Genomic DNA, 258001 nt, shown 5'->3' on the forward strand with positions numbered 1-258001 from the left:
CATTTTGTAAGAAGTTGCTATATAGCTCTATATGACATTATGGACTAAGGAGAAATGAGTAACTCCTTTGTACTAGAGTCTTGTTTTCAGTCCTTATTGTGCAAGATATAAAAGAATTGTATTGCTACAAAAACCTAAAAAGAAAGTAAGAGCCAGCATTTATTGAACCTTCTCTTTGTGCCGTGAGCTTTGCTAAATTCCTACATAAGTTATTTCACTTCGAGTTCACAGCAGCCTATACTACATAGGTAAGTATTTTACTATTTCTGTATTACAGATAAGGAAACAAAAGGCCTGGTTATAATGTGGTTTGGTTCCGCAGGTGTAATAGTTGGATTCAAGTCTCAAACACAGGGCTGTCCGATTCTTGATGTTTAGTACTCTTAATACCTGTGTTATTAAGTAATATCAGGTAATATTTAACAATAGAAAATACACCTTTAAAATTTTTTTATTGTGGCAAAATATGTATAACATAAAATTTACCATTTTAACCAGTGTGCAGTAGCATTAAGTACATTCACATTGTTCTACAACCATGACCACTATCCCATCTCTAGAACTTTCTCATCATCCCATACTGAAACTTTGTAAACGTACTTTTAAACTCCTTCAGTTTTCTTTTAGCGTATTGAGATGACCGAGTCAAAGAATCTGTGGTATAATCTGCTGGCCTCACTGTTAAGCCTCACAAGTGAGAATTCCACTTGTGCCTTTCTGTCTTTAGGGCTCTCTGACGTCTCATCCAGCTTAATCCATCAGCCTATAGGTGTTTCTAGTTTCCTGGGACATTGAGCAAGTACCTCCTGAGCAGATGCTGCTATTTCTAGAGGACACAGAGCATACACTGCCCGGTTCTACTTAGTAACGTGGTGGCAGTTCTTCACAGGAAGTTGTTTTATGACACATGGAAAGAATATGAGACAAGGGATAGGGCAGTAGTGGGAAGCCTTTTGGAGAGCTGCAAGACCACAAGAAAGGTTTGTGGAAAGCATCTTGTTCAAGTTTGCAAGAAGTCATTTGTGAAGGGTTGATCATGACTTTCTTTGATAGACTTGTTTTACATCCTGAGAACTTAATTAGCATCCATGAATATTTAAAATTACTTCTAGTGCACTTCAGGCAATGTATTTCTTTTGATACAGAGAAGAAGAAGAGATGATGCCTGAAGGACTTGTCCAGAGATTTCAGAAGCTAGTGAAGTCATCCTTCCCTTCTTTGGGTGATTTAATTTAAAGGTGGTACTATAGCTACATTATTCCCAGCTAAACTTGTATTACTCACTGTATTTGTACAACTATAAAAATCTCTTTAAATGACAACCATGTATATTTTTATGGCACATCATCATCAATTAATTCTCTGGTGTTTTCTTTCCTAGAAGCAGGAAATTGTTTTGATGTGCTGATATGATTATATATGTAGACAAGTCAGTAATATCTGGAGTTTAGCAAAGTTGCTACATTCACAGTTATGCAAAAGTCAGTTGTCTTCCTGTATGTCATCAGCTAATAAGAAATGAAAGTTTTTAGAAAGATCTCAACATAAATTTGAAAGACCTGAGAATAAATCTAATAAAATATATACAAGATCTTCATGGAGACACTTTTAGACTATATCAAGAAGCATTTAAGGAGATTTTAGAAAAAATCGAGTCCTCCATGATGTACATGGATCGGAAGCCTCAATATTGTAAAGATGTTCATTTACCTTCCATTTATTTATCAATTCAGTGTAGTCTCATCCAATATTGAACCAGTTTTCAACCATTTGAAAGTGGGTTCCATATATGATTTCCCCATTACGCCTAAATACTTTAATGATGTTTCCCTAAAACAAGGACCATTCCTACATAGCTACAGTAGGACAATCAAAATCAGGAGATTAACAATGATGTAGATCATCTAATTGCAGACAGCATTCAAATTTGCTGATTGCCCCAATACTGGTCTCTGCTCCAGCATCCCTTCCTATGCAAGATTTGATGGTGCATTTAGTTGTCCTGTCTCTTCTCTCCTTTGATCTGGAGCAGTTTTCCCAGTCTTTTCTTTCATGACCTTGATTATCTGAAGAGTATAGGCCAGGTACTTTGTAGGATGTCCCTCAGTTAGGGTTTATCTAATGATTAGAAAAAATGATTAGGGTTCCTCATGATTAGATTCAGTATATAGCTTTTTGTCAGAAATGTTGTCCTGTTCTCACTCTATCATACTTCGAGGTACACAATGTCACATTGTCCCTTTCTTGGTGATGTTAACTTTGATCACTTGGTTAGGATAGTATCTATCAGTTTTCTCTCTTTTAAAATTAGTAAAAAGAGTTTGGTGAGGACAGTCTTTGAGCCTACGTAAATGTCCTGTGTCTCATCAAATTAACACCTGTTACCTGAATCAATTATCACTATTCTGGTTGCCGAATGGTGAGTTCATCATTGCTAATGCTTTGATTGATATTCTGTGAAGAAAGACAGTCCCTTCTCCATCCACTCTCTATTCATTTGTATCAATGTGGACTCAATGGATTCTTACTTTATTCAGTAAATTCCAATATATGATTGTCATATATTTTGCTATGGAACTTTTTCCACATTCGGTCTATGGAAGTCTATCCAAGCTTGCTTCTAAGTTCTTTTGATTTTTTGAGTTCTTCCTTATTTTTTTAAGCAGATTAAGGTATCCCAAGCTTATCTTGTGCCTTTTGCAAGGAATCTTGGTTCCTTTAAATGGAAAATAGTATAGGGTACCTGGGTGACTCAGTAGGTTAAGCGTCTGCTTTCGGCTCAGGTCATGATCCTGGGGTCCTGGGATCAAGCCCAACGTAGTGTTCCTTGCTCAGGGGGGGAACCTGCTTCTCCCTTCCTACCCCCCCCCCCCGCCCCTTGCTTGTGCTTTCTCTCCCTATCTCTCTCAAATAAGTACAGTCTTTAAAATGAATCAGTGAATGAATGAATGAAAAATAGTATATGGAAACCAATACCTGAGACATGCTCAGGTATGTAATGCTACTGGAAAGTTCATTATTGACATGAACAATTCATTGAATAAAAACCATATTGGTGGACAGATCAAAAAAGTACATGCCTGGGGCACCTGGGTGACTCAGACGGTTAAGTGTCTGCCTTTGGCTCAGGTCATGATGCCACGGTCCAGGGATTGAGTTCCATGTCAGGCTCCCTCTCGATAAGGAGTTGTCTCTCCTTCTGCCCCTCCGCCTTGCTTGTTCTCTCCCCCCAACCCCAGATAAAATTTTTAGGAAAAAAAAGTGTACACACACACAGAGATGTACAGCTATATAAATTTTTTGGCAGATTTTTATTTATTTATTTGGCAGAGAGAGAGGGGGAAGCAGGCTCCTTGCTGAGCAGAGAGCCCGATGCAGGTCTCTATCCCAGGACCGTGCAATCATGACCTGAGCCGAAGGCAGAGGCTTAACCCACTGAGCCACCCAGGTGCCCCGCTATATAAATTTCTATATATACATATAAACACTGAGTTCACATTGGCATCCTCAATTCCAATTCAGTACTTCAGGATTTAATCCAGTATTTCCCTTTCCATATTTGTAACTCCTCTCTCTCTTTCTCAGAAATCTGGCTCCCATAATCCTAAATATATTATTTGCTTACTTTTTCTTTACATTCCAACCTCCTGACAATGCCAGCAGCTGCATTGGCCCACCTAGCTCCAAATATGTCAAATAAGTCAGTCACCTCTGCACTATCCTGACCACACTACTCCCTCATATGCTGACTGAAACCCTAGCTTCCAACTAAAACCAGGACCAAGCCAGCTGAAAACCTTGACCCCTGTGATGTCAATCCTGACCCCACCATTCAACCCTAGGCCCTGGTCATCAGATGAATCCCCCGCCCCAACCAGAGAGGAGGGAAGGAACAAATTCATGATCTTTTGATAATGAGCAACCATTAAATATTTGTTCATTAAATTCACTAGGAAAAGTTTGCAAATGAGTGGTTAAACATACTTATCAAAAGTGTTTAAACATAGATGGACATATTTATGAAATTATGAAATTTATAGGAAGTTTTAGATTAATACCCCTTTTTGTCTCAGCTCTAATACTTATATTTAAATATTAATACTTTGTGTAATAACTAAGCCATATTATGTTATTTTTTAATGTCTTTACAACCAGTTTAATTGCTCTATAAACATAAAATTAATATGCTTGTCAGAAGCAGAGTGAACGACACTATTTGTCCAAAGTAAAAATGTGAATAGGCCAGGGAGCTTTTTCACTGTTTCGGGAGTGCTGACTGGTAAGTGAATGTGGCTCAGGACATACAGCAAGTATGGGAAGATCTTATTTACATTCGTAGGCACAGAGCTGGGCCCATTATAGTCGCTCTCCGTTACATTATCTGTGTCTCATTTCATTTTACACCAGAAATTTCCTTTCTGAGATCTACTTCCAACGAGTTAAAAACTTTTCTGCATCCAGCTCTCTTCTTCAAAGTTGCCAATGAAATCAGTCCATACTGGGATTCAGCACAGGAGAAAGTAGGGAATCTATGAACTTTCCATCTACAAGTGCAGATACAGATCAAACTCAGATTCACTGGGAGTTTTAAATAACTTTTGTTTTAAATTGGATCATAAATGCAGAGGTGTGCCAATATATGTGTTTTGTTTAAAAAATAACTATAATGAACTCCCATTAACCCCCAGGTCCCTTCACAGAATTTAGGGAGCTACCAGAGCACGCCTCCCTAATCACACCTCTCCCCTTCAATACACACACCCACCCTGGTGTATCTGTTTTGAATTCTTTTTTTTTTCTTTTAAGGTATTTTTTAAGGATTTTATTTATTTATTAGAGAAAATGAGTGGGGGAGAGGGGTAGAGGAGGAGGGAGAAGCAGACTGCCTGCTGAGCAGGGAGCTCAAGGCAGAGCTGGATCCCAGGACCCAGAGACCATGACTTGAGCCAAAGTCAAATGTTTAACCGACAGAGCCACCAGGTGCCCCTCTGTCTTCAATTCTATGTTCATAATTTCCTGACTCTTAAAAAAATTGCTATCTATGTATTATTTAATTTTGACTGTCTCTTTAACCTTTTAAAAGTGGTATCTTTGATTCCTTCATGTCTTTCTTCTTGCATTCATCATCTTTTTAAGATTAATCCATGTAAATGTTTATAGTGGCAAACATATTTTTCCTTTTTTTCTTCTTTATAACTACTATAAAGTATTCCTGTGACAAATTTACCAAGGCAAGTATTCTTAACTGCCTTTTTGAGATGAACAGATAGACTTCAAAGAGATTAAATAATTTACCATATATTACAGAGCTAGTAAGAAAGGGTGCTAAGACTTGAACCCAGATGTTTTTATTATAAATTCTGTCATTTCTAAATTATTTTTTCCTCATACTTTAAGCCAGCGGCTATCATAAATAATTTATTTTCAGGCTACAGTTTTTCTTGCTGGTTGCTAGGATACTAAAGTTTTGAGTTGTATTCCAACTCCAAGGTCATTTTTAGTGTACGTGTGCATTAAAATTTTTTCATTTCATTAAAGCCATTGCATCTAAAATTGCTGAAGATTTTCTGGGTTGCAGTGAGTTTTGTAGTTTTAACTTAAGAAGAGAAATGATGATGAAGATGCAGATGATGAAATAAACAAATGAAGAGCAGATGATGAAATAAACAAATAACTCTACCGCTGCACGCTCAATTCCAAAAGAATCGTTTGGAAAACTGTGCTATAATGGAGAGCCATTTGAGGAATTTAAGCATATAGAGAATATGGTGTGCACCAGATCTCCCAGCATGGTAATCAGGAAAAGAGTCAGCATTCCAGGTGAGAAATAGGCCCTCAATTAAGCCATTGACCTAATTCCAATTTATTTTTAGGAACATAATTGACAGGGATTAGTGAATCGTCGTGAATGTGGAGTTGGTGAAGGTTGAGGGTGGAGTTGGCAGGGTAGAGAAGGTGGTGCTTAACCTGGAAGCTGGGCACATAATAGTTTTCTTCAGATATTATAAGTGAAAACAAAGGATTGAAGTTAAATATCTTACTTGCTCCTTCAGGCAGAATATAGTCCCATGACTGAGAGTAAAACAGAGGCAGATTTTGTTTCAGTACTCTCTAAGGAAGCCCTTTATGATTAAAATTGTTTATAAGTGGAATGCATGGTCTTGTGATTTGGTGAATTCTTCAAAACTGGGAAAGTGTTTAAGGCAAAAACTAACCTCCTACAAGGATTATTATTAGGGAGGAAGTTGGGTTAGATCTGTAAAGCCTTCAAGCTCTGACCATAATTCTGTGGCCTTGAATTTAAAGTGAAGGAGCAGTTTCTGGGTACTGCAAATCCTGGCATCATTGCAGTAAGCAATTTTAGTATTTTCATTATGCCACTGTTATCAGTGTAGGCAAGGAAGCATTTATACCTCGTCAAATGCTGGGGTGGGGGGGAGTGTCAACCCAAAGTTCTATGTAGAGTAAAAATATCCTCTATAAATACAGGTGAAATGTGCATGTTTTTACAAACAACAAAGAATTAGTTAATAGCAGGACCGCATTAATCCAAATTCTGTAGAGAGATTTTTAGGCAGAAGGAAAGAGATCCCAAATAGAAACATAGATATGTAGCAAAGAATTAAGACCTTTACAAAAAAGTAAATATAAGTGAATATTGACTGTTACAAAACAATACTAGTAATGTGAAATTTAAGATGTATGTAGAGGGTGGGACGCCTGGGTGGCTCAGTTGGTTAAGCGGCTGCCTTCGGCTCAGGTCATGATCCCAGCGTCCTGGGATCAAGTCCCACATCCGACTCCTTGCTTGGCAGGGAGCCTGCTTCTCTCTCTGTCTCTGCCTGCCACTATGTCTGCATGTGCTTGCTCTCTCTCTCTCTCTCTGACAAATAAATCAATAAAATCTTAAAAAAAAAAAAAAGATGTATTTAGAGGGGCACCTGGGTGTCTCAGTCAGTTAAGTGGCTGCCTTTGGCTCAGGTCAGGATCCAGGGGTCCCTGCTATGCTTAGCGGGGAGTCTGCTTTTCCTTTGTTATTTGCCCCCCCACCACCACTTCATGTTCTCTCTCTCTCTCTCTCTCTCTTTCAAATAAAATCTTTAAAAAAATTTTATGTAGAGTCGGAATACATGAGACCAATATTGGAAAAGGTGAAAATCTCGAAAGTACAAAGTTCTAGTACCATCAAGGAAGTGGTAAATACAATAATTTGTATTAAATTTAACCCAGATATGTGTTGTAATATCAAAAAGAGTATATGAAGGGGCACCTGGGTGGCTCAGTGGGTTAAGCCTCTGCCTTCGGCTCAGGTCATGATCTCAGGGTCATGCAGGGAGCCTGCTTCCCCATCTCTCTCTGCCTGACTCTCTGCCTACTTGTGATCTCTCTCTGTCAAATAAATAAATAAAATCTTTAAAAAAGAAAAAAAGAGTACATGAAAAGAAGAAAATAAAATATTTGAGTACTCCAAAAGAAGAGAAGACAGAAGATAAAAAGGTAAATCAAAGAGTGAATCAAACAGAAAAGTAGTAGATGTCAAATCACCCAAATCACTAATTACAGTAAATGAAAATGGATCAGATACTTCAAGTAATATGCTAATGTCAGACTAGGGAAGAAAATAAAACCCACGTATGTCCGATCTGCAAGAGGCACATCTTAAGTACAGGTGCACCGAAAGAACAAGGATGGCAAAAGCTAAAACATGCAATCCCTAGTGAAAGACTGGTCTAGCTAGACTAATGGAGGAAACAGATAGAAGTCAAGAAGCATTACTGGAGATGAGGGATATTCTGAAATAGTCAATTTACAAGGAAGATTTCACAGTCAAAACAACACTGTTTCAAATGGATAAGGCAAAAATAGACAACTGAAAAGAGAACCGGATAATCCACAATCGTAAAGGCTCTTTAATATACCTCTGAACAAACAGGCAAAAAAGTAGTAAAAATAGAGATCTGGAGAACACAGTCAACAAACCTGACCTAACTGATACATAGAGAATACTATCAACAGTGACAAAATACACATTTCGCTTAAGCCCACATTTAAGATTTACCAAAACTGACAGACCATAGAGAAAGCCCCAGAAACATTTTAGAGGATTGAAATAATTCAAAATATGCTCTGACTTCAGGGAAATTATGCTAGAAATCAGTAACAAAAGATCACTAGAAAATCCTCAAATGGCTGCAAATTAAACAGAACACACTTCTAAATAATCCATGGACTGAACAAGAAATAACAGGCATTAGAAAATATTTTAAGCTGAATGATAATGAAGATGTGTCATATCAAAAATTATTGGCTGCAGCTGCTGCTACAATGCTTGGAGAGAAATTTATAGCCTTAATTAAATTTACTATAAAAGTTGAAAAGTTAAAATCATATACACTTCATCTCTAGAAGCAAGAAGAGTAAAAGAATGAGAAAGGAGGAAACAAAGATTAGAAATCAGTGAAAGAGAAAATGAAGTTAAAGAAAAACAATAAAGCTAAAAGCTGGTTCTCTGAAAAGTTGAAGAAAACTGACATCCCCCCAGTAAGACAGCAATAAGACAGGAGAAAAAAAAAATCAGGAATGAAAAATATAGTATCATTGGAGACTCTACAGTGAAGAGATGTGATGACATAATGAACACAACATCAATTTGAAAATTTGAATAAGGACAAATTCCTCAAAAAATTAAACTGACAAATGGAAAATCTAGCGTTTCTTCTGTTGGTGGAAATTGAATCAATTGTTAAAAACCCTTACACAAAGAAAATATAGAACCTTTCCAGTGAGTTCTTTCAAATATTTAAGGAAGAAATTACTTCAATTTTTTTTTACTTCAATTTTATACAAATGCTTCCAGTAAGTAAAAAGAGGGAATACTTCCAAACTAAGTCCAACCTAACTCTGATACCAAAAACCTCACAAGGACAACACGATATATAGGAAGGTGACTTTCAATATATACAAAAGATAATATATCACTACCAAGTGAGGTTAATTCTCCATGCATGTAAGTTTGGTTTAACATTTGAGAAATCAATCAATGTAATTTGCCACATTAGTTTTTATAAAGGGATAAAAATGTAGTTATCTCAACAGATCCAAATTGGATAAAGGATTTGATGAAATTCAATAGCCACTTATGATGAAAACTCTTAGTAAACTGGACTAGAATTTCTGTAAACTGATATAGCCTACAGCAGACATATCTAATGGTAAAATGCTGAAAATTTTGCCCTTGGAACAGGATTGACACAGGGATTCCTACAATCACTACTTTTGTTGAACATTATACTAGAGATTCCTGCCATATATAATAAGGCAAGAAAAGGAAATGAAAGGCATCACAATGGAAAAGTAAGAAAGAAAATAGTCCTTTGTTTGCAGAGAATATATGTATATAGAAAATCCAAGTGAATTTACTATTAGAATTAGTAGGTAAATTTAACAAACTGCTTACAACCTCACTCGAAAGTCACTAATATTTACAAATTGAAACCAAATAGAAAAGGGAATATATGAGACAATATCTTTTAAAATAACATTCAGGGGGCACCTGGGTGGCTCAGTGGGTTAAACCTCTGCCTTTGGCTCCGGTCATGATTCAGGGTCCTGGGATGGAGCCCCGCTTTGGGCTCTCTGCTCAGCAGGGAGCCTCCTTCCCTTCCTCTCTCTGCCTGCCTCTCTGCCTACTTGTGATCTCTCTCTGTCAAATAAATAAATAAAATCTTAAAAATAACATTCAGAACATCAAAGAGCTGGGAAACCTAAGAAAAGGTGTATAGAAATGTTTATTTCTATACTGAAATACACAAAATCTTTTTATATAAATTTAAGAGCTAAACAAATAAGATATTCCATTTTTGCAGATTGGAAGATTCAAAAATATGAAAATAGTAGTTCTCTCCAAACTGATCTAGACATTCAGCCCAGTCTTACTGATTCTTGTGAATTTTTTACAAGTGTGCTTTAAGGTACACCAATATAAGTAGTTTCATGATCCTCAGCGAGGCAGAGTAGACGTTTAGAACTTCTCCAGTGGCTTCAAAGAGGATTAACGGCCCATAGGTAACAGAACTAGCAAAAGAAGAAGGTAGCTATTGAACCCATGAGATGCTTTTTTTGACATTTTCCTCTTTCCTCCACTCTTCCACCGGACTGCTCCAGGCTTGTTCTCTGAGCTACGTTCTTCCTGTAGGATCCCAGCACTGCAGAAGGTATATCCTAGAATTGAACTCACCTCAAAGTCCACAGCAGAGAAAGAAAGAGAGAGAGAGAGAGAGAGTGTGTATGTGTCTATATGTGTGCACTATGTATTACAGAAGTGTTATTCATTTAAATTAAGCCCTTGTGGCACCTGGGTGACTCAGTTGGTTGAGGGTCAGACTCTTGATTTCAGCTCAGGTCATGATCTCAGGGTTGTGAGCCCCGGACTTGGACGCTTAGGATTCTCCCTCTCCCTCTCCCTCTGCCCCTCCCCCACTCCCTTCTCTCTGTCTCTCATCAATCGATCAATCAATCCCTTGAATTTAACCTTGGAAAAACCTTAACATGTAACTCTGGGCTTACAGGCTGATAGTCAGCAACTACTTTGAGTCCTACTCTGAATATAGTGCTGTTCAATGGACCCTCTAGAAATGTAGACCTAAACATCTAATTGAATATTTATAATTAGCTTTATAAAAAACAAAGTTCTTCTAGCTATTGCCAGAAATGAGGACCCATTCTAGAGAAAGCCCTAAATTATTTAGGATCCTGTAAGGACTTCATGTGACAAGGACAAAAATCTCCTAGCATGAAGAAGTTGAGTGGGTTGTGTTCGTTGCAAATTCTTTTGGTTACCCATTGAATAAGTCTTTTCTTTCCTCACTACTTCCCTTTGTCTGAGCTAAATTTAATTTCAAAGGGAATTTTTTAAAGCCTATAATCTTATTTGGGCTTAGCTATTATCTGAAAGGGCTACTCATAAAATAATGTGCCCAGAGCTGTTCAGGGTTGCCCCAGTGTTAGCCAACTCTGCCAAAATCACATGGAAGTCATCACTGCCCAAATAATATTTGCAATATGATATGTAATAATTAAATGTATAGTTTTAAAACATTTTAGACATAATACCTGTTGGCAGTGGGGATGGAGCACTCAGGATACTCTGAAAGGGCCGGGGAGGCCTGACCTGGGAATGAGGGAAGTGGGGAACACGACAGCCGTCCTCACATCCTGGAGTGGGAAGGGATTCAAGGACAGTGCTCATCTCCTTCAGGAAAAACGGGGACCAAAGGCTGGGGTTCGTGGGGAGGCAGGCTGCTGCTCAAAAATACAAGGAGGCCATCCCACAGTTAGAATAGTTCTAAGTAGAACGTGGCACCCCATGATTTCTCAGTCACTGAGAGCACATTCAAAGCAAAACTGGGTGACCGCCAGCCTCTTAAGCATATTTTGAAGAGGAATCTTTTGGGGGGAAAGATGTTGGTTGAAATTATCTGTAAAACCTTTTTCTAACTCTCAACCCTAAGCTCATGAAGGCCTTGAGGTAAGTGAGATCTTCCACTTGGATAGCTAGAGGTCTGGCTGTATGCTCCGTGGGGAGCAGAGAAACCTCAGGCCCTAGTCGGGCGGCTCTGAGACCCACTCAGAATCCTTTGCTGACACAGCTTGTGTCCTGTGCTCTCAGCTCCCTGCCGGGGATCTTCATTCCTGCTTCCCGCTCACCCATCCCCCTCGAAACCTGAAAGTGATGTTAACCGTTGTGTTGCTGTATTTGTTATATTGCTATACTTATAGATACACAAAAATCCATTTATTTTATTTTTAGAATTTTATAATATACATCAGATATTTCTATAAAGGGATTCCATTTTTTCAAAAAGGTTGTCCCTATCCCCCTGTCTTTTCTATTTTCCTCAGGGCAAGAAGCAGGAATTACTACTCTCATGAGTAAGCTGCTCCATGTATTAGACAGTCATTATATCTTTATGTTTCAAGGCTTATCATCTCCCCCAAACCCCCTTTCCTTTCACTGCAGTCTCATGGCACTGTCCCACAGTAACAGTGTACTCTGCTCAAATTCAGATCCTGAACAGAAGCTAGAGGCCCCGGGATTTTGGGGGTACTGATCTAGTAGCAGCATCTGCTGGCACAAACCTTCTGTTTATGCCTAATGCAAGAATAGAAATGAAAGCTACTTTAATGAGGAAGGAACTCAGGAATGAGATCATTAAATATAACTAAACACATCTTAAATATAAGTGTCATGGGGCGCCTGGGTGGCTCAGTGGATTAAGCTGCTGCCTTTGGCTCAGGTCATGATCTCAGGGTCCTGGGATCGAGCCCCGCATCCGGCTCTCTGCTCCGCGGGGAGCCTGCTTCCTCCTCTCTCTCTGCCTACTTGTGATCTCTCTCTCTGTCAAATAAATAAATAAATAAATAAATAAATAAATAATATATATATACGTGTCATGTATTTCCTGAATAGAATCAGGTACATAGCCATCTATCCCAAATTCTGGTCTCCGAGAAAAAGGTCAGAGACAATTACAAGCAAGGTGCTTCATATTATCAGGTCCATTTTTTAAAGAATGAGATCCTTTGGAACAATCACTTAAGTCTTTTTTTTTTTCAAGATTTTTATTTACTTATTTGACAGAGATCACAAGTAGGCAGAGAGACAGGCAGAGAGAGAGGAGGAAGCAGACTCCCCACTGAGCAGAGCGCCCGATGCGGGGCTCGATCCCAGGACCCTGGGATCATGACCTGAGCCGAAGGCAGAGGCTTTAACCCACTGAGCCACCCAAGAGCCCCCATTTATGTCTTTTTTTTTTTTTTTTTCATTTTAAACAAGAAGTTTATTTAAACAACAAGATGCTTGACTTGAAGGGAAAACTATCTAGGATTCATTTCTTTTAGAGTAATTTATCCCTACTTAAAGACAGATTGCCCTACATGTAACACTACGTACAAAAAAGTTATAAAATTGTCCTTGGTTTTACAATGATAAATGAAAAACATTAAAATTCTCCAATTGAACAAGGTATGCAAGGATTTTTATGTTGTTCTTTTTTGTTGTTGTTAAACAGTGAGAGCAAAATCACTTACTGGAATGTAAAGATAAGAGCTGACTGAGCATGCCACTAATGGAGAGAGGGGGATTTTCCCAGAAGCAGTATTTTCCCCCATCCCATCTCCATTTGATGTCGATCAAAACATACCATTGGCCATTTAGTTAAAAAAAAATGCAATATGCTTGTGCACATACACAGTTACTTTATGTACAATAAAGGAATGGGGAAGGGGAAAATGAAAGAATAGAGAAAACTATACTGTAGTAGTCAGGATGTGGTGGAACCAAATTGCGGCTAATTGAGAATGTCTTCTTGGTCTGGAGGAAGAGTTCTGGAGTAAAGTAGCGGGTTCCCTCTTAGGAGACACCCCCTGTCTGCTGCTGGAACACAGCAATCGTATCTTCGTCCTCCATTTCCAACTGTGCAGGTGTGTCTGTTTCGTCGATTGGCTGCCCATCAAATCGGAATCTGATCTGCCTCATTGACAAACCCTGTCGTTCACAATAGGCTTTCATTAGTTTACTAAGTGGTGTATGCCTCTTAATCTTAAACTGCACCACAGAACCATCCTGCCCCGCCACCTGCAAATTAATATGATCGTTGTTCTCAGTCTTGACTCCTTCCTTGGGCTTTTCGTCAGCCATGGCGAGCGCCGGAGTCTCCTCAGCTGCCGCTTCACAAAAGAGGTACCAGGCCCGCAACGAATGAGCACACAAGCAGCACCAGGAGCAGCAGAAGCCCATTTATGTCTTTTTACCAGAGATTTCTGTAGGTCCTTTTGTTGGTAATCCACTATGTCTGTACCTGCATAATCCACTTTGCCTTTGTTTTCGTCATGGGATTCTCGAAAAGCTTTTCTAGGCCACATCCAGCTAACAAAGGGGGAAATCAGAGGGCATAAGTATTGCTCCAAGAATATTTCATAGATCCAGAGCAGAACTGGAACAACAATGCAAGAAACATACGCCATCTTCCCGGACCTGGGTTCCTGAACCACACACACACAGGCCGAAATGTCCACACTTTTGCAGGGGGCACGATTTTTGTATATTTTAGACAGCTTTGGGTTATATTGTATACATTTTTTTATAACTCAATTCAACAATTTACCTGTGCCATCCACTATACCAGATAATAAAGACAAAAGAAGTTTAAAAAATACTTCCTATCCTTGTGGAGCTTACAACCTATTATTATCAGAAGCGTAAGTCATATTTGATTAAATATCATTTTTCCCAGGAATGATAGAGGAATTTTCCTGTATACAAAGCTTGAGAATAGAAGCAAATGTTTATATTGAAACTAAAATAATGACTTATATTTTTCCAAAAAGCAGTTAATTTGAAAAATAGCCAGTTTGTTGCATATTATACGAAAGACATCATAACTACTTAACTATAGCCCAGTGGTTTGTACAAATACGGGTTGATGATGTAATGTATTAATCAAATGTTACAAATATCAGAATGGCCAGTAACACGAATTTATCTAATATGTACTGGCAGGGCACTAAAGTAATGGGCTAAAAATTCTGCCACAAATCAATACCAGCTAATGGATAGTCTGTGTAAAGTGAAAATTCTTTAGAGCTTCTGGTTTTATAATTAAGTTTATTGGTCGAACTCCTCAAAAAAGGGTCAAACTAGACTTCTGAAATTTATAGGGTTTTTTTCCCCTAAATGCTTTTGGCTGTGATCTGTCTGGTTCATTATGCACACATATATACGTAATACTTTTTATTTCTTTAAAATGTACCATTTCAAAAATAAAATAAGATAAAATATACCATTTCCTTCCCTGGAGTTCATAGATGATGGAAATATCTCCACCGTTAACTGCATTTTTATACACTAGTAGAGCTACATTCTGATATACATTTAAAGTAGAACCCTATTGATTAAGTTTGATAAGCTTACTATCTACTGATAGTATCAATAATCACAGGATCTGAAAAGGAGGACAATAATGAAAACCAGCCAATTTCTACTTGCTTTGTTTTGGGCCTTGTACTAGGTACTTAATTCAATTTTTTTAGTTCATTGAACAACTCTGTGATATGAAAAAGAGGGAACTCGCTTCATTAAACACACGGTCCAGCAAGCCAAGCTCCGTGTCACCTACACCCCATATCGTGCCCCTAGCAAATTGTTCAGTCAGGATTTGAAGCCTGTCTGCTTCCTGTATCTGTGCTTATTTCCCTACCTGGTTATTTATGACTCCCAGTTATGGATAGTAATACTTTCTTTTTTCTTAGAAAACAGACATTTATATCTCATGTTGTGACCAGGAAATCCAAGGTCAAGGTGTCTGCAGATTCCACGACCGGCAGGAACGCTCTTCCTGGTTTCTAACCGGACATTTTATTGCTGTACTTTCACGTGGTGGAAAGAGAAATGTCATTTTTTGAGAGCCTATCATATACCAGATCAATTCTGAGCACTTTTCATGAGCGCTCATCATCACGAGTGCCACACATCATCATAGATACAATCATGATCTTTTCATGCAGATACTTAGGGCCAGTGACATTGCCTTGCCCAGCGCCAAAGCCATAGAGCTGAGCTCAGCCAGGCGGTTGGGCTTGAGAGTCTGCACTCTGACCCATTATGCTCTTAAGTCTGTCCTTTGGAACTTTAAGAATTGTACTTCGACTCAGGTCATGATCCCAGACTCCTGGGTTCAAGTTCTGCATCGGTCTCCACAAGGAGTCTGCTTCTCCCTCTCCCCGCCTCTCATTTGTCCTCTCAATCTCTCTCTCTCAAATAGTAAATAAAGAAAATCTTTAAAAAATGCTTTTAAAAAAAAGTGTACTTTGGTTGGTGACTGTGGCCAAGCCACCAGCAGTCAGTTCCTTTAGAGTGGTCCATAGAAGGACCTGAGAAATTCCTGGAAGGCAAAGCAAGAGCACGGTGCCCTGGAAGCCCAGGCGAGAGAGGTCACTAGTGTCAGGTAAGGAAGGTCAGATGACATGAAGACTGACAGCTGATTCTGATGGCATCCTGTCTGCAAACCTCTTGCCCCAGAGATGAGGGAAAAGGACCTGGCCACAGGGAAAAGGGTCACATGCTGGGCTCGGGGCAGCTGAAGTTCAAAGCGAGAATGGTGCTCAGACACAGACTTGTTGGATGATTTCCAGCGGGAAAGGGCAGCATAAGCAGAGGGCTGGCATTTTCCATAACTAGGAATTTTTTTTTCCATTTTATTTATTTTTTCAGTGTAACAGTATTCATTGTTTTTGCACAACATCCAGTGCTCCATGCAAAACGTGCCCTCCCCATTACCCACCACCTGTTCCCCCAACCTCCCACCCCTGACCCTTCAAAACCCTCAGGTTGTTTTTCAGAGTCCATAGTCTCTTATGGTTCGCCTCCCCTTCCAAATTTTTTTTTTTAATAAACATATAATGTATTTTTATCCTCAGGGGTACAGGTCTGTGAATCGCCAGGTTTACACACTTCACAGCACTCACGATAGCACATACCCTCCCCAATGTCCATAAGCCCCCTCCCCTCTCCCAATCCCACCTCCCCCCAGCAACCCCCAGTTTGTTTTGTGAGATTAAGAGTCATCTATGGTTTGTCTCCCTCCCAATCCCATCTTGTTTCATTTATTCTTCTCCTATCCCCCTAACCCCCCATGTTGCTACTCCATGTCCTCATATCAGGGAGATCATATGATAGTTGTCTTTCTCCGATTGACTTATTTCACTAAGCATGATACGCTCTAGTACCATCCACGTCGTCGCAAATGGCAAGATTTCATTTCTTTTGATGGCTGCATAGTATTCCATTGTGTATATATACCACATCTTCTTTATCCATTCATCTGTTGATGGACATCTAGGTTCTTTCCATAGTTTGGCTATTGTAGACATTGCTGCTATAAACATTCGGGTACACGTGCCCCTTTGGATCACTACGTTTGTATCTTTAGGGTAAATACCCAGTAGTGCAATTGCTGGGTCATAGGGTAGTTCTATTTTCAACATTTTGAGGAACCTCCATGCTGTTTTCCAGAGTGATTGCACCAGCTTGCATTCCCACCAACAGTGGAGGAGGGTTCCCCTTTCTCCACATCCTCGCCAGCATCTGTCATTTCCTGACTTGTTAATTTTAGCCATTCTGACTGGTGTGAGGTGATATCTCATTGTGGTTTTGATTTGTATTTCCCTGATGCCGAGTGACATAGAGCACTTTTTTATGTGTCTGTTGGCCATCTGGATGTCTTCTTTGCAGAAATGTCTGTTCATGTCCTCTGCCCATTTCTTGATTGGATTGTTTGTTCTTTGGGTGTTGAGTTTGCTAAGTTCCTTATAGATTTTGGATACTAGCCCTTTATCTGATATGTCGTTTGCAAATATCTTCTCCCATTCTGTCAGTTGTCTTTTGGTTTTGTTAACTGTTTCCTTTGCTGTGCAAAAGCTTTTGATCTTGATGAAATCCCAATAGTTCATTTTTGCCCTTGCTTCCCTTGCCTTTGCCGTTGTTCCTAGGAAGATGTTGCTACGGCTGAGGTCGAAGAGGTTGCTGCCTGCATTCTCCTCAAGGATTTTGATGGATTCCTTTCTCACATTGAGGTCCTTCATCCATTTGGAGTCTATTTTCGTGTGTGGTGTAAGAAAGTGGTCCAATTTCATTTTTCTGCATGTGGCTGTCCAATTTTCCCAGCACCATTTATTGAAGAGGCTGTCTTTTTTCCATTGGACATTCTTTCCTGCTTTGTGGAAGATTAGTTGACCATAGAGTTGAGGGTCGATTTCTGGGCTCTCTATTCTGTTCCACTGATCTATGTGTCTGTTTTTGTGCCAGTACCATGCTGTCTTGATGATGACAGCTTTGTAATAGAGCTTGAAGTCCGGAATTGTGATGCCACCAACTTTGGCTTTCTTTTTCAATATTCCTTTGGCTATTCGAGGTCTTTTCTGGTTCCATATAAATTTTAGGATTATTTGTTCCATTTCTTTGAAAAAAATGGATGGTATTTTGATAGGGATTGCATTAAATGTGTAGATTGCTTTAGGTAGCGTAGACATTTTCACAATATTTATTTTTCCAATCCAGGAGCATGGAACATTTTTCCATTTCTTTGTGTCTTCCTCAATTTCTTTCATGAGTACTTTATAATTTTCTGTGTATAGATTCTTAGCCTCTTTGGTTAGGTTTATTCCTAGGTATCTTATAGTTTTGGGTACAATTGTAAATGGGATTGACTCCTTAATTTCTCTTTCTTCTGCCTTGTTGTTGGTGTACAGAAATGCAACTGATTTCTGTGCATTGATTTTATATCCTGACACTTTACTGAATTCCTGTACAAGTTCTAGCAGTTTTGGAGTGGAGTCTTTTGGGTTTTCCACATATAGTATCATATCATCTGCAAAGAGTGATAGTTTTACTTCTTCTTTACCAATTTGGATGCCTTTAATTTCTTTTTGTTGTCTGATTGCTGAGGCTAGGACTTCTAGTACTATGTTGAATAGCAGTGGTGATAATGGACATCCCTGCCGTGTTCCTGACCTTAGCGGAAAAGCTTTCAGTTTTTCTCCATTGAGAATGATATTTGCGGTGGGTTTTTCATAGATGGCTTTGATAATATTGAGGTATGTGCCCTCTATCCCTACACTTTGAAGAGTTTTGATCAGGAAGGGATGCTGTACTTTGTCAAATGCTTTTTCCGCATCTATTGAGAGTATCATATGGTTCTTGTTCTTTCTTTTATTAATGTGTTGTATCACATTGATTGATTTGCGGATGTTGAACCAACCCTGCAGCCCTGGAATAAATCCCACTTGATCGTGGTGAATAATCCTTTTAATGTACTGTTGAATCCTATTGGCTAGTATTTTGGCGAGAATTTTTGCGTCTGTGTTCATCAAGGATATTGGTCTGTAGTTCTCTTTTTTGGTGGGATCCTTGTCTGGTTTTGGGATCAAGGTGATGCTGGCCTCATAAAATGAGTTTGGAAGTTTTCCTTCCATTTCTATTTTTTGGAACAGTTTCAGGAGAATAGGAATAAGTTCTTCTTTAAATGTTTGGTAGAATTCCCCTGGGAAGCCGTCTGGCCCTGGGCTTTTGTTTGTTTGGAGATTTTTGATGACTCTTTCAATCTCCTTACTGGTTATGGGCCTGTTCAGGTTTTCTATTTCTTCCTGGTTCAGTTGTGGTAGTTTATATGTCTCTAGGAATGCATCCATTTCTTCCAGATTGTCCAATTTGTTGGCATAGAGTTGCTCATAGTATGTTCTTATAATTGTCTGTATTTCTTTGGTGTTAGTTGTGATCTCTCCTCTTTCATTCATGATTTTATTGATTTGGGTCCTTTCTCTTTTCTTTTTGATGAGTCTGGCCAGGGGTTTATCAATCTTATTGATTCTTTCAAAGAACCAGCTCCTAGTTTCATTGATTTTTTCTATTGTTTTTTTGGTTTCTATTTCATTGATTTCTGCTCTGATCTTTATGATTTCTCTTCTCCTGCTGGGTTTAGGGTTTCTTTCTTGTTCTTTCTCCAGCTCCTTTACGTGTGGGGTTAGGTTGTGTACTTGAGACCTTTCTTGTTTCTTGAGAAAGGCTTGTACCGCTATATATTTTCCTCTCAGGACTGCCTTTGCTGTGTCCCACAGATTTTGAACTGTTGTGTTTTCATTATCATTTGTTTCCATGAATTTTTTCAATTCTTCTTTAATTTCCTGGTTAACCCATTCATTCTTTAGAAGGATGCTGTTTAGTCTCCATGTATTTGGGTTCTTTCCAGCTTTCCTCTTGTGATTGAGTTCTAGCTTCAGAGCATTGTGGTCTGAAAATATGCAGGCAATGATCCTAATCTTTTGATACCGGTTGAGACCTGATTTGTGACCCAGGACGTGATCTATTCTGGAGAAGGTTCCATGTGCACTAGAGAAGAATGTGTATTCTGTTGCTTTGGGATGAAATGTTCTGAATATATCTGTGATGTCCATCTGGTCCAGTGTGTCATTTAAGGCCTTTATTTCCTTGTTGATCTTTTGCTTGGATGATCTGTCCATTTCAGTGAGGGGAGTGTTCAAGTCCCCTACTATTATTGTATTATTATTGATGTGTTTCTTTGATTTTGTTATTAATTGGTTGATATAGTTGGCTGCTCCCACGTTAGGGGCATAGATATTTAAAATTGTTAGATCTTCTTGTGGGACAGACCCTTTGAATGTGATAATAGTGTCCTTCCTCATCTCTTATTATAGTCTTTGGCTTAAAATCTAATTGATCTGATAGAAGGATTGCCACCCCAGCTTTCTTCTGATGCCCATTAGCATGGTAAATTGTTTTCCACCCCCTCACTTTAAATCTGGAGGTGTCTTCGCGTCTAAAATGAGTTTCTTGTAGGCAACATACTGATGGGTTTTGTTTTTTTATCCATTCTGATACCCTGTGTCTTTTGATTGGGGCATTTAGCCCATTAACATTCAGGGTAACTATTGAGAGATATGAATTTAGTGCCATTATTAGTCTGTAAGGTGACTGTTACTGTATATTGTCTCTGTACCTTTCTGATCTACTACTTTTAGGCTCTCTCTTTGCTTAGAGGACCCCTTTCAATATTTCCTGGAGAGCTGGTTTGGTGTTTGCAAATTCTTTCAGTTTTTGTTTGTCCTGGAAGCTTTTGATCTCTCCTTCTATTTTCAATGATAGCCTAGCTGGATAGAGTATTCTTGGCTGCATGTTTTTCTCGTTTAGTGCTCTGAATATATCATGCCAGCTCTTCCTGGCCTGCCAGGTCTCTGTGGATAAGTCTGCTGCCAATCTAATATTTTTACCATTGTATGTTATAGACTTCTTTTCTCGGGCTGCTTTCAGGATTTTCTCTTTGTCGCTAAGACTTGTAAATTTTACTATTAGGTGACGGGGTGTGGACCTATTCTTGTTGACTTTGAGGGGGGTTCTCTGCATCTCCTGGATTTTGATACTTGTTCCCTTTGCCATATTAGGGAAATTCTCTCCAATGATTCTCTCCAATAGACCTTCTGCTCCCCTCTCTGTTTCTTCTTCTTCTGGAATCCCAATTATTCTAATGTTGTTTCGTCTTATGGTGTCACTTATCTCTCGAATTCTCCCCTCATGGTCCAGTAGCTGTTTGTCCCTCTTTTGTTCGGCTTCTTTATTCTCTGTCATTTTGTCTTCTATATCACTAATTCTTTCTTCTGCCTCATTGATCCTAGCAGTGAGAGCCTCCATTTTTTATTGCACCTCATTAATAGCTTTTTTGATTTCAACTTGGTTAGATTTTAGTTCTTTAATTTCTCCAGAAGGGGCTTTAATATCTCCAGAGAGGGTTTCTCTAATATCTTCCATGCCTTTTTCGAGCCCGGCTAGAATGTTCAGAATCGTCATTCTGAACTCTCGATCTGACATATTACCAATGTCTGTGTTGATTAGGTCCCTAGCCTTCGGTACTGTCTCTTGCTCTTTTGTTTGTGGTGATTTTTCCGCCTTGTCATTTTGTCCAGATAAGAGGATATGAAGGAGCAAATAAACTACTAAAAGGGTGGCAAAGACCCCAGAAAAATACGCTGTAACCAAATCAGAAGAGACCCCTAATTGTGGGGGGAAGAAAGGGGATAAAAACAGGTTCTTTCAGAAAGTGGTTGATTTTCTGTTTCTAGAGTTGCTGTTCTTCTTCTCTTCACTCTCCCATTGGATTTGTAGGTGTTTGCAATGCTTAGATAAGCTATCGAGCTGATCTCCTGCTACCTGATGTAGTCTCAGGCTGCTACTTCTCCGCCATCTTGACTCCTCCCCCCATAACTAGGAATTTTTTAGGGGAGACTCTGCAAAAAGGGGCCAGGTTGGAAGGAGCTGAGGGTTCTAGTTTGAAAAAGCATGGCCCATGGGTCCAGACTTGAAGGAAAGAGAAGAAAGGAAGCCTGGGAGGAAACAACCAATGAGGAGAATGTGTTTTTTACTTAAAACTGAACTCTTCAACCTGAATTGGACAGGACGAATGTTAGAGCGCACTGATGAGTTGATCAGATAAGAAGGCATCCGAGACATTTAATAGGTTATATTCTCACTGTGGGTTGGATATAAGTGGAAATAGCAGATTGAGTGAGTTGGCAAAAGCCTTTGGATTCAGGGCACACCTGCATTTGGTTGGTGTGTAAATTAGTGTAGCTTTTCTGAGGTTGATTTATCAATATCTGCCTATTGAAATCATGACAACTCTTTGATCTAACAATTTCACTCCTCTGAATTTGTCTTCTGGAAATACTTGCTGATATCTTCATAAAAGTAATTTCACAGAAACAAGCTTTTTTGTTTTTTTAACTAAATGTGTTTTTACAAAGAACCAAAACAAAAACTAGTGTGTTTTGTTGTTTATTACATTAATTTAGATATTTACTCATATTATATAACTTTACCATTTCATTCAAAGTGTACCTTTAAACTTAATATAATTTTAGGGATAGGTATGTCTATTGAGTAGGTAACAGTTTTTATCTAAAGCAGAAATGCATATTCACTAATTCCTATGCATCTTTTAGACTGAGAATAACTTGTTTAAAAAAATTATGTAATTTCTCCATTGTTCTGAGAGTGAGTCCATCTGTCAACTCGGGCTTTTTTCTAAGGGGCTACCCAAGTTTGATTTTGATATTTAAAGTGACAACACTTTTCCTTTTTTTTTTTTTTTCTTTTCTTTTTTGTTTTTTCTCTTCTCTTCTTCTGTTTGCAGACCAAGGACTCAAAACATCATTCCTCCCTCAAGATAAAAAATGTCTGAAAAACCCCTGATTAACTTCTTCTAAAATCTAATTAGACCTGTAATTCTGCCCGTAGATAGACTACTTCTTGCAAGGCCTTTTATTGAGAGAAATGGCAGACCAGTTTTACAAGTATTCTTCTATAAAATTGGGAATATCACCATTTTGACCATGGTGAAATAAATCGTCCAAGAGAGGTTAAGTAATTTTGTTGTATCATGATGTAAACCCGGGCCAGTCTGACTTCTAAGACTGTGGCAGTTCTGCCATCCCATAATAGAGTGTACACTACAAGACATGTTGATCAGAACATGTAGCTAAAATAAATCAAGAATTTATTAGGTCAGGTAACTGTTCCACTTACTTTGCCTCAACCTCTCAACAAAATTTAGTGAGCTCTCTATGGATTTATGAGGTTATATGTCTCTGAACTCAGTCAAGCGTGGCTACTAATTAAATGCCCTTCAAGTTAGGTTTGTAAAAACTTAATTGACATCCATTCCTTTTTTCAGAAAACAACAGTTTTCTGGCCCTGGACCAAGATGTTCTTCGAAAAAAAAAAATCATAAATATCTAGGTCTTGCTCAACTTCAAATTCTTGAATTGCTTTCAGAACCCTGAGAACATTGCCATCAAAACATACAGTGACATTCTATCTGCTTATTGAGTGACATCATTACATTTTATGTTTTGAAACTTTTTTTTGCACTTTTTTTTTTTTAGATTTTATTTATTTATATGACAGACAGAGATCACAAGTAGGCAGAGAGAGAGGAGGAAGCAGGCTCCCCGCCGAGCGGAGAGCCTGATGCGGGGCTCGATCCCACGACCCTGGGATCATGACCCGAGCCGAAGGCAGAAGCCCCAACCCACTGAGCCACCCAGGCGCCCCTGTTTTGAAACTTTTAAATACAACTGCCAATTAAAAAATTTTTTAATTCCATGGATTATTTTCCTCCCATAAAATGTTATCTTTTAATCTATTTTCAGTAAAGTACAGCTATCTATCAAATTGATCAATACAATCAGTAAGAAACAGTTTTACCTTTTAGAGTGGAACTAAGTGTGTATTTATAAAAATAATGTTTCTGACTACAGTGGTTAAAAAAAAAATCTCCGATATAAATTATGTACTTGTAAAAAGAGAAGAAAGGATTTTTTTTAAACAGCTGTCCCCTGTTCAACATAAGCTTCTATCCTCCAAATGGCAATGGACAACTTCATTTTCAAATACTTTCTATAATAGCTAGCAAATATATTTATATATCTTTATACCAGAATTATGATATTTACCAATGCCAGTCATCTGGATTGCATAAAGATGTACTTGTTTAGGTTTAGTTAGATTTAAAGGTTTGGTTTAGTTAAAGGTTTAGTTAAATCTCTTTGGTTGGATTTTAAAATATGTTGATAGTTTGTCTTTCAGCACTTGGTCTTTGACACATGTAAATTTTAAATTTCCAATCAAATTTGGTGCTCACAACTTAAGTATTTTATATAATGGTGAAAAAGTTCAGAACTAGATTAGAGATAAAAAAATCAAACTCCATGTACAGCAAAGCAGAAATACTGGGAGAGGATGAACTCCTAGTGTCTTAAAACCATTTAACCTTATGCTAAAGAGTGTGACTTCTTTGAACCTTACAATTCAAGGAACTGATTAACTGTATTTTTTTTTTACTGGCAAGGACACAAAGCTGTCAACAACTGCAATAAGGGCACAAAAGCAAATACAATACAGTTTTAAGCTTTTTCACAATTATATAAAACATTTAGAACTCTGTTATGTATCTATATCAATTTTATAGTATATATACTATATAATACATCCCATGCATTGTTAACTAGTACAGAGATCAGATTAATTTAAGCTTGTTTCTGAGTAGTTGAGTAAGGTATTTTATTTAGAGTATGATATGCGGTTTAGAGCAGAGCGGCAAGTGTGGCCCACAGACCACATCTGGTCTGCCACCTGTTTTTGTAAATAAAATTTTATTAGAACATAGTCATGCCATTCATGTACATGGTGTCTGTGGCTGCAATGTGAGAGTTGAGTAGTTAGGACAGAGTCCCATGGCCTGCAAGACCTAAAATATTTCCTATCTGTCCCTTTACAGAAAACAGTTTGCTGACTTCTGAATATGATGAATGGGTCTGATAGTGAGTTAAATATTTCGGTTGCTATTCTAATAAATGCCGTTTTTACCTACAGGAATTCTCTCCTCCGGCTTTTGACTGATGTGTCTAAACGATGGGTAAGATAGCCTAAATGTCCACATTAGCCCATTCATAGTATATTTACTGTAGTAAATGTTTTTTATGACCTCGTTATAGCCATACCTATGTATATTATCTCTATATTGAGTGTATAGATACGCATATTGCACTTTTGCGACTTATCTCAAGGACTTGTGGCTCCTCTGAAATCATGGTCTCAGGTTTTTTTCAAGTCTGTGAACCATGTGTTGGTTTTCAACATTTCGAATCATAGTTCTTTGGCTGTGAGATGAAATACATTTCATGGGAAGTTATATTATAGTTCAAGAACTGGAGGGAAAACAATAGCCCACCCTCTTTTCTCTGCAGTTTTTAGTCCTCATGGAGTGAAATATAAGTCATATTACTTAAGGAAGACTAAATAGAAAAATCACAGTAGGGGCGCCTGGGTGGCTCAGTGGGTTAAGCCGCTACCTTTGGCTCAAGTCATGATCTCGGGGTCCTGGGATCGAGTCCCGCATCGGGTTCTCTGCCTGCTTCCCTTCCTCTCTCTCTGCCTGCCTCTCTTGTGATTTCTCTCTGTCAAATAAATAAATAAAATCTTTAAAAAAAGAAAGAAAAGAAAAATCACAGTAGCTAATATTTATTGAGCCTCCATTACATGCCAGGTGCTGGTCGATACTCTATGAACATTCTCCCATTTTATCCACATATGCATAAGAAACAGGTTGGTGCGTTATCCCCATTTTACAAAACAGGAAACCAAGGCTTAGTTAAGACACTTGCCCAAGATCACACAACCACAATCCACACAGCCAGGACTCTCACATAGACCTGTCAGATTATAAAGTCAGGGCTCTTAATCTTTCCATTAAGTAATAGGTGTGAGTATTTCTGCACTTTAATATACCTTCACATATCTTCTAACATGTCAATACAACCAAGCCAGAGAATATAATGGAATTACCCAGTAAATGGACATCTTTTTCTCCTCTCACTGGTAAATGTCAGTGGGAGAATCATTCCTTGCTCTCATTCCTTCCTTCTTGCCTTGTCTCCCTGTCCACTCCCAGCACTCTAACCTGTATAATCTGAGACAAGAGGGAAATCCTGACTTTGGGGTCCCTGGCATCTCCTCCTACTTATAATTCTCAGCCTGTCTTTATTCATCAGCTTCTGAAGGAGAAGAGATGCTGCTTTTTCTATTGTGAAAATCACTAGCTGGAAGGCAACTTATTGCAAATGGGTAGGGTGATCTGCCCGACGGAAAAGAGCAAAGGTGTGGAGCTTATAAACCCACTGACCACAGCAGCCCTTGTGGCTAGTGAACGTGAGAACAGGTATCTGCAGGGTTGGGGAATTCTAGGTGATCTGGCTTCAGGACCTGAAGACTATTACCAAGATGGGAGGGCATTTACAGATATTCCTTATGGTGCACACTTGGGTGATGCATATTTAGGGATATGGAAATGGACATAGTGTGTTTCCTGTGAAGAATTTGCAATCTAGAGACCTCAAAAGCAAACAGGATAAGACCCTTTCTTCTGTGGCTTATTTACTTGAAAATGGTACGATGTCTTCCTTAGGCCCAGCCAGTAGAATGCCTCTTACATTTGTGAACTCTGCAGTTTATTTCGGGAATACAGTGTAGATAGTCCCTCTATTCATGTAATTGTACTTGGGGATGGAATGGGTGGCAGCCTAAGTCTGCATCCTACTTAATGGATGAACAGCCCCAAAGGTGTACCAATGTAGAGAAACATAACAAGAACCTGTCACTACTTCTCTTTACCACTGAACATTGTACTAGAAATATTGGCTAACACGATTAAGCAAGAGAAAGAAAGTAGAGGTAAAAAAAAAAAAAAAAATTCAGCAAGGACAAGATAAAATGATCACTATTTGTGGAGGAAATCTGATTGTAAACCTAAAACCTCAAAGAGAATCACCGACAAAGTACAAAGAGTAAGAGAATCCGGTAAGACAATCCAGTCTAGGGAAGGGATCCGAAGTTAATGAGTAGCACCTAACAGCTATCTTGAAATGGTGTCACTGACCCACCTGTTGATAACTGTCTCGACGACTGACTGTTTTGTTTAGATTTTCTGATTCAAAAACAAAATGTTTATCTTCCCAACTCTTCAAGTCCGGGTGCTCAAATTACCCAACAGAGTCTTCCTGGACCAATACAGAGAATAAGGTAAACTAATTAAGCATTTTTCCTAAGCAGCTTATTAAAAAAACAAAAACAAAAGCAAAAACCTGACAGGAAATTTCAGCATGTTCTTCATCAGATGGCCACCGCTGTCTGTTCCTGCCCCTATCATAGCGGTGGTCCCCCCCCCACCCCGAGATTTGTCGATGTATGTGAATCGGGTCTTTTAAGCATTTTCAAAGAAAAAGTAACTTCTCAGACAGGGTGGTTGTAGCTATTTCAGTAATCATTGTGCATATGTCTCCTGTAATAATACTTAAAATCAGATGATGCTGACCCAGTTCAAGCTAAGGATTAAAGAAATCTGCTTAGAATTGAGCTGAGTCTATTGGTGCAACTGCCAAGAGAAATGCGTTCCACAGAATGCCCTTCAGAGAACCTCTCATTAGTCAGACTGCAAGGCTTCGATTTCTTCCACTTGCTACAAGACTGCCTGGATTTCATTTAAACATGGATATAATACATGCTCGTATGTGTTCACAGCGTATTTGTTTTAGTCTTTCATTTCTCCTGGACAATATGTTCAGTCTTATGCAGAATTCAGTTATTTGTAGCTTTATCCTACAATGGAAATTGAAGACCCTATAATTTTAATACAAATTGTATTTGTATTAATGCTCCGGCTACTTTTTATGATTTTTATATAACCTCCAATACATCAGAATTATGAAAAAGTTAAAGCATTGCCTTTTAAACTAGAACCGGGTTTTGACTATAAGGTTTTAATTCGAAATTCCAAAAACAAACAAACAAACAACAGCAGAACCTATTGCTCCTCCCATCAACCAAATGGGACAGAATCCACCCAGAAATCTGTGTTTTTCCTAACCGCTTCCAATTCTGCATTTATCCTTCCATCTATGCATTGCTTTCTATGTTGGATTAGATGTAATCTGTCACAATTGTGTTTTGTCTATAATGTGTTCTTAATACATGTCCCCTGCCAGATGTATGTATATCAGCATCATCCAGTGTAGATTACAATTCTCAGAAGGTAGGATTTTTAGTACCATGGTCTTGAGTCTTAGCCTTGATTTAGCACCATGGCCTTGAGCCTTGCATTAAACCCACTTGGGGCAGTTTGTGCATTGAAACATGGATGTTGCCCCCAAAGATTCTGATTCAATAGATGTGAGGTGAGCCCTTTCTGCAATATTTTGAAAAAGCTTTACCGGTAATTCTGATGCCCAGCTAAGAGTTAAGGGGCCCTCTTTTCAATATTATGTCTAATTTTATCCATAGTACCCAGCATACTGGCCTGGCACATAGGCAACCCTCAGAAACTGGGTCTGTAATTTCATGAACTGGTTTGAGATAGAGCCTCACTTGAGAGGCACTCGCAGTCCTTGCTTAAGTCCAGTGATTAGAAGGGTCTAGAATGTTGACAAAGCCACAACTGTACTTGTTTCATTTGTGTCACTTGAGCCCACCAGATTATTGATTTAACCCAGACAGGAAGAACCTCTTTTGTAATTAAAAAGTTTTTTGTGGGGTGCCTGGCTGGTTTAGTTGGTGGAGCATGCAACTCTTGATGTAAGGGTTTTGAGTTTGAGCTTTGTATTGGGTATGGAGATTACTTTAAAAAAATAAAATCTTTTTAAAAAATGTTTTTAATTAAAAGATTCTGGTTGCTAACAATCTAAGATTGCAGAAAGAACAGGCTTCTGTTGTCATAAAACATTCTTTATATTTATGGAGTTCTTTTCCTTAACTTAAAAATAGATAAATAACCATCCATTCCAATAAGAGGTTCACATATAAGATCCCAGCATTGAGTTATATGACCCAGTAAGTTAAAATTCCCAGAGGTTGGGATGCATGGGTGGTGCCATTAGTTAAGTGTCTGACTCTTGATTTTGGCTCAGATCATGATCTCAGGGTCATGAGATGGAGCTGTCCATAAGGCTGGAGCTCAGTGCGGAGTCTGCTTCAGATTTTCTCTCCCTCTGCCCCTCCCCTCCCCAAATAAATAAATAAATCTTCAAAAAAAAAATTCCCAAAGATTTACCAGTGATATAATGGAAGTCAGTGTTACATTTTCTTGGTATAAATCAGTTCCACCCTTGGTGGCTTCTACAACAACAGTTCATTTGTAGCCATCCTAAAGCCACAAGAATTTGGATTTAGATGATGGGACCTGAAGGCAGCCCTGGACCCCAGTGGAAGAAATGGCCTGTTTGCCTGATCTCTGCGGTGCTTCACAAATGCTAGGGGCATCAGACTCGCCTGGAAAGCTGGTTAAACCTGCAGATTCCAAGACCTCACCCCTAGAGATTTTCATGGAATGGCTCAGCCCCAAAGCCTGGGAATCTTCATGCTCCACAGCCACTTCACAGTGATTCTAAGGCAGGGGATGTGACACCTACAGGAAGACCATGCTGGGTTGTGCTTTGTTTCCTTTTGTTTTGTTTTTCACTTCCAGTATCTGAAGGAAACTTACGGAAGGCCTTAACAACCTAGGCTCGCGTGGGAGTGTTCCCAAGCTAGGCATGTATTCAACTGTTTTTCTAACCTGTTTTCTAACAAGTGTATTTACACAGCCAAAGAACCTCATCTACCCCTTGGAGACATTTATTTCTGGTTGAAATTCAGTCTCAGAGCCAATGTTTTCAAACCCAGTGAATTAAACTGTCTTACCAAAGCTATTGGGAATATTTTTACAAGTTCTACCCTTTAATCTGAGTGAAAATGACATATAGACTCCACTAAAACAACTTCAAATAGAGCTCATCGTCTAAGCAAGAGAGAATACTGCTAAGTTCATCTGACAACTTAAGTTTTCTGTAAGGGGCAACAAGTTGGTAAATGATGTTGCAAAAATGCTCTACTCAAAATGGTGGTTCTGGCTGTGAGGTCTCTGTGGGAGGAGAGGAGAGAAGAGAAGGGCCTTTCCATTGGCTTCTATATCACTGAGATCTTCCCTACTCTGGGCTGAGGTACTGGGACATGGACCTAAGGTAATACCCTTCCCCCACCTCCACATCTGCTCCTTTTTCCCCATTTACCTCCTCGCTCTTCTGTCTTGGTTTGCCTTACTTTTTCCTCGGAGGTGTGCTGAAGTCTGGGACCCAGAGCCCTTGACCTTTGAAAAAGATGGTGGTGATAACAATTACATGCAGGATCTCAGTCCGACTTCTCATCTTCATGATTGAAGGGCACAGCAGCTTGGAAAACCAACCCATCTTTTCCTCCTTTGGCATGCTCACAGTGGTAGTTAAAGTCTATCGTGATACTTACTGAAATTGGGAGGAAATGGGAAATTAGTATCCCAAAACTGAATTAGAACCTCAGACAAGCTGCCAATGTGCAGATGAGTCACTGAAAGGTCTGGGAGCTATTTGCCATCTATCAACGCAGAAGGAGGTTAGAATGGAAATAAGCGAAAAACAAATGACTCAGTTTTCCTTTTTAGAAAATGCTCATTTCCAGTGGCCTGAATTCCCTGTTTAAATAAAAGGGATAAAACCATGACCAGCCAATGGCAATCCAGGTTGGAGTTAAGGACAGCTTCCTAAATTGGTGTTCTTCGAAGAGGGGATGCTATCTGCACCCAAGTTCACTGGGTAACTTTTTGCAGAAGCTAATGACATTTCTGTACCAGGAAGAGGAGATGCAAGTCAAAGGAAGATTCAACCATGTATTTATTTCCTGCTTTGTCGGAGACTCATGTGGTTGGAAAGAATGAGAAGGCCGTGCGTTTCCGTCCCAACTTTTCTGTTTACACGCTATGTGACCTTGGCAGGTCACGCAACCTTTCTGAGAGCGTTTTCTCATCCGTGAAATGAGAATGGCATTGGCATCACAGGGCAGCTGGGAAGGGTATGTGAGTTAGTATACCTGAGTCAGTGCACATTTTTAAGTCCTATAAAAATGTAAAATATCTTTGCAGCCGTGAAGGTATTTGGAGGATGGCTGTGGTCACTGGGTCACAGAAATGAGGCAAGAGAGACGAGAGTGCACTTTGATGGCTTTGAGGGGAAATGGTAAACATTTGAATGGACATCCCCATTATCACAGGTACATTTTCCTATGCATGAAGATAGGCCTCCATTATAAAAGCTCAATCATGTCCATCGTTGATTTCAAATTGTTAGGTAGCCAATGCGTCAACAGCAGACCTTTCTGAGGAAAGTAATAATACTTAATACTCTCTTTAGACCCAACACAAGGAGAAGCTCATTTTTCAGATTATCTCACTTCATCACAGCCCTGTGAGGTAGGAGTTCTTAACAGCCACTCTCACTGACAGCCTTGTGCATCGAGTGTTATTATTCCCACTTTACAGATGATGAAACTCATCAAAATTAAACTTTCACATACTTTCCCAGGCTCATGCACTATTAGGCAGTGGAACCAAGTTTCAAACCTAAGTGTGTCTACTCAAGAGGTACGTATGCTTTAACCTCCAAAATCTTGAAGAGAACGGAAGCCACACTGTTTTCCACTGAATTGGAAGAGAAATCCTATCTCTGTGACAAGCTGGCCTTGACTTAAGTTCCTGTCTTTGAAATGGGTGCATGATGATGAGAGTAAAACACAGAAAATAAGATCAACATAGAGGGCAAGTGCCTTTAGGAAGAACTGATAGGACTTGCTGCATTTGGCAACAGACTTCTCTTGGAGGAGTTTGTCCAGGTTCTCTCTGCCTGGTATCTACCCATCTCTTCATATGTTCACCAGCCAACATTGTAACAGTAACGAGGCCTCTGAACATTCTTCCCAGAGCTCATCCTGTGCCCACCTTCCCCTGCTCTGGCCCAAAGCACTCCATATAGAAGGAAATTCAAGCCCAAGGGCTGCTTTATTCCTTCTCTAAGAAACTGGTTTTTTTTATTCTGCATTACTAAGGGGATCCAAACCCAGATGTACCTTCTACACAAAGCATGAGTCGAGTTTAAAATGTACTTTTGATATGCTCAAAGTCCTGATTCAACATGTTTCAGAGAGAAAGCCCAAGTGCTCTGGAAAAGGTTTATTACAGCCCTGCTGGGATTAATTCCTCAGTTTAGGCCTGAGTGTTTGCCATTCTCCAGCTGCAATTTAGCTGCTGAAGGTTGGAAGCCAGTGATAACTATTTTACTACAAGGTTGGCTTTGTCTTTGATGACAGGACTTCCACTAAAGATAGCTTCTCCAGGCCTTGTTGAGAAATCAGGATTGACCTGATATGGCCTCTTAAAAAGGCAGCACGGTTTTCTTTAGTAAGGAACTTCAGCAGACCATGTCCCACCTTTCTCCAGATATAATCTAATTATTTAAAAAGTGGCTGAGAGAAAAACAAAGAAGCATCATTTATTAAGAAAGAAATCTTCATGCATTTTCTCAAGGAGCTCCTGGTTTAATGCAGACATTTTTTCTCATCATCTTAATAGCAACATCTGGATTTTTAAGACCGAGGGAAGTCTAGGGATTGGTCAGCAGCACACAGATAAGGGGCAGCGCTGAGATCTGAGCCCAGTTCTTTTGGCTTGCAAAGACTGTGCTGTTCCACCATACCACCGTATTCAACTCCTTACTGAGTGATATCAAGGCATAGCGTTTTTAAATAATTTAATTTCAGTAAGGAGTAAAGAGAATCAGAATTTGACGAAGCTATGGTGATGGAAGCCACATGCGTGCACACCATTCACGGGGTCTCCAGGATGGTCACTAAGGGGCAGGGGTGCTGCTTGGTCCTCAGCGGCGTGACCATGGCCGTCTATGTTTACTAATACCTCAGAGCTGGTTTCCCACCAGGTCTGAGCCAGAGAGGAGGCCAGGCCAGGAACAAAGGCTGACACACCTCTTCCCCGTTTCTCCTTACCCTGCCCAAAGGTGTAAAGAGAGAAAAAAGCAGAGGGCCGGGGGTGCTGTGAGTCATTGAGGAGGGGAACGATAGGGCACTGTCTGAAGAGAGAGATTTCCTCACCCAAGAGAGGTCCCCCGCCCCCACCTCCCCCCCTCACCCCACAAATTTAGCTGAAGGAATCTGACAACAAACCACAAGATTTCTTTGTGGAGCTGAGCAGGCAAGAGCCATGTGAAGTATTTTCCCATGCTGCTCCCACCCCCTCACAGACTACTGCCTGAGTAATTTCCACTTTCCTTCCGTTCCCTCCATTCTCAAGGTCAAACAGTAACTGCAAGAGTATGTTGCCTTTGGTCATTGCTTGGTTTTGCCACTTAGCAAGTGAATGGACGGGAGTGCCTCCAGACCATTCTCCTGCTGCGGGGCTGCCCAGGAGACCGCTCCGCACCTGTCATGGAAAGTTCGGCAGACAACTGTGGCCTGGGTCTGCAGAGACTGCCATTGCCCACCTCCTGATGGCAAATTCCAGAGGGTAGGAATTGGTTCTGAATTAGTCCGGGTCCCTGTTTTCAAAAATTATTTTTGGCCCCCAAATGGCTCTTTGGCCCCCAAATGGCTCTTTTCCTCTGTTCTCTCAGTTTGTCTTTGGTTGTGCTGCTTGCCTCTAGCCAGAGCCCTTTGGAATTCCCATCCCTTGCAGCTGAGCCCACAATGTCCTGAAATTGCAGAGTGGCAGGCCTGGCCCCAGGAGAGAGTTTACTCAGGTGTTACCAGACGCCGTGCTCAGCCCATGGCTCAAAACCCTGCAAGAGCTCACGTGATAACAGCCCAGACTAATGGTCTGCTAGGAAGCACTCGCCAGCATCCCCCCAAACTGTGTTATCTGCGAAGTATTTTGCACTTAATACCCAGAAAATGTAAAATCTCTGGGCTCTGGTGGGTTTTCCGAATATCAAGTCAGCGAAACTCTAGGCAACTTTTGAAGCTGGTGTATAAAATGTGCTTGGAATTGCAATTTGCCTCGTTTTCGGTAGCGGCTTGACTGTGTTTTCTGCTAGAGCAGTGTTCTTCACACGGGTGTGTGCACAGGTTCCCCCCCCCCACACACACACACAAAGTCTGCAAGGACTTCCCAGAGGTACCAGGCAAGATAGTTTACACAGATGCATTGCTAGACCTTTATTCCATACGAATATTTCCCCATAGTCATCTGCCCTCTGAGGTAGGGGTGCCTGGGTGCCCATAGATGCTTCACGCGGTCTAAAGAATGAGAAAAAAGTGGAACTAACTCCAGAAATATGAGCTGGGCTGGTTATCCAGGAAAGAGAGAAATACAGGGAAAGCAATAGAGGGGCCTTGTGGGGTGCCGCGTAAGTGAGGTGGAAGGTGAGATCCAGAAACTACGACCTTGTCTTCCTTTGGAAACAGCAGACCTTTGAAAGGGACCAGTTCCCTTAGAGCAGAATTAACTGCGATTGGGAAAAGAATCTCCAGAAAACATTCCTGTTGGTGCTGATTATTGGTTTAAACTGTTAAGCTGAACCGAATAACAAGATTCTACCTGTGATTTGCCAACTAATTAGATAAATATAATAGAGAGTGGAGGTGGGGTAATCTATGGTGGGAGGGGCATTATCCACAACTAATTTGGCTCCCAAGATCTCAACACATTGTCTATAAGTTACCCTCCCATTATACACCCTCCCTATAAGGTGGCGTGTGTTACATTCTAATTCACAAAGTATTTTCACATTATCTCACTTCATCTCTTTATTCTTCCTCCGCCACAGTGAAGACGGGAGTTGCTAGGGTGAGTTCCCTTGTCTCCCAGCCTCACCTTTCTGAGTGAATCTGCACTTGCACCTCCGGGGCCTCTTTCCCTGTGGTGTCCTTGGAATGCAGAGTGCCCCTTCTCTTGCCCAAGGCTAATTCCAGCCCCTCTCCTTCCTGGGGACCCCATCAATCATCCCCCACTCACTTCAGCATCTTTCTTTCAACTGGCTCTTTCCCACACACTAACATGGCCAAATCTCTCCTGTCTTCAGGGAAATGAAGACCTGATGTTCCCTCTGGCTACTGTCTCCAGCATCTGCCCACACAGTCAAGCTACGTGACGGCAGCTGCCCGCTCCCGTCTTACTCTCCAGCTCCCTACTTCTGGGTTCAGCCTCCTCAAAGCCATTCTCACAGGGGCCAGTCATCAAATCCAGCGGTCTTTATGCTACCTGCTCTCCTCAAGCCATTTGCAACTGAGGAACAATTCCTCCTTTCCGTGGCTTCCAGGGCAACCCTCCTTCCAGACTTTTTCCTTTCATCTCTAGCTCATCTAGCTCAGGCTCCTTCACTGAGTTATGGTCCTTCACCTGCTCTTTAAAAAAACAATAATTATTAAAGTACGATATACATGCAGAGAAGTGTACAAATCCCAAGTTTACAGAAATACCCTTTGCGCCCACTTATAGCCCCCCACCCTCCCAAAGTGTAACCACCATCTTGATTTTGAACGTCAGAGGTGTGATTTGCCTGTGCTTGAACTTTATGTAAGTGTGGACTACAAATGTTTTGTGTCAGGCTTTTTTTTCTTTTTTCTCAGCATTGTGGGTGGGAGAATTCTCCATATTTTTGTAGGTGTAGTTTGCTCATGCTTACTGCTATAGATTATAGGAGCTTTGACGGAGAGAATACCCCATAATTCATGTATCTGTTTTACTGTGATGGGCATTAGGAGAGTTTCCACATTTTGCTATTAGCAGGTGTGCCATGATAAAACACCCAGTTGTCTGCTTCTTAAATGGTAAGCTCCCTATATTTCCATTCTAGACTGTTCTATGTGCTCCCTCAGAGTCGCTCTAGATTATTTTGGAGGCAAAGATTGCTTAGGCATGAGATCAGTATCTCTCTCCTCTCACTAAGTAAGAAAGAAAGCCAATAGAAATGTTCCAGGTAAATATGTTTTCAAATGGTACTATTTTCACATGCTAAAATTTAGTATTTGTAGACCATCCGAACAATAACAACAACCTGAAGTCCAAAATTCTTACAGGAAAGATTAAATTAGGTCCAACTATGTGCAAGATTCTCAGAAGAGAGATTGAATTAGTAAAATATAATTTATTTCTCAATCTATGGAGCCAATGATTCCATAATGCCACTGAAAAATGCACAAGTTCTATTTGTTTGGTCTTAATTTCTACTCCACAATAATTAGTGATGGAACCTGGACCTCTTCTATGACACTGTGTAAATGTTTTTACCAAGGCAAAGGAGAAGATGGGCATGTCTTTCTCACTGTCTTGAGTGGCCATGTCAAAGCGACAGGCAATAGCTCCAGGCCCCAAGACTCACCAATGACACTATGTCAAATAAGAGTCAACACTGATTAATACATGAAATCAAACTGTAGAATATTTTAGATAAAAGCAAAGTTCAGGGGTTACTCACATCAAGTCTGTAAAGAAATTTTGGCATTTTGCTATTGCTTAATAATTCAGAAACTACTTTTTTTGTATAATCATTCTTAGTAAAAATATAAATTTAAACCTAGGAATTAATGCTTCATAGTAATAGATATTAATTTTATACTATCCTGTGGAGGTAGGGAAACGTGCACTACCTCAATTCTCATGATTTCTAATTTTTTCTCCTCCAAAGATATTTTTAAATATGGGACTTTTAGAGATTATTTTTCTGGAGAAGTTCCTCTACTCAGTGCCAACTGGTTTGGAAATAGTCATCATTTCTCTCTGATGATAAACTGTGGTATTACTTCCACTTTTAAAAACAAAGGGAAAAATGTGTTTGCAGTTTCACTTTGAGGCTCTTTGGAGAGAATTCTTATAACAGGGAGTGGTAAATTTTAGACAAAAAGTGGTTCAAAACTGGGAACAAATATCAATATCTCACTTGACTCACTGGCCACCAAAGTGTTTGGAAAATCAGTCGATATAATTCTCAATGTTTGGATCAATTGGAAAGTGGTTTAGTCCCAATAATGTCTAACGAATGATGTGTTTTAAACCAGTCACACATCTTCCCACTTGTTCTGCCTTCACACGGCTTCACATGTTTTAAAACATTGCCAACCCTTTCCTAATAGACACAGGGACTGACATTATTGAATATGTTGGCGTTCTGCTTCCTTAAAAGATGCTTGTGACAGTATAGTTCTTCTCTTTTAAACTTTGCTGCAACACTTTTGAGTTTTCTACATGTGTTAATATTGCAGTCATGTCCCTACTGAGAAATTGTATTCAGACACATTCCAATAGGCTGCAAATAATATTTTGGGCCCAATGTCATTTGGTCCAGATCAGATCCTCTCCTTGATGAAGATAACTCACCACAGGCAGGAATCTTTTGGTTGCCATTGATAGGAGTTGCATGAGCTAATTTAGGCAAAGGGGGATTTTACTGGAAGGATTGGGGGTAACTTACATCTAAATTGCCTGAAAGAAGAGCAGGGGAGCAGCTGTGTCCCAAGGACAGCTGGAAATGGGACAAGGCCGCAGCTGGGACTCGGGCCCTCTGCCTCGGCCTCTCTGTGCATTCCCTTCATTCCCTTTTCCCGCAGATCGGATTTCTCCAGTGATGGGGTCCACAGCCTCAGGGCTCTGCCCACCCCCCCCCCCATGGTGCTGCTCTGGGTGGAGGCCACCTCACACTCGTATCACATCGTTTGGTGAGCAGAAGACCCCTTTGTGAAAAGAAAAAGGCCCTCCTTTTCTGGGATGCAGTCCTCTAGCAGGGCCTAAGTTTCGGTGGGCGGAAGCAAGTGAGATTTCAGCCTGATCTCTGCTCCCCGCCTGGGGGCCTTTGCCTGAGGGCCCACCGAAGCTAGGGTCCCCACACGGCTCGAATTTCTTATAGCTTCTCTCCCTTTGTAAGGGGGCTCATGCTTCCCTCCTTTCCCCATGAAGTGCCCCCACCTCCATTTGCCAAGTGCCCAGCCACTCGGGTCTTCACTTTCTCTTTCTCTTCCAAAGAAGGAGCCAACAGAGTGGCAGCCTGCTTTCCTCAACAAAGGGCTTACGTGAATTAAAAGGGATTACGCTTTGAAGGGGGAAACGAGCCTTTAATCACCCAGAGAAGGACACAGCAGCCCAAGCCAGAGGTGCCCTGAGCGCCATTTATGTGGGTCGCTGTCCCTCCACAGACGGAGGGCTCCGAGGGATCTCCTACTCGTGCGACCCCCAAGCATGGGCTTTGTGAGACAGATCCAGCTCTTGCTCTGGAAGAACTGGACCCTGAGGAAAAGGCAAAAGGTAACAAGTGCAGCCTGCGGTCTCAAAATGAGGTGTGGAGCAAATCAGCAGTGGAGGGGGTGGGCGGGGGCAGGGTGGGGGTGGGGAAGGCAAGCTCTCTCACGGGGCTCCTTGCTATTTAGCTCTAAAGCAAAGGTTAGGCGGCTGCTCCCTGAACTGCTCCGACAAGTGTCCTTCACAGGAAGACCTGTTTCTCTGTCCAGAGATGGACACTTTCCACTTGCAGCCCAGCACGGCCACAGTATATACTCTTCTTTCCCCCTTCCTGCATGTCAACCTGTTGCCTGGCCCTCCCTTCCCCCCGCCCCCTGGTTTTGAAACCTGCCAGTCCAGCCCACAAACCCTTGAGCATCCTAATGGTGCTGTGGGAAGATCCTAAGCCCCCAAGAAGGGGCTCAAAGGAAAACACAACTCTCAAAGAGCCTCCTAGACCAAGGATACTATGTTTCATTGATTCTGTGAGGTACACTGGCTTTCCACATTTTCACATTCCTGACATGGGTCTGCAGCTCCTAATCAGGTGACATTTTAACTAGACACATCTGTTTCTTTCTTAGTGTGCAAAAAAATTACAACTGATGGTGTCTTAGATTCAGTGAGTTACAATAACTTATCAACCAGCAAGACATTTAACTGAGTCCTTTCACGGAGCAGAGATAATGGCTGGGCTGGACCAGGGATGTAAAAGCAAAAGGACACAGATTTGACCCTGGACTCATTTCTAGTCTGGCTGGGGAAACCTGAAGGGTTTTGAGACCAAGAGCAATAAATGTACCACTGGCCAAGTACCCCCCGAGAAGTTCCATCCGGCAAGAGGCACAGGTGAGCAGAGGACCCCAAGAGTGTACATACAAACAGCAATGGGCTTCTAATTTTTTTCTGGAAAGGGGTGAAGAGTGAATATGTGACTATATGGAAACACACACTTTGCTGCAGCCTTGCAGTCTTGCAAACACTAAATGACGCCAAATGACTAAAGATGCCCAAAGAAGAAGGAGCGGGGGGAGAAGGAATGAGGGGTGAGTAGAGCTGAGATTAGACAGACAGGAGGCAGGCAAGGCCGGGAGATTTTTGGAAGGAGGACACAGAGGAAGATTGGCTGTGAGGACGAGGAGAATGGATTTGTTCAAAGCCTGGATTTGAGATGGGTTTATGCAGGCAAGAAAGGGTTTTCCTGGGTGCTGGAAAAAAATGTTAGGGAAGAAGGAGGCCAAGGAGTGGAGCATCCGAAGGCCTGTGATGGAATGTCTCGGTCAGGGTTCAGTCAGAGAGAATCGGGAGTATAAAAAGGTGTTAGCTAAGTACAAGGCTCGTCACGGTGAAAGAGGACAAGGATCACGGAGGCAGCCATTGTAGGATGTGGCTTCCATCCCCAGAGTTGAGGGAATCAAGAGAAGAATATGGAACTCCTAGCACTTGGAAACACAGAGGAGATGTTGGTGGAAACATAACTCAGACCTGTAGGGGAGGGGCACAGTCAGGCTGCTGTTTGGGTCTCCCACCCAGACCCATGAAGAGGGACCCTGGCTACCTTTGGAGCGAAGGGACAACAGCTTAATAATTAGCCCAGAAAAGAGCAAATAGCAAAGGACATAATCAAACCACGTGCATAGATGCTGTGTGTCACTGGGACAGGACTTAGGGAGGCTGCAGAGGGAAACCAAGTTAGGACCCCCTCAGACACGGGAAACACCGCTGTCCTCAGGCTGCTTTCCTTGTCAAAGTTACTCTGATTTTCAAATTAGTTTTGAAGTTATTTGTCTCCCTCAGGAGCCAAGTGCTAACAGTCATCAGAGGCTCCATCCCTTGCTTCCAAGAGCTTCCCTTCCTGAATGAAAATAGATAAAAGTTAAACAAGATTCACTATTAAGTTCATGTATTCATTAATGTGTCCCTTCAATCAACAAATTCTTAATAATCACTAGGCATTGTGCCAGGTCCTAGGTAGCCAAGGGCAAACAAGACAAGCTTAGTCCTTGTCCACATAGTGTTTAGAGTCTGTGAAATGCCAAGGAAAATCCAATCTGCAACTATTTCTTTCTCCCTTTCCCATAAGAAATTAAGATTCTCGCTTAGTTCTACTCTCAATGTGCTCTTTGCAGCCCTCGAACAATATCCTTGGGGACTTTACCTGATGACATGATTCCATTTCTGCAGCAAGCATGTTGCTATTACAGAGAATGACCCTATTTTCAAAGACAGTGTTTAACTCAGAGGCCCTCCCCGCCCCTGCCCCCTTTCCCTGGTGTTGGCCAGTGTCCCCTGTTCAGGGACTCCATCTTTCCAAGAGTGTGCGCCCAGGGGGAACACGTTGCCAGCCTCTCTATGGTGAGAACCGGCTGAGAACCTTGGCTGAGGGAAGCTCCCAGAACTAGACGTGGTCTGGGCTGACATGCATTTGATGCCATCCTGCTGGCTTGCAGTTTGAGATCTCTGTCTGGTGTGCCTCCAGCCAATTTGCCCACTGCCACTATATCCTGGGAATGACCAGGATGTCTGAGAAAGATGGAAGCCTCTTCCACAGCCCCCAGCAGTGTGACAGCGGTCCGTGGCTCCTTCCCTAAGCTTTTCGTTCTTCTGGAAGGTTTTGCCTCAACAAAATGGTGACTCTCAAGAAAGTACAACACACCTAACCCATAACTCAACTCTTAGGTTTTTAACTTCTCAAACTTCCATGGTTTGGGGTGTTCACTACTGTGAACAAGGGCGAAACCAATACCAAATTTCCCCATTCCTCTTCTCCCAATCCCTGAGGGCATAAGATGAAAATCTTTACATCTCTGCATTCCTCCTTCCTTTTTCTTTTCTTCCTCCATTAACACTTATTACTAAGTGTCTGGCACTGAGCCATCACCTCAGGTCCATGAGAGAGCTCCTACTAGTGTCCCCGTGTGGACTGATGTGGTCAGTGAGGCTTCAGTGGATGTTAGTGACCGATGGGGCCGGCAGACATGGCCATTATCCCACCCTGGGGTTGTGGAGACTACAAAGACGGGGTGACCGTCTAATCTATCATCCTAACCAGGGCCGTTTTGAAAGTGAAAGGGTAGGAACAATGGCACTAGGGCAAAACACAAAACCTAACACTTGACCTGGCAAACTGGTCACCCCATACAGGAGACTGCTGAGTTAGACGCAGCCCCACTCTCAGGGAACTCGGAGCCAGGTGGGAGCTTGGCAGTGGAGTAGAAGGAAGCACAGGGTGGAGGCCAAGATGAGCTCTGGGGGCTCAGAAGAGAAATGGGGTTTGGAGAGCATGAAAGACTTCCCAAGGAGTTCCGCACTTCCAGTGACAGGAGCTCTCACAACCATGTGGGACAAATACACCTTGCCTGTATTTGCTGTGGGCCGGGCCCTGTGCCAGGGAGGGTTTATAAAGCTCGTTGGGTGTGCCTCCCTTCCCTGAAAGCTCCCAGTGTCGGGGCTCCCAGGTGTCATCCTCTTGTCCCAGCTTCCATGTTAGTGCAGGATGTTGGGGAGGCCTGAGGACTCATGAGAGTAGGGGCGTATTATGTCCTGGAGAGCTGGTGCGGTTGCAGGCTCTGGGCCGGGGCCCAGCATTCAGCGAGGGTGCAGGGAGGCTGGGCAGCCTGCTGCAAGCGTGCCCAGGTCCTGGGTCTGCATTCATCCAGCCAAGAATCCTCGCTGGGTTGTGGGTGCGGAAGGGAGAATTAAACAGCTCGCTTCAAGCCTCAGTTACCCACCTTTAAATTGGAAACAGATGAGGAGGGAAGGAAATCTAGCTGGCTGAGATTTAAAACAACAAGCACAACTCTGCCCTTCCCAGCAACCCCTCCTCCCCCGTGTAGATGGAGTAGTAAAGAGGGGGAGGGGAAGCAAAAAAAAAAAAAAAGAGAGAAAGAGAGAGAACAAGGAAATACCAGTTTGGGGGGGGGGAATTTTCCATCGGCCCCCTCTGAGCCTTGGCTGGGTTTAATTAAAGTTACAGACATGTTTAAAGGGAAAGGGTGGGGGGAGTCAGAGCCACCCTGAAAACATGTTTTTAATTACGCTGTGGAATTTCTCCCTGGGGTATGCCTGCGCACAGTTGAGCATCAAGGACAAGGATGCCGCTTCGGGGTGGGGCTGCGGAGCACGACTGGGGCGGGGGCCACAGGGAGAGGTTGCTGTGAGGACCTGCCAGGCTGGAGAGGAACCGCCCTGCCCATGGTCTTTGTGCAGGAGGGAGTGTGAAATGCAGCCCCTCCAAAACAAACCCTTGCAGAGTCAGAACAATAACACTCACCTCTCAACAAACGTTTGTCCAAGATTACCTAGACGACCTACCCCAGTGGGTCTCAGTCCCAGCTGCACGTTGAAATTACCTGGAAAGTGTTAGAAACAAACAGAAAGCAACCGGTTGTCCCACGCCCAGAGAAACCCCGGGGGTAATTGATGTGGGGCATGGCCTGAGCTCCCCCCACCTGATTCCAGCCGGCAGCCGCCTGGGAGCTGCCTTCAGAGAAGGTGGTCAAGTGAGGAGCAGGCACTCGGGGCAGAAAACAGCAGCCCTAACTCAGAGATCCGGGAAAGGCAAACACCGCAAGGTCCCACTCGTCCCGGGCCCGGGAACGAGAATTCTGATCTGGTCTGCCACTGAGGGGGGCTTCCAATCACAATGCCTTGCCAACACCAGATGCTTCAAAAATACAAGAACGAACGAGTGAGTAGAGAGAGAGTGTGTGCGACGTGCGACGAACACGGTGAAGAGGGTGGGGGTGCACCAGCTTGGGTTTGGGTGTTTTATCCGTGGACTCCTCCCCCCAGTCCAAGCCTGCAAACAGGTGGAGCAGGGGACAGTGGGTGGTGAGTGTCTCCGGAAGCCTCGTGTTTCCAAACTGGCAAATGAGCAGTCTTGAATCCAGAAGGGGAGAAGGGGAGGAAAACTGAATGCAAGTTGGGGGCCGGCCTAAGATCTTGCCGGTCATTTTAATGATACCCCCTTCTTCTTCAGCCTGTACAGTGTGTCGTGACCTACAGCGTCCTCGTGGTCTTTGTGGGAAGTGTGGGTCAGGAATGAAGGGCTTGTGTTTACTGAACATTACCTTGTGCCAGATTCTGCTCTGGGAGGTGGTTCTGGTACCAGCCCCCTTTTACAGATGAGGTCCTGAGGCGTGGAGTGAACTAGACAGGGCTACCCAAGGTCACACAGTTAATAGGGAGCAGAGCTGGATAAAACCCACAGGACTGACACAGTCAACTCTTAGGGGATACTGAAGGACAAAATAGTCTCATTTCACAGATAGGAAAACTGAGCCTGGGTGATGAAACAAGCCCTAAAGTGATTCTTAACCCAGATTTTCCCATTCCCAAACGTCTGACATACCAGACTACTCCCAGACAGACATTGCTACATGGAAGGAAGCGGACTGACTTGGGAGAAAGCCAAGGTTGCACACAATTGTCTTAAGGGGAAGAATCAGATGTGTGGAATCTGGACTGGTTGCCTCACTTCCTCGGTGAAGACAGCACGAACGACTTCCGGTTTCAGCGCTTGCTCCTATCCCTTACCCTGTGATCTTGCCGGACTTGCTCCCTGATCTTACTTGTGGACAGAAGGACCTGGGATGGGAAGCATGAAGCCAGTGTACAGAACATGCCTCTGGGGGTGTGGTTTGTTAAATCAGTTGGTGACCTGAGTGTCACCTTCAGCTTTCCAAAGAGCCTCCTAGACCAGTCCTTCACAAAGGCTCACTCATTCCATATTTATGGGGTACCTGCTGTGAAGCTGGCCCTGTGTCAGGGTGCTAGAATCACAGTAGTGACAGGGAGAGACATGGTTGCTGCCCTAAGGCAGCTCACGATCATTGAGGGTTCCATTTTCATGAAGGAGTGATGACCCTGATTTACGATGAGTGATAAGACAAGGGAAGTGCAGGGTGCTGTGGGAACAGCTGTGCTGGTCTGGTAAGGGCGAGAGAGTGTTAATAGTGAGATAGGGTCCCTGGGGAAGCCCCTCTTCCTTCTCTGATTTGCTGGGGGGGGGGGGGGGACAGCCAGCATTCCAGTGGCTATCGAGGGTGCTTGGCGTCAGTCCCTGTAACACTGGATGGGATTGTCCCATACTGATGTTTCGCCGTCTTGTAGGAGCATGTGTAGAGAGAGCCCTGAAAAGTGAGTGCCTTAAGGAAAATCTACCTCGTGTATAATATATAATAATATTTTGGTGTGTTTCTTCTAACATATCTTCCCTAGACATATTTTGAAGAAAACATTGAGTAAAAAGTTACAACTGCTTAATCACCAGCTGCCCTAAACATTTTTTTGTTTTTTCTTCAATGCATTATCTTTCCTCCACCCACCTGCCACTACTTTATGTTACAATTTGCAATAATTCTGTAGCCAGCAGACTCTACTAGCAGGAAAGGAATAGGCATTTACTGAGTCCCTGCTATGGAGTCTACCACTTTGCTGAGCATTTATGTACATTTCTTTGAAAGGAATGACAAAGGGTTAAAGACTGCGCAAATGGCCCCTAGCTGGTCTAGAAATACTTAAGTCTCTGTCTTAGCCAGGGGCACAAGTTCTCCTTCAGATCTCAGGAGTTTCCTTCCTAGGGTTTCTGGAGTGGGGGTTGGGTAGAAAAACTATTTCATTTCCCGAATCACATCCCCTCCTCCCTGCCCTCCTGCACAACCCTCCCACACCTGCAACCCACGCCAAAGGAGCAACACCATGGAGTGTGGCTCCAGCAACCAAGTGTTTCTTCCTTTGGAATCAAGGGTCCTTAAAACTCTCGAGTCGAACCTAATTTAAGTACTGGCTTTCAACCATAGGTCGTTATCAGCAGCTTCTGTCAGTACTGTAAAAACTGACCGCAGTATGCCCTGCTTTCTTCCTTTAAGCAAGAAGAAACTGTGCAAGGAAAGATGTTGGTAAACCCTTATTGACTTTGCGACGGATCACAGTGTTCAGAGTCCTTGGCTCATTCATTCAGTGACCACGTATGCAAGGTCTAGTGGGAACTAGAAGAAGGCAGGGCAGTAGGGAAGGGCGGAAAGGGCACATGAGACATGTGAGAGCTGGTGCCCTACAGAGCAGAATCTGCTTTCAGGTGCCCAGCAACATCTGAGGAGTTCTGAAGCACACATCTCCATCCTTGATCAAAGTCCTGTGTCAAGGCAGTTTCCTGAAATAGAGTAGAACCCAGATGGACACAAAGTCTTGTGAGCCTAATATATCAGGATAGAGGTAGTAAAGGAAACAAGACAAGAGAAGGAAGTCTGGGGCACTTGGGTGGCTCAGTCAGTTAAGTATCTGACTTGATTTTGGCTCAGGTCATGAACTCGGGGTCATGAGATCAAGCCCTGTGTCAGGGCATGGAGCCCGCTTAAGATTCTCTTAGATTCTCTCCCTCTGTCTGTCTTCTCCCACCCCCCTTGCCACCCCCAGCACTCTCTCCCTCTTGAAAGAAAGAAAGAAAGAAAGGAAGAAAGAAAGAAAGAAAGAAGAGAAAAGGAAGTCCTTTAGGAAATATACCACAACCAAGATCTATGGCACAGACACGTGCTGAGCTGAGTGTCCACTCTGGGTGTGTCTCCTGTAATTTCTTTTTTTTTTTTTTTAAAGATTTTATTTATTTATTTGACAGAGAGAGAGATCACAAGTAGGCAGAGAGGCAGGCAGAGAGAGAGGAGGAAGCAGGCTCCCCGCGGAGCAGAGGAGCAGAGAACCCGATGCGGGGCTCGATCCCAGGACCCGAGATCATGACCTGAGCCGAAGGCAGCGGCTTAATCCACTGAGCCACCCAGGCGCCCCGTCTCCTGTAATTTCTTAGCATCACTGGTCTTTCTCTCTTTTTGTCTTGTTTTTCCAGATCCGCTTTGTGGTGGAACTTGCATGGCCTTTGTCTTTATTTCTGATCTTGATCTGGTTAAGGAACATCAACCCACTCTACAGCCAACATGAATGTAAGCATGAAGGGAGCAGAAGGGGGGAGCCTGGCAAACCTTTCATTTAGAAAGGTCTTAGGGGGTTGGGGATTGGATCTACTTATCATCATTCCATGCCTCTGGTGCAGAAAACAGATTCATCGGTATGATACAAGTGAACTTTTTAATCCTACATCTTTGCAAATACTTGTATGTGGTTAATGAAGAATTGTGAAATTAGTTTTTGTTTTTGTTGATTCTTTTTTTTTTCTACACCTAAACTCTTACTCGTTTTAAAGGGAGCATATTATAAATGGGTTCCCTAAAATATTCTGGAGACCAATTTAGAGAATTGATATATAAAATGTTAAACAAAAATAAGAGGTAGTACACAGCCATGTGTAGTAACATATTATTTCTTGGATCCCAGAGGTATCCTGGGACGTGGGATGAGCCTGTGAATGAGCAGCTCCTCGCTGCTCCTGGTTTCTAGCGAGGATGACATCTTCTTCTCTAGGTAGCTGATGTGCAGACCTCAGGAACAATATGAAAATTCTCAGTGCCCTATTTTTACTCTTCTCCCTCTTGTTCATGAGTTTTAAGCCCCAAGTTCTGAATCAGTCTCCTGTCTATCAAACTCTTGCTTATTTACCTTGTTCCTCCCGCCCCCTCTTCACTCCAACCCATCATCTACCCTCCCCCCCCGCCACTGCTATAGGAGCCCATAACTTGCAACCTTCTTGTGTGCTTGGGGTATGTGCTCATAAAAACAATTGTGGAAAGAGTAGGTGAACCTCACCTCCTAAAGCATCTGAGCAATGTTGTGGAGCCATCTTGAGCTAACATCCCTCCAACATAGCCCCCTCTATTCCCCCTCCACGCTGCCCTCCATGCCTCCATCAATTGTCCATCAACTTGAGAGGAGAGACCCTGTCTCCAGCACTGGGCACATGGCCTGGCATATATTAGATGTTCCTGCTTCTTAAATGTTGATGAGTGAAAGAAAACGTCTGAGGGATGGGCTCCTTCCTGCAGAGGCCCAGCAACTAGAAGCGGCATCCCGCATGGTTTCCATAAGTAACTCCTTGTCTTCATTTCCTGTCTTCAAGGCCATTTTCCCAGCAAGGCGATGCCCTCAGCAGGAATGTTGCCGTGGCTCCAGGGGATATTCTGCAATGTGAACAATCCTTGTTTTCAAAGTCCCACCCCGGGAGAATCTCCTGGAACTGTGTCAAACTATAACAACTCCATGTAAGTATTGATATGCCCCAAATCTTAGGATAGGGCTTGAGGGCATTGGTTCTAAACCTGGGGAGTGGTTAAAGACCATTCCTAGAAGCTGATGAAAACCGATGACCCCTCTTCCCTCCAAAATGGACACACACACACACACACACACACACACACACACACACAAAGCATTACATTGTGCGTAAGATTTCTGGGTACTTGAGGACTCCAGATTAATGACCTCTCCTCTGGGGTCTAATTTTAAGTCAAATCCCATAAGAAGAGAATCTATCTTTGGAATTCCCTTTCAGAGCAGGAGATGGGAGAACATGATGTGAGCATGTCCTAGAGACAGAGGCTCAAGGATGTGCACAGGGTCATCCTTCACCCCCTGGGCTGATCTTGAGTTTACCTGAGGGACATCAACAAGTCTCGCTTGGGAGTGGGCTTCATTGTGCTTATATAAACACCAGGTCAGATGGAAACAAGATACTGTGTTACTCCAGGTTTTTTTTTTTCCTTAAAGTAGCTCTGCGTATAATTCCTCTGGACAAACCTGCATTTGACTCCAGAAAAGGGACACTTGACAAGTCAGCCCCATGCTCAGAGGTAGCCTTCCCCACTGGGAGCAAACTATGATTGCTTTTACCCTATCCTGGCAGAATAAGGTAGTCCTGATAGAGACTTATGCCCTGTAAGCCTATATACGTATCTGCTTGCCAATCTTTGGAATATGAAAAGATGGAAGAGGGAGCATCTGTCTTCCTGAGACTGTCGGGGAGGTGACATTTTAGCTGGGAGTGCAAGGCTGCAGACACTTCCTGGAGGCTCTAACTTGCAATCTCTAACTTCAGCTTGCATCCCCTCGAGGGGTTTGAGAAGGAACACTTCCCCATCCATAGAGATGGCGTGGGGTCACCCGGAGGGATCAGGGAGCCTGGAAGACACCTACCTCAGTGGGGCTAGCTGGGGCTTTGGATGGGCTGGCACCGGTGGTGTCTAGAAGCCGAGGGAGCTGGGGAAGGACAGCTTCTGACTCCAGCTGTACTCATCAGCAGAACCAGGAAATCCAGGTTTCACATTTCTCACCCTCATTATAGGTGAAATACTGGCTTATTCAAGGCTCTTTTGCCTGCAAGCCACAGAAGCCCATTCCAACAAGCTGTCGCCCTAGAGGGAGATAGATGATATGGACACTAGACCTTCTTGCAAAGCCAGGGGAAGCCAGGCAGACCTCAGGAGGGGTGGGATAGGAGCTGGATGGCCGAGGACCTGCTCTCTCCTCTCTGGGCGCAGGGTTCAGCCTCTGTCCCTTTGTCTGGGCAACAGCTATATTTACCTCTCTCTACCGACCAATGTCCCTGCTTCTCAATGCCCATGCTGGCTCTGCTTGCCCAGTTCAGAGCACCTTGCATTGGGCAACTGGAAGGACATCTTTTAATACCATTCAAATTCCTGGGAACAGAGATGATTGCTTCAACTTCATTTTCCTTGTCCGGTCAGCCATGGCAGAGGGCGTGTGAGTGTGTATGGGTGTGTGGGTGCCCACTTATAGGGAGGAATTTGTGGATTAAGCATGGCTGTCCATGCCTATGAATGGCTGGCCAGGTGAGGTCTCAGAGAAGTGGCAACCCAACTGCTGGGAAGAACCTCCAGGACCATCTTCGAATGTCATCCTGCCGGAGGCTTCTCTGGGCGGGAGAGACATAGAGCAGGTGACTCGGCCCTGCTGAAGCTAGAAAACTGAACAAAATGCTCACCAGCCCTATTAGCCTGTATGTACAATGAAGTCGAAATAACCTTTTCTCCTTTGGCCTTGGTGGTATTATAAGGATATGTGATGTCATAGCTAGGGCAAGCATGTGGGGTCTCCAAAACTAGCAAGCAGTGGTATTACTATTATAAAAATGACAATATCTTTTCTGACGGAGCTTTGTCTTTCTTACAGCTTGGCAAGGGTATTTAGAGACTTTCAAGAACTCGTCATGAAGGCACCAGAGAGGCAGAACCTTGGCCATGTTTGGAAGGAACTTCAAACCTTGTCTCAACTCATGGACACCCTCCGGACTCACCCCGAGAGAGTCGCGGGTATGCTGGGCTTGCACCTTCTCATCCATCACTTACTTGCCTCTCCCTTGCCTCACCCGTCAGGGAGACCAAAGGCACAGGAAAGAGAAGGAGATTTGGTGGGGAAAAGATACTAGAGGTGGTAGGAAGGAAGGGCTCTAGAGGTGGCATGAAGCTCACCTTGGTGAGGACTCCTCTTTCTATCAGCTTTAGAGTTAGGAAGTTGAGGAGGGCAGGAAAGTTCTCGTTCCAGGCAAGTCTAGACTCAGAAAGGAGAATGCTGGAGTGGTTGCGCTCTGAGAAGGATGAGGCTAGGTTAATTGTGGAAGCAGGAGGAAAAGGGTAAAGGGAAATGTGTGGGAGTATTTTCATGGAGCACTAGAGAGTGAGCTAACCAGGACTGCGTGGAAGCAATGCCAAGTAAGGGGCCAGAGAGGCCAGAATGTGTATGTTTATCATGGCATAATATGCACGATCATTCCATTTCTTCCAGGGATATTCAGCCTCCCGAGCCCTGAGGCACAGCAGGTGTAGAGGGAGATGATATGGGGCTGGGGGTTTTAGGGAGGTACTGCAGAATGTTCAGGAGGCAAGGACTTGAGGGTGGTGACTGGAAAACGGGCATTGGGTCCAGGCTGCAGAAGGATGGATGGGGAAACCAGAAGTACTGAAATGGCCTGGGGAAGATCAGGGGACAAGAGAACAGAGGCCCCTGGGAGTTCCACAGTCCTGTTTAAGGACCAGTGTGCTGAGCGGGATGGAGGGCTTGATGACTGTGGTCAAAGAGTGAGCTCTGCCCATCCAGGATTTCAAAAGTTGGCAGGAGCAGGGAGAAGGAGCCCCTGGGTATGGCTGGGGTGGCTGAAGCAGGGCGGAAGTGAAAGTTGAGCTGATGAGGACACCAAGGGACCAAGAAGCCAGGCTGTTGGGTCACTGTGTGGGCAGGTAGGGGAGATGGTTACCAGGGTAAGGCAGTCACTTGGGCTCTGGAGCAGTAAGGGCTGGACGTAGCAGAGGCTTGGGCACGAGCTGGAAGCCCCCCCACCCACCCACTAACCCTCCACCATCCCCAGGAGGGCAGATGAGCAGCTGAGAGGGAGAAAGCCCCGCCGGAAATCTAGGGGTCTCTGCAGTCCTACAGGGGAGACGTGACCACCAGTGGGGGAAGACTGTGAAGGCTTGCGGCTCAGAAGCAGTGAAGAGGTTCAAAGATCCTGCATGCATCCTGTGTTGCTAGGATAGGGATGGGCAGGGGGGACTCTCGGGATGGGCAGCGGGGACTCTCGGGATGGCCTCAGAGGATGACGGGGATGAGCAAGGGGTCTACTAAGGGGACGGAGGGGCTGGATAGAATGGTTCCTGTTCAGGGTTCTAAACAAGAGAAGTGGGAGAATGGTAGGAATCAGCCCTCCGGGGGTCCTCACCCATGCAGCTAGAGAGACGGATCAGAGCGGGTACCCACGCCGAGGGCTCCCAAAGCAGAGGTGGAAGGACAGAAAGAACAGTGACCACACCTTGGGGAGGGTGGTGGAGGGAAGTAGGGGGGGGGGGGGCTTCAAGAGAACAGAACAGTCCAGAGGGGCAATTATCCTTAGGAAAATATTATCCTCTTCCCACCTGACCACCTTTTCCCTTCTCTCCCTATGGGAGCAGTGAAGGGCAGGAGTATGTTCAGAGAACATGTTGAGATGACTTCATTACATTTTAATTCTCTCCAAAATAGTAACACATGGACTTTAGGTAGTCATGTTCTACAAACCAGATTATAAACATGACCTTCTTTGCTGCCCTGGATAGAAGAGTTTACTCAGCTCAAGCTGGAGGACCTTCTAAGGTGTGAGCACAAACAGAATTTTGGTAGTAAGAGAAACAGGAGAGAGGCAGCAACCGGAAAGCACTGTTTTCCAGGATTAAAGAAGCAGATGAGAACATGGGCTGTCTAACCCCTGGAGTGATTGCCTACCTCATTCATCCTGTGGGACCTGGAATGAGGCAGACATTTCGTTTTGTTGTCTCATTGTCAGATGGAGTCCAGCTGGGAGGACATGTAAAGGAAATCATTTCAAACCACAATTTCTCTGTGGTCTTTACAGTGTGTATCTGAGAACCAAAGTCACAGCTTCCCAACCTCACACAGGACTAGTTTTGAATTGGCGTACAGGTGGTTCCTTCTGCTGGCCTTCAGTCTGTGGGGGGAAGTTCTCTGAAGGAGAGCAGCTTCAGAGGTCTGGAGAGACAGGGTGGGAAAAGGTCAGCCAAGGCTCCCCACAGGAATCTGGGGGCTGGGAACAAAGATTCTACAGCACCCCTGACCTTGGTGGCCATAAGAGGGGACAGGGGGCCATCTCCAAAGTCTCTGAAGGAATTCTAGGCCAAGCATCTAAGATTTCCCAAGTATCCACCATCAGGATGGCAGACTATTTCAGGGTCCATCCCAGGGTCACTTGGGGACTTGCTCACTGTCAACACTGAATCCTCGGCCCAAAGCCCCAGTGGAGGGTAAAGCCTCGGAGAACGAGGTGGGCGGCTGTCATTGGTATGTGCTTTTGCCTGTCAGTTTCCAGTCACCTGGGAAAGTATGCCGATGGCTGACCCAGGTGGCCTTTTCTTTTCCTAGCAAACCTGTTGTACAGCATTCTCCCCAGGGGAGGATTAATGGTAAAACACCAGACGTGAAGCCCCCTCCCCTCTCAGCCCCAAGCAAGCACTGTGGTCTCTCAATCATCTTCAGACACCTTCTTCCCACAAGCCCCACACGTTCTCCTGGCTTCTCTCCCACCCCAACCCTCAGCTCCCCTCAGCTCCGTGGGCCTCAGCAGCCCCCTCCCCCAACCTCTTCCCAGGGAAGCGAACAAGAAGAACCACATTTTAAACAAAATTTATTTTTCTTTCCTCAGGCCCCCAGTTCACATTTCTCCCTCGGGAGTCTAGTGGAGCTTCTGTCTGGTATCAGCCACCTCTTACATCTTGGGCCCCACACTCTCACTACAGGGCAACCCCCACCCCTCTCTGTGGAACCACCACTCTCCTGCCCCTTCCCCCCTAGGGCCACAGCAGCCCAGTCACCTGGGTGGGGGCAGGGGGAATGGCTTCCCTCCCCAGCAAGATATTCTTAGGCAAGGTCAGGCGAGTGAGTTAAAGAATAACGAATTGACAAACAGTCAAATGGGTTGCCGACTCTCAGGTCACAACCACAAGTATTTATTGGGTGCCTCCTGTCATTCCACAGGTGTTCGTCGAGGCCCTGATTCCACGTCAGGCTCTCATGCTGCGTGTCAGAGAGAGGTATCCTCAAGGGCTTACCTCTGTGCGCCCAGCATTGCTAGTATGGTGAGGGGTAAAATGAAGGCAGGATCCTTAGCCCCCTCCTCTCCAGAGACTCGTGTGTGTGTGTCCAGGGTGCGCCTGAGGCCAGTGTAGGACATAATGCTGACTATGAAGAAGTGATTGCGAGAAAGAAGAATGACCGAGCTGGGGTCCAGCGGAAGGAAGAAGGGAAGCTGGGTTTGGAAGATGACAAGACTTATGTTATCAGAAAAAGGGGAAGGCAAGAATAAAATACAGCAGCCCCTTTCAGACCCCCTCCTACTCCTGGGATCCCTCCTATATTCTGGTTTCCCAGAAGCCTTTGGGCTTTTTCCCGGTTAACACTGGCTGATAGCACAACTCCCCAGAGTCTGTCGTGAAGCAGAGACTCCGGGCTTGTTGTCCCTGCCCTAGCTACATGGGCAGGTCCCTGGCTTGACCCATCCCCTTTGAGGAGGAAATGAGCAGCAACCTCCATCTGGACCAGGTCCTTCAGGGAAACACACAACCTGAAAACAGAAGGGAAGGCGGTCAAGCACTCAGGGGAATAGTTAGGCCTCTTGGCTGCCTGGTGAAGGGAGAATTTGGGGGAGAGAAAATGGGGTGCTGGGGTATTAGGAGCAGGAAGGAGCAGGATCACTGGATAATTAGAGTTAGTCAAAGGAGAACTAAGAGGTAAGCAGTCAGCCAGGCTCCCGGGGGAGTTGGGATGTACACATGGGCACTTTCATGAAACCCAGACGTTTTCCCTTAATGTTGAAATGATTTCCTAAGTAGCTGGGTCTGTAAGCATCTTTGCTGGCCAGCACCCCGTGAACTGTGGCAGCGGCCCACTTGAGGTTGAGTGTTGGCCCTGTAAGCAGGCAGCGGAGGTGGGTAGCCTGGGGGTGAAGCTCCTGGGAGGCGTCAAAATAGTAATACAATCAGAACAAGCATCTATGGAGAGGGCCCATGTTTTCAGGCCTGGGAGTTGGCCACTTCACAGTCCTTAGCCCGAGTCACCCTCACAATATCCCTGTGAGGTGTGCAAAGTACAGACACAAAGCATTCAGTCACTTGCCGCGGGGTCACCTTAACAGCTAGGAGTCCTTTATGCCTCCTTATAAAAAATTTCTGCTTTTAGTATGTCCCGAGGAAAGCCAGGGAGAATGTGACTGGGGCTGATGAAGGCACAAAATTAAAAGTCCAGGCAATAGACCATCTCCTCTTTCCCTCCTAAAGCTTTTCTTGCCCAGAACAGGCCCCTTTCTTCTAGTCTATATCAATACCCCAAGCTTAGAGTCTTAGCTGAGATGACAGAAATGAGGGGAAGAGCCCTTTACCCCACGACAACACAGTGTGGACACAGCATGTATGTCCTCTCATTCTACACTAGGCTTTTTCAGCCTTAACACTAATGATATTTTGGACCAGATGGTTCTTTGTTTTGTAGTGGGGAGGGAGTTATTCTGTCCATTGTGGATGTATTACCAGCATCCCTGGCCTCTACCCTGTAGCACCTCCTCAGTTGCAGCACCCAAAAATGTCTTCAGACATTGCCAAGTGTTCGCAGGGGAGACAAAATTACCCCACTGTACTTCCTCACCCCCATCTGGTTGAGAGTCGCTATTCTAGACCAACTCTACAACGCAGCTGATGACCCCTCCCCTGTCCTGAGCTAACTTCTTCCACTTTTTGTGCCTCCTCACTAAGTTTTGCCTGGCTGCGTCATCAGTAAATGCTGTAACTGTGTTGGTGACAGCCTAGGGACAGGAGTCCTGACCTCCAAGCTCCCATGGGACCCAAGAACAGAGCCTTCTGCTGAAAGCTGATTAGAAATGCTTCCAATATGTTCTACATGTTCTCCCTTTTTTGAGTTATTCCCCATTTGACACCCTGTTCTTTCATTCATATACAGGAAGAGGGATACGAATTCGGGATGTCCTAAAAGACGAAGAAACACTGACACTATTTCTCACGAGAAACATTGGCCTGTCTGACTCAGTTGTCTACCTTCTGGTCAACTCCCAAGTTCGTCCAGAACAGGTAGGTGGATATCACTGGTCCCTGGAGGGGAGGGATGAGCCCTGAGCCTGAGAAAAAACAGGGGAGACCTTGCATTATTTTTCTTTCTTGCTTTCATGTTCAAAATCCATGATTTGTTCCAAATATTCAGAAAAATACCTGGGGGTGGGGGGTGGTCACTTGAGATAACGAGCCTTCCTGGCATAGGATTATGAAGCAGCCCATCCTGGCAGCACTTCAAACAGCTTGGATTTGTATAACTGGAAAGAACCTCGGAGAACACGTGGCTCAGAATCCTCTTAGAACTGAGGAAAACTGGGGCGCCTGGGTGGCTCAGTGGGTTAAAGCCTCTGCCTTCGGCTCGGGTCATGGTCCCAGGGTCCTGGGATCGAGCCCCGCATCGGGCTCTCTGCTTGGCTGGGAGCCTGCTTCCTCCTCTCTCTCTCTCTGCCTGCTTCTCTGCCTGCTTGTAATCTCTATCTGTCAAAAAAATAAATCTTTAAAAAAAAAAAAAAAGAAGAAAGAACTGAGGAAAACTGAGGTTTACTCACGTATTCATCAAATATTCAGGGACATTCTAGGTACAAAAATACAGAGTGAACAACATAGGCAGACCTAGGTACATAAACCACAGGCAAATCTAGGTACAGTGTGAACAACATAGGCAAACCCTTGACTCTGGGAGCTTATAGTCCTGTGGGGACAACAGGCGACCATCAAATAAGCAAAGATATGCACGGAGCCTTTCCGGGTCAAGATAGGTGCTGAGAGGAAAATCTGGCAGGGCTGGGTGTTAGGGAGGGTCTAGGAGGCATAGGATGGGGGCAAACTGAAATGAGATGGTCAAGGAAGGCCTTCCTGTTAACATGGTATCTGAGCCCACCTGCCTAAGCAGAAGGCAGTGGGAAGCGCTGGGAGAGGAGAGTTCTGGGGTGAGCAATGGGCCGCGCGTGCGCAGTGTGTGAGTGCACGGAGCTGATCTTCCCCTGGCTACAGACCTCTGATTGCCTGCACGTTTTCTTCTCAGTGCCAGGCAAGCTCCTTCTTCTGTCCCCACTGTACTCTCTGACCCATGCCCCTCAAATCTGCCTCATGCATTTCATTATCTCCTATATGTATCCAGAGTGTTTTAAACCCCTAATACATGACTTTCCCCATCTGTGGAAGTTCTGGGCCTCAGGGTCTCCTGCCCAGCCTCCTGGGCATGCAGGTTTCTGGCGTGATGAACAAAGTGAGAATGCAAGATAAGCAGGGGCCCAATCGTGCAGACACCCCTCCCGCCTCTCCTGGCCAGGTCTGCACCTCCTCCAGACTCCAGGGGAGACTGAGACATAAACAGAGAATTTCAGGGCCTGTGTCAGTACTGAGATAAAAGTCTGCACCCAGAGGAGGGAGGGGGTACCCCAGACGCCTGGGCAAGGCTGACTCTGTCCAAAGGGGTTTTCAGGCTGGTCCCCTGCAGCGTGGTGAAGAAACCCATACCTGCTTTTCTGGCTTCTTAGACTGTGAGGTTTTCCCTGAAACCACACAAGGGGAACTGAGGGTCAGCCCTGAGACAGTGTGTCAGAGCCTTTGGAGAGCAGGGTCTGCACTGCCCAGGCCCTTGAACTCAGACCTGGCTGCCCTGCTCCACTCTCCCTCCCACTCCCATCTGGGTGGGGGCAGGGCAGGGGAGTGGTGGGCCCGCATCCACAGCTCATTCTCCGCTTTGCTTTCTCTTAGCTCATAAAACTCAAGTCCTGGAAATGCCTGTGATGACTTCCAGTTGGTAATAAAAGGGAGATGGAGATAAGGGCAGGAATTTAGGGGAAATTTCTTTCCAGCTCCTCACTGACGGGACATTTGGGTCTCTAGTTGCTGTGCTGTTGGCATCAGAACTGAGCCTTTCACGTGGGGGGAAGAGGCCAGTGTCACTGGGTTGTGCTATTAGTAGGGTTGCTCCCTCTGATTAGCTGGTGCTTCCCTGATTAGCAAATGTCAGAGCTCAAGAGGAAGCACAGAGCTCCTGCTGCTGGAAGAGGCTGGTCCTGTTGTCCCAGCTCCCTCTGGGCCCTATGCCTTCCCTGCTTCTCAGCATGTGCTGAGCTGCACCTGCCTCCCCATCTCTGTCTCAGGCCTTCGTTCAGTTGTGCCACTCCTTACCAGCACCATCCACCACCATTTTCCTCCACGATGGAGGGGGCTCACCGTTTTCAAGCCTGGCAGTTAGCCATTTCCATAGTGGCTTCCGCTGTTAGCCACAGTAGCTGAGGAACTGAATTTTAAATATTATTTAATGTTGATTAAACTTAAATAGCCACATGGGGCTTACAGCTCTCTGGTTAGTCTCAGCAAACATGGGATTTTGTTCTTCATCAGGACTGCGTGCCCCCCTGGGGTGCTCTCTGCCTGGTACCGGAGATCCCCCTCTCCCCATCTAGGAAATTTTTAGACGATGAGAGTGGAATAGTTGTTTGGCTCATCACTCACTCCACCCCCCCAAGCCCAGCCTTAAAACTCCTGGACTTGCTTCAAGGCCCAGCTCAAGTGTTGCCTCCCTGGTGAAATCATTCATAAACCCTCCCTTCTTTGTTTTGCCCACTCCCACTTCCCTACTCAGCAAAGAGCTAACGGGTAGTGATGAAACACAAGCTCTGAGTTCAAATCTCAGCAAGGCTACACAGTTAACTGTGTGACCTCAAGCAAGTGAAACAACCACTCCGTGCTTCTGTGTCCTCATTTATAAAATGGAAACAGTGAAAGTACCTATGATTGTTATGGGGGTCAAAAAAATTAATATATATAAAGCACAAAAACAGTGCCTGGCACACAGGAAACACTGGAAAAACACTGGCTGTTCTTAACACTCCCTCTTCTGTGCTCTGGTTTCACTACATTCAATTTAGCATTTACCGCTCTTTATTATTTTTTTTTTTTTAGATTTTATTTATTTGACAGAGAGAGATCACAAGTAGATAGAGAGGCAGGCAGAGAGAGAGAGAGAGGGAAGCAGGCTCCCTGCTGAGCAGAGAGGCCGATGCGGGACTCGATCCCAGGACCCTGAGATCATGACCTGAGCCGAAGGCAGCGGCTTAACCCACTGAGCCACCCAGGCGCCCCCATTTACCGCTCTTTAAACGCCTGCATGTCCAACCAGCCGGTAAGCAGCTTGGAGAGCAGAAAACTCACCTTATTCTCTGTATCCCCTGTAACTGTTCTAGTCCTTGCAGAGTGGGACTCAGTGAACGGGCATTGAATGAATGAGTCACTTTGTGAAAGAAGGAGCTGGGACCTTCATGATGTTCCAGCTTTCCCACTAGCCTGCTGTGTAATTTCTCCTCCATCACTTCTCTCGCCTAGAATATTCGAGGTTTGGACAAAGTGAGCTCATTGATTCCCTCCACCTCAGAATGTTTTAGACGCCAGGATTAGGGTTGGGGCTGTGAAACAATGTGTGGGCAAAACAGGAAGCTATGTTGGAACGTGATCTTGGTTACAGTCCCCTGAGATTGATGGAGTCCACACCAACCCAGTGTAAGCCGTGACCTCATTTAGTGGGAGGTGGGGGTGGGGCCATCGGGGTCACCCTGAGAACTGTGTCATCAGAAGCCCTGGGGAGACTACAGAGGCCAGGGAAGGCCATGAACCTGTTCATGGTACTTGGGGGTTGGGAGTCCAAGACTCTAAGAGGCCAGTACTATACTGGGTGGCCAAGGATCTCTGGCTAGGGTTGTGGCCTCTTTGGTCTCTGAGGCCATCATAGGGACTGTGATTCAGTCCAAGAGTGATTGTCCATGAGCTCCACAGGAGCTAGAGTTTGTGCTAGCCAGCAGTTGGGTGTCACCCAATAAATACAGGATACCCACTTTGGTTTGCATTTCAGATAAATGCATAATTTTTAGCATAAGTATGTCTAATTTGGACCCTATTTGGGACATACCTGTACTAAAAGCTGTTCACGTTTATCTGAAATTTAAATTTAACTGGGTGTCCAGGATTTTTATTGGTTAAATCTGTTGAGAAAGGAGAACGGGGGCTGGTCATTTGCCATCACTCTAAATCCATTCTAGCTGTCCTTAGCTTCAGGGGAAAAGGTCCTGTTGGTACCTTAGCATTATGCTAAGAACAGAAGGCTCATATTTTAAGTGGCATTCTGATGAAATGAGGCTTGGGAGTGCGTTAATTTGCTGTGACTGCTGCAAGAAACCACCACAAACTTAGTGGCTTAAAACAACACAAATGTATTCTCTATGGTTCTGGAGATCGGAAGTCTGAAAGTCCAGGTGTTGGCAGAGCTTCATTTCTTCCTGAGGGATCCAGAGGGAAGTCCATTTCCAGTTTCCAGAGACTCTCCACGCTCTTTGGCTGGTGGCCTCCTTTCATCTTCAAGGCCCGCAGCGGCCAGTCAAGTCTTTCTCATGTCACATTACTTTGACCTTTTTTTCTTCTTACTTCCTCTTCCACCAGCTTTAAAACAAAACAAAACAAAACAAAACAAAACCTTGTGATCACATTGGGCCCACCTAGATCATCCAAAATAACCTCTTTATCTTCAAGTTGGCTGATTTGGACCCTCAGTTTCATCTGCAATCCGAATCCCCTTGCCCTCTAACATAATGCATTCACAGCGCCTATGGGTTAGGACGTGGCCATCTTTGGGGTAGCTGGGATTCTCCTCCCCAGGGAGGTTTCCAGTGTTGCTTCTCCTCCCTGCAGTTTGCTCACGGAGTCCCAGACCTGATGCTGAAGGACATCGCCTGCAGCGAGACTCTCCTGAGACGCTTCATCATCTTTAGCCAGCGCCATGGGGCACAGACAGTGCGTGACGCCATGTGCTCCCTCTCCCAAGGCACCCTGCAGTGGGTGGAAGACACTCTGTATGCCAACGTGGACTTCTTCAAGCTCTTCCGTGTGGTAAGGGAGGTATTTAGCTGCTGACCCCTTGGAAGGTAATTCTTGGGTGCAGGGCGATCTGGTAGCAGGTTATTGGGGACTTGTGAATTGATGGTCAGGAGGGCATGAGCCTGGTGTTCAAGACAGTTCTTGAGGAAGCTCCAGGCTCCAAAGACCCAAGGAATCTTTACCGATAATATTTTTAGAGCAGCAGCCCAGGCACCCAGGAGTTACTTTAGTTCACCATTAGTTATACAGTTCTGGCAAGTCTGCGTCCTTCCCAGTGTGGGATAAATCCTCTCCACCACCTCTAGTGGTGTGGAAAGGACGAGACGTGATTTGACTGCCTGTCCTACTATTTTCTAAGATAGTTTACCTTTGCTGGCCCCATCGCTCATCTATATAACAAATACAATACTTTATAGGATGGCAGGAAAAGATACATGAAAAAAAATAGATGCAATCATTAAATAAATTTCAATAAATCAGAGCTTCACACTCTGGGTCTGGTCTTTACTGCAGAGGTTGCTGTTTCCGGGTAGAAAAGAATTACAGAAAATTTCATAGTTTCAAAAAGTTGGAACGCCCTCATCTAGTTCAACCCTGTGTTCTAGAAGTGCATCTTAGATACACTTCTTGGGACCTGATAATTCTTCCTCTTTTGCTAGAAGGATGAGAAGGAATTATAAAAAGGAGATGAACAATAGCAGTTCTTACACTTCAGAGTGTATGAGTGTCACGAGAGAAGCTGGTAAAAGATGCAAATTCCAAATTGCCATCTCTAGAGACGGATTCAGAAGGTCTGGGCTGGGCCCAGCATCTGCCCAGTTAACCTTAGGTGGTTCCAATGGAGGTCATCGTAGGCCATGCTTTCAGAAACACTCAAAACTAAAATCCTTCGGAGAAAATGACATATATAAAAATATACATATTGTTTCTATAATTATAAAATGTTTCTATGATCTAATTGTTTTTTTTCTTGTGCCATTTTAATTTCTGAAACTGCTATAGGGTATGTCAATCATGAGAACTTGGTTCAGGAATTTGTGTTTTGCCTTTTTATGGTTGCTCTCTCAAGTGCCAGAAAACCCACTCTCAGCTCATCTTAAAAAGAAAGTTGAAGGCTTTTAAAAACAACAACAAAAATAAAACAAGAGCCCTCAGTTTCTGGCAGAGTCCACACTTGATTCCTTTCAAAACGTGACTTGCCCTTCGAACATTCCTTCACAACGTTCCCAGTTCATCAGGGTGGGTCTCCAGAATGGCAAGAGGGGTTAGTACTTACATAAGCCATCACCCATGAGAGCCCAGGACCCCAGATGTAGGGAGAATAAAAAAGCCTGTGGTTCAAACGTCTCTGTCCAAAATTCCAAAAGGAAGTCAATTTTATACGTACCGCTTGGTTTGTTTTCAGAATCATAAGCCTGAGTAAGGTAATAAAGTTCCCTTATGCTGGGCTGCTGAACAGCAACAAAGCCAGGGACCAGTACCTGTGTTTGCAGAGGTGTTAATGTCACTGGGCACCCAGGGTCCTGTAATCCCCTGGGCGACAGAAAAAAGGCAGGGTTATGCATCTCTTTTTGAAGTGCCTCAGCTGCTGGTGCCAGAAAATGTAGCCTTGGAGCATGGCCGGCCATACTGGGAAGACAGTTCTGGCTGTAGCAGGATCAATGGAGACCTGGGCAAAACTTTCCATGAGGGGCTGGAACCACGCTCAGATCACTGGCTTCAGAATGTTTATCACAGAAGAAAGACCAGAAAATCTTTCCTTCTACAAGTGCTAGAGTTCCTGAACTTCGGCTGGTGGCCCTTACTCACCTGAGACACACTCCATGTGCTTGCTCACTGTTCATGAGTTCATGCCCTCAAACCTGACCCAGGTACCTTCAAGGGGCCAGGCACTGTGCTGAGGCTGAGGCTCTAACCATGACCCTACCACCTTCACTGAACTCTTAGCTTGAGAAAAGCAAAAAGGCCATGTCATGGCAGTTGGTGCACCGATAACATTTGGGTGCTGGAGCAATGGTTCCCAGCCTGGCTGCACACTGAACCACCTAAAGAGCTTTTAAAAACTACCAATGCCTGCCCCCCAACCCCAGAGATTTTGATTCCATGTGCCTTTCGTGTTTTTAAAAGCTTCTCAGATCATTCTAATGTCCAGCCGGGTTGGGTTCACTGACCTAGAACATAGGAGTTTGGTTCCCAGGTTGAGAATCACTGACCTAGAACATAGGAGGATGATTTACAGTCTCCATTTCCATATACCAAGCAAAATAATAATATCCCAAATGCCACCAAGACCTCAAAGCTCTTTCATTTGATCACCCTTGAGACCAAGGTGCTGTGGACCCATCCTCCCTGCCATTCTCTTAACAAAGACAGTGTGTAGCCCCAGAGATAGCCTGGAGGGGAAAACCCAGCAGGACTACCGCTATCTCCCCTCTTATTGCTCCTGCTCATCTCCGTGGGGAAAGACCAGACCAAGACAGGATCCATGGAGCACAAGCAAAGAAGATGGCCACCCTTTCTGGTGCCCTTGAAATGTGCTGCTTCATTTGACAAGTGGACAGAGTGGCTAAACATTTTTTTTTTAATTACTAATAAGGAAACCCAAAAGAAACTGCAGGCATGAAGACAGGATTTTTGCTTTTATCACTCCTGTACCCACCTTATCTGCATTTTCAGAACAACCCTGAGGCACACAGAAAGGCTCACGGAAGATCCTCAGACCCTGGGAGAGGGACATTGAAAGGGACATCGGGGAAGCAGCGGCAGCTCAGAGGCCAGGGGCGGGGGCCTCTCTGGACTAGACTGTTATTGCAGCTGGTTGGCGGGCAGCCACACTTAGTTCCAGTACCTCGGAATGCGGTGCCTTCTGTTCTCCTGGACTGTTTCTCATATGCATGTATACCAGTGTGCAAATAAGGTTTTATTAAATGCCAAGGCTGTGCTCATTAACAAAGAAGGGCAATGTCAGTAAGCTGGGGTGATGGTCCTGGGTCCCGCTGTGGAAGGAGCTGGGTCCCAGGTGGGTGGGAGTGCAACCTCTAGACCTGGCCCTTGGAGCTGAGGGGATCCCACAGGAAGGTTTGGCTGTTAGCACCACCTGGGGCCAGCTGTGTTTTCCCTCGGCCCCATGGAGATCAGAAGCCAGTGTTCTCATCCTCAAATAATCCCAGCACAGTCCCCGTGGCCTCACTCCACCCCACCCGTCCCCATACATACACTCACGCACACCCAGCGCACGTGCCTGCTGGGGCATGCGCACGGAAAGACAGCGCCCAAGCGCACTGGATGCGGGGGCGGGGTGGGGGGGGGGGGGACCGGGGTATCTAGGTGGGCTGTCAGGTGCCTGGCTTTTTCTCTGAGGAGCTGTAGGCACTCTTGGTCGGCGTGGCTGAGCTTGCCTTCACCTGTGGTCCCCTCGGACTTGACGCCCCCAGCTGGAAAACGGGCAGCACGGCCGGGGGGGGGGGGGGGGGGGCGGCGGGCAGCATGGTATCGGTATCATGTATCATGCCAGCCAACACTACCTGAAACATTTCACACCTCGTAAAAATGGTATGTCAGTTTCGGGTGAGGGGTTGGGACGTTTCCCATCTGATTTGGCCCAGGGCACGAAGGCCCCTCCCCCTCCCCCTCCTCCCTCTGTGGTCCTTCCTGTTTTCTCTCTGACTCTGGAGCACAGCTTTGAAATCTTGCTGAGAAGCAAATCTGTCCCTTCTGCTCTGAATGTTTATTTGTGGAAGTTCGGCAGGGGAACGGAGGCTGTGCCAAGACCTGCCACACTGCTGGGAAATCTGAGTTTCCCTCCCTTCCCCCTTCTCAGTGGATGTTGATAGAGGAAATTTGGCCTCACCGGCATTTTGGCCCCCGGTTTCCCCCCTTTGCAATCGCTTCCAGTGTGGCATGATTCAGTTTTCTTTACTTGCCCTCAACCACTGTTCTGTCGCAGTTTTTACTTTTCGGACTTCATTTCATCCGTGTCTCTTTGACTGTAGGGTGGCTGAACATTGATTTGGGAGGGGCCACGGGACCCAGTCTTGGGGGCGCTGACTACATGTGCCTTTCAATGTCCTGCTTTGTTGTTGGCTCTGCTCCCTAGATTGCTGAATCGTTGGGAATAAATGTGGGTGGACTGCTTGCTGCCCAGGGTGAGCTGGCCATGGTTTCTCTTCTCTCGGATCTTTCATTGCAGTTTGTTAAATTCAACTTACCCATTTCAATTTTCGGATAATATTGCTGTGTCATAATTCTCTGGAAAAGCCCCACATCTCCAGGAATTTATAATGAGGTCCCATTAATGGCTTAACCTCATGATCTCCTCTCCCTTCTGATTCTGAATCTTTGGGTTGTCAACTTTCTACCACTTTTGTGTGAGGGTTTTGAGAGGGAAGAAGGAAAGGAGTGATACCCAGTGCCAGCAGTGTGAGGTGAGGGGTGGGGGTGGGAGCAGCAGGGCTGTTGAGTGGAAAATAAAATTAAGTCAGAAGATAGGTTTTTTGGGGTGCCTGGGTGGCTCAGTGGGTTGGGGCCTCTGCCTTCGGCTCCCAGGAGCCCCTCGTGGCATCCGGCTCTCTGCTCAGTGGGGGGCCTGCTTCCTCCTCTCTCTGCCTGCCTCTCTGCCTACTTGTGCACTCTGTCAAATAAGTAAAATCTTAAAAAAAAAAAAATAAAGATAGGGGTTTTTTTTGTTTTTTGGAAAATTATGAAGCCAACAACAAGTATATTTGATATAGAGCATTAGTATTTATTCTACTTATATCTATGAAACTATGTGACTGTGTTAATCAAAATCTTCCCTGGGCGAATGAATTTCAGTAAAGAAGAAATAAAAAGGAAATAGGAAAGAGAAATATTAATGTACATTAAATGGGCCTTAGGCCTCTGGGCCTGATTGTCATTGACCTGCTTTGATCTCTTCTGGGCTCCAGACACACAGGAGGCCACAGCTTATTTCATGATAGATTAGGTGTTGTTTTTATGAATTTAAAAAGAAAAAATATAGAGAGGCAAAATTAAAATGACTTCAGACACAAAAAGACCCTTGTGAAGGCTGCTGTTTTAGTAATGGTTCCTGGGTCCTGGCCTTTATTTAGCTGATTAAAGGTTGATAGCCAATGTTTTGTGGATGGGGTTCCAGGGTAAACTGGTTTTGAGAAGGATTTGGCCTCTGATAGTTTGTCAGAACAGTACTTCTTCACCTTTTTATGAATTAGGATTACCTTTGAGAATTTGATAATAGCTCTAAACCTTTTCTCTAAAGAAATATAAGTTCACACAAACATACAAAGTGTAGGGGCTCATGGAGCCTCTGAAGCCAGGCCCCAGTTAAGAACTTTTGTGTTAAAATCTCTTTCCTGCCTACCATTAATATATGCTCTTTCCTAAAGTGTCTCACTCGGGATAGCCACAGATTCTCCCTTAACTCCACTTATGAAGTAATCAGCTTCTCCCCGTGAGCATGGGACTCAATGGTGAGAGGACCAGCTGGGCAGCCCGCTGGAGCATATAGAAATCTGGTGGTCAGGACACTGGGTTCTGGCTCTGGGTTGGCCTCTAACTTGCTGTCATTTAAGTGACCCTTGTTACTTGCTTTACTTGCTATACTCCCCATCTGTAAAATCAAGTTAGCAAGATCTACGCTACCTGTTTCAGAAGACGATAGCAGAAATTCACATTAGAGAAGAGATGGAAAAGCACTTGGAAACAAAAAGCATTTTTGCTCTTACCAAAGCAAGAATGCAGCTGCTTTGCAGAGGCCCCATTGTTCCCTTGTCATTGCTACACTCCCGGAAATGTTCTTCTCAAACACTTAGGTGGGATGTACTTCTTTCTCAGACCCCTCAGACTAGTATGAGTCCTGTCTCATGCATTGACCTTTTGGCTGCCCCTAGATTCCAAACTCTGTTCTGCTTTCATCAACCACAAATATCAGGACTGAAGTCAGAGCAGAGAAAAAAAAGGCCTAGTTTCTTTTGAGCCAAAGAAGATCCCATCATTTGTCTGTTCACATACTCCAGAGCCCACCCTCTCATCCAGATGCTCTGTCCCCTTCAGTCCTGGGAGATGGCATGTCTCTGTGACCTCTCCTGGTAGAGACAGTTTGGCGTTTCCTCCAGTCCAAGTGATTTAGTCTGAATTCTCCATTCATGACGCATTTCCTCGTACTCAGGGTGTCCCCTCCTGGTTGCCCCCTCACCACTGAAGCCGGGCTTCCTCTCTTTTCATCTGATGCTTAACAACTGTCAGGTTGCAACAAACATACTTCAAATCCACATGCTCCCAGTTGCCTAGCAACAACTTCCCTCCTGGATAAATCTGGATTTCCTGTAGCAGCGGCCCAGGACTGAACATAGCAAGCCTGTACTGTCTGTCCACAGCGTCGTCTAATTTTCAACTTGGTTTGGGTGCTTTTAAGACAGTAGTTCATCCTTCCATCAGCTCCCAATGGCCATGTCATCCGTGTACACACACTTTTAACCAAAGGCTACCCATTTATCCTTGTGTTAGGTACATCCTCAGCTTAGAAATAATATTGTTTTCTAGATAGTCTTCTTGAATCAGAGAAAGTAAAACACAAAAATTTCAACTCACAAAACATTCTTTTGTGTGCTGGCAGAATGGCATATGTTTGATTAATCTATTGGGTCTAGAGCATCATCAAATATTGCTCAAACAAGATTTTTTTTGTAGCTAACATGCTTTATTCTGCCCTAAGAAAAAAACATTACATAGTCCCATAGGACAGACATATTTCTTGTTCCTTGAGAACCCAAACAGAGATCTAGTATAGTCAGAATCTTCTTGATTGCCAGCTATGGCCTTCAGTCCATTTCTTTGAGTATAGATCAAGGCCCAGGGATTCCCCTGCCCCCAAAGACTAACCATGGCTGATGGGAAATTATAGAGACACACCCTTTCCATGGCCTTATTTATATATCCAGTCTTTCTTCAGAGGCCTAATCAGACCTTGAAATTGTGTTGACAGGGCTCAGTCCAGTTGTGACATGGAAGGGTTACTTGTTATTCAAGAAATCAAGAGAATTTGTTGGCATAGGAAGCACTGGTGTGTGGGTGGGTGTGTGTGTGCGAGAGAGAGAGAGAGAAAGAAAGAGAGATGATACTTGCCATTTTCATCTATGACCTTTTTCCAGAAATGTTTTTACATTTCCGTTCAAATAAACTTGGAGTTTCTTCCGGTTCTTTTGGCAGGAACAATCCATGTGAATTTGAATAGATAATGGGGGAAGGAACTAAAGGAAGATGAGAGCCCTGGGAAAGTTATTTTATAATTTATGGCAACATCTGTCAGATGGTTGGTGGCCAGATGTATATGGAGGGGTCCCTAGGCAGGCCAGGCACTGTTCTGAGATGTAAGTGGTAACAGAGATGTGAATCCAAGACCCTCATCATTTACTATCTCCACCAGAAAAAGCCAGGAAAAGAATTGCAACTACGGTACCAAGCACATGGCTGTAGAGACATACCTCATGGGACCTAAAACCTCAATAGGCTCTGTCTTTTTCCTACTAGATTTTAGTTAAGTTACTTATTAATTAATATAACATACTTATTGAGCATCTACTTTGTACCATGCCCTGAAGACATAAAACAAAATAAAGCCTATCTTTATGCCTACTGAGTTTACAATAGATTGGAAAGACAGAAAATCACAGCAAACCAATACAAAAGTGATAAATGGATGCACTGAGAATTCTAGTAGGGGCTAGGAGGAGCACCTAACTCATGGGGAAGAAAGGCAAGAAGAGCATGGAGTGAGGGAAGGAAGGCTTTCTGGAGAAGCTGAGGTAGTTTCAGATGAGTTGACTCTGGCCTCTAGGGGTGGTGATGAGGAGGAAGTGGAATGGGGTGAGTTGGCTGTTTTATTTATTTGGCTCTAAAGTAATGGGTGTAGTAGCTTTACAGAAGTCTACAAGAATGTTTGAGACCTGAAAATTTAAAAAATTATGGCTCTGAAATACAAAGAAAATCTTTAAAACTGAAATCAATAAACAATTTATTGAATGTTTTAGGAAGGTAATATTGTTCAACGTTATTGTTAAATTTAGTGTTCATAAAATTTGAAATTCAAAAAACTGGGTTATAGTTCAGGTTTTCCCACTTTGCAAACATTCCTAAGTATTTACAGTGGTTACAGAAAAATCAGATCATTCATTAAATGAGTTACTCAAAGCCAAATAATTTCAAAAGCAAAATTAGAAGCCCTTAAAAACACATAGCAATCTATCTATATTGATATGTAGATATAAGTACATATAGATATGACAGAGACACAGGTCCTTTTCAGTGTGTTGAATCTGATGCAGGGCAGAGTTTTAAGACCAGCATGTGCCTAAAAGCTATGGAGGTAAAGGAAAGGAGATGGAGAGAAGATGCCCACTTAGTCAGAACATAGTCACAGACCATCTCCAGCTCAAAGCCTTGTGAGGAAAACAGACAACAAACTCACAAAGAAAGGGAAGTAATTACAAGCAATTGGAGCTGGTGACTAACTGACGTCCAATCTCTCTGGACACCTGAATGTGACATGTCTTTATTTTCCATGCTCTGAGTTTCTAGCGCCTCTTAGGTCCCTTCCCATTATGTAGGACCTGGTGATTTTTTTTTTCTATGCACAGCTCTTAGGACTCCAGTCCTGATTCCAGCTTCCTCCAGTTTTTCAGATACCCCTTGGCTACCCTCTTTGCAGAAAGGGGGCTCATCCTGCCCCACACTCAGATCCAGGACCAGTTCCTAGGTCTCCAGGCTGGGGATTTTGCCAAGGGGATAGGGATGGGGAAGAATCAGTGATGACTTTCAGACTTTTAGCTTTGGTGACAGGGGAGAAGGTGATGTCACAGTGGGAGAAGTGTGCACAGGACAGAAACTGGTTTGGGAAAGGTGACGTGATCAGTTTAGGATGAGTTGGACCAGGCAAACGTCCAGCTGACACGGGGGGCTAGAGGTAGATTTAGAAGTCACCAACAAAAAGGTAGCAGATTAAGTGATAAAGGGATTGAGACTATCCAGGGAGAGTATGCAGAGTGAGAGGAGCAAGGCCAAGTAGCCCTTCAGGAACCTCAGCGCTGAAGGAGAAGATGGAGGCAGAAGAGCTCATGCGAAAAGCTGAGAAGGATCAGAGCAAACCAGACGAGAGCAGTGTCACCGACATCAAGGGGTGGGAAGGACACAATCAAAAGTGTTGAGAGAAGCAGAGAGATCTGAAAAGACAAGCACCAAAAGTATCCATTAGACTTAAAAACTAGGAGGAAACTGGGAATTTCACCAGAATGCTAAAGTGTCTCCATTGAGCTGTGAGTGTGGAAGACGGGGATGTTGGTGAGAAATTGAAGTCACTGCCCATGGACTGCTCTTCCAAGAAGTGTGGGAATAAAGGGTGGAGGAAGGCAGCTAGACTGCAGCTGCAGGGGAATAAGGCATCAGAAGTAATTCTTTCTTTGACATGGGAGGATCTTGAGCACATATATGTGATAATAGTGAAGGGAAAGCTGAAGATACATCAGTGAGACTCTTGAAGGTAAACTTCATAAAGGGAGGACTTTGTTTTCATCATTGCTATGTCCCCCAGCCTGGCACACAGCAGACAGTCTGTACATATTTGTCAAATGTTAATTATGTCATTTAGAAACTATAATTGGCTGCAACAGAATGCTGAAAAAGAATGGGTTTCCTATTCCTCCCAAAGCCAGGTCCTGTGGTGGGTCATTCAAGAGTGGTGTGGAGGCTCCACAGACTTTCTCAAGAACCCGGGCTCCTCTTCTTTTCCATCACTCGTCCCTAGCATGTGGTTGGTATCTGGTGATCCTGAGATGTCTGCTCTACCTCCTCAAGCACATCAATGTTCCCCGCAGGCAGAGGATCCTCCTTTAATAGGCCTTCCCCCAAATCCCCACTGCGTGACTTCTCCTGATATCTTATTAGTCAGGATTTTGTCATGTTACCATCCCATGTACAATGGAGGCAGAGAAATGTCATTTTTTAGTCAGGCATTATCACCATTAGCAAAATTAGATAGACATACATATTAGGAAATGTAGAAGGAAGTCCAGCCTGATGGAAGAGAAGCAACAGAAAAGGTTAGAGGTGAAACTGTGTATGTCCAGTGCTGGTACTGACCTTCTCTTCTGGAGGCAGTAGGGAGCCATGTAAGATCTTTGAGCAGGAGAGGTGACATGGTTAGATTGGTCTGTTAGGTAACTCAGGCTACAGTGTGGGGAGTGCATTGGAACGGAGAAATCTAGAGACAAGGGGCCAGCAAGAATGTTATTCTGATGAAAATGTTCTAGGAGAGAGACAAGGAGAGCATGAGCAAAGGCAGTCCTAGTGAGCAAGAGAAAAAAGAGAGGAGAGAGTGTTTATTTAGTATTCATTCATTCAGCTATTTATTTATAAATTAAAAAAGCTTCTTTTTTCTTTTTAAATTTTTCTGTTACAGACATATGTATAAAAGAGAGAATAATGTAATGAACGCCCATGGATCCATCACACAGTCAGCTATCTTCAACATTTGGCCATTATTGTTTAGTATGCCCCTCAATTTTTTCCCTAAAATCTTTTTTTTTTTAAGATTTTATTTATTTATTTATTTATTTGACAGAAATCACAACTAGGCAGAGAGGGAGGCAGAGAGGAGGAAACAGGCTCCCCACTGAGCAGAGAGCCCAACATGGGGCCCGATCTCAGGACCCCGGGATCATGACCTGAGCCGAAAGCAGAGGCTCTAACCCACTGAGCCATCCAGGCGCCCCTCCCTAAAATTTTTTAAAGCAAATCAGAGACAACATATTCTTTCACCCCTACATACTTTCTTATGTAAAACTTGCATGTTTTAACAAAACCACAATTCTGCCATCACACCCAACAAAATTAACAGTAATTCCTTAATATTATCTAATATCCAGTCATGTTCACTTTCCTCTGATTGTTACAGCTGATTTGTTCAGATCAAAATAAAGTCCACACATGGCATTTTATTGCTGTATCTCTTGGATCTCCTTTCATCTCTACTAGATCTTATTGGAGTAGTCAGGAGGTGAATCACAGGAGTTGGTGATAACTTGCCACTGGCACACATTTCTGCCTGCTGGCTTCCTCCCTACCTACGTTCTCAGCCCCACCCTCTCATGGAATTAAAGCAGGAATTAAAGTGCTTTGCCCAGCTTTCCCTGAAACTATTTCCAAGGAGTTTGAAAAGAAGTCCTGGCAAGACCAATGTCTAGGGCCAGTGTGAAGGTTAAGGAGAGAAGATGCTTCTCAGTGGTGTAGTTGCAAGGGTGGTTTTGCTGCTACTTCCTCTGGCAAATTATTCTCCTGTCTGCTTTGTAACCCTCATAACAAAGCCTTTCATTTAACAGTTAGGAAATGAACCAGAAATGCTGACGTTCCATGAAGTGTTCCTGTATTCATTCTTCAGTATCAGGGCCAGAGAGACTGAGAGGGCCCCTGCCCCTACAGCAGGGAGAAGGGAGGGCAGGACCACTGCTATAAATGGGAAGCTGGACTGTTCAAAACCTAACTCCACCTGCTTCTCAGCTGGGCTGCCGTCTGGTAAGCCCACCCATCATTTAGGAGAACCACCCTGGCAAATAGAAAGCTGAGGCTTGTGGCTTGTGGTCCACAATCCTTGAGTCAGAATTACACATCAATCTTGTGAAAAATGCAGAGCCCTTGCAGATATGCTCAAGATGCACACTTGAGTTTGAAAACCATTATCTTGAGACTTAGAATTCAGCCCTAAAATACAGAGGATCAGTGAGTCAATCAGTTTTGAAACTATCAAGAATGAAGTCATTCATTAAGGGCTTGAACTTGGCTTCCAGAAAACAAGTTGTTCACATTGGGCTCAGGTTTGCAACCAGCAAACTTGTGGGCTTCCACGTTCCCTGTGCAGGCAGGAAGTGCTTGAATAGTTCTGTATTGTCTCAAGGGCCTGGGGTCAGCAGAACACTGCTGTCAACTGGATAATCTGCAAGAAACCTCTCTTCAAAGCTGCCAGCAGCAGCTTCAAAAGAAAGATGATATAACTAGTGAAATCTTCCATATAAGAAAGTAGTGTTGAACAGAGGAAGAGCCACAATCTACCTGAAAAAGCCTCAATGGAGCAAAGATGTGAACGGTGAGGAAGCCTGAGTGTGTCTGCAGAGCCCAAGGTGCCAAGATGGGCACCTCACCACACAGCACACAGCCTTGCTTTATAGTCCAGCAGCTGCGTTGATTTCCTTCCTCCAGGAGGCTTGTTTGGTGTTGCTAAAGCAGCAGTTGGAATCACTTTGGCATATTTGATATTACTGTGAAATTATTTGTGATTGACTAGCTCAGCAGGGAGCTGAACCTGAATAAGAGCCTTTGATTTTCTCAATTAGATAAAACAGTCTGTTTTTGAAAGTAATCTAGCAGAAGAGGTCCTGTGATCAGAAAAAAAAAAAAGGAGGTAATGTTTTTTCAAGCATACAGGAGATCAGATAGCACCCATGTGTATATGTATAACTTAATACATGTATGTGTATACACACACATATATATTTTATATTATTTCCCTATCAATTACAGCTTCCTACACTCTTAGACAGCAGTTCTCAAGGTATCAATCTGAGATCCTGGGGAAGAATATTTTCTGATATGTCCCCAAGAATTCAAGAGGTAAGTGGCCAAATGATACTAATGATAATGTTGATATATGATGATAATATCTTTTCACCATTTTACCACACTATGTCAAACAATTTAATTGTACCTCAGACCTCTTCAAGGAGAAATACATTTGAATTTTCTGTCTAGCAGTTTCAAAGCACCTGTTCATATCCTAAATTATCTGTGCTCCTGGGTTGGAGGCAAAAGGAAAGGAACCATCCTTCTGATTTCATGCCTGGGAAGAAATGCCACCATGTCTTGTGTGGCAGAGTATCAGTGGACTTATACTGAATCAAGGTCTTTCCAGTATTGAAGTGGCCCATCCTATTATGCTCTTACAATCCACCTAAATCTATACTGCTAAGAGCAATAGCACTCACTTACAAGGTGCTTTTAAAGTGTCTTAAATATATTGACTCATCCCATCCCATCACATACACACACACACACACACAGATATTTTTGTGTTATTTGGTAAAGGATGTGCATGTTTCAATTAACATCTGGTTGCACAAGCCTTTACCTGTATAGAAATTGACTCTCCACTCATAGATGATAGGTGCTGGGGGCAAAATGATGAAGAGGCCGGTATGGCCACTTCCCTAGTGAAATATACAATCTAACGGGGAAGAGTAATGTGAAACAATTATCTTTAAGTGTGATGTGTATTATGAAAGGGAAACAAAGGTGAAGCATAATTTTCCCCAAACATTCTCCCCTCCAATATTCTCAGCTGATTTGGGCTTAACCAATCTTGAAAATTGCGTTGTGGAATCTGTGTTCATAAAACTAAGTTTGGCCTGGGCAGAGCGTAAGTGCTGCTGTGCAGGGAAATTAGAGAAGGGCCCATTGTACTGATGGCCACCTGCTCTAGTGGGAGTCTCTGTTTAACATTCTTTACTTCATGAGCATTTAAGAAATTCTTATCAGTATAATAGGGTTGAAAATGATAGAGAATGTGAAAAAAGTCCCCAAAGCATATCAACACTCCTCCGTCTATGTGGGAGTTCCAAAATGTTTCTTGCCTGTCTAGATAGCAAGCATAAGCGTTTGTGAACTAGCTTAGCAGATGGCTCCGTTTATATTAACTGATACTAGGCCATTTGACCCCAGAACAGCCCCTTCATCTCCAAGTGCTTTGCTTAAATGAACAACATAATAATGATAATAACCCCTTACAAGACTGTCATAAGACCTACTGTTGTCGAAGCAATTTGAGATTCCAAGTTTATTATTGAAGCCTAGACTGTGATTATAGGCATGACTCACAGTGTGGATCCTACACAGCACTCAAGAGTTTCAGAGGGCAAGTGTTGGCATGTGGACAAAGACAGGGATGACAGGTAAACATCACTTATTGAAGTAGGGGAACTGTTTCAGTCTCACCTGACTGAATCCTGATGCTTTTTTAAATTCCCAAGTGCCTTTGAAAATTACTAATAAGTGTGTTTGAGGAATAAAAGCGGCACTGTTTTTATTTTCCATATTCCCCTAAAGGAAAGCCAGATGACATGTGGGTACTGAGACCCTGGTGATTCTGGCAGTCCTCAACTTAGTTCTCAGCATTACAGATCTGCCTTCAAAGGATGAGCCCAGCAAGGGCCACAGGTACTCATATGGAGAGAAGACCACCAGCCTCTTCTTAGTCTGGTGCAGAATTTAAAGAGTTCTTCCAAGGATGCCTGGGTGGCTCAGTTGGTTAAGCACCTGCTTTGGCTCAGGTCAAGATCCCAGGGTCCTGGGATCAAACCCTACCTTGGGGAGCCTGCTTCTCCCTCTCCTCCCTGGTGCTGCTACTCTCTTGCTATCTCTGTTTCTCTTTCTCCAATAAATAAAATCTTTTTTAAAAAATTAAAATTAAAAAACAAAGAGTTCTTCCAAGAATGGAGACTTCATCTGTCCTGTATTTGCTTGGATCTTAACACACACAAACACACACTCACATACACAGAGGAACCACAAACCACACATTCAAGGAAATGGAAGGACTCACATTTGGTAAAATTAAGCTAATAACAAGATAATTCTCTAAATATAAGAAACTAAATTCTAAACGACTTGGCCAAAGAAATTTGCTGTGATCTTGCTTTTCTAGGGCAGAACCATTCCTCCATCATTTTATTTCCCATTTTCCCCCCACTATTCCCATCTTGATGGGATAACAGAACCCAAGAACTGGCTTATAAAGAAATACTCCCTACATTTGCCTAAGGACACATTCCCGAGGAATTCAGATAAAGAGGACTAGAAGGAAGATATTAAGATATGTTGGGATTCACTCTTTGATTTTATTTAAGGCTCATTCTAGGCTCATTTTAGGCCTTGAATAGATGGCAATAGGTTATTTCACAGCTGGATTAAGAACTACTGAGAATATGCATGTTTTCTTTTAAATGTGGAAGTCAAATGCATATGTGGAGGTCTCCCCATACTTTGGAGCGCTGGCATCAGAGTGATGATGATTCTAGCTGCCTTAAAGTAACCTGAAGTCTTTGCCTTGCTCTAGTTCATCCATCGACCAAGTGTTCAAGACTTGCTGTGGGTGGCCAGGCCTCTCATGCAGACTGGTGGTCCAGAGACCTTCACACAGCTGATGAGTGTCCTGTCTGATCTCTTATGTGGCTACCCAGAGGGAGGAGGCTCTCGAGTGTTCTCCTTCAACTGGTATGAAGACAATAATTATAAGGCCTTCCTAGGGATTGACTCCACAAGGAAGGATCCTATCTATTCTTATGACAAAAGAACAAGTAAGTTTTCTGGGTCATATATATAAGACGGCATCTGATATGAGTGAAGCTGATGGTTTAACACTTCCAGGGAAACCCAATCCTGGGGTTAAATTTGTCTCGTTGAGGGGCCTTGAGCAGAGAGGCTTCTGCTCCCAGAAAGTCCACTTCCCCTTGTCGGAAAGGGGCAGTGCTCATAAAGAATTCTGGATATGAGCCATGGAAAGAACTGAGACCCACTTGGAAAGGGAACAGAGGGGACATTTCTCACTGATCTGATTGAACTAGGGTTAAGTTCTAGAGGAAGGGAAGAAAGATAAATGAGGAGACAACCCAGAGTTGCAAGCAAAGCTCAGGTCAGAAGGACCCTGGCAAGTAAACACAACTGTGGGATGTTTTTACAAACAGTGCAGTGAAAATCTCTGTGCGCTGTACTGAGTTATGTTCCAAATGGTCCTTGGCAAACCATCTTTCCTACCTTTTATTATTTGGGGAGGGGAGGCTTCTGTGGGATAAAAGAAGGTGGGGTGGGAAAGAAATACAACTGGGTGAACTTTGAGTTAAAAATTAAAAAGAGGCAGCAAGGCATGCACCAAAAGTAGTTGGGCCCGAAGATAGCCCACATGACAAAGAAATTAAGCAGCTATGTGAAGGGAAATTATGGAGGCTGGAGCTGAGATTCCAAGGGGAGGCCTTATTTGGCCTCTTGTCCCTTTCATGTGAGAATGGCATCTGCTCCTCGCAGTAATCCCAGGCAGGCTTCTTAGCCTCCTTCTAAAGCAGAATAAACCACAGGGCAAGCCCCGTTCTTTGTTTCTCTGATGAGGCCCTTATTGAGATGCACTGTGGCATTTTGTTACTTACTAATGATGAGCTTGTTATTGGTGGGGTACAGCCTATTAATTCAGGTTATTTGTCAAATCCTCCAGCATAGAGTTGAATGAGACATGTGATTTAAACACACTAATGACTATGTTTAGCTCTGAGCAACAGGGGAGTTTCTATAAAATCTGTCCCTTCTCTCCTGGCAGCGACCTTTTGTAATGCATTGATCCAGAGTCTGGAGTCAAACCCTCTCACCAAAATAGCCTGGAGGGCAGCAAAGCCTTTGTTGATGGGAAAAATCCTCTTTACTCCAGATTCTCCAGCAGCACGCAGAATACTGCAGAATGTAAGGTCCCAGCTGGTCTTGTCCTTTTTACCCTGGACCTCCCAGAAGAATGAGGGGGCGGGGGGCAGAGAGAGAGCGCGCGCGCGCGCGCGCGCGTGCGCGCGTGTTAGCACATGCGCACGTGCCTGCTCCTGCTCACAGGCTCATAGGCTCCTGGTAGCAAGCCTTACATTTGTGTTGTGCTTAGTGGAGTCCTGGGTTCCTCCCCCATCCGCATTCATCATTGGAATGCTTTGTGCCCCGTCCCTGCCTGGGCCCTCCCTTCTCTACAAAACCCAGGATGAGGTTTTCTTCCCCAGCACCTGAATTTTATCCCTAATGGAAGGGCTCACAGTTCTCTGAACCTTGGCTATCCGGAAGAGACAAAGGCAGGAAGGGAGAAAGAGCATTTCCTTACAGGGTGTCCAAATCTAGTTTAAATGAGGCTCTGGAACAATGACATCTTCAGTATTACATGTGTCTCTGAGATATTAAGAAACTAGATTCTGGCAGTGTGTAAGTTAGCAAAAAGCAGATTGTTCTGGGAAATACCAGTAGACTAGAAAGTAAAGACACTCCTTGAAAAGACATTCCCAAACATTGAGGGTTTGTGGCAGGAGCAGGGAAGGCACAATCAAAACTGCTCTCTCAGGTTTTTCCTCCCTGTTCTTGTCTCTGTCTCTGTCTGATTTTAGGCCAACTCAACTTTTGAAGAGCTGGAGCGCCTTAGGAAGTTGGTCAAAGCCTGGGAAGAAGTAGGCCCCCAGATCTGGTACTTCTTTGACAAGAGCACACAGATGACCATGATCAGAGTACGGATGGCAGGGGGAGGGGAGGAGAAGAGCCAAGAAAGTTCCATAAATTTCCTTTTCTCAGTAAAGGGTTGGTCTGCTAGAGTGGAATCAAAATTTAATAAGCAGGGTCCTTAAGGCACCTGGAGGCACCAAGTGGAGTCGCTGACTTTGGGTGGAAAATGTTCTTTGAATTCTGGGGGAAATGTAAAAACTGATCAATGGCTTCCTGCAGTTTCTTGCTTTTTTCAGTTCACTTGAGGGCCTCAGATTCAAAGGGACATCTCCCTAGGTGGCCAGCTCTGTAACTGCAAAAGTAGTTGAGTATGTCTGTCTGCTGTCATTTCCAGCTTTGCAAAGCCAGGAGATTAGAGTCCTATATAGCAGAGATAATTTAAAAAGAACAACCAAAAAGCATTAAAAAAAAAAAAGAACGTTTCCTATATTACCATTTTCCCTATCCTTCTTCCCCACCCCCCAACATTTACATTTTCCTTCTAGAGAGAGCTGTGTATTCAGGGAAAATGGGATATAGATAGGCATGCCTTATCATGGAATAAAACCCACTCACTTTTTAGGGAGACTTAACGTCTATCCCTTTTCATTAAAAGTTGGAAATGGCCTGAAAAGAAGACCAGAGATCCTGTGGTATTTTTAAATACTACGACTGTCTTATTTCCTCCCAAGGACACTCTGGAGAACCCAACAGTGAAAGGCTTTTTGAATAGTCAGCTTGGTGAGGAAGGTATCACTGCAGAAGCCGTGCTGAACTTCCTGAATAGGGGTCCTCGAGAGAGCCAGGCCAGTGACGTGGCCAACCTCAACTGGAAGGATGTATTTAACATCACGGATCACACCCTGCGTCTGGCTAGCAGATACCTGGAGGTGAGGCATCTCCTTTTCCTCTGCTAATAAACCAAGAATTCTCACAGCTCCCAAACAAGGTGGATCCTGTTCCCTAATAGCTTATCCACATGTAAAACAGATCCCTTTCCACATCTCTGCAAACCCGCCCTCCATGGCTCCCTGACTTCTCCTGGGCTGGTCCTCCTCCCTTGTAGCCTGTGAAGTAGTTCTGTCTGTCCTCCACCCTCTCTTGTCTGCCATAGATTCCATCATCATTGGCCAGAAACTGCAAGTTCTCAGGTCCCACTGCTTGCTGGAAACTCTCACCCCTAGCTTTTACAGGCGTAGCATGCTCAGTGTAGCTCAAAATAGATTTGTGTTCTCCCTCTCATAGAACCTGACTTCCTATGGCATTTCCTATCCTGATCTCTGTCCTCAGCCCTTATTCCAAATTATCTAGTCAGAGACTGTGGGGTCATCCTTAGTTACCTTTCTTCCTCCCCTTCCACACAGCAGCATTATTTATTGAGGATTTCTTTGTGCCAAGCACTGGGCTCTGCTTTCGAGCACAGTAGCTCATTTCATCCTTGCAAGAGTTCCATGAAGTGTGTGCTGTTATCTTTCTTATTTTAACAGATGTAGAAGCTGAGGCTTAAAGAGGTTAAATTAAGATCCCATTCCATAGCTGTTCTGTGTAGCAGAATACATCCAGATCTGGGTGTGCCTGAATTCAGAGCCTGCCCTTCTGACCCCCCTACTGCCTCTTTCATGTCTGGTCACTGAGAACAGTTATATACCAGTTCCAACACATGATGGTTTTCCCCATACCATCAAGAGATTCTTCAACAACAGCTGGGTTCGACTCAATGTTGATGCTACCTGGAGATTGCATCAGAACCCCTAGGTTAAGGGCTCAGTCCCATGACACTGGCACCCACCCCCTACTTCTGCTCACAGATTTAGCTGGCAGGTTCCCATGACCCCTTCTTGGATTCAATTAATTTGTTAGAGTGGCTCACAAGCTCAGAAACATTTTACTCATTAGATCACTCGTTTATTATGAAACAATATAACTCAGGAACAGCCAAATGGGAGAGATACGTAGGGCAAGGGATGAGAAAAGGGTGTGGAGCTTCTGTGTCCTCTCTGGAAACACCACTCTTCCTAAATCTCCACATGTTCCTAAACCGGAAGTTCTCCAAACCGCATCCCTTTGAGTTTTCATGAAGACTTCATTACTTAGGCATGGTTGAGTAAATCATGGCCATTAGTAACTGAAATCAGCTTCCAGTCCACTCCCCACCGCTCCCCTCCAAACCTATAATCACACAGTTGGCTCCTCTAGCAACCAGTCCTCATCCTTAGGTGAGGTCCAAAAGTCACCTCATCAACATAACAAAGCACACGTTAAGGCTGTTCATCACTTAGGAAATTTGAAGTGTTTTAGGAGAACCACCAGAAACAGAAAAAGACAAATACATGTATCTTATTATAAATCATAGTATTACACTGAGGTTTGTCTCTCTCCTAAATATGTCCCATCTCCACCTCTTGCTTTTAAGGCTCTCTGAGTTCTGGAGGCATTGTTGTCTCTGTCAGCCTGTTCCAGTGGCTTCCTCCCTGGGTTCCAGGGTCCAGGATCTGTTGGCTCAGGCATTTCTCCACACTGCCACCAGACCTGGCATTTCTCCACACTGCCACCAGACCTACATTTCAAACATGGCAGAGTATCTGCAGTCATCACTCTCATGCTTAAAATCTCACCGAGCCAGTCCCCAGGGACCACAAGTGCCTTCCACAGCCACTGCAGCCCACCTGCCCAGCCAGCGCTCACTCACACATCTGCTGCTCTGCTCCACTGGCCCTTTTGCCACCCTCAGGCATCCACTAACTGCTCATGATTTTGCTCTTTGCAAATGCTGCCATGATTAGAGCTTTTTTGCTTAAATAAAAAACAGAGTTTATTGGTTGATCTAACCTGGAAATTCAGGGGATCTAAGGACTAAATGCCACCATGAGACCCTTTTGCCCTTCTATCTCATGGTTGTGCTTGCTTCTGCCCGGTTTCGATCTCAGCCAGGCCCTCTCCATTTGGTGGTGTATCAGCTGTTCACAGCCCTCGGTAGTCAGCTTTTACCCCCAGAAAATCTGCAGAAAGAAGGAGTGGCTTTCCCATAGCATAAGCTATACTCCTGGACAGTTTTCTGATTGGCCTGACTCTACCTATCTCTGAGTCTCTGTGGGGGGTCATGTACTATTGATAGGGAGGTGTGGGTCATATGCCCACCATGAAGTAAGGAAAGCCAAGTTAGCTTAATCTGAATCTCCGGGACTGAGCAGGATTACTGTGAAGTGGGGGAGACTGTTTCCCCCAAAAGAAGATACATAAGGCAGAAAATCCTGAAATGACTTTTCCTTCCCCATCTGTTGGGCTTCCATTTGTTCGTTCTTTGAGACTCAGTTCCCACATGTCACTTCTGCTTCAACATAAGTTTAGCCATTCACTCTTCCAAGCATTCTCTACTCCATGTGTCCCCATCCCTGGCCATGTCACCACCACCCATCTGCTGCAGTTATAACATAAGCAGGGCTCTGGGAGAGGGTGTGAATGGGAGAAAAGAGCAAAGAGCGCTATTCTTTTACTCTTGCAGAATGGACTTCAATGCTTCTCACAGTGTTTTTGCTGGGTGCATCAATAGTGAAGGATACCTCTTGTCTTTTGTTTGACTTGACATTTGCTTGGTGACATAAAGGTCTCATTTCTTGTAGGATGATTTTTTCCATGTAGCTTATGTTTCATGTAGTGCCAGGTACCCAACAGGTACTTAGTATATACCAACTGCTTAGATGGATAAGAATTCAATTTCTAGAAACAGACTGCCTGGGTTCAGATATCTGCTACTTGTTCCTCAGTTTCTGAATCTGTAAAATGGAGATATTAATAGTACCTAGCTAATAGATTTCATGTGAGAATTAACATCAATTAACAGTTAATTCATGCAAAGTACTTGGAACAATGCTTAGAATATAGTAAGCTCTTTAATACTAACTTTTAACAAAATACAAACCAACCAAAAATACTGTTAGGAGGAGGACAGTGGCATTAGTGAAATCAGACCCAGCCACTGAGCTGTTCCTGGTGCTCCTCTAGGGATTATGAGCAGCTAATTACATCCTGCCTCAGCCACCAAGGCTTCCAAGGGCCTTGCAATCCCATTAACTGAGCTAAGTGCTCCTGAGTAAAGGCCATGGTGGCCACAGGTCAGTGGCCTCCCCCAGGGGTTCTGAAGAGGGGTTTTGATGGAGGTAGAAGCCCAGCAGGTGATTATGATGAGTTTTCTGGTCTTCCTGCTCTTGCAGGGGTCAGAGGGAGGAAGAAAGCAAGGGGGTACTGAACTGAAAGGAGCATGTAGGAGGGGAAGATAAAGCTGCTGTTCAGGTAATATCTTTTGAATCATAAATATAGATATTTTTGTACTGTCTACTGCTTTCTTCTGTTGATTCATTGGCTCCAGATATGCATTGGGAAGTTAGAGAGAAATCAAGGGAGAGGTAGAAAGGGTGTAGAAGTCCACACCACAAGAGCAGTGTTATTTCAAGGGCCACGAACTGGATCACATGCAGTGACCTTATTTTATTGCTCTCCAGTTTCTCAGAAGCATAGAATGGGACTGAGGCAGGAGAATGCAGGTGAGACCTTATTTTATTGCTCTCCAGTTTCTCAGAAGCATAGAATGGGACTGAGGCAGGAGAATGCAGGTGAGGGGTGGGCTGGGTTCATGGGTGGGGGAAGGGACTTGTATCTGAGGCTTACGTGCCCTCTCATGCAACCCTCTTAACTGCCTGCCTATAGGTGCAATTGTTTTCATTTTACAGAATTAAAAATGGAGCCTTAAAGTAGACTAACTTGCCCAACAGCACAGCAGATAAGTGGGGGATCCAGATTTAGAATCCAGACCTGTCTGGCTCTAATGAGGAAGTTCTTTCCTCCTGTAATATGAGGGCACATTAGTGGAGGCTCAGTATGTATTGTTTGGATAAATTATAAAATGAGTTGGATGAAGACAACAGTTATTTTGTAATACTCTGAATAACACACACTATTCTGACTGGGTCTTTTCTTCATGAAATAACTAGATTTAGAGTAGGAAACCAAAAAGATTTTGGCTGATTTGGTCATTCATATATTTGCATGCATTGAACCATCTACATCTGAATAAATAGCAGTGATCCCTGGCCCCTAGAAGCTCATATTTTATTGGGAGAGTTAAGCATGTTATTAAATAATGCCATATTAATGGTCTCTCAGAAGACTACTAAAACAATAATTCAATCAGATGGAATAGAAACAAACCACACAAACCCAACTTCCAAGTGTCACACATCGTCTAAGAACTGTCAGTTCTTCCTCCAAATTATCTCTGAAATCCCTGCTTCCTCTTCCTTTCCACGTATGGCCTATTTACAGAGTTTGTACCTTCTCTCCTAGCTGGTCACTGGACCTCCATTCCCTGCTGCTTCTGCTCGCTCCCACATTGCCTCCAGCGGGATCTTTCTAAAACCCATCTCACCATGACGTTCCTGTTTGAAGCTCCTTAGTGACATCTGGTTTCTGTAAAGGTGAAGTCACTCTCAGTCTAGCCCCTTCACAGGTCTTCCACATTGTGTGGGCTGGCATGCTGTGGGCCTCCAACCTGTGCAAGCAGACTCCTGGCCTCCTGCACGCCCTGGCTCCCTTCAGAGCTCGGCTCCTGTATTTCAGGCCTCCCTCTACACACCATACTCCTCCATCGTAGCCCTTGATAACTGTTTGTTCATACACCTCCCCATCCCACTAGACCTGAGCCACTTAAGGGCTAAAGCTCTGTCTTACTTATCTTTTGATTTCCCGTTTTAGGTTGGTGGAGCTGCAGTGACATAAAGTAGACACCCATGCATGCCAAATTAAGACCAAAAATACATTTATGCTGGGTCTTAAGGACTGAACTTGCTAGCTAAGCAAGGCAGAAAGACAATTTCAGACAGAAGGAGGAGCGTAAGACCAGTGCAGAGGTGTGACTGTAACATTAGGGTAGTAGGTTGTTGGTGGGGGTGGGGAGGAGGATTAGGGTCTGGAGATGCGACTAGAAAGGTACCTTTAGGGGCGCCTGGGTGGCTCAGTGGGTTAAAGCCTCTGCCTTTCGCTCAGGTCATGATCCCAGGGTCCTGGGATCGAGCCCCGCATCGGGCTCTCTGCTTGGCAGGGAGCCTGCTTCCTCCTCTCTCTCTCTCTGCCTGCCTCTCTCCCTACTTGTGATCTCTATCTGTCAAATAAAAAAAAAAAAAAATCATTTAGAAAGGTACCTTTACCCTGCAGGCTATGGGGTGCCATCTCCAGCGCTCGCTTATGGGTTCTGTGATTTGGGGCAACAGTGCTGTTCCACTGCCTGAGAAGTGAGAACGACATGTTTTGCTACAGTCTGGAGAGTGCTCACTGCTAGGGCAGAACTGGCTATTTGCAAACGGAATGTGTTCTCATTTGTCAGTGTCTGACTCTGTGGATCATGAAATATCTTTAATATAGTAACACTGACCTCCCAGGGTTGGTGGAATGATTAAACCAGAAAGCTTTGAGAGCTAGCATCTTCTGCAGTTACCAGCCAGGTTATTGCGTCTTCCCTAGGACCCAATTAGATAGAAGCATTACCTGGTGGCTTTGCCCAGTGTACATCTTGGTGATCCAAGTTGACTATTTGTTTCATTATTTATTTATTTTAGAAACAGACATATTTTAACAGCTGTGCATTTCCTGTCCCTTTGTTTTCAAGTCGTGGTGCATTTCCTCAGTCTTTGTGGTGGAAGGTTTCAGATGTCTGTTTCACAGTGCCTAGTGTGTTAGATAAAATTTATGGTAGTGCCTTTGGCCTCTGTCTCACCATCCCAACCAACTCAAACAGCCCAAAGCTATTTTATTGAGTGGCTTTTTCCATGTGGTTGGAAATGAATCTTGAGTGTTAAAGCCTAGATCTGCCAGGAAATTCATTCTGGGATGTTTGCCCACATCCACTGGCATTTTTCAAAAGGAACCCCAGGTATCTACATTAACACCAGCAGGACCACTTCAGGCCTCCATGGGCATTCATCAGCTGCTTTGTTCTCAGCCTAAGGGTGGAAATTAAAGATGTAAGAGGCACGATTATAGAGCCAACATCTCTAAGGGTGCAGCCCCTCCCTTATCCCTGGACTCTCCCCTGACACGTCCTGGGTGTATTAGTCAGAATATGTCAGCACAGGGTGCCATTCCCCTTTGATTATCAAGTTCAAACAAAAAGGGAGATTCTTTTTTTCTTTGCCTCCACTGGGCAATGTTTCCCACTTAATATATAATTTAATTCATCTATTACTTAATGTGTTTGAATTTAGAGTCTGGCAGGTCAGAGTTGAAGAAGGAAGCCTGCTGCTACTGCAGCTTCTCCTCCCAAGGTGGTGGTTGATTTATCCGTGTAAACAAATGACTGCATTCTCGAGAGGTCTTGAGCACAGCTGCCTGCCCCGGAGAGAGCGCGAACCTCTTCCGCTAGGATGAACTCTGCTTCCTGGGGAGTACCAGCAAAACAACGGATGAGGAAATGTAGGACTTGTGTGGACTTCAAATAGCAGTGGCCCTACCACCAGTATTTCGCTACAGCAGTTGGGAAATGAGGGGAACAAGGAAACCTCTTTCTTTTCTGCCTTTTGCTAGCAGAGGGCATTGCCCTGGTTCTCTTTCAGATTCTGAACTCCAGTTGCAAAACTTGCTCAGAATTTGCCTCTAAGGCCATAAGACACTGTCTTTTTATTCACTGAAGATGCCCTTTGAATTTTTTCCCATTAGCAGCACTATCTTTATTTTGTGCCCCCTGAATTAGCCTTCTTATCTACTTATATTATTCTTCCCTAACGTCCATGACCATATGGCTTCTCTCTGAATGGAACCAAACAGCTTTTATATAGACTCCATGACATCACCCTTATTAGAACCTACTGTGCTTTCATTTGTAAGCTAATCAGACCAGACCAAATATGTCAAAATCCATGACCCTGGCTATGGGTTTAGTCATTCATCCTTGCCTCCCAGACAGTATGTGCTCATGCACATACTTACATAAATATATGTGCCTATTAGCCAAGATTTTAACTTCAGAGACCAAAGTAGTTACCAATAGAGAATGAGGCCACTTTCTCTGAGGCAGGTGACCTCCCCATGAGAATGCAAGGGTATATTATGAGTCATACCTCAGAAGATGACCCAGGAGCTTCTGAGTTATCTCCAAAGCAGCTTCCATAATTGCTGTGCCTTTACTTCAGGGAGATCTTTTAAGAATGGCATTCTAGATGGTCTTCATAAGCCTTCCTCTGGGTTGAGTTGTCTGGCTTTCACTCAATGGCCAATCAGCAGCTAGTGAACACCAGTGGCTTAGGACTTACCCCATCCCTATCCCTATTGTCCAGGTGGGACATGAGACTTTGACTTCAGTCTTTAGCATTGTTCTAACCAATTGAGATGCTGTAGATCAGCTTGGGATGGGTTGTGTTCCTAGCCATATTGTTTGAAGAAAATAACTGCCTTCCTCCCAAACAGCTGTCGCAAATGAAAGGTAACTGGCAGGGGCTTAAAAGCCATTAGACTCTGTTGACTTTGAAGATATTTTGCAAAAACAGTAATAAATATGGTATTTGTCAAGTTCTCATTATTTATGAGACAGTTTAATATCCTCCAGAGGAAGGTTGCCCTGTTATGCCCTCTCAGCGAGCTTGGAGTGATCACTGTAACTGGCCTCATAAAGTGGTGGTGAGGGCTCAAGGGTTTATGTGAGCAGAGCCCTTGGGCCACGTGGGGTGCATAGTGAGCCTCCAGTAAGCACCAGCTTTTATTCTTACTGGGAGGCACTGGGTGGCCCTTCCCAGACATCGTCATGTGATTCTTAGAACACACCTATGGGGTAGGGCATATCTCAGTTCCGCAGATAGGGAAACAGACCATACAGTTAGAAAACAGCAGAGTGGGGATGGCACTCAGGGCTGTCTGTCTCTTCAACTCTACACCATACCACTTTCCAAGATGAGGAAAATAACCCAACTTTGAGAATGGGTCGAGTGTTTCAGATAGAAATGAGTGTTTAAGAACCTTTTTAAGTTTTGTTTTTTCACAGAGCATCAGGGTACCAATCTAGGGGGACGCAGCAGGAAACATGACTATGAATCAGCGGCCTGATAAAACAGCCAGGATGGGGCCCACGTCATTGTGGGGCTCAACAATGTCATTGAAAACATCAGCTGCTTATTCCAGTATGGATTTCCCTTTAAGACATGAAAGGAGAGTTCAAAGAGAATGAGCTCGATGGCTCAGAAAGCCACATTATTAAAATATATTTGTTTTTAATAGCCTTTTTACTTCAGTGAGAATTATATTCTCATTAACATTATACCGAAAACTCACTTTTCGCTAATTATTCCTAGTTTATCCTCTGAATCAGGGTGTACAGGGTTATGTTCGGAATATAGGAGGAAAGCTGTATTTCTTACAGTGATCAATACTTCTAAACTAAAATCAGTTCAATTCAGTAAACACTCACTGAGTCCTTTTCATGAGAAAATACTCTTCCAGAGACCACAATGAACAAGAATGGCCCCTGACTTCCAGGAACTACTGTCTCTAGAGCTGTGATGGCCAGCAGAGTAACCAGTGGAGTATGGCTTCCTCTTAGAGTAACATGTGGAAACGGCACCACCCTTCAGACTTGACATTTGAAGACGTGGATTCAGATTCTGCTCCTGACCTGTACCAACCTTGGGCAAGGCTGTTTCTCCCTCTGAAGCAAGACATTAGATCATAAAACCTCTCTGACTCCTGTCTAAATGCTCTGTGATGCTGTGAGTGAATTGGTAGAATACTCCTTGTGTGTGTCCTAACTCACCTCCACTAAAAGAAACCACAAAGAAGAATTTCCATCTCCAAAATAACTTTTTCATTTTAGAAAGTTAATTTCAAATACACTTTAATTTAAATTCAAATTAAATACTAAAATGCTGTATACGCAGACCTAAACTTGCGAAACCGATTTATTTATTTATTTTAAGATTTTATTTTTAAGTAATCTCTACACCCAACATGGGGCTTGAACTCACAACCCCAAAATCAGGAGTCCCATGCTCCATCAACTGAGCCAACCAGGTGTTCCCAAACTGATTGTTTTTTTAAAAATGAGATTCTCCTATCACTCATTTTTGTAGAATAGCCTCTCCCCAGAGGAAACGTAAACATGTTTCTTTTTCTTTCTTTCTTTCTTTTTTTTAATGTACTCTAGCAGTTTAGTTTTGATGCATCCTTGCCCAAGCAGGTTGCCAATTCTCTGTCCCCACAGTGTGCTATTAAGTACTGACAAATCCTGGGAGCCAGGCCCGTGGTCTTCAACTGTGGTGAAAGTCTATATTCCCCACCAAAAACAACAACAACAACAAACCCAAACCAAAACCATGAAATAGCAAACCCTATGTTATTCTGAGGAAGAAATAAACATGTACTAAGGACTTTCGGTGTCATGAGTTACTTAAGTCCTTTATCTCATTAAAGGACTAACCAGCCTTAGACTGGGTGAAGTCTGTTTGCAAAAGAAGAGTTGGGTAAAGAGGATTTCCTATTTTTCTTAGTTCTATGATATGTGACTACACTTACTGGCATTTTTTAAAGAAACTCCACTTCCATTTAGAATATCGATCTTCTTAGTATGGTGTCACTTAAGCCTTGGCCCTCTGTTATTTTCTCATTACCTGTGTTCCTCTTTCCCACATCAGCTAGAATGTTAACAGTTTCTTTTATTTTCTTTCTTTTTATCTAGAAGACTGAGAACATTACCTGGGACCTTCTCTCAGGATATGGAGCCTGAGGTGGGACAGTTTAGTTCAGAGGCCCAAAGACCAAAGAGGGTGGGGTTTGCAGTCCTTTGTTGTTCAGACTCAGCTTCTCAACACTGGGAGGCTTCTGGCTCACCCTCTGAGGCTGCCTGAGAGGGACTTAGCAGTGAGAGGGTGGGTGAAGGAATTGGGCTTGCTTGCTTCTTACCAGATTGGCGGGAGCTCAGCCCTCTGAACAGCTCCTTATGACTTGTCCACCTTCCTTGCTTCTCTGCTTCTCCTGGTATGAGTTGTGGGATCAAATGAACTAGGCTTTGACCCTAATCCACCACTTTGGGGAAGTGACTCAGCCTCTTGGAGCCTAAGTTCCCTGGGCTGCAAAGGGAGGATAAGTAATAACTGTGCTGCCCTACCCTACAGGACAGTTGGGAGCACGTGGAGGGTAGTGGAGCAGGCTGTACCCGTGCTCCTGATATGGAGAAGGGGGTGGGGAGAAGTCTGGGCCTCTGGCAACTGGGGAGGCAATCCAGGGCCAGCCACATGCTAGCTGTATGACCTCTGGCAGGTCTCCTATAGTTCAATTTCCTCTTCAGTAAACTGAGGATTCCAGGTAACTCACAGGCTCTGCCTGAGATAATGTGTTCCTTTAAGCCTGTATTACAACAGTCTTCTAACCAAGCTTCCTGCTTCCCCTTCTGCCCCCACCAGTGATTGTTTAGAAACACAATTGGATCTCACATTGTCCTACCCTTGCTTAAAACCCTCCTCTGGTTTCTTAGGGCCTTTTAGAATTTGCCTGGAAAGCTCCTGGTTTTAGCATGGAGAGCTTCATGTCCTAGGAAGCCCCTTGTTGATTGGTTACACTCCAAGTCCAGCAGGGCAACTGATGGGGTCGCCACCCACCTTCCTAGTGCTCACCTCTCACCGCTCACCTCTTGTTACTTCGGCTTCTCCGCACAGTGCAAAGACCTAAGGAGCATTCAACACAGTGCTGATGCCCTGGCCCCGACTTTTGAGAGTCTGATTTCATTGTCTGGAGTGGGCCCTGAGAGTAGGTGTCTTTTTAAGGCGCCCCAGTGGTTCTAAGCACAGCCAAGGACGGGAAACTCTGCTCTCTTCTTACAGGTCTCCAGAAACCCCATGTAGTGTTCTCTGTGCTGGAGCTGACCTTCCCCCTGTTCTCTTCCCTTGGCTAATTACTTCTCATCCTCGTCCTACTCATGAGTCCCTTCCATCAGGCAGCCCTCTCACACTCCTTCAGGTAGACTTAGCTACTGATGGTTCCCAGACTACTCTGGGCTTGCTTTCATCAGAGACCCGTCATTTTGCATTATGATTGTTGGTTCCTCCACACCTCTCCCGCATTAGGTCTAGAGTTTCTTTCAGGAAGAGATTTTATCTTTCCTCCTTGTATCCCTGGAGCCAAGTAGGCTCTGGCACATTACAGGCCTTCAGTAAGTATTGGGTGAACAAACTAATCAAGACAAGGCCATCTGACCTCTTGTGAGTTACATTCTAAGAAAGAAACATTGACACAATAACCCTAGTGTATTATAGGAACAAGCGGTTAAGGAAAAACCAGATCCTAGGTAGTCTAATACTTTAACAAACCTATAGATTTATTGGACAACCTCCAATATTCAAACTAAAAGAAAATCTTAGTTTTGCTTCTCTGTAGATGATGATTTTTTTTCTCTTCCAGTGGGGAGAAAGAAGACCTATTAGGAAATTCCTCACCCACCCACATTACCTGTCAGAACTGTAACTGGAAATGATTTCTCTGACTAAATCGTTTTGGTTCTCTGTTATTTTCTTTCTTCTTCCTTGCCCTTCCCTCAGCTGGCCATCATTGTGTGTTTGCAGAGAAACAGGAAGGTTCACTGCTATGACTGCTTCTCTCTCTCTCCCTTTAAAACTCTATCGGCTTGCTTTCTGATCTTCAAAGCAGCCTGTATCCAGCATGACCCCACTCCCTTGCCTCCGCATGCTGGGGAGTGAGAGCTGGGAGTCTTTTTGTCATTTTGAAGACTTGCATATTTGGACAGCCTCCGACAGCCCTCACTAAATCTGCAGGGGTGAGAGCAAGTTGGCGTTTGTAAGCCCCCTTTACCCCCAAATCTAGACATAAGGACAGAGTGACACCAGACCTCACAGTTGAGCAAAGAGTAAGTTTCTAGATCTCCTTGCATTTGACCCGTCCCCCCAGGGCAGCAGCCCTTATCCCCTGCCCTTTTCCTGCAGTTGAGTCTTTGCTGTTGATGTTCTTCAATGCTCTCAACCTTTGTGATTATCCGTAGTGCTTGATCCTGGATAAGTTTGAAAGCTATGATGATGAAATTCAGCTCACTCAACGAGCCCTGTCTCTGCTGGAAGAAAACAGGTTCTGGGCTGGTGTCGTGTTCCCTGACATGTATCCCTGGACCAGTGCCCTACCATCCCACGTGAAGTACAAGATCCGGATGGACATTGATGTGGTGGAGAAAACCAACAAGATCAAAGACAGGTGATGTCTCGGGCAGTCTCAAAGACCCTGTGCATCCCAGGAATGTATGTGGCAAGGAGCAGAGGCTCCTCTGGGCTCAGGTCTCCTCTTCCTTGTAGGGAGAGATGGGTTACTTAGAAAGGCACAGAAACACTTGGGTATCTGAAAACTAATCTCACTAACCAGTTGGCACCGTTAGTTGGTGGAACAAGGAGAGCTCATTTACCTTGTCATCATGCTCTCAATTTAGCACATGTCCCTGGCTGGCCTTTGGGCAATTTGGAGATGGAAACCTCTAGGTATTGAATTATCTTCATGTAGATATTCTGCAGATGAGGTTTCTCCAAAGTCACTGGGTAATTACATTTGGTACAGAGTGAGGGACTGAGACGGGACTCAGCCTAAATATCAGTAAGATTAAGTTAAGAAGAGATATTTTATAAAGCTGATTGTAGAGTCCTTGAATTAAAGCCATTACAAGTAACAGTGGCCATTATTCATAATTGAGATTTCAACTGTGACTAGAAAATAGAATTGGTTTGGAACATTTTAGGGGAGAGGTTTCAAGAGTGAGTTTTGAGTCCCCAAGCTGCCATTCTTGTTCACAACCATTGTCCCACCCTCTGATTTCTTTGTAGGTACTGGGATTCTGGTCCCAGAGCTGATCCTGTGGAAGATTTCCGATACATCTGGGGAGGGTTTGCCTATCTGCAGGACATGATTGAACAGGGGATCACAAGGAGTCAGGCCCAGGTTGAGGTTCCAGTTGGAATCTATCTCCAGCAGATGCCTTACCCCTGCTTCGTGGATGACTCGTGAGTCAGAGGCTTCCAATCTCCCTCCCAGACACACTAATCAGGTTGCTGGGGTGGGATGGGAATACCCCCCAGGCTTCAGTCTCTTTGGAGAGAAACCCAGGGAGTGGAGCCAACTTGAAGTGAATGGAGCTCTGAATGATGAGCGGCTTCTCCCAGACCACAGGCAGGGCCAGATGGGCAAGGGAAGTGGCAGGGAGAAGGGAGTTGGTGTTGTGGGTGGGAAAGGGAAGGTGAAAATAAAAGCAAGGGAAGTGAGGTTGGGAAAGGGGACAAAGGCTTTTTAAGATTCCACTACGTAGTATGTTTGGTATGTGGAAGAGTTCTGGTCAGAGTGTTTGCCCAATGATTGCCAAATCAGCAAATTAGGACTCTGCATTGCAAGTAGGTCTGGTTCCTAGGAGCCTCAGAATAATGTAGCTCATTCCCTAATTAGCATTCCCATGGTGCATGCTTAATGAGAAGGTAGAGGAATGTGTTGGATGAGCTGGAACCCTCCCTTCCTGCCCACCCCCACCCCCAGGCTTATACATCTGTTGGCCAGTAGCAAACTAAGCAAGTAGGCTACCATTTTCTCAACGTGTTTGGGGGGGATGTTAGAGAGAGGGACAGAGAAGAGAGGACTATGTGGGCTCATTTACCATGGTGGATGGGGGTGGGAATACACCCAGGACAGGAGCCCAGACCTACAAGTGGCTTAGGGTTCAACCTCTAGAAGAAAACTGGGAAGTTCACCATAGTGCACATTGTGTCAGTAATGTTCAGGAAGGAGAGAAACACTCACAGCCTGAAGAAAGGAAAAGTTAAATTGCCACCTGACAAACAGTTAAGATAAAGCCCAGTATGTGCACAGGAAACCCTCCCTCCACACCCTAGTCCAGTTGGTTCCCTTCCTCGAGTCTACCGAAGACTAAAGAGATAACAGTGGGTGTTCTGTAGTCAGTTTGGGTTTGGACGATAGAGATGGGATGTGGAGCCAGGGGCAAAAGTCCAGTTCCACATTTAGGATCAGAATGGGAGTGTCTGGCAGGGTAGTAGGATACACAATAAGGAGGCAGTGGGGTGTCTAGGCATTTAGACTGGGAGAGCCCTCTGGTGGCAGGTCTCAGAAGTGCATGCCTTATGAATTTGGTTCGCTCCTTAAGGCCATCTTGAGAACCCTCCTGCACTGGAATCAGCCCTTCCTGTGACAACCAACAATTTTTACTACATAATAATCCCAAGGGCTTTACTAGCACATCAGGCACAGAGGAAATATGTGTAAAGTTCACAGTAAAGTAATTCCAGAATATCAAATCTATCCTGCTTGCTAGAATGAATATCCATGGAATTACTCTACTGGTACATGGCTGGTAGAGTTGGCCACTATTGGATCACTGACTGATTTATTGATGGGTTAGTTGTCTTCTGAAAGTGCCATACTGAATAGCTATTTTGTGCCTCTTCCTGCATAACTTCAGTTTGATCTTCTGGGATCGATAGTGCTAAGGTGGCTGACGCCCCTGGGGAGCCCCACTGTTGCTCTTACCACCAACATCAGTTCCCTTTGTTTGTGATTCACCTTCTTGGACTTCAGTGTCAGTTGGCCTGTATCTGTTCTAGTCACAACTGCAAGTTTGCAGTTCTTTCCTGAGAGATCTTGCAAGAAGGTCTATATTGTGTAACATATAGAGTACAATTTCATTTTGCACATATAACCTGTAGAACATTCATCTGGGCTAACCAAAAAGCTACCATCTTGCTCTAAGGAACAAGTAATCCTTCAGGGCAAAGTGCAGTGTATTAAAAGAGTCAAGTCCAGTGAATGCCCCGTGGAGATTTTCTGCCTTTCCCTCTGTCTGGGCTTTGTTCTCAACACATCCAATCAACCAACATTTACTCCACCTCTACCAGGTACAGGGCATTCAATGATTCTGCTTCTCTCCTCTTGCTTCAGTTTTATGATCATCCTGAACCGCTGTTTCCCTATCTTCATGGTGCTGGCCTGGATCTACTCTGTCTCTATGACTGTAAAGAGCATCGTCTTGGAGAAGGAGTTAAGACTGAAGGAGACCTTGAAAAATCAGGGCGTCTCCAATGCAGTGATTTGGTGTACCTGGTTCCTGGACAGCTTCTTTATCATGTCAATGAGCATCTTCCTTCTGACCATATTCATCATGGTAAGCCAGATGGAGAAGGCCCAGAAAATCTTGAATAACGTCGTACCTCCCACTTTTCCTCCTGTTAATGAACTCATGCCTGCATTAGTCATCTGTCCACCAAGGATAGCCTGACATGTAGCTAGCCAGCCATTTCAGCCAATGTGGTCACATGCAGCTGCCCAGTCATTTCAGCCAAGGTGGAAAATACTCAGAGTGTCCCCATCTGCCAGGAACCCCGGTATCATGGCCTGTTCCCCACTCCCACTTTCTGCCTAGGGAGCCGCAGTCCACATAGATTATCTAGCACTATTCTGTGGACTATCTGGAGAAGCTGCTGTTAGGAGAGCCCAATGCAGCGTGACTGTATATGTGAAGGGTTCTCTCTTTCCAGGCAGAAAAGAAATGAGTACAAAGAGTGTTTTCCTGGGATTACTGTCTCAACCAGCAGCTGAGGTTGGGATGTGAAGAGTCTTTTCATTGTATTAGGAGAGCAGAACTAGATGTTTATTTATTACCATCATGGTCACACCATTCATGGCTTGACCAAAGATGTTCTGCTGTCTGAAAAGTGTCCAAAGCACTTTAAAGAATAGAACTTAGAGTCTGTCTTTTCTCAGCAGTAGGAATTCTTGTAGCTGCAGGCAGCACACATAGGTCCATCATCTGCAAACCTAGCTCCCTCACAAGATAGACTTGGAAATAAAACATTATTTCATAACATGTTCTTCCCCTCCATTTTTAGTTCCTCCACAGTAGATGATCTTTTATACTTGTTAGATGACAAGTTCATAAATTTGGGTAGCTTTTAATATTTATTTGATGGGATTTGGTATAAATGTCAGACTTTAGGTTTTGCATGTTCCTGTTAGGATGTTATCAAGCTTGTTTCATTTTTCTACCATAATCATATTAAGTGCCCCTCTACACTGAGCAATATGTGTGCTGAACCATAGACTCTTGCTAAGGGTGTGCCCATCCCATGCTGGACCATACTAGTGCCAGGAATGTTCCGTCACATATCCTGTCCATCCAGCAGATATTCAGTTAAACCGGATCCTACCCCATCTCTTTGTAGTAAGATGTACTAATTCGGAAGGGGTTTGTTTTCAGCCTTAGTCAAACCCAGTGCTAGAGCCCTGTCAAAACCAATGCCGATAGAGAGATCATTCTGCTCGAGCAAACTAGCTTTAAACTTGTGGCTTTAAATTTGCAGGGTCCTTGAGATCCACAAAGATGGGGGGAGAAGCTGCGTTCCTTGTGTCCTTCTAGGACTCCTTTATTCCTTCCCATCCTTCAGTCTGCCCCTTTTCCCATTTCCAAGATGTTTTGTGCCCTCCTAATTTTTTTTTAAAGATTTTATTTGTTTATTTGACAGAGAGAGAGATCACAAGCAGGCAGAGAGGCAGGCAGAGAGAGAGGCAGGCAGAGAGGAGGAAGCAGGCTCCCCGTTGAGCAGAGAGCCCGATGAGGGGCTCGATCCCAGGACCCTGAGATCATGACCTGAGCTGAAGACAGAGGCTTTAACCCACTGAGCCACACAGGCATCCCTGTGCCCTCCTAATTAAAGGAGTCAAAATGCTAAGTGTCTGACTTATGCAAAGTGCATAAACATGTATGATATCCTTTGACATTGAGATCTGCCTTCCTAAGAATGGGCATTAAGACTTCAAAGCTTTTAGGACGTGAGGTAAAGAATGTTCACCAATAGTTTCTTGCACAAAGAGGTTTCTCCTTGTGGGAACCAGAATATTGTTCCAGGGATGACGGAAACAGAGCTTTGCACACAAAATAGGATTCCTTAGAATGACGCTCCCATCTTTGCCTTGTCCTTCCTTCCCACCTCAACAACGCAGGAAAGAAGCTGGAAGCTAGGACAATGGGAAGGTTCCAGTTATTCAGGCTATTAGGAACAGAAAAGAAAAGTGGTCATTAGAGGAAGCCAAGGCCTGTGAGGCCTTGGGTCAGCCCAGTGATTTTCTTTCATCTCTGCCTGAAGTCATTGAGAGACTTTATGGGCCTAGAAGCTTGTGGGGGACTTTGTTTTGAGCTGGGATAAGAAATGGATTTTGTTCTTCTGAGAATACCAACAACATCTTAAAGTTCTTCCAACCATAGTCAGGTGTTCAGCTGTGGGCTTACTTTTACTGCGCTGGGTGAGCTTTCCAGGGTGATGTGGAGAGCTCTTTGACACACAAAGTCAGGAGTTCTGAGTCCTAATTTTGATTTTCATATAGAGTTCCTCAGAGTTTGGTTCTAGTTAAGCATAGCCCTCCCTCTTCCACCCTCTTTTGTCATTTGTTTTATTCTATTTTTCAGTCTGTTCCGTTTGTGCCTGGCAGGCACAAGAGTGTGAATGAGGGAGAAAGAGTAGCAACGGCAGACAGGTGACACATTTGTTCCTCTCAGCTCTTGCACACGCATGACAGATATTGCTCATTGTCTCTCTTTTCTATCAAGAATCCAGTGCTTTAGGACACTACTAACAATTGATTAGAACCCATTCAAGAGATGAATCTATGTGTACCTTTATGTTCCCAAGAAAAGAACAAGATGATCTTTATGTATTTGGAGTTCTGAGCAAAGGGTAAAATTCCTCATAGGAGGTCACTGTAGTAAAGGAGGACCAGGAAGGTCTAATAAATTTGAACATTTCAGTGTATCCTGTAATGGAAGTGGGCAGCAGCTCACTTAGTGAAAATTGCTAATCTGGTCGTATTTTCTACATAGCCAAAGTGATTGACTCATGAGTTAATAATGTCCAAGATACTGAATATTGCCCCAGGTTCTATGTATTTGTATGATAGTGACAAAGGGGGAGGATTAATCTACTTCCAAGTGATATGGATTAACTGCTGATATTTTCACCATTGTGAGTGGTAAATCTCAGAATATAACTACACATGATTGAGTCAGCAGGCCAGGCCTTAAGCAAAATGTTACAGATTTTTGTCCCTCATCTGCTCAGTGTATCTTGGAGCTGTTGATGCTCTAAGATCTTCTTCCCCTTCCCCTAGCCCCTATAGGCTTAATTCTCCCTTCCCACCAAAGATTTGCTTATGTAATACATACTTAATACATAATGATTACTCATGCTGATAGGCGGTCTAATGTGTTGCTCTCCCAGGGAGACCGGTACTCAGAGGAGTAAAAGAATTCAACAGCATCGAGTCTCAACTGTGGAAATTTGGCACCCATGAGAGATGGTGGGAGAGATCACTCTGGAGTAGAGGGCTTCTGAAGGCCCAGAATCATAGCACAGAGGTTGCCCCCTGGGAGGGATGGTGCCCTGGATATGGGCGGAAAATACTGACTCAGTTGGTCTCTTTGGTTTCAGCATGGAAGGATCCTGCATTACAGTGATCCATTCATCCTCTTCCTATTCCTGTTGGCTTTCTCCACGGCTACGATCATGCAGTGCTTCCTGCTCAGCACCTTCTTCTCCAGGGCCAGCCTGGCAGCAGCCTGCAGCGGCATCATCTACTTCACCCTCTACCTGCCCCACATTCTCTGCTTCGCCTGGCAGGACCAGATGACGGCTGACCTCAAGATGGCTGTGGTGAGGGACCTCAGGCTTGCTCCTAATATGTGAAATGTTTTCACAAAGGCATCTATAGTCATTCTGGAAAACTGGCCTGCCCTTTATGGGGATCCACTTTGCCTTTTGGGCCCAAGGGACATTCGGTATAAGGGGCAAAAGTTGGGGCTCTCTTCATCCTGAGCTACCCAGCAGCCCCTCCTTTCCAAACCTGCCTGATGAGTCTGCCCTGGGAAGCAATCAAAAACCAGTTTAACTCACAGGTCCTTTGTGTTCCCACAAGAGGGGAACAGCCTGGGACATTTCACTCACTTTTCTTTTTGCAGCATGTGAGAAGATGCAGAGGGAAGGGAGCGGTCCCCCAACTGTTTGGCGCAGAGAGATGTTTCCATTCATTAAAAGAGTTTGTTTCTCTCCATAAAAACCTGAATCTAGTAGTTTACAGGGGGTCTTTGTCACGCTGTACCACTATATGCAGAAAGGAGTACAGAAATGAACCAGTTAGGAGCCAAGCCCTCTTGCCAGGAGAGGACTCTAGAAATTGACTTTTGATTGTTTGAGAGACAGACATCTTGGTTCACAATTCTCAAACTAACATCACTGTCTTTTTCTCTAATCAGTTTCAAATAGGCCATTTCCACCCTCTTCATTAACCAGGCTTAACTGGCTTCGGGGTTCTCTGGGGTGCAGCTTTCCTTGTCCTCCAGAACTTCCCGCTACAGTGCTTTATGCAGTGGTGTCAAGAAAAGACTACCACCTGCTTCTTAGTGGGAAATATCTAAGATATAAGCTGCTCTAATAACCCAAACTGATTTGGCTACAGAGCTGCCAGGGCATCTGCCTTTTATTTCCCATGTTAAACAAGAAATCAATGGCTGCTATTTATAACACCAGTTTTCTAAAACGATCACAATGGGCTGGTAGCAAAAAATCCTTATGACTCAGCCTATGGGCAGAACTGGGCTAACTTAATATCCTGGGTAGATATCAGTACTTTGAGGCCACAGTTAGCTTCATGGGAGTGTGGATCCACCAAGAAAAACTATAGCTCTGGCAGTGTGTGGACCGGGGCTGAGCTGAGACTTTTTAAAATGGCTTTTGTGAATATAGAGCTGGGGAATCTCTTCCTTCTATAGACAGTTTGAACGCCACCCTGGGTCCTACAAAGTTCAGAGAGACCTCTGAGCAGAGGAAATGAAAATAGCCAATTGCTCTTTCTGCCGTGCTGGTGGAGACTTGGCTGGGCACCCTCCTCTTCAAACTCCTTTTGCACATTACCTGTTTAGTTGACTTGTTCTCTCTACCGAAAACCTAAGGAAAAGATTGGTCTCAGTATGGAGAGGAGAAAAGATGACATCAGTGGAATCTGAGGTTCTTCTGGCCTCACTCTTAGACCTTAGGAGGTTATAGGACCATCCCTTGCCTGGCACCCTAGGACACTAACAACTTTGTGGACCCTTCTAATGGGAGTCACACAAAATAGCTCAAGTTATCTTCTTTGTTCTCTCTATCTATCTGTTCTATCTATCAAGAACTGTGTGATCTCAAGAAAGAAGTAGGAAGAAGGGGAAAATGGTAGGAAGGTGAACCTGAGCACCTTTGGTCCTTTGGTATGTTGTGCTTTTGTGGTGTTTGTTTTTCCTGTTACACGACTATACTCCATTGAACAGATGGGAGGTGGCTTCGTGAGTATTGTGTGAGGTCCCTGCACATTTCCAGAATTCCCTTTCTTGTGGGAAAACTGCCTCATGCCCTCCCTGCATTATCTTTATACCTGGACACAAGCTGAACCACTCTTTTGGCCCTCGTACCTACTTTGTGGACAGCTGGGTGCTGTTGGGTGGGGTGAAAGTCCAGCGCTCATCTAGTGTGCTCTCTTTGCCTCACTGCAGAGCCTGCTGTCTCCTGTGGCATTTGGGTTTGGCACGGAGTACCTGGCTCGCTTTGAGGAGCAAGGCCTGGGGCTGCAGTGGAGCAACATTGGGAGAAGTCCCATGGAAGGGGATGAATTCAGTTTCCTGATGTCCATGAAGATGATGCTCCTCGATGCTGCTCTATATGGCCTGCTTGCCTGGTACCTTGACCAGGTGTTTCCAGGTAAGGGTCAACTCCCATAGGGTAAAGGTATTGATATTGGGTTCTTCAGATCCCCAGCCTTCCCCCACCTTTCATCTAGTTTAAATCTTATCCTTTCGAAGCTCTTTCAGTTTGGGGCTTCAGAGCCAGCATTTGAAACTTAAGCTTAAGTCAAAAATCCATCGGTGAGTGCTAGTGTCTCTACTTTAGAAATAGGTCCAGAATCTGATACCTTATCACCACCTCCTCCACTACCATCCCAGTCCAAGCCCCCTTCTATAATCATTGCCTGCCAGTCTGTTTTCCACACTGTGTTCAGCGATCCTTTCCGAAGCTGGGTCAGATGATATCTGTCTTCTGTTCGCATCCCTATGGTGGCTTTTCCTCTTGCTCAGAGGAAAACCCAGGGTCCCAGTCCTGGCCTATAAGATGCTTCATTATCAGCAGCCAACTCACTGTCTTCCTCATTTCATGTCTTTCCCTTCTCCCTCATGTTCTCTGCCCCAGCCACATCGACCTCCTCACTGACTGTTCTTCAATACACTCAGCGCATTTCCTCCTCAGGACATTTGCACCTGTTCTCACTGCCTGCAGCATGTTTCTGCACCCCCCAGACCTGCAGGCTTACTTCCTCACTTTTGTTCGGGTCTAAGTTCAGATGTCACCATATCACTGGGATCTTTCCAGATTGCAAATATCTAAATAGCTACCCCTACATAAATCACAGTCCTTCAATGCTTATGTCCCCCTTACCCAACTTTATGGTTGCCACATCACTATCTGACATGACATATCTTTACTTGTTTGCATGTTGACTCTCTATCCCATGAGAGCAGGCCCGGTCTGTTTTGTTTAATATTACAGGCTTGATGCCACAGTAGTGCCTGACTTTTGGTGGACATTGAATAAATACCTGACTAATCTGCAGCGTTGAAAAGCAACTCCTGAATCAAAGTTGGGTGTTCACACAGTTTCATATTTGCTTTGTAGAAATCGGATTTTCCTTTGGATTAGTATTTCCTGGTAGCTAGAGAAGTCCCACTTCCATCTGAGTGGGCTCCAAGTCAACCAACGGCCACCTTGTGCTGTGGCAGCCGTGGCTGGGAGCAGGCAGGGGAGGGTGAGGCTGGGTCCTGTCCCTGGGGAGGGATGAAATCACATCATCTTGAGGCAGCCTTTTTTGGGAGAAATATATAGGCAGCAACTCTGGAATAGGCGAAAGATTGCTAGGCTGAGCCAGGAGGCCTGGCTAGGGTTTGGATCCTAGCCATGTGATTATATTAGTTTGCTAGGGCTGCCATAACAAAGCACCACAAACTGGGTAGCTTAAAACACCACTTTTTGGGGGGAGGGGTGTCTCACAGTTCTAGAGGCTATAACTAGAAAATCAAGGTGTTGGCAGGGTCATGCTCTCTCTGGAATCTGCAGGGGAAGGAGCCCTCCCTGCCTCTTTCAGCTTCCGGTGGTTTTTCAACAAGCTCTGTCTTCACCCGGTGTTCTCCCTGTGCATGTATGTCTGTCTGCACACAAGCATCTTTCTATAAGAACACCCGGTCAGGGGCGCCTGGGTGGCTCAGTGGGTTAAGCTGCTGCCTTTGGCTCAGGTCATGATCTCAGGGTCCTGGGATCGAGTCCCGCATGGGGCTCTCTGCTCAGCAGGGAGCCTGCTTCCCTCTCTCTCTCTCTCTGCCTGCCTCTCTGTCTACTTATGATCTCTCTCTGTCAAATAAATAAATAAAATCTTTAAAAAAAAAAAAGAACACCCGGTCAGATTGGATTAGCCTCCCATGTAGTGTGGAGTGACTCAATCTCAACTAAGCACATTAGCAATAACTATTTTCAAACAAGGCCAAGCGTTAGGACTCTTGTGTCTTTTTTTTCTGATACCAAATGTGTCATTCCCTCCCCCCTCCAACATCAGCTATTTCTCTAATGGCAACCAGGATTCCAACAATCAATTCAGTTCTACCCCATTCAGTAACCCCTCAGAATTAGCACAGACCCCACAGAAAGATTCAGTCCTACAAGACCGTTCCCACTTCAGGGGCCAGATGCAAATACAGTGCCCAGGCTACCCATGCTTTTGTCAGACTGACTACAAATTCAGGAGTTCTCACAGCCACCACCCCCCTGATTTAGTAATTCACTAGAACGACTCACAGAACTCAGGAAAGTAGTCTACCTGCAGTTACAGCTTATAATAAAGAATACAGCTCAGGAGCAGCCAAATGGAAGAGATGCATAAAGGGAGAGGTAGGAGGGGTGGTGCCTGGAGCTTTCAAGTGCACTAGCCTCCCAGGACCTCGATGTGCTCAGCAACCTGGAAGCTCTCTGAATCTCATTCCAGAGTTTTTATGACTCATTCTCCAGCCCCATTCTCCTCCCTCAAGATGGAGGGTGGGGCTGAAAGTTTCTGTCCTCTTTCCCAGGTCTGGTCTCTCTGGTGACCAGCCCCATCCTGAAGCTATCTAGGAACCCTCCCCTGAGTCACCTCATTAACATAAACTCAGGTATGGTTGAGAAAGGGGCTCAGCTCCTTGTGAACAACAAAAGACATTCCCATCGCTCAGGGAATCCCAGGGGTTTTATAAGCTGTGTGCTGGGAACTGGGGACAAGACCACGTATTATTTTGCGTTCTTCCATGGGCCTCAACATATCTTTTTGAGGATTGGGGGGGCGGGGCGCACAATTCAACCCATAATGCTGATTTTGAGCAATACATTTGACCTTGCCCTCCATCAGCTTTTCTATCTTACTATGCCACTAGAAGGAGATATAATAAGTGAAAATCAGTTGGATTGAAAATGCAATTTGTCTATAATTCAAGAGCTTTATTTTAGCCAAGCTAAAGCTTTAATTTGTCCAGTAACCATTTACTGAGCAGAACCTGTATTGAGGCTTAGCACTAGTTTTGGGGGAAAAAGGGATGAAAAGACCCAAACCTGTCCTTGAAAGTCTGACAGTCTAGTGGCCATGGAACATGGGATAATACTAAATAAGCAAAGATAGTGTGTTCATGTGTTCTCACAAAATTAACATTTTTATAGGGAGCAAAATCTGCTAAGAGAGCTCGACAAGAAGTTTGGGAGTCTTTTCCTTGGGATCCAGCAGAATGGGGTGGTCAAGATCAGGAATATTAGAACGAGATTACCCATTCCAGTACCTTTAATTAGCTGTGACCTTGGGCAGATGACTCAAAGTCAATGTGCCTCTGATTCCTTATGCACAAGAATACTACTACCTATCTCTTAGGGTTGTTTTGAGGATTAAATTTTTAACTCGTGAGACGTGCTTACAGTATAATGCTTGCCATGGAAAGAGCATCCAACAAATGTTAGTGAAAATCATCATCATCATTATTATCTGGTAATTGTTGAGAAAGGGCATGACTAAATTCTTTATTTTTTTATTTTTATTTTTTTAAAGATTTTATTTATTTGACAGAGAGAGAGATCACAAGTAGGCAGAGAGGCAGGCAGAGAAAGAGGAAGGGGGAAGCAGGCTCCCCGCTGAGTAGAGAGCCTGATGCGGGGCTCGATCCTAGGACCCCGGCATCATGACCCAAGCCGAAGGCAGTGGCCCAACTCATTGAGCCACCCAGGCGCCCCTGAATTCTTTAATAAAATGTTTTTTTGAAAGCTGTTGCACCCCAAAAGAGTGACTTTTAAATTAAAACATGTTGGAAGGAGTAGTCTTTGTGTCATAGCCCATGGATAGCTATGTAATGCTTATGAACTATGGATATCTATAGCTATACTCCAAAGTCCAAATAGAAAAATTCTTGATTTTGTAGAGCTGTAGTAGGACTACCAAAGCTTTTTCCTTATTTCCCTATTTCCCTGTCATTTCTAGGAGACTATGGAACCCCACTTCCTTGGTACTTCCTTCTACAAGAGTCCTATTGGCTTGGCGGTGAAGGTAAGTTATTTAAAATTTTTCAATTAAAAACAAGGCCTCCCTCCCAAAACCTTTAGTGTTTGAAACTAGCTCCTTTGGCTATGTCCTGGATATGTGTGGGCTGTAGAGGGGGCTCCTGATATCAAGTGTGTGGTTCCTGCCACTGTGGTACAGCATCATAGCCTCTGGGAACCCACCTTCTGTGAGTCACTAGGTCAGGGTAAATGGCTGAGCCCTGATAAACCCTTGTTTCCCATACAGCTTGTGCCCAATGGATGAAATTTCCCTTGTGAAAGAAGGCCATACCACTTTAGGGTGTAAATGACTTTTGCAACTCCTCAATTTAAAACATACAGATCCGCAGAATCACGGAAGAACCTTTGCACTGGTCTTCTTATGCCTCCTCTCCTGTTTTTTTATTCCTTTTCAATTAATTCGTTCTCCTAAGGTGAAGGCCCATCCAGAGGCTGGGGCAGAGCTATGACCTTCAAGGAAAGCACTCCTAGAATCTCCTAAAATTCATCTTATTTTGTGATTGGGGAAGAGGGCCAAGGGGCATTTGCCCAGAACCCTTCTTAGATAAAATTTACCTTTCCTATTAAACAGGACAGGAGGCCCAGGGAGAGCTCTAGAAGCTCTATAGACTCTATAGATGTATGAGCAAGCAAGAAATTCCTGACCTGAGAGCTGGGGACTTCCTTGGAGCTGGGAGTTTCTGGAAGCAAAGGAAATACTTTCCAATCTGTTTCTTCCTCACCTATCTACCCTTTACTTTGTATTTTTGGATCTGAGCCAGGATTTATCCTTTAAGCACTAAGATAGAGGTTTGTTTTCTCTAGGGAGTTAGCCTAGGGCCTTTAAAAGGCTTCGGAAGTTTGTTTTGCTTTGTTTTGTATTTATGGTTCAAACAAATAGCTCTTTGACAGCTCAGTATTTTTCCATTATGTTGGTTTGTCTGTCGTGTCTATGAACTTTTAAAATTTCAACTACAGTAAGGTTATAATCCAATGGGGATTTTCAACAGGGGAATATGTTTTTGGAATATTTCTAATTTCAATGAATATCAGGACTTGTGGACATTCCCCCCCCCATAATCTCAGCAGATAATCTGCCTCTCAAAAGAGAAATTCTTAAGTCAAATTTGCTCTTTCAAAAATGAATCACATATATTTTTGCCAACAGAAGCCAAATATTTTTCTCCTTCCTCACAGGCTAGACTGAAATAGATTCTTAAATCTCTCTAAAACCAAAAAAGAGGGGCACCTGGGTGGCTCAGTGGGTTAGGTGTCTGACTCTTAGTTTTGGGGCTCAGGTCGTGATCTCAACAGTCCTGAGATGGAATGCTGTATCAGGCTCCACATTGAGCATGGAGCCTGCTTTAGATTCTCTCTCTCCCTCTCCCTCTGTCCCCCAGCCCTTCCCCCAACACTGGCATGCACATGTGCTCTCTCTTTCTAAAAAAATAAATAAAATCAGAAAGCAACTGAGTTTCCTCACCTAACCCCCTCCTCTCGCATACAAAGAAATGGAGCCCAAGAGGATGAGTGTCTTGCCCATGTTCCTGCTGCTCATTTGGGACGAAAACCTGAAACTGGGAAACATATTTCCTGGCAAGGAACTCATCCCGTGACTAAACTATGTAGAATATTTTCCCCTGCTATTTTGTTGCATGTCCATGCAGTAAGAGAGCTTGTAAAGTGATCAAAGGCGTTGTGGGCAGTAGAGTTGAAAATCCTTCAGGAGGCAGAAATAGAAGTGCTGGACGTGGCAGGTCCCTGACCACGAGGCCCATTCCTCGCTGCTCCACCTTCAGCCTGCAGATCTACAGAGGGCAGCCAGGGGTGAGGGAGGCCCTGGTGTGCTGCTTCATTAAAAAACTCCCCCTGCCCACATCTGCGCTCTGGAGGCCAGAGCCTTTAGATACGTGGTGACAGTGGTTTCCTCCAGCCCCTGCTTTCTTCTCTTGCTGGCTCCCTCCTCCGCTTCTCTTCCCCTTCCAGGATGTCCTGATGTTCTTTTAAACCAAATGCGAAGTTTATTTAAAAAACAAACAAACAACAACAAAAAAACAACCTGTGTGTGTGGGCATCTGATGTGTGTGAGAGAGTGTGTGTGTATGTGTCAGTATGAGAGAGAGTGTGTGAGTGTGTGTGTGTGTATGGGTGGTGTGTTTACACCGCACTTGACAATTTATATAAGCCTATACCTCAACCAGGCTCAATTCTGGTGTTAGTCACAAAAAACTTGAGTGCCCATAAAAACGCTCAGGTAAATTTTGTCTCAGTCAGTAATTTAAGCTGGCCATCCATCACATCACCTTGAATGAGATTTTTTTCTCAAGGGGCACCATGACTTTGACATGTTTTTTTAATTGCAAGAAGTACTGTTGGTGAGGTAAAGAAAATTAACCCATTGCAAACTCAGTCCTGGTTTTGTGAATATTTTTTTAAATTATAATTTCTGACATTGTGGACCTTTGCTGGCACAAGAGGATGAGGTGAAACACCTGTTTAAAAACTCCATCTGGGCTCAGCAAAGCTTGACAAGCCAGCCAGCCAGGAGGAACCGGCAGCCATTTTCAGGACTTTACAGGCCCACAGGTCAGTGGGCAGCAGGACCAGGTTTGTGTCTGGTTCCCCGGAATGCTGACTTGGCCTTTTTTTTTTAGATTTTATTTATTTATTTATTTATTTATTATTTTTTTTATTAAAGATTTTATTTATTTATTTGACAGCGAAAGAGAGAGAGATCACAAGTAGACAGAGAGGCAGGCAGAGAGAGAGGGGGAAGCAGGCTCTCTGCCGAGCAGAGAGCCTGATGTGGGACTCGATCCCAGGACCCCTGAGATCATGACCTGAGCCGAAGGCAGCGGCTCAACCCGCTGAGCCACCCAGGCGCCCCTGACTTGGCCTTTTGAGGGAACTGTGCTTTCCAGCTGTGGTAAGAAACTCTGCCACCCTTCCCTTCTCCCCTCCTTTTCCTGCTTTTACTGATTGTTAACTCTCACCAAGAGTAACAGTGGCTTCTGGTTGGTGCAGCGTGTTCAACCAGAGAAGAAAGGGCCCTGGAAAAGACGGAACCCATAACAGAGGAAATGGAGGATCCGGAACACCCAGGAGGAATAAATGGTAAAACAAACAAACAAAAAACCCTCAGTAAAGAACACAGAGCAGAGGCAAGGAGGAGGTGCAGAGTACTGTAAAGGATGGAGCAATACACTTCATGACTGGGGTACCGTGGACCCCAGGAAACTGACTCTGTTGACAGGAGTTAAACCTGCTAGCTTCTCAAGGGCCGAGCCGCACGTGTGGGGAATGAATGGTCCAGCCAGACATTAACGCATATTTCCTGGAGAAAGCAAATCCCAAGTATGTGGTGTGTTTGTGCCCTTGTTAGGCAAGTCCCGAGTGAGTTGCACAAATGTGCTGACTTCCGAGGATTTAGCAAGAACAATAACTTGGGTCACTGGGACTTCAAGCGGATATGAGCTATAAGGAAAGACAAAAATAAATGCTTCTGTGCAGAGGAGGAAGGAGTCTAGGGGAGCTGACTACACTTCACTCGCGGTTTACAAATCTACAAATCCATTCATTCAAACCATCAAAAGCCTTTCCTGACTGTGGAAGTTACCTAATAATTCCTGAAGTGATGGATTAGGTCTGCATGTGTTCCCTGGCTTTGCCTTCCTTATCTTCTCTCCTAGACCAGTTCTGTATATCTCCCCATGTTCTTCCTTCCCTAAGCATGTGTACTTCTCTGTAAATGCTAAAATGCCCTTGCTGTCCTCTCCTTTGGACTTTGCCTACCACTGTGTGAGAAGGCCCTGTCTCCAGGCCTCTGGGCCAACCTGGTGCCATTTCACAAAGCTGAGTTCAGTGACCTCTGGCTCCTTGGAGAGCTGATCTGCAGTCAATAGGGCCTCTGGGATGGCCTTCTTCCCAGAGTGGAATTCCAAGACCAAAATCAGAGGGCTGATCCCATCTTAGTTACAGGAAAGACCAGAAGGCACACATAGGAGAAGGATGTTGTTTTGCAAGGAAGTCAATGTTACAGAGCTACAATGTGAACAAAGTAAGTGGTACTGTACAGGGATACTCAAGCAGAGGGGGACTGGAAGTTGGGAGAAGTAGACAGCACGATCATGAGGGTCTGTACTGGAAAGGCATGGATGACTAGGAGGTTTGGAATTTGAGGGACAGTGATGAGAAAGAGTGGACCATCCTACTCAGTAACTGAGAAACTCTCAAGTTCTAAGGAGCAGGAAGTCCCCTTTAGACAAAATTAACACAAAAGCTTGAGCCAAGGTGACCAGGAGAAGAACAGTTACAGGAATGAACATGGGAGAGTCTGAGGGAAAGTTGTTTTGGGAGGAAGATAAGGAGCTTGAGCTGCTACCAGAAGCCCATGAGGATATACCCTACAGACTGTTGGAAATGACAGCCTGGGCTGAAGATTGAGCTTCAGGCTAACTCTCTGTATATATGGTGAGTGCACTCTGGGTTCAAATTCCAGCTGTACCATTCATGAGCTGTGTGACCTTGATTGGATATTTGATGTCTCTGTGCTTTAGGTTTCCCCATCTATAAAGGTGGGCATAATAACATCTATCCCCATAGAGCTCCTATAAGGGTTAAATGAGGTAATCCATATGAAGCACTTAATGCCTGGCACATAGTAACTGCTGAATAAATGTTAGGTACTATTATTACCATGATTATTTTGTAGTCATCCTTACAAAGGTCCCACCTAAAGTCATGGGGCCAAAAGACAGTGGTCTGGAAATCGAGCCTTGAGGGATGTGTACATTAAAGCATTATATTTACATCATGTTCATTTTTTTCCTCCAAGATTCCTTCTTCGAACGTGAACTTCCAGGCTTGGTTCCTGGGGTATGTGTGAAAAATCTGGTGAAGATTTTTGATACCTACAGCAGACCAGCTGTGGACCGTCTTAACCTCACCTTCTATGAGAACCAGATCACAGCGTTCTTAGGTCACAATGGAGCAGGAAAGACCACCACCTTGTGAGTTTTCGGGCAAAGAGCCTGGATTGCTCTTCTGTCCTATCATTTTCTGGCTCTGTTCGGCCTCATTAGCTGCAGTCTACTCTTTCCCATCGAGTGTTAGTGACAAAAGTGTACTACGTATTTGTGTCTGAAGAATGTGTAAAGCACTCTGCAGTGTTCAGAGCTCATTCATGTACGCTGTTTTATTTGATCCCCACAAGAAGTGGGAGAGGGAGTTGAAGTGAGAGTTTACTGCCCCCTTTATGTGCTGGGAAAGTGGGCATCTAGAGCGTTGAACTGACTTTCTGGGGTCATCGACTTGAGGACAAGAGGCGGGTTTTTTCAGCTATCTGAAAAAGGCAGCTGTAAGCCTGTCCGCGCATCCCACCCTCTCCAGAGTTACCACCATCAGTGATGGTGCTAAAGTCATGGCCATCACCATCTCATGCCCTTGGTCCATAGAGGACTACTTATTTTCAAAGAGGATTCTTTACCTACCTGCTTTGGAGAAAGTAAAAAGGGTGTGCTGGATAGAGGGGCCTGTGAGGTAACACTGAGCAACTGAAGATAAAGTTCAGCGAAGGCGCAAGCTCTGCGCAGAAAAGTCTGGAAGCTCCCCTAGCTTTTTAAGGGACCAGAGCGCCATCTGCTGAGAAGGAGAACATGGCTAGCTAAGGTGTCCTAAGGAGCGTCAGAGGCAGTCCTCTCAAGGGGCAGGGAAATCCTGTGTTACAGGTCTTCAAGTCCTATGACCTCTTCCAGAGCGCCAGGAAGGAACAGCAGTATACACCCTACGTTGGAATGTTCTCTGAGGGAGGTTCAGTGTGAATGGAATGTGGGGCTGGTGCCATCACATTTGGTTCTGTTTCCCTCTAGCGGTTGATCAACAGAGATTTCAGCTTCTAAGTACAAGTTCAGGTAACCTGAGATTGTATCTGAACTCAGGGAGGGAGCTGGCTGGGCCAGGCAGCCCTAAATCCAACTGACTGCTCACCTTGTTGACTGATACCATCAGAAGGCCTAGAGCACCACCCAAGACCTCGGGCTTCTCCTGACGAACACAGTACTGCCTCAGCTGCTCAAATGCCACTTCCCCTCGGGCGTGAAACACACTGTTCAGTAAGAACAGTCCTAACACTTTTGAGTTTTACTTTATGCTGGCACGGTTCTAAGTGCTTTACAAGTATAAACTCATTTAACCCTCACAACAAATCCATGAGGTATGGGCACCATTATTTCCCATTTTACAAAAAAAAAAAAAAAAAAAGGCCAAAGTGGATATGGAGCTTTTTGTTTTGAATCCAGAAATGATATTGTTGGTGGTAATTCCTCTGCCTGCCTTCAATCACTTCATCAACAAATACGTATTGAAGGACTGAGCTGTCATTAAGACCCTCCCCTATGCTCCGTAATCATGATACGAGGCACCGTACTGACCTATGCTCTGCACACCTTCCATTGAGCCCTACAGCACCAGGCTGTGATTACTGAGCCGGACGGGGTTGTTCTGTAGCGAATGTTGGGCTGCTGGGAACCCTGAGGACCCATCAGGGCCTGCCCGGGGCCCTAGGAATTAAATAGAAGCAGAGAGGGCAGACGTGGACATCCGCAATAGAGGCTGGATATGCACACTGCTTCTAAGGCCTGTCTGGGAAATTGTGGGTCCCCACAGCTGATCGTGGTTTGGGTTCAACTGAGAGTCAAGGCAGAAGTCACTGTGAGAGTCCTCAACAACTGCAGTCTGGGGCTTCTAAAGGTCATCTTTTCTGCCACTGACTCCTGCATTTGGCAGGTCAATCCTGACGGGTCTGTTGCCACCAACATCAGGGACAGTGCTCATCGGGGGAAAGGACATTGAAACCAGCCTGGATGAAGTCCGGCAGAGTCTTGGCATGTGTCCGCAGCACAACATCCTGTTCCACCAGTAAGTAGAACAGGAACTGAGACCCTCTCCATTCCTTATTCCCACCCTGCCCCCCACCAACACACATGTTCTCTAGGCCTGAGCTCAAGGATGCCAGTATGGGGGCCAGGAGGCAGTATTCCTGTTTGCTTTCCCCCTGTTCAAGGTCCTTGGTCCTGCTTGCTATGAGAGGTGTCCTTCAGAAAGTCAGACTATGCCTCTGGCACTGGGAGTGGAGGTCCACCCCCTCAGAAGAGTAATGCTCACCCCCCACCCCCACTCTCTGACAGGTGCCCCTCACTTACCCTGAAATACTCCTTCTCAGGGACCAAGAGAGGAGACTGTTGTTCCTTTTTCTCTCTTAAGCCAGGCACTAAAAACTGACTTTTCAGGAGGCTTTTCAGTTGCCTTTCCCCCCAAACTTTTATTTATTATTTAAAAGGTGATATATGGGGCGCCTGGGTGGCTCCGTCAATTAAGCATCTGCCTTTGGCTCTGGTCATGATCCTGGAGTTCTAGAATTGAGCCCTGCATCAGGCTCCCTGCTCAGCGGGAGGCCTCTGCTCCCTCTCCCACTCCCCCTGTTCGTGTTCCCTCTCTCACTGTCTCTGTCTCTGTCAAACAAATGGATAGAAATCTTTAAAAAAAAAAAAAAATAGGGAAGAAAGAAAAGAAAAGAAAGGAAGGGAGGAAATACAGATTAAAAGAAGAAAATAGAAGTCACCTGTCATTTCACCATCCAGAGATAACCATGGTTCACACCTCGGTATATGATTTTTCAGAATTTTCTCCTATGCATGTATACATATTTTATTTAACAGTATAAAGGAGAGTAAAACTCTGCATACAATTTTGTAATCAGCCATTTTTTAAAAATATTTTATTTATTTGACAGAGAGAGAGAGAGATCACAAGTAGACAGAGAGGCAGGCAGAGAGAGGGGGAAGCAGGCTCCCCAACGAGCAGAGAGCCCGATGTGGGACTTGATCCCAGGACCTTGAGATCATGACCTAAGCTGCAGGCAGAGGCTTTAACCCACTGAGCCCCCCAGGTGCCCCTTGTTTTTTATTATTAACAACACCACAATGAACATCTTCACTGCTAAAACTTTGTGCTCATCCTTAATTATTCCTGTAAGGTGAATCATTAGAGGTGGAACTGCTGAACCCATTGCCTCTCTCACTGCCCTGTCCCCTAGCCTCACAGTGGCTGAACACATCCTGTTCTATGCCCAGCTGAAAGGGAAGTCTTGGGAGGAGGCCCAGCTGGAGATGGAAGCCATGTTGGAGGACACAGGCCTCCACCACAAGAGGAACGAAGAAGCTCAGGATCTATCAGGTGCTTGGTATTGGAAAAAGAGAGGGCTACGGATGGCAAATCCATTGTCTTCCAGGACACCAACAGAAGGGGAGGCTTCTAAGAAACCTTCTAAGAGCAGGAGCACTTCTCTAAAGTTACTCTGTGCACCTTAGAGGAACCCACCTCTGGATCATTTCCCTCACGGAACCCCCCTATCTTGTAGCAGCCTAGGCTGTATTTGTTCTGATGTTCGTGGGTTTGAACTAAAATGTGAGACTAGCCTTTAAATGGTCTTATCTGTTCTTGCACTTCTGCATTTCTTGCCTTTTCTGCATTAAAAGAGGCCTGCACACCACTAGGTTTTGAACACTGTATAAACATCTAAGGAGGCAGCATCAAGCTGCTGCCAGATATAAGGCACGGTCCCCCCTTATGCCACCAGCCCTGGGCCTTTCTCCTACTGTCCTCCACAGCCCTTGTGACCCTGTTGCCTTATGCCAAACTCTAGGCGGCATGCAGAGGAAGCTGTCTGTTGCCATTGCCTTTGTGGGAGGTGCCAAGGTTGTCATTCTGGATGAACCCACCTCTGGAGTGGACCCCTACTCGCGACGCTCAATTTGGGACCTGCTCTTGAAGTATCGCTCAGGTAATGGCCACTGCTCGGTGCCCTGGTGCCTTTGTCTGTGACCCTGGCTCTCACCATGGTGCTTTGCACCTGAGCATACTTAACAGCCATGACAATACTCTGACGGGGTGCGGCCAGTGACCTGAGTGAGCCAGAGTCCCAGTGGAAGCCTCCTGAAATGTTTACACCAATAGAGACAGGAAGTCACTGATGGAGCAGCCTACATCCCCAAATATTCTAAAATGTTCTCTCAACCTGCAGCCCCTCTGTCTGGAGCAAGGTATGCAGCTCTAGGTGAAACTCCTCTTTGACTTAAAAGGTGCAAGTCACATGCAGACATCCCAGGAAACTCTGTGGCTGTCAGAAGGTCAGTCAGGACCAGGTGTGAGGATGGCATGCACATGTCCAGTGTTCCAGAAGACTACAGCAGATAGCAGTGTCTCAGAGTGGGCCATGCTTCCCTCTTTCCCAGCACCTTCTAACCGGAGGGGGCAGGTCCAGAAAGATGGCAGGCAGAGCTCAGAGGGCCTGCGAACATGAAAGCATGGCTCAATCCCACAGTTTGCCATCCTGGCATCCTCATTCCTGTTTTCTTCTAAGGACATTGCCCATTGGTTTCAAAGTATGTGTGTGTTCTTTGCAAAGACTGTAAGTGCAGTGCATAATGATCCAGAGAGTATATACGTATGGCACTCAATAGATGCTGACTGTAATAAATATGTCCCCTACACAGTGATTTATTGGAAGCAGGTCCGAAGTCAGAAGAGGTACTGTATGTGACGTGACAGTGCTTGACAGCATGCAGGATGCTAGAAAATATTAGCTGTTGTCGTTATTATTCTAGCACTCTGGACTTTGCTGCAGAATACTCTTTTTTATTGGTCCACTTCGAGTTTTCATGCCCATGTCACAGAAAGACTGTTCTACATCCTGCCCGGGCCTGTCTGGTCATCCTCTGACCTCTGCCTTTGCAGGCAGAACCATCATCATGTCCACTCACCACATGGATGAGGCCGACCTCCTTGGGGACCGCATCGCCATCATTTCCCAGGGAAGGCTCTACTGCTCGGGCACCCCGCTCTTCCTGAAGAACTGCTTCGGCACGGGCTTCTACTTAACCCTGGTGCGCAAGATGAAAAACATCCAGAGCCAAAGAACAGGCTATGAGGTATGTGTGTGCCCAGGGCAAGAGCCCGTGTTGGGTCAGGAGAAATGTACGGTTTAGTGATGTCATCCCTGGCATCTCTACCCCAGTCGGGCTCTAGCAGCCAGGATCAACCTCCTTGTTCCTGAAACTCTTGGCAGATTTTGAGAAATGGATATTCCAAACCCTCCTACAGAGATGCTTTACCCCACATGAAACAAGCTGAGATTATGGTACTCTAGAACGCGGCACACTCATGTGGCATGCAGCCACAGAAATGTCTCAGGCTGCAAGGTGGCATGCTGGGAATCCAAGAGTGGCTACTGAAGCTTCCTGTGTTTCATTCCAAAGCTTATGTTCCCTAAATAACCCAAAGTCCGCTGGGAAATGAAAGCCAAGGAAAGGCGTTCTTGGGAACTATATGATCTGAAAATGATAGAGCCAGACAATACCCACTAGCAGAGACCTTCTCAGCATTGTCAGGAGACCAGGTTTGGGTCTGGGTAGCTGCAAGGTGGAGGACTGTGTCATCACAGGCAAATTCCTTAATTGCTTGTCAGTGTTGGTTTCTTTGCATGCAGTAAAGGAAACTAATCAGTTCCGCTTCTAAGGGACGTGGAGACGATAAGTGAGAGAAAGCATTATGAATGCCCTCTGGCCTCCTGGAGACCAGGCACTGTTCCTGTTGGAGTGGTCAGGCTGGTTACTTTGTAGCATGACCTAGGCCTCTGGCTCCCATAGTATAAGGGTCAGGCTGCCTCTAGGTTTTCCTGTCCTGGGTAGACTTCCACAGGCCAGTGTGCATCCACAGGGTCAGAGGAGAAGAACGTCTTGCACAGGCCGCCTACAGCTGTCGTAAGATAATGATAAGCCAGGGGTGCCTTTCAGGTGCTGTTACTCTCTGTGCCTGACTCATACACTCACCAGGATAAAATCAAATAGCCATACCCTCAGAGTGCTCACCTGAAGTAGTATATTAAAATATGAGGGAGAGGGGCAAAATCTGTTGACCACTTTTGGCAGCAAGAAACAAACGAGGTGCGGTGAGGAAGGCATTTGGCCTCAGGGAGATGCTGTTGTTCAAGTGACTGACGCCTGTCTGTTGTAGGGGAATTGCAGCTGTTTCTCAAGCAGGTGTCCAGCCCACGTAGATGAGATTACTCTGGAACAAGTCTTGGACGGTAGGTCCCGGGGCACGCTGTGTCTTGGTTCTTGTTTGGCGATCATCTCTTGATATGGTTGGGTGTGTCCTGTTGTCAAACATAATGGGAGAAAAGAGAACACTCTGTGTATTTCTCAAGCCCATGGTCATGAAGTTGCTCATCTTTCCCTTTGACCTTCTCTTCCATTCCCAAAGAGACTTTAAAGCCCTGGGCCTAAGGGCCTCCTCCCTTAATTGATGAATCCAGTCTTTGTTCATTGCTCCTCCGTGGCCCAGGTTAAGCCTCCCTTCCTGTGTCCTTCTGCCCTGGTTCCAAGCAGCATTACTTAAGTATGAGGAGAAGGGCTACTGTAGGTCCCAGATGAGGCCCTTGGGCGAAGCCATGGTGACTTACGGCTCTCAGAGTGAACTTTTCCAGAGAGTCGGACTTCATAGAGTAGACACCAAGTCACACATCCTTGTTACACTCCTGACTTTCCCCTCAGTATCCCAACTTACTAACAGTTCTCTCTTGAGTAAGGGTGCATTAAACCTCGTCAGGGCCACCTCCAGGAGATGCCGAAGAGGCTCTCGCTGGAAGCACTCATCCCACAGGATCTGACCTCAGGGACCCAGAGTGCTTGCCAACAACTCTTGCTGTCTTCCATGAAGGCCCACTTCCATCCAACCTCTGGGGTGTCTTTGCAAATGGAAGACCACACACCCCATACCCCTAAAAAGGAGCAAAACGAGACCTGTGTACTGACCCAGGTTGATGATGGGATGATGGAGGAACTATCTGCTTCGCAAAGAAAATACAGAGTTCTCTATTTAGAATGATTTTTTTTTTTTCTAAATCTGGAGAATTTACTAACTGAAGTCTGGTGAAAGAGGAAAACTAGACACTATTTATATACCATGCTTGAAATTTGAGGGAAAATGCCCAGGTCTGCATCACATTCACTCTCTTACCCACTCTTTGCATGGACAGAACCTGCGGCACCCAGGAACACATCCTTTTAGGGTGACAGCTCTGTGTCTTTTCCCTAGTCTGCCTTGCTGTGGTCTTTCCCTGCTCGCTGAAATCCCCTCCCAGGATGAATCTTGCTCAAGACATGGATAGTTATTAAAAACCAATACAGTAATGTACCAAAATCAAGTTGGAAACAGGGCCTGCTGGCTAGAGTAATTTTTTAAAATATTCCTTTATTTCTAAACAAATGTCTATTTATTTATTTATTTATTTACTTATTTTACTATAAGAGGGATGCCGTGAACCATAGGAAGGAACACAGTAAGTCATTATGCCCCAAATAAGAGAAAGAAGATCATTCTGCTCCCCAGTTAGTTCCTCGCAAGGCTTTTCCCTCTCACACAACCGTCCACCACGCACACACGTAGACCTCCCTGCCAGGCACTACAAGCCTGCTGCCCTCCAGGACTCCCTCTGGAAGGCTGACACACACGACTAAGACACAATTCCTGGGAATCCAGCAGCTTCAGCTTGATTTCCTTCCTCAGAGAACAATGCACATGACCCCTGGAGAGCTGTTTAGGGCAAAGCTGCTTCCTCACACAAGGAGCCCTCCAGCCCCTGTGTGAAGTCATCCCAGAGCTAAAGACAATTGAGTCCTCTGTAAATCTGACATAAAACAAGCCTTCCAGTCCAGTTAGACAGAAGGACATGGATTGAAAGCCATGAAATCCCTCCACATGGGTCATTTTTAAAACAAAGGAAGCAAAGAACCCACCAGGTGGCCTTAATTGAGAGGACTGCTTGGCAGAAATGCACGAGACCTGGGTTCTGAGTCCCTAGAATCCCTCTCCCTTTGACCTGCTTCACAAGATAATAGGGAACTGTCTCTTCACATACAAGCTTTAAAATTTTTTTTTTTTTAAGATTTTATTTATTTATTTGACAGAGAGATCACAAGTAGGCAGAGAGGCAGGCAGAGAGAGAGGAGGAAGCAGGCTCCCCGTGGAGCAGAGAGCCCGATGCGGGGCTCGATCCCAGGACCCCGAGATCACGACCTGAGCCGAAGGCAGCGGCTTAATCCACTGAGCCACCCAGGCGCCCCAAGCTTTAAAATTTTTAAATTCGATTTTTAATTTCAAAGTAATACATGCTTGTGCATAAAAATAAAAATTCTGACTATGATTGTGTCAGGTAAATACTTGTTACTGGACATTTCCTCACGCCCCACGTTGTACACCCCACACTCCATCCCCCCCAGCCCAGTCTGACGCCACAGCTTCCTGCTTCCCTTCATCGTTTCCTGGATCAGGGTGTTAAGGTTGGTTAGTTTGTTAGTTGGAACAGGCAGGTGCAGTCTCAAAGGAAATGGCTTATTCCTTCGAAGAATTAGACCAAGCACTGGTGTGTGATTTAGGAAGGCGAGTTCTTCTCCAACTTAGGCACCAGTCCCAGGTATGCGTCTCAGGAAAGTCACTTACAGCTTGGGCCAGACAAGGAAAATGAAAGCAACTTTGACTTAACCTTCAAGCCTGTGTTGAATAAAAATGAGCAACAATAATGATAAGAACTTTCTTACTAGAGATGATGTTCATGATTAGGGTAGCAGCTAATATTTACCTAGGCACCAGACATGTTATTCTAAGTGCTGTGTGGGTATGAACTCATCCAGTCCTCATAAATAATAAATAAGAGTAAAGCTAGTGGGTGCCACTATTTTCCCCTTTGAATAGATTTAAAAAAAATAAAAACAACTGCTTGATGTTACATAGTTTGCAAGGGACAGAACATTTGATTGCACAAAGGAGAAAACTAGCAGAGGAGCATTGCATGACCTCCCCAAGTTTCCCCGACTGGTTAGTGGGGAGTGCTGTGGCTTCCCTTTCCCTCTCCCTCTCAGTGCCCTTCACAGGGCCAATTAAGCCAAAACAGATGGGAGGCAGCATTAGTCCTCTGCAGGAGTCACCCCTGAGGAATGAAATGCCCCTTCCTCAAATGGGAAGTGGAAGAAAGTAGGGGATGTGAGCAAACTCAGAGTCTCCCAGGTTCAGTTCTGGAGGACAGAGTTGATGTCAGTCTCTCTCTCTCTCTTTTTTAAATTTTTTTTTTTTTTTTTTGTCATAGGAGATGTGAATGAGCTGATGGATGTGATACAACACCATGTTCCAGAGGCAAAGCTGGTGGAATGCATTGGTCAAGAACTTATCTTCCTTCTTCCAAATAAGAATTTCAAGCAGAGAGCATATGCCAGCCTTTTCAGAGAGCTAGAGGACACACTAGCCGACCTGGGGCTCAGCAGTTTTGGAATTTCTGACACTCCCCTGGAAGAGGTAAGCCAGAGATCCCAGCTGGTTTCCATCAGGTAGCAGAAAAGGAGCTTCTTTGCAGAAGTCAAATACTAGGAGGATGTTTCATAAGGGCCCAAAGCTGTAACTCCCCACCCAGGTACAGCAGCTAGTTTCATTTTTGGCTCACCCCCTCATGCCTCTGTCCATACAGAAACAGATTTCACGTGGCTGAGGACCCTGTGTGCATACACTTTTATATTGCCAGAAGACTGTGTTCTTAGATAAATCACAACGTATTTTCCTTCCATTAGGAATAATACCCAACAAAACTGAGCTAGGGTTAGATTTTTTTCTGAGAATGGAATACCTAAACCAAATGTTCTCTTTTTCCTTTTTTGACAGATTTTTCTGAAGGTCACGGAGGATTCTGATTCAGGACCTCTGTTTGCTGGTATGGTTCCAGAGTGTGTTCCCTCACGGTACTCCCCAAAGCTCTGTATTGAAAATCGAAGGAAAATTTTATGAAACAACAAAGCAGGAAATTCTCCTCCATTGTATTTATCTGACCCCCCCAATATCACACATTTTGCGTTCTTAATTCCTTTAAATGACAGAGGAATGACAAGTGGAATTAGATCTGGGTGGAAAGACTCTAGATGAATCAGGATTGTTAAGGAGGTCAGGCTGGGAGCTTCACCACCCCAAACTTCTCATCCCACTTTCGGGTCTCCTATACCTGCCGCATCACCGTCGTCATCTACTCCTCTTATCTCCACCATGCCTCTGATCCACTCCTGTCTGCCTGAGTGACAGCCCACAGAGTCCCTAGTAATGGTGACAGTGAATACAACCCAGATGCCAGCTGGAATCTTCTGGTCTCTTTGAGAAAGAGATAAAATTATTCTGAACCTTCATTTAGTGCCCTATGGAAACTTGCCACTGTGGAAGTCATAATTTCTGTGGATCTGGGGGTCTCTCTTCTACATGTATGAGCCCGTGCACCAACTAGCCCCTCCTGTGATTTCTACCAAAACCCCAGAGGCACACAAAATGTTCATGAGTGAGTTTACTGTGAAGCATAGGGTATAAGGAGAGGGACATACAGGCGGGATTACCTGCCATGACACGGGCCACTTCTGATAGAATAAAAGGCATCCACCCACACTGATAAAATGCTCTGGCTCCTCTCTCTCCATTCTGTTTTCCTCTCTCCTGTTCACGGGCAAATCTGCATGCCATTCTCCTTCGATGCCTTGGGCTCCTGCTACGGGTTACCTTTTTCTACCCAGTATAGTAATATCATAGTATTTTCTTGTGCAAAGACAGTTTCCTCCCTGTGAAGTTTCTGATGCCAACTCTTAAGATATATGGTTTTCATCTTGCTTCATAAGTGGTCCTAGATGTCTGTTTAGCAGCTATGCCTAGAACTACCAGTGGTCAAATACACTAGCCCAAATGTGCTGCCTGGCCCAGGTGAGTCGTGTGGTGGCCAGAAGAAGCAGGAATCCTGAGAGAGTGGGGAGGGAAGGGCAGTCTGCCAGAGAGGGCAGGGGCAACTCACCATGGGACCCAGGCATTCTTTCCAGCTTTAAAGACACAGAAATGGAACTTTCCCAGGTCACCCAAAGATGAAGGCTTACATTAACCAAGACCAGGATGAAAATATACAATTTTATATCAGAAGTTGTGATGTTTTCAAGAGTTAGGGCTTTCATCAGCCCAAAATACTCCTTAATAGTTAGATCTTCTCAGTCTTCAGAAGACTGGTCAGCCTGGGCACAGAGTAGGGTGTTCCAAAGAAACATGCCGGGATCGAGGTTAAGAGTGTAGCCTCTAGAGTAAGGGAGATCTCCGTAACTGGTTCCATAATTTGCTAACTGAGTAGCTTTGGGTAAATGCTTTGCGTATTTGTACCTCAGATTCCTCATCTGCAAAATGGGGCAAATAATAGTACCCAACTTTTAATATTATTCAATTGAATGAGTTAATACGTGCCAAGTTTTAACACAGTATGTGATTTCTGATTAAGATTAAGCAACATCCTAATTGACAAATCATCTTTTACCTCAAAATTTTTAGCCCTTTATACTTCATAGAGCATGTAACATCCATTGTTTTGATTGTCACTGTAATTGCATGAGGCTGCTAAGACAGGGGTTAGCCCCATCTGGGGGAAACTGAGCTCACACAGATTGGATGACTTGCCTTAAAGTCAAACAGGCTTCCGAGTCTTACTCCCTGGCTTTAGCTCTCAAACTAGGACCAAGTCCACACTCTCACTGCCTCTCATTTTTCAGATGTCTAAATGCATGTTTTAATTGGCTCAGTTTTAGAGGATGACACTTTCTGATCTTATCTCCAAAGTCTGAAGGAATTTGTAGCTATCCATTGGGGTACCAAGTTTCAAGGTACCAAAAGGCTCAGTGTGGCCTCTAAAGGTGTGGCTCACAGTCACTGACCACTAGAGGGCAGCAGGAAGCCAGGAACAAACAGGGTTCTGACTGTCCTCTGCTGGCACCCTCAGCTCTTGCCTCCACCGTGGTCTCCAGTCTGATGGGCCATCAGAGAGCAAAGCTCATAGGATCCTACCAGAAGAAGGGCCAACCAAGCAAACAACACATCTGAGCTCACGGGGCACCTTAGTGACTCTGTCAGTTAAGCACCCAACTCTTGGTTTCAGCTGGGGTGGTGATCTCACGGTAGTGTGATCTAGAGCCCTGCATTGGGCTGCCTACTTAGCAGGGAGTCTGCTTCTTCTCTCCCTCTCCTTCTTCCCCTCTTCTGCTTGCACTCTCTCACTTTCTCTTTAAAATAAATCCATCTTGGGGCTCCTGGTGGCTCAGTTGGTTAAGCGACTGCCTTCAGCCCAGGTCATGATCCTGAGTCCCAGGATCGAGTCCCGAGTCGGCCTCCCTGCTCAGCAGGGAGGCTGCTTCTCCCTCTGACCCCCTCTCATGCTCTCTCTCTGTCTCTCATGCTCTCTGTCTCTCATGCTCTCTCTCTGTCGAATAAATAAATAAAATCTTACCAAAAAATAAAATAAATCTTGAAAAAAAAATCTGACCCCAGATTAGGGAAAGGAGGCAGGAGCACTGGGGCTCTGGCACTAGGTCGTGAGAGAGCCTGCAGAAGCCGGGTTGCTGCATTGCAGGTGTCCATGAGTGTTAAGTGGAAGGATGACTGGGCTGACCCAACTCCCTTTGCAGCTGCCCTTGTGCTGGGGGACTTTAGGACAGGTTAGGAAAGCGGCTATAGACCAACCAGCGGTCCTCTAGGCTCTCCCTTTATGTCCAACAACACTTTCTACAAAATTAACATTAATCAGTGATGATGAACTATAGCTTCAACATAACTAATGACTTGCAGTGAGTAGTTCTTAAAGCATATTTACATATTAGCTCGTTTAATCCTTATAACAAGCCTGTGAAATGTTTTCATTTTCGTTTTACAGAGGAGAAACCTCAGATTCAGACAGTCCAATTTATGCATCTAGTAAGAGTCAGGATTCAAACCCAGGTCATCTAACTCTTAGCCTTTCCACCACTTCTCAGTGGCCTCTAAGAATTTAGGGGGAAGAAAAATCAATTCTGACTTTTACTTAAGTCCACAGGTTACACATGAATATATTTTGCTGTTTAAAAATTCAAATAATACAAAAAAGGCTAAAATCACCCTCCTCCTTCATCCCCACCCCTTACCCAACTCTCCCCCTGCAGTGGTAACTTCTACTAATAGTTAGTGGGTGTTCCATGAGAGCTTTGCTCTTACATCTGTATGTGTGTATATGTGTATAACATATAACTTGTTATATGTGATATACGTGCTTTCTAACACAAATGTGATCTTATTACACATATTGTTCTGTAACCTTGATTTTTTTTTTTTACTTAGCTATATGTTTTAGACCTCTCTGTCAATGCATTTATATGGTCTTTTCTTTAGCTACTGTAGAGAATCTGTAAAGGATTTCAGGTAATTCTGTCTATAGATGATTTACACTAAAAAATAGAATTGTCATTTTATTTTTATTTATTTATTTTCTTTTTAGTAGGCTCCACACCCAATGTAGGGCTTATACTCATGACCCGTGAATTTAAGTCATAGGCTCTGCTGACTGAGCTAGCTAGGCGCCCCCCCCAAAATAGAATGTTTAAAAGCATATTAACAGCGAACCATAAGAGACTATGGACTCTGAAAAACAACCTGAGGGTTTTGAAGGGGCAGGGGTGGGAGGTTGGGGGAACAGGTGGTGGGTGATGGGGAGGGCACGTTTTGCATGGAGCCCTGGGTGTTGTGCAAAAACAATGAATACTGTTACGCTGAAAAAATAAATAAAATGGGGAAAAAAAAAAAGCATATTAACAGACCTGGCCTGATACTCTGTTGCTATTTTAAATGAAAGGGAAAACCAGAGCAGTAAGAAAATAAAGAGCGCATGAAAGCCATACCCTGCAGGTATTTTTCTAAATGTATTAATTCAATCTTCCAAATCAGGTGGCACTCGACAGAAGAGAGAAAACACCAGCCTCCAACACCCCTGGCTGGGTCCTGGAGATAAGGCCAGACAGATTCCCCAGGGCTCGGATGGCTGCTCTGCAGAACCAGCTCCTCCCCGGGGGGGCCAGCCCTCCTCGGAGCCTGAGCCTGAGCACCGCAGCCGGCTCAACACAGGGGCGCCCCTGCTCCTCCAACACGTGCAGGCGTTACTGATCAAGCGTTTCCATCACACTGTGCGCAGCCACAAGGACTTCCTTGCCCAGGTATTACTTTCGGTCCTTGCCTGTGCTTAGCTGCTGGTGGCCAAAGTCTGCCGGCCCTCTCCTGGCCTTGCCCTCTTCTCCTGGGCTTTCTCCTGTTGGAGCTTCAAACAGGGATGGGCACTCTCTTTAGGTCTTGTCGGCTTTGCTTGCTCCTTGCCACCTTGATTTTGATTCTTAGTAACATAAATATTCTTCGTGTTCGACCTGCTTAGCCGAGAAAATAATAGTGAATATGTTAAGACTGTTTTCATTTTTACAGTGAAGGGTAAAGTCATATTTGCATTCGTTTTTGCTATGACCCTACATGACCCTACATATCAACGTCATTGGCCTCTTTTTCCTTTTTACTCTTTTCTTAAAATATAACCCACAGTGTTATATTAGTTTCAGGTGTACAATACGGGGAGCGATTCAGCAGTTCTGTATGTTGCTCAGTGCTCATCATGACCAGCATACTCCTCAGTCCCCATCACCTATTTCACTCCCCACTTTGGTAACCATCACTTTGTTCTTATAGTTAAGAGTCTGTTTCTTGGTTTGTCTCTCTCTTTTCCTTCCCTTTGCTCATTTGTTTTGTTTCTTAAATTCCACATATGAGTGAAATCATATGGTATTTGTCTTTGACTTCTTTCACTTAGCATTATGCTCTTTAGCTCCATCCATGTCATTGTAAACGGCAAGATTTCATTCTTTTTTATGACTGAGTAATATTCTATTATATATGTCCCATGTCTTCTTTATCCATTCATCTACCCTTGGACACTTGGGCAACTTCCATAGTTTGGATATTATAAATAACACTGCACTAAATACAGGGGGACATGTGTCCCTTTGAATTAATGTTTTTGTATTTGGGGGGTAAATATACAGTACTGCAATTACTGGATCATAGGATAGTTCTATTTTTAATTTTTTGAGGAATCTCCGGACTGTTTTCCACAGACACTGCACCAGTTTGCATCCCCACCAAGGATTCCTTTTCCTCTACGTCCTTGCCAACACTTGTTTCTTGTATTTTTGATTGTGGCCCTCTGACAGGTATGAGGTGGTATCTCACTGGGGTTGTGATTTGCATTTCCCTGATGATGAGTGATGTTGAGCATCTTTTCGTGTGTCTGTTGGCCATCCGGACGTCTTCTTTGCAGAAATGTCTGTCTTGTCTTCGGCCCATTTTTAAATGGATTATTTGTTTTTGGGGTGTTGAGTTGTATCAGTTCTGTATATATTTTGAATTCTAACCCTCTATCAGATATGTCACTTGCAAATATCTTCTCCCACTCCAGAGGTCACCTTTTAGTTTTGTTGATTACTTCCTTTGCTGTGTAGAAGCTTTTTATTCTGATGTAGTTTCAATAGTTTTTTATTTTTGTTTTCATCTCCCTTGCCTCAGGAGACATAACTAGAAAGATGTTGCTATGGCCAATGTCAGAGAAAGTACTTCCTGTGCTCTCTTCTAGGATGTTTATGGTTTCAGTTCCCACATTTAGGTGCCTTAACCGTTTTGAGTTATCTCTGTGCGTGGTGTAAAAAAGTGGTCCACTGTCATTCTTTTGCATGTAGCAGTGTAGTGTTCCTAGCACCGTTTTTTGGAGAGACCGTCTTTTTCCCATGGCTCATTCTTTCCTCTTTTGTCAAAGATTAATTGAGGGTTTATTTCTGGGCTCTCTATTGTGGTCTAATGATCTATTTTTCTGTTTTTGTGACAGTACCATACTGCTTTGATTACTACAGTTTTGTAATATAACTTAAAGTCTGGAATTGTGATGCCTCCAGTTTTGTTTTTCTTTTTCAAAATTGCTTTGGCTATTCAGGGTCTTTTGTGGGTCCATACAAATTTTAGGATTGTTTGTTCTAGCTCTGGGAAAAATGCTGTTGGTTTTTGGATAGGGATCGCATTCAACCTATACATTGTTTTTGGCACTCTTTTTTTTAATATTTTTTAAATTTTTTAAATATTTTGTTATTCAGATGTAGAAACCTACAGACCAACAGACATAGTTCACTTCTGGCTGAACATTGATTGGCTACCTCAATGCTCAGTGGTGGCCTACTTCATGCATTCTTCAGTGGCCACCAGCACAGTCTGTTTTCTCCTACACATCTTGCCTTTGCGTGTCTTGCCTTATAATGTTCCCCGGAAAACCGACCTTCTGCAAGATAAATGCTTAGAAGTATGAGAGTGTGTGTGTCGGGGGGGTGTCTTTAGCATACCACAGCTCACATTGCCATGTTTATTTTCCGACAGATTGTCCTCCCAGCCACTTTTGTGTTTTTGGCTCTGATGCTTTCCCTCATCATCCCTCCCTTTGGTGAATATCCGGCTTTGGTCCTTCACCCCTGGATGTATGGGCAGCAGTACACGTTCTTCAGGTGTGTAGACTCATCCCTAAAGGTTATCATTCACCCCATGGGTTGTGGGACTCCCAGGTCAGCCTGCTTGGAGGGACCTTCCCCTGTCCACAGCAACCAATGTGGTAGGGGGCCTGGACTGCCCTCCAAAAGGAAGTTAATGTACCTGTCACTTGGGAAAGGTGACCCCAAGTGGACAACGGGGACTGCCAGTGTAAGGAAAGAGAAAGTAAAGGTTGGGTGAGTAGGTTGAACTCCATCTTTTTGAGGCGCAGACATGATACACCAGCAGATCGCCAGGCCTATGGGAGCAGCACCCTCCCTTCCCAGCACCCTACAGCCACCCCTAGGCAGCATTCTATGGCTTGCATTCATGCCCAGCATGGAGCAGCCGTTCCGTGCATGCCTGTCAAGTTGCATGTTAGCTGCTTTGTCCCTTTGTCCCAGTCATGCATCTGTCAAGTAAGCCCCTCGCACTCTGTCTAGTTTGGACCAGCCAGGCAGTGAGCAGCTGGCAGCACTTGCAGATGTCCTCCTGAACAAGCCGGGCTTTGGCAACCGCTGCCTGAAGGAAGAGTGGCTTCCGTAAGTCCCTGTGCACCCCTGTCCTCCCATCAGCGACTGCCCCAGGGGAACCCTGAGGGTGGGGTCCCAGGCTGGCAGGTCAGGAGAGGTTCCATCTCCTTCCTGCTCTCTGTTACACAGGTGCTTCCTCATCCCTGACCTTCACCTGCCTCTCCTTCAACACCCAGTGCAAGGGTGTCTCTGTCTCTTAGGAATCCCCTGCATCACTGGGCAGCTCTGTATTTCTAGAATTCCCAATATAGAAAGTTCCATACTAAGTTGACATATGCTTCCCACAATGTATTTGGAAAAGAATCTGAACAGAGAAAGGAGGGAGATGGGGGATGTGCTTTTGTTTAATTGGACCTAGAATGGCATTAATTACATAACTTTCAATTGCTGTAAGTACAGAGAAGAGAGTTACAGAGGGCAATTGAAATCCAAGAATCCTAAAATTTCAGTATAATTTTAATGGCTTCTCTCATTCAGTAGTTTTCAGAGCTGTAGGTAAAGACCCAAACAGACGCAGCTCCAACTCCTCTTTTATTTGTTCTGTTTCTCAGCAGCTAGAGGTACCAGGAGGAAGAAGGGAGATAAAACAGTCCACAAAGTAGATAGTTATTGCCCAGTCCCACGCCTAGTCAATCAATAAAATTCTGGTCTTGAGTTTTTTTGAGCAGAAACTAACTTCCAAGAATAGAAGAAGAAAATATGTGGGTCTGCAGAGATAGAGGAAAGGCTAAGGAGAAGGTTGGGCACTATTTCTCATTTTTAGGGATTTTTATCAACTGGAGCTACTTGTGAAATATTTTTTTGCCTTCCATGAGGGAGTACCCCTGTGTCAATTCAAGCCCCTGGAAGACTCCTTCTGTGTCCCCGAACATCACCCACCTGCTCCAGAAGCAGAAATGGACGCCAGAGGACCCCTCGCCCTCCTGCATGTGCAGCACCAGAGAGAAGCTCACCATGCTCCCTGAGTGCCCCGAGGGCGCAGGGGGGCTCCCACCCCCTCAGGTACCTTGACCCTCCATGGGAAGCCAGTGGCCGTGAGTCTGCCCATGACAGCAGGGATTGGGGGAAATGCACTGTGCCTCCTGAGTTTCTAGCTGACTAACATTTCAAACTGAGAGCGGAGGGAGGGCCCAGAGGAGTCCTCGGGTCCTCTCAGAGGGGCATGCTTAAAGGCACTGTCTCAACTAGTTGCTCCATTTTCCACCAGGCACTCCCTCTTCAGTCTAATAAAAAAAAAATTTTAAAATTTTAAAAAACTTTAAGCATTAAAAAATATACTAGTCAGGATGCCTGGATGGCTCAGGTGGTTAAGCATCTACCTTTGGCTCAGGTCATGATCCCAGGGTCCTAAGATCAAGTCTTGCATTGGACTCCCTGCTCAGCGAGGAACCTGCTTCTCCCTCTGCCAGCCACTCCCCCTGCTTGTGCTCGCTCTCTCTGACAAATAAATAAAATCTTTTTAAAAAAAAAAAAAAGCATTAAAAAGGAAAAAATATATGCAAGGCATGTGTGCTTGTTACAGAAAAATTAGAAAATATAGTTAAGTCCGAAGAAAAGAAATCATCCTATAATTTGAAACCTGCTGTTTTCACTTAGAAACATACCATGAACATATGTTCATGTTAATAAATATATACACATCATCACTTTTAATCTCTGCATACTGTCCCACCGTTCCATTTAATTTGTTTAACCTCTCATTGAACATGTGAGTTTTCAGTATTTTCCATTTTAAACAATGTAGTGTCCCTTCAAATGCATATGTATTTGGACACTTGTTAACAACCTAATTAAGACATTTGCCACATGCTGTGTAACCAACATGCATACACGTGCTTGCATGCATACGTGTGTGTGCGTGCACACACACACACACACACACACACACAGACAAACATAGCCAGTTACCTACATTTTTCTCTGAGCAGCATCCTCTTTTGGGAGTTCTTTTTTTTTAAGATTTTTTAAAATTAATTTGAGAAAGAGAGGGAGGGAGAGAGAGATCACGAGCAGGCAGAGAGAGAGGGAGAAGCAGAGTCCCCACTGAGCAGGGAGCCCAATGTGGGGCTCAATCCCAGGATGCTGGGATCATGATCTTAGCCGAAGGCAGCCACTTAACTGACTGAGCCACCCAGACGCCCTCTTTTGGGAGTTCTGAACTCCTTGATGTATCACCCCAGTGAGCCTCTCCCAGGGGCATCAGAGACAGTGAAAGGGGTCAGAGAAGTCTTCCTCTGTCTTCAGTTGCTAACAAGTCTCCCAGCTGACTGGCATGGAACTGGGCCTTGTGTGGCCTTCTCTAATGATCTGCCAGTGAATGAACGATTCCCCGGTAATCAGCGTGTCCTGGTGGGATGAACACCAACATTGGTGTCAGAGAGCCCCAGGCTAGTTACGTGGCCTCTCTGAGCCTTCATTTCCTCATTTACAAGTTAAAGATAACTACTTATTTCGTAGTGTTATTATGAGAAATCAATGAAATAATGTGGGTAAAGCAACTATATTATTTAGAAGTAGATTCAACTCAACTGAAGACAACCTCAAACTGACCGAAGACAACCTCAGACTCACCTTGGATAAAATAAGACACAGTTTGTATCCCTCTCGAGTGAAAGTTTTCGCAGGCAGTCTGTCACATTGTGTTTTATTGCTTCTCCCTGGTAAATATGCCTTAGCCTCATTGGCCAGCCTGGCAGAATCTACTTTCCTGGTAGCGGAATAGAAGGAATAGAAGACGAAGAGTGCGCAAAGTGTACAGATGCTCTATCTTTTAAGGAAGATTTCCAGAAGCTACCACATTGCACTTTCTCTTACACATGATTAGCCAGAACTAAACATCAAGGAAGACTGGAAACTCTGTAGTCTTTATTCTGGGAGGCCTGGAACCCAATTTAAAAAAAAAAAAAAAAAGTCTGTTACTATGGCATACTAGGGCAGAGTACATAATGGGGGACAACTAAATTTTGCCATAGCATCAGTCACAGCTGCTGGCCTATAAGTGATTCTGTGTTTGTGAGCATCCTCCTATCTTTCTCTTTTTTTATTTGCTAAAAGCATATTACCTTTATAATTCTCAAGCAATACGTTTCCCCTTTGAATCATAACTCAGCCACTGCAGCATCACAGAGATCTCAGAAGAGGGAATCAGGGAGCTTGTTCCAATTCTCCGTACCCCAAGAGGAAGCTTTGCTTCTTCTGGGATGGCTGAGGGAACCTGCGGCTGCTTCTGTTCAGATACATCAGGCAGTGGGACACAGCACAACAGTCCTTGGCTGGGAACACAGGGGAGTAAGGCAAAGCAGAGCTACGTGGAAATTTGTTTCCTCAGTGGATCCTACCTTCAAGACTTCCTGCCTAGCTTAGGAGCTTTTCTTTTCAATAATTAGTCCTTGGTTCCTGGTGGGAAAACTTAACAGATCTCCATAGCCAGAGTCCTAGAAAAAGGCAAGCCAGTCCTGTGATTGTATTTTTTTTTTAATCACTCCTGCATTTCCTCACTATCACTGATGCTTCTCTTGAGAGCAAAGTTGAATCTCAAGCATCAGCTCAGGAGGTGCTGTGTGTATTTGTGTGTCTTTTACACACACACATACATGCATGCTCACAGTTAGACCCACTCACCCCACTCACTCAAACACACTCTCCTATTCAGCCTGGAATAAAGCCGAAGCATGTGGGCTTCCCGCAGAGCTAGTAAATTGTACACATCAGGAAAATGGGGGTGGTGATGCAGTCTTCCCTAGGATTCCTTCCTGTCCTAACAGTCTTTGAACGGTGGCAGGTCCTGATGTGGAACTGCTCCATTCCTGACTTCTAGAATACACAGAGATCAAGTTGTAGGAGTCTTTTATTTGGTAGAATTTTTAGAAAATAATTTATCACAAATTACCAGACACCAGCAACTCTCCCAGCCTAGTTTCTACCAGGGTAGCGTGGCAGGTCCCCTGGGTGCCATTCTTAGCTTAAGAAGCAGGTGATGGAGTGGAACGAGCAGGGCTAGGGAGACAGACCAATGTAGGTTCAACTCCTAGCTCAACCCCCTATAACTTCTGTGACCTGGTACAAGTTAGCTGAGCTCTCCGGACCTCGGTTTCTCCGACCGTAAATTAAAGCAACAGTTCTTCCCTAAGAGTATAATGATTAAGGGAGACAATGAATATAGAGCATTTAACAAAGTGCCTGACACACAGTAAGCATTCAGTAGATGCTAGTTCTCCTAGCATTGGAGGAACCAAGTGAAGAAAGTAAATTGAAGAGAAGTAAAATGGGAAAGGGGTGGGGGAGGCAGAAAGTGTATAAGAACAAAAAGAATAGTACGTGATGGTATGTGTGATGTGTTTTTAATTTCACCAGAAATACCCTTAGCGACTCTGAGTTGTACCCTTGACACCCCAGGTTCTTGACCAGTACTGCACCAACACTATGTAGACCCAAATTTAAAGTAATACTGCCACCTGGTGGCCGAACGCATGCGCTTTTTGAATCTTCCAAAGGTGAAACCAGCTTCCAGTTCTCGATCTGTTTTGAAGGCAATCTAAATTGTAAGGGACTGCTTGAATTCTTTCATCCGTGTCACAAATTTATTGTTTCACCTACACTCCAGGTACATTCCAGGTATTAGAAAGTCCCTGCTCTCTTAGAATTGATATCACACAGAGAGGTAACAGATTAAAAACAAGGGAGCAGATGAATTGGAAGGAGAATGTGAGATAGAAATGCAGATGAGAAGATATTGCAGCAGTAGGTTATGATAGAGAGTGACTAGAAATAGAAAATACTTCCCTGAGGAGTAAAATGTAGGCCGATAACATGAATGATGATGAACTATCCATGGGAAGTTGTCTGGGCAAAGCAATGCAGGCAGACGGCATGGCCAAGTGCAGAGCTCCCTCAGGAATGAGGGGTGTACAGTGGAGAAGAAAAGAGAACAGGTGGGGAGGGTGAAGAGTAAGGAAAGTGGTGGCCAAAGGGCTCAGAGAGAAGGGCAGGTCCAGATTGTGACTGTGTCAGCCTTGATGATGATCCTCAGAGGAACCTGGGGTTTATTGGAATGGGGAAACCAAGGACTGGGGTATTCTGATCTGTATTTTTAAAGCTCAGTCTGGCTGCTGGGTGGAAAATGGATTTTAGAAGGCCAGGGCAGAATAAGGGAGGCCAGTCTGAAAGTTTCTGTCGATGTCCAGGTGAGGTCCAAGGGGAGGCTTGGACTAAGGTGGTATTCTGGAACTGGAGCAGTGGGGATGGAATGGAGATTTACTTTGGAGTTGCAACTCTCCTATCTTGTCAATGGATTGGAGAAAAGAGAGGGATCCAAGATGGCTCCCACATCTTTAATGTGGGAACTAGGGATATGCCAGTGCTTTATTTAGTGTCTTCCCAGCAGCTGAGTCCATAAATAATTTTTAGAGAACAAGCCACAGATTCCAAGGTGACTAACATAGATGTCTCATTGCCTCAGAGAATACAGCGCAGCACTGAAGTTCTACAAGACCTTACAAACCGGAACATCTCTGACTTCTTGGTAAAAACATATCCTTCTCTTATACGAAGCAGGTAAGAAGAGATTCTTTCATAATTTACAAGCTGGCTCCCTGTAGAAAGTACTAACTAGAGACAGAAGATAATCTATTCTCACAGCTTATTGGCAATCAGGGCAGTGAAATTTTATTTTTCCTGATTTACCCGAAAAAGCAATTGAGATATACATAAGTAAAAATGCAACTTAAGATTAGTTTTGTTGTCATTTTTTGTTTTATTTAGGCCAAGTAGTTTTAAGTTTAACCCATGCACCATTAAAAATAAAATAAGAAAGCCCACAATTCACCCAGTAATGCAGCCTCATGTTTTAACTAGGCAGAATGAGAGACAACATTTTGAGGGGAGAGTAAAGGAGAAAAAAAAGAGAAAAGGAGAGAAGCACGGGAGAAAGGAACAAATCAGGCCAACATAGAAAAAAAGCAGAGTGGGATGACAGCCTGTGAGGAAGGCCACAGGTTGGCCAAGTTTGGGTCACCTTGTGGCGCCCTAGCTGTAAACTGTCCCCTGGGTCCTTGCCCTTCAGTGTGCCCCCTGAGTTCTTCTCCCTTTCGTCAGCTTGCAGCTGCTCCTCTCTGGCCCCAAGGGAGGAAGGGCCGTGTCAGCAGCCGCTGTCAGAGCTTGACAAGAGCATGCTCTAGAAAGGGAGTCTTGGGGAACCCTGATTCAGTCCCCGTGTGCTCTGGGGCCTCATAATAAAACACATACTGTCTAATTGTCATAGTCCTTTCAGTTGCTTCCTCTGCCAGGCCCCGAACAAAGGATAAGCCGACTCGGTTAACTAGAACACGCTGCCAGTGGGGAGAGCCGCTGCTGAGAAGGCAGTGCCAAGCCAGCACTAGCAAAATGAAAAAACACCATCCGAGCACAAGAATAAGAGCAGTGTGCATAGTATTTATTCGATAATGCAATAAAACCACAACCTTCCCAAACTTTGCTCTCAGCAGTAAATTTGCAATATGGAATTCTGTGCTTGATGACAGTGAACGTTGACAGGGCCTGAACTGTGAGGTCTAGAATTGGCATCTGCTCATTACTCGTCATTTTACCCCTGACTGGCTGGAAGCCAGTCTTTTAACTTTGGGCTTGGACTAAGTCAGCATTTCTCCCCAGTGTGCAAGTGATTAATATTAGAGTCTTGTTTGTGCAGAGTGGGAAATGGGAGGGCTGCAGCCTTCTCTCTACACTGATTTGGTGGTGGCCCCATTTTCTGGGTCCACATGGTCTGACAAATGACCTTGACCACAGGACCACCCAGAAAGCCCAGAATGCAGGCTATGACTTGGAGCACAGTCCTTACTCTGCATGTGCACTTGGGCTCCGCCTCTGGGCCTGGAGGCTTCTGCCTTGTTTGGATACCAGGAAATGCAAAACTGCCCCCGCTAGACTGAGCGGCCCCAGTGAGTGTTTGGAAAGAAAGTTAACACTACCGCCTTCCTTAGGGGACTCATTGTATAATTTGTTTTGGCTTTTAGCTTGAAGAGCAAATTCTGGGTCAACGAGCAGAGGTAAGAAACTACTTTTGTAAGAAATTAAAATCTCAGATTGATCCATTTAAAATCACTGCACATTAAAAAAAAACACCACACCTGGAGCCACATGGGTTGTTCAGTACATACTCAGGAAATTGCAAGTCATGTCCTGAAGGCTATGTGGCTAAGCAATAGATCTCCTTGGAGAATATATAGGGGAGGTGGTGTTCCCTTAAGAGGTGTTCCAGAGCATTCCCACTCAGAGGGGTTTCTAAAACCTCACAAGGGTAACAGTGGAGAACAGCAGTGACAGGTCCGGTAACCTAAGTCCTGCCACTCTGTGGCCCATCCCTCTTGAGCCTCAGGGAGTCCAGCCCAGCCCCAGACTCACCCCATTCCTGGGGCATTCTCGAATCTCAAGTGGTTTCGGAGGCTTGGAGGAATATTCTAAGAGTGAGCTGGTCTCCCTCAGCAATAGGGCCTCTAGAACGAACGCAGAGCTGATACTAACTTGATTTCCTGGGTGGGTTTTAAACCATGAAATGGAAATCCAGCCTTTAGAATTGCTCCCTAGAGGGAAATGTGGGGCCTCAGTTGAAGCAGAAATGGGGCGTGGGGCAGTTTGAGTCCCTGAGAAATAAAGTTCCCCTCCTCTGCCTTGCCTAAGCAGCAGATTAATTTTGTTCTGTCAAGGAGTTTGGCTTTTATCCTGCCACTGCAGGGCTTTACACCCAAGAGTGACAGGCCCAGATTGGTGTTTGAGAATGATCACTTCAGACTGCCAAGCAGTGTGAAAGATGGTTGAGAGCAGGGGAGATCCGACACAGGACCCCAGTTCAAGTTCTAACAGCAGACTTAGGGCAGGGGATCTGCAAAGCACAGGACTGACACCAAAAAGGAATCCTTGGTCGGGGTGTGGGCAGAGTCAGGGAAGACCTCAGAAAGAAGATGACATATGGCAGATGAGCCCGGGTCGGCCAGGTGCTCACAAAGGGGCCAGGGGGGCGCCTGGGTGGCTCAGTGGGTTAAAGCCTCTGCCTTCTGCTCAGGTCATGGTCCCAGGGTCCTGGGATCGAGCCCCGCATCGGGCTCTCCGCTTGGCAGGGAGCCTGCTTCCCCTTCTCACTCTTCTGCCTCTTTGCCTACTTGTGATCTCTGTCTGTCAAATGAATAAAAAAAAATTTAAAAAAAAAGGGGGGGGCCAGGCACTCCCAGGAAGCTAGCATCCCCACACTGGCAGAGACACCAAGGCAGCCTGGACCAGCGGGGGCTCTGGAAGTGATCTGACATGGCTGGCTTGTGCTGCGTGCGGGAAGGCATGAGAGGGGCGACACTGGAGAGGGGGGCAGAGACCAAACTCCGTAAAGATGGGGACTTATCCTGGAGGCAACCAGAAGGCATTGATAGTTGGTTTGTAAAGTGGAGCCCTGTTGCTGACTAGTCCGGACAATTCCCCCCAAAGTACACACTGCCCTGCAGAACCCAAGAGAGCTATCGACAGGTGTGAAGCCCCACAAGCATGGTTCGTGGCCCCGACTTGAGGACTTCTTGTTCCTTTGTCAGGTACGGAGGAATTTCCATTGGAGGAAAGCTCCCAGTTCTTCCCATCACTGGGGAAGCCCTTGTTGAATTTTTAAGCCGCCTTGGCCAGATGATGAATGTGAGCGGGGTATGTAAACAGCCTGGAGATTTGGGTAGAACTTCTGATGTGCTGGTTATCATGGAACAAAATAATCATGAGTGTTAAGTGGAGAAAAAACCCCCTGTGCTGTTTTCTAGGGCCCTATCACCAGAGAAGCCTCTAAGGAAATGCCTGCTTTCCTTAAACATCTAGAAACTGAAGACAACATTAAGGTACTGGTCCTGTCATCTGCCCTAGAGCTAAAAATTCACGTGAGCTACTTATTTTAGTTTTATTTCTCCAGCTTAATTACATTCCATCCCTCCTCCTGTTGAAATCTAGCCTGGAATGTCTTCCAGCTGCCAAACCTTTCCTCCCTGCAGCTCATTTTTTCTTTAAACAGCTGTAGCACAGCCTAACAAAGCCCATGTCTGCTCTGTAGGTGTGGTTTAACAACAAAGGCTGGCATGCCCTGGTGAGCTTTCTCAATGTGGCCCACAATGCCATCTTACGGACCAGCCTGCACAAGGACAAGAACCCCGAGGAGTACGGCATCACCGTCATCAGCCAGCCCTTGAACTTGACCAAGGAACAGCTCTCAGAGATCACAGTGTAAGCTGCCGTGGCCCACAGCCTCCTAGCTTGCCCGTAGCCCTCTCCCCTCTTGGGACACCCCAAGAGGATTCTCACTACCGTGAGCTGCTGGGCAGGCTAGCAAGGTTGTTAAATCAGGCATACACGAACATGAGACTTTCAAGTGCCTCATGTACCAAACTGCTTGGCCATTTTTTCTCTTCATATTTATTTGGAAAGTAAGCATAGATTTGGTTCTCTTCCCTTTTGGCTCTTGATACCAAGTTGCTCCTGGAGCTTACACAAATATTCTCCTTACCAGTTTGCAAAGTGACTGCCGGGAACTGGGAAAGTGGAGCCAATCTTTCATCTCCCAGAGTAATCATCTTAGATTCCAGGAATTTCCCTCAGATGGCCAAGCTTTCCAGATGTCAACAGATCCTTGCCTTCCTCAAGCTTAGGTTCTCACTGCATAGCTTCAGGCAGTGAAAGATAGCAGTCCCAGGCAATCTGTAGTATGTGTGCGCCATTCGAGGCCTGTATTTAGTGGGGAGGGCTTCGTGAGTGCAAACTTCTGGGAGACTGCGAGGGTCCTCATGTTCCTATCCCAGTGTATTCAGTGCCCTCAACACTCGCCCCGAATGTGCCAAGTGTCACTGGCTAAAGCTTGGGCCCTGGTCCCCTGGGGCCTTCCTTTGGACACCCTCTGAGGCCCTCAACTGAGGAAGAATAGTCTGTCCTATGCCAGTTCTCCCTCAGCCGAGATTTCTGCATCTGCAGCCCAGCCTCTTGAATCTGAACTAAGAAATAAGTCTTCTGTGGTTATAAAAACAGTATATAAAAGAGTATATGATTGTTAAATAAAGTGTATAGAACAGAGTTTTTAAAAACTTATTTTCTACAACCCCCCACACAGAGTTTAGGGTCTTGCCTCTAAACATTTTGTGTGTTTTCTTCTGGTTATTTATTCTCTCCTTCCTGCGTGTGTGGATTGTGTCTTTTGTAGTTTCAGCAGGGCTGTGCCTGACACACGCGGTGCCTCATGGGAATTAGTAGAAGTGCTCCGCTCTCTGTGCAGGCTCTGTCCCGGGCCAGCACGCCGCTCCTGTGTGATGTGCAGGTGGGACTCAGCCACACCTGCCGCCTTAGCCACACGCTTTCTCAGAGATCCAGGAGAGAGTGAAGAGAGCCAAGCTCCTATATGACTGGCCTGTTCTCTTTTCACTTAAATTTACATTATGAATATTTCCCCATGTTGTAATATGTTTCTTGAAAGTATGATTGAACAGGATTTCGCAGACCATATTGTTGTCTAAACGGAAAATCCAGGACTTATCTATAGACAAATTATGAGAAGTCATAAGAACATTGTAGTATATGAGATTAATATAAGAATCCATTTCTGTACACCAACAAATAATTAGAAAAGGTAACAAAATTTGTTTAGATTATTATATTAACATGAAATATGTTTGATATTAACATTAATACTAGTATTCAGTAGTATCATGGAATAGGAAACCCACAGATATCCACGTAACCTTGACCCAGTTTGACTAGCCCAACTGAGTGAAACAACAAGCTTCCAGGGGATTCTGGAGGCTATTACCTGGAGTTGGGTGAGGCTAACTGAGCCTGAGCCCAACTTTGTCCTTCTCCAGCTTCTGCTCCTCCTTCACCTCTCTCTCACCGTGTCTCTCATCCTCCTGCAGGCTGACCACTTCGGTGGATGCCGTGGTTGCAATCTGTGTGATTTTTGCCATGTCCTTCGTCCCAGCCAGCTTTGTCCTTTATTTGATCCAGGAGAGGGTAAACAAAGCCAAGCACCTCCAGTTTGTCAGCGGAGTGAGCCCCACCACCTACTGGCTGACCAATTTCCTCTGGGACATTGTAAGTGTCAGGTCATTGCTTCCATAGGCCCACGGTGGACAGGTATTTGTCTGGTCTGACCGAGGGGACCTAGTGGGGTGGGCTGTTGCCAGGTGCTGTGATGAGGGCCTTGTGTGTTCGCTGTTTCTTGGAAAGGCACAGAATTAGGAGGTCCAAGCCAGGGAAGGATGTGGGACCCAACTTAACAGCTACTGAGTTGGGGCTTTGCTTGCCCTGCCCCAAGGGCCTTCTGACCCACTGAATAATTAGTGAGCTGCAGACATAAGGCTGCCTTTCCTGGGAATAATCTGGGGCTGAAGAGGTAGTATCGAGAGCTCCTTCATCCTACATTCTCTTCTTACATCCTGATCCACCCCTTAAGGGAGAAGGATGGAACTTCTCCTGAGGTAGAGTCACTGAATAAATATAGGACATCAGTTAAATCTAAATTTCAGATAAAACAATGATTTTAGTATAAGTATATTCCACCTGCTAAATACTGTATGCATACATACTTTTAATAAAAAACGGATCGGTTGTTTATCTGAAATTCAAATATAAATGAGCAATCCTACATTTTTATTGGCTAAATCTGGCAACCTTACCCAGTGGCCTTACTTTGCTTTCCCAAAGTAACCAGACCTGCACCAAATCAGATTAGCCACCGCTTTAGGGAATATAAAGAAAAGATTATTTATCGAGTCAACAGCAGACTGCCACCTCTCTCACAACCAGGATTATTGGGGGCAGGAAGGAGTCAGGATGAGTTATCTTATGACAGACCACAGGGTCAAAATAAATTGGCAGCAAAGCCTTAATTATAATGTAGCAGGGGTCATTATGACATCAACTCCAGTGTTTTCTGGGCACTGTGGCTAACAAGATCCTTTGTTTTATCCCAGCATTGTAAGATTAACATGAGTCTCCATTTCATGTTATGTTAAGAGATATCATGATGGAAACCAACACAAACAACTTTTTCACGGTGGTTTTGAATAATGATGACAAATACTAGGGTTTTTAAACACATGGTTTCTTTGAGCTTAGCTTCCTAACCACAGTCATCACTGAGTAATACAAAACCAGAAACCGTCAGTAGCAACTAAATTTGTTCTTCTCTATCCTATCTACCTAAGAAAACACTTACAAATGCACAGGGAGGAGTCAGAATCCTCAGGCCTCACTTTGGATAAGAATTTTAAACATGAAAGTGCTGGGTTTTGCATTCTGCTTTTTTTTTTTAAAATAAATAAAATAAATTTTATTTTATTATATAAAATATTTATATATATTATATATTTATTATATAATAAAATAAAATTTATTTTTTAAATAAATAAATAAAATAAATTAAAAAAAAATAAAGGCAAGGATTGTAGAATTTGTACTTTGGGCGGACTCATGCATGTGCCTAGCTACAGAGACCTCTGAGCCTGAGCAGAAACGTGTATAGAAGTCTAGAGTGGATGTCTGGGTGGGAGGTAATGCTAGCCACTGTGGCTGCCCACCTCTTCCTATCTGTCCTAATGTCTTTAGGACTGAATTATGTAGGAAGGGAAGAAAAGGGATAAAGTGATAAAAGGCCTCATGAAGTTCAACTATTTGTTCAATAGTTCAAATAGTGCGACTATTTGAACTTCATGATGCCAAGGACTAAACATTTTGAGGTTTTCTGTATTCAAGAGACATGCTTAGAAAGAAGAATCAGTAGGACTTCATGACCAATTAGAAAGAGAAAAGAGAAATCAGGTTGATTTTTAGAACTCATTCTCTCAAAGATAGAGACTGAAGCTTCCCTGCACTGGGAGGTGGGAGTGGGGAGTTGTAGGAGGACTAGGGACAACTTGATATGTGTTGGCTGACCAAGAACTGTTTAGACAAATGGTCAGAATCCCAAACCATTGTAAGTGCTGGAGGAGCCTGCCCCCACCCCCATTTTATGGAACAGGAGACAGAGGTCCTGAGAAATTCAGTGTCTTGTTCTCCTCTTCTTTCTTCGAGATGAATTATGCTGTGAGCGCTGCTCTGGTGGTGGGAATCTTCATCGGGTTTCAGAAGAAAGCCTACACTTCTCCAGAAAATCTCCCTGCCCTTGTTGCCCTGCTCATGCTGTATGGGTGAGTTGTTTGGGTCATTAGCTAATGCCACCCAAAGGGAAGCCAAGAGAGGGGTGTATTCTTCTGACAGGAAACCAGGGTTTCTGGCAGCCAGGTTAGCACCCTCCGCAGGGTGTGCTGCTACTGACCAGGAATCTGTTGCGGACTCCACGCACGGAGCTGCTCCTGAGGCTCGAATGAATCTTCTTCCACTCCAGCTGGGGCCTGACCAGGGTCTGGGAGTCCCTCATTCTCCCACCCCTCACCCGTCTCTGATTTTCATTCATCCATAGCCAACCTGTCCATTTCAGTGTCTCCTGCTGGACTGGCCAAGAGCTATTTGCACACAGAAGACTGCAGCTGAAAGGCTGCCCCTGACCCAGGGCCAGAGGATGACACAGGGATTAAATCCCATAGAATCATAGAGCAGGACATGCAACTTTATACCCTGGCCTACTCCCCATTGTGTATGGACCCACGGACAAGTAATTATCCCATCTGGGCCTCAGTTTCCTCATCTGTAAAATGGAAATAATGACACCTGGTCCTTCCTGCAAGGGCCAGTGAAGTCTTGCTGGAGCGGTGGTCTCTGTTCATCTCTCTTAGAAATAAAGAATTCAGGAGCCAGGACTGTCAGTTGTGAAGATGAGCCTCCTGGGATCTCAGCTTGGCTTTGATGATCCCGACTAGAGTGGGAAGCAATGCGGGTAGACACAGCCCCTCTGCCTGGTAAAAGGCATGTTCACAGCCACCATCTCACTTGCTCCTCACCAAACCCCGGTGAGGTAGCCAGGGAAGAAATCACTGTCTCCTTTCAAAGATGAGGAATGAAGACCAAGGGACGGAGCTGCTTTCTGGTCATCCTGGGACTCTCGCCAGGGCAGCCATGTCCTCTCGTGTGGGGGAATGCATTGTATCTAGTGGTACAGAGACTGCAACTCTGTCGCACTGCATTGTGTCGTTTCCCCTCACAGATGGGCAGTCATTCCCTTGATGTACCCAGCGTCCTTCCTGTTTGATACCCCCAGCACAGCCTACGTGGCCTTGTCTTGTGCTAATCTGTTTATCGGCATCAACAGCAGTGCTATCACCTTCGTCTTGGAACTATTTGAGAATAACCAGGTGAGCACGATTTCTGTGGCTTCCTTGTTGGATTACGAAAACACCAGAGAGAGCGTCTGACGGTCAAGCGGAGCCAGAAGCAAATGCTGTGGCTGGACACCCTTCCTTTCCTCCCTCTCTCCATCCTTCCGCTTGCTGCTTGCCTCCTTCCCTTCACTTTCCCTCTTCTTCCTCCCTCCCTCCCTCTCTTCCTCCCTCTATTCCTTCCTTCCTTCCTTGTTTTCAGTAAGCTCATTTAACTCTATTTGTGTGCTCCGAGTCTCACGGTTTTCTGAGCTCATTTTGCAAGCTACAAATGACCTTTTGTGATCCCAAGCTTTTAGATTTTCTTACTCCTTCAGAGTTTCCTTGGTGACTTTGGGTATTAGGATTTTCTACACACACACAGTCACACATATATGTGTGAGTGCATTGACGTGATTTCAAAGGAACGAAAAGGCCTACAAGGAAGTCTCCTTCCTATCCCTGTCTCCCAGTCACCTACTTTGCTTTTCTAGAGACGACCTTTCATTTCTGTTTCTTAGGTGTTCTGGCAACAAATAAGCAAATGCATAAATTTTCTTTCTCCTACTTTCTTCTACATATAGTAATGGAGTAACACTATTCTATATGAAGCTCAATTCTGAGGATAGGGTTAGAAATGTATGGTGCTGAGTGAATCACTCTTCTGAGCTATGAAGTACAGCTGTCCTGTGCATGCTCCCCAGACATCTCCTGGCCCAGAAAGAGCCAGCCAGGCTAACCCCTAAAACAATGGCAGCAGCTCCGGGACTGTCTGTGCGCCCCACCCCCACAGCCGGCTGTGTCTGAGCCTGGCTGTGGCCAGCCCAGCCCTGAGCACTCTCAAGCCCCAGCAGGCCTGCCAGTGGCCTCTCTAGCCTGTTCCTCCCTCACTAGGTCTTTTGAGTTCAGGGGGTGCACACCAGCCAGCACATCAGTGCTGCTGTCCTGTGAACCCTGTCCCCACTCCTGCCTCTGGGCCATGCTGGACCCTAAGGCAATCTCCACTCACCCTCAGCCCCATGGCCTCCTGAGTGATGCTTTCCCAGACCTTGTCAGACTTCCTGCAACAAAACCCCATTTGTCCCATGACTTGTAAAAAAAAATGTACTCTGTCACAGTCAGACCCCAGAAGAGAGATGGATGGGAAAGAACACAGACTCTGCTAATGACAGAGCCTCCTGGCAGACTGAAAATGCTCCTCTTCAGAACTGTTTGTCACGGGCTCACAGCCCACTGTGTCTTAAGAGATTGTGTTACTTCAGAAAAATTAAAGAGTAAGCTCAAAGCAACTCGAAACACTCTCCCTGCTGAGGGCTACACTCATCTAGCTGACATTTCCGGAGCCTCGCAGAAAAGCTGCTTACTTTCCTGTAAGTCCTCAGAGAGGCAGATGCTACAGAGATTCCCCTATCCCTCAGGAGGCTCCCAGGTCCCAGAGCTGCTGTCCCCACCGAATCAAGAGGCATCAACACCACGTAATGATGGTGCAGGCGTAAACCCATGTGAGCTGCTTATCCTACCCTGCAGGAACTCCCAGGCCAGTCTAGAAACAACCTGTGCCCCAAGCGAGGAACCGATATGAACCACAGTACCTGACATTCTGTAAGACAGCATGTGATAGAACAGCAAGGGAAGGAGACAGATAAAACACTGCAGATCAGAATGAGCTAAAGTGCTAGGCTACAGGGCTCAGGAGAATCCGGGCAGAGGAAATTCCGTTGAGCCTGGCCTGGAATAAGAAGGATTTGATTAGCCTATTTAATAAATAATGAGGTGCCTACTATGAGCTAATCATTGAGTAAGGAGGACCCAGCCCCTATCCTCCAAAATAATTAGGACCCAGTCCCTATCCTTCAGAGACCAATGACTAACAGGGACGGCGGGCAAGTAAGTACTTAACCCTGTGACAGTGTTGTAAATACTAACAGAGAGCAGTAGGTATTTTAATAGAAATCTGAAAAGGCTTTTGAGAGAAGGGATTATTTGAGCTAGCTTTAAAAAAGAAATTCTATTTATTTATTTATTTGGGAGAGGGAGAGAGAATCTCAAGCAGACTCTATGCTATGCGTATAGCCTTAAGTAGGGCTCAATCTCATGACCCTGACTTTGTGACCTAAGCCAAAACCAGGGGCTGGATCTTTAATGGACTGAGCTACCCAGGCATTGCTCCAGCTAGCTTTCCAAAGTTCTGGAATCTGCCAGAGAACAGATAGGAAGAGAGCATTCTTTCCTGATAGCAGTCGTTAATAGAAGCTAGGGGCCCAAAGGCCTAAAGGCAAAAAACCACTGTGCTGGGAGGAGGGGGGGCCATGGAGAGGGGAGCGAGAGGGGTCAGTGAGCAAAGGTGTGGGGACCAGAAGGAAGCCAGTTGTGCTGTAGTGGCGGGGTGGGGGCAGATTAATGGGCAGCCTTTGCCCTCTTAGGGGAGGCTCTGGCCACCACTGCTGGGCTAAAGTAGCAACCACCATCTGCCCACCCGAAAACAAGTTCCCCAACTCAACACACACACCAGAGAGTCCCCGTCCCGTTTTTCTACTGGCAACAGCCACAGACACCTAGCTGTCCTGTGGGAGCTGAAAAGCAGAGCCGGAAGACACACAGGGCCCCTCTCCCCTCTAGCACAAGCAGGGCTAAGAGCAGATGCAAGAGCCTCGGAAGCTCATCACAGCTCACAGCTGCACCACAGGAGGAAGAGCCTGGGCTGCACTCCCGGCAGCTGCTGCCTCTCCCAGGAACAAATGCCTCAGAGGGCTCGTGTGTAAGGGAGTCTGCCGTGACAGCTCCCCAGGCAGGCTGCCTGCCTAGTGGCCCCTCCTGTGAGTATTCCAGAACCTCCATATCTGTGTGACAGATCCCTCCTGCAGCCAGCCTGGCTGCTAGACCCCCTCCATCTGCAGGCCTTACCCCGGTCCTGCCCAACGAGGGCCTCCAGGCCCCACCCTGCTCAGGAGGGTCAGGTGGGTTCAGTCCCCACAACTGACTGCCTTGTTTTTCTGTGTTTCAGACACTGCTCAGATTCAATGCCGTGCTAAGGAAGCTGCTCATTATCTTCCCCCACTTCTGCCTGGGCCGGGGCCTCATTGACCTGGCGCTGAGCCAGGCCGTGACGGATGTCTACGCCCGGTTTGGTGGGTGGCCTTCGAGTCCCCAGATCCTCTGCGCAGGGGCGAGCTGCCGGGGGGTTCCTCTGCCAGACCTGCAGCCTGGGCTAGAGCAGGGGGACACCTGGTGGGTCTGGGAGTATACTTCTGCCCACAAGGGATCAATTGCCTCTGTCTCTGTGACTGAGGAGCCACAGGAGAGGCCAGGAGCAGGCTCCGACTCTTCTCTGCTCTGACTAGAGCAACTGAGCTGGGGCCTGGGTCCAGCTCTTGCTTACTCCTTTGCATCAGGCTTGGTCCAGCTGGGCCAAACAGTGTGACCAGGTCTCTGGGGGCAGCTGGGGCAGCTGAGTGGACTTCATTCCTGTCCACAGGTGAGGAGCACTCCACAAACCCATTCCAGTGGGACCTGATTGGGAAGAACCTGGTTGCCATGGCCGCAGAAGGGGTTGTGTACTTCCTCCTGACTCTCCTCATCCAGCACCACTTCTTCCTCACCCGAAGGTACGTTCAGGCCGCTGCCCTAAGGCTGCCGAGGGCAGCGCCTTGCATCTGTCCAGGGACTTGGCTTCACATCCATGCAGTCCTCTCTTTCCTCACCAGCTCCTCTCCACAATGGTTCTTTACACCCTTAAAGGCTGGCTTGTTCCGAATAACACAAGGACGGAGACATTAAAATAGGCACTTTGGAATTTGGAAGAATCTAAGCTTGAAAGTATTTAAAATACAGTTGTTGGGGTTTTTTGTATTTTATTTATTTATTTGACAGAAATCACAAGTAGGCAGAGAGGCAGGCAGAGAGAGAAGAGGAAGCAGGCTCCCTGCAGAGCAGAGAGCCCGATGTGGGGCTCAATCCCAGGACCCTGGGATCATGACCTGAGCCGAAGGCAGAGGCTTTAACTCACTGAGCCACCCAGGCACCCCTAAAATACAGTTTTCAATTTCATTCACTAATATTTAAAACCTCTCACCTCATTAACAGATAGTCCTTTTAAGTTGGATAATAGTCTTGCAAATGATAACAATTAAGGGAAATCCAAAGTACTGGGAAATAGATTTATGCATTCACAAGAAAATAGACAAGGTGGGCCCCTTTGCTAATTAGAGATATGAGAGTGGGGACAGGGAGTAACATAGGATGATAACCAGGGCGACTGAAGCCAGGACAGTGTGATGAGCGGGTGCAGGGATTGTGCCCCTCTGGGTGGGAGCAGGGGGGGACAGTGACTGCCAACCGTGACCCAGCCTAGCTGTGCCATTTTTTCCTGGCTTCTTGACCCAGGCTTTGCCTCCTTCTGACATGGCACTCAGGTTTCCAGAAGGCTGTCCCTCTGCCATCCAGGCTGACCTTCACTAGGGCTTAGCCCGGGGCTCCCAACTGCAAATCACTGGGCCCTTGGAATGTGTGCTTTTCCAGACGGTGTTTTGCTTCTTATCCTTTCATCATCTCAGGCTGAATCTGGCTACATATAAAGATACAGAGGACTTGGTTTAGGTTTTAATCCATAAGGAATTGAGTTACTAGAAACAGATGTAGCTGTGAGGATTGAACGAGATAATGGGTATCAACACACTTGGAATAAAATGACGTGACCGGGAAGTGGTGCTATTATGGGGGACGGGGGTGGGGGGTGATGTCCGTGAAACCCTCAGCTCCCACAGGCCTCCTTCTACAGCTTTGGCCACTTTTTAGACCTTGGGATAGAAGGGAGGAGGCAGACTTGTTTACCAACACAGACTGAGTAGCTTCAAATTCTGGTGTCAAAAAATTGAGCACGTCTTGCCATGTTAGGCCTGAAATAACACCAGAGATGTATTCCACGATCTCTGGCTTCGAGAAGCCCACAGCCACGCTCATGCCGAGAGGCAACCAGGCAAAGAGAAGGGCAGAAGAAAGGGGTTTTTGGTAGAGGATGTGCTAACATGTGGGGAGTTCACAGAAGGGGAAAGGGGAGCAGGTGAGAGAGGAGCCTGGAGAGGTAGGCAGAGCCAAGTCCTGAAGTGCGTATTACCTTGGTGAGGACTTCACGTTTAAGCCTGAAGGCAGCAGGGAGCTGTTGTAGTGTTTTAATCAGGCAGGTGAAAGATCTGCCCAGTCTAGAAGGAGAGAGACCAGACAGGAGGCCATTTTGGCACCCAAGCAAGAGTCAATGGTGGCCTGGATAGGAGAGGGGCCATTGGTGGGGTTGAGAAGAATAGGTTGATTGGATAAATGGTAGACAAGACAAGATTTAGAGATGAATAGGAAGTGGCCAGTGAGATTGTAGGCCAAAGTGGTCAGGGAGGGTTTCAGAGAAGGCGCTATGTTTTTAAGGTTGGGGAGGCTTCTGTTTGGCTAGGTAGGAGGAAGAGGACGCTGAGGTCATGGAAATGCCTGTAGAGGCTGGGAGTCAGGGAAGACTAGTAGGTACTAGGGACCAAGTCTTGATCAAATGGTTAGTTCAAGAGATAAGTGGGAGACGGGTGATGTTTACTGAGTGCTTACCTAGATGAAGTGTTTTCATAATGGTAACAGTTGCCAGGCTTTGAGTTTGGACTCCGTGCCACGTTCATCTCCATAGTCCTGTGAGGTGGACACTCCTTTCCTCTCCCTACCATATGGTTGAAGGAGGTGAGGTTTAGAGCGGTTCATTGACACACCCAGGGTCACGCATGGGGACACCAGGACTGGAAAGCATGGGCACTGCATACCAACCCATTCCTCTCCCCTTCCATCCTCTAGGATTGCTGAGCCTGCGAAGGAACCCATCACAGATGAAGATGACGATGTGGCTGAAGAAAGACGAAGAATCATTAGTGGGAGAAATAAAACTGATATCTTAAGGCTAAATGAACTAACCAAGGTAAGGGAGTGGGTGCAGACGAGTTAATCTGGAGGTGCCAGCTGGATCCACAGATGGCACAACATGGTAATTTGCCTTTTGCAGAATAAGCAATATGCCTACACAAGCAATTCATTTTCCTAATTTTATGTGAGGTTGTCATCGCTATGTTATAGCTTTGCCTTCCAAAAACACCTAACTCCAGTGCGTTCACCCCAGTATTCATCTTGGGCTCTGGCACAGCGCCCCAGTGGGGGAGCCTACACCTGAGCCTCACTCACACTTCCCTCTTCCGTCTCTGCAAGGTGGGTCAGCTTCGAGGTTTCCCAGGGCTCACAACGCCTCTCTGAAAACCCGTGCCAATATGTAACTTCCTCGTGTCAGTAGTTCTCCCCTACACCACCCTTTGCTCTTTGCTCTCTCTTCCCTTCCTGCTCGAACCCTCTCTCGGTCCTCAGTCCTGTTTCTCTGCATCTTGCAGATTTATTCAGGCACATCCAGCCCAGCAGTGGACAGGCTGTGTGTCGGTGTACGCCCCGGAGAGGTGGGTACCCTGCAGACTCCTGTGTGTGCTGCTTCTCCCCGCTGTGGCAGGGATCTCACCAAGAAATCAGATGCAGCCACAGAGGTCATTTTAAATTTTCTAGCAGCCACATGAAAAAAGTAAAAGAAAAAAAATTTTTTAAAAAACAGATGAAATTAATCTTGATGATTTATTTTACCTAATATATCTGAAATATTGTTGCATCAATATGTAATTTATATAAAACATTATTGATGCAACATTTTACTTTCTTTTTTTGTTATTGCTTTAAAGTTTCAAAATCCAGGGTGTTTTATACATATAGCACATGTCAGTTCAGACCAGATGCATTTCAATTGCTCGGCAGTCACTGTTAAGGAAGGAAAATTCTCTTTCCTCTACCCTCCTCGGTTCTCTGCTTAGAGCTCTGCAAAATTGGACTGATGAAAGACAGATTAAAAAGAAAAAAACAAACAGCCATTTATTAGGGAATGATCAGAGATAAATGACAGGAGAGGTGGTTAGAACTTGGGCTTTTGTAGTCTTGGCAAAGGAATGATACATTTTTAGGGAAGTGACAAGATAAAGGGAAAGGACCTTAAGTCAGTGGGGTTGGCGAATTATGGAAAAGGCAAATAGGGGGGAAACCAATAGTAGATAAAGGCTAGTGAGTAGTTTGTTATGTACATTCCTCTGGTGCTGTCTCCAGGCTAAGGCCTGAAAGGTGTTTCTGGCAATTAACTTTAATTCTTCCTGTTAGGGCAAGAGAGGACACCTTGTAAATTTATGTCCTGCTTTTAGGCACAGGGGAAGGCAGAGAACTTTATTTTTCTTTTAAGATTTTATTTATTTTTTAGAAAGAGGGGGCACCTGGGTGGCTCAGTGGGTTAAAGCCTCTGCCTTCAGCTCAGGTCATGATCCCAGGGTCCTGGGATCAAGCCCCGCATCAGGCTCTCTGCTCAGCGGGGAGCCTGCTTCCTCCTCTGTCTCTGCCTGCCTCTCGGCCTACTCGTCTGTCAAATAAGTAAATAAAATCTTTAAAAAAAAAAAACTGTTTAAAAAAAAAAAGAAAGAAAGAGAGCACAAGCAGGGGAAACAGGAGAGGGAGAAACAGACTCCCCGCCAAGTAGGGAGCCCGACGCGGGCCTGGATCACAGGAGCCTGGAATCATAACCTGACCTGAAGACAGACACTTAACCGAGTGAGCCACCCAGGTGCCCCCCAGAGAGCTTTTCTTGTATCTGCTGCTTCTTTTTTTTTTTAAAGATTTTATTTATTTATTTGACAGAGAGAGATCACAAGTAGATAGAGAGGCAGGCAGAGAGAGAGAGAGGGAAGCAGGCTCCCTGCTGAGCAGAGAGCCCGATGCGGGACTCGATCCCAGGACCCTGAGATCATGACCTGAGCCGAAGGCAGCGGCTTAACCCACTGAGCCACCCAGGCACCCCTATCTGCTGCTTCTTAATTCCCTTTAGCTCAAAATCATCCTCAGACTAAAGTGGTATATCTTGAGGCGGCAAATTCTGCTAGCCTGTACCACACATGGCTAGTGGCCTCCGTCATGGCAGCCCAAGTTGAAAGTGTTTCCCATCTACCCACACACTTGCCCTAGGGCCTGACAGTCCCCACTCCCTGGGCTGCTTGGGCTCTAGGATGAGGCCAGTTTATATGTTCTCCTATAGTGCTTCGGTCTTCTGGGAGTGAACGGAGCTGGCAAAACAACCACATTCAAGATGCTTACTGGAGACACCACAGTGACCTCTGGTGACGCCACTATAGCAGGCAAGAGGTGAGTGTCCTGCTCATCCTGTCTCAGAGTGTCTCTCACAGGTCCTGGGCCATGTTCCTGTCCCAGCATAAGGAGAGTGAGCATCAGACCCTGTACTAAGGATGATCCTTAGAGCTTAGAAGATCTGTGCAGAGGAGTAGGCCTTCCAGAGAGCATGGTCCAAAATGTACCAGATGTAGGCTTTCTGGGAAATTGAATTGAACTGTGATTGTTAAGACATGCCCCTGTAAGCATGGATTCTTGGAAACTTCTGGGAAGCACTTTGTCAGGGGTTCTTTGTCTTTTTGAGGTGATAGACTCCTTTAAATGTCCGATGAACATTTGTGCTTTCTTCATAAATATATAGACCATTATTGGGGTACCTGGCTGGCTCATTTAGTAGAGCATGTGACTCTTGATCTTGGGGTTGTGGTTCAAGCATAACATTGGGTGTAGAGATTACTTAAAAAAAGAAAAAGTCTTAAATACACACACACACACACACACACACACACACACATACACACACACACACACATGCACACACCGTTATCCCCCATTATTTCCCTCCATACATTTTCTACGTTTTTGCAAAAAGTTCACTTTTTTCCCCAGGTTAAGAACCCCTGTGGGGAAGTACCCTTTCTCTGGATCGAATTTCTAGATGGGGGCTGATTTAAGAAACTTCAGGGGCTTTAGTCTGATTGGGCTGTTTCTGCACCAATGCTTGGCTTCACCAGGCCAAGGAGCCTTTATAAAGGGAAAACTGGCACGTGTCCTTGGATTCTAGAGGGTGCCTGCTGCTCTCCGGAACAAGGTTTGAGTAAACAGACTGGTCCTCTATGGCAAAGGATCAAGGACATGATGCTACACTGTTTGCCACTTTCCAGGCTGCTCCCTGAACAGCAGAGCTCACAGGCATCAGATGTGCCCAGAGGAACACTCTGCCTCAATTTATAAGCGGAGTTAGGCAGTGCTGACTTCTGCTTGGCATGTGCCTGACAAGGGCCTCCTTCCCTCACCTGGGACCCATGCTCAGCAACATGGCTGAAGGCCCACTGGACGTGGCTCAGACAGGATGACTTTGGTTCCTTGGCCTTCCCCAGCCATCCCTATTGAGTCTAGAGCAAAGGAACAAGCAGGGTTAAAGCCAGGCCATGGCTGAGTTGGTCTCATCTGTAGATCCAACTTAGCCTGCAACCAAGCAAGTAACTTGACAGGGGTAACAAAAGGAGTCTTGGAGGACCAAGGGAGAGCAGGCAGGAGGATATAATGGGATTTACCTTAAGACATCTGATGACAGGGGGCACCTGGGTGGCTCAGTGTGTTAAGCCTCCGCCTTCGGCTCAGGTCATGATCTCAGGGTCCTGGGATCGAGCCCCGCATCGGGCTCTCTGCTCAGCAGGGAGCCTGCTTCCCCCTTTCTCTCTGCCTGCCTCTCTGTCTACTTGTGATCTCTGTCTTTCAAATAAATAAATAAAATCTTTAGGAAAAAAAAAGACATCTGATGACAGTCCAAGTAAGACACAGCCTGATGCCTAGAAGACGGAAGCTAGATGAAGTGAAAACTGGAACACAGCTGTAAGTTTAAGATGCAGGATTGGGTTCCTCTGGTAGGACAAGCTCCCATGAATTTGGAAAAATACTCTCCTTGCTTCCCTGGATGGCTTTAACTGGTCCAGCCATACCTGAAGTACTTTGTATTACAGTGCGGGGGCTGTCCCATCCTGTTGCACCCATCTTTTATTCATAGATCCTAAGCTAGGATCTAGACCAGATTTGATAATTTATTTTTTCATCAAGGCAATGTATTTTCTAGTCAGGGAGAACATTATCAGTCAAGGGGAGTTGATAGAACTCAATTCACTTCCTCTCCGCTCCCTGCCAGTCTCTTGCTCCGGGTACGAATCTGACTGGTTCCCCTTTCATTTACTGTATCTCTGCCAAAACCCCAGATGGAGAAGTTTACTTCCTTAAGGGAGCATGCATCTTCTCTGGTTATGTCCCAGATGTCTGAAAGGGATCAGAAATCACTAGCCATTTTCTTTTCTTTTTCTTTTAAAGATTTATTTACTTTTAGAGAGTGTGTGTGTATGCACTGAACTGGGAGAGGGACAGAGGGCAAGGGGGAGAGAGAGAATCTCAAACAGACTCCCCACTGAACAAGGAGCCCAATGCAGGCCTTGATCCCCAAATCCATGAAATCATGAACTGAGCCAAAACCACAAGTCAAACGCTTAATGGACTGAACCTCCCAGGCACCCTTCACTGGTCATTTTCTAAAGCCTGATCTTCCCTTCATTCTTAAATCCACATAGGAGGTGATCCACTCCAAAACAAGCTGACTTTGGGTAACAGAGATTCAGGTTATCCTAGAAAGAGAAACTTGGAAAGATCAATTGGATCCAATGCTCAGAATTCCAGAAGTTCATCAGTTTCTAACCAAAGGGCCCCGCTTTGAATTATAAATGTTGTGCACGTTTGTGAAGCAAAGCAGAAGAGAAGAGGTAGCTTGTGTATCCCATTGGCAGAAGCTCTCCAGCCCCAGTTCTGTTGTCACCCCCCCCCCGCCCGTTTGAAGAAAACTTGCTAATTGCTTTTTCTTCTTGCAGTATTTTAACCAATATATCTGACGTCCATCAAAATATGGGCTACTGTCCTCAGTTTGATGCAATCGATGACCTGCTTACTGGGCGAGAACATCTTTACCTTTATGCCCGGCTTCGAGGTGTACCAGCAGATGAAATTGAGAGGGTAAAAAATGGTTTCTTGTAGCCACTCAGGAGTTTGGTAATTCCTAAGCCTGTTTTGTGAGAGTGAATTTATTTGGGGATGGGAAAGCTGAAACATGCTGTCCATTTAACACATGCTTTTTGAGTGTCTACTGTATGCCAAATACTGTTATATTTGGGTGGATAGCAGTAAACAAAACAAGAAAATCCCTGTATTCCTATCTAACAAAACAATGTATGCATTTACCCTTGGACTCAGCAATCCCACTTCTGGGAATTTACCCCCAAAGATATACCCTCCCACGGTGCAAAATACACATACGTGCACAACTTCTTCATCGCATTCGGAGTCACAGAACATTGGGAATTACCTAAATATTCAGGCATAGGAGATTGGTTGAATCATTTATGCTCCACATACATAAGAAAGTTATACACAGCTGTTAAACACACACACACACACACACAGAAAATCTCTGTGAACTGATAGGGAGTTATTTCCTAGGGTATCGTTAAGTAAAAAGAGCAAAAGGCTAAGGAACACATGCTGAATTTTACTTTTCTCCCCCACGATTTTCTACTGAAGTATAGTTGACATACAATGTGACGTTAGCCGGAAGGGTATAACCTGATTTGACAACTCCATGCATTATGCTGTGTCCTCCGGAGTGTAGCTCCCACCTGACGCCATGCAATGCTATTGTAACACTATTGCAATGACAGATTCCACGGCTGGGACAGTATAGGTATAAAATGAGCCTGAAACATCTTATTAGGCCAGAAAGTAAAGTGCTTTAAAAAAAAAAAAAAAAAGAGGGGCACCTGGGTCGCTCAGTGGATTAAGCCACTGCCTTCGGCTCAGGTCATGATCTCAGGGTCCTGGGATCGAGCCCCGCGTCAGGCTCTCTGCTCCGCAGGGAGCCTGCTTCCTCCTCTCTCTCTGCCTGCCTCTCTGCCTAGTTGTGATTTCTCTCTGTTAAATAAATAAAATATTAAAAAAAAAAAGAGGTATGTCGGAGCTACGCAGGAGCCATCTTAAAGGGGCTCCCAATAGCCAAACGGGGTACAGTTAGAACATCAAAATAATAAACAGCATGATAAATTATAAGACATAGGGGGAAACAGAGGAATTCATAACTCCATACTGTTACATAGATAAATAAGAGGAAAGGGATGGTTCTTACCTATACACAGATGCTGAGAGCCAACTGATTAGGGTGGAAGAAATTCTAGAGTTGAAAAATCATTTTGTAGTGATCATAGTAAAGATTGGATTGCACAAGCATCATCCATGGTTGCTAAATCTAAAGGAAGCTTTTTGTGAGAAGCAAGATATTTGTAGAGCTTGAAAGTATCTCCCACAGATTGCTTGTTGGTTGTGAGGGAGAAGCATCATAACTTCACAATGAAGAAATTAGACAACACCTTAATTGGGTGATCAGAATTAACATTCCTTATGAGGGGCACTTGGACATGTCCTGACCCTAGAGGTGATACCGTGAGAAGGACACAACATGGGATATTCTGATTGAGAACATATAACCTGAATCTTATCATGAGAAAACATCAGACAAACTCTAAAGGAACATTCTATTAAAAAAAAATATTGGGGCCATACTCTTCAAATCTTACGAAGTCACAAAAGACAAAGAAAGACTATGGAAATGTTCCTGATCACAGGAGCTAAGCAGACACGGTGGCTGAGTAATGGACACTAGACTGCATCCTGTACTGGATAGAAAATAATGCCATGAAGGCCACCATTGGGCCAGTTGGCAAAACCAGACTATGAAGGGCAGATCAGAGCACAGCATCAGAACAATTTAAATTTAGTGACACTGGTAACTGCACTGCAGTTACGTAAGAGTATTTCTCTTCTCAGGAAGTAGACACTAAAGTACTTAGGAATAAAGGGTTATGATATATACCTTACCTTGAGTGGCTCTGAAAAAATCATGTGTGTGTGTATGTATGCCCACGTGCACACACACATGCATAAGAGGGAGAGAGAAAAAGAGAGTAACGTGTTTATGAATGTTCTTGTATTATTCTTCTTTTTAAAGATTTTATTTTTTTATATGAGAGAGAGATAGGGGGGAGAGAGGGGGAGATAGGGAGAAGCAGGCTTCCCACTGAGCAGGGAGCCCGATGTGGGGCTCGATCCCAGGACCCCGAGATCATGACCTGAGCCGAAGGCAGAGGCTTAACCAATTGAGCCACCTGGGCGCCCCTTATTCTTCTTTTTAAACATTTCTGTAAGCTGAAAACTATTCCAAATAAGAAGTTAAAAGTGAAGGTTACATTCCAGTGGGAAGGACAGATAATAAATAGATAAGTAAGTAAAATATACAGTACATTTGCAAGTGAAAAGTAGGGGGAAAATAAAGTAGGGAAGATTTTTAGATAGGGCGGCACAGGGCCACATCACAGAGGAAGTGACCTCTGAATGAAGACCTAAAGGAACTGACAGAGGGAGTCATGGGGATGGCTAGGGGAAGAACATTTCAGGCAGAGATACAGTAAGTACAGAAGGCAGAAGCCTGGTAGGCTTGTCTCCAAAGACTTCTCTAGTTTTCTTTCTCATGTGCGTGCGTGCACGCTCGCTCGCTCTCTCTCTCTCTCTCTCTCACACACACACACACACACACACACACGTTATTCTTTACCATAATTTCCATTGATTTTTCTCAAAGCACTTTTATAATCTGTCATTAATCTGTTTATTTCGATTGTGTGTCACCCCCCACTCTCATCTGTGAGTACGACAACAAGGCTATGTTCACCATTATTCCAGGGCCTAGTCCAGTGCCTGACTCATAGCAGTGGCTCGATAAGTACGTATTAGATGCATGAGACCTCAAGTGTGACCCTGTTGAAGGGTGGAGGCAATGGGTCTGAGACCCACCAACAGACCCTGGGACTCTTCCACCCTTACCCGCAGTCTGGGACACTGGGTGAGAAGCCCTATCTTGCTCTTTGTAAGGCTGAAGGTCATTTCTCTGGGGGCTGTACCAAGCCACACCGCGATGTAAGACACAGTATGGAAAGGAGACGTCTGGCCCCTGAAGCCCATGAACCCCCTGAGCCAGTAGGTGCCCGTATGTCAGCCTGGCTGTGTCTGTCATCCTGAAGGTGTGAGATCCGGGAATCTAAGACTTCAAATTGGTGGATGTTTGCTTGTTTGTCTTTTCACAATGGGTTTTCTTCCTCTTCCCTAGGTGGCAAACTGGAGTATTCAGAGCCTGGGCCTGTCTCCCTATGCAGACCACCTGGTCGGCACCTACAGTGGAGGCAACAAGCGGAAACTCTCCACAGCCATCGCGTTGATGGGCTGCCCGCCTCTGGTGCTGCTGGTGAGGGTCACCAGGACTCGTGGGGATAGATGGTCCCTAGGGCTTGAACCAAGGGCTGCACCTCTGTGATTAGGCCAGCAGATTTAGAAAATACAGTGAAAATACAGTGATCTGTTTTCGTCTAGACTGTTTCCTGTACTGCTTGTTTTGAGCACATCAAGCCAGTGTTTGGTTCACAGCTCTTGGGGAAAACGGGAATCATAACATATTCTCATTCTCAGTCCCTGGGAGGTGTCTTGTGGGCCCACAGGCTCATAGCAGGGAAGTTCAGCCCCTCTGGTCAGAAATTACTACTGCTGGAGGACGTCTTTTCGGGATGCAGAGTGGGCGAGAACACTGGCGTGGGTCAAAGGCTCGTGTGATTCTCACTGGAGCTGCACCACACCCAAGGCCCTTGTGCCCGTGCAGTCGGGGTTTTATGAGGACATGGGCTGCAGGGCTGGGAGGTGACTCATACAAGTCACCTGGGCTATGTCTCTGCCTCCTTGCAAGTGTATGTATAAGGTTGTTGGTTTTTTAATTTTTGAGATAATTCTGCCATTGTCTTAATCAATCTTAACCCATTCATGGGCTGAAGGGGGTCAATGGATATGCATAATGTCTCTTTACTCTCCTGGTTCATCTGCTGCTTTCCCTACCCGAAGCCTGGGTTCCCCAAATCTTGCCCACTTGGGGAGGCACTTTGTATATTGTCTGCCAGAGAGCAGAACTGCTTAGAGGGGGGCCGACAAGGAGGGTACAATAACCAGGAGAGGCAGGCTCCAAGCCTAGCTCCCTCCCCTCTCTGCCTCCCCACAGGATGAACCCACCACGGGCATGGACCCCCAGGCACGCCGCATGTTGTGGAACACCATTGTGAGCATCATCAGAGAAGGGAGAGCTGTGGTCCTCACATCCCACAGGCAAGAGATTCCCGGGGGCTGGGGCAGAACAGGTGGACAGACTGGAAGGGTCCCCCCTGCCCCGCCCTTGCTTACTTCCTCTCTCCTGCCCCACAGCATGGAAGAATGTGAAGCTCTGTGTACCCGACTGGCCATCATGGTAAAGGGCACCTTTCAGTGTCTGGGCACCATTCAGCACCTCAAGTGCAAGTAAGGATATATGCTGGGGGTCACCTTTGTTACCTTCTTTGGTGATAGAGGGGGTCAACAAGGCCCTGTGCTCTCTACTGACACTTGGGAGGGTCCTGCTACCCTTATCACGTGGGCAGAAGCATGTGGTCTCGGCCTTGTTCCACAATAGCAGACAGAAAAAGCTGCTGTGCTGAAAGAAACTTCTCTAGGTTGGGGTAATTGCCTGCAGTTGAAGACTCCCAGAGTCTCCAGATGGGGTTCTGATTGGGCCTGGGATGAGGAAGGGTCACTACCACAGCCTCATTATCCCACCACTTATCCCAACAGATCCAGCACCTATGGCCTATTTAATAAGAACCCATGATCAAGGGCGCCTGGGTGGCTCAGTGGGTTAAAGCCTCTGCCTTCAGCTCAGGTCATGATCCCAGGGTCCTGGATTGAGCCCCACATCAGGCTCTCTGCTTGGCAGGGAGTCTGCTTCTCCCTCTCTCTCTCTTCCTGCCTCTCTGCCTACTTGTGATTTCTGTCTCTGCGTCAAATAAATAAATAAAATCTTAAAAAAAAAAAAAAAAAGAATCCGTGACCAAAATAGGGATCATTAGGAGACCAAATAGCCTGAGAATCAGTTTTCCTTTCAGACATGTTTATGCTTTTGAGTTTAAGAAGTGACCATGAAGTATATGCCAACCAACAATGCCACTGTTCTTCAGTAGGATTACCCTGTCCCCATAAATTGTAAACTGTCATAAACAATGCATTATCTATAATAGTTTATGTCCCCAAACCACAATTAATCAGTTAAAATAAGGTTATGATGATAATGCCATGCTCCTTGCATTCTGATACACTTGATAAACTAGGAAGGGTGGATTTGTAGTTATTACTCAGTTACTTTACAAACGCTTTTTAAGAGCCCAGAATATAAAAGTCGCTGTGCTAGTTGGTAAAAAGAACAGTACATAACCTACCTTATCCAGGCCAAAATGCTTAGTCTTGTACCCATGGAACTGTTGCACAAGACACACCATCCTTCATATGCGTCGGGGCAGATGAGTGATCGAGAGGAAGGGCTAGTAGGTTAGCAGCATTTGGGTGACACTGCACAAATATCCAGGGGGACTGACATCCACCTCAGCATACAAGGTCGCCAGAGCGATGGCGGAGCTTCCTGGGTCCAACGGCAGGAGACATGGATGGATTCCCCACTGTTTTCCCTCTCATCAGTATCCTCATGGGAGAGCAGGTGAGAGGGGAATATCTCCCATGTGGAGGCACAGTCAGTTTTCCAGAGCTGCACGGAAGGATATTTTATTGTAGAGGCGAACAACCCTTGGTCATAGAGAGAGCATTGAGGTAAATTATAACTGACACAGAAGGGGGAGGAGTTGAGTGTCGTGACCCTAGCAGCTCCCACTTGTTCTGGAAGTTTCCACAGAGAAGTGCTGCCTCTCAAGTCTTTGTGCCCTCCTGGGGATCTCTTTGAAGAAGGAGGCAGCCTTTCCATTACTGAGTAAACACTAGTTCCAGCAGCCTTTGTGGGCAGGTTGTGATCTCCACAAGGGGCTAAATCCACCTTTGACTTCAGCAGGTGAATGGGAGGGAAAGGAGCAGGGAGCATCCGTGTCTACAGGAGTTGAACCCAGGAAGCTGTGACACAGGTCTGGTGACTCACTTCACCACACAGACATTTGGACTTCTACACACTAATACCAGACTATTTTTTCTGGGAACCACCGCAGGTTTTTTCCTCCTAGTTTTAAACATGCACACAGGTTCTATACTATGGGCCTTTCATCCTCAATATTTTTGATGAATCTATTACTTATTTTGGAATTGCCTTAGATCCAGCTACTAACAGGCCCGTGCCGGGCCACCCTGATGTCACCTAGGTTTGGAGATGGCTACATTGTCACGATGAAGATCAGATCCCCAAAGGAAGACTTGCTTCCCGACCTGAATCCGGTGGAACAGTTTTTCCAGGGGAACTTCCCAGGCAGCGTGCAGCGGGAGCGGCACTACAACATGCTCCAGTTCCAGGTCTCCTCCTCCTCCCTGGCCCGCATCTTCCGGCTGCTCATCTCCCACAAGGACAGCCTGCTCATCGAGGAGTACTCCGTCACGCAGACCACGCTGGACCAGGCAGGTTGCCCGCCGGCCCTGTGTGCGGGGGGGTGGGGGGGTGGGGGGGGTGGGGGGCGCTGCACACAGACTGGGCTGGAAACCACATGAGTGCGGGCACCACACGCCTTATTTTTCATGCTCTGGTGCCTCCATCCATTAGGGTAAAGCTTGGTAGATCCAAAATTGTTTTCCAACGATATTTTAGTCATCAGCAAATTTCATTGACTTTACATCATCCTTCCCCACTATACTATGATCTTATTTCATTCTTCCTGGTTGGTGGCAGTGGCTCTTTTTTTTTTTTTTCCTTTTCAAATCAATGTTATTGATGCTTAATTTTCATACAGTCAAATGCACCCATTCATTTCAGTTCAGGGATTTTTGAAAAGCCTGCGTGCCATGAATCGGTATTTAATGTGATCGCTTTTTTTTTCTTATTGTGGCAAAGTATATATAACATAAATAACTATTCTTAAGTGTACAATTCAGTGGCATTGAGTATAATCACATATTGTGAAATGGATCACCACCATCCATCTCCAGAAATTTTTATCTTCCCAAACTGAAACTGTATATCCATCAGACAAGAATTCCCCATTAACCACCTCCCCCAGGCACTGGTAACCACTGTCCTACTTTCTATTGACTACTCCACATACCTTATGTAAGTGGAATCATATTGTATTTGTCCTTTTGTGTCTAGCTTATTTCCCTTAGCATAATGTCCTCCAGTTCACTGACATTGTAGCATGTGTCAGAATATTCTTGTAAAGGCTGAGTCATATTCCACTATATGTATATACCATGTTTATCCATTCACCCATTTGGACATTTGAGTTGTTTCTGGAGGTTACTGTTGTTGCCATTTGGTTTGTTTTGAATAAACATCCTTAAGGCAGCTTAATGAAGCAGTGGAAATAGGCAAGTCTCCGTATACCCTTTGAGGAGCTGGCTCACCGGTACCTTCTTGCCAGCAGATGAAGGCTGGAGCAGGAGTCATAGCCACACCGCACATTGAATAAAGAACAGAAAAGAGGGGAGATCAGACTCCTGCTTCTGTTTTTGCTTTTATGTTTTCAGTTTCCTTAGAGGTTTAGGAGGATGCTGCTAACTGAGAATCTACCTGGAGTCCTTTGAATCTTCCCGTGGGAATTCCTTTGGGTCAGGGCAGAATTCTAAGAAATGAGCCTATCTATCCTGGGCATGGGTGGCTAGGCTTTGTGGGTGAGCCACACTCCCCTCCTGCAGGACACAGCTGCTCTAGCAGGGCCACACACTAACTGTAGAGGACAGACAGAAAGTAGGTGGGTGGATGGGTCGAGGATACCATTTTTCTGGGAACATCTACCTACTCTTGCTCTCCTAATCTTGTCTCCAGGTATTTGTGAATTTTGCTAAACAGCAAACTGAAATTCATGACCTCCCTTTGCACCCTCGAGCCGCTGGAGCCAGCCGACAAGCCAAGGTACTCCTGCTCCTCTTTCACAGTCCACTGTCTGAGGCGGATCCTCAGCTCAGGGACTGGTCCGTTGGGTCTGAGGGACCCCAAGGTCCAGATACACCTCCCACAGAGAGTCCCCCCCATACCACATCCCTACCACATTCCTGCTGCTCCCCACCAGTTCTGTGCTGAGGGACTGTTCAGTCAGTGGTTGTGGAAGTTCCTTTTATAATCAAGAAGTCATCTAGGTAGTGTGGGAGAGCATTTTTGAGAACTTTCCCACATGATTTTCTTATACTCAGAAGACTTGGGTTTTAGAAATATGAAATAGGGGGGCCCCTGGGTAGCTCAGTAGGTTAAAGCCTCTGCCTTTGGCTCAGGTCGTGATCCCAGGGTCCTGGGATCGAGCCCTGCATCGCGCTCTCTGCTCAGTGGGAAGCCTGCTTCCTGCTCTCTCTCTCTGCCTGCCTCTCTGCCTACTTGTCATCTCTGTCTGTCAAATAAATAAATAAAATCTTTTAAAAAAAAGAGATTTAGAATATGAAGCAGGGAAAATAGAGAGTATTACAATGTTTGGGTTGTTAGGATACTTGACATTTATGTTTTTGGTCGTATATTTGAGTTTAAAGGAAGGAAATTAACTGGCACGTTTCAATGGTGGATGTATTTGGTTAGAGAAAAGATTATTGTCTGTTTTAGGAAGAGGTCTTGTTGTTCTGTATAAAAATATCAAGGGGTGCCTGGCTGGCTCAGTTGGTGGAGCATTCTATTCTTGATCGTGGGGTTGTGAGTTAAGCCCCACACTGAGTATAGAGATTACTTTAAAAATTAATTAATTAAAAAAATCTCAAGGTGGTGAAGGAAGAAGCAATAAGAAATGTGTATCCTGGCCTGTGATAACTCCTGGGATAGGTGCTTCCAGGACCCATCCCGGCATTGTGCTCCATGTAAGGAGCATGGCTACCCCACTCCAGTTCCCCAGACAGAGAGCACTAGAGAAAACACTGGAGGAAGCATTGTTCGAGCGCCTTGGCTTATACCAGGGAATTTTTTTAAAAGATTTTATTTATTTATTTGACAGTCAGAAATCACAAGTAGGCAGAGAGGCAGGCAGAGATAGAGGGGGAAGCAGGCTCCCCGCTGAGCAGGGAGCCTGAAGTGGGGCTCGATCCCAGGACCCCAGGATCATGACCCGAGCCGAAGGCAGAGGCTTTAACCCACTGCGCCACCCAGGCGCCCCTATACCAGGGAATTTTTTTTAAAATTTGTAAGTAGGCTTCAGGACCAATGTGCGTTTGAATTCATGACCCTGAGATTGAGGGTCACATGCTCTACTGACTGAACCAGCCAGGTGCCAAAGCTTGGGATTTTTAAGGGACAAACTAATTCAGCTATTCTGTCCAAAATTGCCTAGAGAATAAAATCAAAGCATTTCTCCAATAAGCACTAATGTACAAAATCTTACTTCCTAGCAAATTCTCATTCCTCCTGTCAGTTTCTTTTTTTCCCTCAGTTTCAATGTTTCACCCCATTTTATTTTTTAAATAAGTTTAGACCTGTTAAGTATTTGACTTATATTTTTATCCAGCGAAATAACTAAATACTTACGGGCTTTTTGTGCACTTCTTAAAATTGTTTAACCTTATTTTTGAACTTACTCCCTAAGAAGTTTTAAGTGATCTCTTATCTACACTTGATATTATTAAATCACCCAATTTCACATTTAGACATTTCTAAACCAAAGAGTTCATAGGACAAGTTTTCAATTTCAACACGTAGAGGTATACATGCCATATGGTAATTTGTTCCAGAATAAAAGTTATAATAAAGGACTCTACTCCTAGATTCTAGATTACATCAGTGATATATAATAATATATGCTCTATTTATACTCAGGGTAGATACTTACATTCTTCTAGTAAGTGTGGAAAAGTTTAAAATAATCTATTTGGAATAATGGAATTCAAATTCTATTTTTGAAGCTTAAAGACAACACTGGAACTTGGCCCAAAAGTGGTAGATGATAATGATTGTAAATAGAATTTATGAAATGTAGATACAGTAAACATCCTGAAGCTATCTACCTCTGAAAAGCATGATGGACAGACTTTTGGCCAGTACTAATTTGTCTTATTATATCGATTCAGGTTTTATTAAAACTCTGTTGTCTCTTCAAGGGTGAACCTAAGTGTTATATAGAATAGTGAAGCCTTATTCAGGATACCGTTTACTCATGAATCACCACGTACTAGCTGCGCTGCTTTGACAATGCAGAACCTAAAGTATCTTTCAAATACCTTAGCAAAAGGCATCTTTATATACAGCAGTGAGACTTGTTTTGTATAATTGCTCCTTAGTATAATCAACATTTGAAAACTTTTAAATGTACTATACTATTTTAGATATGTTCCTTTATAGCTGAACCTCCCACCAGTTTCTCTTTTTATATATATATATATATTTTATTTATTTGACAGAGAGAAATCACAGAGAGGCAGGCAGAGAGAGAGGAGGAAGCAGGCTCCCTGCGGAGCAGAGAACCCGATGCTGGGCTCGATCCCAGGACCCCGGGATCATGACCTGAGCCGAAGGCAGAGGCTTTAACCCATTGAGCCACCCAGGCGCCCCTCCCACCAGTTTCTTAATTGCAAAAAAACCCACAAATCTTACCACTGGTTGAAACACCCCTTTTCAAGGCCATGCTTACAATGAATTTTTCCCCTTCCTCTTGACTAGTAGAGATCTAAAAGCTACTTGGCAAGGTTAACCTTGCATCCCATCTCCCTAGAAGACCCAGAAATGCCTAAGCAAAGGCACCTGTCCAGAGAATGATAGTTCCACTAAGATTTTCTAGGCATTCTTCCTCATTTACAGATCTGATACTTAGTGCTTACACCTCTAGAAAATTATTCTGTGAAAGCCATTTGCAGTTATGAGCCTCTTTTATAACTCACTGGGTAGCAAAAGTGTTTCCTAGAACTAACGATGGTCTCCCCACCCAAACCTGGTATATTCTCTCTCAGAGGGCGAACACCAAGTCATCTCTCGTCCAAGTAAGGGGCATTGATGGCCTGTGATCTGCAGCATTTAATTCCATACTTTTCCCCCTTATTGGATGTGACCATTTTTCTATGTTTTTTGTCACATTTTGGTATAAAAATACTACAATAGAAAACCTACTGCAACACCTTTATTAAATTGGTATGTTTTTACAATAAATTTGTGATTCAAACCCTAACTCTGACTTAATGACATACTACCTTTACAAAGGTTAGAGAGAATTCTCTTGTATAATGTTGTATGTAAATAAATGTCATGAAACAGATAGTAATTACAGTCTTGTTTACATCATTCCACTTTAAAATAATTTCCCCTAATGTCTCTCACAAACAAGAAAAAGGTTGTTTCTCTCAGTAATTTATAGAAAACATTCACAACCTGCCTCCAAATACATGTGACAGTGCAGCTACGGGAAGTTCAGCCACTGGTGGCTTTCCAGCCCCACTCGTGAGTGAGGGCTACCACCGGCATCTCGTTATCTAGAGAGCAGTGTGTCTGGTTAGCGAGAATGCTTTGAATTCTTGAGGGACTCCGTACTGGAAAATATCTTTTGGGATGAGGTTTGTGGAATGTCACAATCTTTTATGGAAATGAGTGAGGGTCAAGGTTTCAATAGATAACTAGGTGATAGATGATCAGTCAACTTAGAAACATCTTAAAGGGGCTTATAAATTAGTGGCCATCACGTGTGTTTTCCAGAAGCAGGAACAGCTCAGATAAGTTTCTGACCCTTAGACTTTTTCTGGCTGCAATTTTATGATTTTTTTAAGATTTTATTCCTTTATTTGAAAGAGAGAGAGACAGAGTGAGAGAGCAGGTCAGAGGGAGAAGCCAACTCCCCATTGGGGCTAGGAGCCTGATGTGGGACTCCAGGATCATGACCTGAGCCAAAGGCAGTCGCTTAACCAACTGAGCCACCCAAGCGCCCTTGCAATTTTATTTTTTAATTGAAGTGTCGTTAACATGCTGTATTATATTAGTTTCAAGTATACAACATAAAGTATTATAAAAATGTAGTGATTTGGCAATTATATGCATTACCAAATGCTCACCATAGTCACCATACAACATTGTTACAATATTACCGACAATATTCCTTATGCTGTACTTCTCATCCCTATGATTTATTTATTTTACAACTGGAAGTTTGTATGTCTTTATCTCCTTTACCCATTTCATCCATCCTCCCACCCCTCCCCCTCTGGCAACCACCAGGTTATTCTCTGAATTTATGAGTCTGTTTCTGGCTTATTTATATGTTTTGATTTTTAGATTCCACATATAAATGAAATCACATGGTATTTGTCTTTTTATCTGACTTACTTCACTTAGCATAATACCCTCTGTGTCTATCCATGTTGTCTTGAATGGCAGAATTTCATTCTTTATGACTGAATAATATTGCATTGTATATATATGTCACATCTTTTTTTTTTAGTTTTTTTATTTGGGTATAGTTAACACACAATGTTACATTAGTTTTAGGTGTACAATATAATGATACAGTTTCCCTATAGTTTATGCTATGCTCACCACAGTATACCACGTCTTTATCCATTCATCTATCAGTGGACACTTGGGTTGCTTCCATATCTTGGCTATTGTAAATAATGCTGCAAAAAAAAAAAAATAGAATGCATGTATCCCTTTGAATTAGTGTTTTTGTTTTCTTTGGGTAAATACCCAGAAGTAGAATTACTGGATCAAATGGTATTTCTGTTTTCACAGTGTTTTCCAGAGTGGTTGCACCAATTTCTATTCCCTAGAACAGTGCACGAGGGTTCCATTTTCCCCACATCCTCATCAATACTTATTGTTTCTTGTCTTTTTGATACTATCCATTTTGACTAGTGTGAGGTGATATCTCATCATGGGTTCAGTTTGCATTTCCCTCATGATTAGTGATGTTGAGCATTTTTCATGTTTCTGCTAACCATTTCTTTGGAAAAATATCTATTCAGGTACTCTGCACATTTTTAATTTATTTTAATCCATTATTATTATTATTATTATTATTAAGTAGGCTCCATGCCCATTGTGGACCCCAATGTGGTGCTAAAATTCATGACACTGAGATCATCAAGACCTCAACTGAGACCAAGGGTTGGAGTTTAACTGACTGAGCCACCCAGGCACCCCCCAGCCTGTTTTTGAATTGGATTTTTTGTTTTTTTGGTGTTGAGCCTGATCCTTATTAATTGTTAAAGAGTTTCCATGTATAATTTATAGCCTTATCAATTCATTTCTGAAGTACCTGCAGTCTTGCCTGGGATCTTTGCCCCACCTCAAAGCATGTTCTTAGCCCTTAACACTAGGTTAATCATATTCTCAAGAGCTTGTGTGATTTTTAAGCTAGATAATTGATAAACCACATTTTGTCTAGATGTGGGCAGACCTACATTTAACTCCCCCCTTGCTGACACTCCTCCCATCCCCCACAACTGGTATAGGAATTCAGCCTCTTACCTTCTAACTGGAGACCTTGTCTCTCTAGTTAGAAAGGTGTCCCATTCTTCAGTAGCTGGATATAATGCTTGAGCTTTGATCTGGAGCCTGCTGTCCTAAACCCTAGCTCCAATTTCTCCCACCCTTCCATGCCCCCATCAGATTTTCATGCTCCCCGGGAGCCACCTCTTTGGGAACTACACAAAGGGAATTCTGTACCTCATGAATGACCTAAATTATGACTTCTTGGCTTATAAGACAGGAAGATCATGGTAACGTTTTTAGACTAAAAAGCAAACCGAAAGATACCATGACAGCCTTCGGGAACTGCACGGAGAGCATAGAGTCCCTCAAAGAGGCAAGCATGTGAACACAGTTGGCATGAGCTTTTATAATGTCTACACCTAAGAGGTCATCTGGTCCAAACTTTTCACAGACAAGGAAACAAGCATAGCCCATAACCTTGGTGATCTGACAGAATCCCAGGATGCTCCACTGAGCTTCCTTCAGCAATTGACAACTGTTTAACTTTGGAAATTTAAAAGCTGATATGCCATCTCTTCACAAAACCAAGATGACAAGAGTCCATCTGATCTCCTTCCACAGGTCTGATCTCCATACTACCCATTCCCTATAGCTGGAGAGAAATTCTGGACAGCTGGAAAGCCAGGAGCCTTTGCCATATGGTCATCTGGTTGGACCGGCTCAGCCACAGAAACAAACCCAAGCAGGCCATACCGCAAACTCTGAAGGGGACTCTTTCCAAGAGCAACCACAGCTGACCTCCTCACCTGAAGCACCTGATGCGGAAACTGACCCAGCCAAACGAATGCAAAACCCTTCTTATCCGGCCCATCCTACTAGTAACTCTGACTCCATATCACACTCACTTGCAGTGGATCAGCTGTCCTGTGTGTGTGTGTGTGTGTGTGTGTGTGTGTGTGTGTGTGTTATTTTTAAGGAGAAAATAAAGTACAAATGTACTTATCACAGACGGTTTGAATCCCCTCATCTCCCTGGTGTGCCCCATCTGGTATTTAGACATCTTTTGTGTGGGTGTAGCTTCCTGTCATGGCATGAGCTTCTGTGAGCGCTGCTGCCACAGAAGTGCTAGTCATGGCAAGGTTCTGCAATGCTGGGGTGGATGTGAATGGACTGGTCTTGATGTTCCATGTCAAGTCTGCTTTGTAGGATCTAAAGAAAACACCCAACTGGCAATGCAGGAAAACATTATCCATTGTCAAAGGGTATTAGCCTAATCTAGGTTTCATGGCTGTTTGCCCAGCTTATTTGAGTGCTTTTTTTTTTTTTTTTTACCATGCAACAAAACTTTTATTAACGTTTTGAACAGCTATTGAGAAAACCAGTGACTCAGTTATTACTGAAACTGGTAATTTCTAAACTTAAATTGGGGCAAAATGGCTATAGTGCAGAACAATGCCATCATTGGGCACTATGAATTCAAAACTGAAGAATTAACAGCCACCCCTCAGACGGAGAACCAGGTGGAGAGTGGACTCTTTCTGGATGTTGTAATCAGAGAGAGTGCGGCCATCTTCCAGCTGCTTGCCAGCAAAGATAAGCCTCTGCTGGTCGGGGGGGATGCCCTCCTTATCTTGGATCTTGGCCTTCACGTTTTCGATGGTGTCACTAGGCTCCACCTCCAGGGTGATGGTCTTGCCGGTCAGGGTCTTCACGAAGATCTGCATGCCACCTCTCAGGCGCAGGACCAGGTGCAGGGTGGACTCTTTCTGGATGTTGTAGTCAGAAAGAGTGCGGCCATCTTCCAGTTGCTTGCCGGCGAAGATAAGCCTCTGCTGGTCGGGGGGGATGCCCTCCTTATCTTGGATCTTGGCCTTCACGTTTTCGATGGTGTCACTGGGCTCCACCTCCAAGGTGATGGTCTTGCCAGTCAGGGTCTTCACGAAGATCTGCATTTTGACCTGTGAGCGAGTGGAAGGCCACTGAACGCAATCACGTCGAGTCACTCAACGTTTATACCTCATAGGTGTAATTAGGACAGGAGACAGAGAGGCAAGGACAAGTGAGAGTGGATGCTTGGTTGGACATGAGATCCAGCTTGTCTCTGTAACTGTTTACAGATGTCATATAATACTGTGCCATTTCCACGGTGCTGATGTGTGCATCTTCTGCAGGGGTGTCAGGGAGGGGTGCCTCATGCGACATCTAATTATTTGCAGAAAAGCTCATGAAGAATCAGAACATAATCATTTTAAACCAAACCATTTTGGGGGCGCCTGTGTGAGGGAGGGGGGCATAAGCACTCGTTCATGGTGGGCTATGGTAGTTTTAAGAAGGCATCTAGGACTGGGAAGAGTCAGGTATGGGGAAAATCCCACACTGCCCCGGGAAGGGAAGCTCCCTTTAGCTGTCTGTCTCTACCACACCTGAGCTCTCCATTGGCAATGTCTGTGTCATTTTTGACATTTTCCCCAGCTCCTGACACACAAGAAACACTCAACAATTACTTGCCAAACTGAACACTATAAAAACCCAGCAAGGAAAAGTATACGGAAAAGAAGTAGGTCCAGGAAAATGATACCTCAAAAAGCTAAAGACAACAGCAAAGGGCAGGTAGAGCAACAGGGATGCTGTGCTTTTTAAAAAAATACCAATCACAAAACACAAGCAGGAAAAAAAATTGAGGAGGAGACATGTTCACACTTCATTTGGGTTTGAGGAGAATTCACGTTGGCAGTGTGGCTCAAATCTCCTGAGAACATGTTACTCTATTGAAAGGTCTCCCAGTCTGGCTGAATAAGGGAGATCTATCAAGAAGAAGAAGAGAAAATGGAGAGTCAGTTCAGAAAACAAGACCACTCGGGAGATATTCCAGGAATATGACTTATCAGATCTTCTCAGGTTCCAATTCTTTGGGGAGCTCAAGACTTTGGAATAGTGGAAATCTAAAAAGAATCTCTTTCACTCTGAGTAAAAGACTCATGGAAAGCTTCATTTGTGCCTGCTGTGATGACTCTCCTAGAGAGACAGTAAGGGGAAAGTGGGGCAGATGACAAGCTTTGGATTTGAAAGATTCTTTGTGACACCCTGGGTACTTGCCCAGAGACCAGTAAAGACAGAGTTCTGTCCCAGCAGGGCTGCAAAGCTTAAAAGAAGAAGATGTTCCCTAGAAATATGACAGTGTCACATGGATGGGACAGCTGTTTCAGGCACCGGAAAGACTGAGCCCATAGTACTCAAGCTATGTGGGACTTGGTTTCCTCGATGTGGTAATTCAGTGCCTCAGCAGATCCTGAGATAATAGTTTATGACTCCTGATGTTCACAAGGCAGAATTACAACATTTTGTACAAGGTGGTTGTCAAGTTGGGGAAAGCTTAGGTACTAGAAGTTTCAGATTCATAGACCCACAGGTTTGTCGAACTACAGAATACCTCCGTGCACAAAAACTAAGCCCTATCTAATTGTTCTGTTTTGTACTGTTTTATTGGAAAAGGAAACCAAATCCAAGAGATTAAATTACATGCCTGGCCCTGCAGCTTTCCCCATAGGCCCCACTCTGGTCCTTCTCCAGTGAGTTCACTCCCATGCCTCATGACACAAAGTCTGCTTATAGGGCCTGTGTGGACCTCCTTCCTGGGTCATAGGTAATCCTTGATCATGTGAGCTCATGTCTGTGCATGGCACACGAGGCCTCTTAGGAAAGCAAGAAAGGGAGGTGAGCCATGGAACAGCTGGCTCTGTGGCAGCATAGCCCAATGGGGAGCTCCATGGAAACCAACAAGTCAGAATTTGAATCTACATCATCGTGAAGGTCACTATTTAGTAGTTTGTTAGCTTCACTGATATTCTTAAAGAACTGAGATATACACAGCATGAGGTCTCCTAAAATGTCCTCTCCTCAGAGCCTTTCCCAAAGCTCACCATGACAGACACTCAGCTTTCTGGGCTGGTGCCGGATATTAGGGTTCCCATGTTGTGGGGCTTTGCCTAAACTCTTGATCTTGTACATTTGTAACATTCGTCAGGAACCACAGCTTACTGTCACCAAATCCATAGTCTTGGGTCATGGTGAGTTTCAGGAAGCATGTTTCATCTTCAAAGCCCAGCACAGAAAGCACCTGGTCAGACAGCATTCGGGGCATCCAGCTGAGTAGCGGTGCTCTGTTTGTTTTCCACCAGAGCCTGGCATTCTCTTTGGTCTTGAATGATACTGGCTGCTGCCAGAGAAGCAAAGGGGTAACAGAGAAGAGAAAGAGGAAAGTCGGGACAGAAGAGGAACAGAAAAAATTTACTGGTCCTTTTTCTGGGAATTAAGTTGCAGAGAAGACACAGCCTCTATCTCCATGGTGTTAACATTCTCAAGCAGGGATCAGCACACTTGCTGTAAAGATAGTCGACATTTTCCACTTTACATGTCAATAAAGTCTTATAAAAGTTGAAACCCTCAGCTTGGCCATTGTGGCACAGAAGCTGCCCTAGACAGGACCTAACGGAATGGCTGAGGCTGTTTTAGCCACAGGCCATCTGTCCCGCCCATTCCAGTAAGTAAGCAGAGTTAGGGTTAGAGGGATGGCAAAAGCAGCTCCCGACATCTATTAGGGACCCCAACCCCCCTGTCTCCTTTCCCCCGCAAAGTGAGCAAAGGTAATTCTTAGGATGGAGAATGGGGATGATTTTTGAGCTCAGAAACTATCATCTTAGATCTCCAGTCTTGACTGATGCTCCAAAATACAAGATAATCCTTATCGCTAACAACCGACAGCAACCAGCCTACCGGAAGGTGTCGCTGCATTTGGCTTCTCACCCGCTTCACATCCACTGCCTCTCAAGCAACAAGATATCAATTCCTGCATAAGGCAGCATCTAAGGGACCCGCTCCAAATATCCATGTTCGTCTCCTCAGCTGATGAAGAAGCTCTACAGAAACAAAATCGCATGGTCAACTGATTGACGACTTTTTAAATTTGAGCTCTCAGGCAAAAATGTCAGGGAAGAGCCAGGAAATCTGCACATATTTTTAGTTCCCTCTTTGGAGCAAGTTTCCCTTTCTTGGACTACCCCGTGCTATTTACCACTATAAAGCTAAAAGCCTTGAGAACTACAGAATGCTAAGCAATTATAAGGTAACTTTATACTTGTTTAAAATTTTAATTATCATCACTTGCTGAGATTCTGACCTGATGTGTTTTCCTCTACTATAGGCATGACTTTTCTCCCCATCCTGAGGCTCAAAATCTCAGAGTCACCCTCCTCCTCCTCCTCCTTCACACTCTGCATTTGGCCAGGCGCCAAGATGCAGCATCCAACGCCACTAGGTCATTCCCGGTTGTCCCTCTTATTTTGCTTTTATCACTGCCCCTTCTCCACTACCTTTACTACCTTTCACCTGGGTGATGTTCCAGCTTCTAACTGGGCTGGACTGTCTTCTCCCCCACCGATTGATGCTGTACTCTGCTTCCTAAAGTTGAGCTCTTGAATTGTTCAGTAATCATGACTGAGCAGTTATTTTGAAACAGGCACTGTGCTAATTACTGGGAAACAAGAACAAGCTTCAGCACCCCTCTGGTTGGGAAGTTGTCCCAGAAATAGATCAGTTCAATGCCGTAGGGAGAGAGTGCCATAGACTGAATGTTTATGTCCCCTCACACTTCATGGGATGAAATCTAACCCCCAATGAGATAGTATTTGGAGGTGGTGGGGCCTTTGGAAGGTGATTAGATCATGAAGGTAGAACCCTCATGAATGGGATTAGTGCCCTTAGAAAAGAGACCCTGGAAAGCACCCCCTGCCCCTTCCTGCTATGTATGGTTACAGGAAAAATACAGCAGTCTATGAACCAGGAAGCGGGCCTTCACCAGACACCATCTCTGCCAGCAACTTGATCTTGGATTTCTAGCCTCCAAACTGTGAGAAGTAAATCTCTGCTGTTGATAAGCTACCCTAGTCTATGGTAAGCGATGGGAGCAGTCTGAATAGACTGAGACAGAGGGAAGAGAGAAAGAGAGAGAGGATATGAATGAATGACTTATAGGAGCCCAGAGAAAGCCCATTCAGTCCTGACAGGCAGAAAGTAGAAAGGAATAGGAAAGTCTTCCCAAAAGGATCACTCACCTACTCAAGTTTTCAGTGATTTTCATACCCCACAGAGCATGGTTCAAAACCTTCACCTTGGCATTAAGAGCCTTTCATTTGTCCCCAGTTTACCCTTTCAGCTTTATTTCTTGTGGGTCCCCATTATATATGTATAATGCAGCCAAACTGAATCCCTCCAAGGCCTTCATTTTCCTATCTCCTTTTGTTTCATCACTCTCTTCCCTCCTCTATCCAGATATAAGGAACTCCCAGGATTCAATAAGATAAGACAAACAGCCCAAAGGAAGAACCAACAAGGACTATGAATAGGCACTTCACAGAAGAGGAAACTCAAATTGTCACTAAACATATGAAAAGATGCTTTATCTCACTAGGAATCAAGGAAATAGAAACCCACAAAACAGGATACTACTCCACACCTATCAGGCTGGCAAAAATTAGAAAGTCAAATAATACTGCTTTAAGTCGGCTTGGGCTGCTGTAATGTAGTACCATACACTGGGTAGCTTATGACCAACAGAAATATATTTCTCACGGTTCCAGAGACGAAGTCAGGGTGCCAACCTGATCGGGCTCGGGTGAGAGCAGCCTTCTGAGTTACAGATTGCTGACTCTTTGTTGTATCCTCACAGACAAAAAGAGAATGATCTAGCTTTCTAGTCTCCTCTTACAAGGGCACTCATCTCATTCATAAGGGCTCCACCCTCATTCATAATTACTTCCCAAAGACCCCCACCTCCTAATACCATCCCACTGGAGATTAGATTTCAGTGTATGAATGTTAGGGGAACACAAACATTCAGTCCATAAAAAAATAATCAAATCTGGCAAATTCCGGGTTATGGGAAAACTCTCACAGGCCACCCTGTGTTCAGAGATTGGCTGGGAGGACACACAGGAATCACCATATAGTTGTAGTCATGGCTAAGGTTTATTACAGCAATGTAGTTTCCATTGTGTTTTTCCATAATGACAGGGTCATGGCGTGCAGGGTTGCCCAGGGAGGGACTGCATTCCTCAACACTTGTAATAAGGTGTGGTCTTGTCACTGAGTTCACTCTAGCAGAATGAAGCGGAAGGGATTGCGTGCACCATTGGAACAGGAATGCCCCTCCATGCTCTCTTCCCCGATCTGCTGTCTGGGCTTGGTCTTGTGCCAACCCAGCTTCAACAGTGGAAACACTCTCAAGGACTCAGGGTGGTAGAGCTACAAAACAGAAGGACTCTGGGTTCCTGAGTGTGTGTGTGTAGTGGGGAGCGTTGGGCAGGGGCAGAGCTGCCCAGCAATGCAGGACACATTCCCCACAAAGTATGAGGTGGCCCAAATTAGTTCCTGTCTTGGTTATAGTGGCCTAGCTTGGTTGACTTAAGTAAAATGATAGAAATATCATTTTTGACTCACCCAACAGCCAAAAATGAGTCCTTCTAGACTCCAGCCAAGAAGCCAGTGCTGTAACAGACCCCCAGGCCCTGTGCATTGGCAGCAAGAGGCCCTGGATCAACCACAAAGGAGTTTGCTTAGAGAAGAAGTAAACTGTGCTCTCCATCCCAGGCGGGGAAGCACGCTCTCCCTCCAAAGAAACTCAAGCAGCTATTTGCTCTCCACAGAGCAAGCCAGGAAACCCCGGCTCAGAAGCATAGACGTCCTCAGGAGAACCCAGAATCCTTCCTGCAAGCCTGGGGTGGGGGCCACGAGCTCAGCAGCCAGCTCCACACTAACCATTTGGAACTTTTTCTCTAGGAGACACAGTTAGCAAGATCGCTGGACCCGAAAACCAGCTGGGCTGTGTCAGATGGACCAGGGAGAGAGGTTGTTTATCAAGCAGGATTCAAATTCCATAGGATTATCTTATTCCCAACAAGGCTACAGACAGCTCCCAAGGCATGTTAGCCCCAAATCCAACCAGCTACTCACCAGGTAACACCTAGGGATCAAGGATCAGTTGTTACATAACACACACACACACACACCACTTTTCTTTGACAACAGACCTTGGCTTTTATAACCACATTCCACTTGAATTTGCACAGGAGTGTTTTTTATTTTTAATAACTACAAATAATGAATGTCTATTTTTGATGTTCTGTTAAAAAAAAAAAAACAAAAACAGGCCTGCTATCTGAAGGTGCTCAGGCAGAGGGAAACTAGAGTATCTGACTCTGGACCTTGCAGAAAGGAATGTGGAATTTGCCCAAAGATGCAGCTGTGAAGATATTTTCAATGGTTAGCATTTTCAACAATTTTTCAGCCTGTCCCTAAGAAACAGGTTTGACTCTGCATTAGAGGCAGTAAAAAAGAGAAGATTTAAGGAACTTGCCCAAGGCCAGAGAGAGACTCAATGTCAGAGCCAGAATTGGGCTCAAGTCTTGACGGCCCCAACCCGTCTTCAGCCCACGCTCACACCTTCTGCCCTTTTAATTAAAAAGAAGAGCAGGGAAACAGATGGGTATCAAACAAAGGCCAAAACTGCATGCAGATGCTTGTCAGACCCTCTGCTCAAAAAAGCATAGTATTTCTATAATTATCTGAAATTGCTGGAAGGAAGGAAAGAAGGGAGAAAGGAAGGGGATAGGCTGCAGTGCCTAAAACACTTATGAGAAGCAGGGTTTGGAAATCGAGACAGTAGACGAGGTGGAGACGGGATTTGAAAGAGTGGTGTAACTGTGAGCAGAGAGACCGGGTGGCCGAGGTCTTGCACCTAGCGGGGCAGGGAGCATCAGGCCCAGGACGAAGCCAGCGCATACTGGGACAGTAGTGCCTCACGACCCTCCCCAACAGCATGGTTCCACAGCAAATCCGATGAACAAATCCTGTTTTATTCAACTTTGTGATGAAGTGAAAAGCATGGCAGATACTGGCCCAGCTAGAAACGAAGAGACAAAAAGATTTAAGCTAGCTCAAGAAGCATAAGCCCAAAACAAGACCTTCATTGTCAAACCGCATCACAGAAGCCTGCCATGCTGTCCCCAGAGCTCCTAGAGGGTAGTGCTAGCCCTACATTTTCCAGACCCCTCACAGTTCTTTGCCCAGTTTTTGTCTGGCTCCTGACTCTTCATGATGGTGATGTTCATGGTCCCTTCCACAGTTGCTGTCTTTGGGACTTACTGACATTACTTGTTCTTAGGAGTGCCAAACCTTGGTTTGCCTGCCAGTGTTGACCCAAACCTCTGACTCCTTTCTCCTTGATAGTCCTAGGGTAGGACCTCTATCTTAGTTTTAGTCTCTGGGTTCCCAACTCCCAGCTATAGCCTACCCTCCACCACTGCAGTACCCTACCAGTCCAACCCTAGACCTGTGAACACGGTTTTGCCCAGTTAGGACAGGACTACAGTGGGACTTGTGATTGTACCTCCATTTGTAATTTGTTGTATATAGTATGCCTAACAATCTCTACTAAAGTGCACATGGTTAGTCTTACTGCCTTAGCTTCTTTTGCATCAATCCCTTCGTTGTCCTTAAGAGAATTTAAACAAGTACTACAGTTCTTAAACTTTAGTGTACATAAGAAGCTGTGGCGGAGGGAGGTCTGGGTGACTCAGTCAGTAGGGCGTCTGCCTTCAGCTCAGGTCATGATCCTGGGGTCCTAGCATCAAGCCCCGTGTTGGGTTCCCTGCTCAGTAGGTAGTCTGCTTCTCCCTCTCCCTCTGCTCCTTCACTTGTGTCCCCCATTCTCTCTCTCTCTCAAATAAATAAATAAATAAAATATTTTTTAAAAGAAAGAAAGAATCTGTGGGGGGGTTTGTTTTAAGTGTGGTTTTACTGTGGTTCCCGAACAACGCACGCAGAAATTCAGATTCAGCACGTCAGGGAGTGGACCCAGGAATATGCATTTTAATAATCACTGCCTGTGCTGGGTGGGTTTGTTGAAGAGGATGATTGGGCAACACTTTTCTAAATACAGTGGTAGGAGATGTAGAGCCATGGAGGGATGGCATGATCAGATTTGTTTCAGAGAAGTCACTCTGGCAGAAAGTACCCCATTCGTGCTCACTCAGCAAAGCCCCCTAATCCTTTGGTAATCCCCCGGTAACCTCCTGCTGCCCATGGGTTGTACAGCTCAGAGTTGGCTCTGAAAGTACTGACAAGAGAGGCCACTGGGAGGGTCATGACTGAGTACTCCTGGACTATTTTCCTTGTGACATCTGTAGTCCCAAACCCAGGCAACAAGGAGTGCTGGCTGTGAAAACAGGAAAGTCTTGGGACCCCAGCCCAGGTCCAGATGGGCTTCCTCTGGGTTCTAGAGAATACAGGTTCTGCTGGGGCCTGGCGCCTGGAGTAGATCCATGTCTAGTTTACTCAGGACTCCAGGAGCTCTGGACAGGACAGAACCTGTGCTCATTTGGTTCACAAAGGCCCAGGGGGAATTTGGGTACAGGCCAGGTCAGCTATTTACCTGAAATGCCAATTATATCATTTCAGAGAATGGAACCCACCCTGATTCCTGTAGCCTCATTTCCTGCAGCCAGTGGTGATGAATGCACTGATAAATATTTTGTGGTGGCTACAACAATGGCTTTCCGACCAAGAGCCTTCCCGCTCGTTCCTTGGAACTGTCTAATGGATGGAGCTGGATTTCTGCACGAATTGCCTCCTCATTGTCCGGTGATTCTGAGCCTGGTAGGAAACCCAAGGTGACTGATGCTGGCTGACAGCATGGAGGCCTAGGTAATATTCCCATTACCTCAGGGCTTGCCATCCCCATGCACCCCAGGACGAACCTTCGAAGCCCAGCACCAGTCCCATCTTCCCTGTCTCTCCCATAGCAAAGCAGCATCTCCCCCCAAGCTGCACAATATTGCCGTCAGTAACATTTGCTTCCATAGTTACCACCTCAGAGGGCAAGAATCATACGTCTCGGGCTTCTTTTTTCTCACTCCCTGCACCAAGCACAGCCACTCAGAGGGGCAGATCTGAAACAACCACAAGGCCTCTGTCTGGGCCCATCGTCGGCCCCTGAGCCAACGTCCTAACAGCTCAGCTCTGCAGTGACCCAGACACCAGCCTCTAGACCAAGACATCTGTTTCCCGAATACTCCTAGGTTTGGCGGGGGAGGGGGGGGGTGGCTTACACTTAACTGGATTGCCCTATCACTGTCTGAATCTTAACTGGCATTTGCTGAGACTAAAACCTCATTGACACTGGTGGAACACCATTGAAGATCTAGAGAAGAAAACAGAAAAATAATCATGTTCAGATGCCTTAAGCAGGCAGTAGGAGATGATTCTATTTAAAGGAGCTACAGGTCACGGGGTGCCTGGGTGGCTCAGTGGGTTAAAGCCTCTGCTTTCAGCTCAGGTCATGGTCCCAGGGTCCTGGGATCGAGCCCCACACCAGGCTCTCTGCTCAGCAGGGAGCCTGCTTCTTCCTCTCTCTCTGCCTGCCTCTCTGCCTACTTGTGATCTCTGTCTGTCAAATAAATAAATAAATAAATAAATAAATAAAGGTTCTATAGGTCCCTAACTAAAATATTCTGGCTTTCTGGCTTTCTGTGTCAACTTGTCTGTCAGTTTATAGGACATAAACATTTAAACATCATTTGTGTGTGACCTAATGACATCTGTGAGTGTGTAGTCAATACCTAAAAAAATCCAAGAAACATCAACCTGATATTGTCAATCAAAAGGTAAGTTTCACAGTTAACAAAACCAAAAGACAACTGACAGAATGGGAGAAGATATTTGCAGATGACATATCAGATAAAGGGCTAGTGTCCAAAATCTATAAAGAGCTTAGCAAACTCAACACCCAAAGAACAAATAATCCAATCAAGAAATGGGCAGAGGACATGAACAGACATTTCTGCAAAGAAGACATCCAGATGGCCAACAGACACATGAAAACGTGCTCCACATCACTCAGCATCAGGGAAATACAAATCAAAACCACAATGAGATACCACCTCACACCAGTCAGAATGGCTAAAATTAACAAGTCAGGAAACGACAGATGCTGGCGAGGATGCAGAGAAAGGGGAACCCTCCTACACTGTTGGTGGGAATGCAAGCTGGTGAAACCACTCTGGAAAACAGCATGGAGGTTCCTCAAAATGTTGAAAATAGAACTACCTTATGACCCAGGAATTGCACTACTGGGTATTTACCCTAAAGATACAAACATAGTGATCCGAAGGGGCACGTGCACCCAAATGTTTATAGCAGCAATGTCTACAATAGCCACACTGTGGAAAGAACCTAGCTGTCCATCAACAGATGAATGGATAAAGAAGATGTGGTATATATACACAGTGGAATACTATGCAGCCATCAAAAGAAATGAAATCTTGCCATTTGTGATGACATGGATGGAACTAGAGGGTATTATGCTGAGCAAAATAAGTCAGTCAGAGAAAGACAAATATCATATGATCTCCCTGATATGAGGACGTGGAGATGCAGCATGGAGGGATTAAGGGAGTAGGAGAAGAATAAATGAAATAAGATGGGATTGGGAGGGAGACAAACCATAAGTGACTCTTAATCTCACAAAACAAACTGAGGGTTGCTGGGGGGAGGGGTGTTGGAAGAAGGTGGTGGGGTTATGGACATTGGGGAGGGTATGTGCTATGGTGAGTGCTGTGAAGTGTGTAAACCTGGCAATTCCCAGACCTGTACCCCTGGGGATAAAAATACATTATATGTTTATAAAAAAATAAAAAATAAAAGATTTTTTTTAATTTTATTTAAAAAAAAGAAGGTAAGTTTCACTATAGGCATCAAAAATATTTATCATTAACAATGAGTCTGTAGAGAGTCAAGCATTTGTAACCAACTTTCAATACCATGATTAAAGCTTGAAGAGATGGGTATCAAAGAACTATTCTACTCTAAATAACTAAATGAATAATGGGTCACTGCAGTTCATTAACGTGAGGAGCTGAGTAGTTGGCCTTAGTGAGACCTGGTCAAGTGCCCTATGTCTTGGTATAGAGACCAAGAGGTCAGAACAATCCAGTGATGATGGTCTCTCTGCTGTCTATGATGCCTGGGGACAGGGGTTTGTGACTTACCCAGATGGTGGGCACTGTCACCACCCACTGTGATGTGGAATAAAGACACCTGAAGGGGTATGTGGGTGGCTCAGTGTGTTAAGCCTCTGCTTTCGGCTCAGGTCACGATCTCGGGGTCCTGGGATCAAGCCCCGCATCGGGCTCTCTGCTCAGCAGAGAGCCTGCTTCCCCTCCCCCCGCCTACTTATGATCTCTCTGTCAAATAAAAAAATAAAATCTTAAAAAAAAAAAGACACCTGAAGCCTCAAGAGAACTTTAAGAATTCAGATTCAGAAATTAGTTTAATTAAAATAAACCTTGAAGTAGTTCTTCAGAATGCAGTCTTCAAATGCAGTCTTTTATAGCTATTTTGTCAAAAATAAGGATGTATGTGTCAGATACTTTCACACATACAAAATTCATTCTATGTCATTTAATTATAGGTATTATTATCCCAACTTCTATTAAGAGGATTGGCCCGAGGCTCAGAGAGACTCAAGATCATATAACTGGTAAGTCTCAGAGTTGGTTTTCCCAGATCTGTCTGCTCCAATTTCCATATTCTTTCTGCTGTACTTCCTATCACACCACACCTATGATACCTAGGTTTCCTCCTTTATCCAGAAGACATAGTTACTGCTTGATCTTCTGGTCAAGAGTTTACAGCTGGTGTAAACCAAAATTATGAAAAAGAAAAAAAAAACCCTCTACATATTGGTCATATGTGTCCTACTGGCCTAGTATGTCCCTAGCGTGTTTATACCAGCGCCATTAAGAGCAAAACTAAAGGTCAGAGGGCCCTACTGCCACATCTCTATCCTTCCCAAGTGCCCTCAGCTTAGGGACACTACTCAGAAGCACACAACAAGCTTTCAGACACCCAAAGACAAAAGTGAGTTTCAGGAGAGCACTAGTTGCTCATGCCACATGAACAGCTGTTCTGCCTTTCATCTAACAGCCATATAAAAGGCTTTATGAGCACCTGACTGCTTCCTCTTAGAGACTGTATATCAGACAAGTTGGGCTGAGCCCTTCCCATTTCAAACTGTCCTATCTGCTTATAAACTCCATTTGCCCCAAACTGCAATAATTGTATGGCAAAGTCTGTCACCCCATGGTAGACAGAGAAGGCTGAAGAGCATAATAGGAGTGACAGGAACACTAATGTTTCTCAAGTTACCATTATGAACCAGAGGCTTTCAAAATAATCCTGTGAAGTAGTTCTTCTAACCCTGCATTTTAGGTGAGGCCGCCCAAACTCCGGGAGATAGAACTATCTACCAAGCTCCTAGAGCTAATGAGAGGCAGGGCTAAGATTTAAACGTAAGTCTGTCTCTCTTAACACCCATAGGTTTAGAAGGACGTGTTCAGGGCTGTGTTTTGTTGCATGTGGGGCAAGCTGAAGAATCACTGTAGACCATGAGGACTGTGTTTCAGAGGGGGCCAGGACTTACCTGCCCACAATGTCTGGCCCTACCTTGGTGGGGTAGGTGTGAGTTCTGAGCAACTCTGAGACCCTAAGATCCTTGATGCCTCCTGGCTAACCTCATCAATGAGGGTACCTTATTTTATTTCTTTCTTTCTTTTTGTTTTTTTTTTAAGAGTGAGAGAGAGCAAGAGAGAGAACTGAGGGAGGGGGAGAGGGAGAGAAAGAATCTTAAGCAGACTCCACATCCAGAGTGGAGACCAACGCAGGTCTCAGTCTCATGACTCTGAGATCATGACCTGAGCTGAAATCAAGAGCTGGACATTTAACCAACTGAGCTACCCAGGTACCCCTATGTTACTCTATTCCATTTAATGGTTGTCTCTTTAATGGTTTTGAAGTTACCTTATTTCATTTCATTTAACATAATTTACTCTTCTTCACATAGTGATGAAGGTATTCTTATGCATAACATACTTCTTTCTGACCATAGCTAAATTTATGCTGATGAGGTGACTAGTGGTGGGGTCCTAACTCAGGATGTGGGGGCTAGTCATCAGGGGGAGGGGATATTAGATCTGGGGTGGGTACAGATGCTGGAAATTGAGTTTAATCACTAATTGCCATGATTTCATCAACCATGCTTATACAGTGACACTCCATATAAAAACTCTAAACAACAGAGTTTGGGGAGCTTCTACTTGTTAAACATAATCACATGCTGGGAGCATGATGTGCCCCTATTCCACCAGGACAAAAATTCCTACACTGGAAACCTTTCTGGACCTCATCCTAGGTACCTCTTCATCTGCTCCAGTTATATTCTTTAATAAACTGTGATGATAAATATAACTTCCTGAGTTATGTGTGTTATTCTAGCAAATTATCAAACCTGAGGGGGTGGGAGGATCATGGGAATTCCCAGTTTTGTAGTCACCTGGGCAGAAAAGCCAGTAGCCTGAAGACCTCACTTACACTTGGCATCTAAACTGGGGCAGTCTTATTGAGCTTTTAATCTGTTCGGTCAGCACTAACTTCCAACAGTTAGTGTCGAAATTGAGTTGAACTGTTGGACACCCAGTTGGTATTGGATAATTAGTTGTTAGTGGAAAATGACACACTTATGTTTTTAGAAAAATGCCTGGCACATAGTAGGCACTCAACAAAAATTTGCTGAATAAATGAATGACGGGATGTCATCTCCCCTACTTAGAACTGCCATTAAAAAAAAAAAAAAAAGAACTGCCATTAAAATTCTCTTTTGGCCGTCATCTTTTTGGGCATCTGTACTTCCTTCCTAATGGCAACAAGTTCCAGGTACAGAGAGGTACCACCATTGATGAAGTTAGCCAAGAGTCATTGAGGACCTTACGATTTTAGAGCAGCTGAGAACTCATAGTTACTTGCCCACCCCACCAGAGGAGGGCTGGACGCTGTGAGCAGAAGAGTCCTGGCCCCTTCTGAAATGCAGTCCTCATGGTCTACAGTGAAATCTTCAGCTTGCCCCCACATGCAACACGTGAACACATCCAAACTTCTGAAGCCTGCACTAACATCACACAGAAAATACTGACTCTAAACATACAAAGTTTGAGAGTTATTCTCAGCGGGAAGCAGATGGAACCACAAGCTGGCCAAGAGCACACTCTTCAATGTTTTCATCAAACAAGCTTCTCCCACACAGGGCATCCAAGAGCCAGCTGAGTCTCTTGGTCTATCTCTTTTTATCTTCTAGCTTCTACACCCAATTCTTTAGGGAATTTTAAAGATTTTGTTTGTTTGTTTGTTTTAGAGAGAGAGAACGAGAAGAAGGGAGAAGCTGAGCAGGGAAAGGAGAGAGAATCTGAGGCAGACTCCATTCTGAGCATGGAGCTCATGACCTGAGCAGAAACCAGGAGCTGGAGGCTGAAATGACTGAGCCACCCAGGTGCCGATGGGGAATTTTAAAGAAATTCCCCTTACCACACAACATTCACAAGAACAATTTCCAGATAAGTCAAAGTGTTTAATTTAAATATACAACTCCTACATGATTATAAAAGAATAGTATTGAATCTTGCGGTGGAAGAATTCTTAACACAGAGGTAATAAAGGAAAAATTAGGTAGGTTAGACTGAATTTTGAAACTTCTTAAGGACAAAGGATAAGACTAACGATGTTAAAGATAAACTGATACAAATATTTCAATGTAGATTAATAGTGATAATATGTAACAGCTAATAATATACAATGCTGATAATATGTAAAGAGTTGCTGCAAGTTAATACAAACCCTTTGAAGACAAAGGATAAGAAATAAGAGACTTTTCTTTATGAGGGTGGGCAGGGGCAGAAAAAAAGGTAAGGAACAATTAAAAAGAAGAGCATCTCCCCTTTCATTTGATGCCCAGACGGAGTTTGAGGACCTTACTGGAAGCCTTAGCAGCAGAAATTAATGGGACCATTCAGGAGAGATGTCAAGACTCGGGATTGAAGCAAAGCAGCCTTGGGTGACAAAGGGTAGTTGGCACATGTGAGCAGGTGGCCTTTTCACCAGATCTGCTTGCAACATGGTGTCCCAACTCTGCCAACCAAGGACTGGAAACTTTGGAGACATGCAACCCATGCATGGACTTTGGTGTCTGGCTTCTGTGAACTTCTTCAAGCTTTTGTGAGCAATGGATACAGAAGAAACACAGTAGAGAGGACAGAGAATTTGCTGTGTGGAGAGACAACTGACTGGTTTATGGACCCAGGTGAGGCACCCTTTTGGGGACTTCCAGAAGGAATGGAGGACAGTTTAAGGAGCCAGAGAACCTCAAGGGTATGGGATCCTGCAATAGAAAATGTCTGGGTATGCATAGATATACTCATTCCTTTCAAAGTCTGGAAGGATGATGGCTTTCTTAGGGAAATGGGATTATAAGAGGAGCCAGGAAATCCCACCTTCTATTGTATACACTTCTGGGATGTTTAATTTTTTTGTAAGGAACATACATTACTTTTGTCATTGTAACATACAAGAAGACAGCCCCATTTAGAAAAACAAACAAAAAATGCACTGGATATTTGCATCTGGCCTTCGAAGATTGAATGTGTGCCGGTGACAGACAGCATGAGCCCACGATCACATCGTCGAGTGTGTGTTGCAACCTGTGGCAGGGAACACAGCACAGAGCAGCAAGATGCTCTTGAGCTTCTGTAGCCCCAGGGTCTGGAACTGAACCATGTCCAAGGGCAAGAACTGGTTTGGCGGCCAGTGTGGAGTGCCAGGGTTCGTTATTATCCCTACAAGTCCAGGTGTAGAGGCCTGGACTTGTTCTGCCTCCAGAGTTTAAAAAAATACAAAAAAGCTTCTTTTATGGTCAGTCCCCATAGGGTCCAAAGGGTTTCTCCCTCACACGCGCTTGGGCTGCAAGCAAGAGATGGAACCCAGGTCTCATGTGCTGCTGCTCTCATGAAGATGTCTGATCAAGATTCACCTGGCACGGGCCCTGACTCCCTCTCCAGCCCCTCTCCAATCTCTTCCAGCTCTTGCTCCAGGCAGTAAACTAACTGCTGTCCCCAAACTGTCACCTCTTTAACCTGGAGCCCCTTGCCTGCCCTTTCACTCCTTCCATTTCCTGCCGCACTATTACCCCCTTGCAGGAGTCCTGGGGTTGGGGAGGGGGGGCTGACCACTGAGTGCAATCCCATCAGCTGTGCTCCTGGACCCCCGGGTCATCCCGGAAAATACTACCAGTCTGCAGAATGGTTGCCTGATGACAGGCCCATGGCTCCCACCGGACCAGTCCTGGCAAGGGTGATAGTCTGACCACAGTAACCTCTAGGTCTGGGCATCAGGCTCTGTAAACATTTGCTAAATGAGAAACCTGCTGGCCTGGCCTGATCCTTCAGACATCTTCCAGTCAGGCCCCACTGTGCTCTCACCGACTCACCTGCAAGCTCCTTGGAGTTCCCCAGGGAGAGATGGTGGCAAGACCCCAACAGGTGACTGCACTCACTGACGCATCTCGCCCTGGGAAAAAACCTCAACACCAAAAGAGAGCGGCAATTTAGGAACAAAGAGGAGTTACGGGGCCTGGCAGGGCAAAGAAGAGCATAGCAAGGGACTGGAGTTGGGATTCTGTCTTCACCCGGCAGCGCTGTGGCTCTGAGCAAATGCCTCCACCTTCCTGACCTGTCCCCCTGGGCCTGTGAAGTAAAGGGCTGGGCCAGGTGCTGGCTAAGATCCTGGGAGGAAAGGTAGGAGAGAAGCTGGCCGATCCCGAAAGCACATCAGTTGGGCTCTTCAGCCCCGGACACAGCCCACCTCAAACCCTCCTCCCTAAAACCAACCCCTTACAGTAGACATTTACAGTCTGGGCCACTGGGCAAAAATACCACCAAGGCCCCTGTGGTTGCTGCTTTTTACAAACAAGCAAATCTAGACCAGACTGGCAGCTTTCCTTTAAAAGGAAGGACACAGGGTACCTGGGTGGCTCAGTGGGTTAAGCTTCTGCCTTCAGCTCAGGTCATGATCTCAGGGTCCTGGGATTGAGCCCCACATCGGGCTCTCTGCTCAGCAGAGAGCCTGCTTCCCCCTCTCTCTCTGCCCGCCTCTCTGCCTACTTGTGATCTCTCTGTCTGTCAGATAAATAAATAAAATCTTTAAAAAAATAAAAAAAATAAAAATAAAAGGAAGGACACATGCCTCCTCGCACCCCGGTCCCCACAGTACAAGTTGTGCTCGGACTTTATTTCCACCAAAACCAGGCATTACCAGCTCCACAGTGCTGGGCTGTGTTAGCAGCCTGAGTTTCCCTCCCAAAGACACACACCTCTGGAGGCAAACTCAGGCCGCCTTTCCAAGGCACTGGGGTTGGGAGTTTGCTGACCACATTATAAAGAAGAGGGGAGCACATCTAGTCCCACTGATTTCACCAAGCTGGGCAGTGGGGAGGGAGGAGAGCATATGCTGATGTTTTTCCTCTATCCTACCAAATGCACTGCTTGGGCATTGATCAGATGTGAGTTCGAGTCCCGATTCTGCCACTCTCTACTTATTTAACCTCGGACGAGTTACCAGCCTCTCTGCATCTGTTTTGCATCTGTGGATTAGGAGTGTAATGCCCACCTGGAAGGCCCACCTGCATGGGCTGTTACAAGCATTAAATGAAATGCCTGTCAAACATCCAGCACGGGGCCTGCCCAGCCCACACTAAGTGCTTAGCAAAAACTAGCAGCCTGGAAATGTCTGGCACAGAGCAATGGGGCTTATGTCTCTAGAAGAATTCCCCCATGAATCATGGTCAGGACCAAATCCTGATCCCACGGCCCAGAATTCAGGTCCTGTCCTGCCATTCCCCCACCCCCACGCCCCTGCCCCCTAATTGCAGCTACTTGTGATTATACAACCGAGCTCAGAATTATGACAATGAAAAGCCCCCTGCAGAGACAGGCTTGCTGCTGACCACCGCAGCAGGCCCCCAAGCCCAGGACCGCCCACCGCTCAGATCTGCCGGGCAGCACAGCCCTGAGATCAGGCTGCCCATTTCAGGTTACTGACTTGGAGCCTGTGGTGCCTCTGCCCCAATGAGCTTTTGCTTACTCACAGCGGAACCTTCAGAATAGTTACTTTTTAATCTCGTGAAAAGTCCCTGCAGCCTGCTTTGTAGGGGAGTGGTGAGTACCAGGAAGTTAGGAACACCTTCGGGATGTGTGATGGTGAATGTCCCTTGGACAGAGAGGTGAGTCCTCAGGTGCCTCAGCCAGCTCTGGGCCAATAAACTTTTTTGTTTTGTTTGGGTTGGTCTCAGTTTCTTATATTTAAATAAAACCAAAGGTTCAAGATAGGGGCAGGTAATAGGGTGAATAAAGACTAATGCCCCACAGGTCGGCGAGGGTCCTCAGCCAAACTCTCCTTGGCCTGGTTAATAAATAACAGTGATTAAGCTGCTCTAGCACATTCTATTCTGCCTCTCAGAAAGGATCCTCCTCATTACAAAGGACATAGACGTTGGATTAGTCGCTTCAATCCCTATCCAACATCGCCGTGTCTGTGTCGGCTCTGTGTGGTAGGTGATAAGACCACCTCTGACCCCGAAGTCACTTCTGGGACACCTCCAGGCCCAGAGAGGATCCAGAGGCCAAGAGAAGCTTCTGGGGCCCTGCTGAACCAAGTTAGTCCGTGAGGACATGGTGTATGGCTGGCAGCATGCCAACCGCTTTCCATAGATCTCCCCAGTTAATCCTCATAACGCCATACTGCAGAACTGTTGTTAGTAGGAAGGTTCAGAGAGGTTAAGTGGCCTGCTCCAGAAACCGGCAGAAATCATCTCAAACCTCTCAGTCTGATGTGGGAGAGTAGCCTACAACACTGCCTTCACCATTTTACTAAAAATTGGAAATGATGGAGTCTTTCCAAAAATTAGGAACTTAGTGAGCAGTGGAGTTATTTGGGAAGGCTTGGAAAAGGGGGAGGACTTGGAGGGCCCCAGGGGAAGGGGAAGAGGCAAGCATCCCCGTGCTGGGAAGGAGCCCTACATGTGCAAAAGGCAGGGGTAAGACCAAGCACAGACTTTCCTATAGCAAAGTTGAATCTGACCTATAAATTAAAGGCTACCTGAATGTGTGTGAATGAGAGCTGTCAAAACACCTGCTAACAGCTGGTATGAATGCCTCGCCCCGGCACTGGGGATGATGAGGGAGCCGTGGAGCAAGCGTGTGTCTTCCCAAGCGGTTCTCCTCAGCTGACCTCTGCCGACATTCCTTTCCCTTCATAAACCTCACGCACTGCGAAGCGGGGCCGCTCATGATAGCTTCCTCCACAGAAGCTCTTCAGACTCAAAATCCTTTTTTAAAAAAAGTTCCTCTTTCTTGGCTCTTTGGACATCCCACCGCTCGGACAGTTCTGCCAGTTTAATTTCTTTCGCTCCTTGGCACCAAGAGAAAGTTTTGGTTTTGTTTTTAATAGACTTCTGCAAATCAAACTCTTCATATTTCTCTTAAATTGAGGTCCCCTGGGTGACGAGTTCGAGATTCAGAACAAGACATGGTCCAGGTTGTCTTGACACAACCAGAGAGGACTGTCACTATGTGACTGCACCCCCAGCTCCCTGCTGGGGGATGTTGAGCCCACGCAGTCAGCTCCTCACCTCCCATATAGCATGAGTCTCTCCCTCCCTCCGCAAGCCCCCAGCCCCCGGTCTGTGCCTCCCATGAAGTCTCTGCCTCATATCTCTCTGTGACCAGACCACCATGCAGGGAGTTTCTGGAGGCGAGTGTCATGCTTCATCCACTCTTCCAACAAGTATGCTTTATTGTCTTCCAGTGCAAGGAAATTGCTGGGCCCTGGAACACAGCCATGAGCAAGACTGCCCTAGTATTAGAAAGGCATATTACTTAAGAGTGTAGACTTAGGAGCTAGACTTGGTGGCTCAGTGGGTTGAGCCTCTGCCTTCGGCTCAGGTCATGATCTCAGGGTCCTGGGATCAAGCCCAGCATCAGACTCTCTGCTCAGCGTGGAGCCTGCTTTCCCCCTCTCTCTCTGTTCCTGCCTCTCTGCCTACTTGTGATCTCTGTCTGTCAAATAAATAAATAAAATCTTTAAAAAAAAATCAGTTTAAAAGACTTAAGTGAATTCCCTAATGTTCCCAGTGTGTCCCGTGTAAAAGTTTACTACAGAATGTAGTCCTAATGAAACAAACCGATACAATAAAATGGAAGTGCTCTCTACAGCAAGGGTCAGTAAAGATATTTTAGGAGGACACAGAGGCATTGCAGAACCCAGACAGAAGAGCTCCCCAAAAGATGTCACACTTTAAGCAGAGACTGACAGAATCAGGTAACCAGCCAGAGTGAGCTGAACGGATGTGAGGACAGGGAGAAGAAGAGTGCTCCAGAGTGAGGGAACAGCATGGGCGAAGGCACAGAGGCAAAAGTACATGGCAAGTTTGCTTCATTTAAAGAAATAAACCATAAGTCAGTCACCAAATGACCATGTCACACAATTTGTAACGTGCCTTAACCATCAATGTACCAGCAACAAAGAATTCAGATCAGATGACGAAGAACAAATCTGAACTGAATTTACCTTTGATGGTTACACCAATGAGGTCAGCATGGCCCATGAGGTTCTCTTCATTTTCAATAGGAAACAGACATTTATGGACCTCACAATTCCGATTAACTGGATCATTTCTTGGCAGATTTCTGATCATAGCAGTCTTGATTTTTACTCCCTGCCTCTGTCCCAAGCCCAGCACCTTGCATTGTGGTTGTTATACAACAAATGCCTTTTTTTCTTTTATACCCAAATGCACTGAATTTTACTTTGTGTCTTAATTGGTTTTTTTTTAAAAACAAGTGCTTTTTTAGACAGCGAATGTTACGCTGAATCTTGCAAATGCCCAATGCTTCTCTTCCTATTCCAGTAGCACAGACAAGTTTGAGCCCGCCCCTAATCTCTTGGAGCAGCAGGCTAATCTCCAAGATGACCTCACTGCAGAGCTGTGATTTATAATCAGCTAACAAATCTCAGCGTGAACCAGGAGCGAAGGTTAGAAAGACAATAAAAATACAAACAAGCCATGATCGTACAAGTCAAGTCAGTTCAGAGAACCAGCTGGACTTATAATTAGATTTTAATTTTAAGGAAACTATAGGAGGAGAAATCTTCCCAGGAGGCAAGAATCCTTCTCAGAAGGCCGGCAAAGCCTTTTACTTTATTTTTTAAAGATCTTAAAAATGTATATCTACTCATTAGAGAAAAAGAGAGAGAGAGAGAGCAGGGAGAGGGAGAGAGAGAATCTTAAGCAGACTCTTCACTGAGTGAGAAGGAGCCTGTCGCAGGGCTCAGTATCATGATCCTGAGATCATGACCTGAGCTGAAATCAAGAGCCAGATGCTTAACCAACTAAACCTCCCAGACAACCCTTCTTTTTTTTTTTTTTTAAAGATTTATTTATTTATTTATTTGAGGGCAGTAGGGACATAGAGAGAAGGAGGATCTTCAAGGAGACTCTCTGCTAAGCACTGAGCCCAACATGAGACTTGATCCCAGGACCCTGAGATCGTGACCTGAGCCGAAATCAAGAGCCAGCTGTTTAACAGACTGCCTCACCCAGGCGCCCCAGCAAAGCCTTTTTCTTTTTCTTTTTTTTTTTTTAAGATTTTTATTTATTTATTTGACAGACAGAGATCACACGTAGACAGAGAGGCAGGCAGAGAGAGAGAGAGAGAGAGGAGGAAGCAGGCTCCCTGCTTGAGCAGAGAGCCTGATGTGGGGCTCGATCCCAGGACCCTGAGATCATGACCTGAGCTGAAGGCAGAGGCTTTAACCCACTGAGCCACCTAGGCGCCCGAGCCTTTTTCTTATTAACAAATAAGGATTTATAGTTCCTGAGATAATAAACAAAGAAAAGGATTTCAAACTCCATCTAAGCCACGGATTTTCAAACAGGTTCTGCCTGAAGGAAACCATTGTTCAAACTGGATATTACCAAGATGTGTAAACAAATAAAACACATCAAGACAGAGCTGCTCTCATGAAAGGCAGGATCCAGGTCCCAATTCTAGCTGTGGCCCCCCCCTACCCCTGAGCACTTCTAAAACCACTCATGGTAGTTTAACCCACTGCCCCCTGTCATTTTTCAGGAAAAAAGCCTGAAGCTAAGAAGAAAATATTTGACGTGCTCTAGGCCACACAGCCAGTTGCTAGCAGAGCCAAGGTAAGTTGGAGTAGGTCTACTGCTCCAAATACCTGCTCCAAATGCTGCTCCAAATACCTTTCCATGACACCCTTAAGATGGGAAGGGGAAATCTGCTTACTAATATGGAGAGGTGCGCTGATGGGAAGCAGAGCTGGAGGAGGCTTTCCTGTCAAAAGCACAGAGGGATGGGCAAAGGCATGCAGTAGCTACCAGCTGTTTGGGAGCCCCAAGATGCCTACTTAAATGAGAAGTCATCGTATCCCATCTTTCTTCAGGATCACCAGCCCTTGATGACTTACTTGCATGTTCAAGTGCACAGACATTAGCCGAGCACCTTCTATTAGGTGCTGGGCAGCATGCTGGGTAGCACAATCCTAAAACAAGTAAGCCAACCACCATCCCAGAGCTCCAGGTTTAATACAGAAGACAGACTGGAAATCCCAACTACAGTGATCAGGAGACTGCAGTCTCGGACCTGCAGGATAGCTACGCAGGTAGAGGGAGGGACACACAGATGAGTTCACTAGGAGAAGCAGATGGCCCAGGAGACAAGATACCTGTGCAGGGTTTCCAAGGATGAGTTTGTCACCGGGCAGACAAGAGAAGAGAGCCTTCTCTTTCAGAGAGTACAGAAACAGGATTGATTGATTGATTGATTGATTGATTGATTTTATTTAACAGAGAGAGAGAGAGAGCACAAGCAGGGGGAGTGGCAGGCAGAGGGAGAGGAAGAAGCAGACTTCCTGCTGAACAAGGAGCCAGATGCGGGGCTGTATCCTAGGACGTTAGGATCATGACCTGAGCTGAGGGCAGATGCTTAACTGGCTGAACCACCTTGGCGTCCCTAGAAACAAGATTTAAACAGAGAAAAAAGATGCCTACTTGCAGTTTAGAAAGATCACCAAGGTGGCACTCTGAAGATCCACAGCACAAGGAGGCTTCTGCATAGGTTCGGTGGAGGGGGCCAAAAGCAGGGATGGAAAACAGTGGTAGTTTTCACAAAGAAAATCAGCATGGGGGGGTGGGAGCCACAAAGGAGGACTGGATGGTTCTGGCTCCCATGGTTCCTGGAGAAACTTCTAGAAGGTGGTGCACCAAGTGAGATACAGAACAGTTTAGGAGGGAAAACAGGGAGCCAGCTTTAGCTGCCAAGAGTTGGAGGTGTCAGTGGATCTTCCAAGGGAAGGTGTCCAGCAAGGAGAGGGGTATAGGAATGGTCTGATGGGGCACACAACACAGGGCTCTAACTTCTAAAGGACAGACCACTTGCCTACTTCCCCTTGTGTGGACAGAGCTTGTTTAGGTCACCTCTCCAAGGGCCTTTAATAACTAGAATTTACTGAAATTGTGTGTTGGGTGTTTTCTTTTTCCCTAAGCTATCTAGCAGAATCCAAACCCTATCAACTTTTACCACAAGTTGGCTGGAGAATGCAGCCACACCCCAGAGAAACAGCACTTCTGTTACATGGCAATTAGCAAGCACATTTATTTGAAGCAATAATAAAAACACAACACTGGAAAGTGTTGTCCGATTCGCTTTGTCCCGTTCTTTTATGGAATGAAATGATCACCAGGTTGCAAGCCAGAAAAGTGAGATATAAAGAAGGTAAACATATAGTTGCCTAAACCAGGAAATCCTACAATTACTCTGAATTGAATTAAAAACACCATCAGTCATTCAGTCGTGTCCTCGCCCATAACCTACTGCATTCAAATGGTCTGAAACGCCAGAGAATGGGAGAGATTAGGATAGACGCAGTGTAAGAAATAGCTCCCCAGCTCCAGAAGCTAATAATTGATTGGCAAATACAAAAATGAGAATTTAAGGACATATGTGACAAAGGTTCATAGAAATTAAATGTCACAGAAGTCCAGAGGTAGGAACTGGGTAATTTGGAGGGGTTTGGGGAACTTATTTTTAAGTCATCTCTATACACCATGTGGGACTTGAATTTACAACCCGAAGATTCAGAGTCCCATGCTCCGCTGAATCAGCCAGCCAGGTGCCCCTCTGGAAACAGAAAGTTTAGCCAGAATTATGAGGAACCATTCTGTGGAGAAGAGGTGCCATGGAACATTAGTATGGAAGGAAGAGTTGGGTTCAACCGGCAAATAAAGGGGAGGGCAGCTAGGGGAGAACAGTCTGGGTGTTGCAGGACATGGAGAAGAAAGAGTCCAGTTGGAACCAAGATTCCCAGAGGGGAGTGACCTGGGACAGGACTGGAGAGGGTCTGAGGGCCTTAACCCTTTTGGACTTTATCATGGAGGTCATGGGCAATTCCAGAGCCAGCTCTGAACAGAAAAGGGCACAGAGCATCTGAGGAGGTTGCTAACCAATCCTGCCTGTGGAGAAGAAAAGAGTGGGAGCCTGGGCGGATGGCACAGAACAGAGGCGAGGGGAGCTTCACAAAGAAGAGGCCGGTGAGATGGTTGGAGGTGGGACTTTTTTGGATGTCGAGATAGGAGAGGAAAGTCGGGAGGCTGGAAACGTGGCCCATAGAGTCCAGCCACCTCAGGTGTAGAGTGCACCTAGGAGTCAAAGGTTCAAGGTCCATAGAGTTCAGATGTTGCCCAACAGCAGTGAGACTCCCCAGAAGTGGGTGGCCAGATTTACTGGGTCTGAAGGGTTGTGTGAGCAGTCCTGGTATTGGGGGCCCCACTGTCGCCCCAGCGGTGGTCTGGCAGTTCAGCTTAGTAGGGAGGAAGATGGTAAGAATGGCCAAGACAGACCAGGGGGGCCTGGGTAGCTCGCTGGGAAGAAAAGGGATCCTTGATCTCAGAGTGGTGAGTTCGAGCCCCACCTTGGGTGTAGTTAAATTAATTAAATTAAACTAATTAAATAAATGAATGAATAAGCTTTTTTAAAAAGGGAAAAAAGACAGACCAGGGAAAGCGACTGAGGTGGGGCAGAAGGAGTAGAAAGAGCTGGACACAAGGCAGTGCTTGCCTAAATCAGAGTGTGGACACCGGGAGGAATGGGAAGGAGGGTCATGGGGGATATCTGAGGGCCTGACCTGAGAGTCTGAATGTCTTGAGGGAGAAGGTTTGGAGGTTTTGAACAAACACCCTTGCAGACCTCCTGCTTCTGGGAACTATGAAGAATTCCAAAATAATATAATGTTTCTATCTATGTCACCCAGCCCTTCCAAGGACAGTTGACCCTTGAGTAACAGGGTTGAACTGTGGGTCCATTTATGTGTGGTTTTTTTTTTCAATAAATACAGTATAGTACTGTAAATGTATTTTCTCTTATGATATATTTTTTTAAAGACTTTATTTATTTGACAGAGAGAGATCACAAGTAGGCAGAGAGGCAGGCAGAGAGAGAGGGAAGCAGGGTCCCGGCGAGCAGGGAGCATGATGTGGGCTTGATCCCAGGACCCTGAGATCATGACCGGAGCTGAAGGCAGAGGCTTTAACCCACTGAGCCACCCAGGTGCCCCTCTTATGATATTCTTAATACCATTCTTTTCTCCAGCTCACCATATTGTAAGAATATAGCATATCATGCATATAACATGCAAAATATGTGTTAACCTACTGCTTACATCATCAGTTAGGCTTCTGGTCGACAGTAGGCCATTATTAGTCCAGTTTGGGGGAAGCCAAAGGTTGTGTGTGGATTTTCAACTTTGTGCAGGGTCAGCACCCCAACTCGTGTGGTGTTCCAAGGTCAACTGTGTAAGGATCCACCCCCTAGCTATTTTAAAGATCCTCTCTAAAAAAAATGTTTGAAAGCTACTCTGAGTGCAGTAAGAACTTCTAATATCATTCCTAAATTGTGAGACATTTTCTTTACAGGAAAAGTAAGTAAAACATGGTGCAGCTTGAATTATTATAAGGTGAACTCCTGTGTAACCTTCCCCAGATCAGAAAGTAAAATTTCCACAGCATTTCAGAAGCCAGTCGTGTGCATCTCTCAATTCACAACCCTGCCCTCACTCTCCAAAGTGGCCACTGTCCTGAATATTGTAACAACTGCTTCTTTTCTTTACTTTCTAATTTTAATACCTATGTATGTAGGTATTCCTCAAATGGTATAGCATAGTTTTACCAATATAAGTGAACTCATACTTCAAGATCAAAATAAATGAAATAAAATAAAGTAACATGAGAGTATGCCACTGGATGGAAGACAGACAAATAGAAGAGAAATCAAAGACTAGAAACAAACCCAGGTATGTATATGAATTAGATGTACCTATTTCATATCCTGTATCCAGAAAAATCCAGATAAATCGAGATTGAGTATAGAAACTGGGGCAGTGAAAGTACTAGCAGAAAACAGGAGATGTTTATGTTACCTTGTGGTACAAAGGCCTTTTGAAGCATAACACCAAAGGCTGGAGTCGTAAAGGAAAAGAATGTCAGATTTGTTTATAAAGAAAAAAAAAAGCTTCCATAAATCAATAAACACAGCAGCCAAAACTAGAAAGAAAATGCCAAATGGGAGATTATATGTGAAATAAGACTAGCAAAGCAATTATGTCCTTAGTTCTTACAAATCAATAAGAAAATAAAACATCACAGTAGAAAAGTGGCCAGGGCACTGTATCTCTCAGTTAGCTATTGCCACCAAAATCGATAATAAACAGGCCCAGAATTCACTGGCAAGAAACAACATTTATGCTTGCTTCTGTTGTGTTGATCACTCAAGTTGTTTGGGCATTGGCTTCAGCTGGGCTTGTCAAAGGCTGCAGGTTGGCTCCAGGCGTGTTCCACGTGTTTCTCATCCTTTTGGCCAGGAAGCTGGCCACGGCATGTTCTTCTCACAGTGATGGCAGAAGACCAACAGAGCACTCCCCCCCACCCAAGCACATTTTAGTCCCGTATCTTCCACCAACATTGTATAAGCAAGTCACATAGCAAAGTCTAACCTTAGTGGGGTGTGTAAACAGATTCCGCTGCTCGGGGGAGGGAGAGCAATCAGTATCTAATGAGTAATCCAAACCATGCCTGGGACCACAGACTGAACGCTGTGCCTCCCCCTGAGATCCGTATGCATCTTAACCCCAATGTGATGGTATTAGGAGTAGGGCCTTTGGAATGTGATTAGGTCATGAGGGGGGAGTTCTCATGAATAAGATGCATTAATGTACTTACAAAAGAGATCCCAGAGAGCTCCCTCACTCCTTCTGTCCCCTGAGGACATCGAGAAGAGGGCATCTGTGAACCTGGAAGTGGACCCTCACCAGACACTGAAGTGCTTGTGCCTTGGTCTCGGACTTCCAGCTTCCAGAACTGGGAAAAATAAATTTCTGTTGTTTGTAAGCCCCCCAGCCTATGGTAATTTGTTATAGTAACCTGAATGGCCTGAATAGACAACAGGTATAAATAAGGGACATTAACAGGATACAGAATTATGTTAAAAAAAAAAAAAAAGCAAGAATTTAGAACCATTTTGAAATTGGAGATAATGAAAGAAATTACACTAACCATGTTGTCAAGAACAAATAGTAAATTTTATGTTGTTTATGTATTACCACAAAAAAAACCCAAAACAAAACGGAGAGTTAAGTGTATAAAGGCTTGGCTACAAAGGTAATCATCAATATAATCACAATAAAGGTCTTAACAATATGAGATTTTTTAAATCAGTCATGCCTTCTCCATAAAATGGAATCTATTCCATCACTAAAAATATATAGATGAATGTTAACATAAAAATTCTTGCAATATAGTAAATACAAATAGATTACATAACAGTTCAAAAGTTTTGTGATAAGACTTTCGTTTTAAAAATAAATATATTCCAAAAATAAGCATATGCATTATATATATAATATATGTGCCCAAAAAAAGTCTAGACAGAGATATATCTTAGTACAATGGTGATTTCCAGAGGGTGGGATATGAACTTTATTCTCTTTATTTGTATATTTTAAAATTTTTCTATAATAAATTAGGCATTAATTTTTTCATAAGAAAAATGATGGTTTAGAAATGTTAATGATGTTTAAAAGTAGGTTTTCAAAAAAGATTTATTTACTTATTTGAGAGAGAGAGAGGATGTGGGGCAGAGGGAAAGGCAGAGAGAGTCCCAAATGGACTCTGAGCTGAACATTAAGCCAGACACAGGGCTCCACTTGGGGCTCAATCTCATGACACTGAGATCACTACCAGAGATGAAATCAAGAGTCAGCCTATTAACTGCACTACCCAAGTGTCCCTGTTAAAAGTACTTTTAATAACATAGGGAAATGTCTTCAATGATATTAAGGGTTGTTGTGTTTTTTTTTAATAAAGGAAGATAGTTGTTGACAGCATGAATGATAGTCATGTAAAAAACTGTATTTAGGGGCGCCTGGGTGGCTCAGTAGATTAAAACCTCTGCTTTTGGCTCAGGTCATGATCTCAGGGTCCTGGGATAGAGCCCCACATGGGGCTCTCTGCTCAGCAGGGAGCCTGCTTCCCCCTATCTCTCTGCCTGCCTCTCTGCCTACTTGTGATCTCTCTCTGTCAAATAAATAAATAAATAGATAAATAAAAATAAATCTTTAAAAAAAAATACAACAACACTGTCTTTAAAGAATCAAAGTAGGGGGCACCTGGGTGGCTCAGTCCTTAAGCATCTGTCTTCGGCTCAGGTCATGATCCCGGGACCCTGGGATCAAGCCCCGAATCCGGCTCTCTGCTCAGCGGGAAGCCTGCTTCTCCCTCTCCTACTCCCCCTGCTTTTGTTCCTTCTCTCGCTGTGTCTCTCTCTATATATATCAAATAAATAAATAAAATCTTTAAAAATTTTTTTCAAAAAAACAAAGTAGGTATGTTTGAGTACTGATTTTTCTTCTTTCTATTTTTCTGCATAGCCCAAATGTTCTGCAATGAAATTACATTCTTTTTATAATTTAAAAAATTTAAAGAAAAACACTGGCAAAATAATTAGGATTCCTTAACAAATTGAATTTTCTCTGTGGTCAGTTGTCAAAATACATATAGAAGACCAATGTTTCTTGGGGTGCCTGGGTGGCTCAGTGGGTTAAGCCTCTGCCTTCAGCTCAGGGATCCTGGGATCGAGTCCCGCATTGGGCTCTCTGCTCAGCAGGGAGCCTGCTTCCCGTCCCCCTCTCTGCCTACTTGTGATTTCCCTCTCTGTCAAATAAATAAATAAAATCTTTTTAAAAAAGAAGACCAATGTTTCTCAAATTAAAGGGGCCCTAGGAGACACCTAGAAGACTATGACAATCAAAACAGTATAATGTGGATATGAATAGCTCAACCCAGTATCTTCTAATAAGGACTAATTTCTCATTATATCTTTAAATACTATAATACTGTTCCTTTTTTTTAATCTCTGACTTTCAACCCTTGTGATAATAAATCTTTGCTTTCTCAGTTGCCAGTTATTCAGAGAAGTCCCTCTTTTTGGGAAGTGGGCCAGTCCTCGGGAAATAGCATCATCCAACCAGTTCCTTTACCTCAGAAATGAGATTCTGACGCACCTGCCCAAGCTCCCTCTGCTGCTCCCTGCTGGAGCCCCTACCGCTGCCCCTGCTCCAGATTCCACGGCAGCTCTGGGTGCTCCCCAACGCCTTCAGTTTTTCAATGGTAATTCTTCATTTAATGGTGATATTTCATTCTGACTTAGGTCTGCGTTCGCCTTGGGATGGAGTCACCGTCAAGGACAGGTCAGACAGAATCTAGGCTACCACACTGAGCTGTGCACTGGCAGCTGAGACTGGAGCCTCACGTCCACAGGTCCCCAAACTTACATCGGGCAATGAAATGAGAGCCCAAAGGCAGCTCAACACTCCTAGTAGATTTTATTTTGTTTTTCTTTTTCCTATTTATTTATTATTTTTATTTATTTTATTTTTTAAATATATTTTAAAGATTTTTATATGTTTATTTGAGATAGAGTGAGAGAATACAAGCCAGGGGAGAGGCAGAGGGAGAGGGAGAAGCAAGTGCCCCATGAGCAGGGAGCCTGATGTAGGACTCCACCCCCGGACCCTGGGGTCACAACTCAAGCCAAAGGCAGATGCTTAACCGACTGAGCCATCCAGGTGACCCACCACCAGATTTTAAGTACAGCTTGTACGGAATTAGTAAGTGTTAGTATTAGTAAGTTTTGAATACATTTGAAGGTAATTTCTTTCATCCTCTAGTATTTCCTTGGGGATCCTGGATGACTCTTTGAGGAAGGCAGCCAGCATACCATAGATCATATGAAGTAATATAGAGAAACAACTAAAACTAGAAACCAGTAAGTATAGTTTCCTTGCCAGAAAATTTTAGAATCCTTGTCCTAATAGTCTTGTATTTTCTTAGGGAAATATGCAATAAATATTTATATCCCCACAATAGTTACCATTTATTAAGCTAAATATGCCATACATTTTGCTAAGAATTTAACAGATATTATCTCATTTACATAACAATTATATGAATTAAGTGCTAGTGTTAGCCCAATTTCTGGAAGAGAGAATTAAAAACTTACCCAAACCTATGCTGCTGCCCAGTGTTGGAGCCAGGGTTTGAACTAAGGTTATCTGATGCAACGTTCTTACTCTCTTAACAATTCTACTAGAATGTTCCTCTGGCTAGCCATCATCTGTCATTCACCTACCTATGAATATAATCCTCAAAATGCACATCAGAATTATGAGTTTTTCCCTACTTTCAATCTTCCTGAGTTTTGCTATCATATTTTTATACAAAAAATATTTTAAATATTTGTGTGTCAAAGAGGTGTCTGGTTGGCTCAGTTGGTTAAGCGTCTGCCTTTAGTGCAGGTCATGATCCCAGTGTCCTGGGAATGAGCCCTATGTGGGGCTCCCTGCTCAGTGGGGAGCCTGTTTTTTCCTCTTCTTCTTCCCCTCTCCCTGCTTGTGCTCTCTCACTCTATCTCAAATAAATAAATAAAATCTTGGGGAAAAAAATATGTGTGACATACTTATGAATGCTCTTTCGAGTATACAGTTGTGAACTAAAGTTATCACTTTGCCCAAATGTGTAAACTTTTATATCAATGTACACTTAAAAATTATAGGATGATGTTTATCAGAGATGAGAAAAAAATATTTTACATTTTCAATGTAGTAATATGTTCAAATGTGATCATAAGAACAGAAATGGTATCAGCCAGGGGTCAAGCGCAGGAACAGAAACCACACTATTTTAAGTGGAGGATATTTCATACAGGGAGTTAGGTGCTTACAAAGCTGAAGGTTGGACGAACAAGCTGTGGACTGGGTCTCTGGGAATAACTCGATGCTGCTAAAAGAAGTGTCCTTCCAGGAGAGCTCATCCTGTGTCAAACTAAAAAGGGTGAGTCATTGGGAGATTGCCATTTAATTACTCTTTCTTTGATCCAGGGGTCAGCAAGTGGCTGGAACTGCCTCCTGACACCTGTAAAGCTGGGGATAGGACATCAGAGCACGGCTGTCGCAGAACTCAATAGCTGAAGATACAGAAAGATACTCCCCTACACACTTCTACCTTTGAAATCTAAAACTAGTGCATGGAATTGATGTAACCTCATTTTTACCTAGAAGGAATGCTGCAAGGTATGCTGAGAATTACAGGGTTTAGCCTCCAGGCTCTGTTGTAGAGGAAGGCACCCTAGATGGAGTTTGGGGATTGAGTGCCAACCGAAGTTTTCTACCACACGGCACATAATGAAACAACATAGCTGGAGTTCCTACAGCAGTGAGGCAGACCACAGTCTGTGTCTCACGGGCAAACCACCACCTTGGTAACTGATAGAGCAGCCTATAGCCCTTCATGGAATGTTGTCTAACACACCCCATTGGAATTGCTACAGAAACAGGTACCAAGAGAAAAGAAACCGAGCTTGTGAATTTTTTTTAAACATGTCTAACTTGCCCCTTGCTAAAAGCCTGTTTGTCTCCAGGGGTTACGTACTGGCAACAAACATGTGCTAGTTGCCTTGATGAAACATGTTTTAAGGCCAGAACAACTGACGAGAATTAGCGATGTTCTTGTCTGTGTGTCAACAGAGACTAGAAAGGAATTCAGTGTAATAACACAAGAAAAATGCTTATGATACAATATTAATTTTAAAGGCATGCAAAATCACAGAATATGATCACAATATATCATAAAACAATGAAATCCTACCAGTAATCAAAGAATAATGAGATATACTTACCCATCAACATAACAAAAATTGAAAAGACAGATAATATCTAATGTTGGTGATTATGGGAGGAAATAGGTAGTCTTACACAATTTAGATTTGGATACAAAGCAGTAGCTACTGAATGTGCACACCCTTGAAGACAGTAATATGTAACATGTAGTTATCAGATAAAAATGTTCCTCCATGGGCGCCTGGGTGGCTCAGTGGGTTAAGCCGCTGCCTTCGGCTCAGGTCATGATCTCAGGGTCCTGGGATCGAGTCCCACATCGGGCTCTCTGCTCAGCAGGGAGCCTGCTTCCCTCTCTCTCTCTCTGCCTGCCTCTCTATCTACTTGTGATCTCTCTCTCTCTCTGTCAAATAAATAAATAAATAATCTTTAAAAAAAAAAAAAAAAATGTTCCTCCATGTACAAATAGGCAAGTACTAAGAATGTGTATGGCCACAACGGGTGTTTTAGCAAGAGCCTGAAAGCAACCTATTTGGCCATCAAATTCAGAGAATAAATACATTATAGATATGCATATAATGGAGTATTAAGTTGTTTTTAATAAGGATGAGATAGACATCTTTGTACTGTATTTCTGTTATAGAGAATATAATAATGTATTATTAAATTTAAAATAAACTGCATAAAATGTTAAACCAAAATCTGATAATTTTTTAAATCCATTTTACCTTATTAAGGATAAGATACATCAGGTCATCCCCTAATAAGGTAAAATGAATTTTAGTTCTCACATTTTGTTTATTCTTGTATAAAGTGCAAACAGACTGTGAATAAAAATGTGATCACTTCCTGTAAAAATTCATCCATGAGACCATTTTTGCTGTTTGCTTTAAATTTAAACACTTACACCTCATGAGCTTCTGTTGGGCTTCCAACAGTTCATTAGGACTTTTTAAAATGTTCAGTGATCAAATACATTGTGGAAACTAGGGTGCAGTGTATTATAAGCCAGCTGAGGAGAGTGGTTCTCAAAGGGAGACAGAGACAATAATATCAGATCCTGGAAAGGTCAAAGAGAATGAAAAAAGAGCAGTGGATGTTAGTGATTTTTATATTTACAAACAATTTCTGAAAATTTTTAAAGCACATAAAACCAGAATCACACTATTCTCAAAGATGGAAATGGCAGCAATATTACTCCTCCTCTATAGAAAAGATTCCTTCAAAGTAACTGTATACAATAAAGTTCCTTGGATTTTCTTTTTTTGTTTTCATCACCAAATAAATTTAGAAGATTATGTTTCCCTTTCTCAAAACTATGGTTCTATAATAAGGGTATCAATAACTATAATATACAGGTTTTTTTGTAAAAAGCTATACAGGCATAAAAAGCATATAAATCATGCACACACACATTCAAGAATCAAAATCACCTCAATAAACACACTTTTTGTGTCAAAAGTAAATTGTAGCATGCAAGAGTAAGGAGATTGAAGATAAAGGATCTAGGTTTTGATTGGGGCCCCAACACTTACTAATAGTGAGATTTTCAATAAGTTATTTATCTGAGTTGCTATAAAGAGTAAATGAGTTTATATAATGCAAACTTTAAAAACACAACATAAGGCTGCTGTGATTTCGTGTCATAAGTTTGTCAATGTTGTGAGAAGTGGACTGTAAGGGAGAAAGAGTGGAAGCATTACTAATAGGAGCTCTCACTTACTGAACCTTTACCCTGAGCCAAATACTCTACCAAGGGCTTTTAGTAAGCTGATTCCTCACTTCTACTCAGTGTGGTACATACTATATCAGGGGGAACCATGGCACCTGGCCATTTCTGTAGGTCAAAATGGTCAATTATCAGCAATTTCATATGGTTTAAACTATCATTTGGCCCAGATTCGAGAAAGTGAAACAGAGAGACTAAGTGACCTAAGTTAAAATAGCCAGAACCTGGTGGAACAGAATAGAGAGCCCAGAAATCGACCCTCAACTCTATGGTCAACTAATCTTCGACAAAGCAGGAAAGAATGTCCAATGGAAAAAAGACAGCCTCTTCAATAAATGGTGCTGGGAAAATTGGACAGCCACATGCAGAAAAATGAAATTGGACCACTTCCTTACACCACACACGAAAATAGACTCCAAATGGATGAAGGACCTCAATGTGAGAAAGGAATCCATCAAAATCCTTGAGGAGAACGCAGGCAGCAACCTCTTCGACCTCAGCCGCAGCAACATCTTCCTAGGAACAACGGCAAAGGCAAGGGAAGCAAGGGCGAAAATGAACTATTGGGATTTCATCAAGATCAAAAGCTTTTGCACAGCAAAGGAAACAGTTAACAAAACCAAAAGACAGCTGACAGAATGGGAGAAGATATTTGCAAACGACATATCAGATAAAGGGCTAGTATCCAAAATCTATAAGGAACTTAGCAAACTCAACACCCAAAGAACAAACAATCCAATCAAGAAATGGGCAGAGGACATGAACAGACATTTCTGCAAAGAAGACATCCAGATGGCCAACAGACACATGAAAAAGTGCTCCACGTCACTCGGCATCAGGGAAATACAAATCAAAACCACAATGAGATATCACCTCACACCAGTCAGAATGGCTAAAATTAACAAGTCAGGAAATGACAGATGCTGGAGAGGATGTGGAGAAAGGGGAACCCTCCTCCACTGTTGGTGGGAATGCAAGCTGGTCCAACCACTCTGGAAAACAGCATGGAGGTTCCTCAAAATGTTGAAAATAGAACTACCCTATGACCCAGCAATTGCACTACTGGGTATTTACCCTAAAGATACAAACATAGTGATCCGAAGGGGCACGTGTACCCGAATGTTTATAGCAGCAATGTCTACAATAGCCAGACTATGGAAAGAACCTAGATGTCCATCAACAGATGAATGGATCAAGAAGATGTGGTATATATACACAATGGAATACTATGCAGCCATCAAAAGAAATGAAATCTTGCCGTTTGCGACGACGTGGATGGAACTAGAGCGTATCATGCTTAGTGAAATAAGTCAATCGGAGAAAGACAACTATCATATGATCTCCCTGATATGAGGACATGGAGAAGCAACATGGGGGGGTAGGGGGATAGGAGAAGAATAAATGAAACAAGATGGGATTGGGAGGGAGACAAACCATAAATGACTCTTAATCTCACAAAACAAACTGGGGGTTGCTGGGGGGAGGTGGGATTGGGAGAGGGGGAGCGGGCTATGGACATTGGGGAGGGGAGGCGAACCATAAGAGACTATGGACTCTGAAAAACAACCTGAGGGTTTTGAAGGGTCAGGGGTGGGAGGTTGGGGGAACAGGTGGTGGGTGATGGGGAGGGCACGTTTTGCATGGAGCACTGGGTGTTGTGCAAAAAGAATGAATACTGTTACGCTGAAAAAATAAATAAAAAGGGAAAAAAAAAAAAAACATGTAGATGAGAAAAAAAAAAAAAAATAGCCAGAACCTGGTAAAGACAGGTTTGCAAGCCACACAGCTTTATGTCCGTGACTGATAGGCTATATACATTCCCAGAAAGAAATCAGGTCTAATAGTTTAAGAGGAACAACCTTAAGTTTTAATCAAGAATTATTTACATGAGGGGAGAAAAAGAATTATTTCCGTGGTATTAGAGAATATGCAAGGAGTCAAAAAATGATGCCACAGGAAATTCAACATAAGGATCAAATGTTTATATTAATTAAAATACCCCATGCTTGTTCCTGCTTCTGGCATTACCCTTCTCTTCAAAGAATTCTTACCTTCATTCAGCCAACGAATATTTACTCAAAATCAGGCTCAGTGTCTAACCACCTACTAGAAGGAGCTTCTTTTCCACTTCACCCTGAATTCTTACCAACTGGAATTTATCCTGTAATAGAATTTTACCTTTTAATAGATCTGATTTCTTTTAACAAAGGTAAAAGTTTCTTGGGGAAAGCTCAATAAGTGTTCAGTTTGAGAGTCTACCAAGTCTATCATACATGAAATTTAATAGGAGGAAAGAATCACAACCATGTCTAAGGGAATGGCTGGTAAAATCCTTGATCTCACCGGATGCAGTGTTCTCTTTAATCTGAACTCATCTGGAAACTGCCCTAAGGTACTGTTTCCTGTGCTTAGGCCTTATCTTTGGAACTGGAGTTTTAGCTTCTCAAAGGCAAAGATTAAGTCTTACTCATGGACTTCACAACCTGTCCAGCAAAGAGTGCTAAGTCATTAGACCCGTAATGAATGAACATGAAGAAAAACGCGCAGCTCCCGGGGGAAGACCGTGAGAAAGACAATGAACTAAGAGGGTAAACAAACAATGAAGCGGCACTTTGCCTTAACACCCACTTTTGAGAACAAAAACCAGCTAATATTTCAAAGCCTTGGTAGGGGATTTCGCTGTCTTTTTAAAGAGGTGTGGAAGGAAATCACCAGCGCGACCGCCCATTGGCTGGGAGGCGAGACCTCGAGCGCCGCTGGCGACGCTAGACGGAGGGGGTACAGGCCGGCGCGCCGTTTTCTGACCGGCAGGGGGAGCCTTGCCGAGCGCCGCGTCCCGCGCCGCCCCGCCCCGCGCGCCCCGCGCTCACTCTGCCGCGCGCCCGCCACCCGGCGCCACGCCCGCCACAGGCCAAGGGCCAGTCACCCGCGGGCGGGCGTGGGTCCAGCTGCTCTCTCGGCGCCCCGCCCCGCCCGGCCCCGCCCGGCCCCGCCGTGGGACGGGTAACGGTTACCAAGCACTTTGTCAGGCGCGATTTCTGCTTAGTCATTGTCTTCCAGGAAACGGTCCCTTCAGTTGGGAGTCAACTCTCCGGCGGTGGCCGCAGTAGCAGCAGCAGCCGCCGCGGCCAGCGCTTCCTTCCCGGGCCGCCGCTCCGCCACCGTCCGGCCACCCTCGGTCCCGAGCTCAGGCCGAGGTCCCGCCGCGTGGGGCGGCCAGCCTCGCGCTCGGCTCTCCGGCCTCGGGCACCGCGTCCTGCGGGGCGGCCTCCTTCCTCGCCTGCGGCCCCGTAGCCGCCTGGCCCGCCTCCGTCGGCCGCTGCCATGGGCACCGACAGCCGCGCGGCCGGGGCGCTGCTGGCGCGGGCCAGCACCCTGCACCTGCAGACGGGGAACCTGCTCAACTGGGGTCGCCTGCGGAAGAAGTGCCCGTCCACGCACAGCGAGGAGGTGAGAGACGCGGAGCTCCCGGGGCAGGCCGCGGGCCGGGCGGCTCCCAGAGGGAAGCAGCGCCCGGCGGGGAAGGTGGGCGGGCGGGCTCGGGCGGCGGTGAGGCGCGCTCCTGGGCTCCGCCGGCGCGGGGAGGCTGGGGCCGCCGGGGTTGCGACGTTGCCTCCAAACCTATAGCGGGGGCCGCCTGCCTTAAAACGCTTGACAGGTGCAAATTCATCCCGAGGGATGCGTCCGTCCGGCCGACGGCCGAACTCGCCAACATATTGGACCCCTCTTCGTTGCGAGGGCCGGAGGGGTACAGAGAGGACCAGCACCTCCCACCCAGCCTCTCACCCCCCTTTCCCCCCACACCGCGACAGGTGAAGACGTAGGTTTCAGAGGTTCGCTTTTCTAGGATTCAGGTGAAGGTAGTAGTATTAATCCACTTAGCTCTGAGGCTGTTGGCAGTAGTCACTCTGTTGCTATGAGATACAGGACTCACATTCGACTTTGGAATAAGGTATGCATTTTTCTTGCTGCATTTTAATCTGCCTCACTTTATTTACCTGAAGACTCATCGCTCGTTTAAGGTGGCAGAGACTAATCTGGAATTCTACATGTGCTGCATATTTGGGCCGCAGCGGCTCGTTCCTGAGCGGAGAGTCAGAGTGCCCAGTGAATTGCGGAGGCATACCACTGCTATGGGACGGTTACTGAAAAGTAACAGGGAATAAAAGCAAACCTTTAATTTGGGAAAGTTACCTTCTCTGAGTCTGTTTACATAACTTCGAAGTTGGGTAATGGTACAGTCTTCATCAACTCACTGTGAGGATTAAAAGAGGTAATCTAGGACAACGCTCACCATGGAAGCATTTATCTCCCTTTTTACCAAGATTTTATCTGTTTATTTGATAGAGCACACGTAGGCAGAGCGGCAAGCAGAGGGAGAGGGAGAAGCGGGTTCGCAGCTGAGCAGAGAGCCCGATGGTGGGGCTGGATCTCAGGACTCCAGAATCATGACCCTACCTGAAGGCAGACACTTAACCGACTGAGCCACCCAGGCTCCCCTTTTTATCAAGATTTTAAACAAATCTTGATTAAAAGAAAAATGTCCTATGCCATATTATAGTATGAGCTGTATTCCTAGGCAGTTTGGGCTCTTTTATATAAGATGTTGGTGGTATACTATGCAGCGGCCCATGGCATCCCTCTGAATGTGCTCTGGGCCTGTGAGCACCCATCAGATGAGAACTCTTGGTTGTAACTTTAATAAGAACCAAACTCTGTACCATTATTCTGTGACCAGATTCCATCCATCTCAGTCTGTATACCTTTTTTGTTTTAACCTCCCCCACTTTGACTATTTCTCCCCCAAATAAATATATCTATATTTCGTTCTGTTCTTTCAATTTCCTCCCAGAGATCCTGGTTCAATATACTATTTTCCATATATATTGACAATATTGGATGAAATTTTTGCTCTCTTGTTTCACTACACCACGCTTTAATGTAATGGTCTTTGAAATGTTTTGACTTTCGCAAACCCAGTAAGAAATTTTACCTTACAATCTAGTTCATCGTCCATAAGGACAGAAAGTGGGATGAGTGGTTGCCTTGGGCCACAGTAAGAAAAGGTGGGTAATGGCTGCTAGTGGGCATACGGACATGTTCTAAAATTGGATAGTGGTGATGGCTGCACAGCTCTGTAAAACTCTTCACAAACCCTTTAAAAAGCATGGAATCGTGCACTTAAAATAAGTGAATTTTGTGTATAAATTATACTTCAATAAAGCTGCTAAATCTATCTCAAAGTTTTTATGGATATATTAACCTTTAGCATATACTGTGTATTCTGCCTTTTTTAATCCTATTTTAATTTTTAAAAACTCTTTATTTCTTAATGCAGTGAGTCACACTCCACCGTTTGAAAAACATTGTTCGAAGGACTAAATCTAGTTTGGTTTTTTGTGGGGGAGGAGCTACATAAGAGGGACAAAATCAGCTAGAAAACATTTGAGGAAAACTTGAAGATAAGACAGTATATTGTAGGAAAAAAGACAGTTTAGTGAGGAGAGACTTTTTTTTTTTTTCCATGTAAAACAAAATAAAACTTTATCACAGACAGAGCTCCAAATTGGAGTATGCTACTTGAAACAGTTCAGCCTTGTGGAATAAAGAAACTGAATAAATCACTCATTAAGAGCATCTAAACATTGAGTAGAGAGTTAGATTGGGTTTTTCCTAAAAGGTCTCTCCTAGTTCTAATGTGTATTTTTTTAAATTCCGTTATCTTTATTTAAAGATTTTTTTTTCTATTTTTTATTTGACAGAGATCATAAGTAGGCAGAGAAAGAGGAAGGGAAGCAGACTCCTTGCAGAGCAGAGAGCCCGAATTTTTTTTTTTTCACTAGAACTTTATGAAATCAAATCTTGTTTTTTAAATGAGCCATTATAGGACTGTTTTGCTCAGTTCTTTAAGAGCATTTGGGCAGGTGAATCATAAAGTGTATTTAAAATTCTTATAAGGTTCCAGATCTAATGATATACTACATTATGATGATACTTATACTTACTTCAGTGATCCTATGCATATTTGATAAAAATGAAGGGAACAAAATACAAAGTTAATGATATGTCAATATAGATAATAAAAGATTAGAAATAATTATGTTTGTGATACAGCCAATGAATTTCTCATTGTAACATTGTTTTGTGATTTGTCCTGACGTTTTGCGGAATCCAAGATTAATTAAAGAAATGGTTTCAAGAAGGGGCTGAATACTCTGAAAATGTACTTACCTTCCTGAATTGAGCTTTTTATCAGGAAAGCCTTAAGTATGCAAGTAAGCCATCCTTCCAGATGAAAATTCTTAAAATTCTCCCATGATTTAAGCCAAATTATTCCTGATAGAATTGTTAACTTCTAGTTTTGCTGCCCCAACTTTTACCATTTTTGAAAAGAATATTGACTTGTAATTCTGTCTGGAATAATTATCAACTAATTTTTATTTAGTATCTTAAATTTGATTATAAATACATTTCCCATGAAGATAGAGACGTTGTAGATTGAATTCATGTGGATTATTATGGATGGAACATACTGTTTTTGTTGTGGCTTATGAAGTGTAATGTAGATGACTCTGAGCTCTCAAACTGATAAACCACTTACCCTTGTAATTATCTGTACTAAGATAAAAGCAGTAGAGTGCTGTGTCAGTTTTTATCATCAGAAATCATAGATCAGTGAGTTCAGAAGGTTAGTCCTTGTTATTGCTACTAGGAAAGTGCTTTTTGCAGTTACTCATTTATTTTTTTTTCATTGATTGACCACAGAATGCAAAGCACTGTGTCCTTGTTGTTCATAAGGTAGTAATTTCAAATTGCTAGTGTTGCCCATTAGCGGTCATAAATCAGTTTGGTGAGCCATAGAACAGCATGTTTTTTTTTCTAATTAATAGAATAGAAGCCATCAGAGTGCCTCACGTGTAATGAACATAGCATTTTGTAAATTTTTTGTTCTGTTATATGTATTTAGGCCCTTACTCTCTATATGAGTGTATGTAGGTCTTAACTTTGGTGCTCTATCAGACAAATCTGAAGTACACTGTCATAAGAAATGAAAAATGCATGAACAATTTAATGGATTTACAACATACTATAATGTTAGTATAAATAAGTTTCTTTGTACAAGAAAACACTGAAGACCAGTTGGAGGTATACTTGTTAGGAAATGATACATCAGCTGACATTATGCAAGTTGACTTATGTATGATAGGACTGTGGTGGTAGTCAGACTTTACATGTTGATTTCTTGGGATGCTTGTTAAAATGCAAGTTCTACTGCCCTTAGAGTAATTCAGCAGTCTAGGATGGGGCTCAGGAACTGGAATTTTTAATGAACACGTCAGGTGAATAATGGAGTTCTTCTGGCCACACTTAGAGTCATTTGTTTGTCTTTAAGGATTCTCTCATAGTGGTTAATATTAATTTTAGTCAGGCTCCCTGAACTTGAATTCATGTTCTTCTATTTATAAACCTTATTCTTGAAAAATTTTGTTTCTTTGTCAATGCTTTTATGTCTCAAAGCCTTACTTAAACTTTCATTGGTACAAAGACACTTTAAAAATAGATTACTGTTTTACTTCAACATTTGAAGGTTAAGATGAAAACAGATATAAACTTGTCTTTGTTGAAGAAAATGTAAACCTTATAGAACTAAAATTTTGGTTTTTACGGTTTTTCCTATTCACATCTTTTTCAACTAATTTATCAAATTAGTATATTCTTGCTGTAGAAGTACAGTAGAGTGTATAGAGTTTGATTAATGGTTTCAAAATGCATTCCTTTTACAGCTTCGAGATTGTATCCAAAAGACCTTGAATGAGTGGAGTTCCCAAATCAGCCCTGAATTGGTCAGGGTAAGTAAAATATGAATGAAGAAATTATGTAGGTCAAAAGGAAAGTGCAGTAAGCAGGAAATTAATTTCCCCAATTTTGACGGGGAAGTCAAATAGGCAATTAGCACAAAATTCCCTGTGGCTGATTTACTGAGATGGCTGTCTGACCCAGTATGCTTAAGCATAAAACATAAAATCCAGGGTGTGTCACCAATTCTGCAGCTAGACTGGATACCAGGATTCTCTGTGCTTAATTCCCATCACACTTTCTTCACTGTGTTCCAGTTTATATTTGGTCTAATAAAGAAATGACTATTTAACAGTTTTGGTTGTTAAATTGCTTTGGTAGAGTATCATAATAATATAGTGACTAGAAATAATTTTTTAATGTCAGTTTTGAGGGAAACACTGGGTATTTCATTAAGTGTTAATAAATGACCTACCATAAATGTTAATATACAGACCACATGTCTGCAAACCATTCTTTGGAATCCAGCTGAGCCAAAGGCTCATAACAAATTACGTCGACTACTTTAAAACTATGGACGAGGACATGTGCTGGAAAGAGTTGTTGCCATGGGCATTCTGCAAGTGTAAACTCTATAGCAGCTAGGCAGATGTTGATTAATGTCTTCTGTCAGTCTCTGTTTCTCTGAAATGACCATTTGCCTCTATTTATGCACGACTGACGAACACTTACTAAGCCCTTGATATGTGCCAGGCATTATAATGTGCTCAAGAATTATGGGAAAGGCCTCACTGTTTACTTTGTTTCAATCTTGTAAATGTGAGTTAATATAGTTCTGATTTATATGTACTAACATCTTACCATTTTCCTCATAAATTATTAATTTTAATGCATTAGAATTGCCTTTACTTTTTTTATTGCGCTCAGAAAAAAAGTCTTGGTTTAAAATGTTTGTGATTAATACAGGAAGCTTTTAACATGTCATTATGCAGAGTGGGTAAATATTTATTATTTTTCATTGCTTTCATTTTTTAAGTAAAATTATATACTGTGTTAGTAGCTCTAACTCCTCACATGCTGCCCCCACCACCCCCATTTGTTTGCTTTTTTTGATCATGCATTCCTCTGAGCACCTGATCAAAATGAGATCCTCTTCCCCGGAAAATGGACACACACAGAGCATTTTACCTTTGTTTCAGGGCTTTACAAACCTTATGAAGCCCATCCAGACATCAGGTAAAGAACCCTATTATCTTAGGGGTTCCCTGTTTCTAAAGGGCATTATGGACAATAGAAAACATATAGCTAATTAAAAACATTAATTTTATATTTATTATAAACATTGTTTATTATAGGAATTTCCAGATGTCTTGGAATGTACCGTGTCTCATGCAGTAGAAAAGATAAATCCTGATGAAAGAGAAGAAATGAAAGTTTCTGGTAAATCTAGCCTTTACAACTTATTTTGTTATACAGTGGAAATGATAGTGAGGTTTTTCAGGCAGGGAGGAAAAGCCTTTCTTTGCTTCTGGTAAGGAGTGACTCAGTCACTAAGTGTGAGAAATATAAAGATTCTTTTTTTAAAACATTTTATTTATTTGAGATAGAGAGCAAGTGAGCGAGAGAGAGGAAGAGAGAGAGAGAGTGTGCACGAGAGCACGCACAAGTGGGGAGGAGTGGGAGAAGCAGACTCTGCTGAACAGGGAGCCTGACATGGGGTTTGATCCTAGGACTCTGGGGTCATGACCTGAGCTGAAGGCAGACACTTAACCAACTGAGCCACCCAGGCACCCCTATATATTCTTTTTTAAAAATAATGGAAACTCCCAAGAGAAAGTTATAGGAAGTCAGTTTTGGCTCCATAAGTGGAGTCAGAAGAGGACTTCACCTTCCTGTTCTTCATCATGGTCTCATTAATTTATATGTCAAACTTCAGGAAAATTAAGGTGGAGGAAATGGAAAGAATAAAGGGAAGGCTTAAGAGCAGTGTCTGGGGGGCGCCTGAGTAGCTTAGTGGGTTAAAGCCTCTGCCTTCGGCTCAGGTCAGGATCCCAGGGTCCTGGGATCGAGTCCCGCATCAGTCTCTCTGCTCAGCAAGGAGCCTGCTTCCCTTCCTCTCTCTCTGTCTGCCTCTCCGCCTACTTGTGATCTCTTTCTGTCAAATAAATAAAAAAAAATCTTAAAAAAAAAAAAAAGAGCAGTGTCTGTCCAAAGCAAGCATAGGCCCTCCCTTCCTGGTGGAACACTGCTGAGCAATGGCTGAAGTTGTGTGGAAGTATAGACCAAAGTCTGGGCAACAAGTCGCATGAAGAGAAATAAAATCCATGTTATATGCATTCAACAAATGAATCAAGTAACTATTTATGAGAGACCATGCTAAGCTCAATGGAATAAAAAAATGAAGAGACGAGCTGTTCTTGCCCTCAGCTTATAGTCAGCGTAGAATAGTCACTAAAAGCTTGAACTTAAGTAGATTGAAATTCTTCGGTATGCAGATTACTGACTGTTATAATCTTGGGCTAACAAGTTATTCGACCTCTCTGAGCTTCATTTTCTCATCTGTAAAATAGGAATGCGTCTGTTTCACAGGATTCTTTGTAAATTAGATAAATTTTTTTTTAAAGATTTTATTTATTTATTTGACAGAGAGATTACAAGCAGGCAGAGAGGCAGGCAGAGAGAGAGGAGGAAGCAGGCTCCCTGCAGAGCAGAGAGCCCGATGCGGGGCTCGATCCCAGGACCCTGAGATCATCACCTGAGCCGAAGGCAGCGGCTTAATCCACTGAGCCATAAATTTTTTAAAATGCACTTAGGACAGTGCTTAGCAAAAAGTTAAGTGCTAAGTAGCTGTTAACTTACTACAATTTGTAGTTTTGTGTTGGTTGTTATTTTTGATTAGCATGGACATGTAAGATGAGATAGGGCATTGTTTTTTTTTACTCCATAATTACCATTTATTGAGTCTTGTTTTATACCAGGCACCATACTTAGTGCATTTTGGTTACATTTCTTCACATGATTCTCAAAACAATTCTACAAGGTAGAATTATCCCCATTGCACAAGAGATGTTAAATAACTTGAAAGTTGTCATATAACCAGTAAGTGGTTGAATCAGGAATCCATCCAGGTATGCCTGACTCCAAAACCCATTTCTTTCTATTAATTTCACATTGCTATTTGTGTTGGAAAGGAATTAAAAGCAACCTCTTCTCTGTGGTTGATTGCAGTTCCTCATGGTTTAGATCCACCTTGAAGCTCTTACGGTGTTGTTCTCAGTTCCTAAAAGGCTTGAAGTTTTTGATATATCAAAATTCTCCCCATATGAAGAGCTTTCCTTTCTCTGCCAATATCAAAATTCTCCCCATATGAAGAGCTTTCCTTTGTCTACCAAGAATGCCTCTCATTTCGGAGAAAGGAGACCATTTCAAATGGCACAAATTCATGGCAAGAGGGATAGTGGTAGGGAGGGTTTCATGGAGTATAATTATTGGAACTCTGGGTGGATTAAAGTGGTGAAGATTAGGGTGCGTTGGTGGCTCGGTGGGTTGGAGCCTCTGCCTTCAGCTCGAGTCGTGGTCCCGGGGTCCTGGGATCGAGCCCCGCATGGGGCTCTCTGCTCAGTGGGGAGCATGCTTCCTCCTCTCTCTCTCTCTCTGCCCGCCTCTCTGCCTACTTGTGATCTCTGTCTGTCAAGTAAATGGATGAAATCTTAAAAAAAAAAAAGTTATTTTAAAGTGGTGAAGATTGACTCTCACCTGATTGGTAGGCGAGTGGTGATGACTTTTAAATAGAGAAATCCAGTGAGGAAAACTATGCTTTAAGATTATCTAGCAGTAGAAAGGAAAGGACAAATAAATGTACAAGATAAATTTGTTATGTTTATTGAGTACATATTTACATTTAATACAATTTACATGTAGATATTTCATTAGCCCCCTTTTCTCTCCATTCCCTTTTCTGATTTTCTCTACTAATACTACTCCTCTACCTGTTTGTCTACTGAGTAAATTTAGATTTTGAACAGTGAATTTACATAAAGTAAATCTATATAGATAAATTTGAGTTTGAATCAAGTTAAAGCCTCAGTTTTAATAGAAAACTACTCTGCTTTCCTGGTAACTAAAGAAATGCCAATTAATGCAGTCCCAGGTAGGTATATATTATACATACTAAATTAGCAAAAACTATATTTTTGATAGTGTCGTACGTTGTTAGGAGAGCATTTTTTTTTAAAGATTTTATTTATTTATTTGACAGACAGAGATCACAAGTAGGCAGAGAGGCAGGCAGAGAGAGAGGAAGGGAAGCAGGCTCCCTGCTGAGCAGAGAGCCTGATGTGGGGCTCCATCCCAGGACCCTGGAATCATAACCTGAGCCAAAGGCAGAGGCTTTAACCCACTGAGCTACCCAGGCGCCCCAGGAGAGCAATTCTTACGTTTAATTAAGTTTAATTGGCTAGTTAAAGTTAAGTTTTTAGTTAAGTTTTAGTTGGCTAGTAAACTGGTACAAATCTTTTATATAAAAGTAGGAAGTAAGTAAAATAGAACAAAATTCAGGGCACCTGGGTGGCTCAGTCAAACATCTGATTTCCGCTCAGGTCCTGATCTCAGCGTCCTAGGATTGGGCCCACATCCTGCCATGCTCAGTGGGGAATCTGCCTCTCCCTCTCCCTATGCCCCTCCTCCAGGTCATGCTCTCTCTCTCTCTCTCAAATAAATAAATAAAATCTTTAAAAAAAAAAAAAAGATCCACAAAGAAGAGCATACCTTTTGACTCATACACATTTCTGACAGTTTGTCCTTGGGAAATGCTTCAGCAGAAAGTTGAACAAAGTTACAAGATGTTTATTTTAGCATTGTATGTGATAACAAAAAACTGGAACTAATGTAAATGTTCAAAAAGTAGGAAATCATTTGAATTATACCCTATCAAAATTACAGAATAATGTTTAACCGTTAAAAATGAGTATGTAAAATTATTCATTAAAAATAGAGTAAACAAAAATCTAAACAGTTACTGCATTCAGTGATGAGACTGTTGGCAATTTTTTTTAGTCTGTCTTTCTACTCTTGGGCTTTTCTCATTTCTGTTTTTTCCCCATTTTTTCAAAAATTTAAATTCAATTAATTAACATATAGTTTCGGAGGTAGTTTCGGAGGTAGAGTTCAATTGATTGATCAGTCTTATATAAGACCCAGGGCTCCTTACATCACTTGCCCTTCCTAAGGCCCATTGCCCTGTTACCACATTCCCCAACGCCCCTCCACTCAGTTTTTCTCATTTCTAGAGTGAACATATATTACTACTATGATTTAAAAAAAAAAAAGTCAAGAGAACTAAAAACTTCATAAAGTTGTAAAAAAATATTACATAAAGGTAAACTAAATAGAAGTAGAATAAATGTTATACCCTGCCCCATATGACCAAAAGCTAGAAGCTAATGTCTAAAAATTAAAATGACTGTATTAGGAAGGTGGGATTGTGAGGTTTTCTTTTTTGTTTTTCTTCACATTACAAGCAATTTTAGCATAGCCTTTTATTAATTTTAGTTTACTGGAGAATGTATATAATATGTTCCATTTCCAATAATATTTAATTCATAAAAATCTACATTTTGAGTAATTTGTATATTTGTGTGACCTGCCTTCTAATAAATGGAAAATTAGTATTTGCTTTTTTGTTTTGACAAATGGATATTTTTTAGCAATTGCATGTAATTTAAAAATCACAATGGAAAGGTACTTTCATGTCTTAAAATGAAAACCGTAAAATTATGTGACTAGGAAAGATAAGATAATTCATTCAGGATTCTCTGTCAACTTAGTATTGTGGGCAGTATTGATACTGTCTAGTAAAATGTTACCAAAATGTAGTAATCAGTTTTGTTTTCTTTTGTTACCCAGCAAAACTCTTCATTGTAGGATCAAACTCTTCATCATCAATGAGAAATGCAGTTGACATGGGTAAGCAAAAACTTTAACTTTTTACCTCCATAACTTTATTTTTTTTTTAAAGATTTTATTTATTTGACAGAGAGGGAGACAGCAGGAAAGGGAGCACAAGCAGGGGGCGTGGGAGAGGGAGAAGTGGGCTCCCCGCTAAGCAGAGAGCCTGATGCAGGTCAATTCCAGAACCCTGGGATCATGACCTGAGCCAAAGGCAGATGTTTAACTGACTGAGCCACCCAGGCACCCAACCTTCATAACTTTAAATTAGTGTAGGTGTATTAGTTATATCCTGTGTTCAGGACCAGGTAAAAAAGAAGATGAGCTCATTCCAATTTTACTTTTTAAAGTTCTAGCCTGATTTCTTAAGGCTTCTGTCAGATCATATGGACTTAATGTAGGTTCATATTTTGATATATATGAGGAACGTAAAAGATGTAATGTAATTGTTAACTATATGTTTGGAGATGAAGTTTTCCTTAACCATATTTCTTAGCCCTTATAGTACTATAGATAAAACCCCATGACCTACCATTGCCACAGTAACAAAGCAAGCATTCTCATCTTTGTTTACTTGGTTAGATTATTGTGATATTACAATTCAGCGTTTTTGGGTGGCTCAGTGGTTTAAGCTGCTGCCTTCAGCTCGGGTCATGATCTCAGGGTCCTGGGATCGAGTCCCGCGTCGGGCTCTCTGCTCGGCGGGGAGCCTGCTTCCCTCTCGCTCTCTCTGCCTGCCTCTCTGCCTACTTGTGATCTCTCTCTGTCATAAATAAAAAATAAAATCTTTAAAATACTCTTCCAGTATTATAGGTGTTAAACACTTAAATAATTAGCTCTTTACTGTAACTGTGGAATGAACAATAATCATTAAAATAAACCCTTTAAATTATTTTTATAGAAATTATCTACCTCTCTAAATATAGATTAGGACCATAAATTTAGTTTTTAAGAGTCTCAAAGCTATTGTTAGCCATGATTATGAGTTACAGAATATGAGGTCAGAATTCTTGTGATCATCCATACCAAGGTACTAGTAGAACTGGAGAAGAAAATTTGAAGATAAAGAAGTTACCAAAAATTTTGGGGAGCCTAGGAAGCAAGGAGACTGTTCCCCTTAGAAGGACTGTCAGAGCTGTGAGTCCCTAGGAAGGAAGCAGGTCAAAGAAACTGATCAGTCTGCCACACAGACCAAGTAGATGAACAGGGATTTGTCATTTTTTTAAGGGATGGCAGTGTTCTAAATGGTAGGTAAATTATGAAACTGAATGAAATAATCCAAATAAGAAAACCAGTGAACTTTACAGACAAAATTTAGTGGGATAAATGAGGGACATTAGAATTACTCATTTTCATTATGTAGCAAATATTTATCCTGTTTTCCTTCACATCAGCCTGTTCAGTTCTTGGAGTCACACAGCTGGATTCTGTGATCATTGCTTCACCTCCTATTGAAGATGGAGTTAATCTCTCCTTGGAGCATTTGCAGCCTTACTGGGAAGAATTAGAAAACTTGGTTCAGAGCAAAAAGATTGTTGCGATAGGTACCTCCGATCTAGACAAAACTCAGTTGGAACAGCTGTATCAGTGGGCACAGGTAAAGCACAGCTAGATCACAAGTGCTCTGGGAGGGGCCTGTCCTTTAGTCTTTGCTTCACACTGTTCATTGTTGTGCTGGACACTCACGGGGGGCTATTCTAAATGCAGTTTGGCAAGCTTTATCTAAAGCACTGGACTTTTTCATCTCAAATGTATATTTAATTGACCTTAGTATAAAAGACTTTTGGTTCATAGAATTCAATAAGGAATAGGCGTCACAAATTAATCACTACCACCCTCTGGCCTCTAATGACGTACAATATTATTTAGGGAAGGTGCTTACCAGTATTTTACCTTTACTCTTTGTATTTTTCTTTATTCCTTTACTTGATCCCCAGCCTTCTCTTTGCAGAGCTTTCAGTTTCTTATTGACAGGAAGACTTTAGAGAAAGTATTGTCCCTTCTCCCTTTAATTTAGTGAGAGCCAGAATATGGCTGATTCTACTAGAGAGACTTGGGTGATCTGGATGTATCTATAAATAAACCAGAGCAGCTATTAGAAATTATCTAATTCTTTTTCAAAATGCGCCTGATTTATAACCGTATTTTATACTTTAATGCTAAATGTTCTTACCATTTCTATTTGATCCTTTACCTTTAAGACCTGTTCCCTCATTAGCTGGAATCATCACTTAGAACCATGTTTCTGAGGCAAGTGTGTTAGATTGCAGGAAAAGAGTTTCTAAGGGTATAGCACTATATTGCCCCCCGCAGAGCTTTCCTTTCCCTGTTACCACTAACATGAGTTTAAAAAGCGTACATTAATAAGTATATTCATGTAACAATGTTTTATAAATTTTAAGCACTATAAAATGAAGTCCTTCATATTTTCTAAAATTGTGTTCTTTGATTGCTTTCCACTTTTTGTAATACTTAATTTAGCGCAATGTCATGATTCTTTTCACTTCTAGGTAAAACCAAATAGTAACCAAGTTAATCTAGCCTCCTGCTGTGTGATGCCACCTGACTTGACTGCATTTGCTAAACAATTTGACATAAAGCTATTGACTCATAATGATCCAAAAGGTAATACTGAGATTTTCATTTGTTGATTGGTCATGAGCTTTTATCTTATAAGAAGCTACTTGTTAAAATGTAATTTTTAATTTTGTACAATGATAAATGTTACCTAGAACTTGTCTTCATAGTTAGTCCAAAATATATATACATTTAATTTCAGAAAGCTTTAGTCTATCAATGAGAAAAAAAATTGAAGAGATCATTTTCTTGAACATCCAGTCTGTTGAAGTTTATAAATACTATGATACACAAAAAAGACCTTTTAAGATATTCTAAATAGTATCATATAAAATCTTGTGTAGTACAGCAAAAATTGTACCAAACAGCCACTTAGTTAAAGAGGGCAAATATTGTGCTCGCTTCAGCAGCACATATACTAAAATTGGAACGATAAAGAGGGCAAATATTTGGAAAGAGAGGCAGATAAAATTTAATTTGAAATTAAACATCTTAGGATAGTAATTGATTAGGTATTTTATTAGTCATTACTCTCAAGACCTGTATGTTTGGTACCAGTCAGAAACATTATTTGTTTAATGAGAATGGCTTATCTGCCTTCTATAGTGTGTTTTATCATCATTTTACAGGATAAGTAGGAAAGCTAGGAAGAGAGTGTTTTACATTTTATACTTATTTATTTAGCAGTCTGCGCCATTATCATTTTTTCACTGTTTTGTAGGAAGAGGAAGAGTTTTAATAGTTTTTGCCCCTCAAATGTTAGGCATCATACTAAATGCCTTAGAAGGATAACCTGTAATCCTCACAACAGCTGAAACTAGGCATTTTACTGTTAAGGAAGTAAGAGCCTCAGAATTTAAGAAACTAGCCAAGGTCACCCAGCTGGCATGGGGCAAAGTTTAAACTTGGACTTGGTTCTGGCTGAATTGGGACCTTTCCCCCTATATTGTACTATCTTTTTGATTTGAGACATTAGCATTGTAGTATTTCAGTCTGAAAACATTACTTTCTTATCAGTTTCCATTTAATTGATACCAGAATAGGAGATAATGACTTTTGCCTCTCCCTTCATTATTTTCGTAAGTAATTTGAAAAAAAAAAAAGTCATCGTAGTGAAAATTTAACAAAGAATTTCTATGCCTGTTTGTTCTGAAACGTAAACCATTTAATTTCCAACTTTCTATATGTTGGCAGATACTATATTATCTGTTTACTTTTGGAGGGGCCTGAAGGAGGCTCTTCCAATAGTAATTATTATCAACAGTTGATGGATGAGCCTGCATCCCCTTCTAGCTCCACTTGAAAAAAAACCTTTCCTTTTTCTAGTAGGAAAGGAAATAGGAAAAGACTGAGGTGTCTGGTATTTTATTTCATTGGTACCTAGATATTGGCTTGAGGGTATGTACTAATGCATTGTTGGTATTGTAAAATATATTGCATATACATATGAGAAGAGAAGTTTAATCCTTTTTGGTATGTTTTTGCTTTAATGACATAATTTGACATTTGAATGTCTTCCTAATTTTAATCCTAAACCCTTTGATTAGAATTTATAGGGTGATCCTGCTTATACCATTAATGAATCCATGAAGCAATTCTTTTTCTTAAAAGGTTTATGGTGTTTACTGATTCTGAAGAGCTCACATAGTTAATTTAAAAGTATGTAGTTAAGCTGATGAATAGCATAGCTCTTATGTGTCACATTTTATTTTTTAAGCAATCAATTTGTAAACCATTTAACTCTACTTGTTATCTAAAATAGAGTTATGTTTATAAGTCCCCTTTAAAGCCCATCGGCTATGCTGAAATTACCCTGTTCTTCAGAAAGTGCTTATTTTCCATTACTCTTTGTCCTAGAAGTTGTGGTAACAGTTTAACTACAGTAAGGGTGAAATTGTGAAGTAGGTGATCCTGACTCAGAACCTTCCCCTTCTTATTTGTTTTACCCTCCCCTCATTCCCATTAAATCTGATCTGCCTTACGCCTTATTCCCTCCAGTTCCTGTTCTCTGTCAGATAGACTGATAAATTCATGTTCATGTTACTTTTCCAAAGAGATACTTGCCTTCCACTTATGAAAGCTGCCATTTACTGGCTGCATGACCTTGGGCAAATTATCTAACCTCTCTGCCTCAGTTGCTCCCTGGAAAAGGAGAGAATATTATCTAGTAGGGTTAATATGCAGATTAAAGGAGCTAATACATGTAAAATACTAAGAAAAGTGCCTGGCACGTGATAATAGCTAACATTTACTGACAGTTTACTATTGATGTTACTCAAATATCACAGCAATTCTTTTGGGTCCGGCGGGTCCTTTAGCACTCCCAAACCATACTGTATAGATGGTCACTTAGTTCTGTCTGGGTTGTGGGTTCTGACCTGGTAGACTCTTTCCATATTGCTTGATTGATTTAACAGAAATTGGGTACCTACAGTGTTTCATTATTCAAAGTACTAGGGCTATAAGGACCAAGACAGATAAATTCCAACCCTCATGCAATTTATATTTTGATGGGAGGGGATGGACAGTAAGGTAAATATTAAATGTGAGAAATGGTGGTATGTGCTATGGAGAAAAATTGGCTGAGGGAGAAAAAGAGTGCCCAGCTTAGGGGTTGTTTTATATAGGGCAAATCAGACCTCTCTGCTAAGGAGACATTAATCAGACCTGCAGGAAGGGTGAAAGCCCTGTGAGAATCTGGAAGAAGAGTGTTCAGGGAAGCAGGAGCAGCTGATTCAAAGGTCCCAAAGTGTGAGTGTGCTTGAGGATTTCAGGGTACAGGTATGAGGCCAGTGTGGCTGGAGAAGAGGCAGTGAGCAGGGGAGTAGTACATTGGAGCAGGAGTCAAGGGCTTGGACATCAATGTAGAATTAGAAAGTAAATATTTCATCAAAGCGATGCAAATAAAAAGATAACCATTGCCAAAGAGTTTTTAAATGATTGCTTGTACTCGTGAGGATATGGTAAGATGGGGATTCTAATTATCAACTACTAGTAGAAGTATCTTTTTGGAAAGCAATTGGCAATATACTGTCTATCAAGCCTTCAAAATGTACTTGTACTTTGACTTTGTCATTCCATAGCCAGGCATGCATTTTAAAGATGTTCAGCATAGCATTTTATTAGCAAAATACTATGAAAAACCTAAATTTTCTCGTCAACAATGAGGAAATGTATAAATTATGATATCTATATAATGTAGTATCTGGATAATTATTAAAAATGATGCTTCCACAGAATATTTAATTACATGGGAAGATTCATAGTAAAAGTTGAAAAGATAAGTAAATTAGGTTGTAACTACAGCATGACTTTCAGTTTTTGAGATATGGAAAGGTACAGAAGGAATGTTGGAAGGATATACATGGCAATGGAAGTAATCTGTCTCTGGTTCATAGGATTTTCGGTACCGTTCCTTTTTCTCCTATGCATTTACTCTCCTGTATTTTCACGGGATCTACATTAGAATTGCTTGAAAGTCTTTAAAAAAAAAAAAAAGCAGGCTCCACTCACCAGAGGTTGTGAATCAAGTAGGCCGGGGTAGAAGTATAGGGACTTTCTGAAGAACTGCCTGGATCTTCTTGATATTCCGGTTTAGATTCATAGCACACATGAAGGAAAAGCATATTTTATATTTGATTTTGAATTGTTTCTTTGGTTGTATTTAAATGCTTACCTACATGGTAAAGTGCTGTAATTTTCCAACTTAACACTTTGGGTTTTTACTTGTTTGTTTTAAGAACTGCTTTCTGAAGCCAGTTTCCAAGAAGCTCTTCAGGAAAGCATCCCTGACATCCAGGCGCAGGAGTGGGTGCCCCTGTGGCTACTGCGGTACTCCGTCATTGTTAAAAGCAGAGGAATTATCAAATCCAAAGGCTACATTTTACAAGCTAAAAGAAAGGGTTCTTAACTAAGACTTAGGATCGTAACCTACTGACTTGTATTTCCTTGAATATAAGATAAAATTGAGATGTATAAAAATCAGTTACCGCTTGTAAATGGTGTCATGGAGGCTGATATTCTTCAGTTATATTTGACAACGTGTTATCTGTCAAGTTTTGAATACTTTTCTTGCCTCCATATCAGTTTACTCATGTGTTTTCATTAAACTATTATTTTCTAATTGAAATTGCCTATAGAGAAAATACTTGCAATATATTTTTCCTTTATTTTTATGACTAATAGAAATCAAGAAAAATTGTTGTTAGATATATTTTGGGCTTAGGTATCAGGGTAATGTATATACATATTTTTTATTTCCAAAAACTAATTAATGGCTTCTTATTCTATAGTGTAACTAAGCAATTTAATTACAATTATAAAAACTGAAATACTGGAAGATATTTTTTCTGTTATTGATAAGATGATTATATCCCAAGTAACTGGAGTGGCTTGTATCTACTAGTAGGGTAGGTAAAATTCATTTCTTCAATACATGAATGAAAACTTAAACTTAACTGTCCTACCTGTAGTTTACCTATAATGATTTAATCTTTTATTGTTGTGCCATATTTTCCTTGCTGTTATTTCCAAGACAAACCAAAGTAAATCTGAAAAAGATTAGAAGCTTTTAAATTATTATTTGGGGGTTTTATAAAAGCAACTGTTATCATCTCCAGATTCTTTTTAATACTTGATCCATCCTTAGTATTTTGCTGTTCATTCAAGAATATTCAGTAAGTATTGAGTGTTTATCATGTGCTGGGCACTGTGGGCTCTGGGGAGAAGGGGGGGGTCACAGAGAGTCAGAATCAGTTGAGTAAAATATGTAACATTTGCTCCCCACGGGCTCTGGGGAGAAGGGGGGGGTCACAGAGAGTCAGAATCAGTTGAGTAAAATATGTAACATTTGCTCGCTGCTAATAACTGACTTGGAGGGACCAACAGCCAGAAAAGAATGAAAAAAATCTTTAATTCAAGGACAACATTGTCTATTTAGACAACTTTTTTTGAGACATGGTCTTAACTATATTTAAAAGCAAAATGATATAATCAAACCTTTAGAACTAGGAGAGTTTATAGATTGTTTATTGTAATTCTTCATTAGTTTAAGAACCAGAAAATAGGGGCGCCTGGGTGGCTCAGTGGGTTAAAGCCTCTGTCTTTGGCTCGGGTCGTGATCCCAGGTCCTGGGATCGAGCCCCGCATCGGGCTCTCTGCTCGGCGGTGAGCCTGCTTCCTCCTCACTCTTTGCCTGCTTCTCTATCTACTTGTGATCTCTGTCTGTCAAATAAAAAAAAAAAAAAAAAAAAAAAAAAAAAGAACCAGAAAATAGCAAATAAATAAGGTGTGGCCTTTGATATAGACTACAGGTCTCCTTAGTTCTGCAAATTTGTATCTGTAACCCAAATAGTTTGAAAAGTTCTTCAAAAACCTCTTGTATGTCAATCAGTACTTTTAAACCATGGGTCTTAATACATGGTTTATTTAAAAAAAAAAAAAAAAGCTACCATAGGGCGCCTGGTGGCTCAGTCAGTTAAGTGTCTTCCTTCCGCTCAGGCCATGATCCTGGGGTTCTGAGAGTGAACCCTTCATCAGGCTCCCTACTCATCAGTGAGTCTGTTTCTCCCTCTGCCCCTACCCCCTGCTTATGCTCTCTCTCACTCTCTCTCGTGAATAAATAATAAAATCCTTAAAAAATAAACTAATATATAAAACTAATTTTGCCCAAGTTTTTTCAACTTAAAAGTGTTCCATATTCAAAATAAATACACTAGGGGCACCTGGATGGTGAGTTTGGTTAAGTATTGGAGTCTTGGTTTGGCTCAGGTTGTGATCTCAGGGTCATGAGATCAAGCCCCACATAGGGCTCTGACTCTCAGTGCCAGAATCTGCTTGGGATTCTCCCTTTCCCTCTCCCTCTGCCCCGGTGCATGTGGGTGTGCATGTGGCAGGTGGGGGGCTCTCTTTCTCTCTCAAATAAATAGATCTTTAAAAAAAAAAAAAAGTAGGGGCGCCTGGGTGGCTCAGGGGTTAAAGCCTCTGCTTTCGGCTCAGGTCATGATCCCAGGGTCCTGGGATCGAGCCCCGAATCGGGCTCTCTGCTCAGCAGGAAGCCTGTTTCCCACCCCACCCCCTGCCCACCTGCGTCTTCTGCCCACTTGTGATCTCTCTCTCTCTGTGTCAAATAAATAAATAAAATCTTTGAAAAAAAAAAAAAAAAGGTAAATACGCCAGAATTTTCCTATCCTAAATAAGGTTTTGTAGCTTACTGTTGGATAATTTGATCATTAAAATTATAACATGAATTCAGCTGACTTACTTGCTATAAAATTCATTTAGACTTAGACCTTCCTAAAGCCTTATATAGCCTTTATATTAATTGTATGTAATGTTATTGAATGTATATAGTTAACTTTTTTATTTGGAAATGTGCAACATTTTTTTCATACAACCTAAGTCTTTAAACAAATGCTCATTTTAATTTAAGCCTAAACAGTGACTTGGTCAAGATAATTTAAGAAGGAGCTTTATTTCACATTTATTCCTTTTTAAAACCCTAGACTTCTAAAAATGGATTGTTTGAAGGGTTATTTTGAAAATGAAAAAAAAAACAACTTATGATACTAATTGATCCATATCTCTCTTCTCTTGACAAAGAAACAAGATTATAGATTCATTTAGTGAAGGGGATCATGTATATATGGAATTTTAAAATGAGTCTTTTGTATGTTTCATTTCTGTACCTTTAATTTCTGTTATTGAATAACCATTTTTTTTAAAATGGCTTTTCAAGATTTGACAAATTTCCAAGCTGGTGTTCACATCTTTTTTTTTTTTTTTTTTGTAAACTATCAGAATATAATGAATGCTTTTCAAAGATTTAAGGACTTAATGTTTAAAAAGCCATAAAATAAAGAACAGTAATGCTACCAAATAATCACTTAAAGCTGAGGGATGCCTGGGTGGCTCAGTTGGTTGAGCGGCTGCCTTCGGCTCAGGTCATGATCCTAGCATCCTGGGATCGAGTCCCATATCGGGCTCCTTGCTCGGCGGGGAGCCTGCTTCTCCCTCTGCCTCTGCCTGCCTCTCTGCCTACTTGTGATCTTTCTGTCTCTCTCTCTCTGACAAATAAATAAATAAAATCTTATAAAAAAAATAATCACTTAAAGCTGAAAGCTAAGTTATCCTGGGATCGAGTCCCATATCGGGCTCCTTGCTCGGCGGGGAGCCTGCTTCTCCCTCTGCCTCTGCCTGCCTCTCTGCCTACTTGTGATCTTTCTGTCTCTCTCTCTCTGACAAATAAATAAATAAAATCTTATAAAAAAAATAATCACTTAAAGCTGAAAGCTAAGTTATCAATAGTGTATATGTAACAGATCTGTCTTCTAGGGCTAGGTATATCCAATGACTCAAGGTAGAAAGAATTTATATAATTGGGTTTTTTCCAGTAAACATGAAAAGAAGCTACAGTCTATTACATTTCCAAAATACACTGGAGCCTTACATTAACACAATGTACTGTAACTTAGAATTTGTTCTGTAATGAGTGTATCTTATATTCTCATCCAAGAAACTGTAGTCACCAGAAGGACCAAGATGTCTTATAAAATATGTTCACATGGTGTAAATTTTGCAGACTACGTTGTGCCAGTATGCTAGAAGAGTATCCGTTTAGAGATAGCCAGTGCTAGATTGGATCACAAATAGCTAATAATTTTTCTGTTCTCAAAGAAGATCTTTTAAACAGCTATGTGTGGAATGGGAAATAAAGTTACTCTATTTTGAATGAATGGTCAGACTTCTCCCTACCAGAGCCTAGTAACTCAGTTTTCAGTAATAAAAGGTCTAAGATTCATTTAATTACATCTCATTTTTGAACAAATTTTCTTCCAACTTTTCCACCCAGCATTTTCGGTATTGGGGGAGTGAAATGATCAACAGTTCATCTCTCTGCCAATTGTACATTTAGAGAAATTTGAAGTTGTTTTAATGAGAATTTCAGCCATTTGTTTTCATAATCAAATATACCAACTTATGATTCTGAACATATTTTTTTAAAGGTAACTTCCTAATATACCAGAACTTGTACCTGTCATTTCCCCATAAAATTGTTAATGGGATGTGTCATATTTTTGAAAACTGTGTAACATAACTTTTGTTAATATTTTTTATAGTTTTCGGAATTAGAAATATACTTAGGACAGGAAAATGTTTTCATTAGATAATTCTACTTTTATGTGTCTATAATGGTGTATTATAAATTACAGGCAAAATATAAAGCATTAATAAATATTTATAATAGTCTTTAATTTCACCTATATTTTGAGTATTATGAATTACTTAATTAAAATAAAGTGTATTGTATGTTGTTTGAGTTGTTTGAATAGTTGAAAGCATCCTGGAGTATTATATTAATTTGACCTATTTGAACTCAAATTGAGTATGATTTGAAAATAAATTATGAATAATTTTTAAATATCCAAGCCATAAAGCTATTCATGCATTCATTCATTCAAACATTTATCAAAAGCTTACTAAATGCCAGCAACTGTGTAAGATATTGGCAGACAGACACAAATAATAAAGAACCTCTGTCTTCAAGGAGCATATGGTATATGTGGTGGGGGGAGAGGGATCTGTACATGAACAAGAGCAGTAGAGGCCATCTGTTAATGATCAAAGTGGGGAAAAGGGATTGGGGGCATATAGAAAGAAGTGGGGCTAGGGAATATCTACTACTAGGAGGCTCCCCTTGAAAAAATTAGCCTTAGAGTAGGATGAGTCAATGAGTGGATATTCTGACAGAGACCTTTGTTTGCATTGTTTGTAAATAGGCTTTTACTGAATATGAACAATTTATATGTAAACTTTAGAAATTCAGTGGAAACACTTTCTTAAAGAGCTTGCCCTGTGGATAGAAAAGTACCGCTTCTGTTGAGACAAGAGTGAGTAAGGTTGGAAACGTAATATTTTACCTTAAACAAAAAGAGAGGCTAAAACTTATCCATTTCCCACAAATAGAATATGGCTGTTAGAGTCTCACTACCAGAAAAGCCAGACAAAACTTTAATATGTATCTCTCAACAGTGAATAAATGTATAAAATATCATACAAGATTTTTATGTGTCTGTTGGTCCATTATTTTGAAAGGTTCATGTTTTACAATATGCATCACTTTGACTCAGCTCTGTTTTTCTTGTTTCTTTCTTCACTGTTGATTGTTGCATCCTGCTCCATTTCAGTTTGCTTTTTTCTTAAGTGTGTCATTAGTAATTCTTTCACTGAAGGTCTTTGGCACTGTAAACTTTCTAGGTCCTGTTTGCCTGAAAATGTCTTCATTTTGTTCTCAATCTTAAATGATCATTTGACATTGTGGAATTCTAAGTTTCCAAATACTTTGCCTGAGCAATTTGAAGGTAATATTCTATTGATTTCCAGCGTCTTTTTTCTTTTTAGTTGAAAATTTCATCTTTGATGTGTATGAGATTAGAACAAAGCAGGAAAATTAAAACTGGCTGCAAAGCTTTTTTTTTTTTAAGATTTTATTTATTTATTTGACACAGAAAGACAGCGAGAGAAGCAACACAAGCAGGGGGAGTGGGAAAGGGAGAGGCAGGCTTCCCGCCAAGCAGGGAACTGGATGCAGGCCTCAATCCCAGGACTCTGGCCTCATGACCTGAGCGGAAGGCAGAAGTTTAACGACTGAACCACCCAGGCGTCCCATGCAAAGCTTTTTGATAAAAAACCATAAAAAGAAAACACTGATAAGTGGATTTAATAAAAATTCAAATCTTCTGTCCCTCAAAAGACACTTAAGAAAGTGAAAATATGGGGCGCCTGGGTGGCTCAGTCAGTTGAGTGGCTGCCTTCGGCTCAGGTCATGATCCCGGGGTCCTGGGATAGAGCCCTGCATGGGCTCCCTGCTCGATGGGGAGCCTGTGCCTCCCTCTCCCTCTGCCTGCCACTCTACCTACCTGTGTTTTCTCTCTACCCATCTGTCAAATAAATAAAGAAAATCTTAAAAAAAAAAAAAAAAGTCCTTCCTTTAAAAAGATAAAGTGAAAATATAAGCCCCAGATTGTGGATTAAGCCGCTGCCTTCGGCTCAGGTCATGATCTCAGGGTCCTGGGATCGAGCCCCGCATCGGGCTCTCTGCTCCGCAGGGGGCCCGCTTCCTCCTCTCTGCCTGCCTCTCTGCCTACTTGTGATCTCTCTCTCTGTCAAATAAATAAATAAAATCTTAAAAAAAAAACCAATACATATTTCTGATGAAAAATAAGGCATAATCATTTCTTTAAAAATTGTACTTCAAAGGACACTGTCAAGAAAGTGAAGAGACACCCCCACAGAATGAGAAGATATTTGTAAATTGTATCTATAATAGTCTTGTATTCAGATTGCATAAAGAACTCTTATAACTTCTTAATAGGACAACCCAATAAAAAAATGGGCAAAAGATTAGAACAGATTTTTCTCCAACGAAAACATATGAATAGCCAATGAAACAGTAAAAGTATTTAACACCATTATCAGGGAAATGCAATTTAAAACCGCAGGGAAACCACCAGAATACAAAATAGCTACAATTTTAAAAGACTGACAGCAAGTGTTGACAAGGATGTGGAGCAAGCAAAACTCATATTGCTGGTGGGGATGTAAAATGGTATGACTACTATGGAAAATACCTTAGCATTTCTTACAAAATTCAATGTTCACTTACCATATGACCAAGCAATTATTCTCCTAGGTATTTACTCAAGAGAAATAAAAATACATGTCCAAAAAAAAAAAAAATACATGTCCAAAAAGGACATATATAAATGTATACAGCACTTTATTCATAATAGCTGAACACTGGAACCCATCCAAATGCTATTAACAGTGGAATGGATAAATGAACTGTATTATAATCATATAATGGATAATAAGCAATAAAAATTATATACAGTAACAGATGAATCTCAGACACATGCTGAGTGGAAGAAGCTAGACCATGAAAGAACAGACAAAATTATTTGATAATGACATTTATTGCTGTTTCCGGGTACCTTACAGTGTCACAAAAGGTTGCAGTCAAAGTGTCTGCTGGGACTACAGTCTCACCTATAAGCTTGACTGAGGTGGGTCTACTTCCAAGTTCACTCATATAGTTGTTGGCTGGACTGAATTCCTTGTTGGCTATAGGCCAAGAGGCCTCCCTCATTTCCTTGACACATGGCCCTCCATAGGACGGCTCATAACATGCGACTAGCTTCCCACAGAATGAGCAGGTGAGAGGGTGCAAGATGGAAGCCAGCTTTTTTGGCAACCTAATCATGAAAGAGATACCCATCACTTTTGACATTCTTTATCACCTGGTCAAGCCCCCACTCTAGGGTTTGAAACTGGGAGATGGGATCACTGGGGACCATGTTACATGCCAAACTTTAATGTTTTACATGTGATAATGCAAATAACTAAAAGTTTTATTTTTAGAAGGTTCACGAACTAAAACTCTCATCCTTTGGTTAATGCCTGAAATTTCAGGGAAAGTCAACCCTTCAGTTTAAGGGTTTAATTAGTAAAATATTGACTACCAAGGGACAGTTTCCCTTTGGACCTGAGTGATAACTACTGTATTTTCATACTATATATACCTAAAATTGAGTATTTGTTCTAAATCCATATTGAGTAAGGAGGGTGGCAAAAAGATAGAAATGGAAACAGGGCCGACCTGGTAAGCCCACATAAAACAAAAACAGAACACATTGCAGTTTTGCCTATTATCAGACAACCTGTTGATACTAGACCAGTTCAGTCTTCTCTGATTATGAGTATGTACTGACATTTTTTGTATTTTGTTTCTTAATCTTGTTAGATTGTAATGTTTGGGAGTTTTTGTTTAAAGTGGTCATGCTTGGAAGTGAATATTACACATTGATTTTCTAATATTCTCCAATTTTCTATACCCACTCCTGTGATCTTAATTTCATTTCCATGCATTTGCTTATATTGAAGTTGTTGTAGAGTTAATGAGTTAATGCATATAACTCCAATAGTTTCACTTTCCTTCCTCTACACCAGTTCTACCTTCTCGTGAAATCTAGTCTGTTTTATGTTCTTCCTCTTACCTAGTCTCATTACTATGTGGCTATACTAAAATTCCTTCTTTGAGGTGCCTGGGTGGCTCAGTCAGTTAAGTGTCTGCCTTTGGCTCAGATCATGATCTCAGAGTCCTGGGATTGCGTCCCACATTAGGCTCCCTGCTCAGCAGGGATCCTTTCTCCCTCTCTCTCTCTCTCTTGCTCTCTCTCAAATTCATAATCTTTAAAAAAAAAAATTCCTTCTTTTTGTTCCCTACCACATTCCCCACAAGGGTCAATCTAAACCTTTTCCATCCCTCTGGGCAGATGAAACTTCTATCTACAGAGAAGATTGAGGTTATCCATCCACAAGCCCTTCTTTTCTTCCCCCCCCTTTCCTTGCATTCACATTCTCTACTTCACATATTAACTTTTCCCTCCTGCCTCAAAGGAGCATTCTTCTTTGGCTAACTCCATCTCTATTTTTTTATTCCATTCTTCAGTTAGTTTTGGCTCAGCTGCAATAACAGAAAATCCCCCGAAATAACGGGGACTTTAAAAACACAGGTGTGTTTTTAATCACTAAATTCTACACCTGAAACTAATATTATACTGTGTGTTAAGTAACTGGAATTTAAATAAAAACTTGGAGGGGGGAAAGACAGGTGTTTAAGGTGAAACAGATCCAGAAGTGGGCTGTTGAGGATAGGGCAGCTCCATCAGTTGTCAGGGACTCATGTTTTCTTTCTCACTGCTCTGCCATTCTTAAAGTGTGGCCCTTCTCTTCGTTGCACAAACTTGCTGCTTGTAACCTGAGAATACAGCTTTCCAGGGGGAAAAATGAAGTTAAAGAAAGTAGGGAGGGGCGACTGGGTGGCTCAGTGGGTTAAGCCTCTGCCTTCGGCTCAGGTCATGATCTCAGGTCATGATCTCGGGATCCTGGGATTGAGTCCGGCATCCGGCTCTGTGCTCGGCAGGGAGCCTGCTTACTCCTCTCTCTCTGCCTGCCTCTCTGCCTACTTGTGATCTCTATCAAATAAATAAATCTTTTTTTTAAAAAAAGAAAGAAAGTAGAGAGGATCTCCTCTTTTCCTATGTCCCTAAAGAGCTATACAACAATTTATACTAATTGGCCAAAATTAGTCAGCCCCATTTGGCTGCAAGGGAAACTATGAAAGGACCTATTTAGTTGGATGGCCATGTGCCCAATGAAAAATCTGTTTCGTGACGATAAGAAAAAAAAAATGGTTTTCTGTTATATAGATTTAGTGAAGAACTCATCCTTTCTCACCTCCAACAATACCCCTCTCCATTCCCCTAAAATACATTCTGATTCGCCATACGTCATCCTAAAAGAATACCAAACATCTTCTCTTGATTCTGGTCATTCTCTTCCCTGCAAAATGAAGAACAAAAATTTATCGCTCTCCTTTAAAATTTAACATTTCTTTTCCACTTATTTCTGATCCGTAACCATCTCACCTTTAGATAGCTTCCTAGTCTCTGAGTTTCTGTAACGTTTAACAAATACATCTTTACCCAAACCTTGTCTTTCCAGTTTATTAAAAAAAAAAAAAATTAATTCCACGAATAAGACAGGAGTACGTCGTTACAAAAAAAGAGTTATAAATACTAATGCAAACGCCTCCTTCAGTCACACCCATGACTACATTAAGACCAAACATATGAGAGGATGTTAAAGTTGAAAAGAAGATGCTATTTTCCAATTGGTTTGTGTGAAACTGGGACGAGGGCCCTCCATCACTGCGGGTCCGCCGCCCCAAGACTCCCCCGAGCAGAGCCGGTACTGGAGCGAAGGTAGAAGCGTTGGCCTCAGGAATGCCAAAGGCCCGAGGCCGGTATGAGATTCTCGTTAGTTTCGGGATCCTCGCTGGAAATACGAGCGAGACGCTTCTTTGACGTATTTCCGGGGCGCCGGAACAGAGGCAGGCCGGGGAGGCCGCGAGCCGGGAAGATGGTTGTGACCAGGTCCAGGAGGCCTCAGGCCACGGTCCAAGCCACGTTGGCTGAAAACTCCCAGCAGAAGGTAGGAGATCGCAGGGTGCCCTCATTTCTGCCGCTGCTTCTTCACACAGCGGCGCTTAGGGTGGTAGGGCGGCAGGAAGGGCCCGAGCTTGTCGCGCGCGCTGCAGTGTCAGACCCAGTGCTAACCCCGTAGCTTCCTCTTCGGTCCTCGCTACGGTCGTTTAAAACCGTCCTTAGCCTGAGGGCGCCTGGGGGACTCAGTGGGTTAAAGCCTCTGCCTTCGGCTCGGGTCATGATCCCGGGCTCCTGGGATCGAGACCCTCATCGGGCTCTCTGCTCTGCGGGGAGCCTCCCCCCCTCCCCTCCCCCCCCCCGCCTCGCTGCCTACTTGTGCTCTCTGTCAAATAAATAAATAAAATCTTCTAAAAAAAAAAAAAAAGGACAGTCCTTAACTTGGAACAGAGAGGTCAGATAACTTGCTTTGGGTAGTTCTCCTTTGTAATGGCAGGTGCACAGCTGAGGCCTTCTAACCTGTTAAAACCGTACGAAGGAGGTTTAATTTCGGCTACCAAGTGTGAGTCTAATTGTAATTAGCAGGATTGGAGAGGTTACCGTTGTCACGTGGGGAGCTGGTAGTGGCCCCACAGCACTTTATTCTGGAGTGAGGAAGGCTGCAGTCACGCCTCCTGGTGGCTATCAAAGGCTATAGCCGTCCATTGGCTCTGATTCTGCGACAGAGGGAATAGAACGTTAATTCATTTATGTATGTAAAGGTAAGGGCAGCGACTGATTCCGTTGGTGTGTGTGTTCCTGAACACATCTGTGCTCAGAGTTAATACTTCCTTTCTTCTTTCTCCCCCTGACTGCGTATCAGAATGTAGGTCCACCTAGCGTATGTGGTATGTGATACTTCCGTGCAGAAAATTTTCTTTTCAGTTAGTTGTTTTGCTCCCTAAAATTATATCTATGTCTTGGGCGTGGCTAGTGAGGCAGGGTCCTGCAAATGCACAGTCAGATCCAGTATGTTTTTTGTTTTTACTGTTAAAAATCATGGGTACTGGGTGGTTGTGAGGCAGGGCCTTGCAAATGTAGTGTTAGATCCAGTATTTAGTGTTTAAGTTTTGTTTTTTGTTTTTTTCCTTTTAAATGGGTGCTGGTGAGTTTTCTAGTACCCTCTTAAAATGTGTTCATGAGAGGAGTGCCTTAGTTTCAGTCATAACTAAATCATAGTATATTTATTCTGGCTCAGCCCTACCTAAATCACAGTATATTTATTCTGGCTTACAGAATTCTGCTAAAAGAATTCACGCACATCCAAAAAGCAGAAAGGAATGTCTACCTGTTGACCCAACTACTACTGAATCACAAACCACTAGGAAACAAAGTCCAGTCTCTAGAACTCCTAAAACCAGAGAGAGAAAGAGTGGAACTACAGTCTCATTATCTGAAATGAACAAACCATCTGTTGATGGAGAGACCTCTGAAGCAGAGTCCAATTGTTCTTCTGTGTATGAGTGCCAGGATCCCATTTTAAGAGTAACTAGGAGGCGGCAGATCTTAGTTGCATCTACCCCAGTATCCAGTGTTCGAAAAAGGCTTAAAATAACTCCAGTAAGTCAATCTCATATTGAAGAAGATGATGGTGACTCTGAAGCTGAATCACATGTTTCGGGTATTTCTAGAATTGTGCCGCCTGCAGTAACTACAAATACCAGACGAAGTAAGGCTAAATCTGTAAGAGACCCAAGCCAAGAATTATATGAAGAAGCTATTTCTGATGCTGAGTTATCATACTCAGACATTTCTTCATTTTCTGGAGTTGAAACTATGAGAACGAGAAGTATGCAGAAGAAATTAGACACACAAACTGAGGAGAAAGATACTGATATTGTACCAGAAAATGAAAAGCAAATCATAAATACGCCTATGAATTCAGAGGATTCAGATACCAGACAAACACCTTGTTTACCAGTAAGATGTCTTTCTCAGATAAATAAGCCAAATTTCTATAAAAATGAAATGTGTAAAGACTTCGATGATGATTCCTTCCGCAGAAATTCAGAAAAAAAACGAACAGTGCAAAAACGCCAATGTTTTAATATAAGAGAGAAGGAAAAGGCCAATGTTGCACCTCTCAAAGAAATTACAAAGCAGAATTGTAAGAATTTAGATGAAGAAGCCAAGGGAATAGTAGATGAGGAAAAAGAAGTAAGTAAGAAAAATTCTCAGTTGGAGAGCCTTTCTGAACCTCAGGACACTGGCATTCAGCTGTTCGTTTCTCAAAGGCATTCAACCCCCCAAAATAATAAGACCGCATCAGAGCCCTCAAATCTGAACTGTGAGGCTGTAATGAAATCATTAGCTCAAACATTTGCAGTGGTAGAAGTGGACAGATGGAATGAAGAAAGAAAGAGCACCATAGAAACAAGTGACTTGACAGAATTTGGTGATGGTGGTAGTGAGGAAGAAGAGTGCACCGTTACAGGTATCAGTGAAGATAGGAATGAAGGAAGGGACCTAGATTCTGAGTGTGAAAACAGACTGCTCAAGTCTGAGCTCCACACATCACTGGACAAAAATGATTCTGTTTTATTAGTTCTCAGCAGTGATGAAAGCCAGCAGTCTGAAAATAGTGAGAATGAAGAGGACACTGTGTGTTTTGTCGAAAATAATGGTCAAAAGGAGTCTTTAAATGGAGAATCAGAAAATATGTCATGTGACCATGCATTGTTTGTAATTGACACAACTCCTGGATTGGGTACTGATAAACATTTTTACTTGGATGAGGGAGACAAGGCAAGTCAAGTTGCCACTGAGGAAAAAAGAGAGGAGGAAGAGGATGAAAAAAGTGAAGAACCATCAGACCATGACACAAACAAAGATAGTGAATTTAGTGATGAAGACGACTTACTAAATAGCACAAAGTCTAAACTGTAAGTTTACCTTTATTTTTAAAAGTAAGTTTTTGACACATATTTCAAGTGACTGATTACCATAAAAATATAAAATATTAGAGAACATGGAAATTGGGGCACCTGGGTGGCTCGGTGGGTTAAGCCTCTGCCTTCACCTCAGGTCATGACCTCAGGGTCCTGGGATCAAGCCCCGTATAGGGCTCCCTGCTCAGCAGGGAGCCTGCTTTCTCCTCTCTCTCTCTCTGCCTGCCCCTCTGCCTACTTGTGATCTCTCTCTGTCAAATAAATAAAATCTTTAAAAAAAAAGAAAGAAAACATGGAAATTGAGAAAACTACTGCCTCAGGTTCTTTATGGAAGAGCTCTTTTATCCAGCATATCCCTAGTCTGTGGGTGCCTTTGTTAGTCCTATTTCTCCCACCAGTGATCTATTCAAAATCCTCTGTTAAGATTTTCCTGCATGATTGTTAAGGGCAACATAAAAGGGAAGGAAAGGAACTTTTGTTTTTTCTCTATGCTAATTGTAGAGTTGAAAAATAGGGAAAAGGTGGAGAAAAATAATCACCTATAATCTTGTCTAGCACCCATTTAAAAAATATTGACTTTGGGGCTATTTCTTTAGTTTCTTTTTTTCTGTTTTCAATTTGTTTTTCTTAGGCACAGGGCTCTTGTGGCTCTGTATCTAGTGGAAATACTTCCTTGGCAAGAGTCTATATATTAACAGATGAGCAGTTTTCACTGTAAGCCAATGAAATAAATCTCTGAGGCCAGCCTCAAGCATACTTATTTTTTAAAAGGCACACTATTCCCCAGGATAATTCTAATGTATCTTTAGGGTTGAGAATCACTGCTAAACCACTGCAGTAGAATGATTTCACTTTCCGGTAGAGGCTGATCAGAGCTTTCAACTGCTCAGTTTAAATGAATAATTAGGGAAGAAAGTAACTATATTTGCTTATAAAAAGGACCTTCCAGTAATATAAAAGTAGAAATTCTTACTATATAAATGTAACAGGAGCCCAGACCCAACTGGTTTGGTAGATATGGGGTATGACTTCTATATTTTTTAAAATCTCCAGTGAGAAATAAGATGTTCACTGATGTTTAAAACTCACTGATTGGGGGCGCCTGGATGGCTCAGTGGGTTAAGCCGCTGCCTTCGGTTCAGGTCATGATCTCAGGGTCCTGGGATCGAGTCCCGCATCGGGCTCTCTGCTCAGCAGGGAGCCTGCTTCCCTCTCTCTCCCTCTCTCTCCCTCTCTCTCTCTGCCTGCCTCTCTGCCTACTTGTGATCTCTCTCTGCCAAATAAATGAATAAAATCTTAAAAAAAAACCTCACTGATTGGGCGCCTGGGTGGCTCAGTGGGTTAAAGCCTCTGCCTTCCACCCAGGTCATGATCCCAGGGCCCCGCATCCGGCTCTCTGCTCAGCAGGGAGCCTGTTTCCTCCTCTCTCTGTCTGCTTCTCTGCCTACTTGTGATCTCTGTCTTTCAAATAAATAAATAAAATCTTTAAAAAACAAAACAAACAAAAAATAAAGAAAATAAAACTCAGTGATTTAGAGGCACTACCAAATACCCTTATTCATCCAGAAAAACATTCTAAGCTTGGATAACTGGGAAGTTCAGAACCTGTCTTTCTCCTTGGTTTTAGAGATAGAGGTTATATATGTTTGTTGACTCACCACCTGTATATGAAGTTGAGCTGAATTGCCAGATGTATCTCCTCTTTGCAATTCTTTTCTTTATGAAGTCTACTGACATATTATATCGTCTTAATCCTCTCTAAATTAATCCCAGGAATAAATTTTGATGTGTTCTCAAAAAGCTTACTCATTATTTATCCTGGAATTTTCTTCTAAATGATTTTATTTGATGTAAAACATGTGTTTCAGGTTTTCAGAAACTCCATGGTAAAAATAAGATTTCCTTTTTTTTTTTTTTTTTTTTTTGTCATTGGCAGTAAAAGGGTAGAAGAAAAAAAGTGATTTTTAAAAAGAACAGTCTCGGGCACCTGGGTGGCTCAGTGGGTTAAGCCGCTGCCTTCGGCTCGGGTCGTGATCTCGGGGTGCTGGGATCGAGTCCCGCGTTGGGCTCTCTGCTCGGCGGGGAGCCTGCTTCCCTCTCTCTCTCTCTCTGCCTGCCTCTCTGCCAACTTGTGATCTCTCTCTGCCAAATAAATAAATAAAATCTTTAAAAGAAAAAAAAAAAAGAACAGTCTCACTCGCTTCCATTTTGATGTGATTACTTGATCTTTAAGTCATCATTCTCTTTCAGTCTGAAGTTGACAAGCAGCAGCATCGACCCTGGTATGAGTATCAAGCAGTTGGGTGGTTTGTATATTAATTTCAATGCGGACAAACTACAGTCGAAGAAGAGAACCATAACACAGATCAAGGAGAAAAAGAAAAATGAGGTAAGTTACATAGAGTGTCCTGTTGGTTTTCATAGAACTAACCAATCACTTCTAGACATGATTGGTTTTTGGTAAGAGACGAATTTTCCTGCAATGAAACCATGTTAGCCTGCTGTGCTCCTCTTTTCCCCTCAAAGTCCTAGCTATAAAAGATAACACTTGAAAAATAATTAATACAGGGTCGGCATTCCTCTTGCACCTACCAGTTATCCTAGGGGATGTGTTTTCTTCTCTTTTCTTGCTGCATTTTTAGTTCATAACAGTTCTGGATGCTGTTGAGAATCTGAAAACTGTGGGTGCTACTTCCCCCCACCAGGAAAAATATACATGTGCACATATGCATAAAATTGTACATATAATTTCAGAAGGGAATTACAGGGTAGGTAACCTCATCCAAACCCTCAGCTTAAGTCACATGGCATGACTTCCCCAAATCTGTATTCTCTAGCCTTACTGTCCCTCCGGGTCTTCAAATCCTCTTGTGCCTGTTGACTGTTTATTCAGATGTGCTCAGCCACTTGACCTCCCTAATTGCCCTCGTTCACCTCCCTGCCTGAACCAGCTACTTCTTTAGTATTCTCAGGGCTGCTTAACGATGCCAAACTCTTTTCCTTTTGTAGTCCATCACTGACCTACCTTTCCGGTGGAGGCTGATCAAAGTTGAACCAAGCAGATGCCGCTGCTTACATACTCTACTTAGTTCCCTCCTTTTCACCCCACTGTCACTGGCTAGTGCGGGTCTTTATTTCTCATCTAAAATTCTGCGGTAGGCTCCTTACTCTTTTCTCCGAGCCATCCTCTATACTTTTGATAGATTTCTATTTTTAAAAGCAAAAAAGGTACCTGGCTGGCTCAGTCCGAAGAGCATGCGACTCTTGATCTCTAAGGTTGTGAGTTAGAGCCCCAAGTTGGGGGTAGATGCTACTTCAAAATGAAATGAAACACAAACCTGACTATGATATTCTGTTTAAGTCCCTCAGAACATTCAAGGTGCTTCTGTTCCTTCAGCTCTGTCCTCTCCACCACCTTCTCTGCACATTTGTGATTATTTCTCTAAGATTCCAAAGTATATCACTTCAGGTTTGACAGCTACTGCTAAATTGCCTTGCATTCAAGTAATGTTAAGTCCTACGACAGTTAATCCATGCTCTTTTTCTTTACATTGCGACCAGCACTGGGTATTATATTTTTGTGTGTTACTGGTGCCTCGTGGCTGTTTTCATTTGCTGTTGATCATCTTTTTGTGTATTTATTAGCTACGTGTAAGTGTTCTGTGGAAGATGCCTATACTTTTGGGGGTTCTTTTTCATTTTGATGCATTTTTGGAATCTTACAGAAAATAATCAAGTGTGCAGAGATGATGTTTACAGTGTTCAACAGATGAAGGTTTGGAGACTTAAAACTAAATGTTAGAAGAAAAATGTTAGTGCATAACAGCTATTAAAAAGAATGAAGTTGATCTGTGTATGAATTGATATTGAAAAAATCTAAGACTGTTGAATTGCAAAAAACAGATTTATCTGGATAGATGTATAAGTTTAATCAAATCTATTTCATTGTACATATTAGTAATAGAGTCTTCTCAGATCAGAAGCTGTTTTACCAACATCAAAAGAACTTATTAAAGACTAATTAGGGTTGTTTGTTTTCAGAGATTTCAAGAGCCATTATGGTATTTGTTCCTGTTGACTTTATTTTCCAGTTGTTTGGCTGGTTGTAAGCCAATAAATACAGGTTAGACACATTAATACAAATCTGATACATGTTGATTCAGTTTAGAAAAAGAAATGTAAGATGAATGAAGTTTCCTAAAATAATCCTTCAGTTTGTCTTCTAAAGCATTTTTATTATGATATAATTTACAAACTTAAGGATGAAAACAACTTCGCAGTGGTATGGTTGTACATAAAAAGGGTTAATATATTTGGAGTAGTCTTCAGTGTGGGAGATATTTCTCTTTTAAGACAAAAAATGTTGGAAAAAATTATGATATTCTGATATTATTTTAAAACCACTTTAATATTTTTACAGCTTTTGCAGAAAGCCATTATTACTCCTGATTTTGAAAAAAACTACTGTGTCCCACCATATAGTGAATCAAAGCATCAACTTCAGAAAAAACGCAGAGTAAGTATAGTGACCCTCATTATTTAGATTATTGAGGTGCATTTGACTGTATACATTCAGCTTATACAACATAGTTGTGTAATCTAAAAATATGTATTTTCAGGGCACCTGATTAGCTCATTTGGTAAAGCATGTGACTCTTGATCTCAGGGTTTTGAATTCTAGCCCCACGTTGGGTATAGAGATTACTTTAAAAAATAAAATTTTTTAAAAATAGTAAAAATAAAGTCTTAAAAAAATACATATTTGTAAAGAAAGATATCACAAATTTAAGGGCCCAAAAAATGAAGTTCCATAAACACTTTTTTTAAAGATTTTATTTATTTATTTTAGAGACAGAGTGAGCAAGAGAGGGAACACAAACAGGGGGACTGGGAGAGGGAGAAGCAGGCTTCCTGCAGAGCGGGAAGATCCTGCAGATCCCAGGACCCTGGGATCATGACCTGAGCCAAAGGCAATTGCTTAACCAACTGAGCGACCCAGGTGCCCCCATTACACATTTTATATAGATTTTCATAAAGTGCACCAAGTGGTGCACATAGAGGACAACTCCCCCCACCACCCCTTTCTTAAAAACAAGTGACAGCAAGCATATAAGGTCCTTGTCCACACTTGGCTTATAATACTCTTCACCAAGAGCTAAGAGCTCTGTTGCAGGCCTTTGTAGGGAGCTTAATGTAGGCACCTAAAAACCTGGGTGTCTGTAGTCTGCCCAGTGAGAGAGTAGGAAACTCTTTTTTTTTTTTTTTTTTTTTTTTTTTTTTTAAAGATTTTATTTATTTATTTGAAAGACAGAAATCACAAGCAGGCAGAGAGGCAGGCAGAGAGAGAGAGAGGAGGAAGCAGGCTCCCTGCTGAGCAGAGAGCCCGATGCGGGGCTCGATCCCAGGACCCTGGGATCATGACCTGAGCCGAAGGCAGAGGCTTTAACCCACTGAGCCACCCAGGCGCCCCTCTTTTTTTTTTTTTTTGTAGAAGTTGGGGCTTGGTTCCGTCTGCCATTTCAACTAATAAGTGTAAAAAAGTTATCAAGAGAGTTTGAGGGAAATTTGAAGGCGGTGCCCCAGTAATATATCATCACTAATATGGAGCATGCTAGCACATGATTGACACTCCATAATGTTGTATGAATGAAATAAAAATAAGTAAATAACTTGTTCGGAGTGTCCCAAAAAATAGAACTTTTTTAAATTTTAGAAATAATACAGATTTCTGGACTTGTTGGAGTGACTTTGAGTCACCTTGGTGACTGAATAAAATTATTAATATTTACATATAAGCTCCAGAAGTGAAAATGTTTTTATACATTATCTCTTGTGTAGGCTATATTGCCCAATAAAAATTGAAGCTGTATATTGTTCTCCCAGGAAGTCAGCAGTTTTTTGGTTTGTTTGTTTTTTTAAGATTTTATTTATTTTACGTGAGAGGGATAGAACACAAGCTGGGGGAGCTTAACTGGCTGAGCCACCCAGGCGCCCCTGAAAGTCACTAAGTAACTTGTCCCTGCAGGTTACTAAGATTAAAAAAAAAAAAAAAATTTTAAGGAGCCCTCATTTATGAGACTGATAATACTATGCCTAATTTACCAAAGAAAACACTGTGATGTAATTTCTTTCATGAAAGTGAATCTGGGGGCACCTGGGTGGCTCAGTGGGTTAAAGCCTCTGCCTTCGGCTTGGGTCATGATCCCAGGGTCCTGGGATTGAGCCCCACATCGAGCTCTCTGCTCAGTGGGGAGTCTGCTCTGCTTCCCCTTCTCTCTGCCTGCCTCTCTGCCTACTTGGGATCTCTGTCAAATAAATAAATAAAATCTTTTTTAAAAAAAAAGAAAAAAGTGAATCTGGGAACTAATGCATTCTGTTAAATAACCTCATTTGCTTTTAATTCATGAAGTTTTTTGTATATATAATTTTGAAGGGAATGAGGTATAGTTTATACATTGCTTATTAACATTAGAATTCTCTGTTTAATTATTTTTGAAATCTGAATTTCAGAAAGAACGACAGAAAACAGCAGGTGATGGCTGGTTTGGTATGAAAGCTCCAGAATTGACAGATGAATTAAAAAATGATCTCAAAGCACTGAAGATGAGAGCTAGCATGGACCCAAAAAGATTTTATAAGAAAAATGATAGGGATGGCTTCCCCAAGTACTTCCAGGTATGAATAAACAATAATGGCAATGATGTTATGTAGATTTTAGTTTGGAAAGCACTGTAGTGTTCTTTGTGTTTACTCTTAACGTAGGTGAATATTTATAGTGCACATCTGCTTGGGCTGTATAATAATGAGCAAAACCCAATTCAGACAACCTTTTGGCCACCAGCTTGTAATGGCATTCCATATAGAGAGAAGGTGTTGCAGATGGTAACTAAGTTTCCAGGTCATACCTCTAAAAGTTTTGGAACCTCTAAGTTGGGTATACCATATATGAATAGTATTAGCATAACAGCAAGGATCCTTACATGATGGAAGAGGAAATGGGAATCATTTGCACCGTACTCTTTTCCAGACAAATGCTGAAAATAAGTTGAAAGTTGGTTTCCAAAGTGTTTCCAGATGAAAAATCCAGTTGATTCCCCCTCTTTTGGCTGTCAGCTTCATTCTGTTCTTTCTTCTCACTTACTTACTTACTCTAATAGTCATTCCCCTCTGGGTCTCCTCTCCTTCTAGTCCATCCTCCACATTGTAGCCAGTTACCTGTTGTTTTTTTTAAAAAGGCAGTCTGTTCATGATACACCTGTGCTCAGTGATATCACAGGTAACATTCAATGATACCTTCGGTGATTCTTTATGACCCGTAAGGTAGAGTCTGTATGGTCTGCACTCAGACCAGCTCCCCAGCTCTTCTGTCACATTGCCCTCTTAAGCTCCAACACACTTGGAGGGAACCTTGACCTCCCTTAGGTAGAGCTGGTCACTTTTTTTTTTTTTAAGGGCATCTATAGTGTTTTGCTCAGCATAATAATTATTTTATGCTTTAATCTTTTAGTTACTTGTCTGTGGATTTTTCTTAAGACTATGGGCTCCTTGCTGGCAGGGACCAGATATTCTTTGTCTTTATTTCCCAAACACTTACCACAGTACTTGGCACATGGTGGACCTGGCACATGGTGGACACTGAATGTATGAACAAATGCAGAGTGGTTCCTGAGAAAGTTCTAAGAAAGAAAGTTCTTACCTAGGAGATCAAATAGGTGTGCAGTAGAGTTTACGTATCAATTTTATTAAATGGGGAAACTAAAAAAAGAATTGATATTCTCTGTCCCACTTTTCTAGTTACACTATTCATCAAGAATTTACTGTCCTGCCTAGCACTAAATTATATAAGAGGATTTTTGGCTTTACTATAAATTCTAATGAAATGTCATTGTAGGAGCCAGTGCCAGTTGAAGAGGTGACTTATTTTTGCTTTAAAAAATGGCAAAACTAACTTTATATTGGTATAATCTAAGTTGGGTTTTTCATTCTTTGCTGTAAATATACTTTGTTAGAGCTACCCTGAAATATGAAAGCAACTTAGCATTCAAGTATTGCATGACTCATTTCTATCAATCGCTCATAGATTGGAACCATTGTTGACAATCCAGCTGACTTCTACCATTCACGAATTCCCAAAAAACAAAGGAAGAGAACTATTGTGGAAGAATTGCTGGCCGATTCTGAGTTCAGAAGGTAAAGGAATTTATGTCTTACTTTGTATTATGTATGCTTTCCTTTAGAATATACATAAACTTTAAATCTTCAGGTAATTTTTAAATGGCTTTAGCACAGTGTCTCAACAAGCACTATTTACATTTTGGATGGGATAATTCTTTATTAGGGAGAACTGTCCTTTATCCACTAGGTGCCAGTAGCACCCCATTCCCAGTTTGTGACAAAAATAACTGCCAAGGGGCGCCTGGGTGGCTCAGTCAGTTAAGTGTCTGCCTTTGGCTCAGGTCATGATCTCAGGGTCCTGGGATTGAGCCCTGCATCAGGCTCTCTGCTCAGCAGGGAGTCTGCTTCTCCCTCTCCCTCTTCCTGCTGTTCTGCCTGCTTGTGCTCTCTTTGTCAAATAAATAAATTAAATCTTTTTTTAAAAAAATGACTGCTGACATTTATAGATGTCCCCTGAGGGGCATAAGCATTCTCAGTTTAGAACCACTGCTTTAGATGGAAGCTTGAAAACATTTGACTGACTAAAGGAGAATGAGCCTGAAAAGGAGACTAGGAAAGAGTGGCTAAGAGGCTATTAAGAAAACCAGGATGGCTAGTATCACAGAAGTCAAGGAAGGAGAATGTTTTGAGCAGATACAAACTGGAGGGAGCGATTAACAGGAATAAATGCTGCTGAGAGATCAAACTGGGTGACGGGCATTAAGGAGGGCAGGTGACGTAATGAGTACTGGGATTACATACAACTGACGAATCACTGAGCTCTACCTCTGAAACTAGTTATACATACTATGTTAATTAATTGAATTTAAATAAAATTAAATTTTAAAAAAGAAAACTAAAACTTCTTTGGGTGTACATGGAGGTCAAAACATTCTTGCCGGGAGTTTTAAGGGAGGATTAATGAGGAGGAAACCAGACTAGAGAGGATTGGAGAGTTAGTTGAAAATGAAGAAATGGAGACAATTCTTTGAAGTTTGAGAAGAAGGAGAGGGGCAAGGCTAGTAGTGGGCGTGGAGTTAGAGGATTTTTTTTTTTAAGATGGGAGCATTTAGGAATATGTTTAAATGTCCTTGAAGCAGCTATGTATATATTACAGGATATTTAGAAGCATATTTCATATAGAAACCCTTGTGGAACTTCGAGATTAGTTTAATAGCAAAAGTGAAAAGATTATCAAGGGTTTTAAAAACTTTGTCAGCATGGAAAACAAATTTAACAGAAATGTTATGTAAGCTATTTATAATTAGTATGGGTAATGGTAAAAATTTTAGAAATAAGCAATCTTCTTTCCTTATTACTCTCTCCTTGGAAATCTCATCCCCTACAGGGCTTTAATTATCTATATACTGTTGGCTTCCAAATGCCGTATGTCTAGTCCAGATCGCTCCTGAGTCTAAACCCCCATATCCAGCTGCTGCACCCTTCCAGTACAAGCTAGTCCTGTCCCAGTGCTCTGTATCTCATGACTAAACAGTATCATTAACCGCCCATTAGCAAGTCCTTGACACCTCCTCCTTCAGTTCACATTCATTCTGTCAGTCTCTCCTGTTTTTTTCTGCATTCCCACACAGGCATGGTGCAAGCTGAGTAAGTCTTTGTTTACTAAGTGTTAACCGTATGTTCTAGTTAAAAATTGACCTGTATTCTGTAATCTCGAGGATAGTAGTCTCAGAAATCACAGCAGTGCTGACAGTGCTTTCACTGAGAAATAATAATGTGAGAAAGTTGGGGGTGTAAACTAGAAATTTTGTAGAATGAAACTCGTAAAATTGCGAATTAGAGGTAATGTTCTTAGTTCATTGTTCCCATACTTCAGTCACTGAGTATCATTTTCACAATGTTTGCATTATGTGTGTGCTGCCTGCTTTATTTTAAAAAGAAACTTTATATTGCCTCCTGTAAATGGGTTTGTTGGCTTACAATTTTTGTAATGTGCATGAAGATAAATACATTGCTTAAAGTGAATATTGTGTGTCACCTAAATTTATGTATCACACTATGTGAAACACTCTACTAGCCCATCTCCTTGGAACGTTTTAATTCCTTCTACAACATTCTCTTTAAGAGGTTTCTGGCCTCTGAACAAACACTTTGGGGTAGGGAAATTCAGTAAACATATTAATGTGTCCTGTGTTCATTAGTAGGAATGCCTTGGAACAGAAATAGGTGTAATATACAGGAGAAAACGTGATTTTCTGTGTTGTGTGTGGTTTTTGGTTTTGTTTGTTGAGGTATAGTTTACTTAACAGTGTTTCATTAGTTCCAGGTATGCAATGTGATTTGACAATTCTCTACATTATAAAATGCTCACTACTACAAGTGTAGTCACCATCTGTCACCATACAGTGTTGTTGTAATATTATTGATGGTGTTGTCTATGCTGTGCTTTTCGTCTCCATGACTTATTTTATATCTGGAAGTTTGTACCTCTTTATTCCCTTCATCTGTTTCACCCAGCCCCCACTTCTGGCAACCACCAGTTTATTTTCGGTCTCTCTCTTTGAGGAAACTCCATACTGTTTTGGCACAACCATCATGGTTCCTTTTTTTCCACATCCTCACTAACACTTGTTACTACTTTTGATACTAGGCATTCTAACTATTTAAGAGTCTGCTTTTTGTTCATTCATCTGCTTTTTTAGATTCCATTTATAAGTGAAATCATACTGTCTTTCTCTGTGTGACTTACTTCACTTAATACCCTCTCGGTCCACCCATGTTGCCCTGAATAGCAAGATTTCATTCTTTTATATGGCTCAGTAATATTCCAGTGTGTGTGTCTATCTGTCTGTATATGTGTGTCTCACATCATCTTTATTCATTCATCTATCGATGGGACACTTGGGTTGTTTCTAAATCTTGGCTATTGTAAATAATGCTGGAGTGCATGTATCTTTTTGAGTTAGTGTTTTTGTTTTATTTGGGTAAATACTAAGTATTTGTAAATACTAAGTATTTGGGCAAATACTAATTTGGGAATTACTAAGTCATATGGTATTTTTGTTTTTGATTTTTTGAGGAACCTCCATACTGTTTTCAACAGTGGGTACACCAATTTACATTCCTACAAAGAGTACATGAAAGTTCCCAACTTTTCTCCAAATCCTTGCCAACATTTGTTACTACTTGTATTTTTGATATCAGCCATTCTGACTGGTATGATGTGAGTTGCACTGTAATTTTGATTTGCGTTTGCCTTGTGATTAGTGATGTGGAACATCTTTTCATGTGTGTGTTGCCCTTTTCTGTATATCTCTGGGGAAATATTCAGGCCCTCTGACTTATTTTTAATCAGACTGTTTGGGGGTTTTTTTGTGTGGTTTTTTTTTTTAATGTGAGTTGTGTAAGTTACTATGTATTTTGGATAGTAACTCCTTATCAGATTATCATTTGCACATAAATCTTCTCCCATTCAGTGGGTTGCCCTTTGTTTTATTGGTTTCCTTTGCTCTGCAAAAACTCTTTTTTGCAAGTAGTGTAGTCCCACTTGTTTATTTTTACTTTTGTTTCCCTCGCCTGGAGAGACGTATCTATCAATATTTTGCTAAGACTTAACGTCCCAAGAGATTGGTGCCTATGTTTTCTTTTAGGAGTTTTACTGTTTTAGGTCTCACATTTAGGTCTTTAATCCATTTTGATTTTTGCATATTGTGTAAGAAAGTGGTCCAGTTTCATTACTTTGCATGTAGCTATCCTGTTTTCCCAACACCATTTATTAAAAAGACTACTTCTCTCTATTGTATATTCTTCCCTCCTTTGTCATAGATTAATTGGCCATATAAGTGTGTGTTTCTTTCTGGGCTCTCTTCTGTTCCACTTAATCTGTTTTTATACCAGTACCTTACTGTTTTGATTACTGTAGCTTTGTAGTATATCTTGAAATCTGGGATTATGATACCTCCAGCTTTGTTATTCTTTCTTAAGATTGCTTTGGCTATTTGAGATCTTTTATGGTTTTGTATAAATTTTAGGATTATTTGTTCTAGCTCTACAAAAAATGCTGTTTTGATATTTTGTTAGGAATTGCATAGAATCTCTATATTGCATTGGGTACTATGGACATTTTAAGAGTATTAATTCTTCCAATCCAGGAGCATGATATCTTTCCATTTGTATATGTTGTCTTCAATTTTTTCATCAGTGTCTTACAACTATCAGAGTACAGGTGTTTCAGTCTCCTTGGTTAAATTTATTCCTAGGTATTTTATTTTTTTCTGGTATAGTTATAAATGGATTGTTTTCTTAACTTCTCTGCTACTTTGTTATTAGTGTATAGAAACACAGCATTTCTGTATATTAATTTTGGATCCTGCAGCTTAACTGAATTCATTTATTCTGATAGTTTTTGGCAGGATCTTCTGGGTTTTCTCTATGTAGTGTCATGTTATCTGTAAATAGTGACAGTTTTACTTCTTCCTTCCCAATTTGGATGCCTTTTATTTTTCTTATTTAATTGCTGCATCTAGGACTTCTGGTACTATATTGAGTAAAAGCAGTGAGAATGGACATCCTCGTTTTGTTCCTAATCTTAGAGGGAAAGCTGTCGGGTTTTTACCATTATGACATTAGTTGTTTATTTTTTGTTTGTGGCCTTTACTGTGTTGAGGTATGTTTCCTCTAAACCCACTTTGTTGAGAGTTTTTAAATCATGAATGGATGTTATACTTTGACTTTTCTTTAAAGGGGGCGGCACAGAGGGAGAGAAAGAATCCTAAGCAGACTTCATGCCCAAGAGGGAGCCCAACACAGGGCTTGATCTCACTACCCTATGATCATGACCTGAGCCAGCGAGTCCAATGCTTAACCAACTGAGCCACCCAGGCACCCCAACAAATGTTTTTTGATTTGTGGTTTTGTTTTTTGTTTGTTTTTTTCTTTTTTTTTTTGAGATGATCATAGGGTTTTATTCTTTTCCTTGTCAGTGTACATTGATTTGCAAATATTGTACTCCTCTTGCATGTATGGATTAAATCCCACTTGATCATGGTAAATGATGTTTTCAATGTATTGTTGGTTTGCTAATTTTTTTTTAAGATTTTATTTATTTATTTGACAGAGAGAGATCACAAGTAGGCAGAATGGCAAGCAGAGAGAGAAGGAAGCAGGCTTCCCGCTGAGCAGAGAGCTTGATGTGGGGCTCGATCCCAGGACCCTGGGATCCTGATCTGAGCGGAAGGCAGAGGCTTTAACCCACAGAGCTGCCTAGGTGCCCCATGTTTGCTGATATTATATTGAGGATTTTTGCACCTGTGTTCATCAAGCATATTGACATGACATATTTGTAATGTCTTTGGCTGCAGTATTAGAGAAATGCTGGCCTCATAAATGAATTTGGAAGTTTTCCTTCGTTTTCTATTGTTTTGGAATAGTTTGAAAAGAATAGGTATTAACTCCTCTTTTAAATGTTTGGTGGAATTCGACTATGAATCCATCTGGTCTTGAATTTTGTTGGGAGTCTTTTGATTACTGATTCAGTTTTGTTAATAGTAATAGATCTCAAATTTTCTATTTCTTCCTGATTTAGTTTTATAAGATTGTCCATTTCTAGCAACCCATTTTTTTTCTAGGTTGTCCCAATTTGTTGGCATGTACTTTTTCATAGTATTCTCTTGTAAATCTTCATATTCCTGTGGCATTTTTTTTTTAATTAGAGAGCTTTTGTTAACCTCTTTTTTTTTTTTTTAAGATTTTATTTATTTATTTGACAGGCAGAGATCACAAGTAGGCAGAGAGAGAGAGGAGGAAGCAGGCTCCCTGCTGAGCAGAGAGCCTGATGCAGTGCTTGATCCCAGGACCGTGTACTGGATCATGACCTGAGCCGAAGGCAGAGGCTTCAACCCACTGAGCCACCCAGGCGCCCCTTTTATTAACCTCTTGAATCTGTATTCTTTTCTTTCATGCCAAGAGTCCTGGTTCTCAAGGACACAGGGAATGATAGAATGAGAATACTTACTGTGGCTCTTTTAATTCTTCATTTCTGATTTTGAGTTCTCTTTTTTTCTTGATGAGTCTGGCTTTTTTTTTTTTTTTTTTTGAGTTTTTGTTGATGTTTGTTTAAGATTTTATTTATTTGTCAGAGAGAGAGGGAGCACAAACATGCAGCGTGGCAGGCAGAGGCAGAAAGAGAAGCAGGCTCCCCATTAAGCAGGGAACCTAATGTGGGACTCGATCCCAGGATCCTGGGATCATGACCTGAGCCACCCAGGCATCCCTGGCTTTTTTGGTTTTTAGTCTCTATTTTATTTCTGCCTTAATCTCACTTTTTCCATCCTTCCACTAACTTTGGGCTTTGTTCTTTTCTAGTTCCTTCAGGTGTAAGGCTAGATTGTTTGAAGTTTTTCTTGTTTGAGGTAGGACTGTATCACTGTAAACTTCCTCAGATCCATTTTTGCTACATCCCAGAATTGACCATTTTCATTTTCATTTGTCTTCATGTACTTTTTTTTTGCTTTCCTTTTTGATTTCTTCATTGACCCTTTGGTGGTTTAGTAGTATGTTGTTAAGCTTCCATTTATTTGTTTTTTTCTTTATAATTTTTTTTGTTTCATATCATTCTTTAGAAAAAATGCTTGGTATAATTTCAGTCTTAAATTTATTGAGACTTGTTTCGTGGGATAGCATGTGGTCTGTCCTAGAGAATGTTCCATGTGCACTTGAAAAAAATGTGTATGTATTCTGTTGTTTTTGAACAGAATGTTCTCTACGTATGTTAAGTCTGTCTGATCCAATGTGTCATCAAAAGCCATTGTTTCCTGGTTGATTTTCTGTTTGGATGACCCATCTGTTGATGTAAATGGGGTGTTAAAGTGCCCTACTGTTGTATTACTGTCTGCTTCTCCCTTCATGTCTGTTAATTTTTGCTTTTTTTAGTTGCTTCTGTGTTGGATGCATAGAAATTTACAGTTGTTATATCCTCATTTGAACTCTTTATTATATAATGCCATTCTGTGTTTCTTGCTACAGTCTTTGTTTAAAGTCTGCTTTGCCTGATGAAAGTATTGCTAACTGGCTTTTTTCCCCACTGCATTTGCATGGAATATCTCCTTCACTTTCAGTTTATATGTGTCTTTAAGCTTGAAGCGAACCTCTTGTAGGCACCATATAGATGAGTCTTGTTTTTGATTCAGTCAGTCCCCTGTGTCTTTTGATTGGAGCATTTAGTCTCTTTACATTTAAAATAATTGCTGATAGGTCTGTAGTTACTGCCATTTTAATAGTTTTCTGGTTGTTTTTGTAGTTCTTCTCTGTCCTTCTCTTGCTCTCTTCCCTTCGGGTTGATGGTTTTCTTTAATACTATGTTTGGATTACTCTTTATTGGTTATGTATCTATTATGGTTTTTGATTTGCGGTCACCATTAGATTCATATGTAACATCCCATGTGACAGCAGTCTGTTACTTTGTTGTCACTTAAGTTCGAACACATTTGATTTGGTTTTGTTTCATTTTCAGTGTAATCTTAGGTTTGTTAGAATGTGTAAATTGTGCTGGCTTCTTGTAGGATTGAGTGAGCTGTTACATTGTAAAAGGCTTAAATAGCTTGTTTTAAAGAGAGTATCAGCTAATCCTGAGCTTTAGTAATAACAGATTTATATAACACAGTGAAAGTGGTCAGAACAGTTTTATAAAGTTAAAGAATTCTTAATTTTTCCAAATCAAACTACTTTTGAACATCTGTGGACTACATTTATCAATATTTGCCATAATGGCAGTTAAAATTAAGAAACTTTAAAAATATTTGTTGATTCCTTTAAAAATAAAATATCCCATTACACACTGACATTTTCATGAACAAAACAAAAATGAGTTAGTGCAACTCTAATATCTAGCTTAACGATAGAGCCTCATACCTGCTTATGCATCAGTCTGTTTTTACATTTTCGTCCTTTAAAGCATTTGATGTCATCTGGTAACTGGATATGGTACATGGTCCTCTAGTGGTTGAAAGTTTTCAAAAGCCCTCCCTTATAGTTGCCATTTTTTTCCCTCACTAAACTGCAGGCTCTGTGAGGGGAGGGGCTATGGTTATCTGGTTTACTGCTCAGTCCCCTAACTCCAAATATGGCTCCACATGGTGGAATTTAGTACCAATATGCTAAGATAGTGAAAATGCAAATAATTTTTTGAGATTTAGATGTTACCCCACCTCATCACCACCCCTATTACATTAACTTTTATTGTCATACTTTAGAACCTAAAAGTTTGGTTTTTCTTTTTAGATATAACCGAAGGAAGTACTCAGAGATTATGGCTGAAAAAGCAGCAAATGCAGCAGGAAAGAAGTTTCGAAAGAAGAAGAAATTTCGCAATTAAGATTCACCAATCAAGCCACAGTATTTTATATCTCCCTTTATTTACTCAAGATGTTTTGAAAATTAACAAAATCACACAAATTAATATAGACTGGCCCTGTTTGAAAAAAAAAGTTGACTTGAGGGAGAATCGACACATATCCCTTGGGTAAAAACAGGTGTGTCTATGAAAGACTCACCCATGCTTAGACCTTTTGAGAGAGAAAAAGGAAAACCTCAACCATTTTAAGATGAATATCATTTTTATAAAGTTTCAACACTTGGTTATTTAAAGAAAATTGAATTAAAAACATTTAGAAAGTATAAAGTTTGTTAACATATACAGAAAACTTTAGAATTACATGATCAAAACTAAACAATACTGTAGCACATGCGCGCATTTTGTGTGCGTGTGTTTTTGTGTGTAGGGGAAGACGGTATACCAGAAATGCTGTGTGTGTGTGTGTGTGTGTGTGTGTGTTTAGGTGTAGGTAGAAGGGAGATGGTATACCAGAAATGCCCTTTTCTAAGTTCAGGTCCAGAAAATTGGTGAACCTGGGATACAGAAACCTGCTTGTTGTAAGCATAAAAGTCATAGCTGAAGCCAAAGTATTCTTGGAGCAAATGTGTGTTAGTATATGACACAAGAAATGAAGCTCTATAAAAAGGACTTAAGGTAAAGAAAACTTCCTAGAAAGTTTGGGTTAAGGGTGGACAAAGCAAGAGAACAGTTATCTTTAGCAGTTGAAATAGGAAAGATTAATTTTATTCAGAGTCAGTGTTGTATTCCAGGTGAATTAGGTATAAATAAGATAATTTTAACTTGGCCAGAAATAATTTTAAAGTGGCTCAATTTATTTCATCTCCAATAGCAGTACACATCCTGACTGATCTATTTGTGGTGCCTAAGGAGTATTGGCAATTTCTCATAACGTATCTTAGTGGGTTCTTCCTTTAATGTCATTGTATGTGGAACCTCTATTTTCCCAGCAAACTGCTTGGGATTTCAGTAAATATAAAATTTCACATTTTGTATTTATTTTTTGGGATCATAACCAGCCTAGTAATAGAACTGACTGTGACATTCATAGATGAAGTTAGGCAAATATCTATACCTGTTCTCTTTTACAGAAAAACTTTTATTCCAAGAATATTAAGTTTTACCTTCTACTGGGTAAAATAAGGACCAGCTATAAAAGAATTAAATACCAAAACAAGAAGTAACAGTTAGTTTACCCTTTACACATTCTTCCAGAAGAAGTCATCGTTCTCAGAACACTGCTTCGACTCATGCTACTCTGCCGTAAGAACACTCAAAATTGTTAATCATTTGGTATGATCTCTGTACACAGAAAGTTTGAGGACTTTACCCAGTTTTTCTCAGGGTCAGGGTGTGGATCAACTTCTTACCTACCATATGATTTTGGGGATGGTTTCTGACTCATGAATGCTACTGTAGGTTGAATTATTTGGTACCTGAAAACTGCAGCCATGACATATTTCTGATGTTACTGTTCATATTACAAGTAAAACAACATTAGTGACTTACAGTCTTTGCCACACTAGTGCTTTCTGGATTAGAAGGCAGTGCTAAGGAAAGAGAAATGAGCCTAAGCACTAAGTCCAGCTCTGTCCTTAAGCCACCTTAGATGTATGTGTTTTGAGTATTTACTTTTAGTTACATTTTTTTTTTTTTTTTTTTTTTTTTTGACAGAGATCACAAGCAGACAGGCAGGCAGAGAGAGAGAGAGAGGGAAGCAGGCTTGCTGCCGAGCAGAGAGCCCGATGCGGGACTCGATCCCAGGACCCTGAGATCATGACCTGAGCCGAAGGCAGCGGCTTAACCCACTGAGCCACCCAGGCGCCCCACTTTTAGTTACATTTTAACATGCTCTCTTTTGTCTCCAGATTAATTTTTAATTTTATTTCATTATATTCATTTTTGTAAGCCACTTAACTTGGAACAAGATAGAATTTTTAACAATTACAAAGTACTTAGTGAAATAAGCTGAAATAATTTAACTAAAAATCATTTAAAGTCCCTTCTACTAATGTTTATTTTAAGGAACTGAATCTGGTAATATAGCATCTTCATCTCAAATGTGATCTTCAGAAATTTTAAGTCTTCAAAACTAAAGGGTATCAAAGTATAATTATAGGTAAAGGTCAGAAGGAGGTCTTAGTGTTCCCAGTCTTCTATAAATATCTGGATATTTGAATAATGGATGTATTTTCCTTGGTTTTTTAAGCAAAACAGTTCTGATGAGAAGCAGGTTTTAGTGACTTTTGGCTTGTGTCACTAAAGGTTACTCACTGGAACTCAGGTCTAAGGCTTCCTGACTATGAGCAGTCACCCTGACTCCTCAAGAAGGAAGGAGAAGCATTACAAAGCATACAGAGTGCTGACATGGTAGAGTATGCGGACAGAAGAAGGGCCTTCAAAATACCCTAAGAGCACGAGAGATTTCTCAGACACCCCATTTTGCTGCACAGTGCCTTTAAGACCACTTACTAGAAATTCCTGTAACACAACTAGTTTGTTAAGTGAGGAAATGAGGGAGAGGAAAAGGAGGGTGGAAGAAATCAGATGGAGCCAGGGTGAAATCAGTAAAATGATTCTGTGAAACTGAGTATAACAGTTGGTAAAGGTGGGCTCTGAGCTTCCTGGTATCCGACACAAAAATCAGTTCTGTGTTTACCATTGATAGAAGATAAAACCTAACTGCTTTAGAGAAACCCCATTATTCCTTATTATTAAGACCTGAGAAGCTTCTCATGGATCCCCGTAACAAGGATGTCTGTTGAGAGGCCTTACTTGGCTGCCCAGAGTTCAATACAATATTTTAAATAATTTTTTTTAGATTTTATTTGACAGATCACAAGGAGGCAGAGAGGCAAGGCAGAGGGCAGGGGAAGCAGGCGCCCTGTTGAGCAGAGAGCCTGATGCAGGGGCTCAATCCCAGGACCTTGAGATCATGACCTGAGCTGAAGGCAGAGGCTTCACCCACTGAGCCACCCAGGTGCCCCTGGAGTTCAATATAACTTTAAGTAACTGGGATAAACTTAGGGGATCCCACTCTTAGTAAGTTACAAGAAAACATCTAATGACAAAAATGTAAATAATCATTTCTGAGGTATGTACATTTTCAGTTCAATCTCTCCGTCACTGACAACTATTGTTCAGAGTGATTACCAGAACATATTATTGAAAGTTTTCAGTGAAGTTTTCAGTAAGATCTTCCAGAAAATCAGTAAGGGTTGAAACAAAAATGCTTTCTAATAAGCATCTGGCCAATTGAGATGCAAAATGCAGGTCTTTTTATGATTATACAAGCTAAAAGTGAGGAAGAAGTGTTTATAATTTTAAAAGTGAAAAAATAATGTTTCCAATTATTAACAATTCCAAGAAGCAGGGTTAGTAGCATGACCTGTAATTAAATGTAATAGTAGATCAGTGTTTTATCAAAGAAATGAAACTTCAGGGGCGCCTGCGTGGCTCAGTGGATTAAGCCGCTGCCTTCGGCTCAGGTCATGATCTCAGGGTCCTGGGATCGAGTCCCGCATCGGGCTCCCTGCTCCGCAGGGAGCCTGCTCCCTCCTCTCTCTCTGCCTGCCTCTGCCTATTTGTGATCTCTCTGTCAAATAAATAAAATCTTTAAAAAAAAAAAAAGAAATGAAACTTCAGTATGAATTTATTATTTATTTTTTATTTATTTGACAGAGATCACAAGTAGGGAGAGAGGCAGGCAGAGAGAGAGAGAGAAGAGGAAGCAGGCTCCCTGCCAAGCAGAGAGCCGGATGCGGGGCTTGATCCCAGGACCCTGGGATCATGACCTGAGGGAAAGGCAGAGGCTTTAACCCACTGAGCCACCCAGGTGCCCCAAAACCTCAGTATGAATTTAAATGTGAAGTTAGGTAACAGTGTCTCAAGAGGTCCTGAAGTGGAAAAAAGTTCTCAGTAAATCTTAACATGAATGGTGAGGAAGGCCAAATTATTTTAGGTAGAGGTGATGGGTGTGGACAGTACATGTTTCAGTTATTAGTGCATAACAAGTTATCCCCAAAACTCTGACTCAAAAGCACCACCATGTTCTTACATATCCTGACTGGCGAGCCAGGGCTTGGCTGGGTGGCTTGGCTCTACAGGGTATCAAATGAGGTCACTCAGTGACTCTGCTAGTAGGGGAATCGATCTGGAAGATTCAAGACACTTACCTAACATTCTTAGCACTTTGTAATGTTCTTTTAAAAATAGGAGGACATGTGAAAATTTTCCAGAATAGCACAGAACTGCTATAAAACCAAAAGACCCACATACTTTGTGTGGCACTGAAGGCTCTGGCCTGGTTAAGTGGACTGAGTGCATAGTCATTTAGGAAATTCTACTCCCACCGACCTTCCTTGTCCTGAAGGAGGAGTTGCTAACAAGATTGAAGTGAGCCCAAGATACTGGGCTCTGTTTTTACAAATGAAGAGAGTTGCTGTATTAACAGGTCAGAAAACATGTGCTGTCACTTCCTGTTAGCGTGCAGTCCTGTCATCCTCTCTTCAAAGAAGGTGGGAAGGTGGACTTGGGGCTTTCCTGAGCCACACTTTTTCTTCTAAAGGTAAGGGATGATGAGGACATAAGTTGTTCATCACAACTTAGGTGAGAAGTCATGCAGTCGGGGGTCTCTTCCAGCTATGAGAGGAGTGGTGCTTTCTTCCTCAGTACTCTTATGGTTACAACCAGAACTGCAGAAAAGGAACTGGTAAGGCTCGGGCACCAAATCCTGACTTCAAACTCCATGCAACATACTGAAATTCTGAGGTCTTGTTCCTTAGGGGTTTTCCAGATATTTTTTAAAACGACAGGAAAGAAATACATGCTTGTAGTCATCTGTGTGAAAAGAAATGTATGCAGCTTTGTTCAGTCTCTCATTTCTTCCTCCACCTACCCAAGCCCCATAACTCAGGGAAGTTCAGAAGAGTAACATATTGAAGTAGAAGTACAGACGAGACACACTGTAGTTAACTATACTTTTTCTATATCTTAAAGTCTGTGTATTATCAGTAAGACTTATTTTTTCCTTAAGTATATATGTGCGCATATGTACACACATACAAAAACAGCAGTGAGATGAGGAATATGTCATAGCTTACTTCTGGAATGTGAAGTTCATTAAAACCTTGGCTAATTTATCTACAATCTGCCCTTCCAACCATATCTGCCACTTCTCACAACAGGTCATCTCAGCTGCCTCAATGTGGAGGAGACCAGCTATCAAAGTGACATGAAAGGGTACTAAACAACTGGGCCAGTGCCTTCCCCATGCTTTGGTGATTGCAACTGCTGCTCTTTTTACATATTTTACCTTTAGAGAGATTCTTGGTTTTTCCTATAGTGAAATCACTATCCTGATTCAATGAAAAACATGTCAATCAAGATGACTCTACAGTTCCTCAGTCTCAAATTCAGTGTCATCAATTCCAATTACCCTCATTTCCACTCCACTTCAGCCAATTGCTATCACTGCCTTAGACTTGTTACTTGAAACTTCAAAGGTCAAGATTCTGAAGTCTCAGGGTACCCCAATCTGTTAGCCTTCCCTTTTATTTTTTTTTTTTAAGATTTGATTTATTCCACAGAGATAAAGAGAATGAGTGGGAGGAAGGGCAAGGGAAGAAGCAGACCCCTGCTGAGCAGGGGGTCTGGGCCAGGAAGGGGGGTGGTATCTGGATCCCAGCACCTTGGGATCAAGACCTGAGCCGAAGGTAGATGCTTAACCAACTAACCCACCCAGGTGCCCAGACTTCTTCCTTCTAATCCAGCCTTGGCTGCACTTTGGAATTACCTGAAGTGGCTTCAATAATATGGATGCCTGAGTGCCTGGGTGCCTAGGTGCCTGGGTGGCTCAGTGGGTTAAGCCGCTGCCTTGGGCTCAGGTCATGATCTCAGGGTCCTGGGATCGAGTCCCGCATCGGGCTCTCTGCTCAGCGGGGAGCCTGCTTCCCTCTCTCTCTCTGCCTGCCTCTCTGTCTACTTGTGATCTCTGTCAAATAAAAAATAAAAATTAAAAAAAAAAAAATGGATTCCTGGGCCCTACCGCCCGAGATTGTGAAGTCCTGGTCTCAAGCACTGCACCTGCTCTTACTCTCCCAGTCCTCCACCCATCAGGATACATTTTCCTCCTAACCAGTCTGGACCCAATCAGTCAGACATCTCAAAAAATTCTTTGTATCCCATGGTCTCTCTATTCTGTTACTGTCACCTTCCAGGCCCAGCCAGGGAAACACCCACTATTTTTTAAATGTCCAGATTACTGAAATTTGGGAAACTACCATAAGCTACATACTCTTCAGCTGGGCTTTCACTGCTGCTCCACAGTTCTTTTATTCAATTCTGATTATTTTTCACCAAATTCATTCAGTCTGAAAGCCAGCCAGTCACCACAAAATTGAGTCTTTTTGTTTGTTTTAGATTTTATTTATTTAGTTAACAGAGATCACAAATAGGCAGAGAGGCAGGCGGGGGTGGGGGGGAAGCAGGCTCCCCACGGAGCAGAGAGCCCGATGCGGGGCTCAATCCCAGGACCCTGGGATCATGACCTGAGCCGAAGGCAGAGGCTTAACCCACTGAGCCACCCAGGCACCCCACAAAATTGAGTCTTACAAACTAAGCATCAGGGTACGCCAGTGAAGAAGACATAGCCCCTGAACCCACATTCATTTACCAAGTAGCTTCCCAGTAAGGCACTGACCCAAGACAGGATGGCAGAAGAGGGGACAAGTCAGGGTATTTCTGTCCTGCTTTAGATTGGGTTGGGGCTCTGTCATTTCCCAGTCTCCACCAGGCAGCTCTCTGCCACTGAATGGCCCATCTCCTCCCAATGACCCTGTGGCACTAAGGGTGATTGAGGTTTCCTACTTTTCCAATCTCTGGGTTGCCATACTTTTAGCACTTCCATCACCATCAATAAAGAATTCCCTTTATTAAATTCTTTAGAGCAATGCATTTTTCTGCCTGGACCCAACTGGGTCAACTGATACATGTCAGCCAAACCAAACTAGTTGATAACGGAGTTTTCAGTCAGTGAGCATACATTGAGTTCTAGGCATACCAGCCACTCTGCCAGATACAGTGAGTTTTTCACCTTTTATATCTGTTCATATGGTTAACCCCACCTAAAATATCCCTTGCTTCTTTCCCACCTAACAAAACACTTGACCTTTCAAACTTATAAGAAGCCAGTATTCTGAGCATCTACTCTGTGCAAGGCACGCTGCTGGGGGTATATCCCAGGCATCACAGAATTGATAGTCCACATTTCTTCATAAAATGTTGTTTTTATTTTTTTAAAAGATTTTATTTATTTATTTGACAGACAGAGATCCCAGGTAGGCAGAGAGGCAGGCAGAGAGAGAAACAGAGGGGGAAGCAGACTCCGTGCGAGCAGAGAGCCTGATGTGGGGCTCGATCCCAGGACCCTGAGACCATGACCTGAGCTGAAGGCAGAGGCTTAACCCACTGAGCCACCCAGGCGCCCTTCTTCATAAAATGTTTTATCAGATTTTCTTTACTGATGTGTACACTCTTGAAATTCCTATTTGCATGTTTTTTTTTAATTGTTTTTAACAAACACCTATGTAGCACTTACTACTAGGCACTGTTCTAAGAACTTACAAATATAGCGGGTATTTTTTATATAGCGGGTTTTTATGTAACTGTTTATGCATGTATGTATCTATGAAACATACATATATAACAATTCAGGTAACCTTAGGTAAACCTTGAAGTAGGTGCTACTATTATCCTCATTTTATAAGTGAACAGGAGGCACAGAGAGTAACCTGCCTAAGGTCACAGAACTAATAAGAATAAAAGAACACTTTTATTTTAACCTTGCATTATGGCTATCTGCATACCTTTTTCCACATCACCAGCAAAAACTGCTGAACTTTTCCCCTTTCTTTGTCAGTTACAGATGTGATTTTTTACCTGGGAATGTGGCTACCTGGAAAAAAAAGAAAGAAAGAAAGCTATGATTCTTACCTTTCCATGGGATGTAAATGAAAGCAGTATGTCCAACTTCTGGGAACTGTCCCTCAGAGAAGGGTGAGCTTGAAGTGGGGCTCTGTCCCTTTCTCTTCTTCCCACTAACTAGTATGTTGACCTGATGGCAGGGGAGGAGCAGTCTTCTGGTACATCAGGAAAAAAAGCTTCATTTTAAGGTGAAAGAATAAAAAGGAGCCTAGATCTCATCTCTCACGATCAAGTAGTTGCCAAAGCCTGAACTTTCACCTGAGGAAGAAATCTCCATCTGGTCGAATCCATTGTTATTTTGAATTCCCTGCTACTCACACCAAAGCCAATCCTAATTAGTGGGATAATCAATCTATGGCTCCCTGCCCCACACCCTAGGGTGAACTCTTGAAAATGCACTCTGTCTCTCTCACCTTTGTATTTCTTTCCAATGTGGTTCTTTGAACAAAGCTAATACTCAAAAGTATATATCCAGTTGAGGACGAATGAGATTATAAAATATTTTAAAAATATTGATGGATGTAGAAGCCCCGGATCAGGTGAAAGCTGGAATGTAATCACTCCTGGCCTTTGGTCCTTTGAGTCTGTTTGGACCACAGGCAGCAATATAGGAGTGTCTCCCTGCCCTGGGGCAACTCCCTCTCTGTCAATACCTTCCTGAATCCTGGGAATGTGAGGCAGAGCTGTAAAAGAGCCCAAAGAAAACAGATCTTCACAACTAACACCTTCAATTGTCCCTTCAACTTCCTGCTTTTACCCCTGCCCTCTTCCTACCTGCCTCCAAAGAGTAGATGTTTTCCCATCATTCCTCAGCTAATCTTTTCACCTTACCCCCATAACATCTTTGCATCTTAATTTTCTCATCTCTAAAATGGGGATAATTATTATTTAGTAGGACTTGGGGAATAATTAAATGGCAAGGGCTAACT

General features: G+C 43.3%; 5 protein-coding genes across 5 annotated transcripts; 3 read left to right on the forward strand and 2 right to left on the reverse strand.

Annotated features, from left to right (window-relative positions):
- Positions 1–13390: 13390 nt before the first annotated feature.
- LOC123950677 (small ubiquitin-related modifier 2-like) lies at positions 13391–13788 on the reverse strand. Its single transcript, XM_046018905.1, has one exon. The coding sequence runs from the start codon at positions 13697–13699 to the stop codon at positions 13412–13414; it is 288 nt and encodes a 95-aa protein (XP_045874861.1). The 5' UTR covers positions 13700–13788; the 3' UTR covers positions 13391–13411.
- Positions 13789–38198: 24410 nt separating this feature from the next.
- On the forward strand, positions 38199–164245 carry ABCA4 (ATP binding cassette subfamily A member 4). The gene is made up of 50 exons (XM_046025848.1): positions 38199–38264; positions 46081–46174; positions 47245–47386; positions 49314–49453; positions 54636–54763; positions 59438–59635; positions 72188–72277; positions 74775–75015; positions 76026–76165; positions 76840–76956; positions 77623–77820; positions 89952–90157; positions 90775–90951; positions 92888–93110; positions 96427–96648; positions 98520–98724; positions 102557–102622; positions 105640–105729; positions 107450–107624; positions 109399–109530; positions 110708–110847; positions 111317–111454; positions 112408–112601; positions 113686–113758; positions 116816–117021; positions 117382–117430; positions 121474–121739; positions 123985–124109; positions 124575–124673; positions 125480–125666; positions 130123–130217; positions 131675–131707; positions 133235–133340; positions 133451–133525; positions 133735–133904; positions 135578–135755; positions 137736–137851; positions 138805–138952; positions 141960–142083; positions 142431–142560; positions 144779–144899; positions 145360–145422; positions 147084–147190; positions 149782–149923; positions 153120–153254; positions 154053–154156; positions 154253–154345; positions 156217–156466; positions 157827–157913; positions 164001–164245. Exons 1-50 carry the CDS (start codon positions 38199–38201, stop codon positions 164004–164006), a joined length of 6810 nt encoding a protein of 2269 aa, XP_045881804.1. The 3' UTR covers positions 164007–164245.
- A 533-nt stretch (positions 164246–164778) lies between these two features.
- LOC123954566 (polyubiquitin) lies at positions 164779–165384 on the reverse strand. Its single transcript, XM_046025863.1, has one exon. It carries the CDS (start codon positions 165329–165331, stop codon positions 164870–164872), a length of 462 nt encoding a protein of 153 aa, XP_045881819.1. The 5' UTR covers positions 165332–165384; the 3' UTR covers positions 164779–164869.
- Positions 165385–202238: 36854 nt separating this feature from the next.
- Positions 202239–220428, forward strand: GCLM (glutamate-cysteine ligase modifier subunit). Its single transcript, XM_046002864.1, has 7 exons — positions 202239–202785; positions 207120–207185; positions 208488–208572; positions 213037–213096; positions 214473–214675; positions 215589–215703; positions 219396–220428. Exons 1-7 carry the CDS (start codon positions 202660–202662, stop codon positions 219563–219565), a joined length of 825 nt encoding a protein of 274 aa, XP_045858820.1. The 5' UTR covers positions 202239–202659; the 3' UTR covers positions 219566–220428.
- A 9124-nt stretch (positions 220429–229552) lies between these two features.
- Positions 229553–250599, forward strand: DNTTIP2 (deoxynucleotidyltransferase terminal interacting protein 2). Its single transcript, XM_046002850.1, has 7 exons — positions 229553–229707; positions 230934–232579; positions 234836–234974; positions 237006–237101; positions 239096–239260; positions 240666–240775; positions 248978–250599. The coding sequence occupies exons 1-7, from the start codon at positions 229636–229638 to the stop codon at positions 249069–249071; spliced, it is 2322 nt and encodes a 773-aa protein (XP_045858806.1). The 5' UTR covers positions 229553–229635; the 3' UTR covers positions 249072–250599.
- Positions 250600–258001: the final 7402 nt, after the last annotated feature.

This window comes from Meles meles, chromosome 1 (assembly GCF_922984935.1).
Source record: "Meles meles chromosome 1, mMelMel3.1 paternal haplotype, whole genome shotgun sequence".
NCBI lineage: Eukaryota > Metazoa > Chordata > Mammalia > Carnivora > Mustelidae > Meles > Meles meles.

Coding starts and splice junctions, on each gene's coding strand:
- LOC123954566 (XM_046025863.1), bottom strand. CDS start 165,331: ATGCAGATCTTCGTGAAGACCCTGACTGGCAAGACCATCACCTTGGAG.
- GCLM (XM_046002864.1), top strand. CDS start 202,660: ATGGGCACCGACAGCCGCGCGGCCGGGGCGCTGCTGGCGCGGGCCAGC. Junction 208,573..213,036: donor AGAAGAAATGAAAGTTTCTG/GTAAATCTAGCC, acceptor TTTGTTACCCAG/CAAAACTCTTCATTGTAGGA. Junction 215,704..219,395: donor GACTCATAATGATCCAAAAG/GTAATACTGAGA, acceptor GTTTGTTTTAAG/AACTGCTTTCTGAAGCCAGT.
- ABCA4 (XM_046025848.1), top strand. CDS start 38,199: ATGGGCTTTGTGAGACAGATCCAGCTCTTGCTCTGGAAGAACTGGACC. Junction 46,175..47,244: donor ACTCTACAGCCAACATGAAT/GTAAGCATGAAG, acceptor CCTGTCTTCAAG/GCCATTTTCCCAGCAAGGCG. Junction 133,341..133,450: donor AGATGATGAATGTGAGCGGG/GTATGTAAACAG, acceptor GCTGTTTTCTAG/GGCCCTATCACCAGAGAAGC.
- DNTTIP2 (XM_046002850.1), top strand. CDS start 229,636: ATGGTTGTGACCAGGTCCAGGAGGCCTCAGGCCACGGTCCAAGCCACG. Junction 229,708..230,933: donor CTGAAAACTCCCAGCAGAAG/GTAGGAGATCGC, acceptor TCTGGCTTACAG/AATTCTGCTAAAAGAATTCA. Junction 234,975..237,005: donor AGGAGAAAAAGAAAAATGAG/GTAAGTTACATA, acceptor ATATTTTTACAG/CTTTTGCAGAAAGCCATTAT.
- LOC123950677 (XM_046018905.1), bottom strand. CDS start 13,699: ATGGCTGACGAAAAGCCCAAGGAAGGAGTCAAGACTGAGAACAACGAT.